This window comes from Ornithodoros turicata, unplaced genomic scaffold (assembly GCF_037126465.1).
Source record: "Ornithodoros turicata isolate Travis unplaced genomic scaffold, ASM3712646v1 Chromosome48, whole genome shotgun sequence".
In the NCBI taxonomy this organism is placed as follows: Eukaryota; Metazoa; Arthropoda; class Arachnida; order Ixodida; family Argasidae; genus Ornithodoros; species Ornithodoros turicata.
Genome location: NW_026999378.1, coordinates 16,936 through 292,324, shown reverse-complemented (window position 1 = coordinate 292,324; position 275,389 = coordinate 16,936). Strand labels below are relative to the sequence as shown.

General features: G+C 46.1%; 5 protein-coding genes across 16 annotated transcripts; 2 read left to right on the top strand and 3 right to left on the bottom strand.

Moving 5' to 3' along the window:
* Positions 1 to 21,635: 21,635 nt before the first annotated feature.
* Positions 21,636 to 34,999, bottom strand: LOC135374224 (zinc finger protein 239-like). 5 transcript variants are annotated; one of them, XM_064607228.1, is made up of 5 exons: positions 34,668 to 34,999; positions 33,112 to 33,924; positions 32,744 to 32,971; positions 25,187 to 25,339; positions 21,636 to 24,481 (listed from the first exon to the last, which is right to left on the bottom strand). In XM_064607228.1, the coding sequence occupies exons 3-5, from the start codon at positions 32,952 to 32,954 to the stop codon at positions 23,751 to 23,753; spliced, it is 1,095 nt and encodes a 364-aa protein (XP_064463298.1). In that variant the 5' UTR covers positions 32,955 to 32,971; positions 33,112 to 33,924; positions 34,668 to 34,999; the 3' UTR covers positions 21,636 to 23,750. The 5 variants fall into 5 exon arrangements, with proteins under 5 accessions (XP_064463298.1, XP_064463296.1, XP_064463299.1 ...); XM_064607226.1 differs by having other exon boundaries at positions 32,744 to 32,976; positions 34,668 to 34,998; XM_064607229.1 differs by having other exon boundaries at positions 25,187 to 25,333; positions 32,744 to 32,976; positions 34,668 to 34,998.
* A 111,602-nt stretch (positions 35,000 to 146,601) lies between these two features.
* On the bottom strand, positions 146,602 to 148,707 carry LOC135374230 (uncharacterized). Its single transcript, XM_064607233.1, has 4 exons — positions 148,584 to 148,707; positions 147,425 to 147,655; positions 147,087 to 147,260; positions 146,602 to 146,792 (listed from the first exon to the last, which is right to left on the bottom strand). Exons 2-4 carry the CDS (start codon positions 147,612 to 147,614, stop codon positions 146,719 to 146,721), a joined length of 438 nt encoding a protein of 145 aa, XP_064463303.1. The 5' UTR covers positions 147,615 to 147,655; positions 148,584 to 148,707; the 3' UTR covers positions 146,602 to 146,718.
* An 11,958-nt stretch (positions 148,708 to 160,665) lies between these two features.
* On the bottom strand, positions 160,666 to 213,465 carry LOC135374222 (zinc finger protein 431-like). Of its 2 annotated transcripts, XM_064607224.1 has the most exons (12): positions 212,531 to 213,465; positions 212,355 to 212,460; positions 212,170 to 212,230; positions 211,987 to 212,096; positions 211,797 to 211,920; positions 211,648 to 211,733; positions 210,565 to 210,636; positions 210,231 to 210,451; positions 207,012 to 207,164; positions 181,374 to 182,561; positions 162,561 to 162,746; positions 160,666 to 162,458 (listed from the first exon to the last, which is right to left on the bottom strand). In XM_064607224.1, exons 8-12 carry the CDS (start codon positions 210,439 to 210,441, stop codon positions 161,599 to 161,601), a joined length of 2,598 nt encoding a protein of 865 aa, XP_064463294.1. In that variant the 5' UTR covers positions 210,442 to 210,451; positions 210,565 to 210,636; positions 211,648 to 211,733; positions 211,797 to 211,920; positions 211,987 to 212,096; positions 212,170 to 212,230; positions 212,355 to 212,460; positions 212,531 to 213,465; the 3' UTR covers positions 160,666 to 161,598. The 2 variants fall into 2 exon arrangements, with proteins under 2 accessions (XP_064463294.1, XP_064463295.1); XM_064607225.1 differs by lacking the exons at positions 162,561 to 162,746; positions 212,170 to 212,230 and having other exon boundaries at positions 211,987 to 212,136.
* A 1,750-nt stretch (positions 213,466 to 215,215) lies between these two features.
* Positions 215,216 to 241,148, top strand: LOC135374215 (zinc finger protein 883-like). 7 transcript variants are annotated; one of them, XM_064607212.1, is made up of 8 exons: positions 215,216 to 215,244; positions 217,844 to 217,954; positions 218,440 to 218,561; positions 221,359 to 221,501; positions 225,530 to 225,731; positions 229,569 to 229,721; positions 234,628 to 234,780; positions 238,947 to 241,148. In XM_064607212.1, exons 5-8 carry the CDS (start codon positions 225,608 to 225,610, stop codon positions 240,812 to 240,814), a joined length of 2,298 nt encoding a protein of 765 aa, XP_064463282.1. In that variant the 5' UTR covers positions 215,216 to 215,244; positions 217,844 to 217,954; positions 218,440 to 218,561; positions 221,359 to 221,501; positions 225,530 to 225,607; the 3' UTR covers positions 240,815 to 241,148. The 7 variants fall into 7 exon arrangements, with proteins under 7 accessions (XP_064463282.1, XP_064463285.1, XP_064463286.1 ...); XM_064607215.1 differs by having other exon boundaries at positions 217,844 to 217,958; XM_064607216.1 differs by lacking the exon at positions 218,440 to 218,561.
* A 7,207-nt stretch (positions 241,149 to 248,355) lies between these two features.
* Positions 248,356 to 251,219, top strand: LOC135374204 (dentin sialophosphoprotein-like). The gene is made up of 9 exons (XM_064607200.1): positions 248,356 to 248,420; positions 248,726 to 248,890; positions 249,017 to 249,277; positions 249,404 to 249,568; positions 249,695 to 249,859; positions 249,986 to 250,150; positions 250,277 to 250,537; positions 250,664 to 250,828; positions 250,955 to 251,219. Exons 1-9 carry the CDS (start codon positions 248,356 to 248,358, stop codon positions 251,217 to 251,219), a joined length of 1,677 nt encoding a protein of 558 aa, XP_064463270.1.
* Positions 251,220 to 275,389: the final 24,170 nt, after the last annotated feature.

Genomic DNA, 275,389 nt, shown 5'->3' with positions numbered 1-275,389 from the left:
AAAAACAATGATGTGCCAACGCCGCCTTACGGGAGACCTCTCCTTATAGACCACTTTCTGTTTACAAACATGTGACCGGAACATGACAAGACCGGTTCGAGGTTATATTTTGCTCTGGTTGGCAAGAAGCGGGAAAAACGCGTCGGCTGATAGGCTGATAAAGCTGATAATGCCCACCAGCATGCTTTGCGCGGCGGGGACACGTAATCGATGACGTAGGGGTGCAAGTGGTCTATAAGCAGCATGCAAGGCGCACTGGCTCTGCAGTCTCTTGAAGCGAAGTAGAGTGTGGTCTCTAATGGTGTATCATTTTGTATAGGTGAGCTAAAGATCCATACTTCCTTTTTTGTACACTGTACATAAGGTAGTGCGCTCCTCGAGACTGCAATGAGTGCTACGCACGAAGAAATGTGTTTTGTCTGTATGACCACTGTATCTGAGAATGAGCTACGAGCGTATTGTTCTGAGTGCAAATGCGCATATCACGTTGGCACCTGTAGCTCTTTGACAAAGTCTGCATTTAAGGCCTTCTCGACCGAGCAGAAACAAGGATGGATATGTACTACGTGCACCGTCAGTAATCGTAGGTCTGCTCAGTCAAAACCAGATGTTACGCTTCGGGAAGTCTTGGATGCAATTCAGCAGAACGGAGTTAAAGTAGACATCGTCTTGCAGAGTGTTACTCGCATTGAAGCTAGGCCAGATCAGATGGAGGAGAAATGTAACACAATCGTGAGTCGTACGGACACCTTGGAAAGACGAATAGTAGACTTGGAAAAGTCGGTGAATAACAACGAGCAATATAACCGTCGCTACAACTTGGAGATCCATGGTGTCCTTTTCAATAAAGATGAACATTTGCTCAAAATAATCAACGGCATTGCGAGTGCTATTGAACTCCCAATTGCTGATGGCAGGAACCTTGAAGCCTGTCACAGATTGCCTGTTAAAGACGCAAGCAAGATTCCTGTGATACTGGTAAAGTTCAAGCAAAAAGATCTCGTACAGGCTTGGCTCCAATCAAAGGATAAGATTAAGAAACTCCCCCCAAATCCTAGCTATCTGGACCTGTTCGTGTGCGAGAACTTAACACGTGCAAATAAAAATCTGCTGTGGCAGGTTAGATCCCGAGCGAAGGAAAAAGGTTATATTTTTGTATGGGTACGCAACGGCCGTATTTACGCTAGAAAAGACACCATGGCTAAAAAAGTGTGCATTGAACATAAAAGCGGACTGGGAGTACTGTAGAGCATTATGGCAACCTTTTGCTTACAGTAAACCGCACCTTACTTCTTTTCTTCTATTTTTCTTATTTTATTTTTGGGACAAATATGTCAATACTATCGTTGTGTCACTATCAAGAACTTGCGCAGAGTTCTAAGTTCAGTTTAGTACACGTGAATGTGCAGTCTAAATAAAAACTTTGACTTACTCAATACAAATATACTTTCATTTTGCTCAACACCTAGTGTGATAGCATGCTCTGAGACTTGGCTTACATCGGAACGAGAGGCTCTTTTTGAGATTAATGGATACCACAATCTACAGGGTGTCCCAGAAAACGTGTCATTGAATTATAATAAAAAAACTACGCCACCTAGAATCATGCGGTCAACAGCATTTGTTCTTATTAGGTTATTAGGTAGCCACAGCGAGCACAGATATCTAGGTGGCGCACGCTAGTATCCACCAGATCCACCAGTGCGGTGCAGTTTCATGTTCGATAATGCCTCCGCCCAGGGCACCGCCAGTGTAGAGCGCCGCGCACCACGGTGGTTTCGGGGCAATTCCGGAGCAAGTTTATCGAGGACGCTATCAGTAATTCTGAACTTAAAAAATACTACACTGTGGGTCACGACGGTGTACCGGTTCATATCTTGAAAAGATTCCACCACCTATTTTCAGCCCCGTTGGCACACCTGACTAACCTGATTTTCTCTGAGGGTAGCTTTCCAGAAAGGCTCAAATTAGTCAAAGTCGTACTAGTATATAAAAGCGACCAACTTTCTTTTAAAAATTATCGTACAATCTCAATATTATCCGTATTTAGTAAAGTGATTGAAAAATTACTTTGGACAAGATTACAAAAATATTTCGAAGAGAAGAAATTGCTATCTCCCCATCAATACGGATTTCGAAAGGGAAAATCGACGGAACTTGCCTTAGTAGATATTGTGGAAAAAATAAAAAGAAACATAGATAACAAGCTTCTAATACCTCTGTCACACGGCAAATTGAATGTCATTCCCAGCGAATGATGTTCGCACTGAATGACATTCGTTTCGTGTCACACGGTGAAATCAAATGGCAATACATACGAATGATATTCGCCCAGCGAATGAGCTCGGGGAACACATTCGCTTTTCCCTCTCGCACCGACAGCGTACCCTCGCAGTAGAGAGGTAACAAAAACAACAACGACAAACCGTTCGACGAAATGAAAGACGAATGAAAAGTTGTACTTCAATATTTTATCACGAATTTGATAACTTTTGACGCGAAGGAAGGAAGGCTAAACACTGTTTTTCGGAGAACTACCCTGGTTCCCAGTCGCCACGTTGCCAAGTGTGGTGCAGATAGGCTTCTTAGTTTTTTTTTGCTTATGGGAATTAGCCAATTAGGTGTCTTTGAAAAGGCAACGATTCTGCGAAATAATCTAATGTTTCGCTAGTTTCGAGCAAAAGAAATAAAACTATATAACTAATGTACCTACATAATGCTTCATATGTTTGCCCGGGTGTCTTAATTATCGACACTAACATCATTTGCGAATGAGATTCGGTTTCTTCGTGCAGCTCGATGTAAGACAAACGAATGACATTCTGTGCGATTGTCATTCTCTGGGAATGTCATTCGGTTTACCGTGTGACAGGGGTATAACCCTGGGCTTGTTCGTAGATTTGTCAAAAGCATTTGACATTGTTGACCACGAGATCTTGTTGACGAAATTGGAAAGCTATGGCATACGCGGCTGTACTCTACAACTTTTCAGGAGCTACCTGTCCGGAAGAAAACAGTACGTAACACTAGGACCACATCAGTCCTCTCAATGTCTCATATCCTGCGGAATACCACAAGGGTCAATTCTAGGCCCTTTCCTGTTTCTTCTATATCTCAATGAGCTACCGTCTTTCTTATCAGTAACCACCGCTCTTTATGCTGAATGCAAATGCTTATGCTGAATAGCAAAGCGAATGAAGTGGCACAGCGATTGAGTCTATGGCTTTGTATAAACAAATTAAGACCTAACCTTGATAAGTCTTGCTACATTATTTTCCACCCTAAACAAAGAGTGCTAGACACAAATAACTTAGAATTACGTTTCAGGGATATCGAACTTAAAAATGCTGAAAATGTAAAGTTTCTCGGGCTACACATCGACTCTCACTTGTCATGGCGATTTCATATTGAGCATGTCAGAAAGAAAGTCACCAGTGGATTATATGCGTTATCACGGCTAAAATTCATCCTGCCAATACAGAGCCTACTAATGATTTATTATTCCTTATTTCATAGCCACATCTCGTATGCATTAGAAGTTTACGGGTTGACATATGAATCCCGACTCCGTGATCTGTATGTTTTGCAGAAAAGAGCGCTACGTATAATGCTATAAATACCACTCCATGACATTGTTACATTTACATTTTCCTTGTTGCACATTTGGCCGTTTTTTGTGCTTATCAAGTATAAGTGCTTGATACTCTTGTATAAAATAATCAATAATCTTGTGAATTCCTGTTTAACAACTCCTCATTTTAGCACAAGTGTTTACGACCGTCGAGCTGATGAGTTTATGTTGAGTTTGCCATATCCTCGTACTGACTTTGGAATGTTTTCGTTTTGCTATTTTTCCGGTAAGAACTGGAACAGTCTTCCTGTTGTTATCCGCAATTCTCTCTCGCTTTATGCCTTTAAAAAGTGGCTCTCGTCTTTTTTTCAGTGATCACTGTGCCTAAGCTGAAGTATCTTGTTGTTGTTACGATACTGTCCCCCTACTCTAACTTAATCTCTTACGTTGTTTTTTATATACACTGACTGCATGTATATGACATTGCATATTATTTTTCTGTAGTATTCATGTATACAGAACCACATCACAGGCTTGCCTAGTGGTACTGTTAATTACATAGTATAAATGATGACAGAAAGAAAAAAAAAATAAAGTCTGAAAGTCGCACCGAAATTAAATATAGCGTAACGTCGGGGACAGACGGAAACACTGCTGCGAAAAGCTAGAGATCTTAGGATGTCGTGACCCCCCTTAATTTATGTTTTTACATAGACATTCGATTGACTCTGGCAGTGTAATAGCATGCTGTCCAAGGCCGCCACCCTCCCCATTCATCTGAAAAATCCTGAAATCGCCTCTGGCGAAAAGGGTACCGTTATTGAATTCATTCCCAAGGAAACGAAAGCAAAATTAATACTGCTTCAGAATACGGAAATCAGGATCGAAAGTAGCTCGGAAGCGAACACGGAAACAAATGTCAAGCTGTTCTATGTACCATTAAGGGAAACCGAAAAATTGTGATTTTCGGTAACAAATCCCGGTTTTAATCCATCAGGTACCCTGCACCTGATTTCGCTGTGATTCACCTTGTTTATTGTACCCTTGATACATCAACATAAGCTATCATAAGCATCAACATTAAGCATACCAACGTAGAATCAAAGTGTTATGCCTATGAATTCATTATTGGAAAATCACCAAGACATCGGAACAGCAACCTTGTGTGCGAAATCTCGGATTTTCCGTTGTCAATCGAATAATTTTTATAAACGCATATTGTTTCCTCTTGTTAAACGTGCGCAAAAAAATGAAAAGTGCCCGAAATGAGGGGACTCAGTGCTACCTCTGCCGGAAAATTGCATCAGAACTAGAATGTCAAGAGAAATGTTAGTCTCATTCAACTTACCAGCGATGATTCAACCGCTTCGCTTTGCTCCTGTTGTCAGCTATAGCGCAGAGCATCTGAGCACGTTGCGTGCGGAAGGCGACTCGCTTGTCTGAAATCAGCACATTGTGGTTCATCCCACCTCAAATCTCCTGTTGCAAGATCATTTGTTTATAGCGTAATAAACACTTGCAGCGTATAGTCTTACATTGGAACAACACTTCCGAGGGCAAATATGAGCTACACAACTACTGACAGGCGATTCCAGACAACCGTGTCGCAAGTAGCACATCACTGCAAAGCTGCTACTAGACGAAAAACGAAAGGCAAATAGCAGTATCAGCAGCCCCCCAAGCAGCACAATGTAGAGCTTGGGACAAAAGTTTACGGAACACCGAGGTGTCGCATTTCGCTGTTGGGACGACACCCTAGCAGCCAAAAGGAGCAGACACACATACTGAAAGATTAACAGAATAGCCGGTCACCCGTTTCCTGTTCGATCTCTTCCTAATATCTAACAGGGGGCCGCTCCGATGAAGAAATGTGCCAGTGCCGTGTTCCGTAAACTTTTGTCCCAAGCTCTACTGATAGTCGAGTGCAATAGGGGTGGATGGGTAGGTTGAAGGCCTTGGGCAGACTCTTGAAACTAAAGAACATTGATAAGAAAAAAATGGCGTTCCTTCACGAATTTTTTGCGGACGATCTACCGAACGGATTTTTATTCTGAAAACGGTTTTGGTATCTCGTGACCGAAGAGATCAGATCTTCTCATTGGAGCAACTTCGTAGCTTTTATAATTAAAAAGTTAATTATTGAAAGTTAATTAAGACATTGCCTTGGGAGTCTGTTAATGCCCTCCTAGGGAGTGCCCTTCAGCATATGCTATATTGGAATTGATTTCATCTCGGAAAAAGTGATCGATATATTTTTAAAAAATCTGTTCACACTTAGCGTGGACACCCTGTATATGTTGGTGAGTGGAACGCTATATATAACGCAGGAAGACAAAATCGGTGATTGTTTCCTACACTGAGTCATTTTCACATTTTTCTACGTTTAAATTCATCTGCCACGATTCGCATCATTTAGAAACAGAATCGCGAGCAGCCTGCAAGCTGCCTATGCAGCGTGAGCAGCAAGAGCTGACACTCAGAGCTGACACTCAGCTGACAAAAATGACACTGTGCAGCTTGGGACAAAAGTTTACGGAAGACGGTACGGCCGTATTTCTTTATTGGAGCAGCCTCCTGCTAGATATAAGGGAGAGATCGAATAAGAAACAGGTGACTTGGTATTGTATCCGCTCCTGCTTTCTGGAATGGTGTCGCTCCCATGAAGAAATGTGACACCCCGGTGTTCCGTAAACGTTTGTCCCAAACCTGGATATTCTACACATAAATCATTGATGGAGATGAGAAAGAGTAGTGGCCCCAGCACATAACCCTGTGACACTCCAGAAAAAAACAGGCAGATGCGAGGATACCGCATGGCCGAACTTTACGGACCCAAATTACGACCTGTTTGCGGTTAGTGAGGTTAAATCAAGTGACTAGACGATCGTTATCCACTATATATCTCAATTTGCGATGGAATGCTTTTGTGACGTCCAAGAACACAACGTCAACTTGACTGTCATTGTATATTGCTGAGATGAATTCATGAAAGGTATGAACCGATTCCGTCACGGTCCCCTTCGGATAAAAAGTATTTCATCTATAATGGCAGTCCAACTGCGCTACTATTTCGCTCGATACTGTGTTCCACCATACCATATAGTTCCCAAATTGACTGGACTGGATGCAATCGTCCCCACCAGTTCATACAGAATACCAGCAATTTACTAAACCCACAGGATCAGAGTTTTTAACAAAACACTGAAGTATTTTCCAAATCAATACGTTTATACTTTAACGTCTCTATTATTTATTGTAGCACATAAGTCATATATCTCCTCTGTAGGACCAGTGTCTCTTCCAAATTCCATGTTGAATGCAGTAGGACTTACGTCTTTGTAGAAGTGAAAGTACATGTTTATAAAGTATGCGCTCCTACGGTGTGCAGCAAAGTCATACACAAGAGGCATAGTACACCAAATACAGAGTATCAAGTAGCACCATAGATTTCAGAACATAGCCGTACAACTTATTACAGCGTTGATACAATATCATTTCCGACAACAGTTTCACCATCTACTGTTATCACTTCAGAGTTGACGCTCAACTGCGGTAAGTACTGCGTACACAACTGGGGCAAAGATTTGGAATCCATATCAGCAGTGGCGGTTTGCTCAGTTATGTTTGACGTATCGCACCTCTGGTCACTTGTGGCACCGAGCCTATTGCTCAATTTCCATGCACATAGAGCAAGTGCAATCAGAAAGAAAGATATAATTCCTAGATTACCCAGCGTGCACACCGTGCCGTACAAAACTGTAGTCCCCGACGGCCACGTACGGTTCTGAACAATCGTGGAAAATCGCGAAGCAAATGAAGGCAGCTTAATGTCTCGTGAGGCAGTGCAGTTGCTTGAAGAGGTCGTGGCATTGGGGTACACAACATCTGGACATTCTGTAGTGCTGGGTACTTCGTGTTCCCCGGTGCTTATCTTATACCTCGTTGGTGCATTTGAAGTCGTGGCAAGAAAGTGGAATAAAACGGCATATTTTAGCATGGTTCGCAAGTAACGCTGCGTGGATCGTAGGAAGGGACGTTATCTTCTTTCACTTCAGACGCTACCCGTTATCCACGAAGGGCTGTTGCTTCCTCTTCTTCCACCTCAGATGCTCTCCGTTATTTACCAAGAGAGATCTCAACCCTCGCCCTCTGCTCTTTTGCCACTTGGGTTCTCTATATTCTTCACTATTTGTAACTGGTCCTCAAATATGAACAAGTGCAGCCTACTGAACGGAAGAGTTGTTTTTCGTAAACTAAACCGTTTAGTGCTCTCAACCGTTTTCTCTTGAAGAGCGATTAGTCAAAGACAAGCAAGCTATAGTGACTAGCTGCATGCAGGGATTGCACGCAAAGCTGCATGCAATCCTAGGGGTACATCAGACTTCACCTCAAATCGGCCCCACAAGGTATCCGAAAATTAGCATACGTTTCACTAGCTAGATCCAAATTGGAGTATGCTTCAGCTATCTGGAATCCCCCTCAGCGCTACTTCTGCTTTGCTTTAGAGGTTGTCCAGAACAGAGCAGTTCGTTTCATTGTCAGCAACTGCTCGCGAAGTTATTCGTTAACGGCAATTAAACAGCAACTTGAGCTCCCTAGCCTGGACAATCGCCGAACCGACGCCAGGTTGGCACTTTTTCACAGGTTTGTCCATAGTATCCCGCCTAACCTTTCCCCAATTACCCGTTCTACAGTTATATTCCCACGTTTCGACCATCAGTACAAAGTAAATCGTTTTGAATGTCGATCACACATCTTTGCGAAATTCTATTTTTGTCGAACCGCAATTAACTGGAACGACCTTCCCTCTGACCTAGCTGAGCTCGTTGACTACGATAATGTTCGTTGCCAACTATGTGGGAACTCTTTTTGTAATGTACTATTATGTTGTTTCTATTAAATGCTTTGCTTTTCGTGCCAGCCAGGCAATGTGACCGGTTCAGGTTTTGTAGTTACTGGTAATTGTCTTCATCGTCTTTGTGTTGCTGAAATGCTTGTATCGCACCACACCCACACGTAGCGCACTTATGAGCCCTTGGAGTACATTAAATAAATAAATGAAATAAATAATGCTTTCCAATTGACATACAGAAAAGGATTGATCAGATAGTAATGCTATGATGTTCATAACACCAGAGTCCAATATTTGTCAGTTAAACATTGTTGTGTTCAGCTGACAAATATTCGGCCGATGTAAATTAACTTTATGAAAAAAACGACATCAGGTACCTGCTCGCATACCTACCAACCTGGCGAAGTCAAAATTCGGGAGACTGCCCTCAGCGCCCGGGAGAGGGAGACGCATTAACATTGTGCAATACAGCCACTGTATTGCAATTGCTCTATGTCGTAGGTAGCCACTATCGGGTGGAGCTGCGAGGTGCTATCGTTGCTTCCGTCAACCGCAACTGCGAAGACTCATCATTTCAGGGAACTGGGAAGATTTTTGCCCAACTTGTCGTCTTGCCTTCGCCCATTGTATCTACTCCTCACAGCTGGGAAAAGATGGCAGTGGGGCAGAGCCCAAGAAGATGCCTTCAATGAAAGCAAGCGTCTCATGTTATCTGCGCCCATCCTTGCGCATTTTGATCCTGCCAAGCCGCTGTACCTTAGCTGTGACGCATCTCCTTATGGTGTTGGGGCTGTCATATCTCAAAAAGAAGCTGATGGCAGAGAGCGTCCTATCGCTTTTGCCTCCCGAAGCTTGTCTGAGGCAGAACAACGATACAGTCAGCTTGATAAGGAGGCACTAGCCTTGGTGTTCGGTACAGAACGTTTTCACCAGTACCTGTGGGGAATGTTCTTTAGAGCATATACTGATCATAAGCCACTTTTGGGATTGTTAGGTGCCAACAAGCCGATACCAGTTCAAGCATCTCCTCGGCTCGTGAGGTGGGCACTCAAACTTTCCACATATCAGTACGAACTTTTGTATAAACCTGGAAGGGATCTTCTTCATGCTGACGCATTGAGTAGACTGCCACTTCCTGCTTGTCAGGAACAGTCAACTGTTCCAGCTGAAGTCTTCATGCTTGAGCAAGCCTATTCAGACCTTCTGACGCCAACCATTGTAGCTCGGGCCACGAAGAATGATCCTGTGCTTAGTCAAGTCTTCCTTGCTCTCTCAAGAGGTGAAGTTATTTCACTGGGACCTGAGGGGTATCCCTACAGTGCAAGAAGTGCTGAGTTGAGTCTTCATGAAGGTTGTGTGCTTTGGGGAGCAAGAGCAGTTATTCCTAAGGCATTGCAGTCCAGAGTGCTCAAGATGCTGCATGCCGGACATCCAGGCATTGAGAAGAGCAAGAAGATCGCCAGGAGCCATGTTTGGTGGCCAGGGATCGACAATGACATCATGGGTAATGTCAAGGCTTGTTCTATTTGTCAATCTCTGCAAAGGACGCCAAGACCTGCTCAGCAGACACCATGGCCATTCCCTCAAAGGCCTTGGTCAAGGCTCCATGTCGATTTTGGTGGACCGTTTTTGGGTCATACGTTTTTAGTCATTGTTGATGCATACTCAAAGTGGGTCGAGGTGTTCCCCGTCAAGTCTACATCTGCAGAATCCACCATTGATGTCTTACGGTTGGTTTTTGCACAGCACGGACTCCCAGATTTGATTGTGTCTGACAATGGACCTGCGTTCGCTAGTGCGCAGTATTTAGACTTTTTAACACGTAACGGCATTCGTAGAATGTTAGTACCCCCCTATCACCCAGCATCAAATGGTGCTGCTGAGCGTGTAGTGCAAACTGTTAAAAACAAATTGAAGAAAAGTGCACCAGGGTGTTTCAAGACTCAAATCGCCAGGTTTCTGTTTCAATATAGAACAACACCACATGAAGTTACAGGGAGGGCACCGTGTGAGTTGCTCACTGGTAGAATGTTTAAGACTCCATTGGATGTGCTGCGGCCAAGTCTTCATTCTTCAGTACACTTCAAGCAACTAAAGCAGAAGCTGCACGCCGATGAGGGTTGCCGTCGTGGTCCACCTTTTGAAGCTAGTGACGACGTGTTTGCCAGGGATTTCCGTCGGGGAGCAGCATGGGTTCCTGCTCGTGTTGTCGGAACCTTGAGCAATTCTTCAGCGGCTGTCACTGTTGAAGATGGCTCCACGTGGCATCGACACAATGACCATCTAAGGCCGAGGGTTCCTGCTATGGGAGAGGTTGTACCACCACGAGTTGAGCCTCAGCCAGCTGTTGTAGCAGAGACACCTGTCAACGAGGGAACCACAGCAGCGGATGTGGGTCAGTCTTTTGCCCAGCAGTTAGATCGCCCCGCAGGAGGTAACGGTACCGTGGACAGTTCGGTTGAGAGCAAAACCCCACTGCGGCGTAGCAAAAGAACTGTGAAGCCTGTGCAAAGGTACTCTCCGCAGTGAAGTGCGTCCGATGCATTGTTTGCTGACGCTTAGTATGGATGTGTTTCGTTAATATCTTGTAACTGTTGATTGTATCCATTTTTTTCTGATTAAGTATTGTCTGAGGGGGGAGGACTGTTATATTCTTGATGGTGTTACTTACATGCAGCGCTGCATTGTGGTTAATGTGTACAGAAGGTAGCGCCACTTATTGCTAGCGGCTCATACAGAGTATAAAAATAAACGGAGGCCGTGCGCTCTCTTTTTCGTTCTTGCCCGAGCCTCGAAGAAGACATGTGTTTCCTATCTATGCGATAGCGCCGGGATGGGGGGCGTTTCTCGCTTCCCATGTTGACAATGTGGGTACGACAACTTCGTGCGACGTCGGGCTATCCAGCCTCTCAATCATAACAATGATAGCAGGTCTTTTCAAACCACACTGATACAACGAAACACGCTATCGGCCGCCACCTCCAGCCATGGATGGTCATTCCGCGAAACACGTGTTACAGTCTGTCTAATTCGTCAGGAATACGTTCGCACAGCTCTCAAAGGAAAATTAGAGAAGAAAATAAAGCCCAAGTCCCCAATTTTTCGAGAGATTGGAGAGTGCGTGCGTGCAGTCGGGAGACTGAACGAAATCCGGGAGAGTTGGCACGTACGTGCTCGACACCGGCGTTTTCTTTTTTTTTAATAATACCATAGATAATCCGCCCTAACAATAAGCATTTGGAAAGGAGTCGGCGAAAACTATGCTCTTCAGTTTCAAGGGGTCAAGATTTACACAAAGGACGCAGACCACATTACGAAGGAACAGGCCGAAAGAGTGGACTTTCCCAAATGCATAAATTTGCAGACGTCGTAACTGCAAAAAGGTCCGATATTTTTAGTTAAATTTCAGCAAATGCCTATTGGTAGACCGAAGTATGTTTCTTTTTGTTTTGTTTTTTACACATTCCCCCTGCACACGTGAAAAAATAAGTAAGTCACGACATTGAGAGCCTTTAAGTGTGGTCTACAATTCATATGAGCAGCTATACGACACGAAAGGGAGATATTTAGCTTGGAACGTCTCAGGGGTGTCTAGTGGACCATTTCTAGTATATGTCTAAATAACAACTAACCCTGTAGAGGTCTAGTAGACGTCTACTTCTATACCTAGCCCTAAAATCTCAACTTATCCCTGGGTTAGACTTCCATTATCCCACCATGTGCTACATGTGCAATACCTCAATGATCTGTACAAACAGGGTAATCTTGGCTAAGCTGTCCGCTGTCTCATTGAGTGAAAGCCTACGGTGACCGGTACCCAGGTGAGTACAATCTCCGATTTGTGGTTGGCTACGAGAGGTAAAAAGGTGCGTATTACGGAGTGTGTGGGGGTGGGGGATATAACAAATAGGGAATCTGAGACTAAAAGTACTCTGCTCAAGCTTACAGGGACCTCTCCGGAGGGCCATAATCATGGCCATAAACTCAATAAAACTTTCGTAAGGAGGTATTAATCTGGAAAGCGTCACGGAAACTGGTAGTCCAAATGAGGAATCAAAATACCAGTACCAGCCCGTTCCTCTGAGGTAGAAGCGTCTGCTGCAATGACAAGGTGATTCGGAGAATGGTGGAGATATTCCGTTAGCATCGCCTGTAGGATCCGAAAAGGAAAAGTTTTAACGCTGACGCTTTCAGGGCTGTCAGGAATTGTTGGGCGGAGGCTAACTGAGGAATGTTCAATTTAGGCCAACACCCTGCTAGCCAAACAAAAATTTCTCTGAAAGAAACATTGTTCCTGATGACACTGGGAGAGAAAAGTACTCACAGTGAGCAAGAGAAAGGAGGCTTTAAGAGTAGAGAGGGCTTACGGGCCTCAAGATATAACGCATCTTGCGGTATGGTTGGAAAGGCCTAGGCAGAGACGGAGTGCCTTTCTGTCCATGATGAACTGAGATGATTACTGAGGTGGTAATTAGGAAGCTGTGAAAACAGGGTGCACCCACTCTCCAGTATAGGTTCGATGTAGCGTCTGTATACGAAAAGTAGAGCGGTCTGATGCATTCCAACACGAATGCTGGAACAGCGACTTATGATGCCAAGAGCTTAGCACCTTCTGTGGTCAGATAGTTAATGTGGTCCCATCTCAGCCTGCCCAGACTACGCACAAATACCAGACGCTCATATATTTGAGCTTTCTAATCTGACGAACAGACGGCACGGCAATTTTCATATCGATATTCAGGGCCGAAGTAGTTGCAGGAAATAAAATCACTGCAGACCCCTGGCCATTCAATGAGAGGGAAATCAAAAACAACAATTTTATTGTGAGATGATAATGACTGAGGAGTTTCATCACCAGGTGCGACACTCTACGCCATTGGTTGTGGTGATGTAGGGAATGAAATAATGAGTTTCTTCACAATAAAGATGGTAAATAAAGTCCTATGCAGAAATAAAGTATAAATAAAGAAAATAAAGAATCCAGAAAGGTCAAGAGAGCTTTGAGGGCAGAGCGTTTCTCCGCTGAATTTGGCCAAGGACCAAGCAGCTTTGGAGAATGTAACCAAGATCTCCAGGTATTTTTTAAATTCCGTGTTAGTGCCGCGAAGCAACTATGGCAACTATTCTTTCACACAGTGCCGACTGTGTGAAAGTGTGTGTGTGACTGTGTACAACTCGCTGTGACACAGTGTGACTGTGTACAACTCGCAATACCGCATCTTCTTGATGGGCGATTTTAATTACCCGTCTATTAACGGGAATGTGAGAACTCCTTCACAGTTGAAGAGAAGTGAAATGCTTCACAGTTCTCACAGGAAGCGCGTGCATTTTTTTTTATTGCGTGTTAGCGCCGCGAAGCAACTGTGGCCATGAGCGGCGTACAGACGTGGACAGACGGAGAGAGGACAGCAGGAAGAGGACTTCAGGGGGAACTGTGCCGACATTCGTCTGGAAAGTCTTCGAAAAACCCAGGGAAAACCTCAGACAGCACAGCCGGTGGTAGGATTCGAACCTACAACCTCCCAGTCTACAGCACGACCTTGGTTACCACCAACGAGCGGACGGCTTAGCCCACTCGGCCATGCCGCTGGTCGCAATTTATTGATTTGTCATTAATGTTCAACCTGACACAAGTCATCTCACAACCAACACGAATAACATCAACGACGAAATCGATCCTCGATCTTGTTCTGACATCACACCCGGATCATATATCATCTGTACACATTACGGATGGTCTTAGCGATCAGAAAAACATCACCTTTGATATAACCACAACTCGACCTCCCTCACGTGCTTGTACCGTCAAGACCATTTATGCATACAATCGAGCTAACTTCCAAGCAATTAATGAGGATCTCATGTCTTTATATGAAAACTACTTCCTAAACTACACGTTACGTACAGTTGATGAATATTGGCGTCTGTTCCGCGACTGTGTCATGCAACTAGTTGATACCCACATCCAAAAAATAAAAATAAAATCATTTCACTGCAACCCATGGTTCTCGAAGTATCTTATTAAGACGCTTCTCAATAGGAAAAAACGCCTCTATAGACGAGCAAAATTAACTAATGACGATAACGCATGGGTCGCGTTTCGTGATTGTACCCGTGAATATAGCCGTTCCGTCGAAAGTGCCAAACGAAAATTCTGTGCCAAAACGGGACTGTTCTGCCGGATAATCTCAGTGCTTCCGAATTTGCTTCCTTCTTCTCATCTGTCTTCAGTACTGACAGCTCAAGTATTCATCCGTACTTACCAAAGCCTTTTACTGCATCCATGTCTCACAAAGACATTAGTTCTCATGGCTAAATAATAAATAATAAAATAATAAAAAACATAAAACTGTCATCATCTGCTGGACCAGATGGAATTAACTCCAATATATTATACAACACTAGACTAATATCAAGTGAAATTCTGTGTTGCATATTCAGGCGATCTCTTCATCTCTCCACCCTGCCAAGTGACCATAGGTCGGCGAATTCATTCATGATGGCCTTCACCGACTTCATTCACCATCACGTCATAGAGAATGATGTGATGTTGAATGAAGGGCATGATGTGATGTGAAGTTGAAGTTGAAGTTGAATGAACGGCATGATGCGAAATGAAGTTGAACTTGAAGTTGAATGAAGGGCTATGATGTGATGTGAAATTGATGTTGAAGTTGAATGAAGGGCTATGATGGGATTTGAAGTTGAAGTCCGCGTGATGGGTTTTGAAGTTGAAGTCCGCGTGATGGGTTTTGAAGTTGAAGTCCACGTGATGGGATTTGAAGTTGAAGTCCACGTGATGGGATTTGAAGTTGAAGTCCGCGTGATGGGTTTTGAAGTTGAAGTCCGCGTGATGGGATTTGAAGTTGAAGTCCGCGTGATGGGATTTGAAGTTGAAGTCCGCGTGATGGGTTTTGAAGTTGAAGTCAGTGTGGTGGGATTTGAAGTTGAAGTCCGCGTGATGGGTTTTGAAGTTGAAGTCAGTGTGGTGGGATTTGATGTTGAAGCCAGCGTGATTGGTCTTGAAGTTGAAGTCAGCGTGTGTGGGTTTGGAAGTCGAAGTCCGTGTGTTGGGTTTTGAAGTCAGCGCGATGGTTTTTAAGGGGAAGTCAGCGGGATGGGTTTTGAAGCTGAAGTCTGCGCGATGGATTTTGAAGATGATGGATAGGTTGCGAAGTCCTCATAATAGGTTTTGAAGCCGACAATGTTTAGTCGATGTCTGACGTTCACGTGTCGTGACTGTTACTTGTGCGAACGCGTGCGGAGCGAATGGCAAATGTGTATTGGAGTGCACCGAGCGCACATAAACGCTTCGCGTTTCGTGTCTGGTGTGGGCGTATGGGCCTGACACTGCAGATGCCTGGCGGACTCCCCCCCCCCCCCCTTGTTGTGTATCAGCGGTCGCAGGGAGGAAAGTGTTTAGAACGCGTTACTCTCTGGCGTAGTGGGGCGCGGAGGGCAATGTCATGTAGCCGGAGGCAACTGTATGTTGTGAATGTGAGCGGTAGATTAGATCGAGATGCGATTTGGCGTTCTGCGGTCGCGCGGTCTGCACGTTGCGGTTGTTCTGTTTGACTCATTTGCTCGCCTACAGCTATAATGTGCGTGTATATGTATATTGGATGGGTTTGGATTTGAGCCTCCGCCTTCGGTCGCGCACGCGCGTTTTACTAGACGACAGTAGATTCCTGTCGTGCTGACGAAGTGTGTTTTATTAGGCTTATTTTGTGTCTTCTTAGATTGCTTATTTTTCCTTTGTGTGATTGGGATCCAAATACGACAAGATCGGGCTGGCATTGTTTTTGTGGACGTCTTTAAATGTAATACACAGAGGTCACTATAGGTTTCTTGTTTATCTGAGGTGCATAGGTCATGTTTTGGGGAATTATGTGTTCGGCATGCATGTTGCATCCATCGGACACAGGTGTTCCATCAGAGCACGCAGCTGCTATTTCTTCGATATTCATCGCCAATAAAGTACATTTCAGCAGAGGCGGTGAAGTTAATTACCACCCAAAAGTTGCTAGTTACGAGTTACGTCATTAAGCTAAATATGTAATGAAGTTACAACCTTCAAGTTATCAAAATGAAATTAAGTGAGAAATGAAAGTTCTTGCTACCATGCCGAAATTAAGTTCGGAGCGGAGTTCGGAATATACCTTGTCAATTGGGCACAAAGTGAGAATTAGAATTTCAAGTTCTGCGAGTTCCCATTTTCCGCGCACATTTCATAGAACGTTGCCAGTGGCCTTATCACCTTCCCCGTAAAAAAATGCACTCCATGCTCTGCTGCGACCTAACTCAGAAGCACGTCGGAATTGTCGTTTGCGTACATCCAGTACATCGCGCTGCAACAAGGCGGAGCAGACAGGCTGCTGGCGCCGCGCACGTGCAAGAGACGGGGTCACTGTCGTCGGATTTTTCAGCAGCAAAATAAAAAGAAAGGAGCCTGCGTTGTGCGTTCTGCCTGCTTGGACGTGAAGCGAAATAGAAACTTCTAACTTTGCTCATGATACTTTTGCGAAGTTACCTCAAAAAGTGAGTAACACTACAGTCAAGTGATTATAATGAGAGGTTGTTTCAAACATCAAATAAAAACAGGTAAGAGTGGGAATTGTTGTGTCGTGGGAACTGTGTCGACACATATTTATTTAGAGATTGTGAGAGAGGAAAAGAAACTGTTTCGCGGACTGTAAGTTGGTGGTCTTCCGGGCTCCTTGCAGTCTTCACTTAAATTTGCGCCTCACATTCTGTGTGTATTACATGTGTCCAAACGCCTCGGTCGTTAAGAATTCACTTAGTGTTCGTCCGTATATACCCTCCTCGGAGGAAAAATAATACAATGAGTTACACTTTTCCGAGGACAGATTCTCAGTTTTTGGTGTCAGTGATTTATCCAGACCATGATACATCCCTGTGACACCCCCCACGCCAAAGAAAAAAGTTTGGCGACACCCCCTGCAAAAAAGGGGGCTTGCCGTTTCAGCTGTAATGACCTGTCGGTAATTATACGTGTAAAGCTGTTATCACGTAGCTGTAATAATGACCACGCCCCCTGCTTGGGATTCCGGATAAACCACTGCAGTGGTGTATTGCATGAAAGAATTAGAGTAAAAACATATGTTCAGCGAAGGTGATTACAAGTCGCTGAATTTGTTCATGACGGTTATTTCCAGTGTCAGTAAGCATCATGTCACAAGAACTCATGTAATACGGAGTGGCTGGCCACGATGTATTCCGATGCCGAAGCTAATACCCCCGCGTCACGAGTGAAAAATGGCACGGCGGAAAAGCCAGATGTACGAAGCCACATGATCGTGCAACGTACCGGCAGACACGACGATCGTACAAAGTCATATGAATGTTGAATGTGCCGGCAGGCAAGGATATCGTACGAAGCCACATGAACCTGCAATGTGCTACGCGCTCACTTAGCTGTCAACAACGGGCGCAAAATTGTGCAACAACCCTACCGCGTAAGCAACACACCTCCCGCCGCCGTTCACATGCGACAGCAGAGGTCAAACGTTGCATCCCTCCCTTTCCTCCTTTCTTGGTGCACCCTGCTTCCAAGCCCAACCCAGAGCAAGGCGACCGCACCCTCCAAACAGCATACCCCTCCTCCGCTTACGCTTTCGCCGCCACTACCAGGAAATCCACGCTAACAGAGGCGAGGAAGACGCCAACGTCGTAATCCTCCAGCAGCGAGTAGCCGGGCACACCAATGTAGGCCTTCGTTGGTATTCAACTTCAAAACCCCATCAGCGGTCACCCGAAGCCACATGAACGCGCAATGTGCTATGCGCTCACTTATCTGTCAACAACGGGCGCAATATTGTGCAACAACCCTACCGCGCAAGCAATACACCTTCCGCAGTTCACACGCGACAGCGGAGGTCAAACGTGGCATCCCTCCCTTTCCTCGTTCATTGGTAGACCCTGCTTCCAACCGAGTGCAGGCCGACCGCCCCCTCCAAACATCATACCCCTCCTTCGCTTACGCTTTTGCTGCCACTACCAGGAAACCCACGCAAACACAGGCGAGCAGGACGCTAGCGTCGTAATCCTGCAGCCGGGCACACCCCACGTAGGCCTTCGTTAGAGTCCAACTTCAAAAACCCCATCACCGACTTCAGCACCCATCATAGGAATTCAACTTCAAAACCCCATCACAAACTTCAACTTCAAAATCCATCACCGACTTCAGAACCCATCATAGGAATTCAACTTCAAAACCCCATCACAAACTTCAACTTCAAAATCCATCACCGACTTCAGCACCCATCATAGGAATTCAACTTCAAAACCCCATCACAAACTTCAACTTCAAAATCCATCACCGACTTCAGAACCCATCATAGGAATTCAACTTCAAAACCCCATCAGAGACTTCAACTTCAAAATCCATCACTGACTTCAGAACCCATCATAGGAATTCAACTTCAAAGCCCTATCACAAACTTCAACTTCAAAATCCATCATAGGAATTCAACTTCAAAACCGCGATGGGATCTGAAGTTGAATTTTGATGATGGGTTCTGAAGTTGAATGATGGGTTATGATGTGATGGATTCTGAAGTTGAAGTTGAATGATGTGATGTGATGTGATGGGTTCTGAAGTTGAAGTTGAATGATGGGTTATGATGTGATGAATTCTGAAGTTGAAGTTGAATGATGGGTTATGAAGTGATGAATTCTGAGGTTGAAGTTGAGTTACGGGCTCGTGATGTGATGGTTTATGACGGTGATGTGATGTGATGGGCTTGGCGGAAAACTGACCATGATGTGATGTTGAATGAATTCTTAGCAAAATGCCGACCTATGCAAGTGACTGGAAAACAGCCATGGTCATCCCAGTACACAAGTCAGGTGACACGGAGCTTGCACAAAACTACCGTCCTATTTCCATTAACTGCATATCATCATGTAAAATTATGTAATCATGTAAACTTTTTTTAGCACATTATATACTCTAACATCATTAAATTTCTTGAAAAAAATAATTTCTTCTACCCTTTGCAACATGGATTCAAGAAAACTTTCTCTTGTGAAACGCAGCTAGCCTGTTTTGTTCATGACATTCTTTCTCGTGCAGACACTAACTCTAGAACGGACGCTGCATTCTTAGATTTCCGAAAAGCATTCGACGTGGTCCCACATAACAAACTTCTATATAAGCTCTCCATTCTAAATCTGGATTACCATGTTCTCCGGTGGATAGAATAATTTCTTACAAAACGGTCGCTCTTTGTTTCGTGTAACAATTTCCACTCTCCCGAAATCCCAGTAACATCCGGCATACCGCAGGGCTCTGTTCTCGGACCTCTGCTGTTTCTCATCTATATCAATGACTTTCCTAGTGGCCTAACCAGCCTAACATCAACCGTCCGACTCTTTGCAAACGATTGCGTCACGTGCGCACTATGTTTCCGGTGCTGTATTGCTCCGCGAGGTCACCGCGATGTCCCCACAACCGGTTCCCGCGCGAGCTGCAGCTTGTTTCAGTGGGGTCCGTCATTGGCTAGGAGAGCGAAAACTCCCCCACTTCCAGCGCCTAGAATTCGGTGTTGCTATACGCTGGAATATAATGACGTGACTCGGTTCCAAGGATATGGTGAGACTCGCGCGGATTATGCTCTTTGAATGGCATTGTTTCGTGTTAAAGACGCTCGCTAGAAGCAAAAGAATTTCATATTTGGATATCGTGAGCTACGTTCTTTCATTAAGCATAATTATTGGAGAATGTTCCTCGACCTGTTTTGTACCCCTTTAACATAGTTGTTCTGAACCACCATGCTTGCCACTACTTAGAATGCGCGTTTTTCGCCTTAGAACTGAAAGAAAATGTACGAGAGTTGCCGCGGTGCCCGGTAACTTCTGAAACTCGTCTGCTCACGCCGATGCACTAGCGCGCGCAAAAGCAGACAATTTCTGTATCCTATCACGGACTTACCCGCAGGGCGACGTGGCCGTTCTTATTGTTGCCAACACAGATCGCGACATGCTCTGCAATCTTTATCAATTTAATTCGGTTATTTAATAACTGTGGCGTGTTTTGTCGGGTAAATTAGCAGTATTCCATTTTCAACAAAGGGCAATCGAATGGTACACTTTATGAAAGGGGCAGGGGGTACGAGACCGTCCCTTTAACAACGCCGTGGAGATCCGCCACCAAGGGCGGCTGCCCTATCGCTCGCAGCGCCACCACAGCCAAGGGCGCTCTATTTCGCATCGCCATCCCATGCCTCCCGCTATCTCTCACCGTGCCCCCCCGAAGGAGCAATGACGTCATCTGCGGAATGCGACAACAGCGGCCCCAGTGGTAAAGCGTTGCTCGTAGCGCCCTCTAGTGGTGTACCCTACACAATGGCTAATCCTTCTATTCATCGGAGATAATCCGTCTATTGGGGGCTGCATTGGAAACAACACCCAGTACCCATTTTAATGCAGGCGGGGCCCCGCTTTAGAAGTCATGTTTTTCACAAAAATTATTTGAATTATTTAAACTCATTCACACGGCTTGTAGGTGGTATCGAACAGATATTTGTAAAAAAGAAAGTTACTCGATTGGTATAGCCGTTCACAAATTACCCGGGGATTTAACTGACACACCTGGTATATTTAGGCTACTACATTGGTTTTCTCAAGTCACTGGCATCCGTATCCAGTGTTGTGTAATCACTAGTAGATCCTAGTATTGTTTGAATACCTCAAAGCTGTACTAGTGCTATGCCGATGCAGAAATGTGACTGGATAGTACGGACGGTAGTATGCACAATACATGCACAGATGAAATGGGGGTTGCCAGCTATTAATCTGACTGCTAGTCAATTTTTAACAGGAGTGATCTAAGCTCAGAGATCAGTCCCTGGGAGGCTGTCAACTTGCTGTACTAACGGCTGTACAATTCGCTATAGATCATAGCATTTTTAGATTGGCGTTTCAAGATCACACACTGGATTTGGCAATACGGTGGCACTGACCTCGCTCACTTTTTTAGCCAATTCTTTATTTCAATCTTGATATATTTCAATATCAACTTTTGAGTTGCTGTCAGGGTTCAATTATCGTATTGGAAGTTCGTGTTATCAAAGCCACTCCTCCTCGTGCCTCGTCCTCGTGCCCTATCTTCATTAAGAATGGTGCAGGTTTCTGAAGAGAGTTCAAAATTTACTACATCCTCCCACTTTCCATTAAAGTGACAGACCAGACTCGGAAAACAGTTGTATTTTATTTTACAATTATTTTATTTAGTCCTCGCTCAAGGGTTCCATACGCGAAATTTCAATCCTGTTTTGCGATTGGAATGTTTACTGTTTACATTTCTGTCAATTTTTCAAGATCTGGCATTGGTGATGAAACACCCCATCATCTCGAAATAAGCTGTCGTCTTGTAGGATGCAGATCCGTAACAGCGTTACACAGCCATGAAAGCGGCAACTGTAAATTATCATTTATAATCAATATATGATCATTTTGCAGGTCCTCATTCGGTTTAATCGAAACTAGAACTGAAGAAATTGAATATATTCATTCATGTTGTGCACACCTCATGCAATGGCCTCATGCGCGTCACAAACACTATTCGCCCTCGCACCCTCCAGCACCCTCGGTCGTATTTGAAGCAGGGCTCGTTGCCGGAACCAATCCATAGACATGATTTCTCTCCACTTGAACAAACCGTAACGGAACCGAAAAAATTTGACGCGGTAACCGATTTACCAAACGGTAAAAACACCCATACCTTCCCACTCCATCGACTGCAGCGCACCAGCTCTCTGCATCGCTCAGAATCTTGCCGAATTCGTAGAGCGGACAAATCGAAACCAAGGAGCGGTGAGTCCATGCGCCTCCTACAGCCTTGCCTCCAAAATGTTCACGACATCCCTGTACATTGTTGTGCCTCGAGGTGTGAAAGAAAAGATGGGCTACACGACAGCTACACTTTGCATTGTTGCCTCGGCTGCCTCCTTTCATTCAGCATCGCTGTGTGAAGTCGACTTAAATTTTAATAGTTCATAGTGACATCCACAGGCAATGCAATCCTCTAGCAACCAAGGGAAAGAGGTTGGCATGTGGTTCAGATCATGGAGGAAAGAAACACAGGAGCGCCCTTTTTCAGTGAGGAGCAGCGTGCCGGCCTACACACAATCTACCACGTGACCGCTTTCTCCACCTGTTTTTCTTTAGAAATTTGCGATAGCCTTTTGCAGTGGAGTTGAATGGTATGCTGTATGCCATTTCCCAGCACGTTTCGGTACAGTAAAGGATTATCCGCTGTCAACTGCATGGTTCTTTGCATATGAAGTGGGAAGGCGAGGGAGTAAGAGGAGGGAAGGAGGACTAAAGCCACTGCCGGAACCTGATATTACCTCTCACATGTGGTACACTGATTAGAACAGCACACATAAACCGTAAACCATTATTTTGGTTGCACTGAATCCAAACCAAACCAGTAACCTTGAACCGAAGCCCCCCAAAATAACGGTTCCGAGCCCCGATTGGAAGCGCAGAAATCACGAGAAATGAAACATCTGGTCCCTAATTAAGAGTTCTTTTAGGTACTTGCAGAGTCAGTGATGCGGCACTTCCACTGTGGCAAGGAAAAGACGCTTGCACTTCACATGTAAACAAAGCTAGAGAACCAGCGGCTATCACGCAAAGCCACATCGCGGCACCACCAGTTTGTCGCACAGTCCCTATAAAGCTACCTGCTGTAACAAACATCACAAGTGGTTATAATCTCTCCTGGCACACAGGCTTGTCTCACAGGGATCCCTAAGCAGACGTCATTCTCGACTCTGGGTTTCCTGATATTTCACATGCATCATCCAACACCATTCCAACTCTTTTTCAACCTCAGTCCGTTCATGCACGCGAGTTTCACGACATCCGACAGAATGACGTGGGATACGAACTGCGTCTCTACAGCCTTCCCCCTCTGCACATGACCACGTGCTTCTTCAGGCCTCCGCGTTTAGGACAACAGAACTGATCCTTGGATGGCCTCTTTCTTGTGTACACAGTCTCCACACTTGTACTGTTGCTAGCCCAGGTGCCTTGTGGCTAATTGTGAAAATAACACGTCCATGCACTGGCTGAGCTAGCTCCTGCTCTGTTAGCAGCTTGTTCTATGGCTGCTGTGTGTCCATACAGTGGCTGAACTCTGCAGGACAGAGGTTGCATTTGTATGGCTTCATGTTCATAAATGCCCCCTTGCAAAGGGGCTGGTTTGTGATTTGCCTCAAGTCTGCACAACAGAGAATGCTCCTGTATGGCTTCTTGCTCCATGCTTTGGCTGAACTCTGCAGGACAGATGTCCCACTTTTATGGCTGCTCTCCCATGTGTGTCCGCTTGTGATGCTGTAAGTGCCCACTCTGGCTGAACTCTGCAGGGCAGACATCGCACTTGCATGGCTTCTCGCCTGTGTGCGTCTTCTTGTGACGCTGCAGGTTATATTTCTGGCTGAACTCTGCAGGGCAGATATCACACTTGTATGGCCTCTCGTTGGTGTGCGTTCTCTTGTGACACAGCAGGACAGTTTTCTGAGTGAACTGTGCAGGGCAGACATCGCACTTGTATGGCTTCTCGCCTGTATGTATTCGCTTGTGACGGTGTAGGGTCCCTGTACGGGTGAACTCCGCAGGGCAGACATCACACTTGTATGGCTTCTCACCCGTGTGTGTCCGCTTATGAACCTGTAGGCCCTCTCTCCAGCTGAACTCTGCAGGGCAGACATCACACTTGTATGGCTTCTCACCAGTGTGTTTCCGCTTGTGTTCCCGTAGGTCCCACATCCGGGTGAATTCTGCATGGCAGACATCGCACTTTGGCTTCTCGTCCGTGTGTCTCTGCTTGTGATCCCGTAAATTCCAGATCCGGCAGAACTCCGCAGGACACAGATCGCACTTGTATGGCTTCTTGCTCGTGTGTGTCTGCTTATGAGCCTGTAGGTGCCCACTCAGACTGAACTCTGCAGGGCAGACATTGCACTTGTACAACTTCTCGCTTGTGTGGGTCCTCTCGTGATGCTGCAGGTCTGTGCTCTGGAAGAACTCTGCAGGACAGATATCCCACTTGTATGGTAGAAACACAAACGGAATACAAAGTGAGAATTTTATGGAAGCTTTCTTTCTGTAAACACACCTTGACTACGCATAATCATTCGCTCATACAGTGCTGGACTATGTAACTCACTCTGTCACATTCTTTTCTCTATGCCAGTAGCCAATGGGATTTGCAGTGTTAGACATGTGCCTAGGTAACACAGTAACCTGTTTGCAAGTCCGCATGGTCCTATTCGCTGCTGGGGCATCACTCTGGAGAAGGAATGCACCAAAGCGTGTTTAGTAAAATTTTGTCCAGCACTGTACTTTTCAATACAGTAACACTAGAAGATGTAAGGCGTGTTTGTTAGAGCTAAACGTTGTGGGAGCACATGAAGGGAGACACACTGTGCACCATGGATTATTTTGAACTTGATTCCTCTGGTTGCATATACTGTTCCTAATCTTCTCACTCACAAACATCCTTACGTGTAGTTGTTTATGCGGCCAAAGTCTGCAAAAGTTGCAGTAATGCGGAATTGTATAAAGGACCTCCAGGTCTATTTCGCCTAGTTTGGGTATCTTCCATACATGCTCAAAAACTGATACGTAACGGAGAGAAAACTTGAAACCATTTCCATTGCACGCCAATTTTTGTCCATATTGTGCCGTTCAATTTGGTGTTGACGAAATCCCCTTGACCATTTTGTGTTTACCTTGTGGTGTTGAGTCACAGCTGTGTCCCATTTGTTCCTGTCCTGCCAAGACCGTAATGTTGTAAGGTTCTGTTTTGACTTCTATGAGTGGACCTTCATTTGAGGAATCCTCTCGAGGTTCCTCTTTAATGTGACACATCCCAACTGCTGCTCCTCAAGTAAAACAAAAAAAAGGACACAAGTAAGTCACATTGCAAATCTTCTTGGCGTATGCAGGAACTGCAGGTTTTCTTTTGAATGTATTTGTGTTTGACACTGAAGTTACTGTGCTTAAAAATTACTGTAGTTCATATGTGTGGGATTGTATCTCTCCTGTTATGTCCGATCAAGGGCCAACAGTATTTATAAATAAATAATAAATTCACTAGTGATTTAGCGGGTAACGCGAGAGAAATGCGTTAGCATTAACCGCCTTTTCCGGGCCCTACTTGACTTCCGAGTGTCCACTTCCGGTTGCCCACCTCTAGTCAATGCTTCATTTCTGGTTTGACACTTTCAATTACAATATGCAAGTCCATTTAATTAGCCTCAATTACTTTCAATTATCCTTTAAGTACTTTAGGTAACTGCAGCTTAGATGCAGTAATTACATTTAATTATGTTTACTATCCTTAATTACTCTCAATTCCCCGTTAACTGATGTTAATTACCTTTATTTATTTTTATTTACTTAAAAATATACCCTCAAGGCCCAGAGGGCATTAAAGAGGGGAGTGAGCAGGACACGATGCAAGGTCAAAGCACAGTAACAATTGATAAACATGCGGACGCAACATAATCACAATAAACGAGCAACTTTGCCAAGAACATATTAGTGAGATAAATGCGACAACATACAATGACATTATACGTGAAGGATTATAGCTGGTACGGTTACTGGTCCTAATTCCTTTATTGGTGAAATTAAGTGTATGGAATGTGGTTGCCATGCCATTCCAGGAGTGGAAATTGACCTTCATACCTTTTCATTCTGAGGAATTGAAACGAATGGAATTATCGCAAATCTTCATTCCTCGAAATGGAATTGGAATGGGTGCTCACATTCCGCAACCCTGGTCTGCACGCACCTGGCACAGATGCGCTAAGTAGATAGCGAATTTACCGGAATAACATCCAGCAAGCCCGCATTTTCCCGGTACATGGATTTCTAAACTGGCAAAACAGGAATGTCTTAAAGGGAGACTCCGGGACAATCCAAAACTATTATAATGGCTTCGTAATTAAGATCGATAGTTTCTTTCAAAACGAGAAGTAAAGCTAGTTGGCTGTTAGAGGCCTGTTAGTTGCTAAAAGAGCTGGGAAGCTCAAAACTAAACCGAAAGTAATGAAGGTTCCGTCTGCTACCTCCTGTACTAGGCATCGCATCACGGATAGTCTCGTTCGTGACACGTTTTTTCACACAGGCGCTTTTTAACTTCTTCGTGCTACATGGATGACCACTCATCTGCTTCCTCGATTCCATTCCAAAACATTCGCCGGTGGTAAGAGGAAAGAGCTGCAGGAAGTCGCAATACCAGGAATACCGGCAAGGTACAGCTCAGTGTTGCTGGACTGCTTTTCCGTGGAGCAGCACCGAATCACTCGAGGTCACCACCCCAAAATATTTTTTGTTTTTAGCTGCGACGTCTCCTGTAACGAATAAAATGAACTCCAGCGAAAGAAAGATGAGCAGACGTGACCTACAGAGCACGCGCAAGGATCTGTTCCACACACCTTTAAAGAACCCTTGTAGAGGAGGTGTTGTTCCTCTACATGTCTTAGACACTTTTTGTGTGCGCTCTCCGAGCTTCTAGAGGGGGAGCCTGTAGCGCCACCGCCGTCTAACGATTGTCACGATCCTCGAGGACTGCTTCTTCCCCTTCACATCCTAAAGCCTGAATCCCATAAGAAGTGACACGCGGCAGATACACGCGAGAAGCGACAAAATCGACGTCACTGCCGCCACACGAGTGTCAAAAAAGCTTTGTCGCGGCTGAATATTTCTGCATCTACTCCCAGTAGATATTTGTAGCATGTCGCCGAGTTCGCTGCCTGTTGTTTGACAAAATCAGCCACATTTGGCGGCATGAAAGAGGAACTGAACGCGTGGGCAAGGGAAAGGGTGGAGAGGGCAACCAACAAAAGTAGCAGACAAAGAAGTGGGCGGGGCATTGGGAACACTGGTTGAGAACTTCAACCGCAGCGCCACTGCGTTACGGGGAATATTACGTAGCACCTTCATTACAAGTTCTCCTCATTTTGACAAATGAAATACTATTTTTGGTATATTTATGGCAATTTACAACTTAGCTCGAATAAAATAAGCATTGCTTTTCCAAAAACATCATTTCTCGGCGACAAAATGTCGCTGCTCAAATGGACCAGGAAGTCGCGCCATGACCAGACGCGACAGCGACAAATTCTGCAGCGCGTCGCATGTTGCTTGTTATGGGGTCCGTGCTTTAGGGTGCCGAAGCGAAGCGAAAGGCTGCGTGATGTATCTCGAGCTACGGCTCGTGACCAGTGACGTCCAATGGCACAGCTCCAGCATGTATAAGCGGCAAGTGAGCCGAGAAGAAAAAACGAAGGAAAAGGGCACCAAGCAGTTTCTATGTCATGCGGGGCTCCTGTCTCTCGCCCACGACTGCTTTGTCAGACTGTCTTTTGTATATTTTATTGCGCAGTGACAATACTCTGCAGAGCAAAAACATTTTGCACAGTGACTCGGTGGACAGCTTCACAGAAGAAGCAGTCTTTCAGGCCAAGTTAAAGGTCGCTCTCATGCTTCTTCAATAATCACAGCATGAAGAAGTGCATACGCATGTGTGCATGTATACTTGCGAGAGCATGGTGGCGGTGGTGGAGATGCAAAGCCCCGGAAAAAAAAAGAGAGAGAGAGAGAGAGAGAAACGGAAATTTTGGAAAAAAAATTGTTGCATTTTTTTTTCCTCTGTCTCCAGAAAAATAGCCCAAAATTTCCTGGCGACAAAATTCAAATATTAAATTTTCTTGCCTTCGATGCGTTCCAACCCAGCAACAGTGCCTTACATGCCTCTAATCCTCCAACAACCACCAACTTAGAGCTCCGTCTAGCTACTCCAAGCAATCGCCATCGCGTTCACATGATGTCGGAGTTCTGGTTGGAGTGGACGGGTTGTTCCCATTACCTATCGCTGAGTAGAGAGCAGTATCATAGGATGCTCTGCTCCGCATTCATGCCTAGAGGAGGAACACTACTAAAGTTTCTAGCTCATTGTATGCTGTGGCTTGGCCGGCAATGCTTCGACTCAGCAGTAACCGCGTTTGTTTCCGTTTTTTCCAATTGTTCGAAAAAAAAGGAGAAGGAAAAACGTTTTTTTTCTAGCGATTCAAAAGTTCCAGAAATTTTGCATCTCTAGGTGGTGGTGGTGGTGGTGGTGGAACTGCTTGCCGTAGGAAGGCAATGTCAGTAATATGGCAAGGGGACCCGTGCCTCTTGGGCAGACTTCATTGAACATTTGCCTTAAAGGAGTACAGAGGGGCATCCAAAAAACTTTCATATTAAGAGACCTGATGAAAGTGTGTGTGTCATTTTACCGAGTAGCACGAAAGGTTTTGATGTGTGCATTCACCCTCAACTCGCCACTCCAGCTATAACGAGGATGAGGAGGTATGATGCCACGTCACCGATGATGCTATCAGGAGAACTCATTCTGGTTCACCGGTCAGTGGGGGTCAGCGCCTTGTCCCTTAGCTGCCTAAACCAGTTTTGCCAGTTCTCCCGGAGAAGTTGGAATAGAAGGAGTGGCCGAATCAGTACCGAGCCAGGAGAAAGGCTTTTTCGAAACCCCGAACAACGGAGTAGCAGACGACAGCGGAGTAGCAGACAACATTTCTCTACACCAATCAGCGAGCGTTTTCCTTATAGTGCCAGTGTGAGGTTCCAGGCAGATCAAAGGCCTGTACTGCTCTTCACCACCGTTGCACACGGTCACATTTTGCGGCGTATTTTAAATTCAATTTCTGCAATAATTATGACTCTGCGGCGTAAATTAATTCGCATGGTGCATCTTACTGGCCTACTTAACAGTTTTATAGGAAGAAAACAGGGGGTTAAAAATGACTTCTGTACTACTCTAAAGCCCCCATCTGAGGACAGCCGAAGGAAAGCATCCCAGGCAGCCGCCGGTGTCGGGATTTGAACCTGGGTCACCTCCTACCTGAGTACGGCTATTGCATACCTGCCAACTTGGGAACATCCAAATTAGGGAGATTTCAAAAGCAGGAGGTAGGACAAAGCCGTTGTTGAGAGGCTTTTATTTGCATATGTAACAGGAGCACACTTCACCCCAGCAGGCTCATCGGGCACAAGTTTTGCAGCAACGGACTTTGCCCTCTCCAAGAAACTATCTGGATGTCAAGCTGTGCTACGACACTTTCTGAACAGAACGTGAAGACACAAAACTATGTCTCTGCTCTGTTTGCGATGCTGAACTGCCCTCACCTTCAACACTACTCGCTCAGCACTACCTCAGTAATGTGTCTGAAATTCAAAAGCCCATCTGGACTTCCCAGGAGAGCTTAAACATAATAGTTGTTGAACAAGTTAGTTAACGAGTCATTAAAAAAGTTGCTTGCATAATACGTCAGAACCATCAGTCACAGTTGTACATCGCTGTGGTCAGTTCAGCACGCATATCATGAGCTCTTGTGCGCGGTTTCCCATTTCACCGACAACTGTGGTCGACTTAGTTTAAAGCACAATCCTCCTCCGCGTTTCCAACTCCCGACGCTGCAAAGCAGTACGCTTTGCAGCGTCGGTCGGTCGGTCCACCCTCCATGCTGGTGTCGCAACCGTAAACTGTGCAGAACACATGGTGCCCAGTTCATCCGTGTATTGCTTCAGGAACACGTGTAGGTACTTGTTGCACTTACACTCAGCCATGATGTGCAATATGCAAGGCAGAAACAGTGCAAAGGCGCCTTTGTCGCCCAAAAACATGGAAAAAATACCCGGAATCTAGAAGTGCCAGAACTAGATCCATGACCAAAACCCCTGAACTCCGTAACATAGAGGCTCCGGGAAGTGGCAGCGATGCCGATGGCAATTGGGCTGGTATTGGATTGACGCTTTCTTCTGTGTGTCCAGAGAAAATGCAGGTGTTTGAGATATAGAGGGGAAACTGCATTTTCCGGGAGATTTGCTTCTCTGTCGTACAATCGTACAAACAGGTTCGAACCCGGGAGTCTCCCGGATGAATCGGGAGAGTTGGCAGGTATGCTATGGTTAACGAAGGAAGGAATGGGGCTATTGTGGCATGCTGCAACGACCAATGATGGTCCTTAGCCTGGATGCACTCAAATTTCTAAGTAGAACTTAAACCTTCTTAAACTCAGAGTCAAAATTCAGGCTAAAAATGTTTCTTGGAGCAGTAACACACAGCCCTAATCCACGGAACCCCAAGATTTGAAAAAGAAAAAAGATGTGACATGGACGCCACATGGGGCCCCAGCTGCCCCCCGACCAGCTGTGGCTACTAGCCTGAATAGGGAGGGGTAGCCACAAAATCCGTAGCCAACGGAAGCGGAGGAGCAAAGGTTGCCAACAGTGTTTGGAACTGCGCCCGCTTTCACGGGCTAAAAATACGCACAGTTTCCTCGGCTGATTCAACCTGGCTGCCTCCGAGTGCACTCAAAGAGGGAGGGAAGACCCCTTCAAGTTCTTTGCTCTCCTCCGATCCTCCTCCCCCGCCTTTCCTTCTAGCCTCTCTGTCTTCATAAGATTTCTACGACTGAAGCTGCGACGGTGTTGACGACGAAGCGAGCAAACTGCTCATTTTAGTTTAGCCTGTACACAATTGCGTGCTAGTTTCAGTTTCGGTGAGCGAACGTGTAGCAACGGATTCGCGGAAGAGCGCGGAACCTTCGAAAGGTCCGTGCGTCTCCTACAGCTGCTGCTCCATTCAGGGCGTACAAAGTCAAGTGCACAATCCGCAACGGTGCGTGTGATAAGCCAGTACGATATTCGGGGGAAAAAAGTGATTGTTAGAAAAAAAAAGAAAAAGTTCGATCCGGCCCGATTATTCGCTCCTGGATCTGTCTGGGCCGATTCCGGCTAAACCAACACCACCAGGATACAGAAAGCCTGCATGCTCGTCGACGTGACGTAACAATTAAGAGTCAGCCAATGAGGATCGTGGTTTCAACAGCCCTAGCCAATCACAGACGTGCTTTCAGCGGTCGTGGCCACGGAGGAGAACCAATGTCATCTGCAAGTTGATTGAATATCCCCGCATACTAAATGGGAAAACTTGGAGATAAAGCGCCAGACGGTCTAAATCGTTCTCAAAACTGATTGCACTCGCACTTTTTGCCTAAATATTTAAGCTTGCAGGTTCCAGATGAGCTGCAATCATTTACGGGTACTTGAGTTCGCAGAACGGTAAATCGCAGTAGCGGACGAATTCTTACTTTATATGTTCATGTTGCGAAGAAGGGAGAGGAGGTAATGCACAGACTTTCTCCATCTAGGTGGTGTTGGTTAAACCCGGTTTCTTTCTGAACTCCTATCACGTACGAGACGGTACCCCATACCACATGCACTATTTATTAGCAATTTATATAACTAAATTTAGGCTGCCAAAGAAGGCAACGCACAACAGAAACAGCTTCCTCTCAACTGACGAATTTAATCAGAGGAAACAAAACACAGCCTGACCTACAAGACACGATGATGTCAACAGCAATGACTGCAGGTTTAGCACACTCGAACGACAATATCAACCATCTGCTCAACTCTCAGTAAGATAATCAAATTCCTCAGAAGACAAGGCAATTGGCAGGGAGCTGACACAGTCGGGGCCTTGCTGAAAAATGTTGACGTGTATCTCCCTCACTGTCTGATTGGGATGCTTTGCAAGCGTGCACGTACGTTCAAACAACGGTGTACAACTGCAATTCCTAATGTGTACTGCAAGGTGACCACTGGGTGCGTTTTTCATTGCCTGTCGCATGTTCAAGTAATCTAACATTAGGACACCTTCCAGTCTGCCCAATATAGCACGTGGAATTGCGGTTGTACACCGTTGTTTGAACGCGCGTGCACTCTTACCAAGCATCCCAATCAGACAGTGAGGGAGATACACGTCAACATTTTTCAGCAAGGCCCCGACTGTGTCAGCTCCCCGTCAATTGCCTCGTCTTCTGCGGAATTTGATTATCTTACTGAGAGATGAATAGATAGCGGATATCGTTGCTCGAGAGTGCTAAACCTGCCGTCATTGCTGCTGACGTCATCGTATCTTGTAGGTCAGGTTGTGTTTTGTTTCCTCTGATTAAATTCGTCAGTTGAGAGGAAGCTTTTTCTGTTGCGTGTCGCCTTCTTTGTCAGTCGTCTTCTTGGCAGCCTAAATTTAGTTATGCTACACAAACTACCCCAACCTTGCACTTTGGTGAGCAATTTACATCCCGTGTTACAGAACTAAAAATAGCGCCCAATTTCCCCCTCTCCAATCCTCTTCAGGCATTTGGCCCCAAAATTCATACCTATATCTATAGGACATTCACCGCTCCAGTGTACAGTTTATAGAAAAATTTTACCATCAGCATCACCTCCTGACGAAGACTCCTTGCAGTGCTGCTGCTGTGTCTGGCCCTCTTCTGGTAGACATGAATCATCAGGTGGTTCCAATTTTATTCTCACGAGCTGGCCACTGAACTCTGAGGAGAGCTGCATCTCTTCAGGTTGTGAATCCAAGGGGATGGAACGTGATGACTCAAGGATTGAAGGATCTCTTGCCTCTTCCTTCATGGGGAGTAAACTGTATGCTGTCCTTGTCCCATGTAAGGTAAGAGAGAGAAAGAGACAAGTGGGTTCGGAAGCAAAAAAATACGACATCAGTATCCATAAGTGTAATACAGAACTTGAAAATGCTGAACAGTGTATATTGATGAAAGTGCCGACTCACTGTCTGTTGAATGGTCAGCTACGTCTGCGTGGGTTATCAGTTAAGATAAAAGAGGTTCCAGTGAGAGGTCCTTGACGAAATCCTGCATAGACATTGTTTTCCTTCTGAAGAAAGTGTAATGGAGAACTTGTAATGGAGTACTCCCTGGTTTTAATGCGCAGTACTTGGAAGATGTAAGGGGTGATAAGCGAGGAGGGTGTTTCCCCCCTCTCCTAGGTACTCTTCTCAATGTCTAATGTGTCTAATGGATAAAATCTAAGTAGCTGATGATCAATTCTATTTCAATGATTAGCATGCCCAAATGACACTCTCAGTGTGTCTGTACGAAGCTACCCAACTTCCGTTACACAGGTCACCTATAGCCATGCCTGGTTTATTTAGTTGTTTGTGTATTTAGTGATTGACGATCCAAGTGGAAATCACGCAAAAAAGTGGTAAATACCTCTTGCTAACATGACAAGTCGCTTACCCGAAGTCAGATAGTTTTTACACAAATTGGGGATGAACGCATGCATTCTTCCCTCAAACTAAGCAGACAATATGATTGGATTTCTTTCACAAGTAAGCTCTTGTTCAAAATGTGTCTTGTTTGCAATAAATTGTAGCACAGCCCTGTGCTAGCCACATTTTCTGCTTTTTTGTGTGTGTGTGCGTCATATAGTGCGCTTTATGACCAATATCTGCAGTTGCGGTCATATTAACGGGTCTCAAATATAATTGAAAATGGTTTTAATGTCTGTCATGGTCGGTGCCCTTAGCAGCATTTTTCTGGACAAATTCCGGATGGCATCATACTCCCAAGTGGTTCACACGCTGAAAAAGGTAAACGTGAGATAAAATTTCCATCATGTCGGTTTTTTCCCCCCCGCAATTATAATCGGCACATGCACTCAATAGGATTTATTCAGATGACATCATCCGTAGGGGACCATCACTGTCACATTTTAAAAGCGATAAAACCCCAGTGCAGGGGACACAAAAGGACGACAAACACACGAAGCACCCCTGCATCCCTGGGGTTTTATCGCTTTTCAATTGTCACAGTCTGGCGATAATGTCACATGGCGACATTGTGACACTCAGTAGAGCACCACATGGGACACAACAAGTCAGGACAGGAGAGAGAGAGACAGAAAGAAAGAGAAAAGGCATTAGTGCGGCAAAGACACCGCGTTACCCCTGAGAGAAGAACACAACTTCCCAGACATCCCAGAACATCCTCACAGTGCATAATGTAAAAACCCGAGACTAGGGAACACGAAGGGACAGACACAAACACGAAGTCTCATGAGACGTCGTGTTTGTGTCTAAACATCGGACATATTTATCATGTCGGACATATTTATGTTTTTACATTATGCATCATCTTCACCAGCTCACTTGCTTCCTAGTCATTTTTTCATCCTCACAGTTATACACATCCACATGACATTTCACGTGTAGCATGCTCAAGAAAGTGTTCCGACATAATATAGCGCAATATAAACAGCGTTATATTGATAACTTTTTATTGTGTGTTGTAATTTTGGAACTTTTGTCGATAATTTAAGCCTCACCTTGTCGGGGAATAAGCACCTGTCTGACTCCGGCTTGATGTGATTCGAAACATTTTAGGTTGCGCGTCTGAGCTCGTCTAGAGTGTTTCGTTTTTTCGCGCTTCGTTTGCGCACGTCGAGGGTTCCAATCAGTAGAAAATGAACTTTCCACTCTGATATTCACCGTGACTTCCTTACAGCTAGCGCCACGCGAGGATATCGGCCACCATGCTTTCCTCCTCCTCCTTTCCTCCATGGCGGTAAATAAACCCGTAAACACACATGCTCGGCACAAAGTTTAAAGCTTCAGCGCGGTTCTAGTAGTGGCAAAATAGCTTCGAGCGTTTACTTTTCACTTCGAGGTATTTGAAATGAGGTGCTCCATCAGTGGAAGAGCTATTGGGATCTTCATTATTTTGAAAACATCCTTCGTTCCGTGCCCCCTTAGTGCACCAGCATTATCCAGGACAACAAAACAGTTGGAGAAGAACCCAGAACAGGACCTGAAGGAGCAAGACACAGGTCGCATGCTCAAGTGAGAAAAGCGGGGCTAATCTACGCAAAATAGTAAGTTATATCTCGACATTAGCCCGCATAATTCATCTTGGATGAGTAATTAAATGTTGTAGGTGTGAGATTGTACAACCCGACGGACTCAGCCAAATAGCTCACACAGACGCACACAGAATCGGCACGCAAGGATCAGATAACGCGAGCCGACAGGCATCCGGTATTTTGAACACCTGTGGTCGCTCTTAGCGCGCTCTCAGGTTTCCGGACGGCCGAGGAGAGGATCAGTTAGCGTCTCGGCCTCGAGGTATTAAGCACGAGCCATATGTACTCTTTAAGTAAATTGTTAAAGTAAACTGTTCCCCTGCCTCAACTCATATTTGGCGCAGTCGACCATGAGCCTTAGCCAGCCATTCAGCCACAACAGCAAGCCCTTTTGAAGCCTTATCATCGCCTTGCCAAGCATTTGATCTACACGCCAAGCCCCGCCGTTTCAACGCCATGCAAGGTATTGTTTGGGAACAGTTAGACGCTGCTACAATGTCGCGCTTCAGTGTAGAACTTCTCAGAGAAGAACTGGAAGCACGGCAATTGGACAGTGCCGGTCCGAAGGATGAACTCGTGCAACGTTTGATGACAAATATTAATGCGCAACGTGAAGCGTCTCCGCCTCTCGAACAGACGTCTTCAATCAGCACAGGTGCCCCCGCGGTACAATTGGACCCCGCCACGCTACAAAACCTGTCAGCTTTGCTTCAGCATATGCCACGCCCGACGACAACTCTAACTACGCTGCCGGATCTGTCATCATCCATACCACAGTTCGAAGACTCACGGAAGCAAAATGTTAAAATGTGGTTGGAGGATGTTCGCCGTGTCCAGCAACTTGCGTGTTGGGAGGACGCTACGACCCGCCTGATTGCCGCAAGCAAGCTGAAAGGCGCTGCTCGTAATTGGCACCTCGCGTTTGGAAGCCAGTTTGACACTTGGACAACATGGAGCGCAGCTCTTCAAGAAACGTTTTCTCCGGACTTGACCCTGATCGAGTGGCAAAACCTAGTCATGAAAGTGACTCAGGAACATGGTCAGTCTCTCCATCAGTACGCTTTTGCGAAGCTACGGGTCATTGAACGCTGTCCTGTCACTCTCAGTGACGCGCAAAAAATTGACTACTTGCTTCAAGGTATACGTGAGCAACACATCTCCGCAGCCCTAGCAGCCAACAGGCCACAAACGGTCAAAGGCTTTATCACGACCTGTTGCAGTCTCGACAAATGTGCTTATCAGCAAAACAACGCAAGTCCCTCATCGTCGACATCTGCACAACAGAAGCCTGCCACACAGTCGCCTCGGACAACTAAGCCATCGGAACCATCAACACAAGCGTCAGTTTCCCAACCGTCAGCAGTTGCATCAGCACATTCTCGTCCTCGCATAGCGGACTTGCCAGCAGACCAGCAGGAAGCCAGGTACCAAGCTATTTCAGCCCAGTACGGTGCACCAGCTTTTCGCAGTGGTCAAGACCTGTCACAAGCAGTATGTTACAAGTGTAAAAAGCTTGGTCATCTAGCATCAAAGTGCCGCAGCAGCCGCTCTTCGCCGCCTTCGTCAGTAAGCACCCCAAGCCCGCCAACAACGTCACAACCCTCTTTGCACAGCACTCCAATGGCCTTAGAGGGATCACAATTGCAATGCCCATTTTTTACTGCCAGTGTCACGGGAATAGGAGAATGTGAAGCCTTCCCAGATTCAGGATCAAAGATCACCCTGATCTCGAAATCTCTAGTCCCTGGTCACATGCTGAATCCTTGGACTATGCCGCCACTCGCTGTCGTTGGAGGTAGCACAGTACTCCCAGCAGGCACAGCCTTGCTGAAGATAGCGATCGGTACTATTACGGGTATCGTCGAAGCTGCCGTTTTGGAACATAATGTTCTTCCCTTCATCATTGGTGAAGATTGGTTCGAATACGCACATGCCCGTCTCATCTTCGAACCCCCTAGGCCAGTCCAGCTCCAGCACGCGGCCTCTGGCGTGATAGTCACCGCAGCTCAGAAGCTAGCTCCACAAATGGCTAATGCCGTCATTCTGACGCACTCAAATTTCGCTGCACAAGTGCAAGTTGCGTCACCAGACTGCCTACAAAAAGACCCCTTGCCTTCACCAGACCAGCCACTGTGGCGGACTCTGGCTCAGGAAGCTCCGCCATTGCCTTCACATAATGCCAACGCTACGCCCTCAGCTGGCACTCTGCTCCTTCCAGTTCATCCAGATCTTCCAGCAGCACACATAGGAGATCAGTTATCGACCAGCCAGCAGTCAACCATAACGGATATTTTGGCTAAACATGTGGATGTATTCGCACGCCACGAAGACGACCTTGGTCACTTCGCGGGTACGCAGCATCGCATCGACCTCTTGCCCAATGCCTTGCCATATAGCCGCAGCCCGTACAGATATACGACGGAAGACAGACAGTTCATTGAAAACCAGATAAAGAAGCTCTTGAACCAAGGCATCATACTTCCCGCCTCGGGACCATGGGCCTTTCCCGTCGTTGTAGTGTCACGTGGAGACAACAAACGGCTTTGCGTGAATTACGCCCCGTTAAACGAACGTACGATCTCTGTCGTGCACCCCTTGCCCATCATAGAAGACATTATCCAAGACGTTGCAAATTGCGCATATTTCGCAACAATGGACTTGAAATGTGCATATTGGCAAGTCAGCCTTCGCCCTCAGGACTACGAAAAGACAGCATTTATTACTCATCATGGCACATACATGTGGACACGAATGCCATTCGGTTTGAAGAATGCGCCGTCCACTTTCCAGCGCATCATGCAAACAGTTTTCCACGATCTTGCGCCTCGCCCGGACAAATCTGGTATCCGTGTATACCTCGATGATGTCCTCATCTACGCTCAGTCTTTTAGCACATTTGCCAGCATTCTCCAAGAAGGCCTCCAGCTTCTCCAAGACAGTGGACTAAAAGTCTCTCTGGACAAGTGCCGCTTTGGTCTACAGTCCATCAAGTTTCTTGGCTTCGTCATATCAAGCGAAGGTCATCGTCCAGACCCAGACAAAGCCTCTGCTATGAGTCGTATCCCAACTCCTCGCACTCAGAAGCAAGTTCTCTCGTGGGTTCAAACTGCCAGCTTCTACCGTCGCTTCATCAAGGACTTCGCTAAAATTGCAGCACCCCTGCAGACCCTTATTAAGTCCAAGATATTCTACTGGAGCCCCGAGTGTGAAGAGGCATTCCAAACGATACGCAGGGCCCTCACGGAGCCTCCACTTCTTGCCCATTTTGATGCCAACGCCCCTACAACAGTTACCACGGATGCATCAGGCTCTGCCATAGGTGCAGTGCTACACCACAACAAAGAAGTTGTTATCAGCTATGCCAGCCGCGCCCTCACGCCAGACGAGTGCAAACTACACAGCAACGTGTGGGAATGTATAGCCGTGCACTGGGCCATTACAGCAAAGTTTCGTCATTATCTCCTTGGCCGAAAATTCATCCTCATAACAGACAATTGGACGGTAGCATGCCTGACAAAAAGCGTAAAGCCTTCTCGCAGATTCACTTCTATGGTAATGGATCTGGTTGAGTTTGACTTTTCAGTTCAGCACCGCCCAGGTCAGCAGAACGTGGTGGCAGACCACTTATCTCGTTTGTCATGTGCTGCCACACAGTCCTCTCAGTCCCTATCTACAATGCAGCAGGAAGATCCTGAATGCCACGCAATTCTTCTGGACCTTTCCAGTGAAGAGGAATCGTCAGAGTTCAGCGTCATAGACAACATTTTGTACCGTCGAACTTCGCAAGGCGTATATGTCATTGTCGCCCCAGCAGCACTACGCCCTGCCATTTTTCAAGCGCTGCATGACTCTGCAGGACATTTCGGTACACAGCGAACACTCCAAACGGTGCAAGCCCGCTACTGGTGGCCAAACATGGAACAATCAGTCGAAAGTTATGTGTCATCGTGCCAAACCTGTCAGCAGTACAATCGCCCGACATCACGCAATGTCGGTCACCTTGGCAGGATGCCCACGTCTGACGTCCCTTTCTCAAGCATTGCCATTGACCACGTCACCATGCCGCCCAGCTCGTCTGCTAAGTACATTTTGAACGTCATTGACTTTGCAACTCGCTTCATTGCACCAGCTGCAGTTAACTCCACTTCAGCACAAGACGTTGTAAAGCACTTGCATCAGGTATTTTATACCTATGGTACACCAGACCACTGCCTCTCTGACCACGGCTCAGCCTTTGAGTCGACAGAGTTCAAGCGTTTCATGCGACTCCACTGTGTAGAGCTTCACTACTCCACAGCATATCGGCCAGAAGGTAATGGCCTTGTCGAAAGAAGCAATGGGACTCTCCTCTCGGCCTTACGCAAAATCTGCGCTCTAGAACCCCTATCCTGGCCCAAGAAACTTCACGAAGCTGCCTTCGCTATCAACACCTCAGTGAACTCAAGCACGAGCTTCACTCCATTTCAGCTGTTGTTTGGCTATGTGCCTAAGATACCTCTGCAGCTCCATCGCCCCATTAAGCAATCGGACTTTGCTGAACGCATACTGGATGTTGCGACACAACGGTCCGAAGCAGCCGCTAATTCCGAAGCAGCCCAGGCTTCACGGCAAGAAATCTATGACCGCAGCCACCGGCCTCACAACTTCAGTGTTGGTGACTTTGTGTGGGTCAAACGCCAAGTACCCATGCCACATGGAAAACTGTCACCTCGTTTTAACGGTGTGTACCGTTTGGTGGAACAGCTGACCCCAGGAACCTTCAAAGCCCTTCGTGTGTCAAGTTATGGGTCACGACTCTTGAACCAGCCACGAACGGTGCATGTGTCACAGATCAAGACATACAACCCCCCAGTCTCGCCAGTCGCCATTCCAGAGCCCAACCACGACACACAACCGGCAGATCTTGAAGACACTCAGGCTTCTTCATTGCCTTCTCATTCGAGCAGCGAGCACCGCCCTCAACGCTCCAGGAGATGCCCATCTCATCTTCAGGACTATGAACTTTATTAGACTTTCGTGCAGCATTTTGCAGTTTGTGTCTCGACCAAGAGACTTGGTCTTCTTAAGCACCGGTGGGATGTGAGATTGTACAACCCGACGGACTCAGCCAAATAGCTCACACAGACGCACACAGAATCGGCACGCAAGGATCAGATAACGCGAGCCGACAGGCATCCGGTATTTTGAACACCTGTGGTCGCTCTTAGCGCGCTCTCAGGTTTCCGGACGGCCGAGGAGAGGATCAGTTAGCGTCTCGGCCTCGAGGTATTAAGCACGAGCCATATGTACTCTTTAAGTAAATTGTTAAAGTAAACTGTTCCCCTGCCTCAACTCATATAGGAAGTGTCTAGAGGTAGGATCTTTCAACATCACGGTATCCCCCGTGCGTGTCTTGACAACTGTATGCTCGCTTTTGCCAAATGGGCGCCTAACTTGATGCATAATGATGACAGGAACATAACTGAAACATTACTTAGTAAGTACAAGTGACATCGGCCGGGCATTCGTTTGTTGGCTTCACCATTCCGCAAGTCGGCTTCCCAATGTCGTGGTTTGTTTAGGTTATTCTAGTCAGGGTAGTGAAACTTAGCTTTGTTTGCGGCATGAGACAATTGATGTCCTGAGGCTGGAGACACATAGAAAGGACAAATACATACAAAGCCTCAAGTGTCTAAGAAAGTAATGATGAAAGATAGAAGTCACTGAAAAGATTAGCCAGCTGTAGGACTCGAACCCACGGTAATCCAGCAGATCTGAGTTCGAGTCCTACAGGTGGATAGCACTTTTCAGTGACTTCCATCTTTCATAATTACTTTGCAAGTTAGTACAACTCTAAGTTAGGTTCCGTTAGTATAGGTAACTGAGACTATAAGATAGGTTCGATAAGTAAGATGGATAAGTCCTACAAGTTATCTTCGTGCAGCTCGTATTCCACCTTCCTGCGCACCTTCTGGACAGTGCCGGCTTCAGGCGCGTTCCTCATACCATGGACAGTCCGACGGACCCCACTGCATAAGCAGTTGGGTCTATCCGACGGACCTCTAGCCACAGCGAAGGTTGCAACATGCCCCACATGAGAAGGGTTCTATCCTTTTGCTCATTTTCAAAATTGCGATCAAGGATGAGCGTATCTTCGGTAAATTTAATTTGTTTTATTTCATTTTTAATTTTACCAAATTTAGTCAAATTAATTATAATTGTCAGGAATGTCCAGGAACTATCCCATAGGAAAAAATAGCCAAACATCATGCTTTTCAGAACGCCCAGAGCGTAGCGTTGGATGAGTATTTTGTGCACCCTTGCTGTCGGCCCGATGAAAGGAGGATCCTAAACTCATCCCACTGAGGTATAGCAGAAGGAGATAAAACAGGGATGGCTTATCGCTTCCACTGTAATCATGCTTTCTCTCTCCCAATTTCAAGAACTGTCACTTCTTCTGCTATCCCTCTGTAGGCTAGGTTTAGCAAACCTCCTTCCATCAGACTGCACGAAGGGGCTCAGAAAGTCCATGAGTGCTATGAGGATGGATCCTCAGTTTCCCCGTCATTTATCATGAACTTGAATAAATTTGGCACATGATTCACATTGGTGGGGTCAAGGACAGACCTTTACGTTACAAATTTTTTATTTCCGTTCATAATAATTCGCGTAATAAAACTTAAGTTAGATGACATTCACATCAGCAGGTGGCAAGAAGCTAGTAAGAACAAATGCCGTTGACCATGTGATTTCTAGGTGGCGTAGTTTTTTTAAAATTATAATTCAATGGGACATTTTCTGGGATACTCTGTACGTGCTCTTCCTACTTGAATGGCCAAGTGGTGCTTCGTAATATACTGCGAATATATAAATTAATTAAGCGTGTCTATAAGCGACGTGTGCACACACGCGCACTGAGAATTCTATTTACATAATCATTGTTATAGAATTGCCTGCCAGCTAAGCAGATGTCGTCCATTGCACAAACTGCCCATGGCTTTCTGGTGGGGAAAAGGTGGAAAGGGGAAAGCTGAACCTTGTGTATCATCCTTTACATCTTCCACATGTTACATCTTAAATCTGGAAAGTATTTGAATATGCATATCATATTTCTTCAGAAGGAAAAAGACGCAAGATTCGTCAGGAACTTCTCACTGGCACCTCTTCTGTCTCAACTTGGAACCCATTGTGACGTAGCTGACCCTCTGACAAACGGTGAGTCAGCGTTTTCATGAATACACTGTTCAGGGATTTCATGTTCTGTGAGCATACGAAAACCGTCGCTAAATTTGCTTCACTTTTGGGCCATCCAGAAAAGTTTCAGATTAAGACGTCTGGTGAATGTGTGTGTGTCATTTTACCGAATGGTTCTAAAGGTTTTGATGTGTGCAATTTGTTTCCCAGAAAAAAACTCGCATAAACATGGGTCCGCGCCTTCACCCTTAATTCGCCACTCCGGGTATTATGAAGATGAGAAGGTACGATGCCACGTCACCGATGACGCTATAAGGAGAACTCGTTCTGGTTCGCCGGTCAGTGGGGGTCAGCGCCTTGTCCCTTTGCCGCCGCAAACCAGTTTTGCCAGTTCTCCCGGAGAATTGGGAATCGAAGGAGCGGCCGAATTATTACTGAGCCAGGAGAGAGGCTTTTTCAGAACCCCAAACAGCCGAGTAGCAGACGACAGAGGAGTAGAAGACAACATTGCTGGGTAGACCAATCAGCGAGTGTTCTCCTTATAGCGTCAGCACCACTGATCTCTATGTATCAAGGCTGGATCGCGCATAGGAGAGGGCCCGTGGTAGAGAGGTGCGGCAACCGGCCCCCATGTTGGAGGGCCCACTGGCGCCGGCTCTCCCATAGGAAATAATGGGAAGCGATTTGACTTGGAATATTTATTGCGCTCTAAACGCTCCTCATTGCTGACTAGCACGCATCTTCCTTCGGAATCAGTGTGCTGATGCATTCCAAATGTGCTTCAGTTGTGTTCCTGTAGTTTTTAATGGTGATTGCCTTCTTTTTCTTCTCCGCTGCCTGTATTCCGAATAGGGGGTCGTAAGTGTCGTGCACAGGGAGCGTACGCATGAAGGTGAATTCGGTGAATGTCAACCTATAAAATTAATTCTTTTTGCTCAGAAAGGTCTCGCACTCTTTGTTATTGTGAGGTACTTTCACTTTTATATTTTTTGTTTGTTTTCGTTTGTTGTTCGGTGTTCCGCGGTTCTCGGCCGTTATTGTGTGGTTTGGTGTTGTATGGTTCTCGTTTGAGTTTTTCCATTATTGTATTATGTTCTACGAGTGTCTCTGTGTGTGTTCTACAACAAGACACTCGATCTTTATTGTGGATAAGGAGCTCATTATTTTATTCACCACATGACCACCAGCAAAGGGGTGGAGTATAGCCCCTGGCAATGAAACTCCCCATTCCTCATCTTAAAATAACGTTATTGTCACGAGTGCGTTGCAGTTGTTCAGCTGTCAGCGTGTTTCATTACAGAAATTCGAAGCGTGCTGTGCATGAACATCATGTACATGCATGGCTTATCACACACGTTGTAGGAGTGACTGCACATACGAGGTTAACACGTCAGTTTATTTACTTCCACCGTACCTCACAAATTAAAAGAACAGTGGAACAAATTGGCATATTGGCGCAGGTTCTGCATCCGCTTCTTCGGCGCAGCTGAGCGACTGTGAGGGGAACCTGCAGCACAAGCGCATTGTTTATAGAAAATACGTGGTTTTGAGATTGATAGGAGCAGCAACACATACTTTTTTAGTACGTAGTAGCAATGCAAGCAAGTCCGGGTTGTCAGATGCATGCGATACGAATAAACAGATTTTTCCTCAAAATAAAGAGCTTACCTGCGAAAAATTATCCCTCTTTTTCTGTCCGTGTGAAGTGTGCTCAAAGCTGCAACAAAATCGGATGACATGCCCTTTAATTTAAAGGGAATTTTAAAAGATACTGGCAGCCCCGTTTGAACTAAATGCATACGACAGGATGCGTTGGGCCCACCAATGTGGCGGCCGGTGACCACTCTGTCTAGCACCCTATGTGCGATCCAGCCAATACTATAGAGATCAGTGGTCAGCGCGAGGTTCCAGGCAGGTCACAGGCTGGTACTGCTCTTCACTGCCTTTGCGCAGGGTCGCTTTTTGCGGCATACTTTAAATTCAATTTCTGCGATAATTATGACTCTGTGGTGTGAAATACTTCGCATGGTGCATCTTACTGGCCTACCTAACAGTTTTATTGGAAGAAAACAGGGTGTTAAAAATGACTTCTGTGCTACTTTAATTCACATGGGACGAGGACAGCACTAAAGAAGGAGCAAGAGATACTTGTGTCTACGAGTCATCACGTGCTAGGCCCTTTGGAATCACATCTTCAAGAAATGCAGTTCTCCCCAGAGTTCTGTGATCAGCCCGTGAGAGTGAAATCAGAACCACCCGATGTTGCATGCCTGCCACAACAGGGCCAGGTACATCAACGGCACAGTGGCGAGCATCCTTCTGGAGGTAAAGTCCTTGTAAACTTTGCACTCAGGTGGTGAATGTTTTTTAGATAGGGTGTGACTTTTTCAGGTTAAGTGCAATAGCAGATTCGGGAGGGAAAAAAATCGCCCACTATCATGGTTCCCACAAGTCCTTGAAACACTCGAATGCCCTAGAATTTGAAAATGCAATTTTCAAGGTTTGAAAAACCCTGGAATTTTCCACAGTCCTTGAGAACCCTCGATTCTGCATCTTTTTCTTATTCTCATGGGACTGGTAGTACAAATTCCACTTACGCTGAGCTATCTGTGGTTTTGAACTATACTGTAATTTCACAATTTTTTTTTTCTCATGAGCGCTCTGCGGCTTATCCACCAGTGCGGCTTATCTGATGGCTTTTTTTTTCTTGTACCTTCCTCATACGCCGCTTTTAGCGAAAGGACCAACAGTGTCTCTGGAACAGCACTGCCCTGCCGATGCACAAACAGTGTGTAACAGGGATGATGTCACGGGCTTAGGTCGGAATGTGTGGAAGAAACCTACACCCGTGATCAATGTATAGATTCAGACCTGGCTAGTGGAGGGACTGTGGCCATTGCGGTAATCAATGAGCCCAGACTCATTTTCAACAAACAATGAAACTTGCACTTTTACTGAGCGCTTCATGACAAACAGAGAAATGAAGGTATATCGCACGCTAAAACATTCCACCTCTGTGATCCTACAAACTTTCCTAACGATACTCTTTGCTGGATGAACCTAAAATCACACTCGTCACCCAGGCACCCAACAAAATGCACACAATGTATCCCGGCTTCTTAAATTCACAATAAAAACCACTACTCAGACTACTCGACAAAATTGCACTACGCCAGTCTCATCGAAATCACTTAGCTGTATAGGGGTGGGGAAGTCCGAAGAAACTTGGAAGAGCCTGAGACGTCTTCTTGTTGTGGCGCCGTGTCTTCTGCGTTTCCCTCGATGTCACACCGTGGCACACTTCACGCAAATCAACTGCTTCCTATGCAGCAACCTGCATTCGATACTTCAACCGATTGTTGAACAGTACCGATAGCTGAAACCGCCGCTACTCTTCCCAAACTTCCCTGGCGCGAAAACCGCTGCTACCTCGTTCGCTTTGTCGTTCTTCTCCCTTCCAAATCGACCACCAGACTCTCCCAATTTCTTCCAACTCTCTCCTTATATAACCTCGTTAAACGGGGCTTCCAAAACCCATTTCACGGGGTATCCCTCTTTTCTTAAGCGGGAAAACGGTCACCACGCCCCTGCCACCCAACATGACTGGCCACTTTACATAAAAAACGATAATTTACTTTTCACTTTCCAAATGTCAGAGTCTGAAGACAATTTCCGGGATTTGGGGGCCAAAAGATTCTGGATGAAAAACATGTGGCATCGGGTTACCGTAAACGGTCCGACCGACCCAAAAGTGCTTTGCCTGGCCTCGCCGCAGGGGGTCGAGAGCAACCCAGAGTACACACACACAGTTGCATCAAAGTGTCCGGTTTCTTTGCTTGAACTGTCCCTCCTACGCGTCCTAGAAACCATCTGGAGGCAGTAAATTCTGGAATCCTCGAGCTGTCATGGCCAGCCGAATGAGTGCCCGTTCTAACTCTTGTCTAAATTAACTTACAAAAAAGGAGAACCGAAATATGTTTAAACACAAACTCGCGCAACAACTGGTTGCCCTGTGACAGATGGGTCCACATTCGAATAGATTGGTCTTCCTGGTGCATTCCCCCAAGCAGCTTTAACGAAAGGGGTGACAGTGATTCACGTCTTCTGGAAGACCACTGACCCATCAAGCCATGAAAAACCCACAACAAAGGCAGTCCGATCTTGGTAGACTCTAGAGCTGACCTCCTTTGTTGTGCACTAGGCCGATCCCGGAGTATGGACCACAGGGTTTATGGCCTTCTCTATGGTCTCCTTCATCTCACAATTCAGTCGTCTTGTAATGCCCGCAGCTTATCTGCGAGTGCGGCTGATCTGCCAGAAAATTTTCAAAACGTTCCTAAAGACACGTCCTGCGGCTTATCTGCGGTGTGGCTTATACGCGTGAAATTATGGTAGTTTCAAAACCACAGGAGTTGGCACTCTTTGCAGTAGGAATCTAGCCTAACAATTCACACCAAATTAATTCGCACAACGCCACCACTTAGAAGAAAAACGCACTGAAAACAAAGCCGTCTGGCAGCAACGAGTGGGATCCCCAGAAGGCAAAGATTGGCGGCATCTAATAAGACAGAGGAGACGAGCACGCATTCCTATCGTGACTGTGCGTTTGGAACGGGTCCGATGGTAGGGGTCCATATACTTGCGGCATGATGCGCACTGCTGCATTTTTCAATAGCGATTCACTCAATTGTAGCCCACAACAAGTCTCGCAGTTTTTCTAATGACAACAATTATTGTTCTGTCCTTTGAACAATGACTGCAGTACACTTCGCAATGCACATTTTTTTTTTTTCACCAATCTGACACATGATTGGATTCAGGGGAGGGAGAAATCTGGTTCAACAGGAACCAGTCAGACACTGATTCTCGCAACGGGTTAATTGGGGTTTAACTCGAAAAAGTGAGACTCTGTTTATAGAATGCTCTTGGGGAACATGACGCGGTAATGTTCTATAGATGTACCGTAATTTCACGCGTATAAGCTGCACCGCAGATAAGCCGCAGGGCCCGTTTCTAGGAACATTTTAAAAATTTTCCAGCAGATAAGCCGCGGGCAATACGACGCGACTCATTTGTGCGACAAAGGAGACCGTAGAAAAGGCCATAAGCCCTGTGGTTCTAGTGTTCCAGCAAGATCGGATTGTGCCCTTGCTGCATGTTCTTCATGGATGGACGGGTCAGTGGCCTTCCAGAAGACACGAATCACTTTCACCAATTTCGTTAAAGCTGCTTGGGGGAATGCACCAGGAAGGTCACTCTACTTGAATGTGGATGCACCCCTGTTTCACATTGTTCGTGCCCTGGCAGGCTGTAGCTGTTCCAGAGACACTGTCGCCCCTTTCGTTAAAACTGGCGCGTGGGGAAAATACCAGGGAAAAATAGCCATCAGATAAGCCGCGGAGCGCCTCTTAGGAAAATGAAATTGTACATAAGCCGCGGCTAATACGCGTGAAATTACGGTACTATTCAAACAGTGTACTGCACAAACAATCATTACTGAGGATGTTGAGGATAGAAACAAAGGATTCCTAGCGTCCTCGACTGACGCTTTTGTATGCATTATGTACAGATAAGTTACAATTAGAGCTGTGCAGTGAAGGCTATTCTGTTGCATCAAGTGGCGACTCCAGAGTTAAAAGAGTCGTGACTCCATCAACTAAATGGGCAAGCACACTTCCGGTGCTCGTAACTAGAGTCAAAATTTCTGACAACATCTCAAAAGTTGTGTCATGGACCCAAAGAGACGGGGACAAAAGCCAAGTGACATTCCACCAGGTAGCAGACAAGACGAGTTTTGCGGCATGGATGATCGTTTGATCTGCACGTATTTACAACGATGAACGATGCTTAGAAGAATCAGTCAAGAGTCAGTTGACGGGTTCACTACAGGATAAAAGCGGGATAGTTTATAAATAGAGCCTGAAGTTTTAGGGTTTTACCCGATTCTTCCCCGAATTGAAGGTTATAGGGTGAAACCCGATTTTTACCCAGCCAATTCCCCTGACTGTGATGTCTGTAGGAATGCACTAACTTACTTGTTTGGCAGCAAATGCAGTTACATCCCCGTTTGTACCAAACCATTACAGTTAGTTTGAGCAACTGAGCCCGATTTCGTCCCGAATTGAGCATACCGGGAGTTTTTGACCCGAATTCGCATGAATTTAGTGCACATGTTTATTTACCCGATTTTAACCCCCCGAATTTAGAAAGAAATATTTCCCGGAAGCTTCTGGCTCTATTTATAAATGCTCGCCAAAGCTGTTCAGTTGTATTGGTAGTGTCCTCGTCTTCGTCCGTGTCTTTGGGTTGCGTAGAAGTATCAGTGATCGATTCACGTCATGAAACTTACCATCGCTGGTCGCCTACGTCAGCGCTGGTGTGAGCGACAGTGCAGAACGCAACGATTCACTCTTTAACAAAATCAATTTATTCGATACTCGACTTTTAAAAAAACGTGTGCCCGCAGTGTCTGTCAAAATCCTGAAGCGGAAATATCTAAGTGGAAGCATGTATCCTTGCCATGCAGGTGAGGATTTGGAGCATCAAGCAGGGAGCCCTTCTGGGATCACTCCTTTTGGCACCTTTTGGAGTGCACCAGTGGTGCAACATATATTTTGGTACCGGCAGCGCCGATCCGATCTGCTTCCGTCGGCACGACACTATGAGTTCTTGTACTTATGGCGAATCTGCGTGGTCATTTCCTGGCAGGTTTTCATTTTCCTTTTTTTGCCAGATTTCGGGCAACTGCGTTCTGCGAATCAAAACATGTTCTTCGTGGGGCTTTCCGAGCCCCAGAATTTTGGCAGCTAGCACATTTTCCACCCGGCCTCGAATCTATCGGGCAGCAGATCGCCCAATATATCCTCATCATATCCGTACTGCGAGTGTCGTGCATTGAAGTCAGATGGATTATTAGATAGCAGATGACAAAACCCAGAGACCACGATGTGCCTAGTGTGATTCACGCGTGCAAAACTGCTACCTTCTGAGCGGTCTTGTTCGGGAGATACCCATCACATGATCGGACTTAGCAATTTCCGAGCCCTAGGTCGTTTTGCCGCGAAATGGCCACCCGAATTGGCCATTAGTACAGGGTGCTACCCTATAAAAGTCTACCCGTGCCGCCACGCCGTATTCGTCAGTTACTCAATGCAGGTGGCACATTGTATGATCTTTATATAAAGCTCATAAGGACATTTAATCTTGGTAAATTTCGAAGTGATTGAGTACCACAGCACGAAGTTATAACTCAAAACGTCCAATTCCCATAGTCAAAACAATCAAGATGGCGGCGTTGAGAAGAGCACTTGACATGCTGCTCCCCAGACGACGACGTGTTGCATATCCTGCCAGCCGGAGGGAACTGCAGTTTTCATTTCGCTTTCGTGTAACTGTCGTATTTTGCTCAGAAGTAAGCAACGTGAGGAACGAAAAATGCCGACATATACTCAGCAGACGACACCCAAAAGGGATGTCGTCTGCTAACTGAGAGGCGCCATCTTGGCTGTTTTGACTACGGGAACCTCACATTTTGTGCCATAACTTTGCGTTACGGTGCTCAATCACTTCGATATTTACCATGATGGAATGTCCTTATGAGTTTTATACGTAGGCAACACATTGTACCGCCTGCACTGAGTAATTGGCGAGCACGGCATGCCGGGGCGGGTAGACTTTTATAGAGTAACACCCTGTACATTGTTTTTTCCCAAGAAGTTCGCAAGCATGCCCGACACACACGGAGCACGAGCTATGGTTTCCCTTTCCTATCGTCAACTTTCCAATGTGCCTCGTGCAGAACGCTTCTCGCGCCAGCCAGCGTCAAGCATGGAATGCTTTTCTGGGGCTCCGTAGCGCGCAGTGTCCTGTGTGTTGATGTTTTGTGTTTGCTGCACATTGTGTGGCGCAGAAGAAGACTAAGAACAATCGTTGCATGGTAAAATGTGCATTCACCAATGAAGTGCACCGTCTGGAACGAAATTTTGTTTGTTTCCTTGGAAGCCTCGTGAAAAGGAGACAAGACTGGAGTGCAATAAAACAGACGGTAAAACGTTGCAGTAAAACGTGTTCTCTTTGAGTGATGTTAGCCACTGTCGGGAAGCTAAGCGAACTTCTTTCATTGTTTCTTTTAGTAAATATAGCTTACCGTGGCTGCCCACCAATAACACCGTTATATGTAACCGCCATTTTGCTGATGGTGCGAACTGAAATGATCCAAGAAGTACTTTGTATGTTCCGTCTATTTTTCCTTCTGTTTACAAGCTCCAGCTCCTTGCAAAAGCCCAACAATTAAGAACAACCATTCCCACTCTGCACTTACTCACTAAAAACAAAATACCGTGTGGCTGAGGTGTCGGAAGTTGACACAACCTGTCTTACATTCCCAACATAAGCATGCTCTTCATTTGATGTACCTTCAGGGATGCGCGATTTATATCATCTTCATTTTAATCGCTGACGCTAATCAGGATTTAAAGCATTTAATTGTTTTTACCAATTAATTTTCCTTTGAAAGGAAATTGCTCCGTGACATCGAAGAGGGCTCCACAATGTATAACGTAAAATCTCAACTTGTATTCCTCAACGTCATTCCAACAACACTCAGGTGAATAGTTGCATCGGCCAAGCCCCGTTGACTAACTCACGGGAGTATACATCATCAAGGAAACCTACCTGTCATGGGGTGTAAATTTAATGCTGCGTACAATATGCTACAAATTATTACCACATCATCGTACTTCACAGTTATGAGGAAAATCGTGAATTAGGAGGGAGACTTAAAGGAGTTGATTGACTCAAATCAATCGCGTTTATTTGAATTTTTAATCGCGATTTTTTTTATTTTTTTTTTCAACCCTGTGAGTCCCATGCAGTCATGTTACACTCTAGAATCAAGCTGGAAACCTTGCATCATATTTTCTATTTCCCAAAACTTAAAATAAACACTAAGCACGTAATTATTAATTACAAAACAATCGCAGCAGTTTCCATGGTCTTCAGAACACTGCATTGTATCACAAAGCAAAATTGCACCATGTATATGAAATGCAACGAGCATTTTTAAAAACACAGCAGTAGTCTTAGTTGCATAGCAGCATAAAACTACATAAGACTCCAACTCTGGGAACAGCTTCACAAAGAAACCTGCCATCTCACAAGACTTGAATACCGACTTCCTGTTTTGTCGAATACATATAAAAAGAACATTTCTTGAGCCCAAGCACATATAATGAAAGGTGCACCTGCGTGAAGTACAGTACTCCTTTAGCCTTGCATTTTGGCCTCGTCGAAAGTGAAATAAGGAGTACTGTATAAGTAGGGAGTGACTTTTTCTGGTTAAATGCCTTTCTCAGATTCGGGGGATAAAAATCGGGCGCTATTTTTAAATCTGTAATTCGGGGAGAAATTGGGCGATAATTGTGCCTTCGGGTGTTATCTGGTGTTTTTGTTTCTCCTCTTGTCTATTAAGGCATTTCCTAATCTCTCTTTTTTGTTTTTTTTGCGGGATCGTGACCTCCCAGCGGTAATCCCTGAAGGCATAGGCAGTGTTGACACACATGGGCGTATTGCTGAGAACGTAAGTGACCCGTTCATACATGTGTTACACGTGGCGACCTTTGTTCGTCTTCAGTGGAAATGTCACTTGAGGATTTCATAGTGACTAGAATTCGGGGAGAAATTCGGGTATAAGCCGAATTGGTCGGAGGTCACTTCGGGGTGGAATAACCGGGCGGAATCGGGTTTAACCTGAAAAAGTCACTCCCTATGTATAAGTAGTAATTCTCGCGAGGACCTATTTTCTGCGAAATTCGCAAACGCCCTTTTTTTTCGCGAATTTAAAGTCTCGCAAAATATTCGAACCAATGACGAGAAAATACGAGAACAAAATATGTAAGAAATTATACCAAGGATGCTGAGGCAACTTATGTACACAGGGTTTCTTACGCTATTAGACAGCATGGCCTCGCAAAGTGTTCAGTTCGCCGCTGCAACTGGAGACAGTCGTCCCGCCTTCACGTATGAGTCCTGCGCCGATGTAGGCGTCCCGTGATTTCAGTTCCTTGCAAGCCTGGATCATCCATCAAGCGCGTATGCACTCTGCCACGCGGATAGGCCTTTGTAGAAGTTTCCGCATCACTATCAAGTATTAATCGCACCTGCTCGATGCGATGACAAGAATGATGGGAGACAGGGCCATTCTGCAATGACACGGATACAAACCGAGTAGGACCCCCTAATCGCAGCTTTTTCATTCAGGAGTTCTCAAAAGGAAGACAATTTGAATGAGTTACCCAGTTGTGATACCCTTTATTTGCTTCTTCCAGGAAGTTCAAGGTGGAGGACCCCGAGACAGGGTCAACGCACTGCAGTACCACGAATTTAAGGTTCCGCGAATAATAGCCTGATTCTGGCTGGCTTCTCACAAATTCGCGAATTACTGAGCCCGCGAATTTAACCACTTATACAGCGTATGACGTTCTTCTATTGCGCTCCACTATGTCAGTCTTTGCACGTGAGCATGGACACTCCAGCTGTACATGTGGACGTCATACATCATTGTCTTCCACGATAACACCATTGGGCGTGCAAAACAGCCATGACTGGTCCACTGATGTTATACACGTGCTGCCACATCTCTGCGCTCTACAGTTGTAGTCGTTCTCAGACTGGATGATGGCACACTGCTCCCCCCCATAGCTTACTGCTTTTGTGTTCTGAATATCGAGGTGCTTACGGTAAACGTGATACAGCGGGCCCCATACAGGCAACACCGCAGAGTGTGCTACGAGCCCCAGGAAAAGTGCCCACTCCACCCACTAGGGGATTCGCTTTTGGCGCCCCTTATAGGCGCAGTACGAGGCGTATGCCCCTTCACCTTTCCGAGACCCAAATCCTTTCATCCAACAACTCTTTCCCACGCTTCAACTCATGCAGCATTGGCTGTGGTGGAGCCCCGACTTTTCGTTACTGGCGACAGCGCACACCTCTAGGTGCAATATAGCTTAACAAGGTTCACAAAAAGCACGGAGGTGGTCGTCACTCGAAGCCTCGCAAAATTGCTTACTTCTCTTCTTTCTTGTTTTACTTCAGGAGTCACGGCTGGGATGTGTCACGTGAAAAAAGAAGCTCGAGAGGAATCTTCAAAGGAACATCCAATAATGGAAGTGCAAATGGAGCCTTACAATATTGCAATCTCGACAGATCAGGACCAAATGGGCCACAGCTGTGAGTCAAAATCAGAAGGTAAATACAAAATGTTCGAGGAGGTTTAGCCAACACCAAACTTAATAGCGTGACAAAAAGAGGGATACAACAGAAATGCGTTTTAGTTTTCTGACAGATATGTATCGGCTTTCTAGCACACGCTTAGGAAATGGCCAAGTTGCAATTTTTTTGCTCATGGGGCTCCACTGAAATAGATGCCTTCCATATGTTTCACCCCCTTTTCTTAGTTACACAACTGTTAGGAATTAGGTATTCTGTGTAAAAATCCGAGCTTCGAAAAAACTGCTGTCGATTCTGAAGCCATTCCAGAGCTGTTCAGCTGTGTTAGTTCTTCTTCCGGATATGTGATGCGTTTGAAAAATCCGCATTTAAAAAGGGATTTCATTTGGCTCGCTGAAAATAAATCTGGATTTAGAGTGATTTGATTTACTCGAATAAATTTAAATCCGGACTTGATTTGGATATGACTTAAATCTGTTTCGTCTCCTCAAATCCCTCACACCAGGGATGGGCGTAAATACACTTTTCGGGTATTTAAAGGTACTGTAAAGCAGCACCGTTCAAATGTCATTTAGTGTGGCTATTCGATAGTCCAAGCCACCAGGACAAAAAGTGCGCAAGTTTCATTCCAATCGACGGTGCAATTAATTAGAAAATTACAATTAAAGATTACGGGCAACACTGTACTAGGTATTCGAAATGAACCCGTACTCCTGACACATACGGCAGCAACCACATTGCATGCGTATAAGACTGGGCCCGACATAACAATCCACCATAAAATCCGTCCCTGCAATCCACACAACGATCCACACCTGAAGATAAGCGGATAAGCAAACTGAAATGAAATGCTGAGCCGTTGAAAAAAATGTCTCAGACGTTCAAGAAGCTCGGGACTTGTTTGTTCACAGAGGTTCACAGAGAGAGTTTGTTCGTTCGAAAGGCGCAGCAGAGAAGGAGGGAGAGCCTCCATTGAACAGTGGCCAGCACTGGGTTACTTCGCAAAAAACACTGTTAACAGGGGTTTCAAAATGCATAGGTAAACAGGGAAACTAATAATATAGTTACTAAAATAACGAAGTTCCGATGTAATAGTGTGTAATACCAATTTTCAGTGTTGCCCGCTGTACAGGGGGTTGTTTGACACCAGGCGTCGCACCGCTCCACTACGCCGCATCTTTCGTGGCAAATAAAAAATATTTATAGCGCGTTGTCGGTCGTATGGTTCCGCATATGGTATTGAGAAGCAACAAAGTCTCTAGTCACATCACCGGCATATCATGCTTGTCTACTGCTTTACAGTACCTTTAAATATAAATACAAAATAGGTGTCTTCTTGTATTTCATACTGCCTATAAATACTTTACAATAAAAGTAATTAAATATAAATGTATTAAGACAGTATTTAAATACTGTAACTAGTCCTGTAAATACTTTGAGCCGTCCAGGGTCATTCTTTTAAATTTATAATAAATGGAGCCGCCTGTGGATGCATCTCTGCTGCACACAATACCCAAATATTCCTTTATTTTTCCGTGATGCACTGTGATGATTTCAGCATTTTGCGTGTACAGTAGAACCCCTTTATAGTGAAGTCGTCTGGACCATGAAAAATCTTCACTATATCAAGGTCTTCACTATATCAGTAGTTCACTTTTTTCTGGCATGTATGACCCACAGAATGCCTGTAAGCGGCAGATATTGGTTGTAATGGAATACACACACTTTATTTACTTGAACACACATGATAGCAAGTACATTTGGAACTGGTGCTATCTGAAGTGTTGCACTAAGGTGGTGCAGTAACACATGGGGATGTTCATTGCGCGAGCTTGACCAAACCACTTGAACAGCGCCGTATCAATGTCCTCGTAAGGGGATGCCCTCATTCTTTGTGTCTTTGCACTGCACCCACCTGCAACAGCGTCTTCGACAGTTGCTCGCTTCTTGACTATGCCGGACCCTGCCGCTTCTGAAACTCCAAACTTCTTCGCAATATCCTTGCGCTTCAGTGTTCTGGCGTCCACGTCGTGAAGCAGCTGCTGTCTTTCGATGACAGTGAACACCTTTCTCTTCGACATGCATTGCATTGCCACGCTTACGAAGCTCAAAATGCACCGCAATGCACGGTGCTTTTGACAACGCCAAACAAAACAAAAATGGCGAGCCTGGCTGGTAGGTCATGACTCATGACCACGCCTTTCATCCTACGTCATTGATCACGCCCAACTTCCGGAACATGGCGGCGCTACATGAGTTCCGTTTTCGACCGCGATGGCGGAACGAGTAATTTTTTCGGGGAAATCTCGAAGTTTCGGCCGACTTTTCTTCACTACATCCGGTTTTTGCCCAGAAAAGTCTTCACTATAAACGGATTGCAAATACATGGGCGTCTATGGGCATTCAATCGGGACCGAGATTTCCCTTCACTACATCCGTTTCTTCACTACATGCGAGTTCACTATAGCGAGGTTCTACTGTACCGACTTTCCATTGAACAGGAACGTCTCATTGAGTCTCAGGAGCAGCGAGGGGGTATTAGGCAGGACGGTAACTGCACAAACGGGACAAGAACCGACGGCGGCACAAAACTAACCAATGAACTAGTTATCGCTTCTTCCACTTTCTCTATGTTGAATAAAGTGTTCATTTGTTCATTTGCTGGTTTTGAGTCGTGGTCGTCTGATTTTGTCTCCCCCCCCACCGCTGCCCCTAGGACTCAAGGAGATGTTTCCGTTCAATTGTATACACCAGCTTGCTTGCCTCCTTCGACTTTCTATCTTCAGTGATGACAGTGAAAAACTCCCCATAAAAAACTGTCTGGTGCACTGCAGCCATTCTCTTGAGTTCCCAGTGAATGACTGAGTAGAATTGCCCCTAACGGTTGCATTTTAAGGGTTCCCTTTAGACACCAGGCTTCTTCAAGTGGCGCAAGAGGGTTAGAAATATCATTCCCAAATTGGTGCTCTCATTTCTCTCTCCCTGCTTCGAAGACAGAAGCAACGGGGGTGGAGATGCTCTTATTTGCTCATTCGGCTGTTTTCTAGAAGGACGGAAATCCCCGAACACACGAGAGGAGTGACCTGTAGCCTCTAACCAAGATAAACTTCATCGCCATAGGCTAACAATGTGGAACTCGAGAGAAGCCCACAAATACGCAAGGAAGCGATATGTGTATTTAAGCGTATTTTAAATATAAATATGCCTAAAACAGTATTTAAATATAAATATGAATACATTTTTCTTTGTCCATGAGAGAACTGATGTTCTGAGGCTGGAACAACATAGAAGGGACAGTCACATACAAGGCCTCAAGTTGCCTAAGAAATTAACGATGAAAGATGAAAGTCACTGAAAAGGTTAGCCAGCTGTAGGACTCGAACCCACATCTTCTGGATTACCGGTCCAGGGCTCTACCAATTGAGCTAAGCTAACATTTCATCATGACTTTCATCTTTCATTGTTAATTTCTTAGGCAGCTTGAGGCCTTGTATGTGATTGTCCCTTCTATGTTGTTCCAGCCTCAGAACATCAGTTCTCTCATGTTCAACATTTGCCGCTTGCATCGATCCCTGTCGTATGAATGTGTGTATGAGTGTGGAAAAATGTAAGAGTGAAAAGAGGATGAGTGAGAGAGAGTGGCTGGTTTGTCCCTTCAGATGACGTACCCTGGAAGTCGCTGAGAAGGCGTGTTAGCTTAGCTCAATTGGTGGAACCCTGGACCGGTAATCCAGAAGATGTGGGTTCGAGTCCTACAGCTGGCTAACCTTTTCAGTGACTTTCATCTCTCATTGTTAACATTTTTCTTGCCTGTATTTAAATACATATTTTAAATACATGTATTTATATATTAAATACTATTTCAAATACAATGTATGCTGCCCATCCCTGCCCCGCACTGTACGGAGGTGGTCGTCATGTGACTGGAAGCCTCGCAATATGGCTTACTTCTCCCCCTTTACATTTAGGAGTGACAGCTGGGACATGTCATGTTAAAGAGGAACCTCGAGAGGAATCTTCAAACGAACATCCAATCATAGAAGTCGAGACAGAGCCTTACAACATTGCCGTCTTGACAGAACAGGACCAGATGAGACACAACTGTGATTCAACATCAGAAGGTAAATACAAAATGGTCAGGGGGATTTAGTCAACACCAAACTCAATAGCACGATATGGACAAAAAGGGGGACACAACAGAAATGCACTGTAGTTTTTAAGAGACAGACACGTATCACCTTTCCAGAGCACACGCTCTGTTCTATGGAAGCTTCTCAAAGTGACTGAAAATAGACGTGGAGATTCTTTTGTCAAATATCACATGATGCTTACTCCCGTATGTCGGGAAATCTGCATCGAGCACAAACGTCATTGCCGTACTTGCCATTGAGAAGCATGCAAAAAAACAAAAGTTAATATTCGTGCAAAGCGTACATTCCGATGTGGCGAGCACTGGATGTTCGTAAGTTACGGATTGCAGTCATCATCGGAAATTGAAAAAAGCTTCATTTTTTGGACCACAGTAATCACAAAACACCACAGCAAAACAAAATCGAAAATTAATGTTAATTAAGGAGCAATTGCATAGTTCTCACAGCAGTGGTTTTGCATGCCCAATTCAGCAATTACACGATTTCATGTGACAACACCAATAACTGATAACAACGTGAATGTTACGGCGACGTGACTTCTCCCTTCCTCCCATGGTGAGCAGGATTCCTCCCCTCTCACCCGCACATGGGAATGGCACATGGGATGCTGTAAAGAGATGTCAGCTGCCTGCGGGCTTCGTTAAATAGAACGTGTCGAACGAAAGCACTTCGTTAAACCGAGTGCAGTTATACACTGTCGTTTATGTGGAATTGTATATGCAATGGAAATAATGTGTTAAAACGGAGGATTTTGTTAGACCCACATTTGCATAAACAGCCACGTATACATAGAATATACAACAAATTCTTGGGAAACTATGCGATGTCATGAGTGCATCAGAATCCTTCCAGGTGTCTGCAAAAGGTCATCTCTCATGAAGTGTAGATATGGACAGTTTCTCATTAACCGTCAAGACCAGGTTGCTATCTCTGACAGCTGCCATATTTATACGTTTGAAATGGCTCAGGAGTACCGTAGTTCCACGCGTAGAAGCCACACCACAGATAAGCCGCAGGACCGATTTTTATTAAGGTTTTGAAAATTTTCGGGCACGTTACCCACACTCAAAGATAAGCCGCGGGCAATACGGTGCGACTGATTTGTGCCACAGAGGAGATCACAGAGAAGGTCTTAAACACTGTGGTCCATACTTGGGAGGCGGTATGGTGTACAACAAAGGAGGTAATTTATTTCTGTTCTACCAACATCGAATTGTCCCCGTGTTGTGTGTATTTTCATGGATCGACGGCTCTGTGGCCTTCCAGAAGACACGAATCAGTGTCACCACTTTCGTTAAAGCTGCTTGAGGGAACGTCACTCTACTTGAATGTGGATGTGCCCCTGTTACGCATTGTTTGTGCATTGGCAGGAGCGGTGCTGTTCCAGAGACACTGTCGGCCCTTCCCTTCAAACCGGCATACATATGGGGAAAATACCAGGGCTAAATAGTCACCAGATAACCTGCGGAGCGCTCATGAGAAAAAGAAATTGTGTATAAGCCGCGGCTAATGCACGTGAAATTTAGATACGATATCCTTCATCAGCTAAGTGTGGGTTAAACTGATCAGTGTTCAGACTATGTACGGGAGTATATATTTCGGAACAGCGTTTAAATACACTGTGATGAGAATTTCTGTGCCGATGCGATTTTGACGTCCTTATTCGTCTCTTCTGAAACAGTCGCGATGAATTCATGAGCAAGTTGTTGATTCCTTTTGGTATGAGAAAAAATAAAATGGGGGTCGTGGTGCTCCTAAAGAGTGGCTGACAAATGCTGTTCATTTCATTAATCGCTACTGCACTGGATGTCACACACTCCCGGCGAAATTGAGTGATCCATAACCGGAGATATCCAACTGTATTTACCGGTATGGAATGACGCTAAAATCTGGGCAGGTTTGTGATTCATTTAAAAGTGATAAAAACCCACTGCTGGGTAGTGTAGTCACCATACTTCTTCGTCCTTCCCGATAGGGGAAAAATAAATTTGTTTTAACGCGACAGAGCTTGACCACAGTGGCACAACTAGCGCATACTATGTGCGTGATTAGAGCGCTAGTTATGAAAACTTAGCGCTATCACCAGAAGTGGCGCTGACGGCGGTAAACGGGAGCACCCCCTGGCCGAGCCGAACAGGCCTATTACTGTCTGGTGTGACCTGTGAAGCATGAAGCGAACCAGGAGTGGGTCCAGTGCAACGTTTGCAAAGGCTGGGACATTGGCATTATAATAAGTAGAGATGGGACGAATCCAGAATTTTGTGAATCCGAACCGAAGGAGGTTTCTGCGAATCTTACGAATCTCGAAGCTTTTCTTTAAAAAGGCCTAAAATGCCAGGGAAAAAAAAACCTATACTGAACAGTGTTTTGAAGCAGAATATGATACATTTGTTTATTGAAAAACAAATTAAATAATAGTTCGGTTTCAGGAGAAAGTTATTCTTAAACGTATAATTTATTTAACGTGTTGTGTTCATCGACTACAAGAAATACGTAGACTCTCGATTCTGAATTATTTCCATAAAACTAAGCAACAATCAAAAGCAAAACCATGTTACTTTTAAACTTGTAATGTAACTAGTTCCTGCCTCAACTCTTTCAGTTTAGAGCAATGTAAACAAATAAACAAGAAAACACCCGTCTGTCAATGAGGCTTTCGGCGAACTACGGAGGCGCAAATTTGAAAAAGAAAGAAATAAACAAACAAACATGGTTGGTCGATTCGAAAGATTCGATTCGCCTTTTTTGGGCACTGGGATTCGGATTCCTGAATCACTGAATCCCTGCCTAGGATTCGCGGATGCGCACATCCCTAGTTTTAACCAGGGAAGGGTAACGGTAATGGTAAAGGAAACAGAAACGGTATGTTACCGAAATTGGAGATGGTAACGATAACGATAATTTTCGTTTCCGTTTCTTTTTCCAGGAAATGGAAACGAAAATTATCGTCCAGTATTGAATTCGAGTAATGGCTATTTGCGTTGCGCGATGACATTTGAGTGACTTTTCATTTTATTTTTGTATTTTGGTGACCCCATTCGCTGCTCTAAATACTACACGGGGGCATGGAAACAAAGTGCAATATTGGATCTCGAGGGTGCATCCCTGGCTTACCTCGTCCTATTCCTCATGACATCAACACATGACTATAGTCCACCATAGCACGAGGAAGACAGCCTACAATTTTAGTTATTTAATTTTTTACTTTTTTCATTTCACCGTGGCTATGTATTTATGACAGAGTGTCCACTTATGAATGGGACATTGAATGAAGGTTATGCCCATCTTGAATTGCTGGACTCAAAGTGACCAAAGACTGAAGACATGTTTCTACATTTTTTTTACATCTTGCAAGATATACGCATCCCAATGACGTAAAATTACACGTGTATGTACGTGTGACACCGAAGCAGCACTTGAGTAAAACAGGTTGCAGCCAGAGCCGGATTGACTGCCCTCCAGCAGCTCTGTAACAGCCATTCCATTACCATAAACACTAACGGAAACGTAACGGAAACGAAATTGAAAGGCTGGTATCAGAAACAGATAACGGAAACGAAAATATAGCAGTAAAGAAAATGAAAATGGTAACAAAAATACGTCCGTTACCCTTCCCTGGTTTTAACACAACAGAGCTTGATCACAGTGGCACAGCTAGCGCATACCGTGTGCGTGATTAGAGCGCGCTAGTTATGAAAACATAGCGCTATCACCACAAGTGGCGCTGACGGTGGTAAACAGGAACACCCTCCGGCCGAGCCGAACAGGCCTATTACAGCCTGGTGTGGCATAAGAAGTACGAAGTGAACCAGGATTGGGTTCAGTGCAATGTTTGCTAGGGCTGGGACATTGGGATTGTAATAACTAATATTTTATGTTTGACACGACCGCGTGGCAAGTCCCCGATTTCTGCCTTGTGCAGTAGAGAATCGGTTGAACATACCCGTAGCCTACTGCTACGTGTCCCAAGTTTGGGGCACATTGAAACATTGCTTCCTGTTGCGTATTAAAATAGTCTTTGGCCGTGTCGTCGTCAAATATTCGCGTCATTTGTATTACACAGTTTACACAGGGATCAACAGCGCACTGAAATGCCTACACCCCAAAGTACGTTCCGAAGTAGGACGGTTACCACAGAAAAATGTTTCAGCACGCCCTCCCCCCTTTTCCACGTATATTGCTCATTGGTCTCATCCAGGGAACGCCAAACGTTGCCACTCCACGTGACAGTGGTCGCCGCCACAAGTGCAAGGGTGGTGACCATTTCAGTCAGGCGCCGCCTCCGCCAAAAAATTGTGCCTGGCTCCTAGCTCTATCTCACGTGAGTTCCAGCTTCCATGTCTAAGCACGTAAGTGCTGCTCTGGCTCTTTGATGTATGGAGGAAGGAGAACCATTGAGATGCCCTGGAAACTTGACCACGTGTCGAGCACGTACATGGTTCGCGTCTCTGAGTACAAGCGACAGAGTGCGCGTTGGGTAGAGTCGCTACTTCAAGGAGTGCAGTGGGCCATCCAAAAATTAAGACGTCTGATGAAAGTGTGTGTCAATTTACCGAATAGCATGAGAGGTTTCGATGGACGCAATTTGCTTCTCAGAAAGAAGAAAAGCACACATAAATAGGGTTCCGCGCATTCCTCATAACCCGCCACTCCGAGTGTAATGACGGGGAGAAGTATGATGTCACGTCATTGATGATGTTACAGGGTCCATGCATTCTGGTTCGCTAGTCATTGAGGGTCAGCGCCCTGTCCCTTTGCGGCCGTAAACCAGTTTTGCCAGCTCTCCCAGAGAATTGGGGGATGGAAGGAGCGGCCGAATCGTGACCGAGCTGGGGAGCAATGCTTTTTCACAGCCCCGAACAGCCGAGTAGCAGACAACATTTCTCTGAACCAATCAGCAGGCCGCAGGCAGATCACAGGGTGCTACTGCTTTCCACCACTGTTGCACACAATCGCCTTTTGCGACGTAACTTAAATTCAATTTCTGCAATACTTATGACCCTGTGGTGTGAATTACTTCGCATGGTGCATCTTACAGGCCTACTTAAAGGGCCGTAAGCAGGCCACCAAAGATTTCTGGAATAATGATACCCCATGAAAGAACGCAGCTCATAATACTAAATATACATTTCGTTCGGCTCGTGCCAGCTCATTGACCCGTACAACTGCTTTCAAAGATGACTAACCAGCGAGCCTCTCTCCACAACGCATACGTCACATGGCTACGTAGCGTTTTGCCGTCCAATCGGGCGGCCCAGCTGCGCTCATGACGTTTCAAATTACCAGCCAATAAACATACTTCGTTATCACCTGTGAGTCGGAGCGTTCAGTTTGTTTGTGTGAAACGACGTTTTGCGCTCCGTGGTTCCGAAATTCAACGTCATGACATCTTCAACATCTCCGGCTGGCGCAAACGTCAACAGCTGGGCTGCTATCACATGACGCGATTTGAACCCGGGTTCCTCCCAGTCACGACGTGACATGGCCAGCACGCTATCCACTGTACCACGCGAGCTGGTGACGCGATGCCGCGTGGATCAAACCAAAGTACGGCAGCCCAGTTGTCGGAGCCATTCAAAGATGACGAAGATGTTCCATGCGCACCTACCTAAGATTCCGGAACTGGATATTCATTCGCGCAGGTGGTGTGCTGCGTGCTACTACCCAGTAAACGTAGTGCGTGTATGATACCTAAATTAAATGCATTTCTTTCTGAGTTTGAGGCTGTAACTGTTTAGATTTTGAATAGAAGAGGATTCAAGTTCATCTAGTCCAATTTCGCATTTGAAATAAAATCATACATGGAACACTCAATCGTAATTGGTGGGGAAAGCGCTACGTCAAAATGACGTAAAGTTAGAGCGCAGGGCGGAGCTAAAATGCGAAATAGTGCAGTGAATATTTCATCCGTATGCAAATGCCTTTTGTTTTTAAGCGTTAGTAATTGCAAGGAGTTTTCACTGACTAAGTTCCAATAATATAACACAAAGAAATGTGCACCTTTTGTACCTGTTTACGGCCCCTTTAACACTTTTATAGGAAGAAAACTGGGTGTTAAAAATGACTTCTGTGCTACTTTAAGTAAATGTAAATAAATGTATGTTTTTAAAAATTGTATCACCCTCACGGTCACTTTCATCAAAAAAAAGTAGCTGTAATGTAACTAAGTTGCTTGCTCTCACAGTAGCTCTGTAACTTGAGCAAGAAATTAACTATAACTGCAACTTAGCTGCTGTTTTTGGCACATCAACCGTAACTGTAACTCTGTTACTTTTTTTTTTTTAGAAGTAACTTGCCCAAGACTCGTCCAGCTAGTGTTCCCCTTGGATATGGCCGATGAATAAATTGGCTCCATTGTTCGGAGGGAGGATCTGTTGGAAATGTAAGGCCAGGCATCGTTGAGGAACAGTAAAAAGCGGTGTAAAGGCCCAGACACATGTACGACTAAGTGTGTGGTATGCCGTGGGACGCGTCACAACGCAAAGCATCCTGGTACGGATTCCTGCGAAATAGGTCGTCGCAGCGCAACAAAACTGCTTGAATATCTCCGCTCCCGTTGGCGGGTTGTCGTGCTTGGTGTTGTGGACGTCACGAACCAAGCAGCCAATGACGCTTCCTCCCTGGTAAACGTAGGTGGCTCTGAGAAAAAATGGCGGACAGTGCGCGTTCTGAATGCAGCAGTGGCTGATTTCGTCATGTTGCACCTTGAAAGACGGATGAAATAAGGAATGAATTGTGCTCGTTTACTGTACTTTATTCCGTGAGCAAATTTCGGTATGCTATATAGAGTGTAAGCGAAGGTATCTCTGGCTGCCCTGTTCCAGCAAAACGGCGCTTCAGAGCGACATGTCGTAGGGATGTCGCCGTCCATGTGTCTGCGAATGCAGCATGCGACAAGTCGTGACACGAAACTGTGTGACGAGTCGCACATTTTGTCGTACATGTGTCTCGCCTGTAAGACGACACACCTTCTCCCTCCCTTTTTTTTTTTTGCCATATATGGGAAGAGCTTCTACAGGCAACACAGGCGATGTGATATCTCGAAAGGAGGCAGTAACAGCTTTTGCTGTAAAAATGAATGAGATGAATAAATCCATGAATGGGCATTGTTCGCTGCCTCCTATTGAAAGAAAAGTAGGACTGCAGGTCTCATCCCTTTCAGGGACCATCATAATCCCATCAAGACCATGGCTTTCGGGAGCGACCTTGTTCACCCCTAGCTTCAGGTGTAGTTCAACTCTACCAGTCATGAGCAGTATCAAAGACACATGTATCTTCGATGCTATCTTTCGATTCATTTTGTGTATGGCTGTTAGGTAGCAAGGGCAAAAAAATGGGAGTATCGGAGTATCAGTATCGAAAATGCATTTTTAATGTACCGTGTATTTTAACGATACCCAGTACTAAAAAAAGACATAAATATTGAGGCTGTTGTGAGACTTAGGGTCGGCGGCGCCCACTGAGGCGGTAGTGCAAGCTAGGCCGCAGTGGCATAGGCATGTCGACCATAAATTAGCTCGGAGCTTACGTCCGTGTGCTCCCTGGAGAAGAGGCTCTCTGATGCGGGAGCACGCGGCGTCCATTTGGTTCCAGAAAAATCTCTTCCGTCTCTTTCTACAGCAGGCGCGCCGAAAATGCTCTGTGTCGTCCATAGCGGACTTACACAGGACCAACCCCATGGCTTCTGGAACTGCGCTGCCCGATGTACTCAGTGCGCAAGAGCACGTCCACTTAACTTGGAAGTGTGGATTCCATGTTTGTCATGCCGAAAGAATAGCCGCAGGCTTAGCTGGAGCACTGCAACCCGTTCTACAGCTCACAATTCACAACGGCCAACTGCGAAAATCAAGTATCAGCTATGGCTGACGAATTCTGGTGTGCCACTGTATAGTCAAGTGCTCACAGACCAGTACACATGAAGAGCATTATCTTAAAGAATTGTTTTTTTGCTGGGCTGCTTATGGAAGCGATCCTTTCAACGTACCCGTGGCTTCAGTCCAATCTAAAGTTCTAACAAGCTGAAGCTGCTCAGGCAGTGCAGCTTCATTAAATCCGTGCGATCGAATACGTTTAAGCCCTTTCAGAAAGAGTGCGCTAAAAAAATACGCTAAAGGTTCCAGAAGTAACGGATAATTTTTTTTTACTTCCCTACTCATATTACCAGCTTTATTATATTCGGGATTTCAGTGATGTATCGAGGATACAGTATAGAGTACCTGTATCGGAAATCAATTTCGATTCTGTATCTTGTGTCGGTATCAGAAATACAATTTTTGAGGGTTTTGGGTTTGAGGGTTTTTAAGTACCATGACTGGCCTCTAACACTACCAAATTGGTTTTGCTGTCGAATGCTATGATGTCATTTATTTACAAACAGGGAGAGGTCAATAGTGTAGGCACCTGAAACACTAATCTCAAAACGCGTGCTATGGCATATTATACAGTCGCTGATACAGCAACTTGAGAGCCTCCTAGGAACTGACCAAGCAAGCTTCGATCCTATGAAATAACTTTTCTGTGACCATTTCATCTCTCTCTCTCATTTGTCATGCAGCACTGCACAAAACAGAACACTTGTGCCCTCTGTGTTTTCCTGATGGTCGAGGATATAGCGCTCTTTGTAGAATGAACGTCCTGCACCCACAGGACCAAATGGACATTTTAGTGAATTTTAGGGCCAGCTGACTGGTAACCCCCACTCTATAATTGCACATGTGTGTGCATTACCTGTCCTTCCATCTGTACTATACGACCAGTGCCGTGTATGCCAAAGGGAGTCTGGCCATTAGGAGGAGCCTACAAAGAGCCTCGACACGTCAATCAAATTGAGCGTTTTTCATTGCCTGCTGTTTCATCAAGCTGCGTAGCTTGGAACGGCGAAGAGAGGATTTCATGACAAATTTTTTTCACAAATTTACGTCAGTTTTATTCCGTAAGTGTACATTCTGTTACAATTATTTTGCAAATCACCTTTAAGTTACACTCCAGTGTCGATGTTTGCCTGAAAATAATAAGTTTCATCGTCCTTGTTAGGCCTAGTAACGACAGTGATCACAGGCAAATAGCAAGAAAAACGCTATGGATGGCCAAAAATGTGCATTTTATGACATAATGTTATTCATATACACACCATTGCCTGTTCTTGATTCAATCTTAATATATTTCATAATTAAATACTTATAATATCGGCAGTCTGTTCCAAGTAGCGGTTCTGCTAGCAAGCACTTCTGCTTCTGCTACTTCTGCCTTTCTGCATCTTAGCGACATGCCCCTCTCCATCCAGATGGCGCCGTTAAAAGTGGACGCAAAATCCATTATGTTGCTAGATCGTCAGGGAATATCCTATTCAATCTAATTCAATCCAGTTTCCGGAAAATGTCGGCACCCAGTGATTAAGGTAATATATAGCTTGGATAGCCTGGGATTAATAGCGAACTCTATTTTGGCTCGTGATTGGCCAGAGAGCTCAAAAAGTGGGTGGAGCTCCAGGTACAAGCATGTCCCATTAATGGCCAGACTCCCTTTGGCATACACCGCACTATATACGACCAGATTCGAGTGCCTCCAGCCTCGGTGGCTCAGTCGGTAGCATGTTTGCCTTCTGATCCCGAGATCACGGGTTCGAACCCGGCCGGGGATGCGAACAATACTATTTACTAAAAATTACATGACACGCCATACAGATGCCAGTGGCTCGAGGAAACAAACACAGCCTAATTGTACGAGCACAAAATAAAAATAAATACTCTTACAAGAAAAAGATTGAAACAAAAGGCTGTGACCGTCCTGAATTGAGCTCTCGGCCCTCCGTCTGAGAGTCTGACACTTTAGCTCGTATGCCAGACAGGGGGGGAGCCGCTTTGAACTTGGGGCATGAATAATACACACGGGAGATTATATGCAGAGTCAGAAGTGAGCAGTGTGACAGCAAACGCAGTGCTATCAAGTTTTTTCAAAAATCGTCACTCAGAGATGCGCCTGTACTGCTATGCCCCCTTAATTTCCGGTTTCCAAAATTTCAGGAGCAAGAGAAAGCACTGGTTTGCTTCATATTAACGACCAGCCCAGAGGCACTTGTGATCATGAGTCTTCAGGGTGTACTTCTTCGAAGGCACAGTTGAAGATCAGCACAATAACCGTTGAACCACAATTCGACAACACTCTACTAGTCACAACGAGCGATCGACCCACTGGGCGTCTTCCAGGCCAGAGCAAGCCATGTGCACTTGCGTACATGTCCAAAGACAGCCTGAGACACCACATGTGTGCACAGTGTCACAATGAGTCTGAAATGTGTGCAGCCACTCCAGCGGATGTTGAGATGGAAGAGGAGGGCTTTAGGTATGACATCTGTCCCTCTACATTCTCGCAATCTGCGAGCGACGAGAGCCACTTGTCAAAGTGTACTGATGAGAAGCCATGCAAATCTGATCTCTGTTCTGCACAGTTCCACCAGAGCGGGAGGCTGTGTTGTCACAGTCAAACACACATGGGCGAGAAGCCGCACAAGAGTGATCTCTGCCCCGTGAAATTCAGAGGGATTGCACACCTGCGGCTTCACAAGCAAGGACACACTGGCAAACAGCCATATAGGTGCGAAGCCTGCCCGGCAGAGTTCAGCCAGAGCGGCGGGTGCTTCCAGCGTCACAAGCAGACATACACGTGCGAGAAACCATACAAGTGCAATGTCTGCCCTGCGGAGTTCAGACGGAATTCTCACCTCCTGAATCACAAGCGCACACACACAGGCGAGAAACCATACAAGTGTGACGTCTGCCCTGCGGAGTTCAGACAGAGCGTGAAACTACAGCAGCACAAGCGAACACACACGGGCGAGAAGCCATACAAGTGCGATGTCTGCTCTGCTGAATTCAGGCAGAGCGGGAACCTACAGCAACACAAGCGATCACACACGGGCGAGAAGCCATACAAGTGCGATGTCTGCCCTGCTGAGTTCAGCCACAGCGCCACCCTGCTCCGTCACAAGCGGACACACACGGGTGAGAAGCCATTCAAGTGTGATGTCTGCTTTGCAGAGTTCAGCCAGAGCGGAAACCTACAGCAGCACAAGCGGACACACACAGGCGAGAAGCCATACAAGTGTGACGTCTGCCCTGCGGAGTTCAGTCAGAGCGCTACCCTACAGCATCACAAGCGTACACACACAGGCGAGAAACCATACAAGTGTGACATCTGCCCTGCGGAGTTCAGCCGGAGCGGGGACCTACAGCAGCACAAGTGGACACACACAGGCGAGAAGCCATACAAGTGCGATGTCTGTCCTGCTGAGTTCAGCCAGAGCGGAAACCTACAGCAGCACAAGCGTACACACACAGGCGAGAAACCATACAAGTGCGACGTCTGCCCTGCGAAGTTCGGCCGGAGCGGGGACCTACGGAAGCACAAGCGATCACACACGGGCGAGAAGCCATACAAGTGCGATGTCTGCTCTGCTGAGTTCAGCCACAGCGCCACCCTGCTCCGTCACAAGCGGACACACACGGGTGAGAAGCCATTCAAGTGTGACGTCTGCTTTGCAGTGTTCAGCCAGAGCGGAAACCTACAGCAGCACAAGCGGACACACACAGGCGAGAAGCCATACAAGTGTGACGTCTGCCCTGCGGAGTTCAGTCAGAGCGCTACCCTACAGCATCACAAGCGTACACACACAGGCGAGAAACCATAATAGTGCGATGTCTGTCCTGCTGAGTTCAGCCAGAGCGGAAACCTACAGCAGCACAAGCGTACACACACAGGCGAGAAACCATACAAGTGCTATGTCTGCCCTGCAGAGTTCAGTTAAAGAGGGCATATACAGTGTCACAAGCGGACACACACGGGCGAAAAGCCATACAAGTGCGATGTCTGCCGTGCTGAGTTCAGTCACAGAGGGCGCCTACAGCGGCACAAGCTGACACACACAGGTGAGAAGCCATACAAGTGCGATGTCTGCACTGCGGAGTTCAGTCAGAGACTGTACCTACAGCAGCACAAGCGAACACACACTGGCGAGAAGCTGTACAAGTGCGATCTCTGTCCTGCAGAGTTCGTCCATAGCTCAAGCCTGTCATATCACAAGCTGGCACAGAAGCGAGAAGCCCCACAAGTGAGATCTCTGCCCTGAGGTTTTCAGCCACATCCGGCACCTACAGCATCACAAGCAGACACACACTGGCGAAAAACCTATCAGGTGCAATATCTGCCCTCCATAGTTCAGCTGAAGTGACAGCCTAGTGAATCACAAGTGGACACACACAGAGAAGAAGCCATGCAAGTGCAATGTCTGCCTTGAGGTTTTCAGCGAGAACGCGACCCTCCAGCATCGCAACCAAACACACATGGGCGAGAAGCCAGACAAATGTGATGTTTGCCGCACGGAGTTCAGACAAAGTCAGCACCTACAGGGTCTCAAGTGGACACACATGGGCGAAAGGCCATACATGTATGAGCTCTCCCCTGCGGAGTTCAGTAAGAGAAGGAACCTACAACAGCATAAATGCATGATCGAGCTATGCCTTTCTATTGAGCCATGTGGACATGCATGTTAGTCGCACACGCCTGAGCTTATAGCCTATCAGATGATTGTTATTGTGACGGCTTCAAATGCTCCATGTTCCACGGCTCCAAATGCTGAGCTATGGTCCTTATCACAAAAGGGATACACACGAGCGAGAAGCCACACAAATGTGATCTCTGCCCTTCCGTGTTCAACAAAAGCACAATGGCTGCGGAATCACAAGTGGAGACACGAGGCCGTATCAGTGTGATATCTGTCCTGCAACCAGAACACGAGTGTCGTATCACAAGACAAAACGTACGTGCAGGGAGCCCTGCAGGTGCAAACTCTCTTGCAAAGTTCAGCAATCGCGCAAACCTACAGCGCCACATGCAGGCGAGGAGCCAGACACAAGTGCTTTTAAGCAGCTACATATATGCCTTATGAAGCCATACACAAGTGCCGGCCTTTAAGGGTTAAATGAATGAAATGAAAGTGCAGTGTCTACTGCACACAGTTCAACAAGAGCACGAATCTGCATGACGATAAGTGGACACACATGAGCGAGAAGCCATGCAACTTCTGTATTGCTGGGTTCCCCCACAGGACGAATTGCGGGGTCACGAGCAGATGCATGTGACTGAGGGCCTCTACATAGAAGTGGGATGTGTGTCCTGCAGAATTCAGCCACAGCGCGTGCTCAGAGCAACACATACACCACAGACAGGCGCAAAGCCATACAGGAGCATTCTCTCTTCTGCAAACTTGAGGCCATAAAACTCTCACAATAACTAGAAACCATGCCAACGAAAGGGGGCATCTCAACATTGAAGCCGCCATGATCGATACGGTAGGCCTAGCGCTTTACGAACAGTGTCTCTTACAAGTTCCGTGCGCCGTTGTTTCACGTCGCAGCACAAGGTTTATACGGTACGATACTCGTTCCCTAAGGAATCCAAGCACACAGGTGATTGCAGACAAAACAAACACGCTTCGCACACAGCCTGCACACGGAGCCAAGCAGAAGCGACTTGCATTGGATTGGATATCATTGCGCTTAACACACCTGGTCTTCACACCGAATCCAGAATCCCACCGAATCCAGAATATCGATCATGGCATACCCCGGACTTGGACATTGGGAGAGGGTCTTTCCTCCGTACAACTCCCTTGTTCTCCCCCTTCACTCTCTCTCCCAGCTTTTCTTCTAGCCTCTCTCCTTACGATTTCTATGCTTGAGGTGGAGCACCAGCCTCCAGTGTTACAAGTGGATGTACATGGGTGTGAAGCCCTACAAATGTAACCTCTGAAAGCAATAAAACCCCGGTGCCACCAAACAGCCCAGTTTTCATCGCTTTGTAACCTTTGTCCTGCAGAGTTCAGCCACAGGACAGACAGACACCAGCTGAAGAAAAAAAAATGGCTGCTGGCAGTGCATGAGCATATTTTTATTCAGAAAAAAAAAAGGGAAGGTAGGGGACGTCTCGTATTGAAATAGTACAAGTACAGAGGCCACATACTCGTACACATGAAAGGGTCCGTCCAATTGAAGGACGACTGAAGCAAAAATAAGCTGCAAAGTTTTTTGCCTCATAATGCAATGTGTACCAAAACAATCCGGAATTCGACTTAGATTTACATATATTAGTTGAAATGCCGCCATAATCGCGATATAAAATTATGCCGCGGAGCACTCTAAGCCCCTTGTGAGCGTTGTCGCGCTGCCATAGCAGACCACGGAAGTGACACACGTTGTCTCTCCTGTTGGAGTTCCTGACTTTCATTTTGCGGTTGTGTTGCGATCGGGGTTTGATTTTTGCGGCAAAAAAAAATTGTACATGCTTGTGAAGCCTTTCCTGGCTGTGCTAAAGCATGTGAGAACACACATGCGCGAGAACACAGTGTGCCTTGCACAAACGACACACAGATAGAAAGCACAAACACAGCGTCAAACATCGACTGACGTTTATTACAGAGACAACACTACCGAGGCTGGCCCCCAAGATCCATCTGAAGGAAGGTGATCTCATTCTCTCTAGGGGTGAGAGTCTTCCTGCTTACATTGCTGGCTGTCTTACCTTCAGGATATGTTCCAGATCAAACACGCTCTACCAGTCTGTGGTTGTTTCCGTGGCCGTATTGGCCATTGGCACTCGACTGGCAATCGAGAGATGCGAAGTTCAAGTTTTGCCGATGTCCAACTTTTTTAGTGACTGCCATATTTCAATTGTTTCCGGAAGACAGGAATCTTATTGTCACCGCGAATCCATCTATGCCTACTTGCAGACTTGTAAAACGAGACAAGTAGTGCGCAGACATATTGTTGACGAATGGTTCAAAACAAAGCTGGAGGTGTTCATTAGCCTTGGCTCGTCAACGAAGTACATCATGCTGAAAGAAGGAGTGGCCCCTTCTTCACAGAATGGCGTTCCCTGTACGTCCTTGGAGGAACAGGCTAACGTGCTTGGCGGTCACTTTGAACACGTGTCTAGCTCCTCCCATTACAGCCAGCTGTTTCCTGTCACACAAAACTGCTACTGAAAAACGCATCATTAAACAACCTAAACAAGATGCAGCACCTTACATTGTACCCTTCAACGCACATGAACTTCAGAGAGCCTTACAGGCAAGAAAGAACACTGCACCTGGCCCTGACGGCATACACGATGACATGTTGCGGCATTTAACACCGCAGTCGCAACAAATCTTACTCCACTTTTTTAACCGTGTGTGGAGAGAAGGAGCTCTTCCGTTGTCCTCGAAGCTAGCCAAAGTGGTTCCGGTTCACAAGCCAGGGAAAGACCCATCTGCTGCTATTAGTTATCGCCCCATCGCATTAACCAGCTGCCTTGGGAAGACTTGAGCGCATGGTAAATGCAAGGCTCGTATATGTTTTGGAAGAGGCAGGCATCTTCTGGGTCTCTGCTGGGTCCCCAGCCACACTGGGATCCCGTGGAATGAACGAGCCGACCGCGAGGCTCGGCGAGCGTTGGCACAAGAGGAGTCAGATCTAGGACTACCCTACCAAGACATCCTGCCAGTGCACACAATGGCAGCAGGAATGGGACATGGAAGAACATAACGAGCTACACGTCACACAGCCACACGTTTTCCCCCCGCATCGGACTGAACACATCAACAGATCCTCCGAAGTTCTTTACGCGAGATTGAGGATAGGGCACACATGGCTCACGCATCACCACCTACTCAGAGGTCAGGATCCGCCAGCTTGCGCGCACTACGGTGACAGCTTGACTGTCTTGCACGTACTGGCATCCTGCCCTCACTTTGAACACCAACGCCAACAGTATTTCACCGCATTCTACAGATACCATGTCCCACTCCACCCAGCCTTTCTACTGGGTGACACTCCTCTTGTGCCGTTTGATAATGTCATCCAATTTTTGACCATGTGTGGATTACATAGTCAGATGTAGATGTTAAGCATTGCTCCGCTTTTATCCAATATCACCGAACTCCTCATGTAAATATCTAATCCTGGATCAAATCATCGCTCACTCTTTTAGATAGCTTTTAACTGCCATACTCACTTGTTATCGTCATCCTCTCTCCTATCCTGGTCCATACCTGTAGATAGCTCTTAACTACCACACACACTCTCTCTCTCACATCATCTCTCCCATAATCATCTCCTACACACTCACCATAGTTTTGGCGCTCTATGGCCTTTGTGCCATTAAACCCATAATCTCTCTCTCTATATATATATTTTCACGAAAACTGGAGGTAGAAATCTTTACCTCCACTTGGCGTTTCGCCGTACGTCTTATTCGCGCGACGGGCAAAAACTCAGTTGTCTCGCGACGTAAACGCCCAATTATTATTATCAATTATTATTACTATGGGCAAAAAACGGAGACTAAGAAGCGTAGGTACGAACGCATCTCTGATAGGATATTTTGCCTTCAGACATCCACGAGATCTCCGAATCGAACGTCTTCAGGTGTTATTCCGTTCGTCGGGCAGCCGCACGTGGAGCTCGAGAGATATTTGACGTCACGCGCTCCTCAGATTTTCCCGCAATGCTTTGCGGCAGCGGCCGCGCTCGTAACCGTCAAAAATACGCCCATCCGTACAGCGCACTCGCAATACTACTGGCACCATAATTCTACGTAAGATTTACACCTCATTCGGACCCTTTTTTGCGATGGACAAATTTCGCTTCCGTTGTCTTAAAGTGACAGCCCTCATCAGTCACATGTCCCCAACCCGGAGACACGAAGAAGCACGTGGTAATGCACTAAGAGGAAATGCTGTATAGATATGCTGTCTGTATTTCATCACATTTTGTTTCTGTTGGATGTTTTAAAACTGTCACGCATGAACAGACTGAGGCTCAAAAATAGTTGCATTGGATGTCGGTTGGGTGGTGATGCATGGGAAATGTAAGAAAAACCAGTGTCGGGGGAAACGAAAAGAACATCATTTAACAGGCTCTGAACTCCCAACCATGGCTTATTTCCATAAGCAACGTGCTCTTATATTGTTCCCTTTGCCCGTTTATTCTTCCCGTGATGAATGCTTATTGTGGTTGACTAATGTAGCACAAAAGGATACATGGACAAGAGAAGTCATGACAACACAAGCTCTTGTGCCGGCTCATATCTCTTGTTCGCGTTCCTTTGGCGCTTCATAGTCAACCTGGAATAATCACCAACTAGTCATGGAAATTGGAACCCGTAGAAGGACCCCATTTCCGAAATTTGAGGAGCAAGAGAAAATACTGCTTTGCTCCACGTAAAGGACCGTCCAGAGGCACTTGTGATGAAGAATCTTCAGGTTGCACTTCTTCAGAGGCACCGTTCAAGATCAGCGCAATTTCCGTTGTACCACAATATGACAACACTTCATGAGTCATTACAAACGGTCGAGCCACTGAACGACTTCAAGACCAGAGCAAGCCATGTGCACTTGCGTACACGTTGAAAGACAGCCCGAAACACCACACGTTTGCACAGTGTCACAGTGAGTCTGAAATGCGTCCCAGTACTCCTCCACTGGATGCTCAGATGGAAGAGAAGGACTGGGTGCGTCACCTGTTTCTCCTCTGTTCCTGCACTCTCGCGGTCGGGGAGTGATGAGAACCACGTGTCGAAATGTACAGACGAGAAGCCATGCACGTTCAATCTCTCTTCTGCACAGTTCCGCCAGTGCACGGGCCTGTGGTGTCACACACAGGCTCATACGGGCGAGAAGCTGCAAAAGAGTGACCTCCACATTGCAAAGTCCAGCCAGATTGCGCACCTGCAGCTTCGCAAGCGAGCACACACAGGCGAGAAGCCATACAAGTGTGATGCCTGCCCTGACCAGTTCAGCCAGATCGGTCATCTACAGCGTCCCAAGCGGACACATGCGGACGAGAACCCATACAAGTGCGATGTCTGCCCCGCTGACTTCAGCCATAGAGGCCATCTACAGCGTCATAAGCAGACACACACTGGCGAGAAGCCATACAAGCGTGATGTCTGCCCTGCGCAGTTCAGCCGGAGCGACCACCTACAGCATCACAAGAAGACACACATGGCCAACAAGCCATACAAGTGAAATGTCTGCCCTGCAGAGTTCAGCGAGAGCATAAATCTACAGCGTCACACGCGGACGCACACAGGCGAGAAGCTATACAAATGTCATGTCTGCCCTGCAGAGTTCAGCCACAGTGGGAACCTACAGCAGCACATGCGAACACATACGGGCGAGAAGCCATACAATTGCAATATCTGCCCTCCGTTTTTCCGAACGAAGCTTTGTCCTCACCTCACCTCAGAAAAAAATTCTGGAATTTTTTCCTCACCTCCCCTCACCTAAAAAAAATTCCAGAAAATTTTCCTCACCTCAAAAGTGTTTAAAAAAAAATCCTCACCTCACAAGGTTTTTGAAACTTTTCCTCACCTCACCTCAAAACTGTTTCAAAAAATTTTTCCTCACCTCACAAGGTTTTTTGAAACTTTTCCTTACCTCACCTCACCTCAATATTTTTCTCATCTCACCTCACCTAAAAAAATTCAGAAGCTTTTCCTCACCTCACCTTACCTTTTCTTCAGGAAGTTTCTTCCCTCACCTCAGAAAGTTTTCTAAAAAATGTCCACCTCAACACCTTATTTGAAAATTTACCTCATCTCACCTAAAAAAATTACTGCAATTTTCTTCACCCCAGCCATTTTTAGTATTTTTTCAGCTCTCCTAAGAATATTACCTGAAATGTTTGCTTGCCCTCCCTGAAGGTATTCACCCAATAGTATTTTCAGCCTATTCAGGTCTCACTCACGTACTGAGAACATTTTTAATTTAACATACAGGCATAACTTTATTTTCACCCAGAGAATATGAACAAAAGAGCATGAAAGTACACAGTATGAAAGTACATACATATTGTTCTCTGCTATTGGAAAATTATCACAACGTGAAGGAAGCTTTGACAGCTTGAAAACTCCCGTGGTAGTTCAAGGGCCTTTCTGACTAGGCATTGCACTCTTAGATAAGTATCTGCTCATGTCTGTGCACGATTCACTGCTCGGACCGTTATGGAACTTGGAGGCGAGCTTATATCCACGGCCTCATGTTTTCTATCGTGTTGACTGGCCAGTCATCTTATGGGAGCTTTCAAACAGTCAGAATGCCGAGGAAAATAAGACTAGGAGAATGGCAGCTAGGCAATAAAATAAAGGAAAGGTGGCAGACATACATTGTACCTCCTGTGTGCCACCAGTACTTAATACTTGATATATCACAATACTTAATATATCACAACAAGGTTTTCTCCATGACTTATGGACAATCAGCAGTGAGACCTATGTATTGCTCTACTGCAAAGGAATCGTGCTTGAGTTTCACTTCTGCCCCAAATTTCTTGAGATACTGGGGATCCTATGCTCCCGATACAAGAGCATTTCTGCAACCTTAGCAATTGACAGGCTCGCCCTCCGTGCTCTCTTCAGGGACCCTGCGATAGAAAAGAGCCTCTCAACATCGCAAGACGACGCGGGCAATCCCAAGAAGCATTTTGCGGTCTTTGAGAGTGCTGGAATGCGGGGACTGTTTTTCTTCCAGAACTGGAGAGGGTCCTCATTTTGTGGGGGCTCTTGAAGATACTACTCTACCTCTGTTTGACAACTGCTCATGGGTCGTGCAACTTCATCCAAGAAAGCAGAGATGCTATTTGCCGGCGGTGCCTCCATTTCTTCTGATGCTAGAACGTAGTTCAATGAAAAACAGTTAACACAGCTCGTCAAATCACTGTGTGGCAGTCTGTAGCTTAGATTAACAGACCCATATCGTAAGCCCAACAATTCACCCCATACCTAAATTTTGGTCGTTCTCGCCGTCCTCAGCATTGAACTTCTCAACTGCCGCAGACAGGAGTTGCTTTGCGAGCTCGCTTGAGCACAGTTGTGGCATGCTGGGGGTGAGTGTCTTTCTGTCGAACAGCCGTGACTTGATATTTGGGTGGAGAAGAGCTGACACAACATATGGTGTTTCTAGGAGAACATTTCCAAAACGTTCTTTGACTTGCGCTTGAAGCTGCTGTCGAAGGATCGGGAACCTCCTGTCGTCAACTGCCTGGATCTTCTGCAGTGCTGATGGTGCAAAGTGGAAGATTAGTCCAGTGCATACTGTTTAAATTTGTGCACTGCACTGCACTTTGGTAAAGAAATTTACACAATCTATTGCAAGAAAGGTCTTTCAAATAAGCTGTGCAGTAGTGCACTTAGGACGCACTTAAGCCAATCATGCACTGTATCGGCATCAGTTACCAAGCTCCAAGCACAACATGAAATGCTCAATGCTCTGCCGGTTAAATACATCTTGTTTGATAGCAGGAGTCACAACTTGTGTTAAACTGATGCTCCGAAACAAGGCCTATGATCTCCGTATGACGGAAAACGTGCATAGGAAATATCTGCTCCTAACACACATGAACGAGCTTAGTGCACTTTATATAGCATGGTAAATTTTCCAGCTGTACCCAGGGTTTTCCTCGTCATTCTAGGCTCAAACTACAATACTGAATAATGTGTGGTAATACAGTACACAACAGTAGCACAGTATACACAGTGCTTGACTTTTGGGTTTAACCGGAATCCGCCTGATATTTACCCCCCAAGCGAAATTTCCAAATATGGGTTTAGCCAGAATTTACCCAAGAACAAATTCCTTAAACTGGCTTGTGTGCCACCGTACGGAACGGAAATTGCTGAAAACTTCAAAGTAAAATTGTAAAAACGATGGAGGAGCTGAAATCTGTGATGTTATTGTTCAAAAATACGCGTGACAGAGCGTTCGCATGGTTTTCGGAGGCCATCTGCGTTCCTCAAGGCGGCTTCACCGCACTACACCGAAGCATTAGGTAAAGCCCACTTTAAGGCATTGGCGGGGTTGCCCGATTGTGCGTATGGTTTCGTCTGATTTCCAATCGACATGCTATTGACGGCAGCGCTAATCTGGCTTCAATGCCATAATGATCCAGTTTAATGTTACGGGGATTCTATGTACTTCACTTGAGCAGGTTACTTTTAAAACGAAGTTGCTATGAGCAAACGGGCCTAACTATTTTTTTTTTTCAAAGATACTTCACTCAATGTGAGGTTCATTTTATACAATAATGGTGGTGATATCAACTGACCTGATACAATAGTGCCTGCAATTGATGTAAGCAAGGCGTAGTGTGCTACATTTTACTGTGCAGTAAGTGTCAGTGACAAACGCTTACTGCAAAGACCCAAGGTTCATTGTGATTGATAATGTAACAACAGCTAAAAATCCTAACTTTGCCTGCAGATTTGCATGCACCATTGTGCTCTTGACAGCTACTCCAGTAGTCAAGTGAGTGTAAGGCGTCAGAATGCCAGAATTTTCCCAATTTCCGCTCACGTTGTGTGAACTTACAGCGAATATATAACCCGAATACATCCAAATTTTCAACTGAAAATATCACAAAAAATTTACCCCCGAATTTGGCAAAAAATATAGCTCGGAAAAGTCAGGCCATAAGTATGCAGCAGGACGCAAGCAGGGTAATCAACCCAATACGCAACAATGTTTACAAGAAATGCGTATGAGATATCTGTTTCCTATCACAAGTGCGGAAAGCGTTTCTTGAGATGCTAGCAAACGCGAAAGAAATTTTGCCGCTGGATGAAATTTGGGGAGAAAGTGAAATTATTGCAAACACGAAGCTGACTCGAGGGGAACTGTCGGGATTCTGGTTACTTGCATCCCATCTGTTATGTGAGCATAACAGCAAGGTCTTGCAACCTTCTGCAGAATTTGCATAATGTTTCTGAATAAACTGCTACCTACTAGAAATAATGGTGGTCAACACCAGGCAAGAAGTGGCCCCATTTCCTTGCAGGATGTTTGTTGCCTCTTCAACTGGTTTCAGGCATTTCACAAGCCCTCTGATGCTCTCCTTGTTGAACGAAGGTGGGAGGTCAGTTTTCTTTGATGTCTGTGCAGCCCTCTCTTTCAAAACGCTGTCGACAGCTTCGTAGACATCATCCTGCATTTACAATGTCGGCAATTAATAAATAGCTGTCAGGTATTACCTGCACATACCTTTACAAGTCGTTCTGCTGCATGGAGGAAGGAATTCCATCTTGTGATGCACGGAAGGAGAAGGCCATTGCTACACTTGCTTTTCAACCGCTCAGTCCAAAACGGAGACCGCCTGAAAACAAGTACCACTGTGGAGATCGCCCTTGACAGTTCAAACGCCTCTTCATCAGCTTTCAATGCTGCGCATTAACAGCTAGTTGCATGAGATGTGCACAGCATCCAAGCCGCTCCCACTTCAGCCGTATGGTTGATGTTATCTCAAGACCGTCATTCATGGCATCTTCAAATTCGTCGTCCTGTCCCTCTTCCAGCCCTTCAGATCCCGAGCAGTCATCATCGTCACTGCCCTCCCCATCCAAGTGCTGCACGGCAATTGTGTCTGCGTAGAGCTCCGGAAGAAGGGGGTCAGGACCACTGAATGCCTTTGTTATATTTGCGGCATTATCTGCCATGACATAGCCGATGTCCCTTGGATGCAAACCTAAAGCGCCCAGAACTGCCTCCACTTTCTTCTCAATGTTTGATCCTGCAATGAAAAAGAATCCCACTGCTCAACAGATTAAACGAGGAATGCTAATTAATGTGCACAGCCATGAAAGACAGTGAACAAAAAGAAAAATAAGAAAGCTCCTACGCTGCGCAGAACTCTTACTGTAAAGAGTGTCCGTGCACATCTACGGTGAAGTCGTGGCTCCTTGCATTTCGTCTCAATATCGTACCTGTGTGCGATCCGTGGAAGCTGGAAAACCCAATCACAATGGATTTCACCTCCCAGGTGTCATCAATGAAGTGCGCTTTTACTCCAATCACCGACTCACAGCCCAGACTCGTCCACAGGTCCAGCGAGATGTGCAGAGAGCCTGGTGGTACACCCTGGAGTGAGTGCTTGACGGATGGCACAACACATCCAGACACTTCCTGTGCAATCCTATGGGAAACAGACACCGCTTGGAATTGATGCAGCTGCATGCTCTGAAGCCTAATGAAACAACTGTCAGGGAACCAAAGGATAATTTAATTCTGATAACTGAAGGGAATTTTTGATTCTAATTGGAACTGGTAAAGAGCTGACAGCGTTTATCTATTTATTTATTTATTTAGTAATACTGTTAGCCCGTAACCGGCTGTAACAAGTGAGGAAACCAGGCACAAAAAGAAAATAAAAATAAATAAATTTTAAAAATCACATGCGGATACCATCACACAAAAGCACTACAAGGGCAACAGCTCTCACTATCATCACCACAACAGTCAACTAGAACAGTCATGTTCGTCACAAAACTAGACAAGACCATGCAGCTCTGCAACAAAATGCCAGAGATCGTGTACAAAGCCAAATAAATTTCCAGGGAGCCTGTTCCATTCGTCTAGTATTTTGACAAAATAAGAAAATTTTAATAAGAAACTCTGCTCTGGAAAGGCATCAGTGTACATTTGTGAATTGACCGTATGGACATTACATGAAATTTTTGTGTCATGTCATGTATCCACCTGCATCGATGCCCAGCATTTGATTGTAGACCATCATACAAAAAATTTTCAGCATCATGCTTTGTGCACTTTTCCAAAGTGTGTAACTGCGCTTTAAGAACCAGTTCTGTTGCCAATGTCTCCCTTCCGTATGCAGAAAATATAAATTTCAGGCTGCAATTTTCAATCTTCTCTACGCACTTTCTTGTAGGGATCCCACACACTTCTTGCGTATTCTAACATTGGTCGAATGATGGATTTATAAGCTAGTAGATTAACATTTACTGGGGCATTGGATAGTTTTTGCCTTATCAGGCATAATTATTTCATTGCCGATGAACAAATATTACTAACATGGTCCCCCAGTCCAATTTGGAATTATGCGTGTTATTCAATGTAACTTGAGATACAACGCTTTTACTGTAATTTTCATACCCCATTTGTTGCACCAAAGAACAAGTGACTGAAATGCCGTGTTTAGTAATTTCTGGTCCTCTGCCCTTCGAACTGGACAATAAAGCTGGGAGTCATCGGCAAATAGTTTAAGCACTATGGAACATGAGACACACTTTGCCATATCATTTATATATGGTAGGAACAACGGAGGGCCCAAAGCGGATCCCTGGGGCACTCCTGAATAAACAGGGAGAATATGTGAATAATATGAGTAGGCGTCGACGTATTGTGTGCGATTAGCCAAATACAAATTTAACCAAGAAACTAAGGAGTCGCTACACCAGTAGCAAAGGAGCTTCTGCAACAGTTTATTGTATGAAACCTTATCAAAGTTTTTTTTTTTTTTCTAAACATATGCATATTACTGAAACATTACGGAAGAACACGAAGAAGGACACGGACGAAACAACCACAGCGTTCTTTCGCCAGTGTCCCTCTTCGTGTTCTTCCGTAATGTTTCAGTTTACCCAACAGGCTCTGCATCTGTTTGCATATGCATATTGCATCAGCCTGCCCTTTCTTCATTTACAGTACAGCAAAACTCATGGACCGCTTCCAAAAGCTGCATCGCTGTTTTATACCGCGTGTCCGACGAAAAGCTCCGCAGCCCACTGTACGAATAGGTCGATAAACGAAAACATGAGGCGCTGTTAGTGGTATTTGAGTTAGAAACAGGTCCTACACCACGAGTAGAACCTGTTTCTAACTCAAGTACCACAATGATCGCCTCAGTTTTCCGTTTATCGATCTATTCGTACAAAGGGCTGGGGAGACTTTCGTCGGGCACGTGGTATAAGGTCCGTGAAACGTATCGTACACAATACTGTACACTCTTTTAAAAAAAGGTTGTCGTGGCTGCTACCTTTGTAGTAACAGCAGATAGTAATAGGAGTGCTGTGAACAGTTACCACATGGGGCATTTCGGCGGCAAAAAAAAAAAGTCAGAGAATTGCGTTCCTCGCACGAATATCATGCCATCTCATGCAGAATAGGGATACACAAGGTACAAATGACCTTATAGACTGAAACACGTCGCACAAAATTACTGTCGATAATGTAGTAATGACTGGCCAAGTGTTTTCTACTTTCTTTGGTAGTAACCAGAAAGTAGCAACGGTTACAATGCATGACGTTCCTGCAATGGGCGCGTTAAGTAGCGACCCTCGGACGCTAAACGGAGTGACTCCGTCGGGCCCCACAAGGAGTCCCTACTGAACCCTTCAAAATCCACCGGTCGCGACACAGGGAGGGACTGATCACGCCAATACGATTCTGATACCCCACATCTTATGCTCTCAGTTTACAAAAGATTGTTGATTTACGAAAGTTGATTTCTCTATTTGTTGTCTGTCACCAAATTATTCGGTCGACTTGGACAGTACCAGACTCGGATGTACATGTATTGTTCACCGTTCGAAATCGGTGCAACACGGAGCGGCAAAAAATCGATTATCGGCTCACAAAAGACCGGGCAAAACATCGTTCGCTTTCCCAAAGATTTCGTGTCATCATGTGTCCATCAGCTTGCCTGTGCTCGTGCCGTCTCGACAGAAATCCACGATCACGCCGTCGACGCCGTCAGGAAAACACCAAAACACATCCGCGTGCCGACGGAATTACGTCACTTCGACTTCCGTCCTGGGCTTTCACCCCGTGACTCCCACTTTGAGTTGGTGTCAGAAATTTCGCCCGGAGTTACGCGCACCGGAAGTGCGCTTCGCCGTTTAGTAGATGGAGTCATGACTCCTTTGACTCTGGGGCCTCCACTTAACTCGCCCAACGAAGAAGGAAACAAATATTCTGTTCCTGTCGCATACGTCATGTACTCGAACTCTGTATGCATCCTCACACAAGATGAGCACGTGCGCCGTAGATAACAGGAAAATATCACCTTTTCTTTTTTATTTCAGGAACCCCATACGTAGTAAGGGGTACTACAGTGCCTGTTAATACAGGTGTAGCAAAAAAAAAAAAGGTACTAGCCACGACAACCTTTTTCTTAAGAGTGCAGCATTTATGAGACACACTCCCCATTGTGACCTTTTAGGGATGTGTTCGCATACCCTAAACCACTTACTTGCGTGAGAGTGACCTTCGTGATGGTGTATGGAAGAGAGGAAAGCATTGTTCTGCAAAATTTTGGAATCCAGTCCCCTCGACATAAGAAAGAGGTAACCCATCAACTGCCACCAGATCCATCAAGCACTTCTCAACCTTTTTCTGTTCAGGACTACTTCGCAGATACTTTGCTGGCTTTGGCTGGTCCTTTTCGAACACATCTAAAATTAGAGGTTGTGACGAAGGAGATGCCTGCACGGGTTGGTAAACATCGTTGTGCTTCTGGAAGAAAGTATTAAGCAGGGCATCAGTGGCAAGTGATACCGAGTGTTAATTCTTCTGAGCTTTTTGCACCCAGTGATCTGTTACCCCTTACAAACACACAAGGCACAGTTTGCGTCGCGACGAGGGCTAATAGAATACGTCTGACCACAAAAAGCGAAAGCGTACCCACTTATCCACTTTTGGCTGCTTTTTTGTTTGTCCACAATGTGAATATATCCAGGGCTCATAGTTCTCAATCCGTGTCACTTGTCAGGTGCACAGTTTAAACATCAATAGCTAAGACTATTTAGTAGCCTGGATACAATGAGCATTCCCTTTCAGTAGTTAATCACAGAAAAATAATTCAATTGCAGTAACTTAATTAGCCACTACGTTACCCCGCATGAGCCCACGAAAGGTCTTCGCAGCGACCCTCCCCAGGGCCTTTGTTCGCGGCTCAGAGATTATTTCCGCTCTCTGCAGTGGAAACTGCGATACCTGCGTACTTTCACAACGCCACTACGTTGCTTTGGAACCACAACTCTGCAATAACCAGTGCTCACAGTGAGCACCACAATGAACCACTGCCCGAATGGGCTTTAATGTTGGCACCAAGCCTACAGTGAGACGGGGGGGGGGGGGGGTACGCGCGAATGCAAAGCTTGGCTTTGGCTTGACGCGGATGGCTTTATTTTAACGAATTTTGGAATGGCTTGGAACGCGCGTTGTTGTGCACCCGAGGCAGTCCCCTCTCCCTTGGACCTTATATCGCTTTGAAATTTCGGCTTTGCGCCGACGTTGCACAGCGATGTTAGGTCCAGTTCCCACTTAGTTACGCCGAAGTCGACGTTAACCCGTTTTACAGCGAAGCGATTGCACGTTTAAACCTATTTCTCTCTTCTCTTTTTTTTTTTATAATGAATTAGAGACTTGCCCGTTAAATCCACCGCCCCTACTGAGCGATCGTCTCTTCGCGGAGACGGCTATTGCCTTCTGCAAGTGGGGGCAGGTCCTTCATCAATCCTAAGAGCGTTTACTGTACCCGGTTGGTAGGAGCCCCGCTTTAACTGAAGAGAACGCGTTTAGGGAGAGGGACAAACTGAATCCGTGGAATGTGCCCGGTTTGATCGAAACACTAGCCCCACGCCAGGCCGCACATTGGACATTGTTACGTCGTGTGTGTCGTGTTTTGTGCACTGACGGCATCTACGCCCCTCAAGCCAGAGGGAGTACACTCTTAACTCGGTACCCTTTAGTAAAGGGTAAAAAATCGCAATATTTTACCGTCTATTTCAGAAGCTGCCAGGTACCCTCTGAGCAGTACCTTTTATAAAAGTTACAAGGAAACCCACTAATTAGAGGTTACGGCCTTCAATCCAGCACCTGCCCGTAAAGGTTACGCCAACGTGCGGCTTTTTATACAGGATGTTCATTTTTATTCGCAACAGAGTAGCGCTCATTTGGCAGGTGGGTTATGTGAATTTTTGCTAATTAATCGATCCGTAGTTACAAACACATGCGTCAGGAAATGTCGGAAATGTTTGTAACTACGGATGGGTTAATTTGCGAAAATTAACATAACCCACCTGTCAAATGAGCGCTGGTGTGATGCGAATAAAAACAAACACCCTGTGCGTGGGATATGGACAGACATTTACAGAACACACCAAGGTACCAAAATGAACCAGCAGAAAAGGAGACCTTGAACATATGTATATTACAAAAACAGAAGTCTGTCGAGAGGTGACACATTGTGCACAAGTGCGATTCTGATGTGAGGAGAAACCATGGTCGCTTTACCATGTATGTGGAAAAAAGAACTATCTTCTAAATGACAAGCAATGCATAAAAGTGCGAGGAAGCCAGCGAGTCAAAACAACTGACCTATGTTTGCTAAGCTGAACACACCCAACGAAATGCAGCAGCAAAAAATTTATTCCACATTCGTGTTGCAGAGGCGAGCGCAAATGGCAATACAGTATTACATAAAACGCACACAACCTTGAGGAATATGAGTGTACAGTAACGCAGGAGACACTACATTACTGCGTTATCAGCGTTGGAGGCGCTCTGGGACGAGTTTGTGAGGTACTGCATTGCGCTGGTGACGGTATGTGAACCTGCATGTGGGATCCTGGGAACAAAAGTTTGGGCAATGAGAGTAACATTTACGGAACCATTCAAATCCGTACAAAGCACAAGGTACAAAGCAGCATAAATGCGGGAAGGCGTTCACTCCGCGATTGAGTCTTAGAATATCGTAAGGATACAACAAGTAGGAAGCTGCGAATTATATATCTCGATGCATATATCCGCAGCTCGCAAAATGCACGCCGGTGTATTGACTTGGCGACCAAGTAAGAGCAGAAAAGTAGCAAGCGTAAGTGGCGTTCATATGCAGGACCGCAAAACGCTTGCCATAATCACAACAAACATGCGCTAAGAGCTCTTGCTATCAAAATAACGCACGTACCTAGCACAAAATGTACACTTACCCAGTGTATGAAGTGTGTGAATTAGGGCTGCGGTGGTGACGTTCGTTTTCGGTAATATATTCTTTGCAATCTTCGCACTCACTACACTTTCCCCTGAGAACTCCGAAAATATACTTGTTTGCTAGCGAGATCTAGCTTTTCCGTTGTTCCTGACGATACTATGATAAACGCGAGGAAAACCACTGATTAAAACAGATTACACTTGTTAACGGACGGACGACGAGCGTTAAGCGTTTCAAGGAAACCGCTCTCAGTGTGGATAGACCTAGACCAGGCTCGGCTACGCAGCGAAATCGGAGATCTTGGTGGTTGCGGCATTGACAATGGTTTTCCACCCTTTACAAAGAAACATACTATCAGTATTTCAGACTGCGAACTTATAATTTGTGTTCATACAGCATTGATAACATGTAGTTGACGTATAGGTGACGCTGAAACAGATAAAAAATAACAGCGTAGATTCGCAACTGTCGTCTCGAATGGGATGCTGAAACGCGGCATTATGCTGAAAAACAAAAGGAAAACAAACGATAAGAAACTAACAAAGAGATTATCGTTGGAGATTTCGCTTAGAAGTTACAGTGTCGGAGTAGAGGGTACATTTATAAGTTACAACAAGCTGTTTTTTCCGAGATGTAACTTCTATTCGTGTTGTAAAGACATGACTTTGGTCGCTTTTAACCTCTAAATATACGTTACAGTGGTGTAACCTATAAGAAATCTCGAAATCTACGTCTACACAGAAGTTACATATTTATAATAGTTACAATAAAAGGTACGGGTTTAAGAGTGTAGCTCTGCCTTGCGAGTTCCCGCCAATGCTTACAGGTCCTACTAGTCATGTTAGCTTACCACGAGACGGACACGACCCATACGCTCAACCTCCTCATAAGGCGGCGCTAACAATGCGTAGACTTTATATATCGCTTACCTTCTGAAGATGTCTCCGAAAATTGAACTGGTCGCCTCCTTTGCCCCGTCTTCGCTCGTTGCAAACCTTGTATTGCAGGGTCAAGGCGCCTGTGATCTTCCCATGGCCGACATACACGTAGTGATCCGTAATGTCACTTGCTAGCCTGAAACTTCGCGAGATAAGCTCTTCTTCACGAAGTCGCTTCTTATGTGGCTCTTCCTCGGCCACCTGGGCCATCGTGTCGTTGATGTCGTGAACAAACGGTATGCTAACGTCGCTTGAACCATGCAGTAACAATTCCGTCCTCATCGGCGGGGAATGAAGCGTCCAGGTCGAAGAAAACAAGAGCCAGCACACTGCAGAACGCGTCCACAACGCCCAAAGCGATCAAATCAAAGTAAAACGTAATCCAAAACGTACCAGCCGTGGAGCTCGAACGCGCAACGCCGAGGAAAGTTGGACGGTAAGGGTTCGATTCCTGCCGCTTGTACCTTCCCGACTTCTGCATTGCTTTCAACGGGAAATGCGTTGACAACAACAGCAAAACAGCCAGTGACGAAGGCGTGAGGATGTTCGCTACCGGCGGGGGCAACACGCTGCCTTAATACAAGGGTGTTGGGTAATGGGAAATGCACTGATGCATCGGCATCTGACTCGAAATTCACGGGAAGTATTATCAACGTGATTGGTGCTACACGCTTTGTAGTGGTGGGACATTGTTTGAGGTGGGCACGGTCTCGGCACCTTGTACCTGCACTTGCGAGTGAGCAGGCCCTACAAGAATTAGCTTGCAAGAATTGCGATGGGCGTCACAGTAGCTGAGTCACCCGCATACTTAAGCAGAACAGCTGTAACCACTATGCGTTGCGCCTAATGTCGACTACGCGCTTAAAATAGACATGGAGTTCCTGGTGAGTAAAGCTAGCTACGTGCTGTCTACCAGTTGTGCCGATATTCTGAAACACCTTTGTACTGAATATCGTTTGACGATTCGCAAATAATCGATTTGCTAGTTTTAGATGTTCATAGGTTGATTGGTGCTCACGAAGGCAATGGGAGTGGTTCTTGGTCGCTATGTATGGCCTACACTTTTTGTTTCCTTTGCGGGTCCTGACTCCGGAATGGTAAAACCATGCCGTGCCAAGCAGGTGTCAAAGATAAAGTGCCAAATTCCGACTCTTAGCTTCAACGCATCATGCCTCGCTCATTACATCATGGCTAGGCAAAGGCATGCTCGCCACCACCGAGTGGGGCTCCAGGTGCATCGCTGTTTCGTTCATCGCATTCGCGTGGCATCCGCCGAATTGAGCGCTCCAGTGGCTGTCAAATCGAAGGGCAGCTTTGGGATTGATAGTGGTGTGACCATATCAGCGCTACCGCTGTCGTGCCCGTATCGCGCCCTACCTTGTGTGGTGTCTGGGAATGTGCAGTCGGAGTCTACAGCATGTGCCCTGGCAAACCTGCACACATTTTTTTGAAGAGAGCGAGAAAAGTAAGGAGAGTGAACCTATCTCTTCCGCTACTTACGTTACAAGCCGGTTCTACCTTTGACGAAGGTCGCGTTTGTAACTCAAGTAGCGGGAATGTAGCGCTAGTTTTTCTTTTATGACTCTCTTTGAAAAAGAAATAATTGCAGAGTTTCTGGGGCACTCTGTAGACTGCTGACCCATCATAAAATAATCTAAGAAGTCCTCACCTAGTCAATTTTAGGAAATTTTCCCTCACCTCAGCCTTACCTGAGAAAATTTTTCCTAGCTTCACTTCACCTCAAAAGATTTCGAAAAATTTCCTCACCTCAACCTTCCCTAAGAAAATTTTCCCTCACCTCACCTCACCTCAGCCTCCTCGACAAAAATGTTTCATCACCTCACCTCAGCCTGCTGTAAAAAACGTTCCCTCACCTCACCTCAGCCTTCTGTAAAAAACTTTTCCCTCACCTCACTCACCTCTCTATTCTTTAAGAAAATTTTCCCTCACCTCACCTCACCTCAAGCATCGCTCAAAATATTGCCCCTCACCTCAAATTCCGTGAGGTGAGGGATCCCTCACCCTCGCGTGCCCTCGTGAGGGTGCCCACCTCTGGCGATCTCTATGCTGCAGACTTCGGCCATAGCACGAGCCAGTCGTATCCATGGCTCAGCATTTTGGGCCGCATAACTCACGAGCACAATCATCTGGTAAATAAAACATGAGTTGAGCCACTAGCTACGAACTCACGTGAACATGGAAGTAGCGTATAACTGTGCTTGATCATGCCGCATATTAGTGCACTCACCGGATGACATAACATTTGACACAAGTGCATGGGTTATTTTGTCGATCTCTGGTCATAAGCGTGATGTTATCTGGTGACTATCGCCAGTGGACCTTCACGTCAGTCGCGCGTGACTGAGCTCATGGCTTCTCAGATGATTGCGATTGAGAGTTGCGCTTCCTGAAATGCCAAGCCAGGGTCGTATCACAAGCGGGCACGCACGGGCAAGGAGCCACACAAATACGATCTCTATCCTTCAGAGTTCAGGCGCAGGACAAAGTAGCTGCTGGCAGAGCACGATCTAGTTCAGCCAGAGCAGGAACTTGTGGCTTCACGTATAGCCACGAAACACAAGGGACTGGAACCGTGCAAGTACAGAGGCCACATACCCGTACAGATGAAAGAGTCCATTCAAGTGTCAGTTCTCTTATGTCACATGTCCTCGACTCCCAGGAGTGAAGAAGCATATGGTAAGGCGGAGAGAGAAAAAGGGTGCCTGCCTCTTATCGCGCTTTATTTCTGCGATGTTTTGAAACTCACAAACAGGAGCAGACTGAGGTTCAAAAGGGTTGGGTTGGAGCTCAGTTGGGTGGTGATGCATGGGAAATGTCAGCAAACCCAGCGGAAACAAACACGAAAAGAACATCCTTTTACTGAACTGCTCTGAACTGCCAACCATGCAGACATGTACAAGATACTCAAAAATGTATTTAAGATAAGATAATAAATACTGACGTTAGAATGTAATTAAGATAGAGTATAAATACATGAAAATTGAAGTAATTAAGATAGAGTACGAAATACTTCAAAAAGTATTTGAAATACAATTAAGATACTATTTATCCTTGAACTCAAAAAGCCACCAGTCACTGGTCAGTGCGGCGAGTCGCCGCTATGTGACATGAATAACCTGAAACCCACGTACTATTCAAGCCGTCCCTGTATGATAGGAGTCATCTAAACACAAGTCCCAAAAAGATGACAAAGAGATATCATATAACTCCACTAAGTATATGTGACCCAGAACAAATCAAACTTCTAGCAGGTCCCTGCTCGGCGAGGTCAGAATTCGGCGTTACCACATTAGGGCACACATAATAGAACCTTCATCCGCAAAGGATTAGTATATACGGGGCAAGATCTCTAAATGGAGACTTCCAAGAAGGGCCAATGTTCGGGTCAAGTCCGAGGGACTCAGGAAATTTCTACTGAACAAGCAAGATACTGGAAAGACGAGACACAGAAAGTTTGAGAGGGAGATCCAAAATATGTAATTAGAGTATTCAGTAGAAAATACCATAAAATGTATTTTAAATAGAGTACAAATACACAAAACAAAAAGTATTGAGTAGAGTACCAAAATACCGCAAATTGTATTTAAAATACAGTATTTTAAATACAATACTCCAAATACGTACAAGTCTGCAACCATGGTTTACTTCCATAAGCAACGTGCTCTTATATTGTTCGCTTCGCCTTTCTATTCTTCCCGTGATGAATGCTTATCTTCTTCATGGTTGACTAATGAAGTACCAAAGGATACATGAGAAGTATGATAGATAGATAGATAGGCAGATATTTATTCGTGCCCATGAACGATGTGAGTCTGGGTAATCATAAGATAACACAAGCGCTTGTGCTGCCTTACATTTCTTTTCCATGTTCCTTTTGCGCTTTCTTAGTCAACCAGGAATAGTCACCTACACTACACTCTAAGAAAAAAGGTGTGAAACAGTGGTAACTTTTATAGTTACCACCTAGGTCAGCAGAGCGTCTCATAAAGGGTGGTAAAAGCAATTATCATATATTCAAATTACTACAAAAAGGCGTACGCTCCCTTCGCTCACCGAATCAGAAGCACAGGGGTGGAAGTGCTGCGCCATTCTGCGCCCCGCTGCTTTTCATGCGCAAAGTTGAGCCGCAACATCAAAGCTGCGCCAAACTACCCCCCCCCCCCCCAGGTTCCGTACCACTCTAGTAACACTGCCAAAAGGGAGCCACGAGCACCCATATCCATATCCGCCCCACGATCAACCCGTCCACAAAGCTCTCTTCATATCCAACAAAATCCAAAGTCAGCCAATCCGAGACAATTTAGTTTATTTTCATGTCGGTTAGGCCGCCGGTCAGGCTCGTTAGGCTTATCTCTGATGGGGTGCGCGGCAGCGGCATTTCCCCTTTTGCGGTTCTTGTTGCCTTTGTCGTCTTTTAGGTGGTGCCGGCACACTGTGCAACGGTGAGCAAAAAGTAACGATAGGCAAAAGCCACTGCTGACTTGTTTTTTTCTTCTTGTTTTTCGTCAGAATCACGGGACGAGGGCCCATGTACATTTCAGAAAAAAACACGAAATTCAACGATGACATCTTCAAAATGATAGACTAAAATGGTGACCTCACTTCGATGTGCTGCTAGCCTAGTGTAAAATAAACCGATGCTTACTGCACTTTATGCAGCGTGGGCATATCGTGCACTCTGGTGGATCGGCTGTCACGCGTCATTCGGCATCAAAGAAACACGCGGACAAAGCAAAGAATCACAGACACCGAGAGTGGCGTTCTTCAAGTGCCGAAGCAATGATTTGAACGCTTTTGAGGCCAGAGCTAATGTACAAAATTAATAATTTACAACCACTTGCATGTGCGAGCTTGTAACGAAATCCCGAGAATTCCCTTTTGTGCCACGACCAACTAAATAATAAATTTATACTCTCAAAATGATTTTAAAGCCATTCCGTTGTATCGCGTCTCACAGCTTGAGGAGACTACTCAGGAAGGACTTGACAGCATGCCATAGTTAGCAATTGTTCATTTCGTTCCATGCCTTCGTCCAAGTAGACTCCAAGAAATCCACACTACAATGAGGAGAAGTATACGTACGTATGTACGTACCCACCTACCATGCATATCTACGTACGTACGATCGAAGAGACTAAATTCTTCAAGTGGTTGTGCTGGGCGGTCTTTACTCTGGGACCCACGAATGTCGGGGGAGACAGAGTGTCACTGGTGACAAATGCACAGACCATCGCGTGTGAGGGCCCGGCAGTCAAGCCGTGTTGCCTCTTTGCCCCGACTTTTCCCGCATTTTCGATGTTTCGCATTTTCGATTTTATCACACTTGCTGGATGCCTTCTACAGAACCAGTTTTCCCTCTTAAATTGACTTCTTCAATGCTAGGGCGTATCACGTGGTATCATAAATGGTAACATAGCGGTATCATAGTGGATGTGGGAAATGTGTGCATTCGTGCCCTCGTATGATACCGCTTCGATAAGGACAAGAACACTAAAACTATGGTAGCTAGAGAGGGTGGTACCCCGACCGGCGAGAGAAGCGTACGCTCCCGCTGGAAGAAAGGCGCAGAGGGCGCTCCGAGCAGGAGGTATGCGTTCTTTCCCCACTCGGCAGTTCGTATTTCGATGAGTTTCTCCAATAATCGCGTTCGGAAGCATTTTCTTGCGAGTTTATTTTTAGCCGAGACACTACGAGCAGGGGCTACGTGTATTCCTGAACAAATGCGGGGCTTTCACATGAAAAACAATAACAACAAAACGCAATTCGTACGATAACAGCCGAGCGCAAAAAGCTGCCGTGGCTGCTCCAATTACATATTATACCTTTTGGTTATCCGCCCTTTCCTCAGCAATACCGGCACTTTACTGCACAAACAGGATACATTTATGACTATTTATGACTAGAACAATCTTACAGCCCTGCACAGAAGTCTTGGCCACTAGCATAGCAGCTACCGCAACGGAAATAAAATAAATATGAAATAAATAATAAAAAAGCTTGTTTAAATAAATAATAAATAAATAAAGCGCTTGGCCTGGTCTTCCTGCGTGCTCTATTAGTTCAGTCAAGACTGTTTGGACATATTCCTGCGTACTCTTCTCTGCTGTTTGTCGAGGTTTAAGCCTTTCACGTAAAAATAAAGCCTTGTGATCAAATAAAACTTGCACACAGCACCTGTGAGTTCATCTATGTGGAGCTCACAACGAACTTTGGTGTGTCGAGGCTCGAGCACTGGTGGTCAATTCATGGAGGCTGTCAGGATGTAATTTGTACATGCTGAAAAATCTAGTGAAAGCTGCTTCAAGGGAAGAGGGGAAGGGTCATTCTGTGCCGACGTATTCCCGGCGTCTACAGCTTCATCACCCATGTCAGGATCAGATGTATTCCTTCTTGCAAGGCACTGGCGACTCCAAGTTGTGGTTCCTCTTCTTGCGCTGAGCGGGCAGTTTCTTGGAATTTGTCCGGGAATTTTTGGGTCCGGGGGTATTGTGCTTACCGCATGATCTTTCGGGGTAGGCCGGCCACGCTTCATCGGCTCGATCTTGACGTTCACGACAAGTGCGTTGGCGTAAAAGCGCGTCGAAGTGTATTTCGCAAACGGCCGAATGCGTTTGGAGAGGCATGTCTGCACTTGGTGTACGCTGATTCCATTCTTGAAACCTTTCTGGGTCCTGCGGAACGGCAAAGAGCGCGAACTTTCCAGTTGCGGAACGGTATCCATGCAGTGTTGCAGCCGGGCACAAAACAGTGTTTGACACGCTGCTTACGTTGTCCAGGCATTCAGGTCAGGTCAGGGTCAGGTGTCATCCCTGTCCGCTGAGAGAACCAAGTGGTCACTTGCCGAGAGCAGTGTTGCCAACATTCTAGACGAATGATCCGCCAAAGTAGCCAACCGATTCCGCCAGAATCCGCTAAATTTTGCGAAGAAGCCGCTAAAATCCGCTTAACGCTGAAAAGTGCATGAACACGTTGAGATTTATGTATATTTCACCTCCTTTTATGGTGTTCAGGAGCATGCTTCGTATTCTCGTTCATTTCTTCTTCGTCGTACCGAGGAGGTCGTACTCGAAGCAGCTCCTCGCATGCCTTCTCAAGCCCGTATCTTGACCATGACCAGGCCCGACCATGTCCGGCTTCATTTTATTGCGTAAATTGTCTTTTATCAAGTTCAGCTGGCTGAAGGTGCGATGAAGATCATCCTTGAAGTTCCTATAAAGCACGTTCGTCAAGATAGCTGAACTCTTGGAACGATACATCTTTTATTCCTTTGTCTGGAATTTTCGCACTGTCCGGGAAAGACTTTACAGTTCCCCGACATGATCGGCGGTCAGCACTGAACTGTGTTCAGCAATAAAGAGCTCTGTCCCGCCTTCAGCCTCATGCGCTGGATCGACTTTCTCCGGGACGATGCGAACTTGCTGTTGACCGGACGTGAAATGTCCCAATGCCTCTCTGTGCTTTGCACTGTCTCCATGTGCCTTCAGATCTGAGTACTTCGTACCCAGCACAGACTCACACCAGCACTACACCGAAGAACAAGAACCAGCACTATACCGTTTCGTCCAATCTGCCGCCGTTCTGAACCATTCCTTAGCACAGGGTCCCGAAGCCATTCCTTTCAAAGTTTTTGTTTGTAACTCATTTTTGGCATTTCAACAAACTAGAAGAGTGCACACTGCCATAGACGCTAGTGAAAAAGAGAAACGAAGCCACCTCGCATTGGGAACAGCAATCGGCAGACTTTGTGGGCTACTACAAGAGGGAGCAAGATGTCCAGACAAACTTTAATTCGTGTTCTGGTGCAAAATCTCGGGTTATGTGCCATCATTTCCCCTAGTCAACAATGCTGTGCTGGGTGAGAGCAGCATTTAAGGCCTTAGTAGTTAAGGCCTTAATTTCGCGCCCTAAGGACAGAGTAAAGTCGCTTCTGTCCGGCGCAAGATTACGGCCCTAACATATAATAAGACATTAAATGTTGTGGTCTGACCGAGGTACTGGTGGTGTGTTCTCCAAAACAGATCAAAAGGGTTCTAGCACAAAGGAAAGAGAGCGAATCGGAAGTGAGCTTCTCGCGCGCAAACAGCCGTGCAGATACCAAATTTCAAACAACAACTTTTTTTTTTACCTTGGAGAGTGGGGAGTTTACCAAATTTCAGGTGACTGGTTTCGGTTCGGAAGTTAGCATACTGTAGGGAATAAATTGATTTTTCGGGCTTTTCAGCCAAAACGAGGCGAAAGTCCGAATCCGCTAGAATCCCCTAAATTCAGCCAGGACCCCGTCAGAAATTCCGCTAGCCGCTAAAGACATTTTTTTCCCGCTAGATGCAAGTGGAATCCGCCAGATCTGGCGGGAAATCCGCTAAATTGGCAACACTGGCCGAGAGACACGAAACGCTAAAAAGGCAAAAAATAGACGCGCGGGCCGGGGACGCAGAGGGACCGTGCGACACCTGCAGGGGGCGCGCTGCTCCGTCGCGACAGCGCCGCCAGTGGCGGTCTTGGACGTATCCGACGTGATACCACGCCGCCCGTTCTATGCATTCTCAAGTGGAACCGTAGCTTGCGTTGCGACCTCCGTAATTAGAAGGGCTAATTTTCGAAGTGCAAATAATGTGGAACCTTTCTGGGGCGCGAACGGAGAGAATGGAGACCAACTGCACAGAAAGCACCGTATTTATAATGCATCTAACAGTACGGAAGGAGAACAGCCACTCGCGTCTGCCCGGTCAAAACACCTGTAAGTGATACGTCGAGAGGATGGTTATTTGACACCTCACAAAATGGCTTGCTAGCGAAGGCTATATACGTGTATTTCTCTGACTCCAGCCATTTGTAATATCATGTTTTTGACTGAGTCTTGTATTCCTTTCGTCGTCCTTGCACACACATAGCTTCGTCACTGAAATTTACATCGTGCGTCCGTTTTATCCATACAAATAAACACGTGGGGTCACAACTTATTGCCTGAACTTGTACTGCAGTTTTTCCAGTATCTTCAGATACAATAACTCTAACGAGATCCTCAAAGAAGAAAGTATATGAGTTTTTACCTCGGCTACCGCCGTAAGCTTGTGGGACGACAGCTGTGAAATGGTCGGTGAGTAAATACTAAACCTTTTGGACAACGTAGAACTTCTGTTCTCACTGTGAGACTCGCCATACCGGGAACAATATCGGCTCTGGGCACTGGCGATGAAACACCTCAATCATTATCCCGAAATAGGTTGCCGTTTGGTCGGTGCATTTGACGGTGATATAGTATCCAGCGGCGTTTCACCGTCACGAAAGTGGCAACTGTAAATCATTGATCATTTTGCAGGTCCTCATTCAGTTTCATTGAAACTAGAACAAAAGAAATAGAATATATTCGCTCATGTTGTGCACACCTCATGCAATGGCCGAACGCGCGTCACAAACGCTATTCGCTGCGAGTCTAGTGACCTCGGTGGTATTGGAAGCGTAGAAATCACGAGAAATGAAGCATCTGGTCCCTAATGAAGAGTTCTTTTAGGTGCTGGCACAGTTAGCGATGCTGTGGCAAAAAAAGATACCCGCACTTCACATGTAAACAAAGCTGGCTACCCGGTGGCTATCACGCAAGGTACTTTCTCCTGAGGCCGCATCGCGGCGCCACCAGTTTGTCGCACAGTCCCTATACGCGCAAACTCGGCGAACATAGCATACCTCAGACTCCCAGCGCCCGCTGGCGCCGTCTTCCAGCGGCGGCGGGCTCCGATGTACGAGAGAAGCGGTGCGGTCGAAGTACCACCCTTTCTAGCTACCATACTAAAACCACACAGGCGAGAGGTTGCCAGAACATCTCGTCCCGTGTGCATGTGCATTTAGCCTCTTTTATCATTATGGTATCGATGTACCTGTGCCATGGGCATAGAGAAAGAAGACTAGGAGATGAAACTCCGCTCTCTCGCAGCCAGAGAATGTAGGAGGAGCGCGCGTCTTAGGGTGCCTGGTGCCTCGATGATCAGTGCTGCTTGCAGCGTCATACCAGGGTCATACAATTCATACCAAGACAATTCATACCACACTCAACTCATACCAGGACAATTCATACGACACACAAGTTTTTTTTCTTTTTCTTTCTTTTTTTTTTTTTGCGGGAAGGGGGATTGTTTTCGGGATTAGCATTTCAAACTCAAAACTCATGCCACGCCCAGAAATGCAATATCAGCGGAAGAAAAATCACAGAACTTCACTGATACTGAAGGAAATATCAGAATTGCACAAATGACATTTAGTGCAGCGCGCTGAAGGATAGTTAAAACGCACTACAACGCTTATTGAAGATTGGGAATTTTGAAATGAAATGAAATGAAATCAAATCAGAATTGTCCCACATTTTCGTCGTCGTGTGGAATACTTCAGAGCTTTTTGTTTGTTTGTGTGTGTGTGTTTCAGACTCCATCTGGCTGGTTGCACGTGTAAGAGGCAACCAGCTACTTGGTGATGTTAATAAATTTTCTCATGATAGGAGGCTTATCCCTCAATTACCTTAATTGTGGCCAGGCCGAGTAGCCGTTCCTCGAGAATCGGACCAATTTACTCGATGTGGAGGCTGTTGTTTAGTTCACCCCATCATTCTATGAAACTGCCTGATCATCATGAAGAATATGGGTCCTTGGCTGGCGCCCCAACGCATCGCGAAAACAGCGCCAGGAGAAAGGTATCAATGGACACCTTGCGTATAGCGTTGTTGTAATGGGCTGCAATACGGATTGAGCCCATTGACCACGTATTCAAAGGATTAGTGTTTTAGTGTTCCGTACGAGAATGGAAATGTGGGATATTTTCGATTTGGCCTCTTTAGAAAAAGAAAGTCCCCATTTCTCATTAAAATTGCAGTGTGCTTTAACTATTTTTCAGTGTGCGTCGGCAAGTGTCATCGGTAGGACTGGTACATTTCCTTCAGTGTATAAGTCACATTCTGTGACTTTTTTTTTTTTTTCCTGATATGGCCTTTCCCTGCGTGACTTGAATTTCAGTGGTACAAAAAAGCTACTCCCATAATCGACACCCCTCTCTGCAAGACAAAAATAAAACATTCCCCCCCCCCCCCCGAAAAAAAAGTTAGGTGTGGTATGAGTTGTCTCTGTGTGAGTTGGGTGTGGTATGAGCTGGGGTAAAGCCGGGTGAAGACACCGATGTTGCCGGCGCGGCATATCTGGTCGAACGTCCGAGGTAATCGCTTTGCTGGTGCTTTATCTCAATGATAAACGCCAAGGTAGTCGCGTTCACTGAGTGCATCCTCTTTGGTTTCATCGCAATGCTCCAAATGCCCCTTTCAGCGAACACGACCACCTTCGCGTTTCCCATTGAGATAACGGCGTCTCACGCGTCGATATTTTTTTTATTTATTGTTATTGTTTATTGTTATTTTTATTTATTGATATTGTCCAGCATACACCTTTACATATTCTCCACAAACCCAAATAAACGTCACTACCACCCCCGAAGCGCAAGTGGGACTTTCCCTTTATCTCTCCCAAGCGCCGCTAGGGTCGCGTTATTCCCGCTCCGCACCAGCGCCTCGTAGTATGCCAAAGGGAGTGGGCCATTAGGCAGAGCCTAAAAAAGAGGCTCGACCTGTCGAGTCTTGAGCGTTTTTTTATCGGCTGCTGTTTCATACTGCGGCCGCCACGACACCAGGAGTTTCCCGAAAATGGCGGCGTAGCTTGGAACGGCAAGCGAGAATTTCGTGACAAAAAGGTTTCCGCAAATTACTTCAATTTGACACCTTAGGTATGCATTATGTTGCAATTATTTTGCAAAGCACATTTAAATTGGGCTCTGGCGTCGATGTTTACGTGAAACGAATGTGTTTCTTCGTCCTTGTTAAACCTAGTAAAGACTGATCGCGAGCAAATAGCAAGAAAAATGCAACGGATGCCCAAAAAATACATTTTATAACAGACTTTTATTCATATGCACACCTTTGCCCACTCTTGATTCAATCTTATGTTTCATATGCCGAATTCGGGTTGTTATTTCGTGGCAACACGGCCTAGCGCTCGGAAACTGCTAGGTCGGCGGCCGAGCTGGATCACGTGACCGTTGCCACCTGAACATGAGTGCAAGGAATCTGGCGGTTTTAGTTACTTGGATCACGCCGGGGGCATCGCGGTCGCCCGTCGTCGAGTTCTGTCGTCTGCTAAACCACGTGATTTCAACATGCGGGCCAATGAGGGCACTCGCCACCGTTGCAATGCGGATGTGACGACACCGGATATAGTTGGGCAACCTGCTGCTCGATCGTTTTGAGACCGGACAAAAAAAATGCTAGTTGGCAAATCCCGAGCGCTTGGAAAGCTCCACGCGAACATGCGAGATTACTTCATTTTGACCAAGCAAACATGACTGCTCGAGATCTGGCAAAAAAAGTTGCTACAAAATGACCACCCGAATTAAAATACGTATAATACCAGCCGTCTGCTCCAACAGTCGGTCTGAGGCCAATCATTCCTGCTACCAAGCACTTCTGCGTCTTCCCGACATGCCCGTCTTCATCCAGATGGCGCCGGTAAAAGTGAACGCGAAATCCATTATGTTGACACGTCGTCCGGGAATATCGTATTCAGTCTAATCTAATCCAATCCAGTTTCCCGAAAATGTCTGCACCCAGTGAGTACAGGTGATATATAGGAGAGTTGATCAAGAAGTTCACGGAGTGATTTTATTGCTGACCGACATAGGGGAGCACGACTGTGCGGTGGCCCCATCTGGGGATATGACCCTGACCAGTGCCGTGTATGCTAAAGGAAGTCTGGCCATTAGGAGGAGCCTAAAAAAGAGGCTCGACCTGTCAATCAAACTTAGGCGTATTTCATTGGTTACCGTTTTCCATGGGAGCTGCCATGACACCAAATTTTCTCCAAGATGGAGGATGGTTCTTGGAACGGCGAAGCTGAGATTTCGTGAAAAAAGAATTTTCACACACTACTTTAATTTCATACTGTGAGTACATATTCTCATGTACGTATCTGCAAAATCAGCTTCAACTTTCGCTCCCCCATGATTACGTACGCGAAAATGGGATGTTTCGTCGCTAACGTTAGGCCTAGTTAAGACCGTGACACCAAGAAAATAGCAAGAAGGACGAACCTTATACGTAGGATTTTGCATCATATAGTTGCATTTTATTTATACATGCATCTTTGCTAGTTTTTGGTTCGATATACTTGCATTACGTGATTTAAAACTTCATACCGGCAGTCGTCTGCTACGAAGAAGCGGTTCTACCGCTCTCCTGGCCAATCACTTCTTTGATGTAACTGCATTTGCTGTCAAGCGAATTAGTGTGCGCTGCTGCAGGTGTCTCAGTGAGGGCATTTTGCCGTGTAAAAATTGGGTTTCACCGTAATGGGGCAACCTTCATTTCGGGGGAAGAATTGGATTAGACCCTAAAGCTTCAGGCTGTGTCAATCGAGAGTGTCCTAGTTGCTTTCAAAGCTGGTCATAACAGGTAGGGCGTGGTTGGTAAATAATGGCGCCATAGTACAGGGCTCGTAAATCCTTCTCTGGCTCTTTGACGTATGGAGGAAGGGGGACGCCGAAAAACCATTGAGACACACTGGGAACTTTCCCGGGGCACGTGTCGAGCTTGTGCATGGACTGGTTCACGGCTGTCAAAAGACCGTTTAGTAGACGCACCAGACTACGAGGAACAGAGTGCTCCGAGAGCATTGGGTAGCGTCCACGGAGGAAGGAAACACAGGAGCGGCCCTTCCAACTTTTTGTTATTGGGACGAGCGTGCCGGCCTTTGCATTGCATTCTGGGATGTTTCTGTCTACCATGTGACCCCAAGAGCATGCGTAGGCCAGCTGTCTAAGCAGACGACGGGAGTTGTGATTCTCTTGCAGTTGCACTGTGATGAACGCCGCGCAACCAGTTTCATTTGTGTGTGTTCGGAGGTTTACTCTTGGTTTATCCTTCTACTACAAGATCGGTCACGGTCTGTAGGACAAGCACACAGGACTAGAAACATCATCCGTGGCAGCGACGTTTGTGTGACGACGTAGCTACGTTTTGTGTCGTTGCTGCTGAAGTGGTAAAGCATGCCAGTAATCAAACTTGCACAACAATGGAGGAAATCAAATGAATCTGCAGCTGTCTCACAGCAAACGAACGATTCAAGATGACTATCACAAACAGGGGTACGAAACAACCGATCAAGTACGAATAAAACGTGATTCTCGTGACAGAGCTGCTTTCTGTTGAACGGCAGCCGCAACCGTGGTAAGAACACGTTAACACAACGTTGTTTCCGCAATGGTACTCACGTTTTACGAGTAAATGACTGGACAAGCATAAAAGCACGAAAAGCAGCGCGAGCAACAAAGCGTTGCTACACCGAAACTTTAGAGAGGATCACGTGGTGGACAGGAAGCAATGGCGGTTTTGACAGCAGCGACCGCCAGAGGGACCCACGGAAATCTGTTCGAAATGGCCGCTCCTGTGTTTCATCCATGGTAGCGTCGCTACTTAAAAATTACCCACAATGTTGCCAGAAGAGCGAGTATGGTGGCCAAAGACGGATGTTTACTGCTACTCACGACGGACTGTTGTGGGGGTTAAGTCTGGAAGACTGTTAGGCAAGTCTGAAAGACTGCAAAGGCCTCAAGTATGCCTCTTCAGTTTTCGTAACCCTGCTTGTAGGTTGTAGCTCAGTATCTTAGGAAGTCATTCAGTGGAGCTGCATCAGCTCACGTAGCAGCTTTTGAGCGGCTTCTTCGAGACACCTAAGAAAGCCAGGAAATTCATCTGTTGGGTGACTTAGACCACCTCGATCAATTCCAGCCGTTTTGAACTTCGGGCATGAATAGTACACAAGGGGGATTATATGCGGACTCTGACGCGAACAGTGTGACAGCAAGCGCGGCGCCATCAAGTTTTTTTCAAAAAATCATCAATCAGAGATGTGCCTGTACTGGTAACTGGTATGCCCTCTTAATGCGTCTTTCCAAAATTTCAGGAGCAAGAGAAAGCACTGATTTGCTCCACGGAAAGGACCAGCCCACTTGTGTTTGCAAATTTTCGGGATGTACTTCTTCAAAGGCACAGTTGAAGATCAGCACAATGACCGTTGAGCCACAGCTCGACAATGCTCTACTAGTCACTACGAATGGTCGGTCCACAGAGCGACTTCTTGCTTCTACGGGTAAGAAGTCGCACAAGAGCGACCTCTGCCCTGCGAAATTCAGTCGGATTGCGCACCAGCAACTTCGCAAGCGAGCACACAGTGACGAAAAGCCATACAAGTGCGATGCCTGCCCGGCAGAGTTCAGCCAGAGCGGCGGGAGTATACAGTGTCACAAGCAGACACACACGCGCGAGAAACCGTACAGGTGTGATGTCTGCCCTGCGGAGTTCAGCCGGAGAGAGCACGTACAGCGGCACAAGCGGACACACACAGGCGAGAAGCCATACAAATGTGATCTCTGCCCTGCTCAGTTCGGCCAGAGCGCGACCCTACAGGATCACAAGCGGACACATACGGGCGAGAAGCCATACAAGTGCGATGTCTGCCCTGCGGAGTTCAGTCACAGAGGGCATCTACACGATCACAAGCGGACACACACAGGTGAGAAGCCACACAAGTGCGACGTCTGCTCTGCGGAGTTCAGACGGAGAGGGCTCCTACAGTGTCACAAGCGGATACACACAGGCGAGAAGCCATACAAGTGCAATGTCTGCCACGCAGAGTTCAGCCGCAGCGGGAACCTACAACAGCACATGCGGACACACACAGGCGAGAAGCCATACAAGTGCGATGTCTGCCCTGCAGAATTCAGTCAGAGAGGACACCTACAGGATCACAAGCGGACACACACGGGCGAGAAGCCATACAAGTGCTCTATCTGCCCTGCGGAGTTCAGCCGGAGTGGTCACCTGCAGAATCACAAGCACACACACGGTGGTGAGAAACCATACAAGTGCGACGTCTGCCCTGCGGAGTTCAGCCAGAGAGAGCTCGTACAGCGGCACAAGCGGACACACACGGGCGAGAAGGCATACAAATGCGATCTCTGTCCTAGAGAGTTCAGTCAGAGCGGTCACCTGAAGCGCCACAAGCAGACACACATGGGTGAGAAACAATACAGGTGAAATATCTGCCCTGCGGAGTTCAGCCTAAGTGACAATCTATAGAATCACAGAGGAACACACACAGGCGAGAAAACCATACAAGTGCGACTTCTGTCCTCAAGGGTTCACCCAGAGACACGACCAACAGCAGCACAAACACACACACACGAGTGGGCGAGTGACCATACAAGTGTGCGGCTTCATACCCTGTGGTCTAGCCTAAGTGGGGACCTTCGTATTACGACGATTCCGTCATGACGCTGGCTGTCTGCTCGCCGCCACGCATTTCAGGCTCGGCGACTGCACCGATCAGCTGTGCGGGAAGGCGCGCTCTCATTGACGTTGGGCGTGACGTTTTCAAGACTTTGTGGAGAGCTGGTGGAGAGGGATTCCCTTTTCCGTCGTCTGCTCTTTCGATGTATTTCATTAGATTGCCCAGCATATACGCAACCTATTCACTTGAGGTTTTCGCTACCCTTATCTCTACTCGAAATACTGTGGTACTGAAGTATCGGACTCGACCGGGATGGATGGGATAGTCCCTTTAAAGTGTATACCCTGTAGGTCCTTACGAGAGTTTTATTATCTCAGATTATACGTAGAGGCCTATGAAAATTTTAAATCCTGTGTCTTAGTCTTTTTTGCTGGAATAGTTCCAGTCAACCAAGATGGCGGCGCTGCTGTTCCACCCGACATCATTCGTTTTGTGAACAGGGAGATGTCTTGTCATCTCGTTTGTGCATTATGAGTGATAGACGAAGTTTTATTAAGGCTTTTGGGAGTTTAAGAGTTTGTTAGATGGTTGCTCGTCGACGACGCTACGGTGAGGGCGCCGCCTGTCGGGATTCGTGCAGAGGAACATGATCCATCGTCCTCTACAGCCTTACCTGCCATCCCGTCACATTCTACAGGGCACCGTCATCTCCACGGGAACGAAGCTGCCGCGGGATTCTATTGTAGAGGGAAACCCACACGTGACCGCAGGTGCTTGACCAATCGCTGACGGGTAGCTACGTTTTCTTTTTTTTTTTTTGAATATGTCGCCAATGATGAGGAAAGACGTGGAACACGTTCTTCCTCCTTTCGCTACTGCTTCCCGTCTTTTTTTTTGTTGTCAATTCAATGTTAGCGCCGCGAAGCAACTGTAGCCACTAACAGCGTACACATATGGACAGAGGGAGAGAGGACAGGAGCAAGGGGGCTAGTATGCGTCCTGGACCGACTCCAGGGGGAACTATGTCGGCATTCGTCCGGAAAGTCTCGGGGGAAATCCGGGGAAAACCTCAGAGAGCACAGCCGGTGACAGAATTCGAACCGGCGTCCCAGTCTTCAGCACGACCTTGGCTACCACCATCTCGCCTTTTTTTTTTTTTTTAACAGAGAGAGAGGGGAAAAGAAAGAATCAGGCACAATACAAGCGGTGTAGCGAATAAGTACGCTAACCGCTTCCCCACGTTCCCAGTTGAATGGCTTTTACTGTTCATTAGCATTAATGTTATTGTTTTTTCTCGAGTCCCGGTTGAACTTGATGGGAGAGGGAGCAGGGAAAGGGAGTACGTAGCCTCAAATGTACTTAAACTGGGTACTAAATGTACCTGGTGCTTCAAGTTTTCCCCATATGCATATTCCCAGAGTTCGAGGTAACTCGCTACTGTAACTAAGTTCTCTCTCTCTTCTTTTTTTTTTTTTTGTAACTTGTAACTTAACTCGGTATCTTCGCGCCCTAATAACTTTAAGAGAAATTCGTTTCCTTTTTTAGGTAACTTTGTCGAAGTAACTTAATTTAAGTTTCGAGTTTTAATTGGCTTTTTACTCGCGCCCACATATTTTCTTGTTTCTGTCCGGTTCTTTCGTACATTTTCTGCCATAAAACGTGATATACAGTCAATGGCAGAACCGCTGCCATTGAAATGAACGTAAACGAAAAGTATACTTGCGTGTTGCGCTCCTCTGCAGGCAACTCGAGGTCGAACTCGACTGCTCACGCGCGCTGCACCTGTGTAGTGGTATTTTGTGTCCGAAGTAACTTGTAAGTAACTCGTTTTTTTAAGTAACTCCGTAACTGCGAGTTACATTTCAGGCTAAAGAACTTATTTATCAACTTATATACCTTCCGCACACGGTAACTCAACTTGTAAAGAGTTCTGTTTGACGGGTAACTTTTCGATCATATGCATATTCCACGGTTTAAAGTTAACATGAAGCTCGTAAGATATACCGATTGACTGAGTTAGCGCTCGGATAAAATGGATGCACGCGTAAAGCATGTTATATACACCCTGCCGTAAAAAGACAATGAAACACGCAGATATATATGTATGCGGTTTCATCTTTACCGGTTGCTCAAAAGACACAGCGGTTACAGTGTTTTGGTCAGCGAACCGGCTTCTGGCATATACCTGTGAAGTACGTTGGTTCGGGAGTCTGAGCTTGATTGACGAGTTTGGCATTTTCTTCGGTCTACGTAGATGGGTTTGTGCTTCCAGACAAAGGAGATACTGACGACGTAATATCCGATGACTGTTCCACATATATTGCAGTTTGTCAACCCCCAACAGCTTGCTGCTTATACACATACTTGCTGCTTATTTCGCTCGACGACGCCCCTGTTCTATGTCCGACGAGTTTTGCAGATGAAGCTCTTCTGGGCGCATTCTTTTTATTTGCCATCCCTTCCACGACATGTTCTGCGAGAATATTTTCGTCAACGTTCCTACTCATATTACGAAGTGTGGTACCAACATTCTACTTACGAGGGCCGCCGCAATGTCTCTAAAAGTCTGCCGCAGTGCGGGTCCAGCTGAAGTTCTTGCAGAGGAAATTCTCCTTGACACATTCTTTGGCCTCGACATTTCTTCCACGACATGTTCTGCGTTGACGTCATTTCTGCATTCATTTCCGTGCACCGCCATGTCTTCAGAAGAACTGATATGATCTGTGCCGAATCTTCAACGGCTGTGTTGACGATAAGGATATTCCATGAGCCTTCACAACGTAGATGACAATTTTGAGGACTTGGACGAGGATGATTTTCAATTTTCTGTGGCCCACAGCCCGACCCGCCTGCGCAGAGTGTTCCTTTATAATATCTGCGCAGGCGGTATTGACGTTCCATTTTCTGCTCCAACGTGGATGGCGAAGATGCGACTTTGGATGCCAGAACACGCGGAGCTCGAGTAGATGGCCTCGGATTCCAGTGTTGCAATATTTTGAAAGACAATACATGCTGCTGGCCACGTAGACGTATACAGGTGACTTTGATCAGTAGTAGCGTAGATGTACAAATATTTTGCTCCATCGGACGGTAGGTAGGTAGATGATATTCTTGCGTTTGGTGGCGGCATTCAGAGCCTCGTTGGCCGGGTTCGCCGTTGCTTTCGAACCCGTTACCAGCTCCCGCTACGGGGAGGTGAGGTTGAATGCCGCAGTTCTTGGGAGCCAATGAATTCGAGGTCGTGATGGGATCCGGGGACAGGCAGAAGGTCCAAGTCGAAGAAAAAGGCAAAACAGAAGGTCTCATAGAGCGCGGAGATGTTTGAGAAGGATCTCCACGAGAACCTTGGGCATGGCGACGGAAGAATTGGTGGGCGTGTGGACGACGAGGGCGATGGTGCGGATAAGGCGTGTGGCATCGCCAGTCGTCATGTGCCGGTGGTAGTGGCTGACGAGAAACCTCACGAAATCGAGGCCTTCGTCCTGCAGGACATCAGAGACGAAATTTATGGCCCCGGTCAGGTACCCGTGGGCAGGTCACCAGCTCTTTCCGGAGGCTGTTAAAGGCCCCAGAGAGGCACGATACGATGTGCCGGTAGTACAGTACCAACAAGATTGGCACTGCGTCGGGCATTGGCAGGCGCCCCAAGATGACGGTAGAGAGGAAAGTGAGGAGACGCTTCATCGTCGAGCAGGGATTCCAGCCAGACAAGGTAAAGGTATAAATCGGGGTATAGGAAACACAAAACCGTATCTCTTTCTCATCTTCTATGGTGATACGGTGGTTCGGCATCACACTTTCAGGTGGGTAACCGTTCAATCGAATTACAAGAACGCAGATACGAGGAATGTGTGTTATATCTTGATTCAGATGGTGGGTTATGGCGGCAAGAGTGGTGCATATACAGAGTGTCCGGTGAGAAAGTGACATTAAATTTCTAAAAATAGGTTTAACTTAAGAAAATTATGAAACTACTTGGAATACGCGCACACAGACTTTTGCCACAGATTCAGGCTGTTTGCAATCGCGTCGCACATGAATGAAGCTACTTTTTTCTAATACTTGAAAATTAGCCAACAGAGGTAACGTTCTTCTTGATGAATTCGGAAGCCAGTGGCCATAGCACACTATTCCAACCGAAATCACAGATTTTTTCAGATATTTGTACCAAAGTTTGACAGCCGCAAAGCCGTTACTTTGCAAGGAGTGCTCCTTTAAATTTGCATTTGCTTAAATGCTGGCTCTGCCTTTATCGAGACAAAGTGGAAACAGCCACACCCGATCGAGGGCATTACCGCGGTAACCGACGTTATCAGTGACTGGGGACTGACGATATGCACGTTGATAAGGGCGGAAGGCGTGATTATGTCCGTGTTCGCATAGGAGGGGGGTATTTGGATGGAACGAAAAGTTCCGCAAACCTAAATATCAGCAAGCGCGCCTCTCACGGGGACGGTTTTGCGGCTGTCAAATTTTTGTACAAATCTTCTGAAAAAACTGTGATTTCGGTTGGAATAGTGTGCTATGGCCATTGGCTTCCGAATTCATCAAGAAAAACGTTACCTTTGCTTTGCTAATTTTCGAGTTCAATTAGCAAAATTAGCTTAATGTGTGATGCGAATGCAGACGAGCTGTATAGGTAACGAGCCCTGTATAGGTAATGTCCGTGCAACGGTGCTTGATTATACATTTAATAGATTTACTGCGGGCATGCTGTCAGTGAGTAGTGAAAATGTAGAATACGTGTCGAATACCTTATCGAGTACGAGCCGCACTCTGTACATGGTCTTCTTAACTCATTGTCGTCTCACTGGAGAATTTCTTTCTGCACGAGAATGGTAATTAAATATAATTATCGCTTATTATTAGTGGCAACAATCGTTACAGTTTACAAAACTGTGTTTAGTCTTCAACGCTCTACCCTGAGAATTTCAAGTTAAATGAACTCACAATTACCGATGTAGACAGAACTAGATCAACACAGACCACGACCTACTAGATTATAACGACCATGTCGTGGGCACCCCTTCCCAGCGCCGCATTTTTGGAAGCTAGCGGTGGCGCATCTCATCGTCCCAGTTATTGCTTCCTCAACTTCTACAATACTTTGTACTTCAGCTTACCTTGGTATTTCTGTACAAGCGGTGGACGTTCCACAGGTGTTTCATTCTGAAGTTGATTATCATCTGCATTCTACGCGGTTTCATAGGGGCTATCGCTGTCGTCTGCTACGGTAGTCGTATATACGCTTCCGCGCATTCACAATTCAAATCTCCATCGTCCAATCGTGGCGTGCTAGGGAGCCTCCATGGGTTGCTGCGGCCTCTCCGCTTTTCAGGGAGGAGACACCCTTTAACCGTGCCAACGCCGCCTTTCCTCCTCGGAGGAGGAGGGGGAGGAGTGTCGTTGGGAGGAACCCGAGAGGTCTGCCTGCCTGATTAGGCGGCATGTTTCTCGGGAAGGGAAAGATGGTGGAGAGGAGGAAAGGGTGAAGTGGAAGACCGAGCGGAATCCGCTCGGGGGGAGGATAGCTGCGTCCATGGGCCGACTTCAGGGGAACTGTGCCGGCATACGCCTATTACACATCTGAGGGAAACCCAGGAAAAACCCCAGACGGCACAGCCGGCCCGCGGATTCGAACCGCGGACCTCCCAGTCTCCAAGCGCACGCGTTACCGCTGCGCGGAGCGCGCATTTTGACTTCGAACTTGCTACGCGCTGCCCATTGCCGGCTGTGCATTTTGCGCGTTCGAGCGGCCATCCGGCACATATACACGCAAGTGATTGCATTTCTTCGGTGTCTTAGCGTAATTGTACGTTTTGGGAACAAATATCGCAACCCATCCTTCCGGAATTTTAAATCCAGCGTGCAACGAGCGTGTCAGAACTTCCTCTGTGACAGCTGAAATCGGTCGTTCCACGAGTCATTTTCTCGGGTAATACCAGAGTTCCAGATATTTTTTTCTGCGTGTACCACGTTCGGGTCACAGTTCTTTTGCATCGGAATTTACGCATGAAAGAGCTCCTATTTTTTTTTCTCTATTTCTATGAACCACTGCTAGGGCTCGGTTCATCACCGTATATGGTTGGCATGGGGTCGTTGATCTGTCGCCTAAAGAGCGAGGTCGCGAACCAGCGTTCGCTCTTGTTTGAGTAGTTCCTACTTGATTGAGCAAATACATTCGTTCGTGGACGAAGACAAGCGTGCGTGGAGATCTGCAGAGCGCGTTACTCGCATGATACGTCGTGCAGCGAAATGCCAGGGTGCAGTGTGCCCAAGTGTGCCAATCACTCTCGGAAAGGTGAGCGTTTGTATCGCTTCCTAGCATCTAAAAAAGCGGAAAGATGTTTCGCTCGCGCAAGTAAAGAGAGCAGAATGGGAACCAACAAGGAGCTGGTGCGAGGTAAGTGGTGTGCGAGGTAAGCAAGCATTTTTGCAGCGTGCAGTGTGTACCGTGTGTTCTGGTAGCTCAGTGGTCATTTACGTTAAAGTAAATTGAATTGCATTAAATCTCCGCAAAGCCGCAACAAGCTCATTGAGCTTCGTGAACACGTACGTGGTGCAATGAATCTTCGGTATATCTCGGGCAGCGTGAGAAATGTGCTACACGTTTCTTCGTACAAATGTGAAGAGGCATTCGTCTTTTATTCATAATAACGTGGACAATAATCTTCCGACTTGTAACCAACACAAAGAAGAACTATGTCATGTAATCGTGGGCAAATTTGTACAGCTGCGATTGAGGGTGCAGTTGCGACAGGAGCATGTCGGTAAAACAACGTTCTTTTCAAGCACAACGGCAGCTGGCGTTGCACTTGAATGAGATGTTATCATAGAATCTGCTTGCAATTAACATATTTCTGTTGTCTATACACATTCATATGTTTACTATTGTAATTCGTGTGTCCAGGTGCAGTGCAGTTTAGACAAACGTTACAAAGCATTAGCAACATATTTTTCAACCCATGACCAGCTCTACTAGCATATATGACAGTTTTGCTACGCTAGTATCCTTCATTCTGCTTTTACCCCCTTCCTGTCGCGAAAAATCGAGAAAAACGCAACCCCGCCGCTGACGCCCAATGCGATGTGAAAGTCAAGATGCCGGCGCTCGTAGCAGACGACGGAGTTGTCGCCTCCCTGAAAAGGGGACGCACATGGAGGCTCCCCAGTCCCCAGTGGCGTGCCGATGAGTAGCGCTCCCTCCTGGCGGATCGTGCGGACGGGCTCCTCATAGGGGTTGCTGATTGTGACATGGTCGTTATAACCTAGTACGTCGTGACCACTGATCTCGATTGTAAAAGGCTGGATCGCGGATAGGGAGCGCGAGCGTGAGGAAACCGGCCGCCATCTTACTGTACCCACAACAGTCGCCGCAGCGATCATGGCAACTTCTTGCAATTACGGTCGTACCAACCGTACTGTCAAGGTTACAGGGCCTAAATTTATACAGGTGAGTCACTCTTTATCAAGGAATAAATAGGCGTCCATTCTGTATATTTAGTTGACCATTATGAAGTGTTTTTTTGCTCAAAACGAGCACTGGATGCAGGTTGCTTGATCGCTCTTCCGAGGTTCAATCGAGCACACTTGCATGTTACCTGGTGGCAAATACAGTTTGAGTGCATAATGTGCTTGAAAGAACATGTTATAGTACACTGGTAGTGTTGTCATCAATATATGTGCGAGCACTCGAGCGCTTTTTTGCATGCATTGCTAGCATGGTACACGGTGTTCTCTGCGGAAGCAAGTGCCAGATTCATTTCTTTGAATTACCTTCGCGCACAAGTTCGGTATTACGTCATAATTAGACCAAGATTGTCACCTTTTTTCATGTATTGGTATTGTTTTGTGCCTTGGTTTGATTTGTGACACAGAATGCTACGTGGCGGTGGTATGGCGCGACTTGGATAACGCCTTGTGTCTCAGCTGTATCGTCAGCTTGTTACGATAATAATAATTTGTAGCGTGCCGTGCTATTTGTAGCAGTTTTTTAAGGAAAAAGTGGTCTCTCGTCAATACAGGTTTCGTCATGTGGACTACCCAGTGAATAATCTGTGCAGTGTACGTGATACGACTGGGTGTACAGATAAGTATCAAGTTCCTCATCCACTGGTTTCTACTTTACAGGAAGGAACCACCTCAGTGCACACACTGTGGTTAGCCTCTCTCAAATTTGCACATTTTCTTACATGTTCACATCAGAAACACACCTTAGGCTCCTTCACCCAGCAATATAATAATTATAATTCTTTTTAGATGAGTTCCCCATATTCTTTTTAGAATAGTTTTTAATCTTTTCAATTTTTAGAAGATACAGGGATTGTAAGCCATGTTTTAAACTGATGTTTTAACGTTTGTCCAATGCATTTATTAAACAACATTCATTTTTAACTGGTTGCACCCAAACCAATGTTCTGATGTATTATTGCCTTTGTTGTCGATGCACCATAAAAACTGGAATAATCATCAATACAGGTTACTTCACAGCTGCCTCGACATACTCAAGAAATGGGTGCAGAACCTGCGTAATGCCCACAAACTCTGACTACCACAGCACCTCCAGAAAGTAAAGGCATATGTGTCACATGGGATTTTTAAGGGCATTCACAGTATATAATACCTTGTATGAACTGTTGTAGATCTAAGCAGCCTCTACAGTACACTCTCAGAAATTAAAACATGTCAGGGAACTGTGATAATTGTTTCAGTTAATAGGCATGCACATATATGCTACAAGAAGAAATTTATTTATTGAGGATGCATTTCTCTGGTACTGATGTTGTTTACATCTACCGTTGATCACATTAAATTTAAAATTCAGCATATATGAGAAAATATCAGGAGGGAAGTTGCTATTCTTTGCTTATTCCAACCTAAAATTGAGTGCTATAAATTAAGAGAGTGTACCTGTCCATTGTCATCCCTAAAATATATATTGTCATTGTGGGAAGGTCACAAAACAATAAATGTAGTCTTTTGCGGCCTCCCTGCACGTTCATTGTATCCTGAAACGCATAAGTGCAAGAAATAAATGTTGAACTTGAAAAATGTATACTCTCTTTACTCATCATCAGTGATCTTCTTTACAAAAGCATATCGTGTTAGACCTTTTTGTTTACGTTTCACAGACAGGGTACACGAGGTCCACGAATGACAAAACCCCCACGAATGACAAAAGCACAACTGTTTCAAGCTCCAAATCGTTCTGTTGCAATTTGCAGACCATACCTGTGTAGTGCGAGAGGGCCCTTGCACATCAAAGGGTAAGATGGGAGTCACGGTTAATGAAAGTGGTTCCTATGAGAGACTTCGATGCTGAAGAAAATTGTGCAAACTGCGGAAAGTGCCATAGAAGATCTCCAGAAAGCGTGTCTGGTCTCACAACGGTGCCCCTTTTAGATGACGATGATACTGATTGGTGTTTCAGATGTGGAGCTGCATTTTTTGTAACGTGCTCCACATAACAAGCATGACAAAGCCAGTGCTGGATAGCAGGCCCCCGTCCCTAAGCAGCTTTGCTCACGCTGCAATTGTATTCAGCAAAAGCATGTGAGTACTCGAGATGGACATTCAGTTTGGCACAACCGCGCCTGCAAATGCGCGGAACAAATGAAGGAAGCAACAAACAAACATAGAAGGGCTGTACTTCAAAAAGAGATAAGTCCTGTGTCTCAAGCAGGTGTCACCACTTCCTAAGTAACTTAATTGATTAAGCTTACATCACTACCTGATTAACTGTTCTAACGAGCGCGAACGAATTGTGTGAAGTAATTATTTGAGCTGCTTCGGTGTGTCCATATTTGCGAGGCATGGCACCCATGTCGTTCACTAAAAGACTCTTTCTGCGGCGATGCTTGATATAAATCATACTAAACGCATACACGGCTAAAACAACGGCTGAGAGTCTACAGAACGATATCTTTCTGTCATGCGAGTTTATCTTTTCCCGGACCGTTCGTGACGGAACAATTTTTGTCCAGAACGCAGCGAGGGATATTATATACATGGTTGTTGTTAACCTCACATCGTTTCTTATTGAAATATTGGCTGGGAAACGTGCTGTAGTACAATTCCCAGCGCTGCACTGCAGTGACGGTCTAGTTTCGGAATGCAAAACATAACGTTGTTAAGAATCGAAAAGCAGGGCACCTGCGCCACACTGTTAGGATCCATCAGTATACTGGCACCTTACAAAATCGCGTGACGACAAACAATGATCAACGCCTGTAACGCAATAAATACTCACAATCTCTGTTCCTCCCATTGTTTCCAATGGGCACACACAGCGTTTTAGGGCCCACCAACATGGCGGCCCGAATGCGTGCCTCTCTCCCACGAGCCCCTCTCCCATACGCGATCCAGCCTTTACACATAGAGATCAGTGGTCGTGACACAGACAACACAAATAGTAATTTCGGCCGCCGCGCGGCGCTGTCGGATGCGTTACTCCACTGCGTTACTCTGGTAACGTCAGCAGGAGAGCGACGAAGATGGGGGGTGGTGTGCAGGTCAGGCGGAGTCAACATGCCACAGTGCGCAGACAAACCTTAGGTATGTAACATTGTTAGGTAACATCACAGCACCTTTTTTTAAATTATCGTTATCGTCCTCCAACTCATCAGAGTTCGCCGCGCGGCGCTCGCGCGGCCTGTAATTCAGAGCCGTATATTAAAGAGGGAGTCTCGCCATTAATGGGTCATGCCTATACCTGAAGCTCCACGCACTTTTCCAGGTTTCTGGCCAATGGGGTCTTGAAATATGGCGTGCTCTCAGTCAACGTATCCTCACTATATGTCCCCGTATCCAACATGGGCAGCGACATTTTGGGTAGCAAGTGGATTGGATTGAAATGAATACCTCTCGCAAGCTGAAAAACCAGTGGATTTTTAGTGCAAATTTGATGCAGGCCACCTGGGGAGCGTAAAGGACGTCTAGAAGGGCCGGGTCTCATGGCTCCAATTTGAGCTGCAGCGCCAGAGCGACAGCTGCAGGAGAGGTCCCATAGCTTTTGGCGGCAGCGCCAAAGCGGCAGAAATTATACTTGGGCTACGATCGACACTTACTATCAGAGTTTACAACTGCTTTTCCCTCTTTTTGCTGGTCGGGCGCCAAGTTCGAAGCTACAGTTTTACTAGGCAGACTCTAGATGGCACCACCTTCACTATTAAGCATCCTTCCCTAATCTCTCCTCGGCTGCGTCTACTAAAGCAGCGCCGCTGCCAGCGCTGTCAGCGGCTGGCAAGTTTCCGTCTACTAGGGCAGCGCGCTCGTTTCGTAGACAACGTGCTGCCGCAGCGCCGCTGCTCCCGCTGGCCAGCGCAGGCAGCAGGTCGGGAGCCGCTGAGCGCGCTGCTGCTGGCTGTGTGACGTCACGATAGCAGACGACATCGCCCGCCGCGTAGTTTGAACATGGGCTGCGTCTACTAAAAAAGCGCCGACAGCACCGGCAGGGGGCTGTGCTAGCGACAGCAGGCGCTGGTTTAGTAGACAAGCTCGCTGATTTTGCTGAAAATGGCGGCCAACGAGCAGACGATGAGAGCTTTGTGACGCTCTCATCTTGGCCTCCAGCCCTCCCTCACGCCTCTACACCAATATACGCCCAAAGGCGACACCCTTTTATCACGAGGGACGTCTCAGTTCTGTATACTTCGTTGATCCGTCGTATACATTGCAAAACTGCTCCTGTAGAGAAGCAAATGTGCGCAGAACCGAAACTGCGAAAAGGGTCGCGGGAGGTTTATTTCAGTTAGTACATCGCGGCACATGAAACGTACTTCAATTAGTTCCGTGTACGTACCGTGCTGCAGTCTGCTTGCTTCTTCTGGAGTGACAAGAACGTTCACGCATCCTTGCGGTGTTTTTATTGTGACACTGATGAGCACAGCAGTCGATGTGGACGCCATGTTCAAACTACGCGGCGGGCGATGTCGTCTGCTATCGTGACGTCACACAGCCAGCAGCAGCGCGCTCAGCGGCTCCCGACCTGCTGCCTGCGCTGGCCAGCGGGAGCAGCGGCGCTGCGGCAGCAGGTTGTCTACGAAACGAGCGCGCTGCCCTAGTAGACGGAAACTTGCCATTCGCTGACAGCGCTGGCAGCGGCGCTGCTTTAGTAGACGCAGCCATGGCGTCCACATCGACTGCTGGGCTCATCACTGTCACAGTGGCTACCCAACGCTAACATGCAGCCTATACGGGTCGTGGATACATGAACTAACCTCAAACGATGTTGGTGACATTCTAAAATCGGTCTGGAAGTGGTAGGGGTTGAACCGTGATACGCTTTCGGCGAGACTAACCTGAAGGCGGCTCTCGTGCATGGCCTCGGATTCTTAGTCTATTTGCCTTTTTGTAGTAAGGACGGAAAGCGCGCCAGTTATACACAGCTCTTCATCTGTCTCGGAGGCTTCGGAAATAAGAACATCCTGTAATCGACTGCGCGGTACCATCGGGGATCTCGTCGTCTGCTCGTTGACCGCAATTTTCAGCAAAACCAGCGAGCTTGTCTACTAAACCAGCGCCTGCTGTCGCTAATGCTGCCCCCTACCGGTGCTGTCGGCGCTTTTTTAGTAGACGCAGCCCTCGTCTTTCCAGAGGAGGCACAGTAAGCGGGTTTCGCCGCTGGCATTTCTCGCCAAATTCCGGCTATTTACTTTCCATTGGCTGCGGTCCCCCACGTGACCTTTCTCGATCATGATTGGCTGAGGCTCATTTAACCGGTGGATTCGCCCGCGTTCGTTTCTCCGAGGCGCCGACCCGTCTGACCGTTTTGTAGTAGTCGTCTACGTATGTAGACGCCTACTACGCCTGAATTAAAGGTAAGCAGACAAACGTATGATACATGTCAGTGATCAGACGTTTAATACTGTCGCCTAACTGTGTGCATGGAGGTACGCCTTGTCCCGTATTACATCACTTTCTGCCGGTTATCAGTCATGATCTGGTTGATGATTCTGCGTGGCGTTACTTGTTGCGTTTTGTTCCGCTATTTCAATGTGTCTGATCTTTAATACACTGAAAAGCAAAACAGCGTGCATCGCGTACGCAGGGCTCCTCGAATTAATTTTGTCATTAGTCGACATTAGGCGCGTAACGATAGCATGTTTTACAGAGCGTATTCAGCCAATTAACGTTGCCTGTGCTCGGGTTTACCATATCATTAACAGGTTCCTTTTTTTTTTCCCATTCATACACCGACAGCTGTTTGTGGCCCTGCGATCCGCGAGCATGTGGTCCCTGTCACCAGAAAATTCGACAGTTGTTCTGGGATGAAGCGGATGGCTTCTGCGACTCATATATCACGTGCTATATATATGTATAATAATATCTACTTTCCCCAAACCGAATAGGTTCCCTTAAGGATTGTATAATATGATAGTCACGCTTTCTGTTGCTCGGCACTATTTATTCTGCAGTATTCTATAATAATCGTGTAGATTTACTTGCATTCAAATGTTGCTCTTGTTTATATGTTTACCGTGTCAATAAATTTGTACATGTGAATTCCTTCGTCTTCTGGATTTTCATTTTCTGCCTCCCGATAATATTAGCAGATGGCCTGGCGAAGTGCTCGGAACAGGGGGGGGGGGGGGGAATTCGAGTGTGAGGGTGTGGAGAGGGCACGGAGCGCATATGCGCAGTTCGATTAACCAGCGCGCGCTTTTTGGCGCCGTTTTCCGGCTGCTTTGTCGTGATTCGTTACGGATGATCACGTGGTCAAGGGGGGCGGTGGTTTTCGTGGCGAAACTGTGGAAGCTACAGCTGCACTCCACTGGTCTTTCTCTCTCTGACGGTCACAGCGTCTTGTTCATTGCGTTTCTCTCGTGCGTTTCAAGTTGTAACCCTTAACCAACCATTTACCGAACACTCCGTACTTACCTCTCATCGTGCATCATGGTAAGCTAACATCGAATTTCCTGAGCTGTCGTCAATCCTTATCATCTACCCGGTGTTGGGGACCGGGAGGCTTCGCTTCCCGAAACCTACACTATGTTGCCAAAACGTTGCCCCAATGTTTTCTGGAAACGTTGCGTAAACGTCGCTAATGTCCTCTTCAGGCCACATTCTGGTAACGTTGCCGCCATGTTACAAATGTAACTTTTCCACATTCAGGCAACGTTATGGTAACGTTTTGGGCAATATTGTCAAAAGGTCGCCTGTGGCGCTTTTCAGGTGGTACGCAGCTGTTATTTTTACGGCATTTCCCACGGATCTTGCCCAATGACATTCAGGAACATGAACTAAAACATGCAAGAAAGGGACATGCAAGACCACTTGATTATAAGCAAATAGCGTTTATTGCTCACATAGTAATCTGCAAATATTCTGCAATTGCAATACATATTTTGCAGTGCCTTAAAAAACTACAAGTAATACACTGGCAGTCGTTAACTGCAGCTAATGAGGGGCGAGGCACTGGCAATCGTTGCGGTCATGTTGTGGCAGTGCCGCAAGGCAAATGTCAACTGTTAAGGCTACGGTCTCACGGTAGCCATCTTGAATTTACTTACGGACTTGCTACGGCGGGGCGCCACCGCCGCGGTTTCCGTGGATGGCCCCGTTAGGGAGAATCGCGGATGCGGACAGCTGTCCCACGCGCGATTCTCCCGACCGGACCCTTTGACCTTGAGTCTCTTCTGTGTGCCATTGTTCCCGGTGTTTATACGTGTGTAGAAGGGAGCATTGTCTCGTAAAAGCCTTCTGAAACTGTCGTGCAAGACGGCGAGTTGATTTTCGTGCTTTCGTGGTTTGAGTAGCACGGGGATAGCTGTCGCGCGCGTAGCGTGTGACGAAGACTGTGCAAAATATAATATATTTGAGATATATAAAAATATATATCTCAAATGCAAAATGGTCAAACAACCGTCATAAAAAATGGACGCAAATACTAAATAATTGCAGTCAGCTGTGAAGAGTCTGTTCACGTGCCGATCGGTAGCAGTTTTACCTCAATACAGCTTACAGGAAACATGATTTCTTGAAATGAAGTGTAACGTAGGAAAAGACGAGGACGAAGAAAAGCACGGGACATTGGGAAAAACAATAAAGTTACGCCTAGTGTCCGGACCAGGAAGTCGGTTTCGGAGACTGGAACGTTACATGAAGTATGAAATTACCACTTCTGTTGAAACTAGAAGTTCAACTCACAGTACGCACACAAAATGATAAGAATCAAAGGAATGGCATAAACGAAGTAAAATAGGGAAGTCGACAATTATACGCTATGTAACCTGTCCGTATTCCGCATAGTAGCGGCCGTGACTAGTAGGTGAAGATAACTTTTTTTTTCTATTTGGCTGCGATTCGTGTTATCGCTTTGTGAGATGACGAGAGGTGTGATCTTTCGCCACGAAATGTGGTCATTTCACTAGTTTATTTCAGTCGTCTCCATCGCATTACGCGGCGCTGATTGCCCACAGTTTGCCGTGAGACGATCGTTGTATTTGCGAGTAAACGGAGGATCCGTCTACAGATTTCAGAGTTCAATCCAAGAAATTGCATTTGCATTGCAAGACAGTTATCGTGCGACAAAAATTCCTCGTAGCAAAATGGATGCGACAGCACTCCTTCCCCTTGCCTACATAATAAACATTTACCGTGGTGCCCCTCCTTCCATGCTCCGGTTCTTCGTTCAGTTCCCCCACATGTAGAAAACAAAGAAACTAGTTGGAAAGAAAAAGAAACGAGACAAAGACGCGCGTGCTCTGGGGGAACGGGAAAAAATGTTCCCGAAAGAAATGTCCCCTGGAAAATATGTCCCCCGGAAAAAATGTGCCCTCGAGAAACATCCACTTTTGGTACGCGTGGAATTTTTGCGAAATCCCCGGTTGCGATATTGCAGGTCTTGAAGTCCTCCGGCTCAAAATAAATACTAAACTTCCTAACCACTTACTAAGGGTTTTTACTTTGAAAGCTCGACCTACTTTCACTTGCGATTTCTCGTAGGGAATACACTGCAATCAATTTCACGTTCGTTGATACAGCGTGACACGGGTTCGAATCCTGTCACCAGGTGTGCTCTCTGAGGTTTTCCTTGGGTTTTCCGTCGGACTTTCCTGACGAATGTCGGCTCACTTAGCCCTGAAGTCAGCCCAGAACGCATACTAGCCCCCTGTCACCCTCCCTCCTGCTGTCCTCTGTCCACGCCTGTACACCGCGTACAGCAGTAGTTGATTCGCAGCGCTAACACGGAAAAACATTTTCTCTGCTAATTAGCACAAATGTGAAGTGTCACAGAAAGTAGTACGACTTCCAGTTTCAAGAAATCAGGAGAGAAGACGTCATTCGGAATGACCAGGAGCATGTAAAGTTCTTTTTTAGAAGTGCGCAGATCGACGTGCACGGTGATGTGTAAAGAGGGAAATAAAATGCGGGGGGGGAAGCAACAAAATTGACAGACAAAAATATATTTCAATATGTCTAGCTGCATCACATCTCGGGAGCCCCATGACTGTACAGGCCGCATTGTTGCAAGACACAAGGAAGTAAATTCACCAAAACTGACCCACAGCGACTACCTAGGCAAAGAAATGCTATATGTGAATAGTCATTTTAAAATGGAATTGAATACGAATAAATTAAGCTACTCGTTGAATAACCGTAATTGGACACATATACAACATATATTGGAATACAAACATGTACGGTACGTATATGTATGCGTAAGTATAGCGCTTACTCTTTTTTTTTGTTCTCCATGTGCCGGGTCTCTTCAAATATATTCAGTTCAGTAGAAGCATCAATTCGAGTTGGAATTCGAACATTGAATTCCATATTTGATTAGGAAATGGAATAGGATATACGATTACTCGCTTCGGTGCTCAAAAATTCAAACATTCACACCGTCCTATATAGTAAAAAGTCAACGTCCGAAGTCAGCCAGTACACGCGTACCAAAAGTGAATTTTCCTCAGGGGACATTTTTTCCGGGGACGTTTCTTCCAGGGAACATTTCTTCCGGAGACAATTTTTTCCGGGGGCATTTCTTCCGGGGACATTTCTTCCTGGACTCGTGCTCTGGGGAAGGGGATTGGCTTATATTCTTTTCTCTCTGAGCAATAGTATTCACGCCTAGCACTGACAATTGTTTTGTAACAGCCTGCTTTCCGCCCCTAACAGGCTTCCTTGTCATAGAAGTTGTCAGTGGCACTGGGAGACCGAATTTGATTCGTCATGCGCAGCGAACGGCGCAATTGTTATGATTCGAGCCTATTGTGATAATTGCAGTTTCATTGTGATAAGTATTATAATAATAACGAATACAGTTCTATGACATTTGACAGCAGGGCTGCTTGTCCGTCGCGTAGCGAAAAGATTGCAACGAGACAGCTGTTGTACGAAATGCCGCAAGCGTTCATTGTACACGCACGCATTGGTTACTAGGGGCAAAAATAGGATGCTACGATTTTTAGTTCTGTACACAACAGTTGTTTCGATCCAAAGCCAATATGGTACTCTGTGGAAACCTTGCAAGAATGTCAGAAATACAAGTGAAGAGACACTCAAGAGCCAAGCTCTAAACAACAGTTCCTGCATAAAACAATATTTTATTGCCTAAGCGTTGTCCGTGGGCTCTACTCATCATGGTTACATGTTCGTCATAAAAAAAAATATCTTACGAGGCAGCTTGGTAGTAGCGCCGGTACATATTTCCTTCCGGTAGCCGTACCGCGCTACGTTTCGGAATGAGTAGCGGCGTTTCAGAGGAGTAGCGAATAGCGGTACTCCGCTACCTAACTGCCGACCGAAGGGACAGGACGCAGACAAGCTGGTGCATCGCGCAATCGAGTCGTTTGCAAGCGACGGCACGTGGTGTGTGATGTCATCGAACGACTGCGCCGAGAATTTGGTATTCCAGTGCTTCCAGACGAGCCGCGCGTGAACGATCCTGTCGTTTGACCGATGCGCACGCTTGTTCAGCGGGGAGAGCTCAGCAGAAGGGAACGTGAAAAAGAGCAACTTTCAACACGAACCACCAGAAGACGACTGCCGCCTGGTTCTGACCCTCATAAGCTAGCAACGTGTGTAATGATTTTTTTTTTTTTTTTTTTGCTACATTCTATAGCGGCTTCCCGCTCTAGCAAATTTTTCCACGGCTGACAGTGAATACATGCAGTGAAAAGCAGTCGGAGGTGCGAAAGGCAAAGGCAAATGAACCACTTCCCAATCCGTTGAGCAGCTACCACATGTAGTTCCGGACCACCGATGGTGTCGGTAGGCGAAGCGATCGAGGCGGCGGGAACGATACCTGCCACTTTTGGTATTTCGGGTTACGTCTAACGATCGCGCGCTTGGGTTATTTACTGTCGTTCAGCCCGTCGACGTGTTCAACGTCACTGTCACGCGCATCCCAGACGACGACGACAAAGCGATTGCACGAGCGCGTTCGCAAATATAACTTTGTGCATTTGAGATAAAAGCAAACATAGGCAATAAAAGACGACGCAAAAAAAAAGACAAAAAGAAACAAGCTGTGCTTGTTTTTCTTTTTTTCGTATAATTTCCTCTATCTGCGATGGATTCACCGGTACGCGCTTCACGTCCCACCTCGGAGCAGTTTCACATTGTGCTCGACTATGTGGGGGAGCACCGTAATCTCTTTACGGGTGGGCTGTCCGCTGGCTACACATCGCAAGACAGAAATAGGGAGTGGTGCGAGCTGGCTACACGTTTGAACGCCAGCGGTGGTGCAGTGAAACCCGTTGAGAGGTGGAGAAAGGTGCGTAAATTAGTATCAGATACGAAACACCAACAAAAATCTCAAAATTCGCGGCAGCAGTGACGACTGCAGTATCCCCGTCATCGGCCCTTGAGACACCGCGGCCCACTCCAGGGCGACCTTACGTCATGTAGTTGGCTCTTTTGAGGCGACAGGCCTAAGGAACTCATTATGACCCCACCAGCGCTCTCGGACATTTCCACCATCACGATCACGTTCATCATCGCCATCGCCGCTCCGATCATTCCCGTCATCTCTCATTGTCACCACTCACATTAGAACCCCTAGCTATGGGGTAGTTTTCCACTCATAGAGTGGAAAACCGCCCCCCCCCCCTGCATCATCAGAATATATATGTTGTTTTTGTTGCAATATCCCTCTACTTGATTGAAGTTGTGTTCAATGGGAACTTTTAGACGTGGACCAACTGGAAAAGCGCCACCAAAGCCAAGGCAGCTCGCATCTCACATCACACGCGGGAGACGGGAAGAGGTCCCCCCCGAAAGAATCTCTCTCTGAGCTGGAGGAGCGGCTCGCCTCTGTGAGTGGGCAAGTGGCGACGACCGGGATGCAGGAGACTCGGGATACGGGCACAGCCGGCCTCGGAGTCCGCATCAACGATCATTTATATGGCACCGCCCGAGGCAGCTTCTGCCTCACAGAGCGATGAAGGCAGGTCGACGTGCACATAGGTTCCGACCGCGTTGGCCTCGATAGCAGCCACGCGAAGTAACTTGCAGCCATCTCCGTTGAATGCTTTGGCTACTCGACAGGCCAAGCGATTGGGTCCGAGAAATCGCTCGTGCACCGACACTCAGCCGATAGCATCGTTCACAAGCGACACGTTTAGAAGGCAATGAAATACCAAATGCTCGGTGCCGTCGATACGTGACATCACGCATCACGTGCCATCGGTTGCAAACAGCTCGATTGCTCGTGCGGTGCACCTCGCGATTCAAGCGCGCTATCGTTAGACGCGCCGTCGGAATATCAAAAGTTGCATGGGTTGCTCCCACAAGGTCGATCGAGAGCGAGCGATCCTCGCCTACCGACAGTGTCGGTCACGCGCAATCGGTAGCTCGGAATAGGGCCCCCGGTTCCTTCCGTTCGACTAGAAACAATGAAGCAAAAAAAAAAAAAAAAAATGGAAAAAAAGGAAGAGGATGTGTTTGGGAGACGGAAGATAATTAGCTCTTAGCCTTTTCTGTGTTCACATTCATTGCCTACCAGTGACAATTCTTTTGTAGGAGCCTGCTTGTTGCCCCTAACAGTTTTATCTAACACGCAGGATGTCGGTGACACTTGCAGCAACCGAATATGATTCAGCTGCGAGGTGCGCAATTTCTATTATTCAGACGTATTGCGATAATTAGGTTCATTACGACAATTATGTTGATGATACCGATTACAGTTTTATATTTCCTTGAGACCATGGCTGCTTGCGTACCGACGATAGTGCTGCACGAAATGCTACAGTCGTTCATTGTACCGCTAGATTTGGTCCACAGGCAGACTACACGCAGGTATTGCTCTCTAATCGCAAACATAGGGTTCTACGATTTTTAGTTCGTTCACAACAACGATTATGAGCCATGGCCAATATGTTAGGCCGAGGACACGTTGCGAGAATGCGAGAAAGACAAACAAGGAAGCACACAAGAGACACGTTTCCAATAACAGCCTTATGCATTCCCCCACGATTTTCTTTTACTATTAGACAGGTGGTACAACAACCGAAGGAATGTGAACGGGCGCGCTTTCCCATTATTTGTCTCGGTCATCTGTCCTCCTCTGGCCGTGTGCCATGCTAACCCGATTGCAGCGTCAATGGTCGGAAATCTCGTGCAAGTTGGTCTATTTCCTGCTCTTGCATAACGTATTCCCAGTGTTAGAAGACTTTTGTGGGAGAAGAATCTATCCGATAACTTTTCATGAGACCGCAGGACGTTGGAGAAGGTAAAAAAAAAAAAAAGACAAGAACATATAGTGAGACTAAAGGAGTGTACGGGTCAAATTTCAGGTATGTTAGTACAAGCTACTTTAGTGGGCAAAACAAAAGACGTAACTCGTATTCCACGCCATTTCACTTCGACAAGGCGGTATCCGTGTCTGAAGTCTCAGAATCCGGCATGATCAAAGTGACATTTTCTAATTTCTGTGCCAACTTATCCTGCCTAGAATAAAGTTTTCAGAGCTGGTTTCGACAGTTCTCGTGTTTGTTGTTCCTGCATAAAACAATATTTTATTGCCTAAGCGTTGTGTGGGCTCTACTCATCATGGTTATACGTTCGTTATAAAAAACAACATCTTACGAGGCAGCTTGGCAGTAGCGCCGGTACATATTTCCTTCCGGTAGCAGTACCGCCCTACGTTTCGGAATGAGTAGCGGCGTTTCAGAGGAGTAGCGAATAGCGGTACTCCGCTACCTAACTGCCGACCGAAGGGACAGGACGCAGGCAAGCTGGTGCATAACCCGGTTCCTTCCGTTCGACAAGAAACAATGAAGCAAAAAATGAAAAAAATTAATAAAGGAACAACACGAAGAAGCGTGTGTTTGAGAGACGGAAGAGAATTAGCTCGTAGCCTTTTCTGTGTTCACATTATTGCCTAGCAGTGACAATTCTTTTGTAGGAGCCTGCTTGTTGCCCCTAACAGCTTTATCTAACACGCAGGATGTCAGTGACACTTGCAGTAACCGAATATGATTCAGCATGCACGGCGAGGTGTGCAACTGTTCAAACGTATTGCGATAATTAGGTTCATTACGATAATTATGTTGATGATACCGATTACAATTTTATATTCCCTTGAGACCATGGCTGCTTGCGCACCGAAGATAGTGCTGCACGAAATGCTACAGTCGTTCATTGTACCGCTAGATTTGGTTCGCAGGCACACTACACGCACGTATTGCTCTCTAGGCGCAAACATAGGGTTCTACGATTTTTAGTTCGTTCACAACAATGATTATGAGCCAAGGCCAATATGTTAGGCCGAGGACACGTTGCGAGAATGCGAGAAAGACAAACAAGGAAGCACAAAAGAGACACGTTTCGAATAACAGCCTTATGCGTGGTACAACAACCGAAGGAATGTGAACGGGCGCGCTTTCCCATTATCTGTCTCGGTCATCTGTCCTCTTCTGGCCGTGTGCCATGCTAACCCGATTGCAGCAGGTCAGTGGTCGGAAATCTCGTGCAAGTTGGTCTATTTCCTGCTCTTGCATAATGTATTCAAAGTGTTAGAAGACTTTTGTGGAAGAAGAATTTATACGATAACTTTTCACGAGACCGCAGGACGTTGGAGAAGGTAAAAAAAAAAAAAGAAGAAGATGAGAACATATGGTGAGACTAAAGGAATGTACGGGTCAAATTTCAGGTATGTTAGTACGGGCATTGTGATATTGCTATGAACATGCCCATGCTGAGTTCATCGTACTGAGTTCATCGTGCGGAAGCGGCCATTCGCTTGGCGAGGGTAAAACAACGGGATGAGGCAGTGAGGCAACTGTAGCAAACATAGAAAAAGAGGAGATGGAACACAGCCATTAGAAATTGGTAAATGCATATATTGTTTATGATAACATCCGGGTCGACCTGAACCGCATCACATCGTACGCTCTTGGATAGCCGCAAGTGAAAGTTGGCACCACTGTGGTAATCTGAAAAAGTCAAAATGCACAAAAACTTGGCAATGCTCTCATGGGCAGAAATCAAACATCGAAGTGAGATACACAGCAGAAGATAGTTCCAAACCTAGAGAACGCTGTCCATCCTCACCCTTTCACTCCTGTGCTGTATCTCAGACTATAAAAAAAAAAATAATAATAATCGGGAGAGAGTCGTAATGCAGGTGCTTCTCAGTCTTGCACCCAGAGTCAAGGCAATGACACTAGACTAAGACCACTGATGCCTAAGACCATACAAGGGGGCAAAGACCACAGCTTGGGTTGCCTACGGAGAATAACAAATAAATAAGAGCAAGCGCACTGCACCAGTACAAAGTTACAATCACTTGGTTACAACTTACCGTTTCTCTCTCGCCAGCCGCCGACGAGGCTTGCGGACTGATTTCGGACCGCAACTCCGCGGTTTCCGAGGATTCTTGCACGGCCGTGTCATTGCCGCGCGTTTCCAGTTTGTACGAAGCGGTAGCAGCAACGATACTATGAACGTGCAGCCTACCGCAGTATCAACAGTTCAAATCAGAACACGACAGTCAGCACCTGTCAAAACGGCGTAGATGAATGCGTCCCGCAGCACAGCGGCACAGCCAGAGTGACGTAACGAACACAAGTGACGCAAGCGCCACCTTTCGCAGAATACTGGAGTTGATCACACGGTAGTTACATGCTCTGCCACGATGTGGCCACCGAAAATCCTGTATAGTTTCGGTTTGGTCGGAATGGCTTTGGAATGTAATAACCTGCGCTGTGCTCTTGTAACCATGCTGAAATTTTCAGCAATTGTTTTGCGCATAATTGCGCATCTAGTGCCACTTCTAGGCTGGTGTGGTGACATTAGAACACCTCGAAACAGGAAGCCAAAGAAAGGCATTTTTTCATGTTTTTCTGAAGGCGCTTCCGGATTATCGGCGTCATATATCAATAAGAGCGAGACGGTCTACCCTCCACGTATCACAGAACAACACAACGCAACAAATTGTGCGCCGCTATCTGCTCTCCCTTTTGCGCCAGTTTCGTACAAAGACCACCCATAATCGGAGATATTGGCATGTTCCAGGCCTTATGGCGCCGCAATCGCATGCCTGGCCGAAAATCGGAAGACGGTCCCCCCGAGTCAAGAATCATAGCTTCCGAATGGCATCAGTTTCACCACCAACAGACGCAAATGAGAGCTACAGGTCTGGTACAAAGTTGCCTCTTTTTAAGAGGGGAGTGAGACCATAGCCTTAATATATGCAATCGTTTTATATTCTGTATCATAAGTTCTCACGCTTTCTGGGTCCGCTGGAAATTACCGCAGAACCCCCTCCTCCCCTGACCGGTTGTAACCAAACTTATCTGAGCTCACAGTGGGAATGCTGTGCAGCTGGACTCATCTGACCACACAGAAGTATTAGGAAAATTCCACGAGCAAAATGGTTATTAAACCAAATGCCAGTCAAGTAGGTTTATGGATTTACCGCAGACTGAAACGTGTAGTCCCAAGCACTGGGTAACTACACACGGAACCCTGGGCGAAAAACACCCACTCTGAGAATCCAGTTTCTGTGCAAACACATATAGGACAAACCATGGGAGAAGTCTAGAGTAGTATATGATCAGCTCAAGTAGCCGCCAACTCACACAGTGGCCTGGACGCCAATAATTAGCAATTAGAGCAATTTGGGACCCCCCAGTAATTAGGAACATTCAATGAGTCATTACACTAATTGTGGATCATCTAACTCGTGTCCAGACCACAGTGTGAGTTGCCGGCTGCTTGAGCTGATAACAAATAAAAAAATAGGTAGACAATAAAATAAAAAGACAGAAATAGAGTGGAGAGAAGGAGTTTAGTTGAAGACCAAGGACGCTATCTTGAAGAAAGCGGTCTGGAACGGTCGCTGACCATCGCTGGGCGACGGAGCACAGAGGCAGGCTGCAAAGCATCACAGCTGTGGCCACCTGTTCCAGACATCCTGTGACATCATCATGGCATGTCTGGGCAGGTTAGGACAGCTCTGGACACGCAAGGAGAAAAACACTCATAATATGAAGGCTGTGAAAGCAAGAGTAAATATGCTAACCATCAATAGCTAACAACAAACAGAATCAGACACAGAAGCAAAGCAGCCCACCACAACAGCAGTCACAGGGAGCGCAGAACAATGTGACTGTGCCATCCAACAGCCAGGCAGAGAACTGACTCATAATGCTTTTTTCTCCTCTATAAAGTCCCGCATCTACACCCCCTAGCGCTTACTTTCTCAACTAATTTCATGGCAAAATTATTAAGAATCACAACAGAGCTACTCTCGTTCCCAAGGCAGAAGAAGATAGAAAATGGCGGGGATGCCCTTACAGGTACAACAGCAACAATAACAGCGTCATCACCTACAGAATTCAACGGCTAACACAAGACAAGAACCACAAAAATACTAGTCACACAACGCTAAACATGCAACAACATTAACAAAAGGCCGCTACGGGTCACTGGTAAACAAGTCTAAACATGCGCGTACAGGGAATATTCGTTACTGCGAACATGCGAGAAAAGGCTTAACACGAGCGTGGTAAAGCAACGCGCAAACATTGGCAAATCACCCACCTTTTCCCCGGCGATGGAGCGTCCGGTCCCGACGACAGCCAGCGATCAAGTGACGCAGAGTGGGGACGGCGGAGCGACCGACCACACATCTTCTCCTTATGAGAGCCAGCGGCCGACTGACGCAGGCGCCACTCTACGGATGCTACGCATGCGCGCACGCTCGTAGCTCCTCTACGCACATCTAGTGCCACCTGCGAGAGGCTAAGAGAGAACTGAACTCCTGCGCCCTCTGCAGGCCTTGCTCATTGGTCATGATGTCATCCCATTGTCCACAGCCTACAGTGTTTTTTCCCCCTAATGTCCAACGCAACTCCTTGGAACAAGATCCACCTGCAATGAAGCCATGGCATGACATCATCACTCAAGCATGTTGCTACATGATTCATGGGCGCGTACGCTCTATACAGTAGAACTATTATTTATTGAATCACCATCCCAAGATTCTTTCATTTTTACAACTATGATTCCATAAAAATAGAAAACCTACTGCAGAAGAGCACCATGCATGAAAACTCATCATAGGAATTCCAAAGTCTTACTAAATTAGACTTGCAAAAGAACAAAATATCCTAACACGTAACTCCATCAATGGCTAATAAGAGGACTTGGCACTCAACAAATCAACATAGAGTATGGGTAACAAGGAGCGCAGAACGATGCGTCTACTCCATCCGACAGCCAGGCACGGAACTGAATCGTAAGGCTTCTTTCGCCTCTATAGAGTCACACATCTGTCCCTCTTGCGGTTACTTTCTGAACTAACTGAATCGCAAAATTATTAAGCATCGTTCTGCCATTATTCCTATTTAAATCAAGGGTACAGCAGCACTAGCGTCATCGTCAAGACAAGAACGATCAACATGAACCTTTCGTGTCCATAAAAGAAAAAAAAATACAGAGCGTCAACAAAGGAAACATGCAGGTCAGGACATGTCAGGAGCGCTGTTAAACGAGAACTCACACGACTGCCGGGCAACAGAGGAAAGCAAACACAGAAAAACATGTGAACAGAGTGAAAAAGACACACATCATCATCGGACGTTCACGTACACTGCATTCCCTCATTGTACATCCCCTCGACACAAAATCCACGAGAAGCGTCGCGCACCCTACACAAGTAACAAACCATACATCCGTACCCCGTCAGAGGTAAACTGAATCCCACCGAGGCTACGCTTTTCCACTAACGGCCAACACAATTGCTAGGAACAGAATTAACGCGTCCACACCCGCCAGTGTCTCAGGGCTACACTGTTTTTTTCCACTAATGCTCAACTGGACAAGGTCCACCTGAGACAATATTTGTTTATTTATTTATTCTATTTGGATAATACTGTCGGCCATCAGTTGAGGGCCAAGGCAGAGAGCGCACAATGAGCAACACAGGGACACAGCACCAATTTGGCTCAGACAGAGCCTAACATAACGAAAATAGCACACAAAAAAACAAGTGATCGCCTAATTCAACACGCTTAGTTGGTCAATAACTGCCTTAGAAAAAGCTGCGGAGCCAGGAATGCACGTCAGGTGAGGTCGTAGCTTGTTCCATTCGCGAGTAGTGCGAGGAAAAAAAAGAACAATTGAACAACTGCTTTCTGCAACGAAACTCACTGATGAGGTTAGCGTGTTTCTGCCTGGTGGTACGACTCTCGTTGAATTTACGATAGTCATCGAATTTAAGACCGCTTTTACCATATACAATACTCTGAAAAAAATGAAGACGCTTTACTTGTCTGTGGCAGGCTAAAGGTAACAGGTCTGATCCTTCATACAACGATATGACCGAGGTATCTCTCCCGTACGAATTATATACAAAATGCAAGGCTTTTTTCTGGACAGATTCCAGACAATCAATTAGGACTTGCGTAAATGGGTCCCACAAAATGTCGCAATATTCTAGAAGTGGACGTATTTGTATGATGTCAGTTTAGTCGCAGAAGTACAATGACACATATTTCTTTTCAGGAACCAGAGCTTGCATGACGCTTTGGCAACAATATGATCAATATGCGCTGTCAAACTAAGGTTTGACGAGAGGATGACGCCCAGATATTTATGTTTGGAAACCTCTGTGAGTGGAACGCTACCTATAACATAGGAAGACAAAATTGGTGATTGTTTTGTAGACACAATCATTTGTACACATTTTCCTACATTTAAATTCATCTGCCACAAGTCGCACCATCTAGAAACAGAATCGAGAGCAGCTTGCATACAGTTCTGACCAGCACTATCAGGCACTCTTGTGAATAAAACACAGTCATCGGCAAAAAAACGACACTGCACATGTACACCTGGATATTCTACGCATAAATCATTGATGAAGATTAGAAAGAGTAGTGGCCCCAGCACAGAACCCTGTGGCACTCCAGAAAGAACAAGCAAATGCGAGGATACCTCATAGCCAATACTTACAAACTGTTTGCTGTTAGTGAGGTAACAATCAAGCCACCTGACTAGGCAATCGTTATCCAATACAGTCAAACCTCGCTTTACGAACACCCTTCGTTTCTCAGAAAATCGTTCGTAAATCGAGGTATTCGTAAATCGAGTTCCGAGGTGTGCAGTGCACAAATACCTCACAAAAACACGGGAAATTGATTTGAATAAGTTTTATTTTTGAAAATACTGCGTAATTGTGCTTTGCACCATACTTTCTGCAAGGTCTATCCTGTTTAGAAGAGATGACAGAAGTCTGACACTTGACTCATCCACCCGGTCCTCAAAGTACCGTATCGCGCGCGGATAAGACTGTTTCCAACGGCAAATATCACGCTTGTCACCGGCTGTCAGGACTGAACGCCTTCTCTTGGAACGGCAAGAGGTTTCCATCTCGGAGACCTGGTCCAAACTCACAACCGTTCGGCTGTAAACGTCCGAATTATTCTTTCAGGAAATGGTGAATCATGTTTGTGGAACGTAGCGACGTTGGAACATTGTATGTTTGACCTTCGCAGCATGTACTGAGGAACTTTCATTATCCTCCGGTCCATTGGCCTGTCCTCTGTACCTTCATAACACCCGTTCGTATATCGAGGTCAGAATGGCTTGGCTACTTTGGGTCCGTTCCCTAATAATCCGTTCATAGTTCGGATATCGAGGGTTCGTAAAACGAGGTCAAAATACACGGAAAAAGTTTGGTTCCCTGTGGAGCCGTTCGTAAGTTGAGGGAATTCGTATATCGAGGGTTCATAAAACGAGGTCCGACTGTATATATCTCAGTTTAAACAGCAGTTTGCGATGACACAATCTATCGAATGCTTTTGTAAAGTCCAAGAACACAACGTCAACTTAGCCGTCATTGTCTATGGCTGAGGCGAATTCATGAAAGGTATGAACCAGTTGCGTCACAGTGGAGTATCCCCTCCGGAAACCATGTTGAACCCTAGCCAAAAATGACACATTTTCCAGGGAAGTCATAATATGCTTAAAAACAAAGTGTTCCAGGACTTTGCTGCATGAACTTAGCAGTGAGACAGGTCTGTACTTACTCAGGCAGGTTTGGTCTCCTGACTTGAATATGGGCACAACCTTTGCAAGTTTCCAGTCGTTCGGGACAATTCCAGATTGCAAGCTGTGAGAATATATTATGTACAAAAACTTGGAACACCACTCCGCATACCTGTGCAGGAAGGCATTAGGTATGCCGTCTGGACCATATGATTTTTTAGTGTCGAGTTTCAGAAGGGAATTGACTATGCCTTCTCTTGTGATCTCTAGATCAGCAATGTGGCAGTGGTTACATGCGAGTGGCGGAAGAACGGAGTTATCAACAGTAAACACTGAGGAAAAAAAGCTATTAAATTCACGTGCGATGTTCGCATCATCTACAATAGTTGCCCCATCGCGTTGCCCCCAAAATCACAAATAACCAGGTCGTGCCCAGAATCTCAACATGGGTAGGGTGGTTCGGGTGAGCTCTTCGCCCCGGAAATGTCTCGAAGTCTTTTAGACAGAGGAAAATAGACGACTCCCTCGCCAGAGACTTTTTCCCAAAGCTTCTGGGCCCTCGCAGTGCGGTGGGCGCCATGGATGCGACAATAACAGAAGGGAGGCCGGAGGGTATTAGTGGCAGTATATGGCCGTGGCTAAATCCCACATACTTTTCCGTGCCTTGCTTCAAACTTAACAACACACCTATTTTTTCTTTCTTAGCACTGTAGTCAAAACAAAAACAGTCACAGCTCCTTTTGAACCAATGACACATAAGACCCTTCTTGTTTCAAACCAGCATAGAACATGCAAAACACAGCACGGAGAATAATACTCCAGTCAGACGGTATGCTCGAAGGACTTCGGGAAATTGTCATTTGCAAAAAAAAATGACCTCTGACAGCCGTGTCAGACGGCAGCTCGAAGGGCCTTGCTAAGAAATGACCATCAACGCGAAAGGAGGTCCCCAACGACATTTGAGGAGCAGAAAGGAGCAATCTCGACAACAGTGTTATGCCACTGTACCCTCGCGCCCAACGGGCCTCATCAGCCCTATCGTCAAGAGCGCGGCGTTTGTCCTGCTTGAACAACCACGTTGTGAGGGTCGGCGTTTTTACTGTTATGAATTTGTTTATTTTGACGTTGTCATCCCTGTTTTTATCGCCTATGTGGCTTGTTTCGCCGGCACCGTGTCAGCGTCTTATCGCTTACCCAGCGTTCGCGTCTCTGCTGTCGTTTGTTGTTCGCCACTACCTATCACCTCGTTACACCCGTCACCGCTTGTAATGTCTCATACCGAGGACATCGGTCTCACGCCATCTCGTACGGAGGACACTGCGAAGGCAGGAAAGCGACCTCGCGCTATATGGACCAGCGATGAAATGAGAGCCCTCGTCCGAATATGGGGAGACAAGATCAACGAATTACGCAGCCAGAAAAGGAACGCCAGTGTGTACGAGGCAATCGTGAAGGAGCGGGCAGCTGTCAATATAACGAGGACGCGCAAGCAGGTCCACACAAAAATCGAGAATATGACCCAAGAGTACCGGTAAGCACCTTTTCATACGAGCTTCTTGAAAGAGGGCCAGAGTGCCTATAGCTTTGTGCCATTTGACAGGAAATACTGCAGGGCAGGCACAGGCTCAGCAGGCATATCTTCGCAGTACTACTGGGACATACATGCGTTCCTAGGGTGCCTACCAGTTAATGACCCGAGCCTTGCACAGGAGTCCACGTGCTGAGAGGTGACTGCTACAGGAGCAACTCATCAGGAGACTGTAGAAGAGGTATGCCATCGTCTACAGAAAATTTCCGTTTTTGAATGCGTTACCTACGGTTCCAGCTTCTCAAACCTTTGATTTAGATGAAGCCGGAGAGGCGTTTTAGAAAGTTGTCATTTCGTGCAAAATTCTGGGTTTATCTGAGGATTAGAATGGGTGGGAAATAAGCCATCAACTTCGTACCTGTTTGACCAAGGCATCGCACACATATGACCATGAAACAAAGCAAAAAGTGCAGACTGACCACTTCCCCCCCCCCCCCCGATTATTAACCTCACAGTGAGTAGGGTTGGCCTGTGTTGTATCATGTCATGAGGGTGAGGGCGGTAAGCGCATGTCGTCTGTGAGCTGCAAACTTCTGGTAGAGAAAGGTAAAAAGGAACGTGTTGGGGGGCTAGAACTGAACATGGTAAACGAACATGTGAATGAACACAAGGACAGAAGTCCACACCTGTCCTGTGTCGTTCGTCCATGTATACTGTTGAGTTCAGTTACGACGTCTTGGTGTCAGAAGTGAAATGAAATTAATTTTGTGTTCTGTAGATCATAAATGACATGCAGGATGGACGTGAACTTGGCAGAGAGAACACATATTCTGATGAGCCTGCACAGGTTGGAGCACCAGCCAGCTTGCAGCCCCCACCTGAAGGAGAGGCCTCGCCAGCCATGGTGTCACACTGCAGTACTCCAAGACAGAGATCAGGCTCTGCAAGTGATGACCAGGATGCCCGAGTGCCACAAAGAAACCGACCACGGAAGAACAATGACTTTCTGAAGGAAATTCTCGCTGAACACAAGGCGATTCGTATTGAAATGGCAGAAGCAAGGGCAAGGGACTTCCAGCTACGTCAGCAGCAGGTTGAACTCATGCGCGAGACTAATGCCATGCAACGTGACCTCATTACATATATGACCAACTTTTTCTAGACATAAATGTGCAAGTTTCAAATGATGCGATATGTCAGCTCCCTTACCTACACAACATCTAGCTACTGAAAACACAAAGCTTTTTATTTTCACAGTTGATGTGAGCAATCAAAAATGGGAATTATAAAATGACAAAAGAGACACGACTGCAGTGTCTCGTAATCACAGCTATGGTGGAAATCTATTCTATAGCCTGGTCCTCCCTCTGATGGAAATAATATGCCAGCGCATTTCGGACACTGACGGCACGTCCTTCTCTGGCAGTGCACTGGTGGTCTGGTTGTTCGATTCCGGTCATGTCTTCCTGAATAACAGTCATCCACCGTTGGTCCACCTGATCGCTAAATCCCTCACACAAGTTGTGGAGCACACAACATGCCCGGATTATCATTGGGACGTTCTCAATGTCGTTTTCCATTCGTTTCAGCACACACCGGAACCTTGCCTTTAGACGACCAAAAGTGTTCTCCACTACACGTCTCGCTTGTGAGAGTTGGTAGTTGAACCTTCTTTGTGCTGGTGTCAGCGTTCCAATGTGTGGGAAGGGCTTCATGAGGTTTTGTGTGAGTGGAAAAGCTTGATCACAAAGTATCAGCACTGGGATGTTGACTCCTTGAAGCACCATTCTTGAAGACTCAAAGAGGTTACTTTGGACAAGTCCACACAGGCTCGAACGATGGTACACATGAGAATCATGGCATCGGCCAGGGGATCCAACATTGACGTAACGGAACTGGTACTTGTGGTCTGCGAGGGCGAGAAGTATGACGCTGTACCTGAAAGAGAAATACACCAGTTGACTTGACCCCATTATGACTGGTATTTTTGTATGTAGCCCTTAGCGCCACATCCAATGGTGTGCGCTCTATTTACCGAATACCTCTCCTACGCAGCACAAATTTCAGTGCGAAGGTTTATGAACGCTTGGTGCTTACCAGCCCTTGTAGTTATGTTAATCTGGAGCAAATTCCTTTGGTGGCGATACAGGACGAATCAATTCAGCGTTAAGTGCCGATATCTCTTGTTGCTTTTGCAAGTACCTGTTTAAAAGGAGTGCTATAGCAATCCGTTGACTACGGGAACCACCACCACTTGCCGCCATTTTGGCAAAAAGTGGACGTAAACAAACACTTGCGCGCCGCGCTACCGGTCCATGTCTAGTTTAGGTCCGCCACTCGATTTGAACTTTGAAATCTACATACCTGGATGTAATTATGCAAGGTGCATCGTAATCTGCAATTAATATGCGGCGCTCGGTTCCACAAATTCCTCTGGAGACCCATGATTCACGGAAAGTTTCGGCAGCGGCGACCATGTCATCTCCATGCGCCCATTGTTTACCTATGACAGCTTACGCACACCTCGCACTCTTCCCAGCATGCCTTTAATTTGCTTTCAAAACAAGCAAATTAAAGTGCAAGTGTGCATTCTATTTTTCAACGTGATTTAAGTAAAGTAGAATTATGGTGCAAAGACTGGGGTATGAAACTGAACGAGGGCAAATATAAGGCTAAGTCGTTTTCTAATAGCATCAACGTCTTAAACTATACATTGTGTAATTCTATCCTCGAAACGGTTGACGAATGTAAATATCTAGGTGTCAAAATTCACAGAAGTCTTAAATGGGAAAAACACATTAACATGATCGTTAATCAAGAGCAGCATTCAGGGACACCCCCTCTGAAACCCGGCTTGACCTGATAGCAGAGGACTACGCAAGGAAGCTAAGTTTACAGGGTGGTGCGTGAGTACGTGAGGAGGAACAGATCTGGGCAGGGAGAGGAGGACATATCTGAGGCGAACAATTCCCTTTTCGCGCCCCGACCTGATAACAACACCGATAACACGCCCGGGAGCATTCGCATAAGATAAAGAATAAGACGTGATGTATAACTGTGGGAACGAGCATGAGACTTTCCAGATATCGGGAGATTGCCGGATGAAATTGGCAGGTTGGCGCCTGTGATAGCCTTCTGGACGACAAATTCACTAAATGCGAATTCCAAGAGTGCAGCAAGGACAGCAGCTACGGTCCGCAGACGATACACAGACTACGTAATTTTATGATGATACCATCAGTATCAAGAGTTATTACGAGCTAAAAAAGAGAAAACTGACGAATTGGTGCCAGTGAGTGCCTCTTGGGCGACGATTTGGCAAAATGTCTGAAGTATATAGATTGGGCTGGTTGGTGTAAATCCACAAGCGACCAAAGAACAAACACGAAACAACAACAGAGCGACTTGTGTCTGATCTTGTCTCCTGTTTGTTCTTTGGTCGCTTGAAAATGAATGATTTGACCAAACGCTACTTCGCGGGCTCTGGCAAGGGAATCAGGTATGGGCCGCGGACTCATAGCTATTAAGCATGGATACACAGACTACGTAATTAAGTGATGACATCTTCGATATCACGTTTATATCCAGAATTATTACTAAATGAAATGGAAGATACGGACAGTTTGGCGTCTGCGAGTGCTGTGGCGATGCGAGTGGCAATAGTTTGATCAAACGCGACTTCTTTGGACCAGATATTTTGGAGCAGAACTAAATACCAGATTTGGAGATAACGCTAAACAAGTGCTACGCGCCCTCGAGTACATTATTTATTTATCGCTTAAGATGAAGTAATGCTTAGATCAGGGCAAGCAGGGCTCTCACACACGCGGGCCGCATGTGCATGGCTTGCAGTCAGCTATTCTGTGTCCCGAGGGCTCTTGACCACTAAATAGAATAAAGCTGCCACCCCCCCCCCCCCCCACACACACGCACACCAATAATGAAGAAGTGGGAATGAAACCAGGTTTTCAGGCATTGTTTTTACCCTTGCTCGATGTAGTGTTGCTCCTGTCGACGTTAGGAAGGACATTCACATTCGAGCAGTTCTTGTGACTCATGAACCTCAGCTAGTAGTTAGAGCGATTAGCGATCTGGTCTGAACGTGCATTTTGATAAGCTACACTGTAAGTAATATGATAATTGAGAAGTTATAGTGGAGACAAGTGCAGAGAATGACATCATCTTAATTATTACACTAAGTTTATGGGCTTACAGCATAGCAGCAGCCTCTCCGGATATCATGCGCGAAAAACTGTATACTGAGCACAGAGAGGCGCAGTGAAAAAAAAGAACAAAAATATAGATGGAGTAGTTTAGATGGAGTAATATAGATGGAGTAGTATAGGGTCATTGTGTGAATATTTTTAATTATTTCTCTTTCCCTGATTTCCTTTTTCTTTTTCACGTTGAAAATGCAAGCAAAATCAGCAATACAGTGTGTAAACCGACAATTTCAGTGCTCCTGGACGTTGGGATAATCGTTCGTGAAGAACTATGTACGAAGAACTTGCAACGCCTTTCAAATTTTCAATGTCTAATTTGGAAAAGAAGCTCATTTGTCTCTGCTGGTGTGTCAAGTGAAGTTTCTCATTGACGAATTGTATATGCGAATGCCTAATAACTATACCACTCAGCTGTTTACGCTAAGGTACTTTGCTATAATTGCGGTCCTTTCCAGGGTGATTACCCCCACCCCCCAGGGAGGTGTACGCTCCCCCTGAATTTTTCCAACCACTCCCCTGTAATTCATGAGAGTTCCCGATACACCTTGGCCACCAATGCATATACGCATAGATATGTATCCATATAGATATACCACTCTATGGTTCTCTCCACTCGAAATCACGCAGACATCTTATCACGCCGGGTACCGCATCTTGGCTTCTATGCGCATTGATGATAGTGCCAGCCGCAACAACAATGACAAAGAAGAAATTGTCGTTCCTCTTCGCTGCTGATACGAGTTGCGCAACGGACCAAAGGCTGATACCTTCCGTTTGAATTCAGCGTGAGAGAGCCGCGACGGCAGGGAAAAAAACTTGCCAAGATACGGGCACAAAAGTGAACTTGCACAGCAAATCGCCGGCACAGCAAATTTACACGGCAACAGACACCTACGAGCACTGGTGCTAAAGTCTGAGGAAAAGACATATCCGTTACAACAACAACAACAAATAGTTCATGACTATGGCCTGGGGTGGTTCACCGCTTGAGAACATATCCGTTACGAAGCCGTTTGAATTTCGCTGTTCATGGTAATCAACCAATTGTTCTCGAAGTGCAGCACGCATAAACAAGTCCATGGTATGCTTACACCTCGACCTGCAAGGAATGACCCACAGTGACCCTAGAAGTCTGCCCAGGATGCACATTTCCCCAGGGCGTCAGTCGTGACGTTGGCCATATACGTGAGGTCGACAACGGCAAGCCCTTTCACCATCACCACCACCACCACAGTATCGTTCTGAAACATTGCATCACTTGCCAACTTCTTTGAGAAAAGTAAAAAGTAACCTTTCTGCAACCCCGATGATGGCAGGGGCTCCCATGGAATACACCACAAAGAGTCACTGGTGTATTCTGCATAGCGAAGCCATTATCAACGACTTATACTAGGCCCTTGTACTGGGATTTTGACAGTGGTGACCGCAAAATTTGGAAGAGGCGCCGGCAGAGCCCTCTAAAACGGGCAAAACCCTTTGTATCATGGTGTCAAAGGCATATTCGAGACGGCTTATGCTATTGCCCTTCCCACTGGGATTGTAACGGAGGCGACCGCAAAATCCGTAAAAGACCGCAGCAGAGCCCTTTAGAACGGGCAAAACCTCTTTAATCATGGTTCCAAACAGATATTATCAACGGCTTATGATGCTCTTCTACAGGGATCGCAACAGAAGCGACCACCAAATGCGGAAAAGGCAGCAACAAAGTCCTTTAAAACGCACGAAACCCCTTGTATCATGGTATACCAAAGGCATATTAATGACGGCTTACGCTGTGCCTTTCTACCGGAATTGCGCAAGAGGAGACCGCATAATTTGGATACGGCGGCAGCAAGGCCTTATAAAACGGGCGAAACTCCCTGTATCATGGAGCAAAAGAAAGAAAGTTACCAGTGTCTTGTGCAATCCTATTCTGCTGGAGTTATAACACAGGCGATCGCCAAATTCGGCAAACTTGGCAGCAGAGCCCTCTTAAACGAGCAAAACCCCTTGTGTCATGCTGTCACAGTCATATTATCAACAACTTATACTATGTCATTCTACCGAGATCATAACACAGGCGACCGCAAATATCGGGGAAAGGATGCAGCATAGCCCTTCAGAACGGGCGAGACTTCTTGTATCATGCTGCCGATGACATGTCATCAATGGCTTGTGCAATGCCGTTCTACTGGGATTGTAACAGAGACTACCGCAAAATACAGAAAATGCGGCAGCAGAGCCCTTTAAAAAGGTCGATACCCCTTGTATCATAGTTCCAAAGTCATATAAGTATACGCAACGGGTTATGCATGCTATTGCCGTTCTACTGGAATTATAACGGATGCGGCCGCAAACTCCATAAAAGGCTACAGCAGAGCCCTTTAAAACGGACAAAAACCCCTTTAATCATGGTGGCCGACATTTTACACACCTATAAAGACGCGACGGCTTACGTTATGCCCCTCTCCTGTGATTGCATCGGAAAACACCGCAAAATTTGGAAAAGGCGGCAGCAGGGCCCTTTACAATGACTCAAATGACTTGTATCATTGTGCCAAAAAGATACTATGAACGGCTTGTACTGGGATTGTAACAGAGGATACCGCAACGCTCGGCAGCAGATCGAGCCCTTTAAAACGTGCGAAGCCCCTTTAATCCTGGTGCCAGGCCGTACATGGAGAGGTCGCGTTTGAAGAAACTGCTTCCGAAACGACACTCCCTAAGCAAAAAGCGTCCTAAGCTGATTTTGTAGTATGTATATGAGAAAGTAAGATCACGGGGTTTGAACCCCGTATCTTGTTCCCCTGTTGCACCCTGAGAGGGCGCGTTTTAAAAATCGCTTCCAAAATGGCACTCGAAATGGCCAAATGGCCTATTTCATCAACTTCGGGGCTTAAAGGACGACGGAAACGAAAATAGGCTGCAAAGCTATTTGCCTCATATTGCGATGTGTACCAAAACAATCCGGAATTCGACTTAGATTTGCGTATATTGGTTGAAACGCCGCCACAATCGCGATACAAAATTCGGCCGTGGAGCACTCTGAGCCCCTGGTGAGCGTCGCCGCGCCGCCGTAGCAGACCACGGAAGTGACGCACGTTGGCTCTCCTGTTGGAGTTCCTGACTTTCATTTCGCTTCATTTCATTTGGTGTTTCGGCGTACGTCTAATTCCTGCTACGGGGAAAGAACGAAGACGAAGAAGCATGTACGAACCCATCTCTCATAGGATATATTGTCTTCAGACTTCCACGAGATCTCCGAATCAAACATCTTCAGGCGTTATTCAGAATTCGCCGTGTTTGTACCGTGCAACCGCACATGGAGCGCGAGAGATATTTGACGTCACGCGCTCCTCAGATTTTCCCGCAATGCTTGGCGCGCTCCATGGGCGATCGTGTCGGGTGGGCGGCCCAGCGCTCTCGTAATCGTCAGAAATATGGCCATCCGCACAGCGTACTTGCAAAATACTAGTGGCACCATAATTTTACATAATATTTACACCTTGTTCGGTCCCCTTTTTGCAATGGACAAATTTCGTTTCCGTTGTCCTTTAATATATTTTTATATAACAATAATATTAAAGATGTCCAAGGCTGATTTTCTAATGTGTATATCTGAAACTAAGATCATGGAGTTTGAACCACGTACCTTGTTCCCCTGTTGCACCATGGCAGGTCGAGTTTGACAAAATCGCTTCCAAACCGGCGCTCGAAATGGCCATTGGCCAATTTCATCCACTTCGGGACTTAATATCATTCGATATAACAATAACATTAAAGATGTCCTAAGCTAATTTTGTAATATGTATATGTGAAAGGAAGATCACGGGGTTTGAACCCCGTACCTTGTTCCCCTGTTGCACCCTGAGAGGTCCCGTTTGACAAAATCGCTTCCAAAACGGCACTCGAAATGGCCAAGTGGCAAATTTCGTCAACTTCGAGGCTTAATATTATTTGTTATAAAAATAATATTAAAGATGTCCTAAGCTGATTTTGTAGTATGTGTATGTGAGAGTAAGATCACGGGGTTTGAACCCCGTATCTTGTTCCCCTGTTGCACCCTGAGAGGTCGGGTTTCACAAAATGGCTTCCAAACCGGCACTCGAAATGGCCAAATGGCCAATTTCGTCAACTTCGAGGCTTAATATCATTTGATATAAAAATAATATTAAATATGTCCTAAGCTAATTTTGTAATATGTATATGTGAAAGTAAGATCACAGGGTTTGAACCCCGTATCTTGTTCCCCTGTTGCACCCTGAGAGGTCGCGTTTGACAAAATCGCTTCCAAAACGGCACTCGAAATAGCAAAGTGGCGAATTTCGTCAACTTCGAGGCTTAATATCATTTGATATAAAAATAATATTAAATATGTCCTAAGCTAATTTTGTAATATGTATATGTGAAAGTAAGATCAGGGGGTTTGAACCCCGTATCTTGTTCCCCTGTTGCACCCTGAGAGGTCGCGTTTGACAAAATCGCTTCCAAAACGGCACTCGAAATAGCAAAGTGGCGAATTTCGTCAACTTCGGGGCTTAATATCATTGGATATAAAAATAATATTAAAGATGTCCTAAGCTAATTTTGTAATATGTATATGTGAAAGTAAGATCACGGGGTTTGAACACCGTATCTTGTTGCCCTGTTGCACACTGAGAGGTCGCGTTTGACAAAATCGCTTCCTAAACGGCACTCGAAATGGGCAGGTGGCCAATTTCGTCAACTTTGGGACTTAATATCATTTGATATAAAAATAATATTAAAGATGTCCATAGCTAATTTCGTAATATGTATATGTGAGAGGAAGATCACGGGGTTTGAACCCCGTATCTTGTTCCCCTGTTGCACCCTGAGAGGTCGGGTTTGACAAAATGGCTTCCAAACCGGCACTCGAAATGACCAAATGGCCAATTTCCTCAACTTCGGGGCTTAATATCATTTGATATAAAAATAATATTAAATATGTCCTAAGCTGATTTTGTAGTATGTATATGTGAACATAAGATCACGGGGTTTGAACCCCGTATCTTGTTCCCCTGTTGCACCCTGAGAGGTCGGGTTTGACAAAATCGCTTCCAAAATGGCACTCGAAATGGCCAAGTGGCGAATTTCGTCAACTTCGGGGCTTAATATTATTTGATATAAAAATAATATTAGAGATGTTCTAAGCTAATTTTGTAATATGTATATCTGAAAGTAAGATCACGGGGTTTGAACACCGTATCTTGTTCCCCTGTTGCACCCTGAGAGGTCGCCTTTGACAAAATCGCTTCCTAAACGGCACTCGAAATGGGCAAGAGGCCAATTTCGTCAACTTTGGGACTTAATATCATTTGATATAAAAATAATATTAAAGATGTCCAAAGCTAATTTCGTAATATGTATATGTGAAAGGAAGATCACGGGGTTTGAACCCCGTATCTTGTTCCCCTGTTGCACCCTGAGAGGTCGGGTTTGACAAAATGGCTTCCAAACCGGCACTCGAAATGACCAAATGGCCAATTTCCTCAACTTCGGGGCTTAATATCATTCGATATAACAATAATATTAAAGATGTCCTAAGCTAATTTTGTAATATGTATATGTGAAAGGAAGATCACGGGGTTTGAACCCCGTACCTTGTTCCCCTGTTGCACCCTGAGAGGTCGCGTTTGACAAAATCGCTTCCAAATCGGCACTCGAAATGGACAGTTTTATCAAGTTGTATAGTTTAATATAAAAGCGATATAAAATACAAGACGGTATCATTTCTATATTACTCACTGAAAATAAAGTTGTCTGTTCTGTCAGCCACTTCGAGTTCTGGAAAACATGACAGTTCTCGTTTCGAACTCCTTCAGACCGGCCGGTCTCAGCGCATGCCTATTACGATAATACTGGGACTTAGTCCGTCGAGCGCCTAGGAGGGGAACCCTGTCTGAGTCGCAACTTTGAAGGCCCTGGGTGCATCAGGATTAACACTCACACATCGTGCCGTGGTTGGTATGTGGCCTGGAGGACGTACTGAACGAAAATAGGCGATGACATTTGCAGAATTTGACTGCCTTTGTCGAAAAATCGTAGTCTGAACATGGGCGATTTGCAAAAATCGACGGAATCCCCATAGGCGCAATGCATTAAAATTCATTTGGCCAGGGTGCACTAGGCTTATATTCTGCTGGCGCCTTTCATGTCTCCAGGGGTCCTTTACATGGTGTTCTTCTCTATTAGGCGATGACATCTTAAAAATTTTATTATGTTTTGCTGTTAATTGGCAAAAACGCCGTCTCCCATTGAATTAACATCCTGTAAGGCAGCTTCCCGCATAGCGGCTGAGTATAGTGACGGAGTGCGCCGGCTGGGGGGTGACCGCGAATTTTGGGATTGAAAGCTAGCAGAACCCTTCGCTTTTTTAGAAGAAATTTTAAAGGGCTCCCAGGGACATTAAGGAGATAGTCTATAAATCGTATGTCCGACCTATTTTGGAATACTTTAGCACGGTTTGGGATCCGCATGAGTATGGTTGTAAACGAAAACTTGAAAAAATTCAAAGTCAAGCAGCAAGGTTTGTGACAAATTCATATTCACCTTACGTTCGATCTGCGCATTTAAAATCCATGCTGGGCTGGGTGTCTTTGGAGTCTCGGAGAACGCAAGCTCGGTTGAAATTTCTCCGTGATATTTCTTTCGATCTTTCTTGCATTCCTTCTGGTAATTACTTGTTTCCTCCTAGTTTTATTTCTAAACGCCTAGATCACGAACACAAGATTGAGCCTTACCCTTTCAGATCAACAATCTTTCAAAACTCTTTTTTGTTAAAACTATCCCCGAATGGAACAGCCTCCCTTGTGACTTAATTCATTCTGCCTCCAATGACATCTTCTTGAAAAGAGTGCAAGGACTTCTGTTGTGTTAAATGCTATTGTAATCTTATACCTTGATAAGATGGTTATTTGTATGTACTGTTATGTTCTCCTCTCCCCTACGTAGTGCCACTCACGTGGAATTGTAGGGTACATGATATAAATAAATAAATAAGAATGCATCTGTACGGTTCAAGGGCGCGTACGCTGTAGACAGGGGACCTGTTACTTAATGAATCACTATCCCAAGGTTATTTGCTTTATTCTTCTATAACGATTGCATAAGAAGCAGAAACACTATTGCAGAAAATACTGCCATTCAGGGAAGCACTATCGTCAAGACAAGAATGTTTCTTTTCCAAAAGAAAAACAGAACTACATGTAGAAGGAAAGCATGACTGAACAGGTCTGGGCAAGGAAAAATCGCATGTTTTTCAGACAACAAGGGGAACAAAAGCGCAGAGAAACACTTGAACAAAGCAGAAAACCAACATCAAACTATTTCTAAGCACACACACATTCCTCTTATTCGAAGAACAGTGCTCATCGTAAGTCCCTCCAGGACAATGCACACCGTCCTCCATTTTTCTATTGCTACACTTTTTTCCAGTAAGGGTCAATGCATTGCTACAGACACCTGAAACACTGCGTGACGTCACCACATCCTGTCTGAAGAAGGCAGCGGCAAAGACAAAAACTCCTATTATTTATTGAATCGCAAGATTATTTCCTTTGTCCTACTCTTGATGATATTCATTCTTACATTAAAATTCAACAAAAAAGCGCTCCAATTTTTTCTCTCTTCCCATTTCAGCCTTGTCATGCAGTGAAGCAGTCTCACAACCAAAATAATTAATTTACACTGAGGGTGGCGTGCTAGGAATTTCTGTCCTGCGCTCAGTTGCAAGCATTTCTGCACAAATACCTATAACAGCTGACTTCCTCAACACAGTACAACACTGATCATAAATCGCAACACCTGTTCACATTTTAATTAAACTTTTACGGATGTGTGGTAGTCACCACTTCTCCTGAATGTGAATCGATAAATTTTAGCATTTAAGCCACAATCAAATATCTTGTATAGTCTGTGTGAGTATATGCACAACTTTTTAATCTATATATATCTTTAAGAAATGCAAGAAATAGCGTGCAGTTTTGACTTTGAAAATTTAAAGAAGAAAATGATCTGTAGTGTGGAGTTTGCGTTTTACAACGTTATAAGCTAATGACTTATAAAATTAAAGTATGGCCTTTCCATTTGTAGTGCCCTGATGCTATGACACTAAAATATTGTGACAGTTTTTCTCTATGGCTACGGGAAATCTCGAGTATACTTTGTGAATTGGATCTACGTTTATGTGTGACCCGCGCTGATCTGCTTATTATAATTAATATAACATATCTTCCATTGTGTTTATGCATAACGCTCATCTTCATTGTATATTGGTTAAGCATTTCCCCGGGCAGCACAGCCGACGGGACCGATATCGGTGCGCCAACGGGGAACAGTCTCTTTCGACCGGGGCTCTTCTGGTTTACGGTACTGGCGCGCCGCCGATTTTGCAACACCGTTATCGGGCCGGGCCAGTATTGGCAGTCGGTACTCGTGTCCCATGCCTTCCCGGTGCGAATTTGATGCACTTCGGACGTTGGTACTGGCACTACCCACTGTCATTGAGTTGTTTTATGCTCCAATTTTAGCACCCAGTTCTGATAAGCAAGGGATCACTTACGAAAAACACATGCTGCACGTTCTACACACTTTACTGATTACAAGTTATCACAGGATGAAAGTCTATTCGCCGCTGGTTTGGCTTAGACACAGGATTCTTTCTTTTGCGGGCTTCTCGTCCGCCCTCCCGGTCAGGTGCGCCGGCTAAGTATCCTTTCCTCGACTTCTTTAATCGTAACGCTGTTGTGTCGTTTCAGTAGTACCTCTACAGGAAACAGGGTAAGCAACAGTATCTGACCACATTGTTGTACAAGTAGAGATAAAGGTGCTTGAAAAGTAAGTGACATACTCCAATGTTAGCATACAGTTCGGATAAGCAAGGGATCAGTTGCAAAAACATTCAGATGGATAAAGAAGCAATCAAAGAGAGAAAATCCTATAGCAAGCATCATCGAGGCACAAGGATGCTTGTATCAGAAACAACACTAGAGTAGAAACACTATTGCATAACCTGAACCACGATAGTACGCAAGCATGTTAAATGCGATATGATACTCACTAGTAATGCAGGAGTAGACCCGCAATGCGGGAAAGTCTTTTTTCTGTTGTGCCCCCCTTAAGCTGTATTGAAACGCAACGCTGCTCTTTATAAGATTTTTCACCAGGACTCGCACACTTTCAGCCAACGAGTTTCCGCCCAGACGAGAGAGCTTTCCAATCTGCAAAAGTTGAACTGTTAAAAAAGGCAATTAGCAGAAGATAGCAAAACGATTTCTTTCTAAAACACATATTACCCAGCGCTATCGTGCGTTTTCATCGAATGCAGCATTAAGAGAAATACAAGAGTTAAGTTACACGAGACTAATCATGACTGTACGAGAGTATTATAGTACTTACTTGGCAGGAAACTTGACAGGTATACTTTGGCTTGCTCATCTGACAGTGACGTTTCAAGATCAAGTTGCTCACTGCATGTCTGAATTGGGAGTTCGGGAAAGTTTGGCTTTGCAATGCCTTTCTCCTGGGAAATTCTTTCGATGAAACGTTCCATTACTTGCAGTCGTTGATCAAGAGATTTCACTGCCATATTTATGACAACCAGTAGCAATAATATATTGCGGTCACCTCCTAGAGAAAAAGTGAGGATCCAATTATCATTTCTCGCAGCTGTTCCCATATTGCACCTCGAACGCAGATGTTCCGAGAGCTACAAAATTCCAATAACTCTGACCAAGAATCACGCATCAACTGTCTGTATCAGTAGTGGCATTAGCACCTCGCATGATTAGCAATTGCAGCAGGTTCTGTTATATATATATATATATATATATATAGTGAAAAAAAAATAGCATAGGCTCTTTGGCTGCACGTTGAACATATGTTTATAAGTCCCAAACGTCGCCACACCAGCATTGGACAGCTGTTTCGGCCTTATTGGGCCTTCATCAGCAATGCGTAGGTGGGCGACGTTTGAGCGAGTGGCGCCGGAAGGTCACGTGACCTTCCGACGCCACTCGCTCAAACGTCGCCCACCTACGCATTGCTGATGAAGGCCCAATAAGGCCGAAACAGCTGTCCAATGCTGGTGTGGCGACGTTTGGGACTTATAAACATATGTTCAACGTGCAGCCAAAGAGCCTATGCTATTTTTTTTTTCACTTAATACTTTACTGGCTTCGCACTGGGCTTTCAGAGGTGAGTTTCTCACCCTGACGGGAGGACATCACGTTCCACGTGACCTTCCGACGCCACTCGCTCAAACGTCGCCCACCTACGCATTGCTGATGAAGGCCCAATAAGGCCGAAACAGCTGTCCAATGCTGGTGTGGCGACGTTTGGGACTTATAAACATATATATATATATATATATATATATAGACAGAGAAGGTACCATCGAGATGTGCGCGTTCGCAACGCAATGAAGCAACATAGTGACGTTAAATGAGCGTGGAATCTTCGCCCCATGTCCCGAAGCCTACGGCCTCGACAGCAACCAATATCACATACAGGTTCATACCACAATAATGCCACAGATAACAGGAAAATGAAAACGTACCTTTCAAATACGTTGCAGACGCACACCGCCGAGGGTCAACCGTCAAACCTGCATGGAGGAGTGACGCTGCGCATGCGCGGCACAGCGCACGAGCAGAGCCCTGGCACGATGTCGCTGTTCGGCGTAACCCCAACGCTGTCGGTGATGTGTTGGAAAAGCATCGGGGACAGATGCGAACTTTGTCGGTGATTGACGTAACCCCAACGCCGTCAGTGATGCGCAGGAAAAGCATCGGGTACGGGCGCGAGCTCTGTCGGCTACAGGGCGGGGACGGGCTGGTGCTCGACATCCAGTCGGCATCCGCAGATAACCAGTCGCCCCGGGGGTTTCCCGATCGTTTCCCAACCCGCTGTGCTGCCCGGGTCTGATGGCGGTTGTGTGATCCGCTTCTCCCAAAATCTGATTGCCACTTGGAAATTATTTCATATACGTTTGTGTGCCATGTGTTACGAAGATTACGTGATTAGAAATGTAGACTTCGCCTGCACATCATGCTTGTAAAATCCTCCATTTACATCCCGGCATTTGATAATAGATTCGCTTTTCGCGAAGGCTTCGTATTATCTCGCAGGCACTGAACCCGAATGCAGTTGGAAAAGTTGATGACACTGTGTCGCGAACATAGGTCGGCGCGATCATGATCGCGGCAGCCTTGCCAGTGCTTCGTGATCGCACTCATGATCGCGATCATCAGGCTTTGATAAGGCATTGCGATCATGATTGCGCCGACCTATGGTCGCGAACGCTTTGACTTATCCCGCCGCAATCAGTTATCTTGCCTTATTTCCCGTTTTGCCCTATCTTGGATGGATCATTTTTCTTATCCAGTCATCCAAACGGATAGCTGTGTTGACGAAAATATTTATTCCGCACTCCAATCGGGTTGCTTGTCAAAGACGCCTTTTCTTCTTTTACTACGTCTGGGCTAGTGCAACTGTTTGAGAAATATACATGCACTGTGGAATTTAATTCATGAAATATGATAAGTTTTCACAAAAAAATAGTGATCCTTTTTTGTAATCATAGACTGATGTACCATGCCTCTAAATTTCAATGACCGATCCTTCTCCGGCAATTCCATCCTTCGGATGTTGAACTTGTACAGAGTGTAGTCGGGTAAAACCTATTTGATGGTCAGCTCTGATTCCATATGAGAATTCTTACACACAGTGTGGAATATTCGTTTCCTTAGCGATCACTGTTCTCAGTCTAGCCATGCTAAATGCAAAGTGTTTTCATTGTGATGCGTAGAATTCATTATAATGATGACAAAGATTACATTTATTGTTTCAGTTATATGCTTGTTTATTCCGATAAATTACAATTGTCCTATTCCAATCTCTTAAGTTTTCCTTTGTTGTCTTGATTGATGAATTCCGAATGTATTATATAATGATTTCTTATTATCGGTCGCTTGAATGCAGCGTTGATCAATGCAATCGATACGTTGTCGCCCTATTTGTATCGCTTCAGTAACTTGCACTTTTTTGCGACGAATTTGCACAATCTCTTATTGATGTTTCCTTTCTTTGTATGAACGTTCTTGAATGGCGCACAAGACAGTATTACATGAAAATCGTCGGGTGGTCCACCGCAGTTGATATGTTCGTTGAGTTTCAATAAGTGATGATACATCAGACCTTGTGCAACAATATTGAACTTCTGCTCATTCGACATCGTTGCAGGGACTGGTAGAAGAAAATAATTGTGTTGTCGTGTTAGTGGAACATATCATGTGATAAGATTTTATGTACTTTCCATATCAGATATGTGTAATTTCAACAAATCCGTAATGAGTCGTGCGATAATGACCGCTTGTATATGATAATTTGATCTGACTGCTTTCTTGATGAATGCAATGCCCATTGCAATGACTACAATTACATCTCGTCTAGTGTATTTCAATTCTTCGTTAGCAAACCTCAAAAACTCCGCCATCAATCCCAGTGGCCCTTCCGACGTTGATGTGCAGATATTTTTTATAAGTATTGTAGATTCGGCATATAAATTCTTGCACCTTCAGTTCTATAGTCTGTACCATATCTCCGAATACGACCATGTCTAGGACATACTGAAATGCAGCGATAATGGAATCGTTTCGCGGCTCTTCCTTTTCGAAGCAGTTTTTTATCACATCTTCCCATGACTTCTGGTAGCGAGTACAAAATCTGCCCATCTCTTCAATGTAGAGCAATTGTCTCTTCTGTGCGCGTCTATACTTAATTAAAAGCATATCTATGCTCATTTTATTGATTAAAATTTTATTATCTGGTTTAGAATGCTATAATATCCACCTGTCGTGAGTGTTTTGACTTTGTTTCAAGTATTCACTCGACTGATATTCTATTAGTTGTGAAGTTACTGCCTGAAATGATTATTGTCTTGTTATTGTTTCAATTGTTCACTCGATTGACATAAGTAAAAATAATCTCTAAGATGGGAATGCCTCATACCTCTGAGTTGCATTTCACATTTGATATTTCTGTGTGGTTCATCTATATATAGAACTTTCTGTTGCAAGATATTACAAAAATTGATGTAATTAAATTTGTTTCTCGTTTTTGATTGAGTATTGTTGCTGCCATTTAATAATTTGGACTTTCTCTGCATGTTCAATAACAATATCGCATCTGTACAAACTTAGTCGACTTGTCAGCCACTTTGACGAAAGATTTCCGTTTCAAGAAAAGGATACGAAAAGATCGTAATCCCCGCGAATAATGTCGACATCTATTTGCGCTGCACAATAAAATATTTCGCCTTTGATCTTATCTGACCTATAGAACGCCCTGTTTGCTGGACGAAGGAATATAGCCCCCAACCCTTTGAGTGATAAAGCACGGGAGTTGCTTCGTTTTGGTCATATAGATAGAGACATAAAGTCTCCCGGCTTTGAGGAAAAGAGTGAAAACCGCGATGAAAACAGTGCATATTTTCTATGTCTTGGATACCTCTATCAAGGTTTGTAGTGTTTGTTAGAATGAAAATTGTATATTGGTCGATTTTATGATGGTTCAATGATATATTATTTTCCTCTGTTGTTGTTTACGTGTCGCCGCTTAAAGTGTTCCTCTGTTCTTCAGCGTTAAGTCTGTGCCATAGTGTTAAATTTGTAATATTTCTCCTTTTGATAGATTGATTAGCTATTATTTCTCTATGTGTTGGATGGTGCACAGGTTTGGCTCTCTATTAATTGTAGCTGTTGATTGTGTTGTTTCTCGTTATTTCCTTACGTCTATGCAGTTCACTTAACAAGAAATTGATTAATTAAAAGTTGTGTAATGTTGGAATTGCGCTCGAAATGTTATGACAGATATTCACGCTATTGCAATGATGGTTCTCACGTATAGGAATATTAGACTTTTTATAATACAACTTGTAATTTTGTTCGTAATCATATTGATTAAGAATATCTTATTTGATTAAATGTGGTGTCCGTTTGTCGTTTTGATATGGTATTGTGTAGCTATTATTTTCCTACATGTTGAAGGATATGTCGGTTAGGTTCTATATTAATGCTATGTGTTGATTCGAATTATTTTTTTATGTCTGCGCTATTCACTTCATAAGAAACAGATTAATTAAATTTGTGTCATATTGGAATATTAAACTTAGCTTCCATATTGTGCTCGAAATTACTTACATCTATCAGGTTCTCACATCTCAGACTTTTTATAATAAAACTTGTAATTTTGATTGTAATAGTATTGATTAAGAATATCTTCTTTGATTAAATGTGCTACTGCATTTTAATTCTGATTCATTGAAAACTTGTGTGTATGATTACAGTTAATAAAAAATATTGTGTTTGATCCGTGATACCTATTCAATGCTATTGTATCGTACCTGTAATAAGTATATTCTTTGTTACGTGTATTGTATTGTGTTTCTTCTGCTTCAGGTTTTTTGGCTGGGTTTTTCTCCTCCACACAGAGTCACAGCATAATTCCTTGCACTATTGACTTTAATAAATATATTTTCACTTGTACTTTTGTGTATGGCTATCCTTTGCATGTCTATACTTGCATGTAAACCGCCCACTGCACACCTGTTGTACCGGAAAAATTTCTGAGGGAAGTCGGCACTGGTGAAAAAATTGCGAAAGAAGTCGGCACAGGTTAAAAAATACGCTACGATAAGCGCACGCGCAGCCTCCCCCCGCCGGTAAGCGCGCGGACAACCCTCCGCACACGCGCCGCGCGGGAAAAAATACGTGAAGGACTCAGGACATGGCCCAGGGGTCCATGTTGCTAAATCGTCCCCCCTAGAGTACTGCCTGCCCCTTTACTACTTACACTCTCCGGGATTCCTGGTAAACCAGAAGAAATCTCACCTCATTCCCACTCAACAGTTAACCTTCTTAGGTTTCGTGGTTTCAACTACCACCATGACCATAGGCGCCGACTGCGGGGGGGCGCGGGGGCCCTTGCCCCCCCGGAACGTGAACTAGGGGGGGCGCCGCCTCCCCCTGGAGGTCCCGCTAAGAGACTGACACCAGCCTTTGGGGCTCGGCGCGCCCGGGTCAAAAGCGCGAAGAGGCACGAACCCCAAAAATGCATCTTGCAATTTGTAAAATATGTATCCGCCCACCATACTCATTATCACAGTAGAAGGTGAGGCGAAGAAACACAGAGCATGACACAACACATAGCCTGAATTTCGCCCAAAGCAATCAGATCAGTGAAACGAAGCAGTCGAAAAGGTACCAGCAGCTGCCAGTGAGGTGTAACGGTAGGATCTTCGGAATGCATATCCGTTGGGAGCGGGTTCAACTCCCGCTGCTCCATTTCATTGACCATATTCATTATATTGCGCGCATTTCGGGTCAAACACCGAGGATTCAATGCATTTTGTTCCTTTTGCACTCAGTTTTCAAAGGCGTGATGCCTTCAGTTGTGCACATGTTCACTGTTTACGTTCTCTCTGTTCTTTCTTTTTCTTTTGTTTTTTCTGTTCTTCCTTCCTCTTATTCCTATACCAGTTCTGCATACATCATAGGATCCCGCCGGAGTGTGTGATTCTTCAACTTTAGTTTCGGGTTCTTCATTTTTCTTTTTTTTTTTCTTCTTTTCTTTGCCTTTTTCTTCCCCCTTTCACTTTTTTGTTGGAATAACAAGCCGACATCCCCCATCTGGCTTTCTTTTCCTTCCTTTTTTTTTTCTTAATAAACATATCCCCCTCCGTGCCAGAGTACTTACTTCGCGGTGCGCCCTTGCCCCCCCTGGGAAAATGAAAACTCTCCGCCTCTGACCATGACAGTCCATCTCCCCACGGAAAAAGGCATGGCAATAAAGCTCTCCATCGACAATCTACCTCAGCACATCAAAGCAAGGGACTTAGCAAGGTTGATAGGTCGCCTGAACACTACATTTCTGGCAGTTCTAGAAGCTCCCCTCCACCTCAGATCACTCCAGTTTCTCCTACACCAGGCTTTGAAGCAGGGATCATACGAGACCATAATTACTCCTCCTCAGGACTCCTCAGGACTGTAGTGCAAACGATCCAGACATCGTAGTTGGGGGCATGCTCTCAGGGCCAGATGGCCGCCAGTCCGCCAGTGGGCCACCGAACAGATTCTCCACATAAACGAATTGGAATTGACTGCAGCCTTTCTGGGACTCAAGACCCTAACATCGGGGTGTGTTCTACTCCAACTCGACAACAGGGCAGCGATCAATCGAATGGGGAGCACTCGCTCAGTCCGTCTCATTGTACATCTCTCTTATGTACAAACTAAATAAACTCAATATTGGTAACAACGTGTTGATTCCTAACCTATCGATACCAGTTCGTTTCTGCCAATAACCATGACTCAACCCTACTTCCAGTTGCCTCCTGTGCACCTCAGGGGTCTGTACTCGGTCCACTACTCTTTCTTATATATCAACGATCTCCCTGATTCAGTTAAGTCATCCATCAGGCTATTTGCTGACGACTGTGTTGTTTATCGTGAAATCATAAGTGACACGGACATAGAAATCTTACAATCTGATTTGGCAGCAATCACGTCATGGTGTCAGAAGTGGCCAACGACTCTCAATATTAACAAATGTAAACACTTGAGATTTACACGCGCTCAGCACTTAATTGTCCACACCATATTACCTTAATAACATACAGTCAGAGCAAGTAACATCTTATAAATACCTTGGAGTTATTTAACAGGCAACTTATCATGGAAAACACATGTCGAGTACATTACTAACAAAGCTAATCGGACACTTGGTTACTTGAAGCGTAACTCTGCCCGCGTCCCTAGCCACCTTAAACTAACTCTCTATACGTCTCTAGTTAGACCCCAACTTGAATATGCCTGTGTAGTGTGGCACCCTCATCTTTTCTCGCTCACCAAATCACTGGAACAAATACAGAACAGGGCTGCACGTTTCATACTTAGTAATTTCCATCGCACGTCGAGTGTGACATTAATAAAACAACATTTATCGCTATTGACACTTGAAGCACGACGAAAAATCGCCCCCCTCGCAATGTTTCACAAAATCTACTTTCACAACCTTGCACTTAAACGTGAATTAATATCTCCCTCGCATTACAAGTCAGCTAGATTAGATCATCTGCATAAAGACCTTGTCCCGTCTGCTGTGACGAACGCGTTCGCCAATTCATTTATCCTCCGCTCATCAGCTGCTTGGAATCACCTTCCCTCAACAATCTGTAACATTACTTCCATCATGCAGTTCCATGTCGCACTAACGGATCTTTAGTTCTACCTCGATTTGTTTTGCTTATGTGTGTGTACGAGTAGCGCGCTCCTATTATTACATTATTGTATTACAACCCGCTCCCCTCTGCAGTGTATACCTTGAGGGTAACATAAATAAATAAATAAATATGATAGCGCTGCAATTGTGGTCTTGGTGCCTGAATCGGGGTCTAACAGTGAGGGCCCAATATATCCCAGGCAGCCTCAATATCAGGGCAGATCAAGTGTTCATTTCGACAGCAGCAGCCGGAAGTTACACACACAGGTTTTTCAGACTTTCACACTTTAGTCAGTCTTTGGGGACGCATCCTTGTGGACCGCTTTGCCGATCTCTAAAATTACCAAGTCCCACATTATTACAGTCGGAAGCCAGATCCAGGAGCCGCGGGTATAGATGCCTTCGCTCAGTCATGATCGGGACCAGGCATCTATGCCTTCCCTCCCTTCAGCCTAGTGAGCCACTGTCTTCAGCAGATGCTGAGCTCGGACTCCTCGATTATCCTGGTGGCTCCAATTTGGCCATCTCAACCTTAGTATCCATCCCTACTTCGTTGCGCCTCCCAGGAACCCTGTGTTATTCCATCCCTTCCAGACCTCCTTGTCAATCCGCTGGGCCTAGTACACCCCCTGATCGGCCAGGGCCTTCAGCTGGCAGTGCGGCACCTGTCCAGCAGCTCGCTCTGCAGACAAGCCTTTCTGAGGATGCTGTCTCGCTCATCGCTGCTTCCTGAAGGACAAGATCAATGCGGGCATACGACTCCTATTGGCGGAAATGAAATAGCACGTGTGGTGAAAGGGCGGTCAATTCCCTTTCTCCCCCTCTGAACCAGGTTCTTAATTTCTTGGCACATTTACGTTTCAGTGAGCACTTAGCATACAGGACAATTTGTACCTACCGGTCAGCTTTACCGCAGACAATTGGCCATTGTGATGGCTAGCTTCTGGGGGAGCATCCAGCGGTCACAAGGCTACTCGAGGTGCTTTTAACCTGAATCCCCCTCGTCCCCGTTACTCCTCAACCTGGCCAGTGGAAGTAGTCACAGCTCTCATCTCTTCCTTAGGTTCGTATGACTCTCTCGCCCTGCGTCTCTTGACCTACAAATTGCCAATGTTGTTGGCTTTGACCTCTGCAGGTCGCTCGGCAGACCTCCGATTGCTGTCACTACAGGGCATCAAGCGTCAGGAGTCTGGCTGGGAACTGATTATGAACGGGCTGCGGAAGACTTCTCGTGCATACAAACCCTGGCCATCAGTCTTTGTCCCAGCCTTACGTCATGATCCACTTCTCTGTCCTGTGAGCTGTCTTCAGTCTTACAATGCACGTACCTTCCCCCATCGTGGTGGAGCAATGCAAATTCTCCTGACCACTCAGAGACCTTTCAAGCCAGCAGCCCGCGATACGATAGCACAGTGGTTGAAACGGCTCCTGGCAATGGCTGGTGTTGACACTTCAATCTTTAAGGCTCACTCCACGCGAGGAGCTGCTACCTCCAAAGCACAGACTAAGGAGGTTTATGTAGCGGAAATCATGGAAGTGGCGGATTGGTCCTCAAACACAGCCTTCAATCGCTTCTACCGTCGAAACACTTGCGCGAGAGCAAACTTTGGCACCCAAGTCCTGTCCTAACCCTGAAGTTAAGCTTTGAACAAGCAGTTGTAAACCCTGATAGTAAGTGTCGATCGTAGCCGAAGTATAATTACCTGTTATGGAGAACGGTACGTACCTGAAGTTAGAGCAGGAATTATACGAGGTGTAGAGACACTATCAGGGGGTCTTCCCGCCCATGTATGTATATCCCACCCAAGTTAATATTTCTGGGTTGGTTTCTCTGTTTTGTCGTTGCAGGCCATGGGTACCGGTAGGACATGCCTAATCTGGAAATAAAATTTTTGTCTTCTCCACTTACTTTGGTGTCTTCGCTGTAATTTCTTCACTCTGACAGCCCGCAGTTCGAACGACAAGGGGAGATTAGGGAAGGATGCTTATAGTGAAGGTGGTGCCATCTGGGGTCTGCCAATTAAAACTTTAGCTTTTAACTTGATGCCCGACCAGCAAAAAGAGGAAAAAGCACTTGTAAACCCTGATAGTAAGTGTCTCTCTACACCTCGTATAATTCCTGCTCTAACTTCAGGTAAGTACCGTTCGCCAGAACAGGTAATTATCCATTCTAAAGTTGGACTTCTTTTGTCAGTATGTCTGCCGCTAAGATGTGGTCGAGCGTCTTCATCTTGTCCTGAGCCGGATGTGCTTGCAACCATTCCAGGCGGTGAACTTGACAGGCTTCCTCCACGATGCCACGAATAAATTCGCTAAGTTCTTCGTTTTTTGTTTTTCCTTGTCGACGAGAAACGCAGAATAAACCACACATGGCGTTTTCCACGTATCGGTCAGAATGATGACGCAAGCGCACTGCACGCTGCCTTTATACAGCATTTTCGGGAAGCCTCAGAATAGCAGAAGTGCTTGCTGGCAGAACTGATGGGCCGGAAGAACCGCTTGTTGGAACAGACTGCCGGTATTATACATATTTTAACTATGAAACGACATTGAATAAAGAACGGGCAAAGGTGTGTATATGAATAAAAGTATGCCACGAAATGCAAATTTTTGGCCACCCGTAGCGTTTTTCTTGCTATTTGCCTGTGTTCGCTGTCGTTACTAGGCCTAACAGGGACGACGAAACATAGTATTTTCAGGTAAGCATCGACACTGGAGCGTAATCTAAATGTGATTTGCAAGATAACTGCAACAGAATGTACACTTACGGAATAAAATTGAACTAATTTGTGAAAAAATTTGTCATGAAATCCTCGCTTCGCCGTTCCAAGCTACTCCGCCATTTTCGGGAAAATTTTGGTGTCATGGCGGTCCGCATAGGAAACAGCAGCCAATGAAAAACGCTGAACTTGATTGACAGGTCGAGACTCTTTTTTAGGCTCCTCCTAATGGCCAGACTCCCTTTGGCATACACGGCACTGGTGGAAGGAGAGAGCGAAACCGAAACGGGGAGCGCTCGTGAAGAGATGACCGCTGGATGCCGGCCGGGCGCAGAGTGCGCTAGGAGCGCGAGCGAGCATGCATAGCGGCCGCGGTGAGGCGCTTAAGTCAGAGGAGGCACAGTAAACGGGTTTCGCCGCCGCGAAAATAGTGTCGCCGCTGCCATTTCCCGCCAAATTCCGGCTAATTACTTGTCATTGGCTCCGGTCCCCCACGTGACCTTTCTCGATCATGATTGGCTGAGACTCATTTAACCGGTGGATTCGCCCGCGTTCGTTTCTCTGAGGCGCCGACCCATCTAACCGTTGTGGGCAGACCTGTGATTTCGTTTCGTGGATTTCGAAGATGTTCGAGCCATGGACAAACGCCTGAATGAAAGGTAGACAAACGTATGATGCATGTCAGTGATCAGACGTTTAATACTGTCGCCTAACTGTGTGCATGGAGGTACGCCTTGTCCCGTATTACATCACTTTCTGCCGGTTATCAGTCATGATCTCGTTGATGATTCTGCGTGGCGTTACTTGTTGCGTTTTGTGCCGCTATTTGAATGTGTCTGATGTTTAATACACTGGTGTGCATGAAAAGGAAAACAGCATGCATCGCGTACGCCGGGCTCCTCGAATTTTGTCATTAGTCGACATTAGGCGCGTAACGGTTTACACTTACATAGCGTATTCAGCCAATTAATGTTGCCTGTGTTCAGGTTTACAATATCATTAACAGGTTCCTTTTTTTTTTCATTTAGACGCCGACGGCTGTTCGTGGCCCTGCGATCCGCGAGCATGTGGCCCCTGTCACCTGAAAATTCTACAGTTGTGCTGGGATGAAGCGGATGGCTTCTGCGACTCATCACGTGCTATATATGTGTATAATAATATCTACTTTCTCCAAACCGAATAGGTTCCCTTAAGGATTGTATAACATGATAGTCACGCTTTCTGTTGCTCGGCACTATTTATTCTTTATTTATTCTACAGTATTCTGTAATAATCGTGTAGATTTACTTGCATTCAAATGTTGCTTCTTGTTTATATGTTTACCGTGTCAATAAATTTGTACATGTGAATTCCTTCGTCTTCTGGATTTTCATTTTCTGCTGCTCGATAATATTAGCAGATGGCCTGGCGAAGCGCTCGGAACAGGGGGGGGGGAGAGAATTCGAGTGAGAGGGTATGGAGAGGGCACGCAGCACGCATGCGCAGCTCGATCAGCCAGAGCGCGCTTTTTGGCGCCGTTTTCCGGTTACTTTGTCGTGATTCGTTACGGATCACGTGGTCAAGGGGGCGGTGGTTTTCGTGGCGAAACTGTGGTAGCTACAGCTGCACTCCACTGCTTAAGTCACTTACGCGCTGGCTCTTGTGTAGTGCGTACGTGCGGTCGGTCGCTCCGCTGTCCTCGCGCTGCTTCAGTTGAGACTTGACAGTCGTCGGGATCGGACGCGCTGTCGCCGCGGGGCAAATGCTGAGTGATTTGCCATGCCTAATGTTTCCGCGTTGTTTTACCGCGCACGTGTTAAGCCTTTTGTCGCATGTTTGCTGTAATGGATAGGCCTTATTCCTGGTACACACATGTTTAGACTTGTTTAGCGGTGACCAGTAGCGGCCTTTTGTTCGCGTTGTCGCATGTTTAGCATTGTGTGCCAAGCGTTTTGCGGTTCCCGCCTTGTGTTAGCCATTGAACTTTGTAGTGTTGTGCGGTAAGGCTGTAGCCTAATCAATCACCTTAAGCCTTTCCCCTGATGTGTAGCGTTTTCTGCGTGCTGACGCATGTTTGCCGTAGCGGTTAGGCCTTTTCTCCGCGCTCTCGCATGCCGAGACTTGTTGAGCGTATTGCAATTTTACCTGCCGCTAGTATCTTGTTCTCTGTCTTTCTCGCATAGAGCTATATGATGGTGGCACCATCTGGTGTGATGCTTTGCAACTAGGTGGCCACCTGTTGTCGATCTCTGCAACTACCGGCCGTCAACAACCAACATGGCGGGTGCTGGTCACTGTGGTGTTCCTGAGCGGTTTCTTCGCCACAGCGTCGTTGGTTTTCGAATAAATTGTTTATCTCCACTCTATTTCCATAGATTTTTTCTTTTTTCATGGACACTCGTTGTCCACAACTGATCTGAACACGATTTACATGCTCCCCAATTAGTGTGGTGACTCACTGGATGATGCTGATTACTGTGGGGGTCCCAATTAGCTCGAATTACTATTAAACAGTGTTTAAGGCAAGTTGTGGGCTAAGAGTGTCCATCCCATAATTCTGGTTAGCAGTTGTGAGCAAATGTGACGGTGTCTCTTCATTGTTTGTTTCTCGGCACTGTTCTTATGTTTCACGTGTGTCACAACCTAACTCTTTTTATCTTCCTTTCGTCCATGCGTGCGAGTTTCAAAATGTCAAACACAAGTAAAATATGGCGGGAGACAGATTGTGTCAGCATTCTCCTATCTGCGCATCAGCATGTTCTGCATGTGTCTGGGTCCAGCACACAGGACAGCTCAGGGCTTGCGCACTTTCACGTGTATGTGGCTTCTGCGCACTTGCATGGTTGCCATCACAAGTGTATCCTGGCTACATGTTAAGCCACAGGTTATGGCCCTGACTGAACTAGCCCTAGCAGCTTCTTTAACTGTGTGTGTGCCTGCTCTACATGAACTCTGCAAGGTTGCACTTGTATGGCTTCACACCCATGTAGGTCTTCTTGTTACAATGCAGGTTTCTGCTGTGCCTCCGGTCAGCAGAACAGAGAATACTGTTTTCTGGCTTCTCGCCTGTGGCCGTCCGCTTGTGATATTCTGCAGGACAGAGACCGCACTTGTATCGCACCACAAGTTCGTGCTGTGGATGAACACTGCAAGACTGATGTTGCAATTTTATGGCTGCTCACCCGTGTGTGTTCGCTTGTGACATGACAAGGTTGTGCACTTTCTGAACCCTGCTGGACAGAGATTGCACATGTATGGCTTCTCGCCCGTGTGTGTCTGCATATGCTGCTGTAGGTTCCCGCGCCTGCTGAACTTCGCAGGGCAGACATCGCACTTGCATGACTTCTCACCCGTGTGTGACCGCTTGTGCTGCTGTAGGGTCCCGCTCTGGCTGAATACTGCATGGCAGACATCACACTTGTATGGCTTCTAGTTCGTGTGTGTGCGCTTGTGATGCAACTGTCCGCTCTGACTGAACTTCGCAGGGCAGACATCGCACTTGTATGACTTCTCACCCGTGTGTGACCGCTTGTGATGCTGTAGGGTCCCGCTCTGGCTGAATACTGCATGGCAGACATCGCACTTGTATGGCTTCTAGCTCGTGTGTGTGTGCTTGTGATGCCATAACTGTCCGCTCTGACTGAACTTCGCAGGGCAGACATCGCACTTGTATGACTTCTCGCCTGTGTGTGTCCGCTTGTGATGCTGTAGGTTCCCACTCAGGCTGAACTCTGCATGGCAGACATCACACTTGTATGGCTTCTCCCCCGTGTGTGTCCGCTTGTGCTGCTGCAAGTGAGTACTCCGGCTAAACTCCGCAGGGCAGACATCGCACTTGTGTGGCTTCTCACCCGTGTGTGTCCGCTTGTGATGCTGTAGGTTCCCACTCAGACTGAACTCTGCATGGCAGACATCGCACTTGTATGGCTTCTCACCCGTGTGTGTCCGCTTGTGCTGCTGCAGGTGCCCCCTCTGACTGAACTCCGCAGGGCAAACATCGCACTTGTATGGCTTCTCGCCCGTGTGTGTCCGCTTGTGCTGCTGTAGGATCCCGCTGTGGCTGAACTCCGCAGGGCAGACATCGCACTTGTATGGCTTCTCGCCCGTGTGCGTTCGCTTGTGACACCTTAGGTATCTTTTATGACTGAACACCGCTGGGCAGACACTGCACTTGTATGGCTTCTCGCCCGTGTGTGTCTGCTTGTGCTGCTGCAGGCGAGCACTCCGGCTGAATTCCGCAGGGCAGACATCGCACTTGTGTGGCTTCTTGCATGAATCTGTCCGCTTGTGCTGCTGTAGGTTCCCGCTCAGGTTGAACTCTGCAGGGCAGACATCGGTCTTGTATGGCCTCTTGTCAGGATACTTCGCCACGTGGTTCTTGTCACTTCCAGACCACGAGAATGCAGAGGGACAGGTGTTGCACCCAGAACCCTTCTCTCCCTTCTGAACATCCACTAGAAGAGCAGTGGGACACTTTTCAGACTCATTGTGATAGTGTGCAAACATGTGGCATTCGAGGCTGGCTTTTGACATGCATGCAATTGCACATGGCTTACTCTGGTCTCGATGTCGCTCGAAGGACTGGTCATTCATAGTGACTAGTGCAGTGGTGCCGGGCTGCAGTTCAACTGTTGTTGTGCTGATCTTGAACTGTGCACTTGAAGTGCAACCTGAATATTCTTGATCACGAGTGCCTCTGGGCTTGTCCTTAATATGGAGCGTATCCGTACTTTTTCTTGCGTCTGAAATTTCATTAATCGGACATTATGAGAGCATGCCAGTCCAGGCGCATCTCTGATTACCGATCTTTGAAAAACTAGGTGGCACAACATTCGCATTGCCTTCTCACACTGTTCGCATTCCAACTCCACAAATAATCCCCAATGTGCACGATTGAGGCCGCAAGCTCAAAGCAGCTTGCCCCACACTCCGGTATTTGCTGAGAGGTAAAGTGTAGCACTTTCGGACAAAACAACGTGAACTGGATCTGGGACAGCCACAGCATTTTGTTTCGTTTCTTTTCTTGTATGAGTATTTTTGTTTCGTTGTAATATAATTAGGTTATGCTTATTTTTCTCGAATCAGTGATGACTGTACTCTGTTGTGCAATTTTTAGTAAATCTTCATATTGCTCGAATACCTCAAAGCTGTACTTGTGCATACTGCGTACTTAGGGTTCGTTGTTTTTGAGTTATACCGGATTTTTCACGATAGTTTCCTCCGAACAAGATTTCCAAAACTCGGGTAAAAGACGACATCTACCCAAAATCCTTGTGGTCCTCCAACTCGCCGTACTAGGTATACCTTCGGAAAAGTGAATCATAATATCAGCAAAGAGAGCTATTTGTGACAACCTATTTTTCTTCCTTTTATAATCCCGTCCTGCAGGGGTCAAAGACGAGGTTTTTGTGGAGCTCAAGTAAATATTTGAATACCGCTGTCATTCACTGCCCAAGTTCCCAGCGGAAATATAAAGACACTTGTTTCTCGTCCCAGTGTCACAGCAGTGGCTCGTTTCGTATGCCTTTCGTTTTACCCGAAAATTCCCCGATAACATATCAAACAGAGCTCGTAGCGCCTGATTTCTTCCCGAATTGTCGTGTGCAAATGGCACCCGATTATCCCCCCCTCCCCCCAGAATTTGAAAAATCATAAAACCTGAAAACAAAGAACCCTATGTGTACTGTGCTGGTGGTGATCGATTACTACAGATGATAGTACTGGCAATACAGAGAGAGATGGAATTATGAAATGGGGCTTGCCAGCTATGAGTCTGAGCTCTAGTCAAATGCCAACTGAAAGTGTCATGAAATGGTGAGAAGTTATTACATACGATCAGAGGTCGCTTGTCAGGATGGTTTCTCGGAGGATGTCAACTTGCTGTACTAGCAGTTCTATAATATGCTACGGCATGTTTTCAGATGCGTGTTTCAAGTGCACGCACTAATATATAAAAGGGACGTTGATCTCGTTCATTTTTTAACCTATTCTTCAATTCGATCTCTATGCAATTTGATATCAACTTTCGCATTCCTGTCACAGTCCAATTCCGGAGTCAGCTCAAAAACTTAGCACGTCTTACCACTTTTCCGTTGAAAGTACCATGCTGGGACTGCAACACAACAACAACAAAAAAACCTTCACTATAAAATAATGAACCCCTTAATTATCGATTGTACGTCTGATGCATTTGATTCGAAGTTTCGGATTATTGTAACTGAGAGTGGTGTCCTGGGAACGCCATGGGTATTTCAATGGGGGGGGAGGGGAGTGTCCGGTAGTTCATGAACGTGCGCAACGGTTTATTAGAACGAGATTGTCTGGCCGCACCACACTACAGACTGGCTCAGAAGTGCCGGCTGTGCTGCTGGCGTGTCAGGGATATTTACTTATTAAATGTTAAGTGTTAAGTGTACTTATTGCTCATAAGTGCGTGTCTCAATAAAGTGATCCTTCCGCACTAGGAAAGAGGAAGCAAGGAACCAATCCGTGTAATGGTATGCGCAAATGTAACCGACACAAAACGATGCTGCTTACTCGCCGTAAGAAAGGAAGCCTTGGATGATGTAAAACCCCGAGACTAGGGAGCACGGGGGGCCAGACAGAACGCTATGTCTGAGAACTGAACTCACAGCTGAAAACTTTCCTTCACAGCCCACAATTGTGTACACAACAGAAGGAATGAAAAACCACACAGTTGAGGTGCAAATAAGAGGTCAATAAACCTCTACCCGACAAACGTCATCATGATGTTGGTAGACAGACCGAAACCAAAACAGATCGGAAGGGGAAAGCTGGGTTCCATGAATTAGCAAAAAGCAGTCATAACACACCGCATGACACTGCAAAAGCCAGCGATTGTTGAACCAGTCATGATACATTTGCGAAATCATAAAAGTCTCAGTCATGGCATGACTGAATACAAACTGAATACATTTACCGTATTTTCACGCGTATTAGCCGCGGCTTATGTGAGATTTTTTTGTTTTTCGCGGACGCTCTGCGGCTTATCTGATGGCTATTTTTCCCTGGTATTTTCCCCATACCCCGGATTAAACGAAAGGGCCGACGGTGCCTCATGTTTTTCGGAGCAGGACCGCCCTGCCAGTGCACGAACAATACCGAACAGGGGCGGGTCCACATTCGAGTGGACTGACCTTCCGAATACATTCCCCCACCCAGCTTTAACAAAAGGGGTGACAGTGATTAATGTCTCCTGGAACACCACTAACTTGTCAATCCACGAAAAACACGCAACAAGGGCACAATCCGATCTTAGTAGAACACTAGAGCTGACCTCCTTTGTTATACATTATGCCGACCCCGGAATGTGGACCACAGGATTTATGGCCTTCCCTACGGTCCCCTTTGTCGGCAGACCCACAGGAAGGGTTCAATACACCTGACATCGGGATAAAACGTGGTCAGCTAAGCGTCAGTTCTCATTTGACCAGAGCAGCAGCATTCGTGGACACGGGCACAACAGTTAGAGGTGAGGCATGGCTCCAACGCGGAGGCACAGCTACGACACCGGCTTCAAACTAAAAGTAGTCGACGTCGCGCACCAGTACGGGAATAGGGCAGCTGGCAAGGAGTACGGCGTCGACGAGCGTTGAGCGTCTCTATTGATTTTGTTTGTGGAAGCGTCGCGTCGTATTACCCGCGGCTTATCTGCAAAAACATTTTCAAAATGTATCTAAAAACGAGTCCTGCGGCTTATCTGCGGTGCAGCTCATACGCGTGAAAATACGGTACACGTGTTGCTTGGATTAAATTGGGTAGCGATTGAATTAAATTGGTTGGTGTCTGGATTAATTTGGTTCACCACTGGATTAAATTGGGTAGCGCTTGGATTAAATTGAGTGACCAATGGGTTAAAATGAGCGGTAAAACCTGTAGATTATAGTCCTGTTGCGCTGGGCCAGGTGGCGCAGCAAACCTTGTGTGTCAGCGCCGCTAGTGGCGACCTTTTCAACACACGGCCGCTCCCTAGCAGACGACACTCGGTCTACGCTGGCTAACTTGCTGTGGCGTTATCGTTTATCATCTGTTTTCCGGATAGAAAAAAGTCGAAAGGATCGACAAATTATTTCTAAAAATGTCGCTGAAACATGTGTACAATGCGCGGCACGATGCACATATGCAGAACGCGTGTATGTCGCGAATGATGCTGTTTGTTAGGGCGTTTAGTGTGCTTCTCTGGTGCACTGGGGGTGCCAAAGTATAAATTTCATTCTGAGAAAACAAGAACGTGGCAAAGATGAATTCGCAGGGTGCTCATCGAATTCAATGGGGACTTAACAAAACGCTCGCCGTTATAATTGAAGATAGTTGAACAATATTAACGGGACATCTAAAAGAAACACAAACTGTTTTGTGGTTCAACACCCAAATAGTTGCTCTTTCCTGGGACCTCTGAGCAAACTTCTCGACTATTTAGATTTGGAATCAGCTATCATATGTCTGCCTCGTTCAAACATTGTTGTGCACATATACACGAGGCTATATATTGTATATGTATATGTTTGTAAGAGCTCCAAAGAGCTCCGGCTATATTTTTCCTTGTATATGTATACGTGTATATGGAGTTTCTGGTGACGACGACCCAGTGAAAGAATTGATAAAAACAAGTGAGCTGGTGTGTGTAATTCATGACAGTAAGACCCGGAGACTAGGAATTAACGACGAAAACAGACACATACAGATGTCTCCAAACTCTGTCTGTGTGTGTCTGTTTTCGTCGTCCCTAGACTCGAGATCTTACTGTCACGCAGCGACAATTATCCGAAGCATCGGTTGCACAGTCGACCTTTAAGATAAAAAGCAGAAAACTGCAAAGCAAGTACAAGAAAACGAAAAGTATATCTGGTCAAAGTTTTTGTGTTCTATTTCATGAGAACGGATGCCGATATTTGTTTACTGTAATAATTATATGAAGGCAGAAAAATAGGCGATGTCAAGTTGCCGGTGATGAGTAAATCAAAGAGTGATATTAAACGGTAGGAGCAACTTATTTATTTACACATGGTAACAAGTCTTTCGTGTACGAGACTGCACTTCTTCAGGTTACACAATAATAATTATACGTGGATATTACATAGCCGCAATGTAAGTCTATGACTGAAAACGGTAAACGGCGGCAGCAGTCAGGAATAATTTTTTCAGGGCTTCATATTTTAAGAATTAGCTAGTTCTGGAGTACGAAAGACAATACAACCGCCTGCATATCGCCGGCTGCCGGAATAGCGCTGCCAGTCGGGGACATTTCTTTCGGGAACATCTTTTCCGGGGACTTTTCTTGGGCGGGCAAGTTTTTGCCGTAGCCATCTTCTTGCTGCTATGCGTACGACACAACAGCAGTTTGCGATTTTTTGTAGAGTTCGATTCCATTCAAGTGAAGTTCGATTTCGAAAAAAAAGAAAAAGAAACGGCGCACTCTTTGACGCGTCCTACCCGTTGCTATCAGTTATGCATACGGGGCGAGAGCGGCCGCATGTCGTAGCATTCCGACGGTAGGGGTCAGAGTGGCGCTCCAGTCGCCCTCCTCAAACTTTAGCGCAACAGCCCTATAACGACATGTCATGGAATCCCTTCCCAGCGCCGCATTTGGAAGCTAGCGTGGCGCTACTCATCGTCCCAGTTATTGCTTCCTCAACTTCTACAATACTTTGTACTTCAGCTTACCTTAGTATTTCTGTACAAGCGGTGGATATTCCACGGAAGATGTTTCATTCTGAGGTTGATCACCATCATTCTACGCTTTTCCCTAGGAACTATTACTGTCGTCTGCTATGGTAGTTGTACGTACGCTTCTGCGCGTTCAGACTTCAAATTTCCATCGTTCAATCGCATGGAGGAATGCCCAATCGTGATGCAGATCTCGCGTGCCGATGAGTTTGTGCCCCTAGGTGATTGTGCGGACGGGCTCCTCATAGGGGTTGCCGTTATAATCTAGTAGGTCGTGGTTGCCACTGACTATAGGTGGTGTTGGTTGGGGTTAAGATCCCGAAGTACTGGCACAGCGAATATTGCAATTGATGCTGCTCTGACATTCCAGCCCTCACTGGCGCCAGTGAGGCAGCGGACGAGAAGTCACGTGCTTAAAGGTACTGTAAAGCAGTAGACCAGCATGATATGCCGGTGATGTGAGTAGAGACTTTGTTGCTTCTAAATACCATATGCGGAACCATACGACCGACAACGCGCTATAAATATTTTTAATTTGCCATGAAAAATGCGGCGTAGTGGAGCGGTGCGACGCCTGGTGTCAAACAACCCCCTGTACAGCGGGCAACACTGAAAATTGGTATTACACACTATTACATCGGAACTTCGTTATTTTAGTAACCATATTATTAGTTTCCCTGTTTACCTATGCATTCTGAAACCCCTGTTAACAGTGTTTTTTGCGAAGTAACCCAGCGCTGGCCCCTGTTCGATGGAGGCTCCCCCTACACTGCTGCGCCTGCGCGCTCCTTCTGTTCGCGGCCTCTTTCCAACGAACGAACTCTCTCTGTGAACCTCTGTGAACAAACAAGTCCCAACGCTCTCTGGCTTCTTGAACGTCTGACACATTTTTTTCAACAGCTCAGCATTTCATTTCAGTTCGCTTATCCGTTTATCCTCAGATGTGGATCGTTGTGTGGATTGTAAGGGCGGATTATATGGTGGATTGTTATGTCGGGCCCAGTGTTATACGCATGCAATGTGGTTGCCGCCGTATGTGGCAGGAGTACGATTCATTTCGAATACCTAGTACAGTGTTGCCCATAATCTTTAATTGTAATTTTCTAAATAATTGCACCGTCGATTGGAATGAAACTTGCGCAGTTTTTGTCCAGGTGGCTTGGACTATCGAATAGCCACCCTAAATGACATTTGGTCGGTGCTGCTTTACAGTACCTTTAACGGCTGCCAATGGGAATGGACGCAACTCTGAGCTGTGTGGAGCGCACACATTGCTCGGGAGTGCGTTTAGGGGCTTGTCTCTCGCTAAGTACGACACGGAGAAGAGTACCTTTATCTTCAGTATATTCCAGCATACGGTACAAGGCTCCCATGAAGTAACCCGTGAACCACATCCACGAAGGTGTTCCAACATCTTTAAAGTTCAGATATGCCGATTTTGAAGTGCCGCAGAACTGAGCGATACTCGCGCTGTGTGTTCGTTAGCGAAGACTGAATATGTGTGCGAAATGTCTTGGTCCAACTGTTCGTAGTTTTTTAGGAAACATTTTTTTTAGTTCTCAAGCCCGTCCGTCAGACCGTCGGCAAACCCTGCGCACTGGCGCACCGACGTCACTGCTCTCGGTTTATCTGTCTTTGGCTTGGCATGAACTCTTGGCTTGGCCGCTTGGCTTCTTTCGTTTCGTCCTCTGTGCATCGTACATCACGACCTACTACTATACTAGAGACCTGGACATCCGCAAAGCTCCCCTGAGGTAGTAGTTCTGGCAATCGCCGCTTGGCTATGGGATTTGGCGCTAGTTCGCACTATTCGTTACCACGTGACTTGCCGAAACCACGGCAATGCATGATGGGCTGAGTTGACAACGACGACGAAGCAGTGAGAGAGAGAATAGCGCGTGCTTAGCAACAGCTTGGTAGCACGAAAGACGGTGGCAAGGGCGGCAGCAACATTCCCTCTCCCCAATAATGCTATGTGGCGCTTGCAGTGGCCACTACCGTAACTATCCCATGACCCGGCTCTCCCATAGGCGATTGCCAATTGTCCAGGTCTCTAGTATAGAGTAGGTCGTGTCGTACATAAGCGAACAGCTGGTATGTTGTTGCTAAGCTGGAAACAAAGCATGTGAATATTTTTTGGGCACGGCGTCGTTTGGAAAGTGCATTTCCTTGTTCTGACCTTGCCTTTTATGGGCTGGAGCGATATGATACGTGATATGCCACAGCGTTAGTTGCGGTCTACCTCCACCAACAGGTATGACAATATGACGTTATAATTTGAGTATTCACCTATGTTCAACTTTTCATGTGCGCTCGCATGCAGACGTCTTGACACCACTCAAGCTCAATTGGTAGAGCCCTGGACCGGTAATCCAGAAGATGTGGGTTCGATCCCTACAGCTGGCTAACCTTTTCAGTGACTTTCATCTTTCGTCGTTGATATCTTAGGCAATTTGAGGCTTTGTTTGTATCTGCCCCTTCTATGTTGTTCCAGCCTCAGAACATCAGTTTCTCTCTTTTAAATCTGCCCTCAAAGTTACAACCTGTGCTTTCAGGGTGGAAAACAAAGGTCGCCATTCCGATTAGCTGCTATCTCTCAGTTCAAGCACTTTTGCTGTCTGGACACTGGTTCCTTTGGATGGGGTGTTACAAGCTTCACTGTCTGATATAGAAGGTACGTTACATTAGTTCAGTTAATCTGTCTTTTGCACATTTTTGTTACTGTTAGCTGGATTACTGTTGGACATACAATCCTTTGACACACCGAAGCTGATGTCGCCTCTGATAACGTTTGAGAATTTCCAGTGTCATCAACATCCATTGAGGAAGGTGTCTTTACTATCTGTGAATCTTTAATTGAAGAATAGCCCAGAATTCATGTTAACATTGTCTGCTCTTATTAATTCACTGTCTGTCTTATGAGAGCTAAGAAAAATGGAAACTATTTATTTGTCACAACTTCACACTGGATGTGGTACTGGATTGACATGTAAGCTAAATTACCTGGATTCTACAATAATTGTGTTGAACTTGGTGCATTACCGTGGGCAATGCCACATTCATTACATTTTTAGTGGGTCCGGTGCACAAATACTGTGTGCATACTGCATACATACATACTGTTCGATAGGCAAAAATACCTGAGCAGTGCTGTGTAGTCTTTTTACCCAAAGTCTATACTCTTACTGCAAAGTCACACTACGTAGAACAGCAATGTGCAGGTATGCTGCGATAGAGATTCACAGCAGAAAGAAGACTGTTGAGAGCATCTAAATTTTAATGAGACGAGACTTTCGTGCACATGGCTGCTCTTGTTAACATGAAGTTACAAAATCCCAGAATATATAAAACATGTTGTAATGTAGAGAGCGAGGGCTGGTACAGACATAAAAATAATTATACAAGCATATATAATAAAATAAAAAGGGGGTGCAACTCCTCCCTCAACTCCACTCGACAACTCAATAACTCTACTTGTTCTCTACCTTACAACATGTCTTATATATTCTGGAATTTTGTAACTTGATGTTAGACCTCAAGAAGTACAGCCTTCTGTGCGAAAGTCTTCTTTCTGTTGTGCACAATCATTATAAAGTAAACATGACTATCCATTTCTTGCCATTAAATGCTTTTTCTTTCTTTCTTTTTTTCTGCAGTGATGAGCAACCATAAGGACACAAGGCAGAAAGGGAGTCTCTTTGGGATGACAAACCCTCATCACCTCATGAGGATACAATGGTCGACGAATGGTTCATGTTCTCAAGCACATCGAAACTTCAACAAATAATTCATGAAAAAGCCAGTCAGTGCTAGCACCAGGAATTGAACGTGGACCGTCCTGCTACCAGTCAGAGATGTTACATTTCAGGCACTAATTGACTTTTGGTGAATTACTTGTTGGCTTTGTCCCCAGGTGGAGCTTGCCACAGCTCATTTGCCTATCTGTTAATGCTGTGGCGTGTGTTGCGTTTTTCTCTTTGTGTGTACCAGACTCGGAATGGTTAATCAGGTCGGGTACGTTTCATTTAGACATGGCAAACATAAAGTGGTGTTTCTCAACACAACTTAGCAGTGACCTTCATGCATTACTGCTACGGCCATTAAGCGTGAATGGAAAGCTGCACATTATGCATGATTTAAAACCCCAAGACTAGGGAACACGAAGGGACAGACACAAACACGTCCCTTTGTGTTCCCTAGTCTCGGGGGCTTTACATCATGCATCATCTTCACCAGCTCGCTTGCTACCTAGCCATTTTTTCTGCAAATTATGTTCACTCTACTTTTATCGTGTGCTATGTAATCTTGTTCAAGTTCTGTCAAATGAGCGTGTAATGCTATAAAAAAATTCAGTACACTCTATGTGGGTTGAATGGTAGCGCATGAATGCAGGAAGGAAACTGTCATGTTATGGCAAGTGTTTATGTATTGTACATTTAACTACTAATTTTATTGGTTAGCTTTCGCCGGCGTATCATGTCAAGCCATGTTATATTAATTTGGAACATGTTCTTCTTAGTAGCCAGAACAGCTGAAACACAGTGAGAACATAGCCCGTGTGTGTTTGTCTTTTCCACCGCAGCCCTTGGCTTTCCTCCCTGATGGCTACACATGTCAGGGATAGGTTTCAGAACCGGTAGTTCCGGCCAAGTGTGAATTGCTTTTCAGGGGATCATCACGCTGGCAGATGAAACATATGGTTTAAATTATTTGCAGGACAGGAATTGCGTAGCTTCACACAAATACCACTACTACGACGTAAGAGTGGTTTCAAATCTAGCTTTCTTGTGTTCCCGACATTATTGCACAAGATGTAGTATCCACTATGATCCTTTATATGGGGGGGTTATGTACAGTGCAATCAACAGATGCAATTTACAAATCTGTGTTTCCTACTGTGTTGAAATGGGGTAGTTTGTATCTGAGAGCCGTAGTGAAACACAGGCAGCCAAGGACAGACTTTTGATGCCCTCGAGAAACATGGCAACACATTGCAGGGACTCCGGATGCTGCCTAAATTTCCAGAACACAGAGCTCAAGGCAGCGGTTAAACAACAAGTGGTTAGAGAAATCCAAGACAGTTGCATGTGTAAGCAGTCTGCTGTTGGATTTGCTTCTGTCCGAGATATGTTATCTCAAAGGGGACGCACGGGCACACTCAGAATAATACTAAGACTGCCAGTGAAATAGAATGAGGAAGATATATAACCGTTTTTTTATTGTCAGTTATTCTATTGGTTAAATTGTCATTTGCTTAGCAGCATATATGTGTATATTCCAAAGTCTGTTAATAAATATATCAGTTGAGAGCTAGCAGTCGCATTGTAGATGTCTCATCCTGTCCTTGGCTGCTTGTGTTTCACTATGGCCATGCTTGATATTGCAAAAACAGAAAACAAAAAAAGACCGTAGAAAAACACGAAAAGAGCGACCTAAAAAGCTGCCTGTTCTAGTGCTCACATGGAGGCAATGCAATGAGGTAACATGTTCCATTCATGAACTGTGCATAGTAGTACATATCACAATGGCAACCAATTATTCAGATTTTCTTAAAGTACTTTGTTTTTTGAGCTTTGTTTGCAGAGTCTATCATTGGAACTTTATGTGATTCCCTTCTTGAGATACTTTAAGATTGCTGATGCTGTGCAGTTTGTTAATTTTGAAACTGAACTGTGCTGAGGTACAAAAAGAGAATTGTCATATCTGCATTTGAGTACATAGGAATAATTTGTAAGTACTTTCCTCGTTGACATTCATATTTGCACCAGGTCACAAGATTGTTGATTGATGGAAAATGTAAATAAATATATTTATTTGCTTGCCAAACAATGCACAAATGTCTTCTTTTCTAGTGAGATGTTCCCTGTTCACCAGACATAAATGTGGAAAAGTTAAAGGGGCGCAATGATGGTAGAGTCTAGCATTGCTTTTTGCCACTTCACATATATTCACTGCTATTCTTGTGCACATGTAGGCATAGGAAGGTAGAGCATGCACATAAAAAATGTCATATGCAGCCACACATATGGTTCAGAAGATTAATTAGATGATGTCCAAGCATATATAATTGTGCTTTATGTGCAATGGGTATGCTAATGCATTGCTTCCATTAAGCCTTTTTATTTATTTTTGATTTATAAATTTTATTTATTATTTTATATAAATTTCGTTTTATTTATTATTATTTATTATATTATTATTATATTATTTATTATTATATTATGTTTATATATATATATATAATATAATATTAATATTTATTATTTATATATTATTATTTCGTTTTACGTCTCCCGTCGTTACATTCCATCGTCGACGGTGTTGCACATTGATAAATCGTACGTGAAACTGCTCCCATAGCAGTATGCGGTTTCTCAAATACACAGCACAATTTTTTTCCTGCAAGAATAAAACGCTGTCGGCATTTTCTTGCTAAAACGGCAGTCGAAACGTCAGTCTCAACAATGGGCAAGTGCTGTAAACGGGCTAACGCAGACGCAACTTCATACACATTGTACGAGCTCACAAAACAAACGACGAATTCCAGTCACAACATCGCACAGAGGTTGGTTCACGAATGAGTTCGCAGCTGCTGCACTATATTTACTTATCGCGGAACCAGTGGAACCGGGCTGTCCGCCGTCTTCAAGCACAGATACGTGAAGCCGCGAGAAGCCGTAGCTGAAATCCACTGACAAGTACGAAGGCGCGTACACGTCACAATGCCCGTTCGGGTGCATCTACGTCATAAAAATGGCTGCGCCCATTTGTGTTTCGGAATGAATTATCTATTTTTTTTTTACATGGTACTGTACCGAACTGAGAGAATGAAGGTGCATTTTGGGGAGAGCTGGATGTGGGCTTTCAGAATATCACAACCGTTTCGACTATTTGGGATATCGGCACAGCTGACCTTTAACTATGGACACATAGGCCAAATGAGGAAATTTTTGCTGGATGGAACATTCTGAAACAACAACGCCAAATGAGCACACCGTATTAATGTGCCTATTTTACTGTGTCCATTTTATCTGTCGCTTTCCCAGTCATGTATCTGTACAACCAACATGCTGCATGTTCTTTAGATGTTAGCCTATGTTTTACATTTTTATTGCCTATTTAGTGTGTTTCAGAGCCTAAATCAAAATAATACATTTATTTCCACCAATTATTTGTGGCGAAAACTATGAAAAAAAAAAAAGAGTCACCGTGGCGACTAGACATGCTCACAATCTGCAATACAACAGCCTCAAATACAATGGTCATTGCTACTGAATATTAAGCACGAAACGGAAACTTAAGTACACGCACAGCTGGATACGTAAATTCTTAATGGTTTTTCGTGACACTTGCAATGGATTAAATGAAAAGTAATTCAGAATACTGGAAGAATGTAACTGATACTTTGCTGACCATATAGGTTGTTCGACAGCAGTTTGTTTTCCAAAGCTGCTGCTTACGACAGTCATGGTAACAAGAATGTTCTCTCAAGTCAAAGACAAAGGACATGCTAAGGATTTCCTGGGGGCTGTTTGATAACAACAAAGTAGTCTATGTGGGTATAAACTGTGTATTTTCAACAGCGCGTATGCCTCTCAAAAGGCCACTCCGACCAGAACTCCGACATTATGTGAACGTGATGGCGATCGCTTGGAGCAGACAGATGGAGCTGTAAGTTGTTGGTGGTTGGCAGATTATAGGCACCTAATTTGTTGGCGGCACCACTGTTGGCGGGTTGGAATGCATCGAAGGCACGACAATTTATACATTTTTAAAATTTGTCGCCTGGAAATTTTGGGCAATTTTTCTGCAGACGAGGAAAAAAAATGAAACTCTTTTCCCAATTTATCTTTTTTTTTTTTTCGGGGCTTCGCATTTCTATGCACACCTACTTTCAGTATGCTCCACTCACAAGATAGAGAGGTCATTTTCGAACTAAAAGAACATTTTGACTGACAGGCGCCAGAACTTCACTCCAGACAATATTGAACGGTACCTCGTGGCAAACATTTTCTTCAACAGTTCCAATCCTTGAAACACGGGCTTGTTTTATTTTTTTCTGAATATCCCGCTTCATTACCTTTCACTCCAACCCCAACATATCCGGTTAAATAAAACTTTTACCTTTAGAAACCAAAATCGTCTTTGTGGCAGTGTGCGAGATAGCTTCAGATACAGCTAAAGCTTTTACCGCATATATGACACATTTTTACTGCATGTTTTGACCAGGTTTAGTGCACAAATGCGTGCATGTTTCATTACTTTTTAGCGCATATGACGGAACGAGGGCATTTTTTTCTTCCCATGTTATTACTAAGGTTGACGGGAGCTGTACTTCTAGTCGTTGCAGTGTCCGGTCAACCCTTTCCCCCCCCCGGCACAAACTAACAAAAAAATCTTCTCGAGACTGACGTAACAGCCTTTAATCTCTCATACCATACACAATTGTCTCTTCGTGATTTCTCCTCAGATGTCATTCAGAAATTGTTACAAATTGTAACGCATTCCACAACAGATGCTCGTAACCCAAAAGGTTCACAAAAGGATTCATCTTACAAGTCGTGACGTCTTATAGAAATATTCTTTTATTTCTTTGGGTTGATTTATTCGTTTATGTCATCAGCTGAGATGATGCAGGGCGTAAAAGAAGCATTCATCATAAACAGAGGAAAGTAATAAAGAAAGGAACACAGAGGCAAAAGGGAAACAATGCAATGCATGTTGTTCATGGAAGTAAACCTTCGTTAGCAGTTCAGAGCCACTGTATGGGTGTCCCTTCATTGTTTGTTTGTTTGTTTACGTTTCACATGTGTCACCACCCAACTCTTTTTACCCTCTGCCTTTTCATGTGTGCGAGCTTCAAAAATGTCAAACACAAGTAAAATACGGCGGAATACAGAGGGCATCGGTACAGCGTTCCCCTATCTGTGCATTAGCATGTGGGTCATTCGACGCGGAAGGATCCAGAGTGCGCTCGACCAACCACTATTCGAGCCGAAAAAAATGGTGCAACTCCAAGGGATGTATAATGTCACATGACAAAATATTTATGCTCTAGGAGTAACCGTTGTCGCTGCGGGCGCCATTAAAGGGGAGGTTCCTTCTAAAACCCCCAATCGCACGAAAGTTTGTAGCGACGCTCGGAGATCTCCTAGAAACTTGGGATTTGTTTTAAATCGTAGAAGGAGGTCTATTTTATAATCTAAGCAAAATTTCCGTCTTTTTACCTTCCCCTGTCATTGTCTACGGAACCTGTCACGAACGCAATCTTCGTGTAATTTTGCAATTTTTTTACGCCTGATGGGTCTGCTAAATTTCCGTGCATATTTTTTAGCTGGTAGCTCTCGTGATGCTGCTCATGCAAAAAAAGAAATCGTCAGAACTGAAGGTGTAGTTGGTAATGTAATAAAAATTCGTGAAGTAGTCATTTCTAGCTAAATCTTCAACGTTCGGAGAGGGAATTCGGAATGAGGTCGGTTTGGAAAAGTAATGTTTGCGTCATTGTATGCGACGGGCCTTCCCATATAACGTATAAAAAAATCTCGAGGGTATTTTTTGATAAGCGCGAGAACAAATTTTTTTGCCGACTGATACATCGCCACGTCTCCGCGAGGGAATCTGCGTCTCGTTGTCGAGTACAAATATTCATCGTCCCATTCGTCGATCAGTCTGTGCATGATGAACGAAGCGAGACAATAAACCTCTACCTAAGAAACGTCATCATGACGTTGGTAGACACACCGAAAGCAAAACAGATCGGAAGGGGAGAGCTGGGTTCCACGAATGGTCAAGTGTTCGCTGCCTCCTATTGAAAGAAAAGTAGGACCGAAGGTCGCGTCCCTTTCAGAGACTATCGTAATCCCCTCAAGACCGTGGCTTTCGGGCGCGACCTTGTTCGCCACCAGCTTTGAACGTAGTTCAACTCTACCAAACTCGTGGCACTGTCGAAGATTATGATGTCATTTGTTTACAAACAGGTAGAGGTCTACAGGAAGCTCGGATGATCTCTGCAGTTCCACCAGCTAGGTTTCTTTTATCCACATCTGAACCATATTACCTGAAGGCAAGGATAGGAGGGCAGCATATGCGTGGGTTGTGCGGACTGTATCAAACAAGACAAGGCAACGACTAGAGCCCTGCACGGGCCGACTTTTCCGGCCCGACCCGGCCCGGGTGCGTCGAAAAATGGCCCGACCCGGCCTTCCATGCTTTTATGCGGCTCGCCCCGGCCCGGCGGCCCAGTGCATAGAGCCGTTCCGACCTGGCCCGGTGACTCAGCGCGCAGATCCCGGGCTTATACTTGCCAACCAGAACAACTCAAAATTCGGGACACTGCTCGCCGCGGGACAGTGGGGGGGGGGGGGCATTAATTTTGTCCACCTGAAATAGCACTGCCACTGTATCGCGAATCCTGTACGTCATAAGTGGAGCTGCGATGCGCTATCGTACCTTCCGTCAACCCCAATTACAAAGACGCGTTGTCTCATGCTTTCCAACATTGCATTTTGCGCGGCCGCAGACATCTCACCAACGACGGCAGTGGTCTTCTTCCGTCCACACCAGGGGCGCTTCGCCTCGTCACATTTTAGGAACATCTTTCGGAACGGCGGTCACTTACGCTCCGCGGCTGGTTGTGCTCAACCAGAAAACCCATGAAAAGGCACTTGGCACGCATGAGGAACACCTGTAGGTATTTTTTTGTTTTTGGAGAGCACCGTTGGAGGTGACGAAACTATCGTACGCAACTACACTCTTGGAAATGAACTTCACCACATAGCACGCTCCTAGCCAACCATCATCCCGAATGACAACATTCTCTCCCCTGATTTCTTGAAAACGGGAGGAGGAGCCTATTTTGTGCCATTATGCATGGCACAAAATAGGCTCCTCATCCAGTTTTCAACAAATCAGGGGCGAGAACGTTGTCATTTGGGATGATGGTTGGCTAGGAGCGTGCTATGTGGTGAAGTTCATTTTTAAGAGTGTACTGACGATAGGATGATAATACGTCTTCTCAAGAAACACGGACGCAATGAAATGCTCGGTCTGGCGCGCCCTCAGCCACTGATGGTCATGCCGTGAAACACGTTTGTCTAGTTCTTCAGGAATGTGTTTGCGGAGCTTTTAAAGGAAAATGAAGAAGAAAAGCCCAATGCCCCAATTTTCCGGGAGATTGGAGGGCGTGTCCGTACAATCGGAAGACTGAACGAAATTCGGGAGTCTTCCGGATAATCCGGGAGAGTTGGCAGGCTAGTATTTCCAGCCGTGACATAGGCGCCTCTAGCGTTTATCACACAAATTTATGAGTAAATTTATAAGGAGAGAAGACACGGCCACAAACGTACAAGAACGGTCCTTTAACAGCACAACAGCATGAGACCAAACAAAATCCAGGGCGCACGCGGGCTGCTGTCGACAAACTCTTCCCAATCCTTAGCCCTCTCACTAAGCTTTGCGAACGTGATTGTGAAATACGTGAGGAGTCAGGAGCATTGTAAAGTGGCCTTGAGAATGTTATAGAGGGTCGAATCATACGCATAATGCAGTGTCCCTTGCTTGTTTTTGCAAATATATGCACAGGACATAGTCCTCCATTGCGTGGGATTATTGCGTGACCTGGTCGAGCCTGGCTCTTTGAAACATGTTTGCCGGCCGGGCCCGCCGCGCTGGTGTCTGTTCTCGGCCCGGGCCTCGCCCGGGCCTGAACCCACCGCCAATAACAAGGCTGGCCCAGCGCACGAGCCGGGTCGGGCTAGGGCTGGTCGGGGGCCCGGGCCCGTGTAGGGCTGTAGCAACGACAACGCTAACGAAAAGTCACATAAAAAATATAAGTATCACAGCTGTAAGTAAGACTTACGCAAATACAAATCAAGAGGAACTGTTCCATTCAATCTAAGACTAGTATAAGACTAAGACTAGGTGAGTTGATGTGGAAGTCAGAGAAACACGACGACCTATCCGGGCGAACGAGACATGCACAGCAAATCGAAAAAGGAAACTATCAGGGGCCACCGACATTCAGTGCGGAAGCACGAGCGCGGTGCCAATTCACCCAGCGGAGTGGCGACGTATCTGTCGTCAAAATTTTTTTTCTCGCCCTCATAAAAAAATACCCTAGAGATTTTTTTATATGTTGTATGGTAAGGTCCGTTGCATACAACGACGCAAACTATATTTTTCCAAACCGACCTCCTCATTCCGAATTTTGCCTCCGAACATTGAAGATTTAGCTAAAAATGTCTACTTTACCAATTTTTAATACATTACCAACTACACCCTCAGTTCTGACGATTTTTTTGCATGAGCAGCACCACGAGAGCGAAAAATTTAGCAGACCCATCAGGCGTAAAAAAATCGCAAAACTACACCAAAATTGCGTTCGTGACGGGTTCCGTAGGCGATGAAGCGGGTAGATAAAAAGACGGGAATTTCGCTGCGATTATAAAATAGACCTCCTTCTACAATTTAAAACAAATCCCAAGTTTCTAGGAGATCCCGGAGCATCGCTACAAACTTTCGTGCGATTGGTAGTTTTTAGAAGAAACTCACTCTTTAACGGCGCCTGGAGCGACAACGGCTACCACTAGAACATACACATTTATATATAGAACATGTTATATTATACATACTTCAGAGGTACCACATTTTTTTCGAATGGTGATAGGTCGAGCGCACTCAATGGATCCCTTCGCGTGGAATGACCCATGTGCTTCTTCAGGTGTCTGCATCAAGGACATGCGACAGCCCAGGATTGGTGCACTTTCACGTGTACGAGGCCTCTAAGCACTTGCATGGTTGCCATCACAAGTGTGTCCTGGCTACACGTTAAGCCAAAGGTTTTGTGCTCTGGCTGAACTAGCTCTAGCAGCTTCTTCTCTAACCCTGTGTGTTCCTGCTCTACATGAACTCTGCAGTAGAAAGGTTGCATTTGTATGGCTTCATACCCATGTAGGTCTTCTTGTTACACTGCAGGTTTGTGCTGTGCCTCAGGTCTGCAGAACAGAGAATGAGAACAGAGAATGCTCATGAAAGAACTGATGTTCTGAGGCTGGAGCAACATAGAAGGGACAAATACATACAGAGCCTCAAAATGTCTAAGAAATCAACGATGAAAGATGAAAGTCACTGAAAAGGTTAGCCAGGCTGTAGGACTCGAACCCACATCTTCTGCATTGCCGGTCCAGGGCTCTACCAATTGAGCTAAGCTAACACACCTTCCCAGCGACTTCCAGTGTGCGTCATCTGAAGGGACAAACCAGCTACTCTCTCTCACTCATCCTCCTTTCACTCTTACATTTTTGCTCACTCACACACACATTCATACGACAGGATCGACGCAGGCGGCAACTGATGAACATGAAAGAACTGATGTTCTGAGGCTGGAACAACATAGAAGGGACAAATACATACAAAGCCTCAATTTGCCTAAGAAATTAACGATGAAGATGTGGGTTCGAAGATGTGGGTTCCAGAAGATCCAGAAGATGTGGGTTCGAGTCCTACAGCTGGCTAACCTTTTCAGTGACTTTCATCTTTCATAGAGAATGCTCTTTCATGGCTTCTCACCTCAGGGTGTCTCCTTGTGATATTCTGCAGTACAGAGACTGCACATGTTTCACACCACAAGTTTGGGTTGTGGATGAACACTGCAGGACAGAGGTTGCAATTTTATGGCTGCTCACCCGTGTGTGTTCGCTTGTGACGTGACAAGGTTCCGCTCTGTCTGAACACTGCAGGACACAGACGGCACTTGTATGGCTTCTCGCCCGTGTGTATCCGCATGTGCTGCTGTAGGTGCCCGATCAGGCTGAACTTTGCATGGCAGACATCGCACTTGTATGGCTTCTCGCCCGTGTGTGTCCGCTTGTGCTGCTGTAGGTGCCCGATCAGGCTGAACTGTGCATGGCAGACATCGCACTTGTATGGCTTCTCGCCCGTGTGTATCCGCTTGTGCTGCTCTAGGTTCCCGCTGCGGATGAACTCTGCGTGGCAGATATCGCACTTGTATGGCTTCTCGCCTGTGTGTGTCCGCTTGTGCTGCTGTAGGTGCCCGCTCTGACTGAACTTCGCAGGGCAAACATCGCACTTGTATGGCTTCTCACCCGTGTGTGTCCGCTTGTGCTGCTGTAGGTGCCCGCTGCGACTGAACTCTGCGTGGCAGACATCGCAATTGTATGGCTTCTCACCTGCGTGTGACTGCTTGTGACGCTGGATGTGCCCGCTCTGGCTGAACTCAGCAGGGCAGACATCGCAGTTGTATGGCTTCTCGCCTGTGTGTGTGCTCTTATGATGCTGTTGGTGCCCACTCTGACTGAACTTCGCAGGGCAAACATCGCACTTGTATGGCTTCTCACCCATGTGTGTCCGCTTGTGCTGCTCCAGGTGACCACTCCGGGTGAGCTCCGCAGGCCAGACATCGCACTTGTATGGCTTCTTGGATGAATCTGTCCACTTGTGCTGCTGTAGGTTCCGGCTCATGCTGAACTCTGGAGCCATGTGGTTCTCATCACCTGCAGACCACGAGAATGCAGAGGGACAGATGTTGCACCCAGAACCCATCCCTCCCATCTGAACATCCGATGGGGGAGTAGTGGAACACTTTTCAGACTCGTTGTGACAGTGTGCAAACATGTGGCATTCGAGGCTGGCTTTCGACATGCATGCAAGTGCCTGTGGCTTGCTCTGGTCTCTATGTTGCTCAGCGTGTCGATCATTCATAGTGACTAGTGCAGTGCTGTCGAACTGCAGTTCAACCGTTGCTGTGCTGATCTTGAACTGTGCACTTGAAGAAGCGCAACCAGAGTATTCTTGATCACAAGTGCCTCTAGGCTTGTCCTTAATATGGAGCGTATCAGTGCTGTCTCTTGCGTCTGAAATTTCACATATCGGACATTACGAGGGCATACCAGACGAGGAGCATCTCTGACTACCGATCTTTGAAAAACTAGATGGCACCACATTCGCAATGCCTTGTCACACTGTTCGCGTTCCAACTCCACAAATAATCCCCATTGTGCACGATTGAGGCCACAAGCTCAAAGCAGCTCGCACCACGCTCCGGTATTTGCTGAGAGGTGAAGTGCGGGACTTTCGCACGGAACAATCTGAGATCAGTTCGAGACAGTCACAGCAATTTGTTTCTTTTCCTGTATGAATATTTTCGTTAATGTTTGTTTCAGAGCCATATAATTATGTTACGCATATTTATGCACTGTTATATCTCTGCCATCATGTGAGTGAACGTGCAGGAAGGGCTTCCGAGCCATTATGTGCTGAGCCATTCCAGCCAAGACTAGCCAACAATGTACTAGCTCTGCCCTTTGGAGTAGACTGGAAAAAAATCGTCAATATTTCGTTGCTGGCATGCACACGGAACACAAGTTCTCTTTTTCGCCACTCTCACCGTGGTTTCGACTCATTTGCACATCAAAATTCGAGGATGGATATTTTCACGCACGTGTGTGTTTCAGGACCTGTAAGACGTTAAGTACGGCTTGCAACTAGGATAGTCCTCTCAACCTGCCCTGTTGCCTGTGCCAGAAATGCAGATTAAAAAGTTAACCTCTCGAACTTTTTGAAAAATATCTAATTTTGTTCACTAAATTGGTAATTTTTTTTCTTCGCAGTACTTGGCATTCCATTGAGGCTGGCGCAAAAATTTTTGCGCCAGCCTCTATGGAATGCCACGTACGGCAAAGAAAAAAATTACCAATTTACTTGCTCAGATGCTCCAAATCACCGCTTTCGTGTCTGCTTCCCGGATACATATCGCTGGTGTCACCGGCGGAGTCCTCACAAATCTCGTGATAACTAGGGCCTGGATTTGTAGGCACTTGCCTGAAAACGCCTATAAATGCCTACATGAGACATTTTCAGGCTTATTTGCCTTTTTGCCGGCTTTGTCCCATAACTGCATTTTTTCCGCTTGTTGTGTTTCGTAACTGCCTTTTTTGGCCCACGCGGACAATTTGCAGGCGTGAGTCACACTACAGTCGCATCACAAAAGCAAAAGGAATGCATTAGCTCGATTTCCGTGCCCTCTTGACACATCGCCTGACTCAGAGCACGCGACCTTTATAGGCCGAAACAGTGGCCTTCTAGTTTTGGACTGCAGTTACATACATTGTCACGTACAGGACAATTGCCCCCTTTTGGTAGCCTCTCTCAAGGCACGGGTCGCCCAGAGCTATGGGGTCGCCCAAAGAGAGGCTACTAAGATGACCTATCATTGGACTGTTCACATCACTGCTATGCGAGGCTATCTTGTCTTTTAGTAGTCCAAAGTAGTGTGGTCCAGACATAGTCATTGCGACGATCAGCGGTCATCGGAATTCCAGTGCCGAACCGAGCATGCCGAAGGGAAAAGCAGCACCAGCAGTCCGTTGCAGACGGTGTATTGCCGAATTCGGCAAGGTATTCTTAACAGACGGAACCATACTCTTCTGTACGGCATGTGAAACTGCAATCGCCAGCTAGAAGCGGTATCATGTTGTTCAACACGTCGCCACCAGGAAGCACATTTCGAGTGTCAACAGGAAGAAGGTTGCAACTCCACAACCTCTGGCTGATGCGTTCAATGGACGGTCAAAAGGTAACGAATTCTCCAAGGATCTGTGCATGGCGTTTTTGTCCGCAGGTATACCCTTGCGGAAACTAACGAACGGCGATCTCCGGTGCTTTTTGGAGAAGTATACGAAGGAACCCGTACCCGACGAGTCAACGTTGCGGAAAAGTTACAGTGAAAGAGTGCTACGAAGAGACCCTGACTAAAACCAGGACCGAGATTGGCGACAACTACGTGTGGGGGTGTGGGTGTCCGTGGACGAAAGCACCGATGCCAGCGGACGCTATGTGGCAAATTTCGTCGTGGGAGCGTTGAAGCAAGATGAAGCATCTCGCCCAATCTTACTGAACACTGAGGCCCTAGACAAAGTGAATCATTCAACTATCGCTCGTTTTTTTATGGCCTCTCTGGAACTTCTCTGGCCCGGAAACATACAGTACGAAAAGGTTCTTCTCTTCGTGAGTGACGGTGCTTCCTACATGTGTAAAGCTAGGAATGGAAGTGCTGTACTCAAAGATGATTCACGCCATGCACCACGTTGCTGAAGTCATTCGCTATTCCTTCCCTGAAGTGGACATTCTAATTTCCAACACGAAGAAGGTTTTTTTGAAGGCTCCATCCAGAGTTGCGGCTTTCCGAGAGTTTGCACCGAGTATTCCACTGCCACCATGACCGGTTCTTACACGATGGGGTACATGGCTAAGTCCGGCCATGTACTCTTCTGAGCACTTTCGCGCTGTGAAAGCGGTTCTGCAGGAGCTTCCAGACGACGCTGTTTCCGTAAGTGCAGCGAGAGAACTCTTCAGCAACTCAGAAATTGAGATGGACCTGGCTTACATTAGTGCCCACTTTAGCTCGCTCACAGCTAGTATGACAAAGTTAGAGACAATAGGACTTCCCCTAACCGAAGCATTTAAAACCCTACAGCATGTGCGCATAGCCCTTCACAGACTGGAAGGGAAGGGGTCCACAGCCGCTGCAAAGATGGAATTGCTGATTGGAAAGAATTCGAGGCTCTCAACAATGTTCCAGATTGGGATGATCCTGAGAGGGGAGGAAGCAGATCTTGCAGCTGAAGAGCTGAGCCCACAGGAAATAGCTTCTTTCAAGTTCGCGCCCGTGACATCCTGTGACGTCGAGGGAAGTTTCTCGAGGTACAAGGCACTCCTGCAGGCGAACAGGATGAGCTTTAAGTTTGAGAATTTAAAGATGTCATTTATTGTCTCTTGTTACTGCGGAAATGTGTAGAAAAATGAACAGCTATGCAAATAAACGGTGTTAATTTGTCTTGCCTATATTTGCCTATTTTGTGATTTTTAGGGCCTAGATGCCTGCCTATTTCATACTTTTTTAGCGCCTATAATTCCGGGCCCTAGTGATAACTTTGTTTTTGTGACAAACATTGTTTAAAAACCTGCGTTGTCAGCTCACGTTTTTCGCCTCACACGGCGACACGAAGCTCACTCAGAGACATACAGTGCTGTCCCCTCCCTAACCTTCCAGAACCAGAACGTCGCGTGGACGAATCACAATTTTCCAAAGCAATCAAACCAAAACCGTTTTTCTGAAGACAAGCGACACTCGCCAAAAGCGGTTGGTGGGCGGAGTTCGAGAACGACATTCGATCATCACCAGTCAAAACTCAAAGCCCCCTCCTCTACAATCATGAATAATCTCGGGCTCCTACGAGAACGCTAAAACCAACCAAAAAAAAAAGTTGGTCCAAAATGTGCTCTCTCCCTAAGCTCTTACCACGCCACCCGAATTGTTCTCATTCGTTGAGCCCTTCGAGAAGATAGCCGGACCCTTCCACTTCGACACTTCCAATACCAGGCAAAGAAAATGCAGCAATGCCATCCACACATCACGAGGACATGTAAAAATAGAGCGACACTTTATCACGTTTGGGCCAAGCTTTTGGTGCCCCCAACGCCCGAGAAAATAAAACCTTAACAGCGGCTTATATCCCACATACACAGCAGTTAATTTTATTTTCATTTACGAAATACTACAAACCATAAAAGGGTCCAAGTAGGAGGGGCGCAGAAAGCCCAAAAAAATAATTTACAAAGAGGCACATATAGTATCACATCGTGTAACCGCGTTTAGGCCTTTCACAAATGCCGTGACAGAGCGGTGCGAGACCTGAGCAGATGAGAGAGAATTCCATTCTTAGACGGTTCGAGGAAAGAACAATTATTAAAAAGCAGTCAGTCCTGCACTGGAATGTTTTGAGTGTGATGAGCTGACGGCTTAGCCATGTTGATCTGGGTGCGTGTGGAGTGATGTAGTACCAATGATGGATTCAAAATTGACCGGTGAGTGATTGAAAAGGAACTGGAACCCATGGGTCTTTCTACATTTCCAGCGCTATTAAGCCACTCTGTGCGTGAAGAGGAGTAACTGAGGTGTGACGATGGTACGACTTGAAAATAAAACGTAACGCTCTCCTTTGAACGGATTCAAGAAGTCGGATATCTGCAACGGTGTAAGCACCCCAAACAATATCACTATATTCCAAAATGGGACGGAGTAATGTTCCGAATGCTGTTAACTTAGTATGAGTTGTGCATCCACAAAAATGATGTTTTAGAAACTATAATTTCTCGTTAGCCTTCTTCGTTATGTATTGGATGCGCTTATTCCAGAGCAAGTCTGATGTAAGAAAAATGCAGAGGTATTTGTATTCGGAGACCCTTTGAAAGATTCACTGGGTTATTACAATAATCGAAGGTGAGCAGTTTCCGTTTGCGAGTGACACTCATGACCACACACTTATCTATGTTAAATTAGCACAGAAGGCATTTTTAACACCCTGTTTTCATTCTATAAAACTGTTAAGTAGGCCAGTAAGACGCACCATGCGAAGTAATTCACACCACAGAGTCATAATTATCGCGGTAATTGGATTTAAAGTACGCCGCAAAAAGCGACCGTGCACAATTGTGGTGAAGAGCAGTACCAACCTGTGATCTGCTTGGAACCTCGCGCTGACGCTATAAGGAGAACGGTCGCTAGTTCGTATAGAGAAATGTTGTCAGCTACTCCGCTGTCGTCTGCTGCTCGGCTGTTCGGGGTTCTGAAAAAGCCTTTCTCCTGGCTCGGTAACAATGCGGCCGCTCCTTCTATCCCCAGTTCTCCGGGAGAACGGGCTAAACTTGTTTACGGCAGCAAAGAGACAAGGCGCTGACCCCCACTGACCGGCGAACCAGAACGAGTTCTCCTTATAACGTCATCAGTGACGTAGCATCATACCTTCTCCTCCTCGTTATACCCGGAGTGGCGAGTTAAGGGTGAAGGCGCGGACCCTTGTTTATGCGAGTTTTTTCTGGGAAACAAATTGCACACATCAACAGCTTTCGCACTATCCGGTAAAATGACACACACACTTTCATCAGACGACTTAATCTGAAATTTTTTTGGACGGTCCTGTGTACTCCTTTAAGGGGTAACTGCCATGTCTCACACCAGTCAGGCATTTTCTGCAAACAATTATTTGAACATGCATGGTCATCACCGCCACTGATCTCCTTGTACAATACACAGTCATCGGCAAAAAGTTCATTTTAACATCGATACCCACACCAACATCATTTATGAAAATTAAAAACAACAGAGACCCAATACCGAGCCCTGGGGGAACACCGGATATAACTGTTACGAAGGTCGAGTCGGCGTTATTCGCATGGACAAATTGTCTTCTACTGTAAAGGTAATTGGAAAACCGGGTAAAGAGCTCATCGCTTACAATTTCCTTCAACTTTAATAATAATAATCCTGTGAGAGACTCTATCGAATGCTTTAGCAAAATCCAGAAAAATAATGTCAACTTGTCCACAAGCTGTGTCACTGCACTTAGGCCGTGGCGAAAGCCATGTTGACTGGTAGAGAAGAAATTCTTACTTTCCACATATTTGAAAATATGCTGATATACGACATGTTCTAATACCTTACTACATGTGCTCAGAAGAGATATCGGCCTGTAATTTGCAATGTTTAGTTTTATACGACATGTTCTAATACCTTACTACATGTGCTCAGAAGAGATATCGGCCTGTAATTTGCAATGTTTAGTTTTCAACCTGTTTTAGGAATTGGAACAACCTTGACTATGTTCCAATTGTCCGGGAGCTCCCCACGGGTCAAGGATACGTTAAAAATAAGAAAAAGGTACTTGGTGCTCCACTCTGCGTACCGAAATGAATGCATACATTTTTTTAAATTGAAATTTATGTCTAATCTAACCAGGGTGTCGAACCGCAAAAAATACGGGTTCGAGTTTGCGTTGCTTGGATTTCGTTCCAGTTCGGCCACGCCAAAAATCGAACCGGTTCAACGCTTCCATTTTATATCTCCCATAAAACTGCTTTTATCAGGAAATGCGTGGCTAATAGCTTACTGCTGTTGTCCGCATTGATGTTTTTAGTGGTCAGGTAATCCTTTTAGCAAGAGAAAGGAGAAATGGATGAACACTTGCAAATAGCGTCCACACTGATGAAGCGGCGTAGTCCTGCTACTTTCTGTTCCCAAAACCTCTTTTTTCACACGCACAGTGGCAGCAAGATACACATAAAGGAAGCCTAATAAGATGGACAGCATTCAGGGATGGGCATAAATACATTTTTTTAGTATTTAAATACAAAATATAAATACAGCATTTAAATACCGTAACTACTACCATAAATACTGTAGCATGTTATCTGGATGGCATAGGAAGATGGCATCTAGAATTGCAGAAATAATAATGATTATAACAACAAATCAGCAAGTAACAATAACATTTATTTGTTAGATTATCACGGCGATTTTAATATTATTAGAAATGTCTCGAAGACTGCATCTTTTAGGCATATTCTGTTTTGCCACACAATCAGATTCGCAAAGGAGAACAGCATCTCCACAGGTGCCTATGAACAAAGGCCGGTACTAAATTTGATGAGAATGCTTCGTACAACAAGGTAGTCGGGTAGTCGCGACCGTTGTCCATAACAGCTCGTCATCTAGAATGGTTGTCGCATGCGCATGCTGGCGCAAACATGGCATAACTGCGCCCGAAACTCGCCCGTGTTCCCGAAAGGTCAAATGCAGGGCAATTTTAGGATATCAACGGATATTCCGGATTACGGACCCGACGCACTACTCTTTTGGCAGCGGTGCAGCTGTGTGATGCACGTCTAAGCGTCTTGTTCTGAATTGCAGAGTTCGTGTTGCCGGTCTGGGTACATCACATCTATCTACCAGCGCTTGACTTCGGCAGGGAACAACAACAATATCTCGGGGCGCAGCAACAGGAAATGCCCACCAGTGTTGGAATGAACTGTTAAAAGCCGGATTACGGACCCGACGCACAACTCTTTTGGCAGCGGTGCAGCTGTGTGATGCACGTCTAAGCGTCTTGTTCTGAATTGCAGGTTGGTTTAAATTTTATATTCCGTGATCGCACCCGATTACGCTGTGCCGCTGCCTGAGAACTTGGTGTCATTGAAGCTATGTGCATGATATTTTATTGCTGACTTGCTGCATATAAATATGGCCAACGTAGCACAGGTAAAGGAAATTCATAAGGCCATAGCCGATCTGATTGCTCAGTTCAGTCAACTGACTAAGCATGTGACAACAGAAATAACCAATGTCAAGTCTCTTCTTGAGAAAGAACGCCTAGAATTGCCCACTTCCATGCAATACATGAGCGATTCATTTGAAGAAATGAAAACTGTGTTTAAGTCTGTTCAAGAAGAGACAGCCGCTTTAAAAATGGAAGTTGCACAAGTTACAAGTAAAAACTGTTCCCTGGAACGTGAACTGTCTGTGCTCTGGGCCGAGGTGGTTAGTCTTAAGCAGTATTCACGCAGGAACAACGTGGAAATAAGAAACTTTCCGTTGAGGCCTAAGGAAAACAGCACCGACCTAGTTTGTGAAATAGCCACAAAACTGGGTGTGGATTTATCTCCAGATGCAATTGAGGTTGCTCATAGGGTGCCTCGCAGGACCCGTCAAAGCTAAATATTATTGCTCGGTTTTTCTCTCGACAAACTAGAGATTCATTAGTGTCCGCATCAAGGCGAAGGCGACTGACCACTTCGGACTTTGGGTATGAGCACAACGAGCCAGTCTTTGTTAATGAGCACCTGTGTCAAGAGCTTAAGCTTCTTTTGGGAAAAACTATCCACGAAAAAAAAAGAAAATAAGTGGAGGTACGCATGGGTCAAGGACGGAAAGATATTCGTCCGTAGAACTGAGAATTCTAAAGCTGTCCAGATTCAGTCTGAAAAAAACCTATGGGAATTACAGCTGTCACATCCTGTGTAATTTCGTTATGTGCTATTTTGTTGCCTACTCCTAAAGGGTTTGTATGGATGATACTGTATCGATTAATGAATTGAACAACCTGTCCAAGCTATTAAATTTGAACATAAGGAGTGTTCGAAAGAATTTCGATCAACTAGTTGCTCTATTGTCCACGCTAACTTTTAAATTTGACATTATAGCTCTAACGAAAACGTGGCTAATGCGAGACGAGTGTTATTACCTTCATGACTATGTGTTCTATTCTCAACCGTGATTGTTACAGTCCCAACATAGAGGAGGCGGTGTCGGTCTATTTGTGCATAAAAATATGAAATGTAATCTCCCAGCAGATATTGTTCTTGAGATGTCAGGGTTCTGTGAGGCTCTCTTTTTAGAATTGACAGGAAGTGTTATAGTGGGAGTGGTTTATCGAGCTCCTAGATGTAACATATCGATATTTCTTGAAGCGTTTGAAAACAAATTGTTTACAATTGCTGCATTGAAGAAACGGGTGTTTATCGCCAGGGGCTTTAACATTGATACCTTACACGATGGCGGTGCTGCCTATGAATGTCTGTATTCTTCTTTTGGTTTTCGTAATCTAATCAATTCTCCCACACGTGTTACAGCCTGCACAAGTTCTGCAATTGATCACATTCTTTCTAATATTGAAAACACTGACGATTATTCCGGTGTTTTGAATTACGATATCACAGATCATTACCCTGTGTTTACTGTTATCCCAAGTATGGATCTGTGTCATAATGTCACCAGACCATCTAAATATCACATTAACTATTAACGACTACGTCAGCAACTCTCCTGTACGGATTGGTCATTGATGTGTAACACGGACGTTAATGTTGAATTAGACGTATTTGTGGCCCTCGTGAGAAGCGCTATATATGATTCAAGGAAGATGGTAGGCAAGGCGTACGACGCACCACTTTGTCCTTGGATGACAGATAGAGTTTTGAACATTCTAAAGATAAAGCAAAAATGGTATCGCAAATTTAGACAACACAAGGATAATGCATATTATTTAACAATAATAATAATAATAATTGGGTGTTTACGTAGCGAGACAACTGAGATCATGAGCGACGCCACAGCGGTCGGTCTGTGGATTGCTTTTGCCCACCTGAGGGTTCTTTAACGTGAAATGAAAGCTCATCACACGGCACCCCGTATTTAACGTCCCTCGCGGAAGACGGCATGTCTAAGCAACTTGTACCCTGCCACCAAGTTGCTGGCGTCCTCGGCCAGGTTCGAACCCGCGATCTCGGGATCAGAAGGTGAACACGCTACCGACTCAGCCACCGAGGCCGGTCATATTATTTAAACAGGTACAGATACTACAGAAATTTAGTAACTAAGGAGCTGTGCCAAGTGAAATCAAAGTATTACCATGACCTTATATGTCGCTCTCATGGGGATAGTAAGCAGATGTGGAAAATTATCAACTCTGTAATTGCTACACCAAAAATTCAGGTCCTCCCAGATCAGAGACAGGGCTGGGGTTACACATCAAGAGTTGTGTGATAATTTTAATCATTACTTTGTCTCGATAGGGCAAAATCTTGCCCATGCTTTTATTGGAAATGGCGATGGAGAGCTCGCAGAGCAAGTAGAACAAACTCCTTGCAACAGCTTCATTTTTGAACCTATTGATGTACAGGAGGTAATCGGCATAATCCACAGCATGAAGTCCAATACAGCAATGGGTGTTGATAATATTAATGTCTCTATAATTAAGAGGCTGGTGGACATATTTAGCCATCCGTTATGTTATCTTTACAACCACTCAGTCTCATTAGGGGTTTATCCCGATGCTTTGAAAGTTGCCAAGGTTGTTCCCATATTTAAAGGTGGTGATCGAGATGTTCTTGAAAATTACCGCCCTATTTCTGTTCTTAATACAATAAATACAATATTCGAAAAAATAATATTTGAGAGGGTGACGTCCTTCCTTGCAAAGTATGGCATGATTAGCGACAGTCAACATGGTTTTAGAGCGTGCAGATCCACTGCAACAGCCACTTTAGCAGTAAGCCAGTTTATCAACACTGCTCTTAATGACAGAAAGCTTGTGCTGGCGCTGTTTCTAGATTTAAGAAAAGCCTTTGATACTGTCAATCACGCTATACTGTTGGATAAATTAAACTCGTACGCATTTAGGGGACACATAAATAGCTTCTTCCGTAGCTACCTGTCAGGACGTAAACAGCTGGTAACTATCGATGGGACATCATCTGCGTATTTGGACATAAATGCCGGTGTACCGCAGGGCTCTGTGCTGGGGCCGGTACTATTCGCCTTATATATAAATGATCTCCCAAATAGCTTAAGAGTCTTTACTTCTTACCTTTATGCAGATGACACATGCTTATTTATGTCGAGTTCAACACTTAAGGATATCTCAGACACCATGCAAGGAGATTTGCGTGCACTAGAAAGGTGGTAGCTTCGTAATCAGCTAACTTTAAATACAAATAAAACCACATTTCTTATATTTCACTCCTTTAAAAGTCAGATAGACACCAGCAGCTTTCACGTGAAGTTGTGTGATAGTCCCATAATGCAGTCCAATCAGGTTCCGTACCTGGGCATAATACTTGATAACACACTGTGTTGGAAGCCACATATAGAATCACTTAGAAGAAAATTGGCATATGGCTGTCATTTACTCATCAAGTGTAGGCACATATTTCCACTGCACGTAATGAAACTGTGGTACTCCTCTTTTATACAGAGTCACCTCACCTACTGTTTGGAAACATGGGGTAGTACATACCACACATATCTAAGGGTACTAATAACGTTACGGAAACGTGCGGTTAGGATTTTAACAGGTACCAATAACCGTTCCCCGTCCAAGGTACTTTTCAATACCCTGCAGTTTCTTACTTTGGAGCAGTTAGTAGTTCAGCGATGGGCTCAAATAATGAATAACATAATCAGAAACAACATTCCAATTCATGTTTCCAGCCTGCAGCAACCGCGTAGACCAACTAGGATGCAAACAGATAAAAAGCTTATCATTTCAAGTGCTAAAAATGTCTATGGTACCAGGACTCTTCAGCATTTGGGAGTGCGCACTTGGAACCAGTTGCCGATAGAAGTAAGAAACACCCAGCTGTTCTCAAAATCATTACAGGACTTCATTCTGTCGGAGGATCGAATACATATATGGTAAATCCATAATATGCCGATTACAACGAATGGTTGCTCTATTTTACAGTGACTGTATTTTGTGGTTATGTGCTGTATTTTGGGGTTATGTGCTGTACTTTACAGTGATTTTTCTAGACGTTTCTTTCTTTCTTTTTTGCTGTCACTGTTGCCAATGTCATTGATGAACGTCTTTAGTGGACCCATCACTAGCCTCTGCTAAGGGACCACTCAGTTTTTGTGACTTTTTACCTTGAAGAAAAGACCAAATCAAATCAAATCAAATTGAATCGAATCAGTCAGTACATTCTGTATATCGGAGTATTTATAAAGTATTTACAAGAATAAGTACCCGAAGGTTGGTATTTAAAGATAATTATAAATAAGTACATTTTTCTAGCCTGTATTTAAATACAAAACATAAATACATGTATTTATATTTTAAATAGTATTTTAATTACAATGTATTTAGAGAATGCCCATCCCTGACAGCATTTTACATAGCTGCTGGCACACTGCATTCGCAGTGTGAATCGATCTGAAACCGTACTGAAACATGTCGAAAATAAGTCTGCCAGCCTTGCTCTGTCCTAGCTCACAGCTAATCCACAACACAAAGGCAATGTGTCACGGCACAACTGCACTACCAGTAAGCAGAACTACATTTACTGTTCAAACCACGACCAATCAAACAGGCACCGTTCTGCGTACGCTCCTTCTCCACTTCTCATGTTTCTCACTTGTTTAATTGTTAGTGCTCACATGTAAAGGGAAATGTTGGGCACTTGCTTAATCACATATTCGTCCTATAGAGCCACAACTGGCCTACTCCATTCCTGCTTCATTCGTCCGCGTGGCGCCTCCTCTGTGAAGAGCAGACGCCGCAACGCGTGCGTGGGGCGCTAGCCCCGGCGCTCCCTAGGACAACTACGTTTCAACGTGTTTAAAAAGGCTCTGAAAGCATACATACTATACGACCTCGTTTGACTGCTAGGTGAAAATTTGCGAAATCCATGATTCGTCCCAATGTCCAACGAGGACATCAATGTGTCCTCGTTCGGGGATTGAGAGGCACTTGAACTCTTATGCTCATTTCTTTTATGTCCGAACCATTTTCTTGTGAACCGGTTACCTCTATTATTTTTACCGGTTCTGCTCCGGTTCAGGTTCAACAGTGTCATGGAAATTGCGGTTCCAGTTCGGTTCCGGCAAAAATAACGGTTCGGGTACAATTTTCGGTTCGGATTCGGTTCAACACCTTGAATCTAATCTGTCTACTCTTATGACCCTGTCACACAGGCAGTCCCCACTGAAACCAACAACCATTGAAAAAGCGGGTGATGCGTCAACTTCTCAACGAGCATTGGATCCAATGTTTCCCGCTGGGCTGACACATTACACGCTAGGGGGCCCCAAGTGCATTTTCAATGGTCATCAATCTCGATGGTCGTTGAAGATTGCCCTTGTGACAGCGGTAATAGTAGTGTGTTCAGCTACAGCATTAGACTTTAAGTCGATGTTCAAAATTACAAGTTGTCCTGGCAATAGTTTGTGCTCACATCGTTTTATACCTAAAACACACTGCTTTTTCGGGTTAAACCCGTATCCACCCGATATTTACCCCCCCGAACGAAATCTGTAAATTTCGGGTTCAACCCGAATCTACCCAAAAACATCCGGGTCGCGTGGCTCAACCATCGCATAAGTTAGAAATTTGGTCATAAAATCAGAGCTCGTGACATGTCAAATTCAGCCATTTGTGAAGAGAAAACGTACAGCTGTGCAAGCGGTATGCAGAGGTTTATTTACAGAACGAGCGAGAATGAATGAGCACGACTGCAATGACTCTTGCTGTTTCCTATGACTCTTGAAGTCATAGGAAACGGCATAGAAATGGAGAAATTATGATGACAAATCCTCCGGCACACCGGACAAACTGAAATGATGAGAAAATGCTCTTCTTTTGGCTGGCTGCAGGGAGCAGCGAATGTTGACCACGTTGCTGCGATGAGCTGATTCTCTCGAATATACTACCTACGTGGTGCACTACATACCGTATGGTACGAAGGTGTATGCTAACAACGTAGCACGAAAAGCTGAAGACGGCTATCCCGTTAAGCCTCTTCTTTGAACGCCGAGCCGCAACCGCGCAACGCCTAAATAGGCGCTGCGATTGGTCAACCGTGATCGCACGTGGTAAGACGTGGTGCGAAGACGAAAGCACGTAAAGGGTGAACGGCCGAGACGCGTCTGATGCACATGTGCGTTTTTGACGTTCAATGCTCGATTTTGTGACTCTGTTTGTGATCGTGATCGGTCGTAGTAAGTCGCCTCGCATGAAAATCTCTGCGTGGATTGTTGGACGCGATGGGCAGGAAACGAAAGGCTTTGGAAGCATGGTCCCTTGAGTATGAAGCTCTGGAGCTGGTGAAAAAGAAAGTGGCGAACGACGAATGCCAGTCGCTGGTTTGCAAGCACTGTCACTGGGAGTTCAAGGAAGACCCGAAAAGAAAGCCGTTCGACAGAATACGGGAGCATATGGCCTCTGGTCGCCATCACATGTTGAGAGAAGCCTTCCTGGCCGCGGAGAACAGTGGGCAGCATCAACCGACCATGTTTGATATCAGTTACCGTCAACGCGAAAAAGAGAAGAAAGCCACCAGTGTGATCCACAAGTTTGTGAAAGCACTCGCGTACAGCAGAGTAAGCCTGGAAAGAGCAAATGGTCCTCTAGGGGATTTTGTTCGAAAATACTGCCCTGCCGCAAAAAACCATGCCGGACGGGCATCAGCTTCGAAAGAGACACCTTGTTGAAGTGTTCGAAAAGGACATGGAACGAATCCGAGAAGAAGTCCAGCCCATCAAAGTTACTTTGATAGTCAACGAGTCCCCAGATGTGCTAGGCTGTCCAACCGTCAACACCCTACTGTGTTACTACAGCCCGCTCTCAAAGTCAAAGAAGGTTGTCCTGCTGGATGCAAAGCATGTGAAGACCTGCAACAGTTACACCATTGCAAAGGTTGTTGGAGAGGCCCTGGAGTCTGTTGGCAAGACATGGAAAGACGTGGTTGCCATCTCATCAGACTCGGCGGAGTATATGCGGAAGATGGTGAGAGAGGTCAGGGCAGGTGAAGGGATAGCACTTCCACACATAAAAGATGTTCAGCAAATAATCCACGTATCCGTTGACCATGCTGTCAAGTCAGAAGCGATGTCTGACCTTCGCCAGGTAGTCATCAAGTTTGGTGCGCTTTTTAAGCATTCTAACAAACTGTTTCAAAACTATCAAGAAGTGTGCCTGGAGAACGGGGTTGCTAAGGAAGACTTCAAAAAGCCACCAGCTGTAGTACCAAGTCGTTGGTACAGCTTTTATAGCTCACTTTCCACTACAGTTGATATGTGGGACTGCCTTGTTGAACTTGTGGACAATAACGATTCTGATCGGAGCAGCAAAGTAAAGGAGCTCCAGAGTATCCTAGCAGGTAAGAAGCAGCTTCTGTATGCAAAGGCTGTCTTCATACAAGGTGCCCTGCATCCACTGATTGAGATACAAAAAGAACTGGAAAGTGGTGCAATTCTTCTTCCACATTACCATCACCTTGTAAGTGTGAAGCTAACACAGGTCTTTAGAGACATGGGGAAGAGCTTTGCCAAAGGCAGTAAGGCAAAGGCACTGCTGGCCATGCTACCAAAAGATGTTGCATCTGCTGTCAAAGAAGACTGCAAAGCATTCTGCTTGCAACTCACTAAGAAGTGGGAAAGTACGACAACAAGGAATCTAAGTGATACAGTGGCAGCTTCTGCACAATATGAACTCTGGAAACAAGGATCTTTCCTTGATCCATTCCAGAAGGCTCTTTATTTATTATTTATTATTATACTACACTTCATTTTGTCGCTTGTTGTAACCCCTAGTGATGCACTTGAGTGTGAGTTCAAGCAGTACATGATTAAGGATGTTCCAGAGGACACAGACATCAACCTGCTGCAGTTCTGGGACTGTGCACATGCCCGTTACCCTTTACTGACGCCTGTAGCTTTGTGTCTACTATGCCTGCCTAACACATGCTGTGATATAGAGAGATCGTTCTCAAAACTTAGGTATGTACAGCGACCAGAACGCTCCTCTATGGGTGACCAACTTCTAAAAATGTAGCTCATGCTGTACATTAACAAGTGAAAACAATGCTCGTTCTTGCAGAGCAAAGCAGGGCATTGTGTGACTAGACCGGAGCCCATCTCCCTTCTGGACAGTTACTGCTGCTGAAGAACAGTGTGCAATATATGTGATGTGACATGTCTGATATAAGCGTGCATTAAAATAAAGTTTGATAACATTGCTAAACATTAGTTCCATGTTAAGACAAATTTTTATCAAACAAAAAAAAATCACCCGAATTCCTGACGACAGAATATGCCGTAACGGGATTTAACCCGAATACACTCAAATTTTCAAATGAAAAATATCACCCGATATTTACCCCCCGAATTTGGCCAAAAATAAAACCCGAAAAAGTCAGGCCCTAAACGTATGCTGTGAAAGTCTACAAAAATTGCGGTAACGCGAAGCTGGATGAAGGATCTCCGCGTTCGTGCAGCCAACTCTGCCAATTTTCCGCGCAAGAGCGCACATGCTTGAAAGTTTACCCCATTTGATTATGATACTGACTGATACACAAAATCTGATAGCGGTACGTCAGAGCTGTCATCCAAAGCAAGCTTTTTGCAAGATCGCCAGTTCGGATCACGTCATCGAAGAACAAGAACGGCACAGGTGGGGCACTGTCAACGAAAAAGTAGAACGTGCGCGCCTTTGTTACGAGTGCAACGGCATTTTACCCAGCTCTAAAGCTGTATCTGAGCCCCCCCCACAACTCTGCTTTGAGCCGAAAGCTTTTCCCCAAGGACAACGTACCCAGTGATTCCATGTGAGGGTCTCCATCCCACGCATCCTTTTGAGATTGACGACTTCGTCCAGTACTCGTCATCCAATGCCATAGACATCATCATTCTCGCCATCGGAACTGCATCATCCACCAGGATGCACCCCGACCGCGGACAATCCATTTGGCGACGCGCAACCGTCTGTAACTCAAGTTTGGAAGTCCTCCGATCACGTGCAACTTCAGGTCGATCCACGCTCTTTTCCTTGCTAAAACACGCCCGGGAACCACAGACGACATTGTTGTACAGAGCAAACCAGAAAAAAACAAAACAAAAAGCTTAAAGTGCGACTCCGCAACAAAATCACCACAACGATTGTGACATAGCAGTGACCCTTGCAGTGTCAGGAACATACATACGAAATCTCGTGTTTCCAAAGTGCGCAGATTTTATTCCAACGAATTACTACGAAGTGAGCGCTTCGCCTCTCTGAAGCAAGAGGGCACTGAAAGCAACACTGACGACATCATCCTGCATGAAAGAATGCAAGCTTCGTAGCAGACGACAATGCCGGGTGACGTCACAGTATCTCCCTCCGGGCGAACCGCCGTGCGCTTTGCATGTTGGTTTCATTTTGGTGTTGTCATCATTTACAAATTAGTTACTCAAAATGAATGTGAATGCTGTCTTTGGTATCAAGGGAGATGCCTGGTTCGGTATGATGCTCACTTATTTTTTTCGAATCCTTCTGAAGTCTCCCTTTAAGGGGGATAAAACAATGTGGAGAGGGAACATCCTCCTCTCATGCGCAGATGTGTCTTACTATTCATCGGGAGAACTCTGATTGATATATGCAGACAGACGAAAGCACAATGCAGTATATGCAGCACAAAGATCGTAATCGTAGTAAGTAATCAACGTAATGATAATAAACGTAACAATAAATGGCCTCGGCTGGTGCGTGACGAGCAGAAAACTGAAGGTTTCCGTTGCATCCCTGTTCCTTGTCCGTACGATGCCATGTGGTTTGGTGTTGACTGATATCCCCGTCATACAGGCAGTCTTCAATCACCATTGGGTAGTTTCATTTATAATCGACAGATGGCCGCCGGTCACATTTTTATTTTTTCCCGGGAAAATTACATGTTATTCTTTGGCCGAAAATAAGTGAAACGAGCTGGACCGCGGGTCTGTGCGATATCCCGTTCTCCTTCTGGAGGGGTTTAAAAAAAAGCGCACATTTTTCCGGGCTAAATTTTTTCAAAGTTTGCGGCGTTGTATCTCTGGAACCGGATGTCGCCCTCAGACGGCAATTTTTGTCTTCATAGAAGGGGTGCATGCGTCTCACTTAAGCTGAAAAAAGTTGTAGAAAATGGCCGAAACATACAGTAAACCCTCGTTAACTCGAACTCGCTTATCTCGAAATATCGGTTATCTCGAATATTTTTTGCATCCCGATCCATGTCCCAATGCTTCCTATATATTTGGGCCCTTTTAAGTCGAAGCTTTTTTTTGCCCGAGTACGGATATCTCGAAATCCCATCACCGGTAGGTCTGCGCAGAGCCTGCGTACCTACGGCTGATAACGTGCATTCTTCGGTCCCCCAGGCTAGGTCAAGGTCAAAGCCTTTCAGTCCTAGTGACTCACGCCTCACGCGCCGCTAGCTGTGGCAGGCAGACAGCACTCCCCTTTCCACCCAACGTCACTCCTCCTCCTCCGCATTCGTCCGAGCATCTCTTCGTTTTGTTCTTCGCGGCGCCATGATGGCTGAACAACGCGCATGAAAGTCCCTGACTTTGGAGCGGAAGGTGGCACTTATCGAAGGCCTGGTAGCAAGTTCATCAAGCCAGTAGCATGAACTGTTTCATTCATGCGGGTTTCTGGTCTTCCACCGCCGTACCGGAGCCAGCAGACCACTTCAGTGGCTGTGATGAATTGTACAACGACGTGATGCGCCTCGCATGTTTTGGGGAGAGTGACTTAGGACTTCAACATCAAGGACTATGCGCTTTACGACGGCGATGTTCCAGTAGCGGTGAACTGAGTGATACAGAAATCGTCGAGAGTGGCCGCGGTAGTGACGTGCCGGGAGGAGCGTCTCGTGCGTTGCATTGAAGTGCTTGAAGATGCTTTCTTGTTCACAGACGCAAATGCCAAGCAGATAGCTGTTGCTGTGAGTTATTCAGTCTCAGATGATGTTAAAAAATAAATGGCTTCGAAATTGTTTACGAGCCCTATTACTGTAGGAACGCTTTTTTTTACGTTTCATAACATAGCGCATTGTGGTAACATCGTGGCAACGTAATTTTCGCTGTTCGCTTAACTCGAAACCCGGCTTATCTCGAAATTTTTTCCGGTTTTTACGACTTCGAGTTATCGGGGGTTTACTGTATCGGGAAAAATTCCCGAAAACGCTCCGAACTGCATTTGTTGCGCAAATTTGCGGGGTTGTTACAGAGCCGCCACAAGTCCGACGTCAATGAAACTGATATTGGATGAAAGCTCATTTTTTGCTGTTTCGTGTGGTGTGTGGCTTGTCACGTTGTGATCATCTACTCTTTTGGTACGGCGCTCTAAACGAAAGGGCCTGCGAAAGAATCGGGTTTTTGGGGAGCGTTTTTCTCAAAAACCCCAGCTTCAAATTTGTTAATATTTTGTGTGTACATAGCTTAAACATCCATCTTTTACCACGTAAAATAAAAAGTCTGCTTATTTCACTCCTAGGGGGCGCGCGAAATATTTTTAGCTCGCATACTCGCGCGCTATCCGCAGAAGGCTAAGCGAACGGAGAGTATGCTTCTCTTTTCGGCTGCGCTTTTCTAAAAAAAAAAAAACAGCTCGAAATCGGCAGATATTTCCTTCAAACACAGTCTTGACACTCTTCTCTCACATGAATAAATAAAATTTCTGCTTATTTGCTTCCTACAGAGCCCGCAAATTGTTTTTCAACGTCGTCCCACTGTAAGCTCTGGGCTGTTCAACAGGTACACAAAACCGCTCTCTCTCACTCTTTCTGTCTTTCATTTTTTTAAAGCTGTATCGTACGCATATTGCATGGTCGAAACATCGTTCACAAGTGCCGACAAAAAGCAAATGTAGGTACCACTAGTAATGCGGCAAATGAAGGACAAGTATGTCTTCCGTCGCATGGCACTGAAGGTTAATCCTTTCAAGGTGAGTTCCTTCACGGGGAAGCGTGAGAACGGGAGGCAAGGTTGCGGTTGCTCGCCGTTGCCTTTTCCCAGGGATGGGCATAAATACACTTTTCGGGTATTTAAATATAAATACAAAATACTACATGTTTTCATGTATTTAAATACTGCCTATAAATACTTTATGATGAAAGTACTTAAATACAAAATATAAATACATTAAGACAGTATTTAAATACTGTAACTACTTCTGTAAATACTTTGAGCCGTCCAGGCACATAATTATTTTAAATTATATAATAAATGGAGCCGCCTATGGATGCATCTCTGCTGCACACAATGCCCACATATTTTTATTTTTCCGTGATGCAGTGTGATGATTTCAGCATCTTGCGTGGACCGACTTTCCATTAAACGTAAACGTCTCCTTGAGTCTCACCAGCAGCGAGGGGGGTATTAGACAGGGCGGTAAAGGGGACAAGAACCCACGACGACTCAAAACCAGCTAATGAACTCGTTATCGCTTCTTCCACTTTCTCTATGTTGAATAAAGTGTTCCATTTGCTGGTTTTAAGTCGTTGTTGTCTGTTCGTGTCCCGTCTGTCTGTCCTGTCCAGTCACCCCCACTGCAACGGGGGTGGCAATGCCCTCATTCGCACATTGTGCTGTTTTATAGAAGGACGGAAATCCCCGAACACACGGTATGGGTGACCTGTAGCCTCTAACCAAGATACCCTCATCACTGGAGGCTAACAATGTGGAACTCGAGAGAAGCCCACAAATACGGGAGGATCAGATATGTGTATTTAAGTGTATTTTAAATATAAATATGCCTAAAACGGTATTTAAATATAAATATAAATAATTTTTTCTTGCCTGTATTTAAATACGTATTTTAAATACATGTATTTATATTTTAAATACTATTTTAAATACAATGTATTTAAATACTGCCCATCCCTGCCTTTTCCCCTCCATGTAACCAAGCATGGGAGTGTGGTCATCGATTGATTCCTTCTACTTGAAAACGGATGTATATTTTGAACGCTCATAAAGAGCCAGCCTGGACAGAGCCGAGAACGGTCCTTGTACTTGCCTACTCATGTAAAAGGTCATTTCTTTCAATGTGAGAGGCTTAGCTGGAACTTTCACGTGGGAAAGTAAGCAAAATTGAGTTTCGGGCGCTTTGGTTCGTCATACGTCACACTCCACCCTCACTCTCAGCAGTGCGGAATGCCCTCGACATTTTTCGTAAAAACCACCGATTGTCTCGAAGGTACTTGTCGGCGTACTCTATAGTCGCGAACATAGCATTTCAGCACGTCCATGGCGGACAACGTCTTCAGCGGAGACCGACGCTTCTGCCCAGACTATACTCAACGACACAAGAAGAAGGTGCTATGGAATAAGACCTTCAGGCCTGTGTCATCCATAGGATCAGAGTTGTTGAGGGCCATCCTTCCAGCCTCGGAAGCTGTTCGCGTTAGTGATAATGATCAGCTATGTGTTAACTGCTACAACCGCTTCCGATCACGGCTTGCTGATGCCGGGCCCTCCAGTGGACAACACGATCAGTCGGCGAGCCCCGAGGACACCGACTTTTGTGATCCAATAGAGATTGTGCAAAATGTGAACAAGAGCTTGAGTGCAGAAGACATTGGTGTCAGCCCACTGAAGAAACCCACCGAAGTTCGACACGTCGTCCCATATGTAAAAAGGAAGCGGGAAGAAATTGTCTCAGCCGTGTCAAGAAAGTCTTGCCGCAGCCTAAGCAGTGCATATGGTGTGGAATTGCCAGCTGAGGACGAGCCCCCGCAAGCGAGACAGCGTGACGAATTGCTGGAAAACATAAGACGGGCATACGTTGCAAGCAAAACACTACAGGAGCGGTGCCGACTTCTGACACTGCTTCCGTCATCGTTCTCCCAGCCTGAAATTCACGCAGCTATTCCAGAAGCGACAACATACATGATCAGGAAGAGTCAGAAGATCCGAAGAAGTGGTGGAGTATGGGCAACGCCCGACCAGTACTCTGGTAGACATGTTGTTAACCCCGAACATGTTAAGTTGGCTCTTGACTACTATCTCAACGACGACCTGGACTGTTCGATTCAAAGTCCCAGACCACGGGACGTTGTTCGTGGCGCGGACGGCGGTACCATAACAAAGCGATATATGTCCCGCACAATTCGGGAGACATACAGCAAGTTCCGGGAAGCTCATCCTGAGGTCAAAATGAGCTTGACGAAGTTTTACGACCGCCGCACGTTACAATGAGTCCCTACAGAGAGGAGTGTGTATGCGTTTATTGCGCGAACTATGATTTGTGCCTCACAGCGCTGAGTCTCGTCTCGGAGAAGACATTTACGCTTGACGACATCAAATTAGTGTGCCTGTGTACTCCAGAAACACTGAAGTGCACTCTGGGAACGTGTAGCCTGTGTCCAGGAAGTGGTGCTCTGACTGCAGACGTGTTGGAGATATCGGCGGATGCGGAGTAGATCGAGGTCGTCCTGTGGGAGTCAAATGCCCTCAAGAAGCTTGTACTTGACATTGAGGAATTTCTTGCCCTCCTCAGAAAATGGCTTGTGCTGTACATCACACATGATACCGTGCGCAACGTTCAGCGAATTGCGATACGAAATGAGAAGATGCTGCAGGATTCGAAGCGGATAGTTCTTCACTTTGACTACGCCGAAAATTGGACTGTGGTTTTTCCTTCCGAAATACAGGGATACCATTGGCAGAAGAAACAAATCACAATATTTACCTGCGTGGTAAGCACATTCTCCGGTTCCAAGTGTTTCGCCGTTGTGTCAGACGACATGCAGCCCGACACTGCTTTGACACTTCTGGCAATCAGAAAAATCGACGACCACATGGATGAGACTGGACCCTTGTACAGTACGTGTTCTTACGTATCGGATGGCGCCGCCGCGCACTTCAAAAACCGATTCCAGTTCTACGAGCTGCAGAGAACTCGTCATGTTACGAAGTGGCTGTTCAGTGCACCTGGCCATGGTAAAAATGCCTGTGACGGGATCGGTGGTGTTGTCAAGCACACTGCTTCACTCCACAACCTTCGGTCGGCTCCATCAGAAGCTATCCAAACAGCAAAGGATCTTGTCGTGAAATTACAGCCAAAACTTCAAAGGATTACTCTTTTATACCTTTCTTATATTTTTAAATCAAAAAGTTGTTACGCGAACAAATGTAAGTGATGTCTGTACAAACATCAGGACGAAACCTCATAATATCATGTTCTGCAAAAAAGAAGCGCCCATAAACTATCGTACGGAACGTCACCTTCCTACGCGTAACCATGATTTATTTTAATCGCGTTTATTTCGAGAGCGTGTATTTTTAAGTGGTTTATTTCAAAAAGTGGATTCTGAAAAAGTGAAATTTTAAGTGCGGGTTTTTTAATGTTTTATTTCGAAATATTTATTTCGGCGTACGGCCATCCAACAGTGCCCTGTATCTGATGACCACTTTTTTTCCGCATATGCCAGTTTTAACGAAAGGGGCAACAGTGTCTCTGGAACAGTAGTGCCCTGCCTATGCACGAGCAATACGTGACAGGGCCCAGACCACATTCAAGTAGACTGACCTTCCCCCTAGGCCACTAACCAGTCGATCCATGGGAAACCCGTTGTCCCTGTTGCGCTTTCCTCATGGACGTACGGGTGTCTGAGCACTTCGAAAACCGATTCCAGTTCTACGAGCTGCAGAGAACTCGTCATGTTACGAAGTGGCTGTTCAGTGCACCTGGCCATGGTAAAAATGCCTGTGACGGGATCGGTGGTGTTGTCAAGCACACTGCTTCACTCCACAACCTTCGGTCGGCTCCATCAGAAGCTATCCAAACAGCAAAGGATCTTGTCGTGAAATTACAGCCAAAACTTCAAAGGATTACTCTTTTATACCTTTCATGTGGGGACGTCGATGCCTTTCGAGATGCAAAGAAGTCAAACGAGTGGTCAGTCGTACGCCCCGTTCCGAAGCTTCGCTCTTGCTACACATGGGCAAGAGAGGGTGACAGTGTTGTATGTAAGCATCTATAAATAAGACTGTATCTACTAATTACTAGCTTATTAAATAGCTATCTTTTCTCTTACCTTTTTGTTTTGAAATGTCATGCATTAAACTTGTGTGCTCGTATCACTTTTCTGAAGTCATTTGCTAGACATGCTAAAACAATTCGCGGGCTCTGTAGGAAGCAAATAGGCAGAAATTTAATTTTCTAATGTGAGAGAAGAGTGTCAAGACTGTGTTTGAAGAAAATATCTGCCGATTTCGAGCTGTTTGTTTTTTAGAAAAGCGCAGCCGAAAAGAGAAGCATACTCTCCGTTCGCTTAGCCTTCCGCGGAGAGCGCTCGTGTATGCTAAAAATATTTCGCGCACCCCCTAGGAGTGCAATAAGCAGACTTTTTATTTTATGTGGTAAAAGATGGATGTTTAAGCTATGTACACACAAAATATTAACAAATTTGAAGCTGGGGTTTTTGAGAAAAACGCTCCCCAAAAACCCAATTCTTTCGCAGGCCCTTTCGTTTAGAGCGCCGTACCAAGAGAGTAGATGATCACAACGTGACAAGCCGCACACCACACGAAAGAGCAAAAAATGAGCTTTCATCCAATATCAGTTTTATTGACGTCGGACTTGTGGCGGCTCTTTAACAACCCCGCAAATTTGCGCAACAAATGCAGTTCGGAGCGTTTTCGGGAATTTCTCCCGATATGTTCCGGCCATTTTCCACAACTTTTTTTCAACTTAAGTGAGACGCATGCACCCCTTCTATGGTGACAAAAATTGCCGTCTGAGGGCGACATCCGGATCCAGAGATACAACGCTGCAAACATTGAAAAAATTTAGCCCGGAAAAATGTGCGCTTTTTTTAACCCCCTCCAGAAGGAAAACGGGATATCGCACAGACCCGTGGTCCAGCTCGTTTCGCTTATTTTCGGCCAAAGAATAACATGTAATTTTCCCGGGAAAAAGTAAAAATGTGACCGGCGGCCATCTGTCGATTATAAATGAAACTACCCCATTGTAGCCAATGGCCAATGGGAACATGCGCAGCGCCACCACACACATGAACTTTTCAAAAAGCATCGCATCTAACTGACTCTCAATGGGTGACTGGTTACACTTGGTGGCACTACACATATGTTGAATAGCTGTTGGTCTCAATGGTTACTGAGGACTGTCCGTGTGACTGCCTGGGTATATAAATTCCCTCTACCATTTTGTATTTACCTTCTGATGTTGAGTCACAGCTGTGTCCCATCTGGTCCTGTTCTGTCAAGACTGCAATGTTGTAAGGCTCCGTCTTGACTTCTATGATTGGATGTTCATTCGAAGATTCCTCTCGAGGTTCTTCTTTGATGCGGCACGTCCCAGATGTCACTCCTGCAATAAAACAAAAAAGGGAGAGGTAAGCCAAGTGGCAAAGCTCATGCGACGGTTTACCTCCACACCCTTTTTGAAGCTAATCACACTCTGCTGTAACTTATCTGCCAGACTTTATAACTTATAGCCAGATGCATGACATCTTCCTAAGGCCACGCTCACACGTGCCAGCTTTCTGCTCTGACTCGAACCAACTTCTCATGAGCAACTTCAAGAGGGTGCCATACCTGCGTTCACACGTTACAACTCTGTAGCTCCGCCCACACCCAACCGTACAGCGAACTGATATTGTGGGTTCAAATCCAATTGATGGTGCGTTTTCATCAACTGCATTATTCAAACCCAAGTCAGTTTGATTTGCCAAAAGGCAATCATTATCTTAAAAAAAAAAATGGCTACACATGTTTCCTTGGCATTTGTGGCAAAGAAAAAAAACAAAAAAAAAAGATCTCCCAGCAACATCTAGGATTGCCGCCAGGACGCTATTATAGCGGCACGGCTGGTTATTTGCGCGCTATGCCAGTTGCCGGTAGGAAGGTGATACCGGCCGCCTTTTGCCGGTATTTGTAGTTCACTATCTTTCTTGGGGGCTTTTACGGGGTTTCCTCTTCAACATTCCACAGCTTCAACAGCTTGAATAAATCTGGGGCACAGTTCCAACTCCGCAGTGACCAGTCCTTTTCTTAGTTATTCATGATTACCCTATTATTATTATTGCCAATGCTATTCATTAAGTCGTCGACAGTCGACGTTCGGAGAGGACAATTAAGAGCACTGGTTGTGTTGAGTCAGTTAGAACTTAGGTAGCAGTATACAGTAGCAGTCTGTATGTGGCCCGTGGCCAGTGTTACCAACTTAGAGGGGCAATGTCGTCCGGTTTGGCGGCTGGCAAATTTTTTTGGTCGTGCATCCTGGCCGGCTCTACATCTCTCTCTCTGTCTCCCTCTTTTGTTCTGCATGTGTGCACGCTTTCTTGGCCTTTCTTTTCTCGACATGGTCTGAAGTCCAAAACGAGCACTTCGCCACAATGTCTCGCGTGCGCTTCTCGGGGACGGTTCGTCGCTCGTTACAGAGTACCGTAATTTCACGCGTATAAGCCGCACACAGATAAGCCGCAGGACGCGTTTTTTGGAATGTTTGAAAATTTTTCCTGCAAATAAGCCGCAGGCAATATGAGACGACTGATTTGTGCGACAAAGGAGACCATAGAGAAGGCCATAAATCCTGGGATCCATACTCCGGGGTCAGCTCAAGAGTTCTACCAAGATCAGATTGTGCCCTTGTTGGGCGTTATCGCATGGATCGATGGGTCAGTTGTTTTCGAGGAGACTCGAATCACTGTCACCACTTTGGTTAAAGCTGCTTTGGGCTGCACCAGGAAGATCAATCTATTAGAATGCGGACCTGTCCCTGTTACACACTGTTCATGCATTGACAGGGCAGTGCTGTTCCTGAAACGTTGTCGGCCCTTTCATTAAAACCGGCATATGGAGAAGACACCAGAAAAAAAATAGTCATCAGATAAGCCGCACCAGTGGATTAGCCGCAGAGTGCCTGCAAGAAAAAAGAAATTGCGCATAAGCCGCGGCTGATACGCGTGAAATCACGGTAGGTGCCGGGTAGAGATGCGAAAAAAAAAAACGGAAATTTTGGGAAAAAAGTTTTTCTTTTCGTTTTTTTTTTTCTCGTCTCCGGAAAAATAGCCCCAAATTTCCAGGTGACAAAATTTTAAAATGTATCATGCCTTCGATGCATTCCAACCCGCCAACAGTGCCTTAGGTGCCTCTAATCCGCCATCAACCACTAACCGCCGTCTCACCGCTCCGAGAGGTCGCCATCGCGTTCACATAATGTCAAAGTTCTCGTCGGAGTGGACGGGTTGTTCCAATTACCTGTCACTGAGTAGACAGCAGTCTCATGGGATGCTCTGCATTTATGCCTAGAGGGTGAAGACTACTAAAGTTACTAGCTCATTGTATGCTGTGGCTTGGCCAGCAATGCTTTTACTCAGCAGTAATTGCGTTTGTTTCCATTTTTGCAATTTTTCGAAGAAAAAAACGAAAGAAACGTTTTTTTTTCGAGCGATTCAAAATTTCCAGAGATTTTGCATCTCTAGTGTTGGGGCGTTTGAAGGCACTGAATTCTACGTACGCCCACCGTATCAAACGAGCGCGTTTGCAGTCTGGTTGCGCTGCAAAACTGGTGAGGCGGCAGTAAAGATTCACACTCGAAGCGCTGTCTCCAGGCTTTAACTCACATAGCCGCTACTTTAAATCCTGCTACGTGTAAAGGATAGCCACATTCTCTCCACCATCAAGGGTCAACAGCGAGTGCCCCGTATTCACACGTGCGCACTGTCTTCACTGCTTTAAGGCTGGATATTTTGAAATCAAAAAGTTGTTACGCGAACAAATGTAAGTGATGTCTGTACAAACATCAGGACGAAACCTCATAATATCATGTTCTGCAAAAAAGAAGCGCCCATAAACTATCGTACGGAACGTCACCTTCCTACGCGTAACCATGATTTATTTTAATCGCGTTTATTTCGAGAGCGTGTATTTTTAAGTGGTTTATTTCAAAAAGTGGATTCTGAAAAAGTGAAATTTTAAGTGCGGGTTTTTTAATGTTTTATTTCGAAATATTTATTTCGGCGTACGGCCATCCAACAGTGCCCTGTATCTGATGACCACTTTTTTTCCGCATATGCCAGTTTTAACGAAAGGGGCAACAGTGTCTCTGGAACAGTAGTGCCCTGCCTATGCACGAGCAATACGTGACAGGGCCCAGACCACATTCAAGTAGACTGACCTTCCCCCTAGGCCACTAACCAGTCGATCCATGGGAAACCCGTTGTCCCTGTTGCGCTTTCCTCATGGACGTACGGGTGTCTGAGCAACTTGTACTTCGCCATCAAGTTGCTGGCGTCCTCGCCCGGGTTTGAACCGGCAACCCTGGGACCAGTAAGTGAACACGATACCAACTGAGCCATCGTGGCCAGTGGCCTGAGTGGCATGTCTACAAGATCTTACTACCTCGAGCGTATAGTTTATACGAGGATTTTACCATCAGCATCACCTCCTAGTGAAGGATCATTGCAGTGCTGTTGCTGTGACTGGCTCTCTTCTGGCAGGCACGCAACATCAGGTGGTTCCGATTTCACTCTCACGAGCTGATCACTCAACTCTGGGGAGAGCCGCATTTCTTTGCGTTGAGAATCCGAGGGGTCCATACGTGATGACTCCAAGACACGAGTATCTTTTGCCTCTTCCTTCATGGGGAGTAAACTGTTGGCAGTCATTGTCCCACGTAAATTATGAGAAAGAGAAAATTAGCTCCAGAGGTGAACAGTTGCTGGAGGCTCAAACAAATGTGTGTATCAATTAGAGTGCCAACTCACCGTTTCTCAGAGGGCCAGCCCTGTCTTCAAGGGTTCCCGGTCAAGACAGAAGACGTGCCAGAGAGGGGTACCCTGTAGAGATTGTTTCTTAAGAAAGAAGCACAGTCCTCGTGGAAAGGTAACCCCCGAGACAGAGGAAACGCAGAGACAACCACAGATTCTTCCAGCTTACTCCCAGCCTCAGCAGATCAATCATAAACTGCGCAAATTTTTTCTATCCGCATTCTACTCCCCGCTCGGGTCAGGTTACTCCCAGGTCTCTGCGGTTTTGACTCATTTGAATATCAAAACTCTGGGACGGATGTTGTAACGCACGCGCATGTTTCAGGATTTGTAATTTTGGGAAATCAGTCGCCTCGTAATTGCACGCTCTCTTCGATAGCATGCCCACCTGGCCATAGAACTCGGCTGCAAAAACGATATCTGTACTGATCTTATAGTTTTGTTATGAACATTCTGTAAAGGCTAAAAATAGACACCCCGTAGGCAGAGGTATTAAGTTTTGTCACGGCCTCACAGCTCAGTAGAAGAATAAGGAGGAAAAAAACAAGAAGGTGGGTAGGCACCGATAACGGAAATAAAAAGAACAACGGTTGTGAATAGGAATCCAAGGAATCGACTCCACAAAGCTTATGAATCTCGGATCTTTTCTTTAAAAAAGCGTATAAAAAGCCACGGGGAAAAAGTACTTCTACTGAAGAATGTTCTCAAGCAGAATTTGATATTTTTGTTCAATGAAAAACTAATTGAATAATAGTTGACTTTCAGAGAGAAAATATATCCGTATACTCGTTCTGAAATGTAATTTATGTAACATGTTGTTCATACGCTACGGGAAATAACTACTACTATAAACTCCCGTGCCTGAATTCTTTCCATAAATCTGGGAAACAATCAAAAAGTCAAATCGCATAAGTTTTCAACTTGTTTCACTCTGACTGTTTCAGTCTGAAGCAACATAAACAGACAAAACAAGAAAACATCCACTGGCCAATCAGGATTTCGGCGCACTCCTCATATGCAAATAAAAAAAGAAAAGACAAAAAGCAAGCGCGGTTGGCGGACTCAAAAGATTCGACTCGCCGTCTTTTTGCCATTGGGATTCGGATTCCCGAATCCCTGCCTGGGATTGGAGGATTCAGTTGGCCCATCTCTAGTTGTAATGGAAACTGAAACAGAGGCAGTAACGGAAATGAAAAAGATTCCGTTACGTTTCCCTGCATGCTACACACCTGGTCTGCTGGTTTCATGATCCTGTCGTCTCAATTGTCTAGTGTTTCGTTCATGATGCATTTTTTTAATATTTTCATGAGGTTGTGACCGTGTGCTTGGAAAGGTACCATGAATTGCGTAGTACTAATTAGGAATACAAGAATACTGCGATTGGTGCCTATTGGGGAAGATAGCCTGGCAAATACCTACACAAGAGTCGTCAAAGTCTTCCATGAAGGTGAAGTTGCCGAGACAATACCACCTTCCTTGTCCTATGTGAACAGTTCTTCAAATTCTTTTCAGAGAATCGAGGTTCTTTTCTGTCGGTTATTCGGATGTTTTTACGCAGAGTCATAAAAACTAGAACACCAGAGAATGTGTTAGCATTTGTACCTTAATGTTGATGCAGTTCTTTTTGTTTATATCACAAAGAAAACCGGTCCCGATAGCTTTCCTTTCAAGGGTAGATGTATTCAGGCTTCATCGTAGTTACGAAAACTCGCAAAAAAGTAGCAAACATCTGTTGCAACATTTAATTATATCCGCAGGCTGATGTGACACAGCTAGATAGAACTCACCGTTTTCTGAAGATGAAGCCTCGTTTTTCACACCTGCTTCTGCACGGTGTCTGTGTCCTGTTCCTTGATGTTGTTCTGTTCCAGGTGCTTATCCCCAACTGAACCTCTGTGTGCAATAAGGGGATAAGTCGAATTATCCCATTTTTAGTGTTTTTGTTGCAATGACATCTACATACCAGTATGCACCTGTTAAATAAAATTTAGGACCATACTGCAATTTATTGACTTGCTACAGGAGCGTTAGAAACGGGAAATGCATGTGTGTCAATGGGATGGACAGCCAGATCAGGCCCCTTTTCTACACATGGTTACAAACGGTGTAGCTTAAATTTTGCTACGGTGCGGAAATGAACTTCGACTTCCACTCGAAAAACATGTTCTTCCTACCTCACGTGACCGTGTCAGCAGTGCTACTAAGCGTTGTAATCGGAAAAACGTGCGCACTATGCTAATAAGTCATATTTTGCTGGCCATGCAGAACGTTATTTTCAATATTGTGCTCGTTTAGCAACGCGATAATCACGACCTAGGCTGCTCCACTGCACAAAGGTAACTTCGGCCATCCTGCCATCATCATGAAAGTCCGACCCGTGGAAACTGTTTTTTCTTGCACGAAAACCCTGCGCGTGCGGTGTTATATAGAAAAGGGGGATATGTCATGCTCCTGGATTTTGTTCAATTTCTGCTAAATCAACCACACAGAAATGATGTGAATGGGAGTAGATGTAAAGTAGACACATGCATATGTGTTACACATTTTGCATTTGCTTTATTCATGGAAACTTATCTGCGATTACTTTACCAAATATTCACTTGCAGTTTTCTCGGTCTGGGATTCCCAGACGATCCCGGAGCAGTATGTTAGCTCTGAGCAAAAGATCTCGTCAATAATAATAACGAGGAGTATGTAGGTTTACACTTTAAAAGCGATTTTAAAAAAAGATTTACGCGCGTCATGTCAAAAGTGAAGATTCCCATGTAATCTCCATTGACAGAGGCCCGCGTTGCTTTTGCCTGGAAGTGAACAGTAGAGGCTCCTTCTAAGTGACACTCGAAGGTACTTTGCCATTACTAGAAGCTTAGTAGAAGCTTTAAAGCTTTAAAGTTTGTAGCGATCCTGTATGTTTACTTACCGCCATTGAAGAAAGGAGGAAAGAGTGGTGTCGATGTCGCCAATGTGGCCGATATCGTTGCATGAGTAAAAAAGGGATGAAATATAATAATACGCCTGAGAACAATAAAATTTCTGTTTCTGTAACGTATCTTGAAGAATTTAATTTCTGATAACATTGAACTCGTGTTAATTTTCATGTACGCAACAAAACAAAAACGTATCACGGCGGTTAACGTCGTCTGCTACGGCGATGTGCTGGATTAAATAAATAACGCGAGTTCAGTGATATCGGGAAATAAAGTCAATATACGTGCTAGAAAACGTATAATCATATTTTATTCCTTTTTCTTTACTCATGCAACGACATCGGCACTATTCTTTCCTTCTTTCCTCTGTGGCGGCGGTACGTCTTTTTAGTAATGTCATTAATTAGAAACAGCCTTTAATTTTTGCTCGAGCCCCCCCCCCCCTGAAATTTCTCAGCTGACCCCACCCAGCTCGGCCACCAACACGTTCTGGTAGTGAGCCCGGCGCAGCGAATTACATCCTGTCTCAAACTTGAGCTGTAGGACCACAGTCATGCAGATGATCGTACCATGCATTCGTCCAAAATCATTTGAAAGTGATTGTTCAGTGCATATATTGCGCGCATATACGAGCAAAAATGCATGCGGGTACGTAAACTCAATGTGGATCATCAAGAACCATTTGCCCCAACTCAAGCAAGCAATTCTGCTTTTTACGTCTAAGGTTTTCACCGTTGGTTGCTAGGTATTCATTGAGCTTCGTGAGACAAGGTGATAGTTAATGCCGAAATGCCGTTCATACTGAATATGTATTCTAATGTACTGTGTTCTAACGTAACATGCACAAATAAAACGGGAAAATTAAGCTGCAGATATGTCATCATTGTGCCACGATTCTTTCCGTGTCTAAGAAAAATTCCGTAAGTGGAACCTTCACCAAGCATACCCCCCCCCCCCCCCTCCCCTCCGGAAAGCTCGCCTCCCTTCCCCCAGCAGTGCATTTCTGCGGAAATCATTGCAAGGAACGGAGATTCTCGCGCGTTCGGTGCAGCTTGCCTGGCCCTCCCAACTTCATTATCGAAGCGGATTTGGGGGGGCCATGCAAGCTCGCATGGCCCCATTAATCTGACCTAACTTCGCTAAACTATAAGAGCACCATGCATCATAAGCTGGGATAAGTTAGGTTAGATTAATTCGATATAATAAGGTGAAATATGCCCACTTGCAGAATCACAACGCACACCAACAGAGTACAGAACATCGTCGCACAAATACGTTGATTGATCTTCCACGTAAATCTGCTCCCAGGTATTTATTAACTATATTATTTATGAGATCCTTTGTTGCGAGTTCTATATATTGACGTGCGAGATGAGCCTGTGACATTGTGGGTGGGACAGTCCAGGAAACCGACAACACAGTAAGGAATTATTTAGCGAGGAATACCAAGCCGTCCTTTGAGGCTGACTTTTCAGCCAACGCCTTTGTTGCAGTTGCAGCAGATGGTCGTAGCAGACGACGTTAACCTTCTTTTTTTTTTTTTTCTGTTGCGCGTGGAAAATTAACACGAGTTCAGTGACATCAGGAACTGAGTCCTTCAAAATGAGTTCCAGATACCGCGATGGTATTGTTCTTAGACATACCGTTATATTTGATCTCTTTCTGCACTTCTACTCGTGTATCGTGACATCGGCATTGTCATGGGCATGATTCTTTCCTCCTTTCTTCCATGGCGGCGTCCATGCATACGGTAAGTAAAGATGTAAACAGGTTCGATATAAACTTTAAAGTTTTTGGCACGCTTCTAGTAATGGCAAAGTAACTGTCACTTAGAAGAAGCCTCTGACTGGCGTTACGTGTAAAAGTACCCCGATTATTAATATTAATATAAATAATTAGAGAAGAACCTCAAGAAGCGAGACATATCCCATGCTCACAGAAAAACAAAGAACTCAGAAAACAGTGAGTTTCTGTCTAGCAGCGTGAGTTTAGTCTGCAGAATTCCCCCTTGGATATTATTAAATGCTGTGTCACAAAAGGAGGGTTCCAACTTTTTGCGCATTTTCAGAAAGGCAATTATGATATCGACGGGGCCCGTCGACCGCAGTCAGCTGGCTATATCGAGGGGGTCGTCGATTTTCTCCTGTGTCGCTATATCGACGGGGACCTATGAGGCTGCATTATTGCGGGGCACCCCACCTTATACGTCCTGTATTCCGTGCGAGTGTCGTGCTGTTAGTACTGTACATAGCAAACTCTTACAACACAACTGGCAGAATGCGGGCAGCTTACTTTTGTCTAAGGCGTTCTTCGGTTGATTTAGATTCATATTGTCTTCCGCCGCTGAGACACGCGTAATCCATCTCCCCGTATTTCAGCTCTTCCTTCACTGGCCGTGTCAGGCCCTTCTTTCTACAACCTAAATATTTGCTGTCAGTTACAACTTGTCGCACTAAAAGCAATGCAAGGATGTGGTGTTATCTCACATACCTTCTATTGTCCGGGAGGAAGAAATCCACAGCTGCACGCTTTTTGATGCCTCATAGTCATTCACTGCAGCTTGGAGGTCACAAAATGATGCAAATTTTGCGCCTTCCCAAAGCTTTCCCGGTGATAAAACCACACTCTGTGTGCTTTCACTCGTTTCGTCCATCTTGGACGACTTCCCGATGAAGTAAACCAACTAAACCGCAGGCTTATAAATCTGTCAGGCACGCACGTGGGTGGATGAATCATATGGGAGGATTAGGATTACGTGGCAACCACTTGCTAGATGGCGCTGCATGTGCCAATTAATATGCGATGCTCGGTTCCACAAATTCCTCTAGAGACCTGTGATTCACTGAAAGTTTTGGCAGCGGCAACCATGTCATCTCCATGCGCCCATTGTTTACCATGACATCTTACGCACACCTCGCACTCTTCCCAGCATGCCTTTCGCCTGTTCGTTGCTGAGATGCACAGCAACTCCGCTATCGGACGACAGTCGGCCTCCTCCTCACGCAATTGCTCCGCGCCAAAATTTGCACTGTCTTCTGCCAGTACAGTCTCGAACAACTGCGGGGGGGGCTACCGCCTCTCCCCGGACACCCCCGCGTGTAATATGTCCTAAACTAACCTCACCACACTTCGTGTAGTGAGGAAAACCAAGCTCTATGGCTGATGCGTAGGAGTACCACAAATGATACCCGTCGAGATCTAGCGAGCAACGAGCGAGAGGGAACAGGCGAAAGGCATGCTGGGAAGGGTGCAAAGTGTGCGTAAGCTGTTATAGGTAAACAAAGGGGCGCATGGAGATGACATGGTTGCCGCTGCCGAAACTTTCCCAGAGAAACTGATCTCTGGAGAAATTTGTGGAACCGAGCGCCGCATATTAATTACAGATTACGATGCACCTTGCATAATTACATCCAGGTATGTAGATTTCAAGGTTCAAATCGAGTGGCGGACCTAAATTAGACATGGACCAAGAAGTAATTTAAACTACTCCCCCAAAAAGTAGTTCAACTACTAGTTAAACTACTTTATCACAAAGTAGTTAGTAGTTATATTCAAACTACTGTAGAAGTAGTTAGTGGCCATCACTGTAGTTTCGCAAAATTAGCAAGCTCCCTTCCTTATGGGCTGTCAGGACCATAGTAACACAAGAGAAGGTGACACACACATCCGGTGTGAGCAGAATTGATCCCCCATATTTGTTGCTATTGCGACCCTTACTGGTACCCTGGTAACGGTAAAAATGAAATCCAGGAGGCGAAGCTTAAAAAGGTCGAGGACTAAGTAAGTTTAGCGTCACACCAAAGCTTCCAATGCTCGCATATCACTAGTGTATGCTGCCCGCGACAAGTCCTTCCGAGAAGTGTCGTGGAACCAGTGGCAGTGGCTACAAGCGTCGTGTTTTGACCAAAGTACGATCATGATGGAAATTGATTTCTTTCATTATAGCAGGATAAATCAGTTTTGCATTTCGTGCAGCAAAAAATCAGAAAAGACAGTCACAACCCCCATTTACAGTATTATTCCCACTGGTAGAACTGATCTATTCACTTTCTTTTGGCGCTTTCAGTGCTACAGATGAAAAAACTCAACAATTTATAGCGCCTATAATGCCATTTTCAGTGCCTAAATCGTGATTTTTAGCACCTCTTGTAGGCGCCTGAAACTCGCTTTTTTTTTGTGCCTAAAAATCTGGGCTCTAGTTATGACATACATATGCTGCAGTGGATTCTGAAAATAAGCATTTTGCGTGAACACCCTGGCTGTAGTCATCAGCCTTTATATCGTCCAAACGTCAGGTGCTCAAACTAGGAAGCATTTTTCTAATAAAAGTATCACATTTCTTTCTTCAGAGGAGACAATGGATACAAGTGCCATCAAGAACCTTTCTGGCACCTCTCCTGACTGAACTGGAACCAATGTACACACACAGGAACTGAACACAGATCACTCCCCTGGGGACAGTGAGTCAGTGCTTCAATCCATTTAATGGCTATTCAACAGGGTGTCTACCAACCTGGAAAACCTGGAAAACAGGGAATTCTCAGGGAATTTTGATGTGACTGGAAAAGTCATGGGATTGTCAGGGAATTTGTGAAAAAGGCAGTTGAAGTCGGGGAAAATCGCAAATAAGTGCCGTCAGAATGTGCAATGAATGGCGAGTGGTGATGAGTGGTTGGCTGTTCAGTGGTCACAAAAGTAGGGCAGTCTTACTACTTCCTCAATAAATGATCTGTTTTATGAGGGATATGTATCAAAACGTAGCAGCAGGCACCAAGTTCCCTTTCGTTTTCGTCAGGGAATTCGCTTGAAATAGTCTACGAAAACCTGGAAAAGTCAGGGAATTTGAAGGCTACAGTTTAGTAGACACCCTGTTCAATCACTTCAATCATATAAGAGGCCATACCAGTCGGGGAGCAACTCCGATTCATAATTTTTCCGATTCTAGATGGTGGGATGCTCGCCGTCCTTATCATGCCGTTCGCCTCTGACTCTGAAATAATCCCAATTGTGCATGGTTGACGTCGCGTGTTTAAGGTGGCCTGCACCCTCTGCACCGTTTGTCGACAGGTAAAGTGTCGGACTTTGCCACGAAAGGTCCGCAGTTCGATTCCAGACATTCACGTCTTTTTTGCTTGTCTCCTATTGCTATATGAGTACTTTGTTATTTTTATTTTGTTGTTATATATTTATGCTACAATTATTGTTTTCACGAGTCACTGGCGTCTGTACTGACTGATTATGAAATTTTTAGTTGCTCTGGGTATTGTTTTACTAGTGCATACTTACAGTATGCCGACGTACGAGTGTGATCGGATAGTATGGATGGCAATATGGGCAGTACACACACAGATGGTATTATAAACGAATGTTGCCAGCAGTGAGTTTGAGCACGAGGCGATTGCCAATTAAGAAATCAGGAAATGGCCAAGGAAAGGTAACTTCATATGCTATCAAAGCTCGCCCAAGATGTCCTCGTCTGTATCTCGGAGGCTCTCAACTGGATGTACCAGCGGCTGTAAATTAGGCTATAAACACACAGCGCTTACAATGCCAGTCAGGAAAACCTAGTGCTCGAAACAGTATTCCCTTTACTTCTTTTTTTTTTTTTGCTGCACTCGCTTACATGCAATTTACTTCGATAATAACTCTTTTATTCATGCAAAATGACATTTTGGTATATATATTTCTGGTAAGTAAGCATTATCAAATATTTGAATTAATTTATAAGGCGTTGGTGCAAAATACTTTCCGAATTTTCGTTGCAGAATAGACTTCTTATTGTTACCCAGAAACTTCAGTAAGATATTTGAAAGAGACCAGCGGCATGGCCGAGTGTGCTAAGGCGTCCGCTCGTTGGTGGTAACCAAGGTCGTGCTGTAGACTGGGAGGTGGTGGGTTCGAATCCTACCGCCGGCTGTGCTGTCTGAGGTTTTCCCTGGGTTTTCCGAAGACTTTCCAGACGAATGTCGGCACAGTTCCCCCTGAAGTCGGCCCAGCACGCATACTAATCCCCCTGTCCCCCACTCCTTCCTGCTGTCCTCTCTCCGTCAGTCCACGTCTGTACGCCGCTCATAGCCACAGTTGCTTCGCGGCGCTAACACGCAATAAAAAAAAAAATTTGTGAAAGACTCCTTTCCCCCATGTTCCCCCTTCTTTTTCTTTCACATTACACCGGCTCAGAAAAATGATATCAGTAGACAAACCCCAGTGACACGGGACTCCCTTTCTTCTCGGCTTGGTGTGCCAGCTTGCAAGACCGTACAAAGGAGGTGAAGGGCGATAAAGGCTTCGGGGCGACACACAGGAAACCAACCAAGGAAGATATGGAAAGGTCGAGCGGCGAGGCCTCGCAGCGGGAGTCGCGATATTCCCAACACACACTTTTTTTTTCCTGGACGCCAAGAGGAACGATTCGACAAAACACAAAAGGACACAGAGTAGATGTTTCTTACTCATGTTTGTACTGTAATCAATTACTTTTCTTCCTATAATAGCTTAGGATTTCGGAATATCCAGTTATAATGTGATGACGACGATGCGATGGACTGAGGACTGTGGACTCTCACAAACACGCCTAAACTAACCTAACCTCTGAAGACTAACCTAGGACCCGGTTCTAACTTATTTATTTATTTATTTTCGAATACTGTTAGTCCCAAGTGGGACCGTTACAGGGGGTTCAACACTACCACAATCACCAATCATAACACTAATCATAAACAAAAGAACTAACAAACCAAATAATCTCATCGGGGAACCACAATGCATAGTAGCGCTAACATTAGCATAACATTATATTAAATCAGTATTGCTCAGGGCTTCAATAAAGGCAGATTCATTTTGCACAGATATTATATGTTCAGGTAATGCATTCCAGATTGTGATTGTGTGTGGGAAATATTAATATTTGAACAAGTCTACCCTTGCTTCGTATGGTTTCACAGCCTTACTATGTCGTGCACGTAAGGACCGCGATGACAAATATTCTAAGCATATCTGGCTATTGAGCTTTAGTTTATTATGATATAGCAGAAAGAACAACTTTAATTTAGCTAACCTACGTCTGCTTTTTAGGCTTTCTAATTGCAAGGCTTGTAACATATTAGATACAGAGTCAGTTCGCCTAAAGTTGGACATTATAAAACGGGCTGCCAACCTTTGAACTTTTTCTATTTGGGCCGTAAGATTCTTTTTGTATGGGTCCCATACTATACTACCATATTCCAACAGAGGACGGATCAGTGTTTTGTATGCAGTCAGTTTCACATCTCTCGAACTGTACTTCAGTTTTCTTTTGAGTAACCAAAGACGGTTCCTAGCCTTCAAACATATTTCACTGACATGTTTGTCCCACTGTAAATTACATGCCACATTAATACCCAAATATTTAAATGAGTCAACTCTAATTAATTTATGCCCCTGGATACAATATTCAAACTCTGCTGTAGATTTTTTGTTTGTTAGCTGAGAGAAAACAGTTTTCCGACAGTTAATGTGCATTCCCCAGTCGCCACACCATTTCGATATATTCTCTAAACATCCAGCAAGCAATTTTTGATCAGCAACGTTTCTGATAGGGCAATATATTAAACAATCATCTGCGAATAATCTAATAGTAACAGGACCATTAACACAAGATTCAATATCATTAATATAAATTAAAAATAAGAGAGGACCCAAAACTGATCCCTGGGGGACTCCTGATTTGACTTGCATATCATCAGATAAACCTGTCTGCAGATCTACATGTTGCGTTCTTCGTGACAGATACGCTGTTAGCCAGTGAATTATGCGCGGATTTATTCCAGTACGTATCAGTTTCTGAATCAGTTTTTGATGTGGTATTTTATCAAATGCTTTGCAGAAATCAAGGCATATTACATCGACCTGAAGCCCCTGGTTGATAGCGCTAGTAAAGTCATGAATAGCTTCGATTAGCTGTGTGGTTGTGGACACTCCCTTCCTGAAGCCGTGTTGGTTCATGCAAAAGAATCCTAAGCCTTCAAGGTAATCAGTTATATAATTGCTAATTATGTGCTCAAGTAGCTTACATGATTGACTCGTCAGTGATATAGGTCTGTAGTTTCTTATGTCTTCCATGTCCCCAGATTTATGTACAGGAATTACTTTTGCTCTCCTCCAGTCATCTGGTAAATTACACTCCGAAAGTGATTTTTCATATATGGCAAAAAGGAAATAGGAGTTGATATCGGCATACCTACGCGAGAATTCATTTGGTACTGAATCCGGTCCAGATGACTTCTTAACATCTAATTTCAGGAGTAAGTCCAAATTCCTTCCCTAGACAAGCCAACTTCACTCCCTCTATTATCTACTGCTAATGTGGACAATGCTTCTTGATGTATTTCGAAGACCAATTCGAAGTATACATTAAAAGCACTAGCAACTTGCGACGGCTCCGATATCAACTTGCCATTATGACGTATTTTCTCAATTGACTTATTTGATTCTTTAAAGAAATTCCAAAATTTTCGTGGGTTTGTCCTCATAAAAGTTTCCAAAGTAGTTGAACAATAACTACGCTTTGCTTCCTGTAACTTCGTCTTCAATACTGCCTTGTTGGCATTAAATGCAGCAGTGTGACCAGCGTGGCGTTGGCACTTAAGTCGTCTTTTTAAGTGAATTATTTCACGAGTCACCCAGGGATTCCATTTTCGAATTATTTTAGTCCTGCATGGGATATACTTTTCCAGGCAATAAGACACAGCATTTTTAAATAAAAGCCATACATCATTCACATGAAGGGTATTCATACAAGCATACAATTCCTGAAGGACATTTTCTAAATACAATAGCACACAATTGTCATTTGCATCCTTATAGCTTTTCACTAGTCTTTTAACAACCGGTTTTTTGCTAAGTGTTAAACTCTCCAAGTACTTAAGAAGGACCATTTTGTGGTCAGACAGGCCATCTTGCACAGTAACTTCTATGTTCCTAAGTGAAGCTGATACCAATACAAGGTCTAGTACTGAGACCGCAGTTCCATATCTCGTTGGCTCATTAACCTTTTGATCGAGGTTATACTGAAATGCTATTTGTAATAATACATCCGACTCGTGTCTTTCTGGTCCGCTGGTTTCGAGCGTACCCCAATTGATATGCGTTAAGTTGAAATCACCCAACAGCATAATATTTTGTTTAAAATTCACATGCTCGAACATATAATCCTGCACCTTGATTAAAAACTCCTCTGACTTCGGAGGCCTATAAATGACGCCTATGGTAATAATTGATTCACCAATCTTAATTTTGCACCATACTGTTTCTGGGGGAAATGGGCCAGGTAACAATGTGCAACACATGGCATTCTTACACACAAGGGCTACTCCACCACCACGAGAGTGTATACGGTCATTACGGTATATTTTGTAATCAGGTGGTATAATTTCCTCATCAGCAATACCTTCATGGAGCCAGGTTTCTGTCAAAGCTACAATTTGTGGACTATATGAAAGTAATATATGTTCAAACAAGGTTACCTTTTTTACAATGCTACGTATGTTCATACTAATTATTCCCTATTCTTTACACATAGAGTCATACGTAAGAGAGGGCACGTGTCAAGCTACTGTATCACGTCTAGCTTCATCACTCGTCCCACAACATCTTATTGATTGTGAGATTGGGTCGTACTGCCAAACTTTCCCTTCGACGAAAAGCTTATTATATTTTATTTTGAAAGGCATATCGCGGCTACGCACAAACTCTCTCAACTTCTGCCATTGTGTTCTTATTCCCCGTGAGTAGTCCTCATGGATGTACACATTGGTTGATTTAAGTTTGTAACAAAGAGAGAGAATTTCTTGTTTCACCTTGTAGTTTAAAAAATTAACAATGACTGGTCTTTGTTTATTCTGATGATAACGTCCTAGCCTGTGTGCCCTCTGAATACTCAGAGACTCGATCTTTGAACCCAGCTGTCTATCACAAAGATCTATTACTTTCTTCTCTGTTTCACTCCATGTCTCTTTTGGCATATCATTGATTCCGTGAAACAGCAAGTTATTCCTACGTAACCTGTTTTCTAGTTCATCGTTTTGCATTTCAAGGCTATTCAGTCGTTCTTGCAATATCCTAGTAGTTTCCTCTATCTTATCAACCTTTTTTCCCATATTTTTAACTACTGTGACCTCACCTTCGAGACTCGTAATTCTGGACGAAAACGTATCTAGTTTTATATCAGCTTCCTGCTGCTTCTGTTGTACACACCTGATTTCATTCATCATCTCTCTCTGCCGATCTTCCAACCTTTGTAGGACTTCCATCATAGCTGATATTTGGTCGTCATTTGCACTTGAGCGGGTTTTCATTTCTCTTGGTGGGATAGGTCCCGGATTAATTTCAACGTCCCCAGACAGAAGCAACAGGAACTTCATGTTACACAAACGCTGAAAAAACAATCTTCCAATCCTTCGGGGGCATGGCACTCGCAAAAGCCAGAGATCATCACTATGAAAGCATCCCACGTAATCGTAACTAACCTGTATAAAAAACAGCATTCTTTTAGCCAGAGCTGTTGGCGCAGTGCCGTGCCCCAGAGGTCTGTCGTAGATCAGCCGCTTTTCAATGTTCTCGTTTGATGACGTCACGAAGAGTTGCCTGATGCTGAAGGTTGATTCGACGAGGTTTGGAATTGACAATCCAATGTCGTCCCCTGCAGTTATCCATGGCGATAAATCTGCCGTAGTGCAAGAATGGGCTGCATCCTGATAACTTATCCATGGTATTTCACAGAGCGATAGCAACACAACCTGTATGAAAAACAGCATTCTTTTAGCCAGAGCTGTTGGCGCAGTGCCGTGCCCCCTTGATTACTACTTAATTATGATTTATTATAATTCATAAACAGTTGACAGAGTCCGCACAAACCCGAACTGGCAAAATTGGGCAAATTGACGTTTCATGTGGAGCTAACAAACTCGTCTGACTCTGCGCACCGTGTGCAGAGGGGCAGGCTCATGACATAATCCCTTTAAGAGCAGCTAAGCAACCTTTTGTACTGGTCTCCAAGGCCATACTCTAAGTCAGTGGGCCATGAAAGTAATGAGAAGAGAGAGAGAGAAAGAGGATGCAGGAACCAGCATGCCCTCCACACCCCATACGAGCTAACACCATGATGCGCATGCGCACCCCTTGCACGGCGGATGGTGCATCACCCGATGGCGCCACAGAGGGACGTGCTTTCATTCGGAGTGCTTGTGTACTCAGATTTCATGCTTTTTTATAAAAACTAAAAGCGGTAGACATATAAATTTGGTGTCTATCGATTCCTAAAATATTTCGAGAGAAAGTAAATGGAAAGTTTTTTTTGAAATGGCTATAGAAGTTTAATGAAAACCTGTCCAAAGAGGGAGGAGAAAAATTGTGAGAAGAAAAAAATTTTTTCACATTCGTGACGTCGCCGTAAAATACATACGACATGTAGGAGAAATGTAATGACATAATTCTGTTCATCCCGTCTTCCTCTTTATGGTGAAACCACACGCGTCAAAATCTGCCTCTGTGGTTACCGAGAAAAGGCATAAAATCTGTTCCATAGGAAATACATTGGGACGGAGAGCTGGTATGCCCTCTTAATGCCACGTAGTCGGAGAAGACGACTAAATGGCACTACGGTTACGGTGATATGACGACTACGGTTAGCTGGTTACTGCTTGGTTACTTGTATTATATGACCAGCTGCCATTTGCATTTGCTTTTCAAAAGAGCTACATACTGTTCCTATGCATGCAACCGTTACTACTGGCAGAAGACAAAGAGGTAAGCTCTGGATCGACTCATGTCAAACGTACGCGTTATGATTTGATGTCAAACACGTTACATGTATATTACGCAGATGACATATATTATAACTTACGTATAATGCATATAATTTTATGGTCACTTTAAGGTATAATAAATGAAACGAAATCTGTACAGTTTTGAGCATTTTTGTGTTATCTCTGCATTCGACTGTTGTTGACACATTTTTTGTTTATTTCTCGACCCAAATGTTCCTTTATAATTTGCAGGAGACAAGGGCTGCCAGCTGCTTATTAAGGAAGAGGCAAGATATACTTTCCAGTGCATCCGACTCGCAACCCCAGGAAATGCAGCTCTCTCCAGAGTTCAGTGGTGACCTCCTGAGAGTAAAATCAGAACCACCCGATGCTGCATGCCTGCCACAAGAGGCCCAGATACAGCAACAGCACTGCAACGAGTATCCATCAGGAGGTGATATCATACTTTGCCATAGTAAACACATTAGGCCACACCAGTGATGGCCACTAACTACTTCTACGGTAGTCTAATTATAGCTACTAACTACTCTGTGATGGAGTTGTTTAACTAGTAGTTCAACTACTTTTCAGGAGAGGTACTTAAAACTACTTCTTTAACTACTGCGATGCATTTTAACTACATCTCTAGCTACTGAACGTCGTCTGTCAACACCAATCCCATTCTATAGTGGTCTTGGACACCTAAATGTGAATCACAAGCAGTGATGAAAGTGGAGATTTAGAATGCATGAACGGCACAATTGCTCTGCCCCTGCGTTCTCATCAAACAAGTAGGCATCAAAAGTTGGTGCCGTAAAGCTTGCGGCAAAATTGTAAGTAGTTGGCGCCTGCAGTAACCTAACTACTGTAGTTAACTACTCGAAATAGTAGTTTAACTAGTAGTTGCCTACTACATTTCTGCAAGTAGTTGATATCTACTTTTTAAGTACAATCAGGTAGTTTAACTACATGTAGTTAACTACTGGCTATCACTGGGCCACACACACTCTGCACATGCAATTGATCCGTGGAGCAAGTTGCTCCAGTCAGTCACGAGCATGGATGGTGTGGACGCCTTCGCTGGTGCACTTCGATGCATTTCGATGATGCACTTCGATGATGCACTGCGTTGTGTGTTTGCATAGAAGTGTGCGTGGCACGTGACATTGCCCTTCCCTTAGTTGTGTTGTTGATTGCCAATGGATGTGCATATTACCACCAAAAATGTGAATTCCTTTCTGTGGTTGTTTTCTGTAGGCATTATTATTTCAGTTTTCCTGCATATAACCATCCACTAATGAAAATTGCCAAGGTGATATGCGGATAAAGCTGGATTACATGATTGGAATTCAGGGAGAAATGGGGTTAAAATAGACTGTTCCTTTGTAACATGTCATAGTACGATTCCGCAGATGTACCTATGAAATGAGAAATATTTCTGACGATATTGCCATATGTCTGGCTATCACACGTAACATAGCCGCAAGGGATTCCTTGTTTTGCGTGCAAGATACGTACGGGTAAGCCGTGTATGCACCAGGGATGGACAGTATTTAAATACATTGTATTTAAAATATAGATACATGTATTTAAAATATGTATATAAATATAGGCAAGAAAAATGTATTTATATTTAAATACCGTTTTAGGCGAACTTATATTTAAAATACACTTAAATACACGCATCTCTTCCTCCCGTATTTGTGGGCTTCTCTCGTGTTTCACATTGTTAGCCTCCGGCGATGAAGGGTATCTTGGTTAGAGGCTACATGTCACTCATCCCGTGTGTTCTGGGATTTTCGTCCTTCTAGAAAACAGCACAGTGTGCGAATGAGGGCGTCGGCACCCCTATTGCTTCAGTCTTGGAAGCGGGGACAGAAATGAGAACACCAATTTGGGAAAAATGTGATTCGTGACCCTCTTGCATCACTTGACAAAGCCTGGTGTCTAAAGGGAACCCTACTCAGTCATTCACTGGGAACTCAGGACAATGGCTGCAGCGCACCAGACAGTTTTTCATGGGGAGTTTTTCACTGTCGTCGCTGAAGATGGAAAGCCAAACATAAGTAGAGGAGGCAAGCAAACTGGTGTATACGATTGAACAGAAACAGAAACCTTTGAGTCCGAGGACAGCAAGGGGGAGGGGGTCGGGACAGGACAGACAGGGGACAAGAACAGACAACGACGACTCAACTCAAAACCAGCCAATGGACAAATGAACACTTTTTTCGACATAGAGAAAGTGGAAGAAGCAATAACGAGTTCGCTATCTGGTTTTGAGTCGTCGTCGGTTCTTGTCCCGTGTCCGTCCTGTCTAGTACCCCTCTCGCTGCTACTAAGACACAAGGAGACATTTCCGTTCGATGGAAAGTCGGTCCACGCAAGATGCTGAAATCATCACAGTGCATCACGGAAAAATAAAGAAATATGTGGCCATTGTGTGCAGCAGACATGCATCCACAGGTGGCCCCATTTATACACTAATTTAAAAGAATATTGTGCATGGACGGCTCAAAGTATTTATGGAAGTAGTTACAGTATTTAAATACTGTCTTAATGTACTTATATTTTGTATTTAATTACCTTCATCATAAGGTATTTATAGGCAGTACTTAAATCATGAAAATATGTAGTATTTTGTATTTATATTTAAATACCCAATAATTGTATTTATGCCCATCCCTGGTATGCACTCTGCGGCAGCACACCGTATATTTTAGCACCCACGACAACAGCGACGGCGCACCGATCTGCTCCCGACGCGACAATCTCCTTCACTTAGTAAGCTGCTTTGTCCTGAGAAGTGAGGCGTGCGATAAAGAAACGAAGAATTCTAGGAAGTTGAACGTGAGAGAACTGATGCTCCGAGGCTGAAACAACATAGAAAGGACAGATACATACAAAGTCTCAAATTACTTAAGATATTAACGATGAAAGTCACTGAAAGGGTTAGCCAGCTCTAGGACTCGAACCCACATCTTCTGGATTACAGGCCCAGGGCTCTACCAATTGAGCTGAGCTAACACACCTCCCCAGCGACTTCCAAGGGTGCGTCATCTGAAGGGACAAACCAGTCACTCTCTCTCACTCATCCTCCTTTCACTCTTACAGTTTTGCTCACTCATACACACATTCAGATTGTCCATTCAGATGACGCACCCTTGGAAGTCACTGGGGAGGTGTGTTAGCTCAGCTCAATTGGTAGAGCCCTGGACCGGTAACCCAGAAGATGTGGGTTCGAGCTGTACGAATCGAGATGTGGGTACAGCTGGCTAACCTTTTCAGTGACTTTCATCTTTTATCTGGGAAGTTCACATACACACACGCGATGGACGTGGAGTCTCAAACAATTGCGCTGGCTGTACTTGTCCGCTCCCATACCCACATTTCCGTCACCCCGTCACCCTTCCAAAACCCGGAACCTTTCATCCAATAGCCCTTTCCCATGCTTCAACTCACGCAGCCTTCATGCCGTGGCGACTTTTTGTTATGGGAAGCAGCGCATGCCTCTAGCCTTCACCAACGCTGGCCAACTCTTGAGCCGAGATTAAGGGTTGCCAAAGCTTCAAGTTAACACTTTATTATTTTTTTATGAATGTTACTCGGTGATGCGATGAATATTTCAGCGACAATAACTTTCAGCGAAGTGCAGCTAAGTGCTGAATTTAAGTTAAGGGACCTTTGACCTCGGTTCAAGTGTTATTTGGCGTCGGTGGAAGCAGGCCTACCCGCAACAGAGCACAACCAGGGTGTCTACCAACCTGCAAAACAGGGAATTGTCAGGGAATTTTGATGTGACTGGAAAAGTCAGGGAATTTGGCCAAAAACCAGCTGAAGTCGGGGTGAACCTCAGAGTAGTGCCATGATGATGCACGGTGAATCGCGAGTGCCGACCGGTGGTTGGACGGTGATGCCGCAGCAACGTTACCGTTACAGGCAGATCGCCAGTACGACAAGCTCTGAGGCAGAAAAGTAGGAAAGCCTCACTAGTACTTAATAAATGGTCTAGGAAGGGAGTTGCCTCAGGACAGAAGCCGCCATATAATAAATGGTCTGTTTTATGACTGATCTGTATCAAAAAGTTGGAGCAGGCACCAAGTTCCATTTTGTTTCTGTCAGGTAATTTGCTTGAATAGTCAGGGAAAACCTGGAAAAGTCAGGCAATTTGAAGACTGCAGTTTGGTATGCACCCTGACAACCAGGTTCGGAAAGGGTACAGGGCTGGTCGTCACATGACTCGAAGCATTGCGATGTAACGTTGCTCACTTTTTCCTCTTTTGTTGTACCTTAGGGGCGACACCTGGCATGTGTCGTATTAAAGAAGAACCTCGAGAGGACCCTTCAAATGAACAACCAATCACAGAAGTGAAGACAGAGCCTTATAACGTCGCAATCTTAACAGATCAGAACCAAATGGGGCACAGCTGTGGCTCTGCATCACAAGGTGATACAAAAAGTTTGAAAGGGATTTATACCCAGGCTGTCATATGGGCAGTCTTCAACCAACAGCCATTAAACTGAGTCAAGGCAATAACGTGGGCAAGATGGTACATTCCGAAGAGGGGCAAAGGAGCGCGAAAACTGTTGACAACTGACTGAAACATTGAACATGCGTGTATTGCCACCATGTGTGTGACCTGTCAGCTTGTTGCATGAATCGTGTCCAATGTGCCGCACATATTTTCAATGAGCATTAGCTTCAGTTGTGATTGAAGACTGCCTGTGTGACAGTGATATCTAGTGAAATAGGATTCTATCCAAACTATCACTATGGTTGTCCTTGAACACCTAATTTCACTAAATCAAATTATGTGGTCTTCCACCCAGCTCAGAGGTTAGTAGATTTAGAAAACCTACAAGTCCACTTTGATTCCCATGTACTTTCTCGCGTCCACTCAGTGAAGTTTCTAGGGGTGACACTAAATGAACACCTCACATGGCAACACCATGTAAATGCCTTGTAACGAAAAATGCTGGCAGGCCTTCAGGCGCTCTCGAAAGTGGCGTCACTATTTCCTGTTAATATTCTTCTTAAAATTTATTATGCACTAGTTCATTTTCATCTGCATTATGCATTGGAAATTTATGGCATAACTTATCGGAGTGTTCTCCAACCCCTTTTGGTATTGCAGAAACGCGCCTTGAGAGTAATACTGAGAATAGAACCGGGACAATCGATCTCCTTTGCATTCTCCGTATTATCCGTCATGGACATTTTTACGTTACTCAAATACAAGGTGCTACTATTCATACACCGTACGGTTTATTCAAAGCATACTTCCTCCGTGGTTCAGTTGGAGTATTTTACCTGCTCTTACAGTTGAAGAGATGACATGTATCTCAGAGTGCCACAACAAAGGACTAACGTTGGACTACAAAAAATGGGGTACAAAGGTCCAAAGCTATGGAACGCACTCCCATTACAATATAGACAAATGAATAATTTCCCAGCTTTTAAAAAACACTTGAAGGTCTTCATTTTGTCGGAGATGTGATAGGATCGATGTCAGCCTTGTTCTATCCTTTTGTGTATTAATCGATATAGATATATATAGATATATAGTGTCTCCCCTTTTTTGTGGTATGTATCTCAAAGTTATTTTTGTGTGTAATTGATGCAGATATCACATTTTTTTCTCTCTCTTTTTTTCTTTTTTGTTATGATAGTTTATGTTTACAAACTGGTTATAACCCGGTAGGCCCACAAGACGTGCGTTTATTGCTGTGTTCTACCATGTTCGGGACAGCAGCACAGGCTTTGTCCTCGCTGTCCCACACCTATCATGTGTATCTAAAGCTCAAAATAAAAATATTTTGATTTGATTTGATTTGATTTTGATGGTAGCCAGCACTGAGCTGAATGGTGTCGTATGGCCAGGAAAGGGAAGGCAACAGAAATGCCCTCTAGTTTTCTGTTAGGCATGCATCAGCACTTACTCTCTTCTGTGCAAGTGTCTCACAGGTGGCAAAATGGACGCGAAAATTCTTTAGCGAATTTCGCATTAATGGAACTCTTGCAAGATCTAACCCATACAAGTAACTGCGTACCTATACAGCACATTTCACCTAATGGAATACAAAATTGTATTTTGGAAATCTCTTTGTCTGAACATTATGAGCTCAACATGTTTGCCTCAGGGGGAGATTTTGCCAACACTTTTGACATAGTTTTCTAGCGTCCTCGTTGTCTCGTGTCGTAGAGCCACAAAGGATTCCTAGCTTTCTATTGTCCTAGCTGTCTCGTGTCATACAGCCACAAAAGATTCATTGTTTTCTAGCGTCAGAGTTGTCTTGTGTCATACAGCCACAAGGTTCCTAGTTTTCTAGTGTCCTAGTTGTGTCGTGTCATATACAGTGGAACCTCGTTAGCGCGTACCTGGCGGGGACGCAGGAAAAGTACGTGCAAAGCGGTACTACGTCATAACCGAAAATTACTAATTATGTCACTGATCGTCACGAGAAACCCGAAAAACGCATGCCGTTATAGAAGCCACCAATTCACGATCTTTACTTCACGCTCAAACGCAGAAATCCGTGATTTTTGTTGAGCGATGCGCCGGCCTCGGCACGGCAGGGCACGTCGTCCTCGTCACGGCAGGGCACGTCGTCCTCGTCACCATCAGAGTTGGACGCCGTTTCGGGAGCAACAGCGGCGATAATGTCGTAGTCCGTCAATTCGGCTGATGTCGCGACCTTCTCCTTTACGTGCCTTACGCTCAAAACGCGAGGCTTGGCCATTGTACGATATTGCAGCAGGAACGAACAAGCGACGCACAACCATAGCTCGCCGTTTCGTGCCTTCGAAGCTCACTATCACAATCATCTGATAAGGCGTGAGATCGGGCCCCGCTACTCACCGATACGCCAAGTCGACCTTCACGAGAGTTCGTAGCAGGGCCCGATCTCACGCCTTATCAGATAATTGTGATAGTGAGCTTCGAAGGTCCGAAACGCCGAGCTCTGCGCACAACACGTACGCTTACTGGCAGCGTCCCAAGAAAGAAAGATCCTAAGCGGACATTCTTTCTCCCAGAAAGGAGGAGATTACAGATAAGAAAGGGGAGATATGGGGAAGATTACGGAAACAATCGCCGCGTGTTCTAGAATCCGACAGGCTTTTTTTTTTCCCCGCGTTCGCAAGGACCGGTTTCGTAAGAACAGACCAACGAAAATGGTACACGATAAGCGACACAGGCGTCAAGAAATGCTACGTGTAAAGCGGTCATGAAATGCATTGACTTCAATGGGTGTTCGGTCGGGGAACCCGAATGACTACTTCTAAACCGGAACTACGGCTTATGCGGGTACGCGCTAACGAGGTTCCACTGTATCTAGAAGGGATTCCTAGTTTTCCAACGTTCTAGTTTTCTCGTGACATACAGCCACAACAGATTCTTATTTTTCTAGTATCCTAGTCGCCTCGCGTACTATAGCCACAAAGAATCCCTGGTTTTCTAGTGTCCTAGTTCTTTCGTGTCATATAGCCACAAAGACTTCCTGAGATTCTGGCGTCCTAGTAGTCTCGTGTCATATATCTACAAGGGATCTCTAGTTTTCTAGCGTTCTAGTTTTCTCGTGTCATACAGCCGCAAAGACCTCCTAGTTTTGCCGACTGATGTTTTCGTACGCAATATGTATAGCTAAGTTGAAATTCGAGGGGTGTGCTGAGGGCTACTCACTCTGTGGCATTATGACTCTGTGGCACATAGATTCTGGTACCAGCGATGACAGCGCTCCGCACTACTCCCGACAGGACAAGCTCCTCCAGTTTGTTATGCCGCTTTGACCCGAGAAATGAGACGCATGATAGAAAGTTCTACTAAGTTCACATAGAGACACAGGGCAGACATGCAGTCTCAAAAAGATATAATAATAATGATAATAATAATAATTTTTATTAGTGCCCAAGAACAGCCGCTAAGGCCATGGTGTTGGCGCACACAATACACATAACTCACAGTGGATACAATACAGATATAAACGCACAAATAATTATGTACAGACATATATATATAATACATATATACAGTGGGATACTAACAGAGGTACATTACAAACATAACAGGCATACGTACTTACATATTTACAGACAAATATACCACGCAGTACACGCGATGAAACATCAGCAACAAAACTACAATACATAGATTACGCGCAGCACATAAGTTATAAGATGGAATGAGACGATATACGGTACAAAACAAAGGAAAGAGTCACGATTGAAAATTCACTGATGAAGGAAAGAAATAATGTCGCTTTTAAGGGATGTGCTGGAGGCGTGGAAAATATCACATGTGGGGGGAAGCGAGTTCAGAAGCATTTGACATCGGGTAATTGGATCGCTGGGGCAGAAGCGTTTAACGTAGAAGACTGGTGGACTACGAAAAGCCGCGCGAGGAATACAAAAGTTTAGGAGGCGCAGCAGGAGTGGCCAATCAACACGGGCATGGACACATTTGTACAGAAATAGGGCGTTGGCGATAGAGCGACGTGTGGCCAGTGGGTGAAGGTGAAAATATTGCACTAGTGTGTCATAGTCATACAATAACTTTTTCCGTAAAAAGCCATTGTGTATGACATGGAGCGCTAGTTTTTGTACAGCCTCGAGACGCTTTGTATCAGTACCTGAAAGTGCGTTCCAAGCAACAGAGGCATATTCAAGCCTGGGAACAACATAGGACTTGTAAAGTTTAACGAAGACAGCAGGAGTCTGAAACTCCTTGCATGTATATGACAGGAGGCCCAGCGTGCGAAGAGCGGAAGAACGAACCGCTGTGACATGTTCATGAAATAGCAGCTTGGCATCAAAAATAACTCCTAAATCTCCGATGCTGTCAACACGACATATTTCAATGTCGGAGAAGTATCGAAACACAGAGATATTTGTCTTGCGTGTGAACGAAACAACCTTAGTCTTTGCGCTGTTAATTTTGAGACCGTTAGCACTGCACCGTGATAGTATATTGGATACATCTGCCTGTAGCTGTAAGCAGTCGGAAACTGAAGAGATCACTTTCATTAATTTGAAATCATTCGCATACTGAAGTAGAGTATAGAATGTTTGAGGCAGGATGACATGTCAGGCTGTGTGTGCTCAGGATGACAGGCTGTGCCTATCCTTTCTCACGCTTTCCCAACCCACCTTTCCGGTACCCCTTTCACCCTTCCAAGACCTCTCACCCAACAGCACTTTCCCACGCTTCAATTAGTTTCATTAAGGGGCCGTGGTGCACGCTTTCTAGGTGTAATAGAGCATGTAACCAGGCTTAGAAAGGGTACAGGGGCAGCAGTAACATGACTTGAATTCTTCCAATGTGGCTCACTTCTCTCCCCTTTTTGTTTTACTTCAGGTGCATCACTTGGGATGTGTCGCATTAAAGAGGAACCTCAAGAGGAATCTTGGAATGAACGTCCAATGACAGTTGTGAAAACAGAGCCTTATAACGATGAAATCTTGGCAGAGAAGGACCAGATGGGACACAGCCATGACTCTGCATCAGAAGGTGATACAAAATGGTCGAGGGGATTTATATACGCAGACTGTCACGTGGGCAGTCTTCAATAATCATTGAAACCAACAGCCGTTGAACGTGCGTGTGGCACCACCAGGTGTGTAACCTGCCAACCTGCCCACATGATTTGGATCCAGTGTTCTCTGAGAACGTGCCGCTTTATACCATTGGTGGTGCTGTGCATATTTTCACTGGCCATTGGCTTCAATGGTAATTGAAGAGACTACCCGTGTGACAAGGATATTAGTCAACACCAAACTGAATGGCACCATATTGTCAAAAGAAGGGATGCAACGGAAATTCTTTTCAGTATTGTGTTCATCATGTGTCAGCCTTCCAGCACTTGCTCTCTTCTATGGCAGACCCTCAAAGGAAGTCAAAATAGACACAGATATTCTTTGTCCAATTTCGCATTATTGCAACTTTTGCAGACTTTAACCACACGAGTAGCTACGTACGTATACAGGGTTTTCGCATAGTGCGATACAAACTTGTATAAAAAAATCTACTGATCTAAACACTATGGGGTCAACACTTTTTACTTCAGGGGAGATTTTGCAAACACCTCTGAGCACTTTTAGCGAATTGGCAAAAAAATGATATTTATTTGGTTCACAATATTGGTCGAGTCAACAACACGTTTTTGACAGAAACAAAGTGCACATCATATTGAACCTATTACATATACAATACGTTCCCTACTACGGTGGTAATACCAATAAAAAAATTCCAAAACCCGTTTTTGCGACATGCGCACATTGTTGGCCTAGCTCAGTTCGGCGTGTAGTTAATCGAAGACGCTGTGGAAGAAGAAGGGCCTCCCGCCCATTCCTGTTTCCTTCTCGCTCTTTTTTCCGATAAGTTTGTTGCAACCACGCTGCCGTTGTCAGCATAAGCTGGGAAGAGTGCAAGTGAAAGGGCAGGTACATGGCCTCCTCTCATCGCCTGTTTCAGAGATCTGAACGCCGCCAGACATTTGCTCTGCTCAGAATGAAATTTTTGCAATTTTTGCTGTCTATTACTATCGTAGTACATAGTGAATGTGTTTTGCGATAGAATGGGGCAAGCGCAACATCCACTTTCTGTTTCTCTAAGAACAGGGAAGTTGACTCAGCAAATTCCTGAGTTCAGTTGGGAAAATTCAATTTCTCCGGAAGCATATCTCAATCAGAAGTCACCAAAATCTCCCCTGAGATAGGTGGCGTTGACCCCATAATGCTCAGACACGTGGACTTTCTCGTAAGATTTTTTTATCACGTTTGAAATCAAGTACAAAATGAAGCGAGCGCAAGCTGTTGCCAGGGAAATTTGTAATTCTTTATACATTCTTCATAGAGTGCAGTACCAATAATTCGAACCTGAAGTGGGCGGAGGACTTGTTCAGATAAAGTGGGGTTCAAACTAAAGGCTCTTAAAGAGAGCTGTCGGAGGCAGCGCTTCGTTGCTCTGTCGGAGATGCTTAATAGCTCCCCTGGCCTTGTCACCCCTTCACAGTTGCGCAATGGCAGAGAGGATCGCTCGTTCCAGAATGCTTATTTATATGCGTGCACCAAAACAGTGCCGGTGAGAAATTGTTGTTGAAAAAGCAACCGAAGTTTTAAGGGAAAATCGCAGACAAATGCAATGATGATGCGCAGCGAAGTCGCCAGCGCCGACCGGTGGTTGAATGGAGATGCTGCAGCGATGTTACCTTGAGTAGCAGTTCGCCAGTACACAAAAGCTCTGAGGCAGAGAAGTAGAATAGCCTCACTAGTACTTAATAAATGGTCCATTTTATGAGGGATCTGTATCAAATCGTAGGAGCAGGCACCAAGTTCTCTTTTTTTTCTTCTTTTGTCAGCAAATTCGCTCGAAAGAATGAGGGAAAACCTAGAAAAGTCGGGGAATTTGATGGCTGCAGCTTGCTAGACACCCTGTATAGGAACACTCACTCTGCACCAAGCTCTCAGCTTTCGAGTGAATAGGATTTAATAGGGTCTCTCACAGTCCATTGCATGCAGTCAGAGACAGGGCAAAAAAAAAAAAAATGGAGGGAGGTGTAGCAGGGCCTAATAGTAACAGCCCGTAATGTAGAATCCGTAATTAGGGATAGCGAAACGGAAAGTGCGACGGTTCCCCCGCCCCTCCACGGTGTTCGGCGCGTGTTGTCGAGAAAAGATGGCAACCCTAGAGCCGATGCAAAGGTTGGTATATCTCGCTCGAATAAACATCCACGTATATTCACATGTTTGAATTGCTGGGCGATTTCCCCACACTGAAGTACTCACAAAAAATAATTCAGAAATTTGAATTTGCGTGGCCTCACCCTGTCAGATGCACAGTTAGAAAAGCACTAAAATGCAAAAACCCCTTGCTCTCAAATGAAAGTCTGCGTTTCAGTTAGAGTGATGCAAGCAAAACTAGTTCACACAGCGCTACTGTTTAGAAGAAAAACACAATGAAAACAGAACCGTCTGTGGCGGCAACGAATGGAATCCACAGGAGGCAAAGATTGACAGCACCCAATGAGACAGCAGGAAAAGCTTGTGCTTACCTATCATGGCCATGTGGATTTAAAAAAAAAATACTACTGGCCTCCATCGTGAGGCCAAAGTAGGAGCAGTACAACTTAAGAAACAGAAGAATTCAAGCATTCAACAATCATTGAAAGAAACAAGTTTAGATACAAATTGATCCACTGATTCGGATGAGACCACATCATCCAGAAAGCTATTCCACTCAGTAATAGTGCGAGGGAAAAACGAAAACTTAAAAGCATCAATTCTGCAACTGTGTTGCTTGATGTAATACCTGTGCATACTACGTGTTGGCCACCTGGCAGATAACTCTATATATCGGTCTGTGTCAATGTTAATTTTTTCATTGATCATATTGCACAAAATTTTTAATCTAGCTGCCTTGCGTCTACGATCCAGTGTTTCTAGCCCTGCTTTACCGTAAAGCTCTGAAACAGAGCTGAGTTGCCTATACCTGTTAAAAAGAAATCGCAATGCTGATGAATCCGTAACAGGATTTGGAACGGGTCCGACCATAGTGTTCCGTATATGCGCAGCATGATGCATACTGCTGCATTTTTCAATACCGGTTCACTGAATTGTAGCCCACAGCAGTTCTCACAAATATTCCGCTGACAACGTTTGTCCTCGTATCCTTTGGACGGTGATGCCAGTTCACTTGGCAACGTGCACTATCGTGCTCTATGTATCTGCATGACGTGGCAAGCATGAACTTGAAAACACCGATATATGAGTCGAAACGACGTTCCCTGCTTAGCACCGACGCAAGAAAGAGCCCGGTATAATTTCGATTATAGTTCCGTAACAGAATCACAGTTTTGAATTATGGCAACGCGACTGGAATTAACGTAGCGCGTAATGTAATTTGAAGTGGACATCTTTTTGCATTTTAGTGCACCTTTAACAATTGGGTGTTTTTGTTGTTGTTTTTTCACAGTCATAGCGTGACAGGTTTAACAGAAAAGTGTGAAAACTGTACCATTCATAGTATAAAGGTAGAGAAACCACATGAGGAGGAAGTGGCTCTTGTAACACTTCCATTAATTCAGGTTTGACAGTGATGTGAAAGTTTACATTGAATTGCATTACATTGAATTATCTCAGGGTCAGACCAACCCCACCTAGATAGAGAAAGCCTGTGCATTATCTCCTCTCTCTCCTCCGCTACGTGGACACATATAAGTCAGCATTCGTCTGCTACTGCAGTTCGCCGTTCTGCGAATTGAAGAACGCGCGAATGATTGCAGCTCACCTGGAACCTGCAGACCTAAATGTTTAGACAAAAAGTGCAACATGCCTTCCAGAAAATCAGTTCTAAGAAAGATTGAGGCCGTTTTGCAATTTATTTCCAAGTTTTCCCATTTAGTACGCGGGGACGTTCAATCGCAGCTCACAGACGACAGTTCTCCTCTACGGCCACTATCGCTGAAAGCCTGTTCGTGATTGGCTGCGGCCGTTGAAGACTCAATCCTGGTCGGCTGACCCATAATTGTTACATCGAGTCGACGAGCGCGCAGCCTTTCTGTATCTAGATTCTGTTGGTCAGACTGAGGAATAGAAAAAAAGGAAAGAAGTCAGTGTTACTCTTATTAGCAAGAATATGTCTGCACTCTCGATGTCTGACTCTTGCTAGTATTTCAGGAGCAAGAGAAAGAACTGGTATGCTCCCTGTTCAGGACCAGCCCAGAGGAACTGGTGACCGAGCATCTTCAGGTCCCACTTCTTCAAATGCGCAGTTCAAGGTTGATGCAACAACAGCTGGACTGCAATTCGACAACACAGCACTGGTCACTACGAACTGTCGACCCATGGAGCAATCTCTCGAGCAGAGTGAGACTCAAGAGGCAGGCAAATTAGGGCAGGAGAAAGAAAGGTCGTATAAGTGCAACGTTTGTTCAACTACATGCATCGAGATTGTCGGCTTGAAAGTTCACCTGAAAAGTGACAACACGAAGACATTTGCATGTGACGCATGTTCCAAGACATTCCATCACCAGTCAACCCCGCGAGAGCACACAAACCATCACACAGGAGAAGGGTTGCAGAAGTGCAGGGCATGTGCACTTGTATGGGTGTCCAGGTCACGCAACGGCGATCTCAGCACTGCAGAGTTCAGCCTGAGCAGGAGCCTGCGGTCTCACAGGCAGATACACACCCTCAAGAAAGCATACAAATGCGATATTTGTCCAGCACATTTCAGCGATAGCACAAAGCTGCGATATCACAGGCGAACGCATACAGGTGAAAAGCCCTACAAGTGCGATCTCTGTTCTGCAGAGTTCAGCCAGAGCACAAACCTGTCACGTCACAGGCTGACACATACGGGCGAGAAGCCATACAAGTGTGATCTCTGCCCTGCAGAGTTCAGAGAGAACACGAAGCTGCAGAAACACAGGCGAACACACACGGGTGAGAAGCCCTACAAGTGCGATCTCTGTTCTGCAGAGTTTAGCCAGAGCACAAGCCTGTCACGTCACAGGCTGACACATACGGGCGAGAAGCCATACAAGTGTGATCTCTGCCCTGCAGAGTTCAGAGAGAGCACGAAGCTGCGGAAACACAGGCGAATACACACGGGTGAGAAGCCCTACAAGTGCGATCTCTGTTCTGCAGAGTTTAGCCAGAGCACAAGCCTGTCACGTCACAGGCTGACACACACGGGCGAGAAGCCATACAAGTGCGATCTCTGTCCTGCAGCATTCAGCGATAACACGAAGCTGCGGAATCACAGGCGAACACACACGGGCGAGAAGCCGTACAAGTGCGATCTCTGTCCTGCAGTGTTCAGTGATAGCACGAAACTGTGGCATCACAAGCAAAGACACACGGGCGAGAAACCCTGCAAATGTGATCTCTGTCCTGCAGAGTTCAGATATAGCAGAGGCCTGTCACGTCACAAGCTGACCCACACGGGCGAAAAGCCATACAAGTGCGATACCTGTCCTGCAGAGTTCAGGGACAGCTCAAAGCTACGGAATCACAAGCGAACACACACAGGTGAGAGGCCCTACGAGTGCCATCTCTGCCCAGCAAAGTTCAGCAATGGATCGAACCTTACACATCACATGCGAAAGCACACAGGCGAGAAGCCCTACAAATGCGATCTCTGTCCTGCAGAGTTCAGACATAGCACAAGCCTATCAAATCACAAACGGGAACACATGGGCGAAAAGCCGTACAAGTGCAATCTCTGTCCTGCGGCATTCAGCGACAGCAAGAAGCTGCAGAATCACAAGCGAAGGCACGTGGAAGAGATGGCATACAAGTGCAATCTCTGCCCTGCAGAGTTCAATAATGGCACAAGCCTGTCATGTCACAAGCGAACACATACGGGCGAGAAGCCATACAGGTGCAATCTCTGTCCCAGAGCGTTCAGCGAGAGAGCGAACCTTTCACGTCACAAGCGAGCGCACACAGGTGTGAAGCCCTACAAGTGCAATCTTTGTCCAGCAGTGTTCAGCCGGAGCACGAACTTGTCACGTCACAAACGGACACACACGGGTGAGTAGCCATTAAAGTGCGACCTCTGTACTGCACAGCTCAGCCAGGGTCACAAGTGGACACACACAGGCCAGAAGTCATAAAGGTGACCAGCGTCCTGCAGATTTCACTTGCAGCACGCACTTACAATGCCACAGGCAGCACTGGTGATTGCACTAGTGATAAGCAAGCTATGCTATTACTAGATATGTATGTAATTTCATTTTCTAAAGTTCCTGTCTGTGACAACAACAACTTTATTTTGAGATGGAGTGTGGGGAGATTCATCGCCAGAGGCGATACTCTACGCCATTGCTGGTAAGGATGTGGGGAATAAAATAAGGAGCCCCTTCACAATAACGATCGAAGTCTGATGGTGTCCAGAAATGTCAAAAGAGTTTTGAGCACAGATCGCTGCTGGGCTGGATTGGGCCAGGGACCAAGCAATTTCGAGAGGGAGAAGGGGTGAGAGTCCAGCTGACTAAGGGACTCGGAGAGTGCAGTTCGGGAAGGTTGGTAGTGGGGGCAATGAAGAAGAATGTGTGCTCCAGATCCTCAAGAGCACCACAGTGGCAGCAGGTGGGAGAGTCAACTTGTCTCAAGTGGTAACACCACTGAGCTGTAAGGGCCACATGGAGTCGCATTCGGTAATTAATGCAGCATCTTGACGAGAGGTGTTTAGTGGCATACGTAAAGCGAGCATTGGATCAGCTCTGCTCAACATAGATGGGGGGAGAATGTCGGTTGTCTATTGGCGGGAAGCCAGGGGTGTCACGAGGCGTCGCAGAATGGAACGGCGGTCTCCTCTCAGCAGAGTACACTGTAATACTGCTCCGTTACGACAGTGCTGCTTCTGCGGCGCTGTCGGCCTGCTCGTGCCCCACGACACCACAATGGGCTGGAACCCACTGGAGAACTAGCCTGTGGCCTGCTGCGTAGACAGTGTGGTGAGTCATTAACACATCTGTGACGAGGGGTGCGGATGGGCCTCGTATGCCGGAATTTTCAATAGCTTGAAGTGCAGATTTGGAGTCTGTGAAGACTGCCCATTCCTGCGGGGTAAAATCAGTGATGTGTTGTAGAAAGAAAAGGATGGCACAGAGTTCCCCAGCAGTTGAGGAGGTTGGATGTGAAAGGCGTCGTGCTTGCGCTACGCCTTCGGATGGTATGACGAATGACGAATTAGGCGGTCTTGTTGTTTCGGGATGCGCCATCTGTACATGCTGCCGTAAAGGTAGAAAACTTCTCGTCTACCAGAGCATGAAATTGGGCTCGGAGGACTTGAGGGGGGACCTGATCTCTTCTTTCCAGAATGTTGGAAGGCTTACTAAAGTCGGCGGTACCGGCAGAGACCAGGGGGCTTCCGGCGGTGTAATGGCCTTAGCTATGAAGCCAGTGAGAGTCTTGCATAACCTCTGCGGTACTCGATAGAAGTCGCTTTCAGGGCGGTATGGAATTTTCCTGAGGAGCGGGTGACGGGGAATGTGAGCACGCAAACGTAGGAAGTGCCGAGCCGTTTCACGTTCACGTAGAACCTCAACCGGGAGTTAACCAGCTTCAGCCAGTACTTGCCGTGTTTCAGCCATTCTTGTAACTCCGAGGCAGCGACGAAGGCTTCTAGCAAACAGGGACCGAAGGGTATTTAGTGATGTTGATATCCTGTGCAGAATAGAAAGGCTGTAAAGCACAGTCGCCCTCACCAACGCCGCGTGAACTGCGAGCAGGGAACGCTGATCACAGCCCCATCCTGAGCCAGAAAGATGTTGCATTGCGGGGAGCCATCGCTGCACTTTAGTTTCAAGGTGTTTAATGTGGCGAGCCCAGCGCAAGTCCGAGTCGATTACCGCGCCAAGGAAGCGGTGGAAGCGTACCGGCGCAAGCTTCTTGGCACCAACCCAAAGAGGGAAATTGGTCATAGCTTTGTGCGTGAAAGGGAGCTCGACGCACTTTTCGGGTGAAAGGTCCATCCCTCCCAAGGTGCGTGAGGTAGCCTACTGTCCAAAGGGCGACGTCATCTGCGACGTCACGGAAAACGACACTTTGCGAGGAATTACTGATTGTGGGCCGGCCATCACCACATTAAAGAGTGTCAGACTGAGAATACTTCCTTGGGGGACTCCTTGATGAACAGGATGCTGAGGGGTTTGGCCTTGGGACGTACGGACAGCGACAGTTCGGTCCGTAAGGGAGCCAGATGAAGAGCCGACCGGATACCCCAAACGAGCACAAGGCGTGCAGCACACAAATGTGCGAGACGATATCATATGCGCGCGTTATATGTCGAGGAAAACCGATAGGACGATCCGCCGATGGGCACGAGCATGTTGGACTGTAGAGACTAGGTCGAGAACTGGATCCATGGAGCTTCGGTGGCGACGAAATCCAGCCATTTCTTGAGGGAACGCACGTTGTTTTTCGAGCCACCAGGCGATGCAAAACCATTCTCTCCATCAGTTTCCCCATACTGCTTGTCGGGCTCACAGGGCGAAAGGAGGATAGGGCAGGGGCTTGCCTGGTTTCAAGACGGGAACAGGGTAGTTTCATTTTAAATCGAACAACGTGTGAAAGTCGTATATTTTAATTCGCCCAGAAAAAATATATGTTAGAGGACTGTTCAAACGACGCAAATCGCGCCACGTGCGACGCTCGTGCGTGGAGTAGTTTCCGCGTAGGAGAGGGGGAAAGTCTGAGGCTGCTTGAGCACGCTTTCTTCTGGACCGACTTTGACGGGATCTAGCACCGCTAATTTTATCTGTAGGAACTGGAGTTTTTTTTGTGATTATAGGCTACACCATAGACATTGTCGACAGTCACCCACAGAACTCTGAGAGCCACAGCTTTTCTGTTAAAAATGCCAAACTTGACGTAAACGTTCAAAAAGGCCAAACTTTGTTACCAATTTTCTTCATGACGGAACGTCAGAACATCGAGCTTAGTGCCATTCGATAGGACATTGAAAGAGATTCCGTGCTGTATAGAATTCATTTTTCTCAGCCCAGTTGTTCCTGTGTTATTAGCTTGAGAATCACACATGGTAGGCGAAAATTGCCAATGTTGCATCTCAATTTTCTCAAAAATGCCATCTTCGATTTCCTTGATTATTTTCCAAATGGTGGCGTCATGTCTCTACGTTAGACGCCAAGTGAGACAATCTTTTATTTTTGCCTGAGAGACGCGCAGCGATTTTTTTTTGTCAGGCAGGGTGCACGAGGCTGCGGCCTTGCGCGCCCCACCCACGAGCCCGCGACCTTCAACCCCTTCTTTGCTACATGTGTCCCGCTGACGGAGAAATCAATGACCACACTGCGTGAGCTTGTTGTAGTGTCCCCAGAGCATCACTTCACGTTTACCCAATGGCCTTCCAGTTCCGTCAGGCTTATTCAAACCGTGGGAGAGTACATGAGTTGCCTGTGCGCCCTTGACGAGAAGCACAGGTTCGACGAACATACCGAGAAAGCAGTGAGAAGAAACGAAGCGCTTCGTAGAGATCTTTATCCACTGGTAACATCTTGGCTTTTGTTTCAGGTTGCCACCAGTCCCCCAGGAAGTGTGAAAGTCACCTCCTTTTCATTGGTAAAAGAACGAAAAGCGGAAGTTTCCAACAACGTAAAATGTGCCCGTTGCGAGATCCCTGCAGGTGGTGGCTGCTACCATTAAATTAGCATCATCCGATAGCTTTACACGTGTCCTTTCACATGATATAAAGTGAGTGGGTTCAAGCGCATGGATGCCAGAAGGACTACTGAAGACCACACCGAGGGTTTAAGGTACCTACGGCTACCGGAAACGAGGGATTTTAGTTGTACGTTGTTCTGTCAGAAATTTTGATTCCCACGGCGACACTGACACATCTCGGTGAGGGCGAACGGTTATACTTGAGAGCAGCAACTGTCATCACAGCGGTCTTACGGGTTTTGTACCACTCGTCGTGGTTCCGAAATAACGCTACGGAGCATAAAACTAATTAAAGAGAGCACGCACACCTTCGGAACTATCACTTATTGCGCCCAAGTTAAGAGGCGACTGCAACCACGCGACCACAAATTTGTATTCTCAGGTGTTGTAACTTTCTGTCCCCTGTGGCCGTAGTTCTGCCTTCTTAATATTAACTCGCACGACAGCCTCATAGCGTGCGTATGTGCATTGCCTCAAGCACATGTGCGGAAGAATAGTGAATATGCGCACGTGCGTATACGCACACGTCGTGCGTGCGACTCCCACGAAAGTGCGTAATAGCAAGTTCAAGTCGCCCACGAAAGTATTGCTCTGCGTCTCCAAAGGAAAAAATAAACATACGTACCATAAGTGCAAAATAAGTACATAACGCAACATTTGGGCATTAAATTACAAAGCAAAGACTACGAAGCAAAACGCGCTCGTAAACATACGAGAGAAAGCAAAGAGAGCCTTTGTCTGGAAAAATCGCTCCGCGGAAAGGTAGCCCTACGTCTCAATCAAAAAGAGAAAAGGTACTTTACCAGCAGCGCAAAGTACCGGCATAATTCTGCCCCTGTGGAATAAATCGTGAAAAATATTCCGGCTTTTTTAGAAATAATTAAGATCGAACATGCAAAATTTTTGCGTACCACTCGTGGTTTTGCGATACTAGGCGGACAAAGAATGCGTTTAAACCCAGTTACTTTACATCATGTGAAAGGTCATGTCTAAAGCTATCGGATGATGCTAATCCAATGGTGGCAGCCACCACCTGCAGGGGTCTCGCAATAGGCACATTTTACGTTTTTCGAAACGTTCGGTTTTCGTTCTTTTACCAATGAAAAGGATGTGCCTTTCACACTAACTGAGGGACTGGCAGCAACCTGAAACAAAAGCTAAGATGTTACCAGTGGATAAAGATCTCTACGAAGCGCTTCGTTTCTTCTCATTGCTTTGTCGGTATGTTCGTCGAACCTGTGCTTCTCGTCAAGGGCGCACAGGCAACTCATGTACTGTCCCACGGTTTGAATGAGCCTGACGGAACTGAGAGACCATTGGGTAAACGTAAAGTGATGCTCCGGGGACACTACAACAAGCTCACGCAGTGTGGTCATTGATTTCTCCGTCAACGGGACACATGTAGCAAAGAAGAGGTTGAAGGTCGCGTGCTCGTGGGTGGGGCGCGCAAGGCCGCAGCCTCGTGCACCATGCCTGACGTAAAAAATCGCTGCGCGTCTCTCAGGCAAAAATAAAAGATGGTCACACTTGGCGTCTAAAGTACAGACATGACACCACCTTTTGAAAAATAACCAAGGAAATCGAAGATGGCATTTTTGAGAAAATTGAGATGCAACATTGGCAATTTTCGCCTACCATGTGTGATTCTCAAGCTAATAACACAAAAACAACTGGGCTGAGAAACAGGAATTCTATACAGCACGAAAGCTCTTTAAATGTCCTATCGAATGGCACTAAGCTCGATGTTTTCAGACGTTCCGTCATGAAGAAAATTGGTAACAGAGTTTGGCCTTTTTGAACATTTACGCCAAGTTTGGCATTTTTTAGCAGAAAATCTGTGGCTCTCAGAGTTCTGTGGGTGACGGTCGACAATGTCCATGGTGTAGCCTATAATCACAAAAAACTTCCAGTTCCTAGAGATAAAATTAGCTGTGCTAGATCCCGTCAAAGTCGGTCCAGAAGAAAGCGTGCTCAAGCAGCCTCAGACTTTCCCCCTCTCCTACGCGGAAACTACTCCACGCACGAGCGTCGCACGTGGCGCGATTTGCGTCGTTTGAACAGTCCTCTAACATATATTTTTTCTGGGCGAATTAAAAAATACGACTTTCACACGTTGTTCGATTTAAAATGAAACTACCCCAACAACCAATGCCTCCTTGCAGGTAGGTGGTAAAGATCATTGTTGCCAAGACGTATTATACACATGAATGAGAGCTTGGAGTGACCGCCCGTCAAGGTTTCACAGTGCGGCACAGGTGATTTGATCGGGTCCCGGGGACGAGCCGGCGTTCACAAGCTTCAACGCTGCCTTTACCTCGATTAGTGTGAAGTCGCGGTCTATAACTTCCGGTGGACAGGGCCATGTAAAGTGGAAACTTCCTCTGCGACCGAATGGCTCATTATTTTTGTGTTTACTTCTCCCCGCACTTCGCGGAAAATGACCGGCCACCGTGAGCTTTTACCGTTGTTCCTCCCACACACGTGGTCTGGAAGCCATCACCAGATTCTGACTCCAAGACACGCAGGATCGGGTTTCTGTGAGCCGCGCCTCGCACATGTCCGTAGCCGACAAGAAGAGGTAATAAATTTTGAGTTCGAAGACGTTGTGTCAGTCGAGCTAACGGTTGTGCGAGGGATGTTGTCTTGTTATATTTTTGCTGAGTGTTTTCGTTTGAATAGCGCGAAAGGGGGACATCGGGGGGACGGAAAAACAACCCAGAGAGCGGGGGAGTTTGGGAAATGAGAGGGACTTGGCCTGCGGACTCCGTAGCAAACGGACCTGCTCGGAGGCTCGGGGTGACTTTGCCATATGATGTAAACTTTGTCCACTTAAAATCTATTGCTGTAAATACATGGGACATGGTTATTAATTTGGAGAAAACTGTCTTTATGACTATAACAACCAAAAACAATCCCTATGTTACGAGTACACTATTAACAACAGTAAAATATCCCAAGTGAATTATTACAGATATCTTGGTGTCACAATAACAAGTGACCTGAAATGGACAAAGCACATAGAAGACTTATGTTCGTCAGCTCGTCGAAAACTGGGTGTCCTTAGAAGACTTCTCAAAAACACGAACGTGACTGTGAAACTAATGGCATTTAAAACGGTGATCCTTCCCACCCTCGACTACGCCAGTATTGTATGGGATCCCCATACGAAAGTTGACATTGAGAAAATTGAGAAAATCCAGAAATTAGGATTGCGCTTTATTTATAACCGGTATGATAGGCTTGCTTCGATGACCGAGCTGATGACAAAGGCAGACCTTCTACCGCTACAGCAACGTCGTAGACAAGCTCGATTGAGGTTTATGTATTCTCTTTATTTCCATCGCATAGGTTTAAATCGGAGCAATTACATATCGGAACTAAATACAAGAACAGGTAGACATTCTCATGGGCATGCTATAACACCCATATTTGCGCGTACTAACAGATTTAAGTATTCTTTCTTTCCTCGGACCATTGAAGAGTGGAACCGATTACCATCTGAAGCCTTTTGCTCCGACAATGCCTTCTCATTAGCAGTGGAATGCCAGTGCACCTAATTAGAGCAATTTATAGCTACAGCATGTGAGTACCGCAGGTATGTCGCTTTTGTACGCCCTGATATCTGTCCTGTATTCACTCCTGCATGGGCCCTTCGGGCCTGCAGTATCGTTGAAATAAATAAATAAATAAATAAATAAATAAATAAATAAATAAATAAACCTGTTACCAACTATTGAATATCGTCTGCTGTCGAGTACCTGCAACTCAACCGTCATCATCACCGACAACTGGCAAGCCACGGGGATTCAAGAGAGAGGAGAAAAGAACCACCTTTACTGGCGCAGTCGACAGGATCCCCATCTTGGCCAGAAGAAGAGCAGCAGCGATCAGCATCATGAAACGGACCGGCAAGTCACTCAAAACCGCAGCCAAGGACAAGGACAGCCGTATGGGCGGCTGGTGAACTAGGAGCCATAGAAGCTGGATTAGGAGAATCACCGCGACGGACAGCGGACTAGGAGCGCTGCTGCGACGGACTGCAGCAAGCGAGATTCTACCTTCAACGTCCAGCGACACGGCGAGAGTTCAAACTACCGCGACGGACTGCGGAATCGGAAGCGCATCTGCGACGGACTGCAGTAAGTGCGATTCACCCGACAACGTTCAGCAGCACGGCGACGTCCCGAATCACCGCGACGGACAGCGGAATCGGAAGCGCATCTGCGACGGACTGCAGTAAGTGCGATTCACCCGACAACGTTCAGCAGCACGGCGACGTCCCGAATCACCGCGACGGACAGCGGAATCGGAAGCGCATCTGCGACGGACTGCAGTAAGTGCGATTCACCCGACAACGTTCAGCAGCACGGCGACGTCCCGAATCACCGCGACGGACAGCGGAATCGGAAGCGCATCTGCGACGGACTGCAGTAAGTGCGATTCACCCGACAACGTTCAGCAGCACGGCGACGTCCCGAATCACCGCGACGGACAGCGGAATCGGAAGCACATCTGCGACGGACTGCAGTAAGTGCGATTCACCCGACAACGTTCAGCAGCACGGCGACGTCCCGAATCACCGCGACGGACAGCGGAATCGGAAGCGCATCTGCGACGGACTGCAGTAAGTGCGATTCACCCGACAACGTTCAGCAGCACGGCGACGTCCCGAATCACCGCGACGGACAGCGGATCGGAAGCACATCTGCGACGGACTGCAGTAAGTGCGATTCACCCGACAACGTTCAGCAGCACGGCGACGTCCCGAATCACCGCGACGGACAGCGGAATCGGAAGCACATCTGCGACGGACTGCAGTAAGTGCGATTCACTCGACAACGTTCAGCAGCACGGCGACGTCCCGAATCACCGCGACGGACAGCGGAATCGGAAGCGCATCTGCGACGGACTGCAGTAAGTGCGATTCACCCGACAACGTTCAGCAGCACGGCGACGTCCCGAATCACCGCGACGGACAGCGGAATCGGAAGCGCATCTGCGACGGACTGCAGTAAGTGCGATTCACCCGACAACGTTCAGCAGCACGGCGACGTCCCGAATCACCGCGACGGACAGCGGAATCGGACGCGCATCTGCGACGGACTGCAGTAAGTGCGATTCACCCGACAACGTTCAGCAGCACGGCGACGTCCCGAATCACCGCGACGGACAGCGGAATCGGAAGCGCATCTGCGACGGACTGCAGTAAGTGCGATTCACCCGACAACGTTCAGCAGCACGGCGACGTCCCGAATCACAGCGACGGACAGCGGAATCGGAAGCGCATCTGCGACGGACTGCAGTAAGTGCGATTCACCCGACAACGTTCAGCAGCACGGCGACGTCCCGTATCACCGCGACGGACAGCGGAATCGGAAGCGCATCTGCGACGGACTGCAGTAAGTGCGATTCACCCGACAACGTTCAGCAGCACGGCGACGTCCCGAATCACCGCGACGGACAGCGGAATCGGAAGCACATCTGCGACGGACTGCAGTAAGTGCGATTCACCCGACAACGTTCAGCAGCACGGCGACGTCCCGAATCACCGCGACGGACAGCGGAATCGGAAGCGCATCTGCGACGGACTGCAGTAAGTGCGATTCACCCGACAACGTTCAGCAGCACGGCGACGTCCCGAATCACCGCGACGGACAGCGGAATCGGAAGCGCATCTGCGACGGACTGCAGTAAGTGCGATTCACCCGACAACGTTCAGCAGCACGGCGACGTCCCGAATCACCGCGACGGACAGCGGAATCGGAAGCACATCTGCGACGGACTGCAGTAAGTGCGATTCACCCGACAACGTTCAGCAGCACGGCGACGTCCCGAATCACCGCGACGGACAGCGGAATCGGAAGCGCATCTGCGACGGACTGCAGTAAGTGCGATTCACCCGACAACGTTCAGCAGCACGGCGACGTCCCGAATCACCGCGACGGACAGCGGATCGGAAGCACATCTGCGACGGACTGCAGTAAGTGCGATTCACCCGACAACGTTCAGCAGCACGGCGACGTCCCGAATCACCGCGACGGACAGCGGAATCGGAAGCACATCTGCGACGGACTGCAGTAAGTGCGATTCACTCGACAACGTTCAGCAGCACGGCGACGTCCCGAATCACCGCGACGGACAGCGGAATCGGAAGCGCATCTGCGACGGACTGCAGTAAGTGCGATTCACCCGACAACGTTCAGCAGCACGGCGACGTCCCGAATCACCGCGACGGACAGCGGAATCGGAAGCGCATCTGCGACGGACTGCAGTAAGTGCGATTCACCCGACAACGTTCAGCAGCACGGCGACGTCCCGAATCACCGCGACGGACAGCGGAATCGGACGCGCATCTGCGACGGACTGCAGTAAGTGCGATTCACCCGACAACGTTCAGCAGCACGGCGACGTCCCGAATCACCGCGACGGACAGCGGAATCGGAAGCGCATCTGCGACGGACTGCAGTAAGTGCGATTCACCCGACAACGTTCAGCAGCACGGCGACGTCCCGAATCACAGCGACGGACAGCGGAATCGGAAGCACATCTGCGACGGACTGCAGTAAGTGCGATTCACCCGACAACGTTCAGCAGAACGGCGACGTCCCAAATCACCGCGACGGACAGCGGAATCGGAAGCACATCTGCGACGGACTGCAGTACTGCCATTCACCCGATAACGTTCAGCAGAACGGCGACGTCCCAAATCACCGCGACGGACAGCGGAATCAGAAGCACAGCTGCGACGGACTGCAGTAAGTGAGATTTCTTCGCGACAGCCAGCGTAGACATCGACGTACGGGACCGCCGCAACGGACAGCGGCATCCAAAACAACTGCGACGGACTGCAGTGAGCAAGACGCTACCGGCAACGGTCAGCGAAGACGAGGTACGGCATCATCGCGACGGACAGCGACACTCAAGGCACAACTGCGACGGACTGCAGCGAGAGTCGCCGACAAGCAACGGACAGCAACAGGAACTGCGGACAGCCAACAGGTAGGAGATTACTTGCACTCCTCGGTGTCCAGTGTGGTCAGAGACAAGAATAGAGTTAGCTGGCGCATGCCCACGCGCAGTGGTACGGTTTACACTGTTAACGACAGAAAGTTGGTGGCGGCTAACATGGCATCGGGTCAGGGTGACACACCAACAGACAGTCGGGATGGTATCACGCCGGCGGGAAGTGATCTTTCGGACGTATCACTCGAGCGGCTGAAACTTCAAATTGAACTTGAAAAGCAACGGGCGCGGCGCATTGAGTTAGAAATATCACGTGCGAACAGCGAAAGGTCGTCGAGAAGCTCATCACCCCCACCAGTATCGCGAGAGGATACACTTGAGCGCTACGCTAAAAAACTAAAAAGCGTGCTCCTGCCGTTGCCATCCGACCTAGAAGTGCCGGTGTGGTTTGATGGTATAGAAGGGATTTTTCGATCCTATAAAGTACCGGACGAAATCCAAAGCCATCTAGTGCTTCCTTTGGTCACTAAGCGAGTAAAGCACCTCTATTCCAAGCTTTCTACGGGCGAGCTAGACAGCTACAAGGCGGTAAAGGACGCCGTACTAAAAGAACTGAGGTTGGCACCGGCAGAGTACCGGCAACAGTTTCTAACGTCGACGAAATTGAGGGATGAAGGGTGGACACACTTTGCGTCTAGGCTCAAGAGTTATCTCATGTACTACGCTAAGTCGCGTGACGTCGACAGCTATGATGACCTAATCGAGCTGGTAGTAGCCGATCAATTGAAAACCGTGATCTCTCCAGCGGCGTACGAATACGTCAAGATTCAGGAGGGGAGCGAATGGGTCAACGCGGCAGAAATTGCAGAAATGGTGGACGCCTTCGAAGAGGCGAGGGGTATTGGAACGGCGAGTAGGGACCGTCGGTTACAGGCGGCGGGACAACCACCGCAACGCGCAGAGAAAACGGATGGCAATCGAGGCCAAAATACCGTACGATGCTTTATTTGTGGAGGGCCACATTTTGCGCGAGGCTGCCCTCAGAGACAGTCAGAGGACAGGCACGTACAGGCTGCCGTGAATGTGGCTACCGTGTCGGCCGCGCCGGATTACGCTGGAGTTAACGTGGCTGGCGATACGTTGAACCATGGAATGAATGAATACAGGACTAACTGCGCAACTGCGAAAGGGGCGGCACAGGTATCTGCATTGCAGACTGTCGAACTGCGTAGTGGGAGCACAATAGTACAAGCTGTGGTGGATACAGGAACCGAGCTAACAGTGATGAGGTCCAGCTTGTTTCCAAAGGAAAGCGCGGAGGCCACGGAAAGTGTAACGCTTGTGTCGGCATTCGGTCAAAAGGTCAAAGCGAAATCGGGAACATTGTCGCTTTGCATACCCAGAGAAGAAAACAATCACCGCGGCGCCGAAGGATCAGGATCGATACTCTGCGCTTTTACGGAAGAATTAACCCAGGGTACAGACTGCCTTCTTTCGGGAGGAGCATGGGAACTCCTGACCTCAGGTACGATGACTGAAGCAGGAGCCAGCACAGCAATAGACGCTGATACTCGTAATGTTCAAGGGGACAAAACATGCTTCAAAGTAGGGATAAAGGTCGCAGAGTCGGACGTAGCCACACAGGAGGCGACGGAAGCAAAACCGCGCACGGTCAAATACGGGTTGTTCGGACAAACAAAGGAAAACAACTCTAAAACCACAGCCATGAGGGGGCACGAGAGACACAAAAGTCATAACTTAGAAGTGACAGACGGCGGGTTGTGCTGCAGGGAGAGCATGCGGCGGCCTGTACCTCTGCAAGCCGTCATAAAAGGGCGGGCGGAGAAACAAAGCACTGATACTTGGGTATCGGACGCCCTACTCGAACATTCCGAGAGAGAAATGGCCATGGTGGAGCGGAGCCCACACAGCAGTATCGAAGTACTGCCGAGGTCCCAACACCGCCGTAGGAAACGGTGGAAAGCAAAAAGTGACAACCCTACCGTTATGAACCGGAGGGGAGAAAAACACGCGAATGAAGACGACGCGCTCTCTAGGTTAGTGTGAGGCGGTCTTTTATATTGTGCATGTTTGTTGGACCCCGAATTTCTGCAAGTGGTCTTCTCTGTATATGCTGGTTCGCTTTTGCATAATTCGTGTAGTATGTATGGCGTCATTGTCACTAGAGAGAGTCGCACAGGAAGTAGTTTTGATTGTGTCAGAACAAAAATGCCCTGTCACACTCTTGTGGTGGGAGGTGTAAAGTGGAAACTTCCTCTGCGACCGAATGGCTCATTATTTTTGTGTTTACTTCTCCCCGCACTTCGCGGAAAATGACCGGCCACCGTGAGGTTTTACCGTTGTTCCTCTCACACACGTGGTCTGGAAGCCATCACCAGATTCTGACTCCAAGACACGCAGGATCGGGTTTCTGTGAGCCGCGCCTCGCACATGTCCGTAGCCGACAAGAAGAGGTAATAAATTTTGAGTTCGAAGACGTTGTGTCAGTCGAGCTAACGGTTGTGCGAGGGATGTTGTCTTGTTATATTTTTGCTGAGTGTTTTCGTTTGAATAGCGCGAAAGGGGGACATCGGGGGGACGGAAAAACAACCCAGAGAGCGGGGTAGTTTGGGAAATGAGAGGGACTTGGCCTGCGGACTCCGTAGCAAACGGACCTGCTCGGAGGCTCGGGGTGACTTTGCCATATGATGTAAACTTTGTCCACTTAAAATCTATTGCTGTAAATAAACCTGTTACCAACTATTGAATATCGTCTGCTGTCGAGTACCTGCAACTCAACCGTCATCATCACCGACAACTGGCAAGCCACGGGGATTCAAGAGAGAGGAGAAAAGAACCACCTTTACTGGCCAGTCTTGGTGAAGTTCAGCCGTCAAACTGTGGACAAAACTGCGATGTAGCGGTGTCGTCGATGCAGCCGCCGGTGTCGTTAGTACCACAGAGAAATCCGTCGCTAGGGTGTTTTCGTCTACACCCTTAACGATAGCGAAGGCCGCGAGAGGATTCTTTTGAGGGGGCGCCTCCTTCAGAGATCGAATTGTCAGCCACATCTTCGTGGCCGGGTCAGACGGTGAAAGATGGTGACAAAACTTACGCCAACGCTTTCTGTCCTCTTTCTTAAGTACTCGTGTTACTTTAGCTTTCATCCGGCGGTATTCCACAATGTCCGTAAGTTGCCCTCTCCGACGAGCTGTTCTTTCTGCTCGGCGTCCTAATGCCCTAAAGTGGTTGCTGGAGAACGACCGACATGTCCTGTTACCCTTTTGGACATGACTACCGCGTCCTGAATACTGCGGCTAATTGCGTTAAGAGAGCCTCTGGGGACATACCGGTGTGCACAGATGTTCTGAGGCCCTCACGAAAAAGTCTCCAGTTTGTAAAAGAAATCAGTCCAGTAGTTGCTGAGAGGGGCAGTCTGTCGTGCGAAATATATAGAGGCAGTGCCGTGTATGCCAAAGGGAGTCTGGCCATTAGGAGGAGCCTAAAAAAGGTGCTGGACCTGTCAATCAAATTGAGCGTTTTTCATTGGCTATTGTTTTCTATGCGGGCCGCCATGACACCAAAATTTTCCCTAAAATGGCGGCGTAGCTTGGAACGGCGAAGCGAGGATTTCATGACAATTTTTTTTCGCAAATTACGTCAATTTTATTCCGTAAGTGTACATTCTGTTGCAATTATCTTGCAAATCACCTTTAAATTACGCTCCAGTGTCGATGTTTACCTGAAAATAATGTGTTTCGTCGTCCTTGTTAGGCCTAGTAACGACAGCGATCACAGGCAAATAGCGAGAAAAACGCTACAAATGGCCAAAAATGTTCATTTCATGACATACTTTTATTCATATACACACCTTTGCCCGTTCTTGGTTCAGTCTTGTTATGTTTCATAGTTAAAATACGTATAATACCGGCAGTCTGTTCCAACTAGCGGTTCTGCCGGCCAATCAGTTCTGCTAGCAAGCACTGCTACTTCTGCCTTCTGCTATTCTGCGTCTTCCCGGCGTGCCCCTCACCATCCAGATGGCGCCGTTAAAAGTGGACGCAAAATCCATTATGTTGCTAGGTCGTCAGGGAATATCCTATTCAATCTAATCCAATCCAGTTTCCCGAAAATGTCGGCACCCAGTTAATACAGGTAATATATAGCTTGGATAGCCTGGGGTTAATAGCGAACTGTATTTTGGCTCGTGATTGGCCAGAGAGCTCAAAAAGTGGGTGGAGCTCCAGGTATAGGCATGTTCCATTAATGGCCAGACTCCCTTTGGCATACACGGCTCTGTATAGAGGAAAATAATCGCTACCTCTAGTGTCGACGTTGGTAGCGCACGACAAGTGGCGAATTATGTCGGTTGAGCACCACGAGAGGTCCAATACATCGAGTGACGTTGGGGATCGCATGTAAGTTGGCTCTCGATTGTTCAGCAGGCACATGTTATTATTCTCCATCGCCTACAACAACCTCCTTCCCCTACCGTCCGTCCTTCGACTCCCCCTGGCCGAGTAATGGGCATTGAGGTCACCCAGCACGAGTGAAGGGGCTTCCAGAGAACCAAGCAAGCGTTCGAGGTCACTCCACGGGACCTGTACCGCGGGACGTATATAGGTACTGACGACCGTTAACAGTATGGGGCCAAGGAGGATCTTGCAGGGGTGACATGTAATCATAAGAGCGATGACAAACTGACCCTATGGGCGCAACAACGAGGTCATTACGAACGTATAGCGCTGTTCTGCTCTCAGAGGATTGATGAGATCGATAGATTGTGTATCCATTAACGCAATGTGTTGAATCCATGCCGTGTTCGCATACAGCTATGAAAGGGAACTTGTACTGTTGTAGATGTAATTCAAAATCAGCGAGCTTGTTACGCAGGCTTCCAGGATTCCACTGCATCACCATGGTCTTTGCAGTGTCTTACTTATTTATTTATTTCCATACACCTCAAGGGCCTAGAGGGCATTACATGAGGGGGGTGGGCCAGGCAACATGTACATACTCAACAACAAGTGTACAACAACAAAAAGAAAAAAAGAGGAACTGGAGGGAAATAACACGAAAAAATTCTGTACAAAATACAAAAATGTTTATGACACAGCGAAGTGACGCTGTAATGCAATGCGGAACGGATGGGGGTCGATGACATTGACAGTGTCCTGAGGTAAGTTGTTCCAGTCGATGATAGTGTTAGGAAAGAATGATTTACTGAAACAAGTGGTGCGAGACTGAATACGTAAGAGTTGTAAGAATGATCGAGTCGAGCTGAAATGCGAGTAGGAGGTAATATGTAATGGGGGCGTAACGAGTTCGAGCGATAAATGTGGTTGAAGACACAGAGACGAGAAATCCGTCGACGATGAGAGAGGTCAGCTAGCTGAAGACGTTGCTTTATCTGGGATACACTAGAGAAAGGAGAATAATCAGATGTAATGAATCCTTACAATGCCCTCATGCTGATGCAAAGATAATGCCTCCAGTGCCAGAAGGGCTTGGACCTCGGGCAGTTGCGACGCACCAGAAAAAGCAGAGACAATTGCCGTAAGGGCAGCAAGTACCGCTGAGAAGTGTCCAAGAGAAGGCACATCTTCAGGGGCTGATGAGGGTAACTGTTTCCTCGTGACTGCTGGTTCCGTCACACTGGCGTAAGTGTGTGTAATCTGCCTTGATGGACGAGGAGGCGGTGGGTGGCTGCTTGTGATGGGCTTAGCCGCGATTGTGTTCAGCGACCCTCGTTCACCTCGTGCAGATCGAGGGGGTAGTGCAGGAAATTCTTGTGCATTTGTACCAGACGGGAGTGTGGCACTACCACCCCTTGAAGCGTCAGATGGAAGTCGTAGTGTCCGGTGTTGGTGCCTTTTGGTGGCGGCGATCTTCACAGGACATAAAGAAAATGATGCGGGGTGGCTGGATTTGCAGTTAGCACACTTTGGCTCTTTTATTGTTGCAGTCTGATCTCTGGTGAGGCCCGGCGCATATGCCACACCGTGTAGAACCTCGGCAATTTCGTGCAATATGGCCAAATCGTTGGCAGTTATAACGCTGCATGGGTCCTTGTATGTACTCTTGGTCTGTGAAGGTCTGAAATCCGAGGTTCCTTGTCTGTGAGTTACTCATGATGGCCTAACAAATCTGGTATTCAAAGTGTGTGAGTCAACAATAAACGTTTCACTTGAGAGTACAGTCTTGTTTTCTTCCTTTTGTGTGTAGGTGTCACTTGCTCTGTTTACGTTTGGTACTGTCACAGGCAGACACACACGAGCAAGAATCCCTTCGAGTACTCTGTGAAGTTCAGCCATAGTGTGCAGCTACAACATCACAAGCGGACATACGCAGGCTAGATAATGTTTTCTTTGGCCAGAATGCCACCCTGCCGAATCATAAGTGAACAGACATGACCAGGCAGCCCTACAACTGCGATGTATGCCATGCAGAGTTCAGCTACATCAGTGGAACTGGGGCATAACAAGCAGAGGCACAGAAGAGCATTCCTTGTTCTGCAAACTTCAGGCAGAGCGCTATAAACGGAATACACGGGTGCATAGCTGGGCGTCCTCACTCATGAGGACCCTCATGGGAACGCCTCACCTCACGACGATGAGGTGAGGGTGAGTGAGGCCAGACCACGCTGAATGTTCCTCACGAGGACAGTCGTGAGGCATTGTCCCTCATGAGGCCCACTCTGAGGGCCCTCATGAGGCCAGTCGTCGTGAGGCCATCAATACGTGAGGGTACAACGAATTCTGTGAGGAGCCTCACGGATGAGGCCGTGAGGCCCTTTGTGAGGAACCTCACGGATGAGGCCATGAGGCCTTTCGTGAGGAACCTCATGGATGAGGCTGTGAAGCCTTTCGTTAGGGACCTCACGGATGAGGCTGTGAAGCCTTTCGTGAGGGACCTCACGGATGAGGCTGTGAGGCCTTTCGTGAGGGACCTCACGGATGAGGTCGTGAAGTCCTGACGGTCCGTGACGCACCTCACAGATGAGGTGATGGGTTCGGGCTCCTCTTTGCTGATGCCAAACACTAACGTTATATCTCACTGTGACAGTAGCAATTGTTACCAAATTTATCCAATCACTCGACGAAACCCTTAAGCAGTTGAATGCCGCGCAGTATAATTAGTACCAACTACTGACACAGTAGTTCAACGCCGACGTGTCAGGTGAACATGAAGCAAAGTTCTTTTAAGGCTTATGTGCCTACTAGTGACTTGAAGACACGTCACGCCATAACGGTATTCACGACGCGAGACTCGTGAGGATGAGGGGTCGTGAGGCCATGAGGGTCCTCATGAGAAGAATGTACGTGAAACCATAAGGGCCGTCATGAGGTGAGGGTACGTGAGGATGAGGACTCGTGAGGCCATGTGGGTCCTCATTAGGCGAAAGTACGTGAGGCCCCGTGAGGACATGAGGGCCCTTACATGGGCCTAGGGTTCGCGTGAGGACATGAGGACACGTGAGGATGAGGACCTCATGAGGTGAAGATACGTGAGGCCATAAGGGTTGTGAATAGCCTCATGAGGTGAAGGCATGTGAGGATGAGGATGATAAGGCCTCTCGGGATCCCGATGCCCTGAGATGAGGTTTGTGAGGGCAAAATTTAAAATGGAATGTGAGGGTGAGTGTGACTGAGGTTTAGTTACTGGTGAGGAAGATTTGGTGAGGGTGAGTGAGGCCAATAAAGTCTGTGCTTCGTGAGGTGAGGATGAGTGAGGCCGCTGGAAAATACCCACCTATGGTCGTAGACGTTCCCAACGTGTCTGCATCGCAGTACTTTTTTCTCTGCGTCGGGATCGTTAAAAAAAAATTGGAGCATTACGAAAACGCATCTGAAGCTGTAACAATCTGCTCCGAAAGCGTTATCTATATCATCCAACTAGCGTTATATAGCTTACGCGTTACGAAAACTCATCTGAAGCTGCACAAAGATTGGTGGTGGAATGAACATCTTGCCGTGCGTCTGTGAAATTTACCATACAGAAATATTAGAGGAACAGAAGAAACCATCAAGCAAGAATAAGAATTAAATGTTCCATGTTCCATGTTGTGTTCCATGAAAGGCTCAGTTCACTCACCAAGAATGCTGTCGGGAACTGTCAACTCCACTTTGGAAGATTTCGTGGGCGGCCTTTGCAGAAGGAACATCTTGCCGTGAAGGAACATCTGTGAAAATTAGCATACAGAAAAATTAGAGGAACAGAAGAAACCATCAAGCAAGAATAAGAATGCTGTCGGGAACTGTCAACGGAAATGCGAGCCAGACTTAAAAAAGCCACTCCTTCTTATCGTCTTTGGTGATCTTGAGCCTGAGTCTAGCGCCGCCATTTTACGCGGGCGTTGGTGATAAGGCTGCAACACGTCCATTGTCCAACACTATGTCCATTCTTTGGGGGGAAATATGACGTTATGAACGCTGTAGCTCCGAAGCTATTTCATTTTAGTGCAATGAGGGATAGAAGAATGCGCAGATGGCGCAGCGTGTTGGCATACTATGTGCGCTTACAGCGCGGAGAATACACAAAAAAGAAGAGGAAAGAGGCGTAGACGCAGGCAAGATGGTGGACGACATGCATGAAGAACGAAACCTGAACGTGGGTTCTACGTGGGTTTCTTTCAGTGTTTTCCATGAAAAATAGTTTTAAAACCACCCAATTGTAAAAAGTGCCGCCAGAAAAACTGCTGGAAATTTCCAACACAATCCGGGCGCACTTGTGCCGAGTAAACGAGGGCAAAATATCAACAAAACATATGCCTCTTTGAGGTAGACCAAACAAAAAGCTATTCCACCTTTTATTTGTATGGGGAACAACGCATTGAACAATATCAAACTGGTTTAACTAATGAGCGTCTATTTCCGCCACCCGCTTACGACGTCGTGTCGTTCGTCGCCAAGTGAAAGCTGGCCCTTATCCAATAGACCTCTCCCTGTTTGTAAACAAATGACGTCATAGTGCTCGAGAGCGCGACTAATTTGGTAGAGTTGATATACGTTCGAAGTTAGGAACTTACAAGGTCGCGCCCGAAAGACCACGCGCGGTCTTGGGGGAATTAATATGGTCCCTGAAAGAGACGCGACCTTCGCTCCTGCGTTTCTTTCAATCAGCGGCAGCGAACGAGTGCCCATTCGTGGAACCCAGTCCTCCCCTTCCCAGTTGTTTCGGTTTCGGTCTGTCTACCAACGTCATGATGACGTTTCTCGGGTAGAGGTCTATATAGAGGGTCGGGGAGGGGTTAATATTGTTGCTCGACGAATGGGAGATTATTTCGCACCAGGCGTCGCGCCGTGTGTTTTCACCGTAGGGTGACTCAATACCAGCTTCCTCTGCAGGGGGAGCTACCATATTCTGGCACCCTATTTCCCCGTAGCTTCAGTCGTGATTATAAACTGTTCAGGGTTTTCTGTCGCACGTAAAATTTGCAATGCGGGCGCTTCTTTCGGAATAAGCTTTCAAATACCGCTGACAATATTAACAGCCTGCCTGCTGCAGAGTACAGTCTCTCCAGAGTCCAGAGCGCCGCCGTTCTACTTGTGGCGGCACGTGGATGACTATGAAGACGTGGCTGTGCTGCCGCGTGCCACTGCCCCTTGCAGCCAGTTGTACCAGCACCGTCCTAGCGTGAGGCCACGATCATCTGCCCGCTGGGACATTCCATCATCGCCGGTCAGGACTCATGTAGAGGAACACCACTTCCTCTACATACTCAACGGTATCACTCCTTTTCCGGAGCGTGGCGCTTTTGATGCACTCTCACGCTCCAGCTTGCAGGTCGGAGTGCGTAAGTATTGTTCTGGACCCGTGACGTACGGGGGAAGGGGACGTCGGAAAACCAATGATACACCTCGGAAACTTCGCTGGGGAGTGTATCGCGCTCGTGGCCCTGAAAGACCGTTTAGTAGAGGCACCGGAGTACGAGGGAGAGAGTACACCGAGCGCGTTGGATAGAGCTGCTACTTAACCTTCCCATCGACATTCTACGTCTTCTTCCTGGAGCGTGGCCTATATGATGGTATATGATACGCGGGGCCACGCACCGGTTGGTTACTATGGCAACCTACTGGCGCACGCATTACAACGCAATAGTGTGATCCGGACTTGGTGTGAACCGGGCTTTAATTTTCGCACTAAGTTAAATAGTGTCACATAAAAAAAAGAAGAGAGATTAGGTACAAACTCCGCGGCATTTTAATTCTTTAGGAGTCATAGTAGGGTAGCATAGTCGGAGCTATCCATTATCAATAATATCCGCTAGCTGCTTTTCTCCGATTTTTCTGTTTCTTTTTCCAAGTTCAAGGTGTGAGCAAAGGCAACAATACGGTGTGTAAATAGGTAGTATATAATTTCAGTGCTCTCCACATTGTCATGATTGCTTTTGAAGAACAACGTATTCTTCTCTAATCATTTTTCGCATTTCCGGCACCCGATCTGGAAAGGCAGTTTACTCTATTTGCATTGCTGTGTCAAGTGGATCTTTCAGTAATGAATTCTTCACACACCTTCCGACTCCGCAATGACTACTACACCGCTATGCTGTTTTGCGGAATTTTTATTGTATGGTATTTTAGGCGGAGGGTAATTTAAGGTACGTAATTACCGTTATTTTTGTATTTTTCTTGTTTTCATTATATTGTAATGTATTATTATATGTATTGCTTTGTAAAATCATTATTATTTTATTATTATTTATTGTATTATTTTATGTGCATAATTATTACTATGGTATTTTGTTATAATAAAGACGTGTTACTTTGTATTTCTGTATATCAGGGCATTTTAAGGCACGTAATTACCATCATTTCTTTTCCTGGTTGGCCCTCCATGGTGTGGTCCAAGGCGAATGCGTACCACGACTAGTTTTGAGTCCTGAGTCCCCTGATCCTAGGGAGCCTAGGCATCCTATTGGAAGACGCCGTTGTATTGGAAACTATTAGGGATGACGTAAGGGATGACAAGAGCATCTTTAAGGAAGAACACTAGCTCACATAACGGTTACGAGGGGCGTTCAAGTCAAACGGGGACTTTTCATTTTTCGCAAAAGTAAAAGGAACTTACATGCGAGAAATTAGTTTTATTTTTCAACGTAATCTCCAGCTGCACTAATGCACTTGTCTCAGCGTTTCACGAGGGCTTGGGTGCCAGCAGCGTAGAAATCCTTACCGACGCGTAGCAGCCATGATCGGACCGCATTCTTAACCTCGTCGTCGCAGTTGAAGTGGCGGCCCCCAAGGAACGCCTTCAGTGGCCCGAAGAGATGGAAATCGCTGGAGGCGAGGTCTGGAGTGTAAGGGGGATGTGGCAGGAACTCCCTGCCAAGTTCCTGTAAGGCGCATGTCGTGAGATGCGCGGTATGCGGGCGTGCATTCTCCTGTAGGAGGAGGACTTCTTTAGTGATGAGGCCTGGCTTTCCGAAACTGGATGTGTTCAACGTTCCCACAGAAAAGTCCGTCTTTTGAGCCAGTTCGAGACATGTTATCCGTCGGTCCTTGAGGATCAGGCGCTCCACAAGTTGGATGTTCGCAGGAACTCTGACACTGGGCTCTGAGCCGCCCCGGCCGGGATCGTCCTGCACTGATATACGGCCGTCTCGGAACCGTTTGCACCACTCAAACGCTTTGCTGCGGCTAAGTTTATCGTGGCCATACTGAGCCTGAAGTCTTCTGTGAATTTCAGATGACCTTACGCCTTCATTCACGGGAAACTTCATGACAATTCGCTATTCGATGTGCGCGCTCACCTCGTTGTCGGTCATCTTGACTAGCACGTGTCTTCTGTTTTGCACAAACTTTGGACCACTACGTGGTGAACGCGGAGGCCTGTCGCGTGTGAAAATTATGAAAAAGAAGTAGCGGGAGTCATTTGTACACTCAGGAGACAGAAAGTCCCGGTATGACTTGAACGCCCCTCGTACAAAGTCTCTTGACGTTTCGATGTCTGTACGGACGTCATCATGATGACGTCCGTGGAGACGTCGAAACGTCCAAAACCTTTGTTACTCTTTGTTATGTAAGCCAGTAATCTCCTTCTATTAAACATGACTCCTGGCTTCTGGTCTACTTTCAGAAGCATCTTACAATACAGCGTTTTCCTTTTTTTTTGCTTGGATTACTCCAGAGCGGGTGGGTGGCCCCGAACGATTTGTCTGTTGGTATTTTCCTGGGCTCCCGAGCCTCCATATTATGGGGGGGGGGGGTGAGTTGGTCAGTGGCGTACTCAGGGGGAAGATTTCGGGAGTTTAACCCTCGCCCCGAAATCTTACTGCCCGAATCTGGTAGTGCATTTTGGGTGCAACGAGGGTGAAGTCCTCCTCTCCCACGTAGGGTCCCCATAGAATACATCGCTAAATGCTTTTTCCGGCTACGCCACTGGAGTTGACTCACACGTGGCGAAGGGTTATATGCCGCCTATGTGCAGGTCTCGAGCAATACTGCTGAATAGCTACCTTTCGAAGATAGCTTGGGCACCCTTACACCCAATGCGGGGTTTGGGTTTGCGCAAGCGCAGTGGCGACGGCGCTATTGCTTTGGGACCCCCCAAACACTTTTTCTCTCCTGTGCTAAAAGTATTGCGGTTGCTCACTAAGAGGGCGCTTCTCTTCCGTACGCTCGCTCACTGTGGTGATAGCACGCTTCACAGGAGACCATCATGTGCGGAGAGAGAGACGTTTGTTTGACTTCGCACCCTAACCGTAGTACGCGTTCCGCATTTTAAAAAAATATTCAGTGGCGATTTAGCTGTAAATGCGAGAGGAATCCGTTAGCGCCTTTTCCAGTCCATACTTGACTTTCGGGTGTCGACTTCCGGTCTAAACTCGACTTCTGGTTCTCCACTTCCGGTCTAACCCGACTTCCAGTCTACACTTGACTTTCGGGTACCCACTTCCGGTCTAAATCCCGCTTCCGGTCTAAATTCGACTTCTGGTTCTCCATTTCTGGTCTAACCCGACTTCCAGTCTACACTTGACTTTCGGGTACCCACTTACGGTCTAAATCCGGCTTCCGGTCTAAACTCGACTTCTGGTTCTCCATTTTCGGTCTAACCCGACTTCCAGTCTACACTTGACTTTTGGGTACCCACTTACGGTCTAAATCCGGCTTCCGGTCTAAACTCGACTTCTGGTTCTCCACTTCCGGTCTAACCCGACTTCCAGTCTACACTTGACTTTCGGGTACCCACTTACTGTCTAAATCCGGCTTCGGTCTAAACTCGACTTCTGGTTCTCCACTTCCGGTCTAAACTCGACCACTGGTTCTCCAGTTCCGGTCTAAACTCGACTTCTGGTTCTCTACTTCCGGTCTAACCCGACTTCCAGTCTACACTTGACTTTCGGGTACCCACTTCCGGTCTAAATCCGGCTTCCGGTCTAAACTCGACTTCCGGTTCACATTTCCGGTCTAACCTGACTTCCAGTATACACTTGACTTTCGGGTACCCACTTCCGGTCTAAATCCGGCTTCCGGTCTAAACTCGACTTCTGGCTCTCCATTTCCGGTCTAACCCGACTTCCAGTCTACACTTGACTTTCGGGTACCCACTTACGGTCTAAATCCGGCTTCCGGTCTAAACTCGACTTCTGGTTCTCCATTTTCGGTCTAATCCGACTTCCAGTCTACACTTGACTTTCGGGTACCCACTTACGGTCTAAATCCGGCTTCCGGTCTAAACTCGACTTCTGGTTCTCCACTTCCGGTCTAACCCGACTTCCAGTCTACACTTGACTTTTGGGTACCCACTTATGATCTAAATCCGGCTTCCGGTCTAGACTCGACTTCTGGTTCACATTTCCGGTCTAACCCGACTTCCAGTCTACACTTGACTTTCGGGTACCCACTTCCGGTCTAAATCTGCTTCCGCTCTAAACTCGACTTCTGGTTCTCCATTTTCGGTCTAACCCGACTTCCCAGTCTACACTTGACTTTCGGGTACCCACTTACGGTCTAAATCCGGCTTCCGGTCTAAACTCGCCTTCTGGGTTCTCCACTTCCGGTCTAAACTCGACCTCTGGTTCTCCACTTCCGGTGTAAACTCGACTTCTGGTTCTCCACTTCCGGTCTAACCCGACTTCCAGTCTACACTTGACTTTTGGGTACCCACTTCCGGTCTAAATCCGGCTTCCGGTCTAGACTCGACTTCTGGTTCACATTTCCGGTCTAACCCGACTTCCAGTCTACACTTGACTTTCGGGTACCCACTTCCGGTCTAAATCTGGCCTCCGCTCTAAACTCGACTTCTGGTTCTCCATTTTCGGTCTAACCCGACTTCCAGTCTACACTTGACTTTCGGGTACCCACTTACGGTCTAAAATCTGGCTTCCGGTCTAAACTTCGACTTCTGGTTCTCCATTTTCGGTCTAACCCGACTTCCAGTCTACACTTGACTTTCGGGTACCACTTACGGTCTAATCCGGCTTCCAGTTTAAACTCGACTTCTAGTTCTCCACTTCCGGTCTAACCCGACTTCCAGTCTACACTTGACTTTCGGGTACCAACTTCCGTTCTAAATCCGGCTTCCAGTCTAAACTCGACTTCTGGTTCTCCATTTCTGGTCTAACCCGACTTCCAGTCTACACTTGACTTTCAGGTACCCACTTCCGGTCTAAATCCGGCTTCCGGTCTAAACTCGACTTCTGGTTCTCCATTTCCGGTTTAACCCGACTTCCAGTCTACACTTGACTTTCGGGTACCCACTTACGGTCTAAATCCGGCTTCCGGTATAAACTCAACTTCTGGTTCTCCACTTCCGGTCTAACCCGACTTCCTCTCGGTGCGTTAAGCAGGCTCCCGAGCGCCATAACCCGGGTTTTCAGGGGAACGTACGCTTGGTATCTCTACTTGATGGTGTTTGTGAGCCTATCCGGAAGCCGAGCGCCAGAGCCGCTGAGCGCGCGCCTCCTATCGAGCTTTTTTTTCTCGTCTGCTTTTAAGTAAACATAGCAGTGGACCATAGCAGTCCTCTATAAACCGTATAACTATTTACCGCCGACATCCGCTGATTCCGGAAACACAAAGAGCATGGGCGGTTGCAACGTGTTCCAACGGTTGCGCCATTTCGAAATGCAGTACACCGGAACATGCGTCATGCTCCGGAACTGGCCTCGCTCTTCCCCAGCGTTCTTCGTCTCCCTGGCTCCGAAGAAGGGGTGCGCAGGGTGCACCCGGGAACGTGCACCGGAAGTCACTTTGGAGGTGTTAAATGATCCCCTGAAAGAGGGAATGTTCCCGGAGCACGAACCTAACGCGCCCAGTCCATACTTGACTTTCGGGTACCCACTTCCGGTCTAAATCCGGCTTCCGATCTAAACTCGACTTCCGGTTCTCCACCTACGGTCTAACCCGACTTCCGGTCTGTACTTGACTTCCGAGTAACTTGAGTTAACCGTTGATTAGCCTCAATTAATTTCAGTTACTCTGCAATTACCTCTAATTACCGAAGATAACCATAGGATACTTGAGGTAATCTTGAATTACACATCAGACATTCCAGCACTTACTATCATGGTTAACCATTGCATTTCCTCGTGATTCCGCCAAAACTAGCCAATAGTTCAAAGCAGCTCTTTGAGCTTTCAGGTTCTTCGCTCGCTAGGTAGAGCCCATGGTGCCCTACCTCCTCGCTTCATCTTCCTCTTTTGGCTCCGCCGAAGATGGTCACGCTTTTTGGACAGTCGCGCGATTTTCACTTTTCTCCTTTGCTTTTTTTGTGCGTAATATACCCCACCTTTCTTTTTGAGTTTATTGTTTCTTTTCCCTTATTGTATGCAAGATACAGGGGTATGTATCTGACCTTTCCTGCGCTTTCTATATTTCGTTAACGCTAGGTGCAACCTAGCTACTATCGGTGTTCACCGGGGTGCAGTGTCCCGCGCGGAACCGAAGTCTTCGTTCCGTTAGCGTCACACTCCAAAGCAGCACTCCAGAACCCATTAGCATCACATTTCCAACACCTTCTCACACACTCCTTGCTGTTCGATGGGAGCCTGGTTCTCCCTTCAAGCGAGCATGCAAGAGGCGGCCATGGCGCATTAGCGCAACCAGCAAACCGCGTACAATTACACTAACTCTACACTCTCCTTGCTGTTCGTGGGTGCCTGGTTCGCCCTTCAAGCGGACATGCAAAAGGCGGCCGTGGCGCATTAGCGCAAACGCGGACCGCATTCAGAACACTAACTTTACACTCTCCTTGCTGTTCGTGGGAGCCTGGATCTCCCTTCAAGCGGGCACGCAAGAGGCGGCCGTGGCGCCCACCGCAAAAGCGGACCGCATACAACTGCACTAACGTTACACTTCCTTGACACTCGTTGGGAGCTTTGCTCTCACGTAAAACGGGCACTCAGGAATCTGACGTCATGCATAGCGCTAAAAGGACAGCAGAGAGTTACAATAGCTGTCACACCTTTGTGAGCGCTCAGCCTCCGGTTACGTTCCACACAGCAGTGTGATGAGAATCCCAGATATTGCAGCAATTTGGCTTTTATTTGGGTGTCCCAATCGCACAGGCATGTCCTACTTGCCACTGTGCCATGTACATGGTAGGCTAGGCAGCTAGCTTACTGACCGTTTACTTATTCACCATTGGAGTTGGCGCATTATGGCCTTTGTGGCTGATGCGCCAATAAAACCCAAATCAAATCAAATCAAACCCATTGGAGTTTGTAACCTTCATGCGGCCCTCTTCCCTGGGCGAGAGGCAAACTGATTTTACATATTCTGCTTTCTTCTTTGTCTCAGTATGTCTGACCCAACGACGTCCCGCCTCAGCACACTCGAGACCTCCATGCGCACGATGGAGGTGGACATAGGAAATATGTCCACCTTACTACAGGATCTGTTGGCAGACAGGGGCGCACGCGCTCTTGCGCCCACCACATCGTCCTGAGCAAGTGCACCGTGAGGAGGTTGATTCTTCGGGGGCAAGACGAAGTAATAGAGGAAGTACCCCAGGACGAGCTGCTGGCATACCAGATACCCCCAGTTCAGTTTGAGGGCCCTTCAGGCGATGCCGCAAGAAACGCGTCAGAGGAGCCTGGGACAGCTTTTCTGCTACGCCAGACTATTCCGGGGTCCGTAGCCTGCCCGGAAGCAGTACTCAGCTTCATCCAAGAGTAATTGGACAAGTGAAGGCCGTACGGAGCGGTGCAAGGTAGCCAGGAAGACCTCTCTCGACCTGGCTATGGCATCCCTCCAGCCGCCGGCTTGATCGGGAGATCAAGGAGTTCGGTGTCCGTAGACACCTCAAAATAAATGCTTCAAGGGACCGCACCCTGAAGTCTCTACAAGCAGCGCTGCTTGCGGTGCTGCGACCCATGGCAAACCTTCTTGCCGAGGCAATACAAGGGCCCCCTGCAAAGTCATCTGTCGCCAAGCACCTGGGAGGGGCCATCTCTCTCCTGGCCCAGGCAAACTCGCTGGCTCTCTCCGAGCGGAGGGAGTCGGCACTAGAGAGCTTTCCCCCTGCACTGAAGTATTTGGTAGACAACCTCCCGGAGCCTACAGGAGAGGATGCGGGGAGGCTTTTTGGGCGAGCATACCTCTCGCGCCTCCAAGAAAATGCCCAGGTGTGGCAGTCTTTTGACTCTGCTCTGGAGTCCTCCACCAAGCGGCCTACCACGAGCAGCCAGGGCACTGCTCCACAGAAGAAGGCACATACGTTTGTGCCAGACGCTGGTGCTTCATCAGCAGTGACACCGAGGCCCTTTCTCCTTGGCCTCCCCCTGGCTGGTGGTTCCAGGGGGCGAGGCGTGTTCTACAGAGGTAGAGGTAAGTCATTCCACCCTTACCAAGCCACAAGCAACATTACACATGCAGGCAGGTCGAATAGCACGTTGCATGGAACATGGGAGAACAATAACGGACGACCCCTGGATTCTTCACTGTGTCAGGGCTACACACTCGACTTGCTGTCAACCCCTTGCCAGCTAAGGCTAACGCGCTGCCCCGACCTTCAGCAGCTCAGAGGTCCCTTGTCGACCAGGAGATCAAGGCCCTACCGTCGAAGGGAGCAGTGGTTCCGGTCAGCCCCACACGAAACCAGTTCGTTTCTTCCATCTTCCAGGTCTCCAAAAAGGAGGGGGGTTGTCGGCCAGTTCTGAACCTGAAACCTCTTAATGCATTCCTTCGATACGAGCATTTCAAAATGGAAGGGTGGCATACGGTTCGGTCATTGATCCTCAGCAAGGATTTCTTGACTCGCATAGACCTCCACGACGCGTACCTTTCAGTCCCTGTCCATCCGAAACACAGGAACCTTCTCTGCTTCGAGTGGGGTGGCCTACGTTCCGTTGGGAAGTTCTCCCCTTCGGCTTTGCATCGGCTCCACGGGTCTTCACAAAGCTCCTGAAACCAGTCATCGCGTTCTTTCGTTCCCAAGGCTTCCGCTTGGTGATATATATAAACGATATACTTCTCATGCATCAGAGTCCCCTACAGCTCTCACAGCAGACTTACCAGGTAATGCTTACTCTGCATACCCGGGTTTCCAAGTAAACAGACCAGAAGTCTCAAATCCTACCCTGTCAGTCACTGCAGTTTCTGGGCTTCATTGTCAACACCCAGACCATGCCTATTCAACTCCCATCGAGAAGAAAGAACGTATTTTGTCCCAGATCCGGTCTCTTCTCGCAAACCCAGGACCTCAACCGCGGGAACTCTCTCGGATGTTAGGCACGCTCAATTCAACGGTACTAGTCGCGTTTCCAACGCCGCTACACTACAGAGCCCTACAGCAATCGCAGAAGGTAGCTCTGCGCACGGGTTCCTATGAAACAACTGTGGCTTGGACTCCTGCATCTACGGAGGAGCTCATCTGGTGGAGAAGAATCTCCCGCACTGGAGCGGTCGGTCCCTCCTAGACGAACAGATTGTCTTGCTGATTCAGTCGGACAGTTCACTTCTTTGCTGGGGATCGGTTTGCAGAGGTCTTCATGTGGACACCTATGGTCGCCCCAAGACTGCAGGCTTCACATAAACGACCTGGAGCTCAGGCGGCACTCCTAGCCCTCCAAACATTTGCGAAAGATTTGCGGCAGGCGTCGCGTGCTGATTCAGATGTGACAACACAGTCGCGATAGCTGCGATCAACAAGCTAGGAAGCGCACGCTTTGCAACCTTGTCTTCCTAGCACTCCAAATTGGGGTCCTGTGCTTCAGAAAGGAGTTAACAGTCAGAGCGGAACTACATCCCAGGGAAACTGAACGTCCAGGCAGACTGGGCAACGAGGGTGGATCACGACAGCAGCGGCTGGAAACTCGATTCAGACCAGTTCGACAAGGTAAGTTGCCTTTGGGGCCCGTTTCAGATAGACTTATTTGCAGACTCCACAAATTTCCAAATCCCAGCCTTCTACAGTTGGAATCCGGACCCTCTGTCTCAGAGGGTGGATGCTTCACCAAGGGATTGGACCAACGCATCAACTATGCTTTCCCCCTTTCGTCTGGTGGGGAAATGCCTCCAGAAGCTGAGACAAGCCAGGACAACGTTGGTCCTAATTGCACCGGTCTGACCTGCACAGACCTGGTACCCAACTCTGCTTCAGGCTCTCGTAGACCATCCCAGGCTGATTCCACACCACCCACAGCTTCTTCTCAATAATGCCCAACTTGGTCACCCCTTAGTTTTGAGCGGTGGACTCCGCTTGGCAGCGTGGAAAGTCTCCAGCAGTCTTCCCCAGTCTTCGCAGTCGCTTTCACTTCACACTGCCACTCTCATCAATGCATCATGGCGCCAGGGCACCAGAGCGGTTTATGGTTCATGCTGGCGAAGGTGGTGTAGCTGGTGCAGTGCACAACAGGTTGATCCACTTCACCCCACTTTAACAAACTTCCTCAACTTTCTGAGTGAACTTCACCTTCAGGGGCTTTCTTATCGTTCAATTGGCTGTTATCGATCTGCCATCTCCCAGTCGGTTCCCCTACTTAACGGTGTGAGTTTGGGAGAGCACCACACACGTCTCGCCTACTTAAAGGCATTTCAACTCTACACCCCCGAAGGGGAGGTCCATGCCATTATGGCAAGTGAGCAAGATAACTACATACTTGAGCAGTTTAGGACCTAACTCCTCCTTACTCCTATATCTCTGACCTAGAAGCTCTTTATGCTGTTGGCTTTGGTAACGGCAGGTCGCTCTGCCGACTTTCTTGTTATCGAAGCATGCTTTAGCAAAGGCCCCGGTGGGGTGGCACTTACAACTGTTATGACACCGTAAGACCTCTCGACCTGGTCACTGCCCCAATTCTATGTTTGTTCCCAGGCTTCCCACATGGTGAGGAACTTTGTACTCTCAAGTGCTCGAGGAATACTTTAGTCGTACAGCCCCGCCTCGCCAGGGCACAGGAGCACCTATTCCTTATCACACGGCAAACCGTTTGCTCGTGCAACCGAGGACCGAATTGCCACGGATTAAGCGTACGTTCGCTTCAGCTGGAGTGGATATGAATAATTTTTAGCGAGCACACTCTACTAGAGCAGCAGCGGCCCCCACTGCTCTAGCAAGAGGGGCTTCGTTGGCAGATATCTTGAAAGTAACTGACTGGTCATCGAATCTACTTTTTACCGTTTCTTTTTACCGGCCTGCAACGCTCTATCCTTTGGGGGTGCAGGTCCTACGCTAGGCTTTGAACATGCAATGGTTAACCATGATACAACATCAACAACAACTAGATGAATGGATGATGATGATGTGGGATGTTTCCCTGCGTTGAGTGCAGGACCCTACCCCATTCCAAATGAGGTTCGTATGAGAGGATGACGTGGGAAGGAAATCCCTACAGTTCGTGAAGGAGGCCGGTAGGCCCTCAGAAAGGAAAGGAAAGCGCCAAGTGCACGGCACTGATGTCCAGGGTTACTCCCATGGGCCATGATAGTAAGTGCTGGAATGTCTGAAATTGTAATTACCAGTTTTAACGAAATGGTACTTACCTGAAGTTAAAGCGGGGATTAATACGAAGTAAATGGAAGCACTTACTATCATGGTGCTCCCACCCGACCCTCCCTGCAATCCTAACGCCTCTCCTTACACTTTCAGCGGATTTCTCGCGAGCCGTGTCGAGGTTATTCTTGCTTTGCTCAGTGAACTCTCAAGCGAAGTAGAAGCAAGCACTACAGATTCAAACGACCTGAGTTACACAAATTTGCACCCTTTAGATTGTGTTTTGCTCGGTTATGGTATTCTGAACTTCACTATCTTTGGACTGTCCTCGGAGGCTCGACGCGACCGACGTCGCCAATTCGGAAGAGGAAGCGAGGGAGGTAGGATGGGCAGTGAGGGGTGAATGATTCGTTCTTCGTGAACGAATCAATAGCATGAGCTGAGTGAATCAATTCACCCTCCCTAAAAGATTCGTTCATTGCTTCACCTTCAATGAGGGTTCTCGAAAAACTACCAAAAAAAGAGGAAACACTGACTTCAAAACATTTGACGAGGGTCGGCGCGGCGCCATCTCTGAATGCGAACCGCAACCACAGCACACATCCGCAGTGACATGCGCATGCGCGCACAGCGGTGTGGTCGTGTGGCTGTAGGGTGGGGGGTGGGGGGGGAGGCGCACAGCAGCGCGCAAGCGAGACTGATCAAATGAATCGGTCTGAACCTTTCGATGCTTTTGATTCAGTTCAGAGGCGCATGGATCACGGTTGGCTGCTGCGCTGCTGCTCCCCTTGAGTCGAGGTGACTCGTTTGCTGTGCGTTTTAGATCACTGATTCATGTAGCAGTCCGTTCGCTTCGGACAGTTCGAGTTCGAGGGAGAACCTTTGGATGGTTGTGCGGCTCACCGATTCATTGAGTGCTCCATTTGCGATAGAGGTCGTTAGGTGGTTCGGTATGTGCGCTGTGCTCGTGTGGCTCACTAACTCGTTTTCTGATCCGTTCGCTTCGCCGCGTTGGCTGGCGCGAGTGTCTGCTCGCTGAGTCCCATGCTGTGATTCGTTCTCTTCGGGCTATTCTGAGACTGTTCGTTCGCGCTTTATGGCATTATCCACGGAATGTCTGACCGCTCCTGATCGAGTGATGTGGGAAAGCGGGGCTTGGACTGTTTTGCTCTAGACTTGTTTGGTGTTTCCGCGGCTTATCCTTTACGGGGATGATCCTTTCGGTAGATTAACGAGTTAATTATATCATTAAGCGGTCTTAATAACGGTAGCAACTCCGACGCGTCCGTTCTAAAAGAGCTGCAACAGTTGCCGTGCTGCGCTGTAACCCTTGATCTTTTTATTAGATTTGTCCGTTTCTCTCGCCGTATAAAAGGCGATAAAACTGGCAACGTGAAGTAATGAGATATGCCTGAAACATGCTCGAGACTCGACTTTAATGAAAGGCGATGTCCGTAGCATATATACACTAGCGATAGCATACATTCGGTATGATTTACGTTAGAAAACGGATGGAACACGAGATGAACAGGTAATTGTAGTGAACAAAAGTGTAAACATGACGGGACTCGCGTTTTGAGTTCGAATGTTCGAGCTCTGGTTATCACATGTTCGTGGTTTAAAAACAGGATCTTCGACACCTTTGATGATGTAAGTCTGCTTCTTCGTTCTGTTATGACTTGGCCGCCTTTGAAAAGATTCGTTCGCATGGAACGCTTGTAGCTGTGACGCACACTCTCGTTAGCATCACTTGGTATAGGCGTGGATACATGTCTTTCCGTTCCCTCCACCACGCAAAGCGGGTCGCATGCTCGAGGGACGAGAGGTTCTTGCAAGTACGTGTCAACCTCTATTATTCCCCGCTGCTGTGGCATTTGCGCTCTGGGTGAGGCTTGATTGTTAGAGCGTGACCCGTAAGCTATATAACGCTAGTGGTTGATGCAGATAACGCTTTTGGAGTAGATTGTTGCAGCTTCAGATGCTTTTTCGTAACGCGTAAGCTATATAACACTACAGTTGGATGCTGCAGATAACGCTTTTGGAGTAGATTGTTGCAGCTTCAGACGCTTTTTCGTAACGCGTAAGCTATATAACGCTAGTTGGATGATGCAGATAACGCTTTAGGAGCAGATTGTTGCAGCTTCAGATGCTTTTCGTGACGTGTTAGCTATGTAACGCCTTAGTTGGATGATGCAGATAACGCTTTAGGAGTAGATTGTTGCAGCTTCAGATGCGTTTTCCGTATGCTCCAAATACTCCAATTTGTTTTAATGATCCTGACGTGTTGGCAAAGAAGTCGCACAACAAAATACTTTCGAAGCCAACACGTTGGGACAGTCCTACGACACAGTGGCTTAGTCGGTACTCGGGAGCCATTAGGCGAGTCGTCGCCTGTGTCGTATTTTGTAGTAAATTGTTTGCAGCTTTCAGATGCTTTTTTCGTAACGCGTAAGCTATATACCGCTAGTTGGATGATGCAGATAACGCTTTTGGAGCAGGTTTGTTGCAGCTTCAGATGCTTTTTCGTAACGCGTATGCTATATAACGCTAATTGGATGATGCAGATAACGCTTTAGGAGCAGATTGTTGCAGCTTCAGATGCGTTTTAGTAACGCGTAAGCTATACAGTCAACCCTCGATTTATGAACCTTCGATTTATGAATCCCCTCGTTTTATGAACACGAGCACTGGGAACCAAACTTTTTCCATTCATTTTTCCCTCGTTTTATGAACCTCGATATTCGAATAATGAACGGAATTTCTGGGAACCAACTAGGAGTTGCCCAGCGTTTTTGCCCTCAATTTATGAACGGATCGTTCCGAGGTCAACAGAAACCTTCAAAGGGATAATTCCGTGGTCTTATGAATGACGCCTGAACGGACAAAACGTTTTCCAGGTATTGCACCCTTGGTTCTTAACCCCTCGAAATCCGAACAACAAACGGGTTTTCCGGGGTCGCACAAGGTGCGACCAAGTGTTCCTGACCTCAGTTGATGAATAAGGTGGTCGATGTCACCCGGAGATTAATAAACGGAGGTTAAAAAACCCGGAGGAAATCCGAGACCAGTCCAGTGCGAATGTTGTGACA

Bases quoted from the DNA above. Each gene is read 5' to 3' on its own strand.
- LOC135374230 (XM_064607233.1), bottom strand. From the start codon at position 147,614: ATGGCAGTGAAATCTCTTGATCAACGACTGCAAGTAATGGAACGTTTC. The intron at 147,261-147,424 runs GTAAGTACTATA...CTTTTTTAACAG, and splicing joins CCTGTCAAGTTTCCTGCCAA to TTCAACTTTTGCAGATTGGA. The intron at 146,793-147,086 runs GTGAGTATCATA...TGTTTCCTGTAG, and splicing joins GGTCTACTCCTGCATTACTA to AGGTACTACTGAAACGACAC.
- LOC135374215 (XM_064607213.1), top strand. From the start codon at position 225,608: ATGCAGCTCTCTCCAGAGTTCAGTGGTGACCTCCTGAGAGTAAAATCA. The intron at 225,732-229,568 runs GTGATATCATAC...GTTGTACCTTAG, and splicing joins CAACGAGTATCCATCAGGAG to GGGCGACACCTGGCATGTGT. The intron at 229,722-234,627 runs GTGATACAAAAA...GTTTTACTTCAG, and splicing joins CTGTGGCTCTGCATCACAAG to GTGCATCACTTGGGATGTGT.
- LOC135374224 (XM_064607228.1), bottom strand. From the start codon at position 32,954: ATGAAGGAAGAGGCAAGAGATCCTTCAATCCTTGAGTCATCACGTTCC. The intron at 25,340-32,743 runs GTAAAATTTTTC...GTTTTACTTGAG, and splicing joins GTCAGGAGGTGATGCTGATG to GAGCAGCAGTTGGGATGTGT. The intron at 24,482-25,186 runs GTAAACACAAAA...TCTGTCCTGCAG, and splicing joins CTGTGACTCAACACCACAAG to AGTTCTTCCAGAGCACAGAC.
- LOC135374222 (XM_064607224.1), bottom strand. From the start codon at position 210,441: ATGAAGGAAGAGGCAAAAGATACTCGTGTCTTGGAGTCATCACGTATG. The intron at 207,165-210,230 runs GTAAAATCCTCG...GTTTTATTGCAG, and splicing joins ACTAGGAGGTGATGCTGATG to GAGTGACATCTGGGACGTGC. The intron at 182,562-207,011 runs GTAAATACAAAA...GTGAAATTTCAG, and splicing joins CTGTGACTCAACATCAGAAG to ACGCAAGAGACAGCACTGAT.
- LOC135374204 (XM_064607200.1), top strand. From the start codon at position 248,356: ATGAAACGGACCGGCAAGTCACTCAAAACCGCAGCCAAGGACAAGGAC. The intron at 248,891-249,016 runs GTAAGTGCGATT...GACAACGTTCAG, and splicing joins CGCATCTGCGACGGACTGCA to CAGCACGGCGACGTCCCGAA. The intron at 249,569-249,694 runs GTAAGTGCGATT...GACAACGTTCAG, and splicing joins CGCATCTGCGACGGACTGCA to CAGCACGGCGACGTCCCGAA.